The 222,228-nt window shown below is 40.8% G+C and overlaps 2 protein-coding genes, 1 long non-coding RNA gene and 1 pseudogene across 9 annotated transcripts in view; 3 read left to right on the forward strand and 1 right to left on the reverse strand.

Annotated features, from left to right (window-relative positions):
• The first annotated feature begins 3,211 nt into the window (after positions 1 to 3,211).
• On the forward strand, positions 3,212 to 3,444 carry LOC116281415 (ATP synthase membrane subunit K, mitochondrial pseudogene; annotated as a pseudogene).
• A 4,851-nt stretch (positions 3,445 to 8,295) lies between these two features.
• Positions 8,296 to 14,301, forward strand: HEBP2 (heme binding protein 2). The gene is made up of 4 exons (XM_072965914.1): positions 8,296 to 8,718; positions 9,255 to 9,390; positions 10,129 to 10,309; positions 14,017 to 14,301. Exons 1-4 carry the CDS (start codon positions 8,617 to 8,619, stop codon positions 14,213 to 14,215), a joined length of 618 nt encoding a protein of 205 aa, XP_072822015.1. The 5' UTR covers positions 8,296 to 8,616; the 3' UTR covers positions 14,216 to 14,301.
• Positions 14,302 to 22,208: 7,907 nt separating this feature from the next.
• NHSL1 (NHS like 1) lies at positions 22,209 to 145,127 on the reverse strand. 7 transcript variants are annotated; one of them, XM_031680016.2, is made up of 9 exons: positions 142,191 to 142,269; positions 141,392 to 141,495; positions 76,889 to 77,041; positions 58,005 to 58,132; positions 42,125 to 42,317; positions 37,774 to 37,905; positions 29,120 to 32,329; positions 28,464 to 28,596; positions 22,209 to 24,226 (listed from the first exon to the last, which is right to left on the reverse strand). In XM_031680016.2, exons 5-9 carry the CDS (start codon positions 42,177 to 42,179, stop codon positions 23,491 to 23,493), a joined length of 4,266 nt encoding a protein of 1,421 aa, XP_031535876.2. In that variant the 5' UTR covers positions 42,180 to 42,317; positions 58,005 to 58,132; positions 76,889 to 77,041; positions 141,392 to 141,495; positions 142,191 to 142,269; the 3' UTR covers positions 22,209 to 23,490. The 7 variants fall into 7 exon arrangements, with proteins under 7 accessions (XP_031535876.2, XP_072822016.1, XP_072822017.1 ...); XM_072965915.1 differs by lacking the exons at positions 141,392 to 141,495; positions 142,191 to 142,269 and adding exons at positions 93,094 to 93,177; positions 118,327 to 118,359; XM_072965916.1 differs by lacking the exons at positions 141,392 to 141,495; positions 142,191 to 142,269 and adding an exon at positions 145,025 to 145,127.
• Positions 145,128 to 218,288: 73,161 nt separating this feature from the next.
• LOC140697737 (uncharacterized) overlaps positions 218,289 to 222,228 on the forward strand; it is a 6,050-nt gene continuing 2,110 nt past the window's right edge. Inside the window, exon 1 of the long non-coding RNA XR_012075038.1 lies at positions 218,289 to 218,488. This is a non-coding gene — a long non-coding RNA (uncharacterized lncRNA). The remainder of the gene's footprint in view (positions 218,489 to 222,228) is intronic.

Raw genomic sequence — 222,228 nt, forward strand, 5'->3', positions numbered from 1 at the left:
TCCCTGTTTAAATGTTGACACAGTTGGCGCACACGGGTAGTCCTGTTGTTAGCACTCCAAGACAGACAGCGAAACTGAAGAAAATCCACAAATGAAAGAACCAGACTGTTAACAGCTAAAAAGTGTCTGGGGAAGCAATCACTGTAGCCAGAAAAGACTGAGAATGGGAGGGGGTATAATAGGAATGGTGATTAGAATGTAGACATTTTTACTAAGTTCTGCAGTGGACCAGAAAATACCGCCCAGGCATCATTTCATACAAAGGAAAAGGAGTGCAGTTTGCAGTCTGGCATGTAAGGAGCGTGAAAGTCATTCCTCCATCTTAACAACAAGAAAAATCCAAACAAATTGAAAAGCCAACTCTTTTTAAATTCATCAGAGAACTGAGGTCACAGGGCAAACCACTGGCCCCCAGATTAGAGAGACGGGCAGGTACGGAGAGTCACGACTTACTGGAGCAGAAACTCGCGAGCAGGAACCTCCTCAGGACCCAGCGGCGGGTGGGGAAAGCCGACCTGTGAGAGGGTTGCTGGAGCTCAGAGTGGACACTTCTGAGGCCTAAAAACTCCAAAGAGACCCCACATTTTGTGAGTTTTGCCTCTAGGATCCCTGCCAGATGCTGACCGCGCAGATCTGGGAGAAAATCTTCTCACGCTTCCAGCGGGAGGGGGAAGAGGAGCCATTTTGAAATGTGCCAGAGCTTTCTGTTCTTAACAAGGTCTGCCCACAGGTGAAGCTGTTTTACCAGGGCCCTGCCTGCTGGGGTTTCATCAGAGCCTGACCTGGGGAAAGGAAATTCTCAGCTCCAGCTGCGTCTGGTCTTATACTGGGGGAGGGAAATACCCACCTCCAGCCCCTTGAGCCATCTCCTTCCAATTAAGGGGGTGGGGGAAGAAAAAAAAAAAAAAAGGCAGAGAAGCGCTCGTGAAGTTCACAGCCCAGGAGCACAAGCTCACTCAAGACTGAGACCCAATCATGAAACAGCGAAGCATTTTCCCTTCCCCCACACCTAACCATCACATCATTAAAGGCCTATTTACTGCCTCTACATCAAGTTCACTTTTCAAGAAAAAATTGTAAAGCGTACGAAAAGGCAAAAACTACAGTTTGAAGAGACAGAGCAAGCATTAGAAACAGATTCACATTTGGCAGGAATGTTTTGGGAATTACCTGACCAGGAATGTAAAATAAGTATGATTAATAGGCAAAGGGCTATAACGGAAAAAACAAAAAAACAAAAAAACCGACCACATGCAAGCACAGGCAGGCAAGGCCTGCAGAGAAATGGAAATTCTAGGAAAACACCAAAAAAAACAAAAAACAAAAAACCTACAAATGCTAGAGACCCAAAACATTGTAACAGAAATGAAGAATGCTTTGATGGGCTTACCAGTAGACTGGACACAGCTGAGGAGAGAATCTCTGAGCTTAAGGAAATATTAATAAAACTTCAAAACGGAAAAGTACAGAGGAAAAAACTGGGGAGGGGGGGAAGACTATCCAAGAAATGAGACGACTATAAATGGTGTTACATACGTATAATGCAAATACCAGAAAAAGAAGAGGAAGAGGAAGGAACAGAAGAAATATTTGAAGCAACAATGACAGCAAATTCTCCCTAAATTAATGTCAAACCACAGATCCAGGAAACTCAGAGAACATCAAGAAAGAATAATGCCAAAAAACACTACCCCCAGGCACATCATATTCAAACTGCAGAAAATCAAAAATAAAGAAGAAATCTTGAAAGAAGTCACAGGAGGGGAAGAAAAGCCTGACCTATTGAAGAGAAAGATGAGAATTACGCACAACTTCTCAGAAACCACATAAGCAAGTGGAGCAGAGTGAAATTTAAACGTTCAGAGCTAACAACACCAACCTGAATTCTGTACCCTGCAAAATTGTTCTTCAGAAGTGAAGGATAAATATAGGCTTTCTTAGACAAACAAAAACGGAGGGGATTTGCTGCCAAAAGACCTGCCTTGTAAGACATGTTAAAAGAAGTTTTTCAAGAGAGAAGGAAAATGATATGGGTCAGAAACTTGAATAAGAAGGGAAGAGGATTAGAAAAGGAATAAGTGGAGGTAAAAGAATCATCTTTTTTATTATTCTTAATTAATCTAGCAGATAACAATTTGTTCAAAATAATAATAGCAAAAATATCTTTGATTATAGTTTATGTTTAAGTGAAATGAATGACAGCAATGACACAAGGAGCAGGAGGGAGAAATTAAGAATCTTTTGTTATTATAAGGTACCTGCACTATCCATGAAGCAGCACAGGGTTATTGGAAAGTGGACTTAGAGTAGTTGTAAATGTATATTGCAAACTCTAGGGCAACTATCTTAAAAGGGTTTTTAAAAAGTGTAATTGATGTGCTAAGAAATGGGAGAAAATGGACTCCCATAAAATGCTCAAAACCACAGAAGCAGGAAAAGAGTGGAAGACAAAAATAGGGACAAAGAACAAGGACAATGACTAGAAAACAGTAAAAAAAAAAAAAAAACGAAACACAATAGGTATTAATAATCATTTTGAACTTCAGTTGTCTAAATACACCAATTAAAAGACTTTGTCAGAGTGTATTAAAAAAACAAGACCCAACTACATTTTATCTACAAGAAACCCATTAAAAATATGAAGACACACATAAATTAAAAATAAACGCATGGGGAAAAATATGTCGTGCTAACACTAATTGAAAGAAAGCAGGACTAGCTCTATCAGTTTTAGACAGAGTAGACTTCTGAGCAAGAAAAACTTATCATACATAAAGATGGGGAGAGGGGGAAGTAGGATGTGTGTTCAATGAGCAGGGGACCAGGTGAATTCAAGGAACCAGTATCAGTTCCTAATGAAATGATCCGGAGTTTTTATTCATTAAAGACTGCTCTAAAAGCTATCATTTATCAGCATACAACATGAAAAGCACTGGGTAAAGAGACAACCAGGCATTACCTCTTGGAATCCTTAAAATCGTATCAAGTAAATACCATACGTTTGTAAAAACAGAGAAACAGATTCAGTAAGGCTGAATCCCATGTCCAAGGTCACATAACCAGAAAGTAGGAGAGTTGGGATGGAAAGCCAGACTCCTAAATTTGGGTTTAAGCTTTGAAGGGGGTACCTTCTTCTGACCTGGCAGAGGGGTGGCTTTGTATGTGGAAGAACGTAGACTACAGAATTTGTGACTACGGCAGGATTAAAGCCATGGTAGGTCCAGAAACTAATGCCCAATTCCAGTTCACTGGTATTAAAAAAATTTCACCTTTTATACTCTCACAAGTAAAATGAACCATGTACTGGCCACATACAGAGGCGTTGCTATGATTGTCCTGTACTTCAAGTACAAGTCCAAAAGAATTCCAGCTATAAAAGCAACATTAATGGATTCCAACCTGTCTCTACCTCATCCGTTAAGTTCTCATGCCTGGAGAAGCTAATGTCAACTCATCAAAAAATATTCAATTTGTACAATAATTATGAATCTGGAAAAAAAATCCCCCGTATTCCTGAAACATTAAATAAACAAATAAATAAAAAACAATCTAAAGCAAAAATTTATAGAATATATTTAAATATGAATTTATATTACTATAAAACCTATATTTATATAAATATAAATATAAAAATATAGAATAAATATATATATAAATAATATAATATGCAAATAATCTTTCTTAAGTGTAAATATAAGCCAGTGATCCACAAAGTCAACCCCAGGGGTAAGTAAGGAAGAATGGGTGTGAGACCCTAAAACAGGTTAAGGGACTGGGGAGTCCATCTAAATAAATGTTCTTCAAAGCATGATCTATGCAGTAGTCCTGGCTTACAAACTATTTGCTGCCAGTCTAAGTTAAGATAATTAAAGAAATTGACAGAAAATGTTTAGAAATATCATAGGAGTCTAACATTTTTACAAAGTCCATGCACATGATCAGTGGACTCATCTCACTGAGCATAGTATAGGCCAGTTAAATTATTGTTGAACTTGTGGGTTAAGAAGCATATAGTGAGCTAAACCAAGTCATGGGCAGGAGAATCACATATTGGTTTATGATGAACCAGAATTTTTTTTTTTAAGGGAGAGGGTCCCCCATCACAGATAGTTTGAGAAGCACTGATCTAGAAGGTGAGAAGTCCCAGGAATCACTGTTCAACTTTTCCTCGATCTTGGAGTCAATTCTTAATCTGCCACTGAGCCCTCCCATGCTTGGAACTCATCATGAACATTCAGACCCAGACAAACTCAGGTGTAGAACTGCCTGGGGAGACCAGTACTCACGGCCCACAGACATGCTGAGAACTGACTGGTTCGCAGGTATATGCTCACGACTAGGGCAAAGTGGCTCCTCTTCTCAGAAGTGGGAGCATTGAAACACTAACACCTCTGTTCTAAAAAAGTCATTAGGGTGTTGAGTCCAATTCCTACCAATTCTTTAATCTGTCCTAATCAAGAAATAATGTAATAATTTAAGACAACAGCAAAAGTCCCATACACAAGAGTTAAAGGGACCATCTTAACTGTCCCAAGTTTTTAGGAAATGGTCCTTCAAGTGATCTATTAGAAGCATTTCCCCTTAGCCACATCAAGGATTTAGTTTAAGAGGTTTTTGAGAATATGAGCTACCTAGTTGTGGTGTATTTGGTTATCTACTTTTACTTCAAAGCGTAAACCTTTTAAAATCAGTGTGGATATCCCTGTCTGCTTTTATAAACACTCGCCACAGTCTCAGAAGTTCTATCAGCCTCATACTGATTAGAACTGATGTTTTAATTTTTAAAAACATTCCCAGCTTTAGACTTTAGCTTTCTTATCATCAGCCCCACATTCAATAAACGAATCTTCTTTTTCTGTGGCCCATGAGAAGGGCAGGTCACAGGTGCTTCTAAAAACACTTAATCACTATCCATGTGTCTGACAAATTCTGACTGGCATTCATTCAACATTTATCAAGCAATTATATGTCAGGCACTGAGCAAAGTGCTTAGTGTAAATGGGGCTTCATAGGTTGTTTTGTGTCTAAAAAATGGATGAGCATTAAAATTCTCACCAAAAACCAAAGGAGAAACCAGGCAAAAGAAAAGATTACATTTTCTGTTAGAAAACCCGGTTGCTACCCATTTTATACTTATCATATGTGAGATAGTGGTAACTATAAAAAGACCAATATTTACATCGTGAGTACAAGAGTGACCTCAGAGTAAATGACCTGATGTATGTAAATGACTATAAAATATGTGAAGACTGAGACCAAATTTTATACATTACTGAAGCCCACCAACACCTACTGCAGCACTATACGTAGGTGATTTATTAATAACTCTTCCAGTTATTATTCCTGAAAAAAAAATCACCTCAATTGAGTGGCACAAAAAAAACCTATTTTATTACATGTACAGATTCTGTGGTACTGAAGAGACCACTTATGTCTGTCCCATGGCCTCTGGGGCCTCAGCTTGGAAGCACTGAGGATGTCTAGAGGTGACTCAGTGGCAGCGGGCTGGAGTTGTCTGAGCCCCTGGTCACTCACATGCGTGGTGGTTCATGCCAAGCTGTCTTTGGAACATGGTATATTACTTACGGTCATGAACTCATTTGGAAGAAAAGGGGGTATCTAGTGAAAATCTGGCATGAAATGAGGACTAATGGCCCCCCAAAAAGGAGGTGGCACTAAGTAAAACGGGTTGGACAATACTGGTGCGTCTGGACCCTGCTGCCTAAAGCCCCAGGAACAAACTGGCCTTGGAGTAACCACATCTTTGCTCCTGCCTGGGTGACACCCAGCATCTAGCTTTCCCAGTATTTTAAGCTACATCCCCAGTACATGTCTCGTTAGAAAGTTAATTTTTTGTGAAATAAAGATTTATATCTCATTTGTAAAAAAGAAAAAAAAAGCTCTTCCCCTCAGAAAGCATTGATCCTGTAAAAGGCACGCTACAGATGAAAAGAACAACTGATTTCTTAAACAACAGTGTAAATTATTTCCTTTTCCTCTTTTAAAAACAAACCTTTCTGTAAGGTAAAATTTTATTCTCAACTTTGCAAAATTACCTAAGCAACAGATCACATCTATTACATAAGTTAAAATAAACAGGCTATTTTAAAAAATAAGTCAAAATTCATTATTTAGCTTTCTCTAAATAATTCAAACTTAATTTAGCATAATAATAGATTTTCTATAAACACTAGAAAGTGCCATGTATCCGCAGGCCACTGCACACCTGTCTGGGCTGGGAAGGGGAAGGACAAGAGAAGGCATCAATTGCTTTAAAAGCACTAGGCCCATACAACAGGGTATCATTCGCAATAAAAAGGAATGAAGTACTGATATGTGCTACAACATGGATGAATCCTGAAAACATTACACTGAGCGAAAGAATCCAGTTACCAAAGGTCACGTATTACATAGCTCCATTTATACGAAATGTCCAGAACTGGCAAACGAATAGAGACAGAAGGCAGATTAGTGGTCATGAGGGGCTGGGAGGTTGAGAGTGACTGCTAAATTGTGCAGGGCTTCTGGAGTGATGGAATGTCCTTAGATGCTGATGATCGTTGTATAACAGGGAACATATAAAAAAACACTGAATTGTACACTTTAAAACAGTGACTTTTATGTGAATGATATATCAAAATAAAAATTGTTAAAGCAATAGGCACACCCACTAGGATGGCTACAGTAAAAAGGTCACATGATAACAAGTGCTGGTGAGGATGTGGAGGAACAGAATGCTGAGACCCCACTGGTGAAAATCTAAAATAGTGCAACCACTTGAAAAAAAGTCTGGCATTTCCTCAAAAAGGTAAATATAGAGTTACCATTTGACCCAGCAATTCCATTCCTGTGTATTTACCCAAGAGAAATAAAAACATACATCCATACAGAAGCCTATACACAAATGTTTATAGCAGCATTACTGTTTATGATAGCCAAAAGTTTGAAACAACTCAAATGTCCATTGACTATGAATTAATCAACAAAGTATTTACTCAACTGAATATTTTTCAGTCATTAAAAGACATGAAGTACTGATACAGGCCACAGTGTGGATGAACCTTGAAAACATCTGCTAAATGAAAGTAGCTAGTCATAAAGGACCATATTTTATACACTAAGGCCTACATATTTGTACCCCCCCCAAATTCATATGTTGAAACCCTGATGTGATGGCATTAAAGAGGTGGGGCCTTTGGGAGGCAATTAGGTCATGAGGGCAGACCCCACATGAATGGGATTAGTGCCCTTATAAAAGAGACTAGGGAAAGCTCCCTTGCCCCTTCCACCAAGTGAGGGTACCATAAGCAGTCTGCCACCAGGCGGAAGCCCTCCTCTGACCTTGCTGGCTGGCACCCTGATCTCAGACTTCCAGCCCCCAAAACTGTGAGAAATAAATTTCCGTTGTTTACAAGCTGCCCAGTCTGTGGAATATTGTTACAGCAGCCCCAGTGTACTGACACTGTATGATCCCATTTATAGCAAATGTCCAGAATAGGCAAACCTGTAGAGACAAAGAGCAGATTAGTAGTTGCCTAGGACTGGGGGATGGGGAATTGGAGAGTGATGGCCAGGAGGTTTCAGTGCGGTTTCTTTTTTGGTGGCAGAGGGGGGATGATGACAATGTTCTAAACTTCATCGTGTGATGGTTGCACAGCTGTGAATATATGTTAAAAACTGTCGCATGGTATGCTTTAAATGGGTGAATTGTATGATATATGAATTATATTTCGATAAATCTCTTTAAAAAATGAAGAATAAATCTAACTGAAAACATTTAAAATCACTAGGTCTGGCCACTCACTTCACCACTCTCTCCCACTGCACCTTCCCAGCCAGTAAGGGCTGGTGCGATGACTCAGAGGTTTGGGGCTTATTTCGGTTCCCTGAACTGTCGAGAAATCAGGATAGTTCACGATTTTCTCCAGTGATGACTGTACCCCACCAACTTCCTCCCCCTAGGGTCCCTGACCGCAGTTTGGGATTGAAGCCGCCCTCTAGGCATGAATGCAGCCCCTCGCCCCTGGCTGGGTCCCGGGACCAGCCCCTGCGTGGAGCACTCGGCCCACAGGGCTGTGGACAGGGTCAGATTCGGCAGGACAGTGCACCCCACCCCGGCCCCGCCCCGACCTCCTGCCTTTCACTGAAGGCACCCACGAGGGCGGGCCGCGGTCACGTCCCTCCCCTGGAGTAGACCGGTCAGCAGAACCGGCTCCCCGCACGGGTGGGGCCCCGGGAGAGGTTCCCGGACCGGTTACACCAGAAACCCCAGCAGCCAGTTGTTCGGTCCCCCTCCGCCCCTGGCTCCTACGGTAGACGTCTCTGTGTGCCTGTTAATTAGGGACCCCCAAAGAAAGCCGGCTCGAACGGGCCCTGCCGACCTGTCTCCAGGGGATACCCGCAGGGGAGCTGGCGGCCGGAGCTGCCCGGGTCGGGATCGCAGTCGCAGCGCCCCCTCCGGCCCGGGCCGGGCGGTGTCCCGCGAACTTGGGGCTCCAGCACTGCGGGGAGCGGGGCCGCGCGTCCGCGGGGCGGGGACTCGGGGACACGCAGGCGGGGCGGCCCCCTTCCCGGCGCAGCTCGCCAGGCTCTTTCCCCGGAGCGTCGGTGCCGCCCATGGCCGACGTGCTGGAGCCGGACTCCGGGGCAGCCGAGGCCTCGGAGGCCCCTGCCGTGGAGACGCCGGGCTGGGAGGTCCCGGAGGACGCGGGCCCCCAGGTAGGCGCCGCACCGGGGCGCGGAGGCTGCGGGCTGAGGGGGTGGGGAGCGCGGAGCTGTCTTCGGGCTGATTTGCAATGAGGCCGAAGAGTCCCATAGATCTAGGTAAAAAGTACAATTTTTAAAAATGCTCCGAGTCCCTGGCCGCATTACTGCACAAACGGGACAGTTCGACCGGTGAGCTATAACCCCAGGTCTTGGCCACATCTCAGTTTCTTTTCGGGGGTAAGGGGGGATCGATCACGTCCCAAAACCCTCCCGGCAGAGGAGGCTGAACAGCTGCTTGCTTTTAGCCCGAATTGAACCAACTCCCCCCATCCCTGAATGTGGGACGGAGGCCGCCGGCGTCTCTAATCCAAAGACCAGAGCGGCACGGGAAGGGCCCTGCCCAGCGCTAAGAAACCAGAACCTCAGGCCCGACCCCAGGAGGGCGCAAACCCTGGACAGGCCTTCCCAGGAGAACCCGACACAAGGCACCTGTCCTGTTGCTTCTCACGTTATGCCTCCTTAGAATTGTTTTCCCTGTTCCATCCTAGCTCGGAAGTTACGAGATCCGACATTATGGACCGGCCAAGTGGGTCAGCACTTCGATTGAGTCTATGGACTGGGATTCAGCCATCCAGACTGGCTTTACAAGGCTGAACAGCTACACTGAAGGCAAAAACGAGAAAGGTGAAGGCAATTTACCTTGTAATTATATATACTGTGTTGTGCTTGAATCCTCTGGCTTACTGAGTTTTCGCTTATTGAAGAAATACATTTTAGAATAGAAAAATAACCAGATTGTCAAAGACTTACTGTTTGAAGACGAGGACACAGCTCAAGGCCCTTAGCAGCGTCTAGATGAGGATTAAGTCCTGGGTAGCGCTTTTCAGCCTCTCGTCTCTGTGATTCTGCTGGATGAAGTGGGCCTCTGTGTAACCAGCATTAAGGCCTTTTCATGGCTAAGGCTTTGAGCTAATTTGCTGACTAGTAAGGTAAGAGACATCAGGAGGCAGGAAGGGCCAAAGAACACAAGATCCAGTCTCAAGATCTATCTTCTGGTCTGGCTCTGATGCTGCTTATATTTTAACAGGTCACCTGGCCAATCGGATATCAGTTTCTGAATTGTAAAAATAATGAACTGGACTATGTGATCTCTGATTTTCCCTTCTATCCCTAAAACTATGGAATTTATTAATGAGACTTATGAATAGTACAGAAAGTGTTTAATGTGGGCAGTGGAGAATTGCCATTTTGCCCTTAATTTTTTTAAGATGAAAATTATCTTAAAGGTACATATTTATGTTGAGTAAATCAGGAAACTCAAATCAAAAAAATAATAGATTAAGTTTTTAAATGTAGTCATAAACACATTAAATCTGCTTCCATGATCTCCTTTGCATTTAAATATGTATTTTTACGGCACAGAGATGAAAATAAAGATGACAGCTCCAGTGACAAGCTACGTGGAGCCCGGTTCAGGTCCTTTTAGTGAGTCTACCATTACCATTTCCCTGTATATCCCCTCTGAACAGCAATCTGATCCGCCCAGGCCTTCAGAGTCAGATGTCTTCATTGAAGACAGAGCCGAAATGACGGTGTTTGTACGGTAAGTGGTAGATAATTTATAGCCCTGCTGACTGCTGGTTTTACTTGCCGGCCCTCACAGTTTAGCTTCTATGCAATTTAGCTCCCATGCTTTTCACTCTTCCATAAAAACAGAGCTAATGCATTTTCTGGTGTTTTCCTAGTAGCTTAGTTTTACTTGTTACTAAGTGTCTGTTTCAAGGAATAACTAATTCATTCAATGAGAAGTTTCTGCATGCCTGCCACAAATAAGATGAAACATAAAATTATACCCTACCCTACCCCCTAAAAAGCATGAGACTCCCCCTACCTGTTATCTAGTTAAATCTGGAGAAAAAATACCATAAAATTGTGAATAGTACCCTCCTCCCAACTTCTAGGTTCTGCTAACCCCTCACTTTTCCCTTTGCTCTGCCAGCCCACAGGGTGGTGGCAGCTTCCTGCAGTGATTGCCTCTGTTGGTTTACTGGTTCCTTTTTAGTTTTTCAGATCTCCAATACTTGTTCAACTCATTCCTTATATTAAATTCTCTCTGTTTGGTATTAAAAAAAAATTCGCACAGTACATGATAATAGTCTCTCACATTAGAGCCCCTTAGTCCTCTCTTTCTCACCCTCTCTTCACCACCAACCTGTTAAAAGACTTTCTACCGCCTCAACTCTCACTACTCGTCCAACCCCCGCAGCTTGGGACCGCAGCCCCGCGCCTGCGCTGTCTCCCTCCGCGGGGCCCTTGCCCTTGTCACTGTAGGGCAGTGCTTTCCCATGGACCCCCGCAGCGTTCGAGTGCTGCCCAGTCTGCTCCCTTGAGCCTTGTTCATCCTCTGACTCTCAGCATGTCACTCTCCCGTCAGGCCCCTCCTCCCGCTGCTCTCCCTTCAGCGGCGCCTCATCGACTCCACACCCCGGGGAATAGCGGTTGATGCCCGCACTGACTCACCCTCGCGTCATAGCAGACCTGCTCTGGGCGATCTGTTCACAGCGCTGCAACTATCTGTGGCCAGTGACTCTCAAATTTTGTCTCCAACCCTGATTTCCCTGCTTGTTGGGGATGGGGGCGGGGACAGCGGATAAAACTCCACAGCTCTCAAAATGAGCCTTCCCCCAGTTCCCAGACTTTCTCTGGTCTTACAGAGCCTGTCTCGGTAAAGGGCCTCATCAACCTGACAGCCTGCCCAGCAAGGACCTTCGCGGTCAGCAACATCAAACACACCCTTTCCTGACAGCCAGTCCCTGGGTCCCACCCATTCCCCTCAGAAACGATGGTGATTCTGTTCCCTTCATCCCCACTGTTACCCTCACCTGAAGAGGCCGCACCTGTCATCTTTGCTAGCCCGGTGCTGGGCACAGTGCCCGACACTCACTAGATGCTCCGACGTTTATCGATATCAGATCTTGACGGTTCCGCTTCAAGAGCCTCCCAGCTGTTCTCTCTGCCCACTGGTCTCCCCCTCTAACCCGCCCTCCACTCTGGAACCCCTGATCTTTCCTACAAGAATAGCACAAACCCCCCACCCCCTTCAACCTGCTACTCCATTTACAAATCTGTTTGTTCCCCCTTGCTTCAGAGTGACATTCGAACTGTTCACCATGTACACATGCCTTCAGAATGTGACCCAAACTGTCTCCCTGTGGACTGTGCTCCCCTGACCTCCCGCCCTCAATGTACAGCCCACGTTCTTCCACATCTCTTTACCTTTGACCTCAGGCAGGTTACTCAGACTTTCCTTGCCAAAAATCTCATCTGTAAAATATGTGTGATCATAGTACCTATGTCTCTCATAGGGTTGCCATGAGGATCACATGAGTTAATTTATGCAAAATACTTGAACATGGTATTACTATCAGCTCTAGCCCCCTCTTTTTTCTCTTTCTGGAGAGCCCATTTTCATCCTTCAGGACTTAGATCCAATGGCACCATGTCTGTGATGCCTTCCTCGGTTTCTCCAGTCAGCCAGCCACTCTGTCCTATTATTTAAATTCTAATGACCTATTTATAGGCTGTAACTTCCCCAGGAATATAGCAACATGTTACTCTGTCCACATCCTTCAGCTCCTAACATGCAGAGAGGGAGGCTCAACATATGTTTGTTTCCTGAAAAAAAGCCATGGAGAGATCATTGCAGAACAACATGTATTCAGAGGACAAACATGATTTCTAAGTAAGAGGCTTAGTATTTGATTTCAGGGAAGAAGTGGGGTCTGAAACAGATTCCCTTTAGGCAGAACATACTAAGAGTTGGCTATTCCTTAAGGACATAAATAATAAATTTGGAAGCCAAAATGTTTCTTAACATGTGGTTCAGAATTATCATTATCAGTCAACATAATGAAAATTATAGAATGGTTTTGACCACTTATCTTCAACGTTTTACTTTATATACATAGTACCCTATACTTACTCAACTGGGATTTAAAAGGCTCTGCATGCCAGGAATGATTCTAGATGTCTGGGAGACATTGTTGAATAGAAGAGGCACAATGGTTTGTACCTTTGGGAGCTTACATCTTATCTGAAGAATGGTAGGAATGATCTTGTCCTTTGGCACATTGATAATAAATCTTGTGCTAAAGAAGGCATATTAGGAATGTTTCTGTTTCTGTTTTTCCTGTTCTTAATCTTCAAATTCATCATGTTTACATGTCAGCAACTCAGCTAAGTCAGTGTGCTGTCATGATTTAATCTCGGGGTATTTTTGTTTATCTTCCTTAAAATCTATACTTAAACTTTTATTTTCCCACTTTTTATTTAAATCTTTTGACTATCTTTTCATCCCCAGCCTTGTAGTAACTTGCTAACTGGCTCCTTCTCTGCAAACTAGTTCCCATCTCTTTGCCTATATTTTTACTCAGAACTGACTGAGTTACTTTTCTGCTCAACATCCTTTGGAATAATCTCAAAAGGCCTTAGGATGATATATAAGGTTCTTCCATCTGGCTGTGACTCACCTTTCTGACCTCATTTTATGCCTCACTATGAAAATGCTTTGTATTTTTAGACATTTGTTCCTTTCTTATCCCCCCAACCCCACTTTCTCTGTCCAGCAAAACCATCTTCTACTCCAGACCCAACTCAGAGACACACCTTACCCCCGATTTACTCATATCCTCAGTGTTCCCAAGCACTTTGCTTCTGCCTCTGTTAAAACTCTTCTCAGGCTGTCTAGAGAATGTCCATCTCTTCCATTAGACTGTAAGTTCATAGGGCCCAAACTATATTACATTCACCTGTAATACAGTGCCTATCCTTTCTCCAAGGAGAATAAGAAAAGGGGAAATATTCGATACAGAATGAAAAATCTGGAAGGGAGTCTGCAAAGGGAGTTTTCATGTGGTCCTCTGACCAAGAGCATCAGCATTATCCAGAGGTTGTTAGAAATGCAGGCTCTCAGGCCCCAGCCCAGACCTCCTGAATCAGCATTTTAGCAAATTCCCAGGTGACTCGTGTGCACATTAGAGTTTGAGAAGCACGGAGTTAGAGCATGAGATGGTGGAAATTCCAAATCTACCCAACAAATGGGACGTACACCTCCTCCTGGGTCCCCCCAGTGTGTGTGAGATCACACTAAGCCTGGGACCCAGAGGAAGGGAATGGTCAGTTCAGCTGCCAAGAGGGAGGAGCTTTGAAACGGCGCTCCTTCCAGGTTTTGTTGTATCAGCTCTTGTTTTTCTTCTTAGACAGACGTTCCGTATGAAACTCATTCATGGTCATTTACTTTCTCCTTTGTAGGTCTTTCGATGGATTCTCTAGTGGCCAAAAGAATCAAGAACAGCTCTTGACATTAGCAAGCATTTTGAGGGAAGAAGGAAAAGTTTTCGATGAGAAGGTTTACTACACTGCAGGCTACAACAGTCCTTTCAAATTGCTTGATAGAAATAATGAAGTATGGCTGATTCAGAAAAATGAACCCTCCAAAGAAAAGGAATGAGAAAATGAGAGGAACGTTCATCACAAAACTTCTGTTTAAGATAGACATCAACGTTACCTAGAAGTAAAATGTGTCTGGCATCTCTACCCGAGAGTACTGCTATGAATTAAGCTTATCTCCATTGTGCCTTTTTAATGCTTGAAGCTTTAGATACACAGATAACAGGGACAGTATTCTATAAACATGTAAGTTGGTCTTTATTTCTATGAGGCTCCAGGGAAACACATTACTTCCCGTTTCTTCACTGTATCACAATCACGTTGCCTTTTCTCTGCTTGGATTTGTGTCAATTGGATGTTACCCACCTCAGGATATTATCAATAAAAATGTTAAAGATTTATCTCCCAATACCCAAGAGTGTTGACAATATTTCATGACAAGGAATACATTTATGAAGTTAGGGACTTCCTACTTTGTTTTGACACTCAAGAAAGACATTTTTTCCCCCAAAGAAATGTATACAAACAATCAACTTTAAAATTCACTTGAATTTTTAAAGTATTGTATGCAGTGTTTCTGTAGGTCATATAAAAATGATTAGTTATTCAAAGAGAGGGTTGCTGCAAAATCAAGGTGCTTGAAATGCTGACCCAATTGTATTGGAACGCACCTGTCCTGGAGAGGACAACATCACGATAGTGCCTGGAAGCCTGTCATGGGCAGGACCTGAGCTTTATTGTGGGCTCCTAGGGGATGGCGGTTGTAGGTACAGAGGAGAAAAGCAGGTTGGAGCTTAGTAACTTCCCAACAGGCAAAGATGCCCACGAATGACACTACTTCCCTTTCCCATCATTGTGTGTGTTCAAGCAGGGACCACGTGATCACTTACATGGGAGATTTGAATCCAGTGGATGAAAGGATGGGGCCAGATGATGCTCAAGGTCCTTTTAGTCCTGACGTTATATGGTATCTATTAAAATGAATCTCCCTAACCTGGACACAACAGACCAACATACCTACAGTTAGTGGTTTCCATAGCTCACATGGATGCGTTGCCTTCTGGGTGCACCCTTCTGAGCATTTCACCTGAATTCCCACATTCAACCCTCAGAACAACCCTCTGTGCCACCTTGTGTCATCTCCATCTTACAGAGTGTACACTCTAGAGAGTGAGAGGGTGCAAACACCAATGAAACAGGGCAATGAGGTAGACTGTGGCTGGGCAGAGTGTGGTGGACATCACATCACATGGGGGGTCAGGCAAGTCCTCCCTGAGGAAGAGACATTTGAGACCTGAGTGCTGAGAAGAAGCCACTCAGATGACAGCCTGGGGGGTGGGGGAAGCATTCTGAGCAGGGGTGACTGCGTCAAAGGAAGAGGCCACCTTCAGTATCAAGAACAAAGCTGCATGGACTGTTTGCTGAGCCAGGAGAGCTGCGCTTGCAGGACACAGTCTCTCTGGACAAAGAGAACTGCTGACCTTGCACAGGGTTTAAGGAAGCGCAAGGTTCAAGGATTAGTGGACTTTCAGGGTCACTTAGAAACTGATGGTGCTTTAGTTGAGGAGGTGAGGTTACCAGAGCGAGGCCGCTGCTGATGAGTGTGATTTAGACGCCTGGTTTGGAGGCGAGGTTACTGAAGCGAAGTGGTCATGAATCACTTCTGGCGCTTATTTGTGATTGTGGCCAAAGAATGGTCATATCTTTTCTGGGCTTTGGAGTCGTGGCAGGCAAGCATGGAGGTGTGCCACTCAGATCCACCTTCACGAGAGCACCGCTGCCCAGCTGTGAGGGGTGGGGGAAGCTGATGTCTCCAGCTGGTACTTTCTGCAGGATCCACTGCAGACTTCGAGATGAAGACACACTATTCTCAGAGGGTCCCTAGGTTACAACAGAGTGAGGCAGTGGGAGTTGACAGTGTGCTTTGTTTTGGCATCTGCAAGCCAAAGACTGAGCAAGGTGATGGCACAAGGACTTAGCCATTTCTGTCTGACTCAGGATCCTTCTTATAAACAGTCTTGGCCCTGGAGCTCCCTGGTGGGCTGGCAGAGGCTTCATCAGATCTGTGTTGCCATCCGATAGCTACCCTGCCCAATCCTGTTTTCCCTTTTCCTTTCAGAGATGTGACTTCACCAGACATCTTCTGTACTCCCAACTCTGTCTCAGCATCGAACTGGCACAACTGGTATCACAGTGGCCCAAGATCATGGGTAGTAAGACAGCATTTTGGAACTAGGTCAGTCACTCACTGCCTGGCTGGTTAGGAAGCCCCCGTCCCTGGTGGACAGGGCACATGTAGACAGCTCCTGGCACAAGTAGGCTGTCTAGTTATTAAAACTTTAGTCGAAACGGCAACTTAGAAGGAATGCAATGACTGGTGAATGATTCAGGTGTTTTAAAAATTGGGGGTGTGGTGGATGAATACAAGGACAGTGGACTTGCATGGTTATTACTTAGCTGGATTGTTGTCCTGCAGGTGGATAATGAAAAAAAAAAAAGCTAAGGTCAATTAACAAAGAATTTTAAACTAATTGTGAGGGCGAGAGCTTCTTGGGTAGCTTCCTAGGAAGTCCTCCCCTCATGCAGAAGGCAAGCACAGGACTGGAAGGGAAAAGTAATAACCAAGAACAAAGGTTCAGCCAAGCCTGATTTGTCATGTCAAGGTCAGGACCAAACCTGGAACAGAAAATGGGGACACGTAGTGGATGCCCTCAACAGTTTTGATTCCCTAGAAGTTTCTGAACATTCTAGGCCTGCAGAAGAGGCCCATCCTCCCCCCATTAAGAGCTGAAACTACCCTCTTGTCTCCACTCCCACCCTAACACAAACAAAGACAATATAGAAGTCTTTCCCCCATAAGGCAACAGGGGCCCTAGGAGCTGTCTGCACCCCATCTCCTAGCTACCAGGCATTTACCCAAGGTTAAGTCACAGCATAACCTCGGGGAGGCCATGCTGGGCCTGACGAAGGAAGAAATGGACGATGTGCCAAGGTTGCAGCCTAGCCAACGTGTACTGGCAGGGGCCGGGAGAGGACCCTTGGGACTCCGTTCTGAAGGTGCTCAGTCATAGGTGCCAGAACACAAGACTGGATAAAGGAATGTTTATTGACTTGGGGATATGGCTCAGGATACAGGATTTAACACCTTTAGGGATGTTAGATCCTTAGGGATGAAAGGGAGAGAAACCCCAGGGGACACTTAGGGATGCTCCTAGCAGTCTGAAAAAATCTGATAGAAATATTGAAATGCCTGAAGTGTTGGGAGAGGAAATAGAGGAAGGAAGGAAAAGGCGGGTGGAGGGGCATGCTGGAGTAAGTCTGTCACATGAGGCAGGAAGGCCCCTCAGGGGATTTTTGACTTAGTCCTTTGGGGCTGCTCTAACAGAAGACCAGCCTGTGTGGCTTAGACCACAGACATTTATTTCTCACAGTTCTGGAGGCTGGGAATTCTAAGATCAAGATGCTGGCCGAGTCAGTGCCTGAGGAGGTCTACCTCCTGTGTCCTCACATGACGGAGAGGGAGAGAGAGCGCTGGTCTCTTTCTTCTTGTAAGGACACTGCTCCCATCTTGGAGACTCCACTCTCATAAGCCAAATTACTTACCAAAGGCCCCGTCTCCAAATACCATCATCTTGGGTGCTAGGGCTTCAACATATAGATTTGGGATGGGGGGCACAGTTCAGTTCAGGGGCGCCCTTTGTACTCCTTGCTCAATTGTAACTTGAATGGACAAGTGTAGCGGCCCTGGTCTGAGAAGGGTTCGGCTCCCAGGATCCCAGGCCCCTCAGGAACAAGAGCTTGGTTCACACCATCAGGAAAGCCCTTAAGACCAGCAGAGATGCGAGGTGAGGGTGAAAGGAATTTAGAGTGGAGGAGGGGGCTGAGGAGGACCGGCTGTGGCCTGGAGACTACGTTCAGGAAGGTGCTGTAGTTGGTCCCATCAAACTCTTCATTTACAACTTCTGCTCAGGAAGAGAAGTCCACCAGGGCCCTTGGAGGAGTTGCTTTCCACGTGTTTATGGGGAAGCGGATCTGTACAGTGCAAGGGGTGGAGTGTGGCAAGCATGGGGATATGCCACTTAGATCCCCCTTTGAGAAAAGACTTGCCATGTAGCTGCAGGAAGTGTGCTGAGCTGACAGCCTCCAACTGTTGGCTTTCCCAGGGTCCACCTTAGCTTTCAAGCTGAGACCACACTATACTTAAGGCAGGAAGGGTTGGTGGCCAACGACTTCGCTAAGCTATGAAACTGAGGGCATGCTCTTCTCAGGGTGGCCTCTTGCCAAAAGCCAAGCAAGGCCTGGGAAAGGATCGAGCTGTTTCTGTCCAACACAGGACTTCTCTAAGGAGTGATCTTTTCCCCAGAGTTCCCCAGCAGGTGGACTCAGATCAGCACTGCAGGGTGAGCACTCTCCCTGACCCACCCTCCACCCTTTCTTCCTTTTCAAATGTGTTACAGTGTCTCCTTCCTGAGGAACCTAAACCAGCATAGAAATACGGGCACCTTCCTTCTTAATATCTAAAATAAGGCTCTAAGGCCAAAAGTAACATCTGTCCAGGGACAGAAGGAAGGAGAATGAGGCCAAATCTTGAGTGAGAGGGAATAGTGGCAGATCTTAAAGGCCACAGCAAGGAGTTAAAATCCTATTCCAATGGTCACATCATCTTCAGAGGGTTTCAAGCAGGGACGTGCTATGAATTGTTTCTAAAGCTGCCTTTGTATGGTGAAGTGAGGGTGGTTTAAGATGCACAGTAAAGGCAAGAAGACCAGCTGGGAGGCCTCTACAGTGGTCTGGTCAAGAGATAACAGTCTGGACCTGAGAGGGAGCATTGGAACTGAGAGGTGAGAAGTAACTGGATTTGTGATACATTTTGGCAACATCGTTGCTGTGACTAGCTTTTGGTTTCGATGTGGGGGTGAAAAGAGAGACCACGAGGATGAGCCTGGTCTTGGAGCCTGAGCCCTTGTGTGAATGGTAACACCCACTGATAAGGTAAAGAATTGGATATGTTTAAGTTCAAAACACCTCTAAATGCAGATTCTGAGTAGGCAGTTGATATACTAATCTGGGGTTCATGGATGAAGTCAGGACAGGAGACACTCGGGAATTACCAGAATATATAATATTAATGTCATGCTATGGGATTAGATGCAGTCACCAAGGGAAAGGATAGCTTGAGAAGAAGGCTAAGAACCAAGCCAGGTCACATCAGTAAAACCTTCCTTGTTTCCCAATACTACAAAACAAACCCCAAATTACTTGGGACGACATTCTGGGTCTTCTACATTCCTGCCCAAGACGACCTTTCCAGTCTCAGTCCCCACTATGTTTTTCTAGAGACTTCCTAGTTTAACTCCTTGGTTTCCTCTTGACACTTTGCTTCTGTGCCTCTGCTCATGCTATCCCCTGTTTGGAATGCCTGTCGTTTGCCAGCTTCCCTTGCCTGGCAAAACCCTCCTCGTCTGCACAGTTGGCTCAGGTTCACCACAGCCAACTCCTCTCTTACCTTCCTCTGACATCTCCATCACCCAACTGCAAAGCATGTGAAAACGACTTACCCAGTGGGTCTGGGGGTAGACAGCCCAAGGCTGGTGCAGTGACTCCGTGCTATCAGCGGATCAGGCTCCTTTCTCCTCTGCCTTCCACAACGTGTGGCTTCCATCCTTACTGGCGCCTCAAAGGGTACGAGGGTACTGTTTCTCCTCCAGCCTCCCATCCATTCTACGGATACAAGGAGGAAGGGGATGGCACCCATATAAGGAAAGCAACATTCCTGGAAATTCCCAGACTACTGCCCATGTCTCATTGGCCAAAACTGCCACACATACGGCCCTTGACTATGGCGGGTGGGGATGGGGGGTAAGAGATGTGGTCTAGTGTTTTAGTTGGTGCATTACCAGCCTGAATCAATTCCAGGTGTTCTGTTGGTAAAGGAGAACTCGATTAGGGGTGGGTGGGGAGCAGGGTCTGCCCAGTGTTCTTCCTTTTCTGTACTCTGATGCTGCTATATGTATTATAGGCTAGTTCACTGTCTTTTTCACTAGGTTTCAGGCAACTTAGTGATCTCTCATCCACATTTTTCTGTCTTCGAACTCTCTTATCCTTACCTAGCACGTAAGAAGTATTTAATAAAGGGCTTTTTTTCAATGCTGAACAAATGACTAGAGATTGCTCTAGTCCTTGTTCTGGGAATAAAGGCTGGCCTGTGTGGAAGGTAGTTTAGAGCAGATCACTGAAACAAACTATGTTACAGTAACTGAATAAGGACCTCAAGAATCAGGTCCATGTTTTATTCCAAAGACCCTCCTTCCCTGCCCTCCCCACCCCCAAACAATATTCTAATGTCTATGAAAGTAAATTATCCTATGGTGCTCATTTCATGATGGAATCTCAGCAGTATAAACAATGACTCACCTACAATTAATGCGCTGGAAATACATTAAGGCAGAACCCATGAAGCCAATCCTGTTTCCTCTGTCCTCCTGGGATGCCCACCCCAGAGCTGGGCATGGTGTTGGACAGGGAATAAGATGAAGATATAGAAATGCCTCCTTTTCTTTCTTTGTCATTGAGTCCCCAAACAAATATACTCTCATCCCCCATGAGAAGCAACAGTTTCAATCAACAGTCTTCAGAAATAGGAGAGCAGAAATCAGATGAGTTGAGGCTGTTTCCAATGGACAGACCAAATGGTCCTGTTTCTTGCCCAACTCTTAGAAAAAATAAGGTGGAACTAGCTTAGCCATGGGGCTTCTGTCTATGACTCTCTGGTGCCTAATGTCTCAGGCTATAAGGAAGGGTCATTGAGTCTACACTCTTTGAGTTTTTAAATATCATTTGGTTCTTTAACAGGAGCAAGCCCCACAGAAGAATAAAGTAGCAAAGCTGAAGATGCGATGTGGTTCAGGGATGAGTCTAGATTCTTGTCTCCCTGTATTTCATCCATGCTGTGAAATGTTCTTGCATCTCTCCACATGTCACATCATCTGAACTCTCAGTCAATACATTATTGGGATTTTATTCAAAAGTCCATAGGACATTATATAGAGTTGCTTTTCCGTATGTCCTTTTAGACGGCACCATCCACAAAGTCTGTGATGTTCTATCTCCTCTCTGTTGGGTCCCCACCTCCCACAGGCACCTTCTGGTCGTCACTGCTGTTCTGTTTGTATCCAGGAAAACACTCAACAGTTCTGTACAAGACCGATCTCATCATTCAGAAATGCATGTACAAACAACAACAGAAATGGTTCAAATGTTTCCTTTACAACTGTTTTATTCAAAGCAAATTTAAAAACCTAATATTTTTTTCCTTTAAAAAAATGGAGATTTTAAAAAAAGTTTTATAATTAGTTTTGAGGGTGCATATCTTACCTTCAAAATAAACGATTTATATATTAAATTTGATATCCATGTACATTCTAATCTTTTTTAGGTAGCCATGATAAGATTTCATATTCAAAAGCCAACACCACTTTTTCTAAAATTTAGAAGAAAAGCTTCTTGTGCCCCATGTAGCAGGCACTTGCTCCAAATGGTAGAAAGTCCTTTTGCCCTTGGCCAAATGGCAGGTCTTGATCTCTGGTTGTGTGAAAAGACATGATTTGTTTTCTTCAGAGAACGGAAGGAGTCTTAATTCCTTAGGTTTGTTTTTGTCTCAAAGATGTGTCTAAAATGAGTATCTAATGTTTTATTGTATAAACCTTATGATGATTGCACCTGTGCAGTCCAACTTTTAGATATTTTCATACCAGAAAAGATGACAATTGGCAGCTGCATTGGGTTTAGGCCAATAATCTCAGTATTCTCATCTTAGGTCCTTCTGATGGAGGAGACAGAATTCTGATTTTATTTAACCAACAAATGAAAGAGTCTATGTACATGGCAGTTGGGAGGAAGTGAGGGAAGGGGGTCACAAGAATATCACATAAAAATAAATACTTTACACACTTTTCTTCCATGTCTAAAAGTGTTAAAATTCTAATTGGCTAAGATTAGAAGGTAATTAGCCAATTCAATTATTTATTAAAAAATATAAAAACACACAAACCAAATGATGCAAAAAAAATCTTTTTAATCTAGAAACTCATTTCCCAGGGCTAATTAATAGCGAAGCCCTGCCAGTTTTTGTTTATTTGACTAATAAGAGCTATTCGGCATTTTCTTCAAAGTAAGAGAATATATAACAGATTTTGATAGACCTTTCTAAATGAGGACATGATACTGCAGGCAGTTCAAGGAAAAATAGCCATAATTTTTTCTTTGGTGTAACCAAAAGGATATCCAAAAGTTAGCAAATGTTGACATTTCAAGTGATAAGAAATTGCCAAATGGAAGTTTAAACTCTAGTTAAAAAAAAAAAGAGGTGTAAAAGGAAAAGCTCAACCCACAGTTCTGTAGTGCAAGTTTTTAAATTTAATTTTGAAAAATAATTTTATTTAATAAGCAGGAAACAAATTCCAGCAGTGTATCACTCAGTCCTCTCCCCTACTCTCTCCTCTCTTACCCTCTCTGTATGTGCACACCGGCATTTCAGTTCTCAAAGGAGGTCTCAGCTGCTACTCCTGGAGGAAAGTCATGAAAAAAAATTACCCACATTTCTACAAATCAGGCTGAAAGTTCTGTGTCTGTGGCTGCACAGCAGCGGACTCTGTCACAGCATTGCCACCGCCACATGTCTGTCATTTTTACAAAAAAGAAACAAAGCCTTTTTTCCCCAGAAAAAAGTACCTGAACCAATTACTCACTTAGCCCTTTCCCAGCTTTTGGGGTTCACCACCACACGGCTCACCTCGAAAGCACACCTGTACATATCCGCACCTGTTCTGTGCGTTCAGAACCAGCAAATCAACCACCTCTTTCTTATAAGTAATGGTCCTCTCCCTTCTGGAACTCACTAATTTCCATAAACATAATACTTTTAAAGCAATTACCACCACATCCAGAAGATCCCATTACTCTCCCTAGCTTAACTCTGTCTCTCGTTTCTGTACATGCTGTTTGTGTGTATGTGTGTATTTTTTTTTTTTTTACATAAAAAGCGTTTCAAATGCACACACACACCCCCTCCACGCCCACCCAGCATTTAGAAAAAAAAAAAATCTTCCCCAGGAAGCACCTTCAGAAGTTAAGCTTCTACTTGCTTTTTAGCCACAGGGCAAGTGCCAAGTTAAGTCCTAAGCCCTCCCCTTCCGCCGCAGGGCTGGCCGTGTCAGGCCCACAGCGCAAACCCTGAGCAGGAACTACGGACAGGGCAGCGCAGGGTACCTGCCAGGATTCCTACAGCCATGTGCTGCACATCTCCCCACATCACCTGGGAGGTTCCCATTCTTGCTCCTAACTCCCTTCCCTTAGAGGACCTTCACGTTGTTCTGAGAGATCCCTCCCCGCGGCACTGGCCCGCCCCTCCGTGGGGCCAGCAGCCTGCGCCCCCAGCGAGGCAGCGGACTCCACGCCACAGAACAGGCTGCTCTCATCCATTTCATCCCCCGCCAGTCCATCCAGCGAACATCCCCTTGCAGCGCCCGGGGCCCGGGGAGCTCTGCTGTCTATGGCCTCCGTGGCTTCCCCTTCGCCCTCTGAGATCACCGTCATGGGGCTGCTCTGGATCCGGTTCCGCATGCTGTACCTGCTGCTGGCGGCAGAAGGCGGCGTTCGACTGCGGCCGTACCTGGGGCCGGAAAAGGACAGACTCCGAGGCATCAAGCCTTCGTTCTTGGCCCACTCCTCCTGGGCCCTTCTGTTCTTGCTTGGGGAGCAGCTTGATGGGCTCTCGGGGGTGTCTGGCCCCGGCTCCGACCTTGACCTCTGGAACCTAGGGTCTGTGTTCTTGAGCATCTCCGCTGCGGACATGCGGGCACTAGTGTCTGACCGACTCCCCTTTTTTAGCAGCAGGGCTTTAAAGTTGTCACTGCTGGTGCTGCTTTTCCGGACGCTTCTCTGAATGGATCCCACTTGCTTCTGGGAGGCCAGGCTGGGGGCAGCACCAGTGGGTGTCACTGGTGGGGAGGGAGAATGATTTCGGGAGTGGTCATCCTCTGAATCTTTACGGCCAAGGACTTTCCTCTTGGACCTGAGATTTAATAACGTTAAGATAAAGGTTAATTCCCAGTGGGTCGCTGGATGTCAGCCACAACCACCCTGCTTCTCTTATCCCATACTCTGCTCACCGTCTATTATTTTTACTATGGGAAGTTCCAAACCCTCAGGCAAAAAGAATAGTTCATTGTATTACCATGTGTGCCCATGACCCAGCTACGATAATCATTAACTTATGGCCACCCTTCTTTCATTTCCACCCTCACTGGATTATTCTGAAATAAATCTCAGCCATCACATTATTTTCCTTTGGATAGGACAATTTCCAAAGTTTTAATAATTACCACTTATCATTTACCTTTTCTATATTGGACTGATACGGAGTGAATTTCCCGATGCTGACCATCCTTTCTTTCTACTCTTCCATTTCTTGTTTGGTGCCAGCACTTGACTGGGCCTAACAGACAAGCCAACTCCTAGAATATCCGCTCTGCTGAGACAGGCCCCCGTCTCAGGTTCCAGAACAACTCCACAGCTCTACCTTCTCAGTCATTCTAGAGCTTGGCATAAAACCAGCCTTCCTTGGCTCTTATTGGACCACATGTCAACTCCTAGAAATCCAATTTTCTGGAAGACAAGAGTGAACCCTCTACACCAGGTCCTGTGTCCTGATTGACTTCAGAGAACCTCTAACTGATCGAGAAAATGTGAGGGGTGCGGGTAGAGCGTGAAACAGGGGAAGGGCCTTCAAGGAAAGTTAAAATTGTCTTGGAGCTATTTCTTGCCCTCATTCTCTAAGAATCTCCCCTAATGTGTTTCCTACTGAGAGTGAATCAGAGCAAATAAAGCAGATGAGCCAAGGGGCCCCTTGCTGGCCTCTTCATGACAACTCGGTGTGTGAGGAATCTCTCAGCTAAGAGTAGGTGGACTTGCGCTGTGGAAACTTGATATATTTAATAAAATAAAGATGTGGGCCTAGCTCCTTTTCTGCTAGGAAATTCTAGAATACACAAGTAAAGGTTGAGACGATGCTATCTAAACATAGAGACTGAGAGCTGAATCTGAGCATGACCAACTTCTAGCTGTGTGACCTGGGACCAGTGACTTATCTATGCTGCGCCTCAGTTTTCCTACTTGTAAAATGGAAGCGATGATGCCAACCTCACAGGTTTGTGAGGATTCAGTGAGACAGATGACCTCTGGAGCCAAGCTGACCTGGGTTAAACCCCATGCTAAAGCTTCCTTGTTCTGTGACCTTAGGCACGTTAAAGTTTCTGATCCTGTTTCCTGTCTGGTAAAGGGGAATAACAGTAGACAGCTTGTACTTGTTAACAAAGGTAAACGCAGCAGCAGCCATAAAGCGTCAGGCGTAGAGCAGGTGTTTAACCATCCTCTGAGTGTCATTTAGGGAGAGACCACTCTCCCTTCCTGCCACTAGGCCAGGCTTCAGCGCTGGTTTACACGCCCTGCACAGCTAGGCACGGGGAGGGCGGGCCCATGGTGGCTGCCCCAGGCCTGGTGCTCCCAGGGCTCTCTCCATGCTTCTGGCCAAAAAGAAGCCACCAAAATGGAAGCCAGGAAGTGGTAAAAACCCAATTAAGAGGCTGAAGGGTGGCCAGAGCTGACACGGTGCCAGCCCCCTTGGGAGTGCAGGGACTGGCCTGCGGTTCTCTGGTTGTCAAAGAGTGGATACCAGAGAAGGTGACTTCACTAGGGCGTGAGGTCACACGGCGCAATACAAGAAGCAGGAGCTGACGGAGTGTGTTTCCATGTAGAGCAAGTGTCTTCAGTTTATACTGTTTACACAGGCAGAGCTGCTCTTCTGATTCCTGCAGGTATTGGTTTGTGGTATAATTTTTTTTTTTCGGCTTTTAAATGGAGAGGGTGTGCTGAGCTCCATCTAATAAGCCACAGCTATACCTGGTTAAAGCTATGGCCTTTAACTGTAGATTCAGAATAAAGAGAGGAGATGGGGATTTATAAAAGCATTGTTGTTTCTCAAGAGCAACTGCCCCCTTAAATGAGAATTAAATCTAAATAGGTAAATTCTCTGCATATATGTATATATGTGTATACACACATATACACTATACATATATACATATAAATATATATGTATAATATATATATCTACACAAATACATATATATATATATAAGTATATACATATATAAAAAATATGTGTATTCCTAAGGAAGATGGCTAGGAAAAGTGCTTAAATAGTTAACAGTGGCTTAAAAACTAATTATTTCAATAAATATAAAAACTTCACACCTCAACTGGTGTTCCACATTTTCCATCTGGCTTTAAATCTGAAGTGAATTAATTTGCATTATAAAATTTAAAAGCTGTTTCAATTTAGATATTTTTTCCATTAAATTATTAGCTTAGGTGCTGAAGGATATAAAATAAAGCCTTAAAAGTCACAGATCCTAGGTGGGTTCCTATTATGCTTGCTAATATATTATCTAAAAATATATAACTATGTACCCAAACAGAAGTCAGCCTGTGTCCTTGCTCTCTCTCTGCAATCCATACCCAGCTCAGTCTTTACTTGTATCATGTGTATGCAGAACAATACAGACTGGCCAATTTCTACATCTGCAGTGGAAATTTTTTAGTGCCTCAAGAAGGTTGCCAAAATAAAATATAGAAGAGAACTTCAGCATTTTTTTAAGGAAATGTAGTAATTCAGCCCCACAACAGTTGGGTTTCTCCCTGAGACCAAGTATTTAGTACACAGAGCCACCAGGCAACACATCTTCTCTGGATGCTGTTTTAGATACATATGCCTGCATGTTTAGCACCCGGCACATACCAGACCAAATGAAAGACATTGGGCCTTGGAAGGATTTTTTAACAGTTAAATTCCAATTGGTTCAGCTTAATTCAGAAAATACCTATGGAGTGCTTATTAGGGGTCCAGCAGGATTCATGTTAGAAACATCTGTGTAAACCTCTAGAAATGCACTGAAGTTGGTTTCAAAGGATGTGACATTTTTCATTTCCTTGTTTGGAGGAATAACTTGATACCTAGCTATATTTTTATTTCTAATGAGAGCAAAGGGACCAGTCAATGTTGAAGAGGCAGTCTTTAGGGCCTGTTGGGCCATTATACCAATACATGGAGCAAAGAGATAAAGAATATAACTCCTGACAAACACCTTAATTCACCTGCTTGGCTTCCCCCACCCACCCGGGTCAGATGTTTACATGGAATCTCAGGTAGGGACTGGCACAGCCAGTGCTGCTCATGTCACGCAATAACAGTCTTTCCAGGTAGATTCCAAGAATTGGGAAAACATTCCTGACACAAGGTTACTCACTAAGAGAATCAAATGATTTTATAGACGTTTAGTTTCAGGAGGGAAAAAAGGCACCTTGATTCAGGGCAACATAAGGCCTTGGCAGCATGGGGGCATTCACCTGAGTTATCTGAAAACACTGTGTTAAAGAATCTTAGAAGGCAGCAAAGGGCTTACATAGCACATAGTTTAAAAAGTACAGGTGCAAATACAATCTTATCCATTTTTATAATGACACTGTTGTGGGAGTGCTCGTAGCCAGAAAAAGGAGGCAATAAATAAAAGTTTAGGGCTAAATCATATTCACTCTTCAAGGTGATCACATGTAAAAAGTGTAACATTTCAGGCAGTTAATTTCCTGTTTTGTTTTGTTTTAAACTCAGTAATTTTGGATGCCAGTAGATGGCACTAGCAGTATACAGTAACAAGCGGATTTATTTCCTCTTGCTCCTGCTTAAAAAAGATGTACTCTTTTACTGAAACATTTGAGTGGCCAAAGAAATTACACCGTAAGATGCTAGTTTTTCTGTAAAATGAAAATGATAATAGCAAACAAGTAAAACACTGTTAGGAAAGAAGTCCTGTAGAGCTAGTCTGTGCATCTTAAGTCCACAGAACACAGCCTCCTTCATCCTGGACTTGACCACTGGCCACTCTAGCCCAACTCTTGTAAATACCCTGTCATATGACGGACACTACATTTCCTGCTACTAAGAGCAGTGCTGACCAAAAGCCAACAGCAAATTGCGCCTCTCTCTCCCACATCATCATAAACATTATTGGAACAAAGTAAAACAGAAATTGGAGTCAATGAAAATAGAACTATAGAAACACTAAAAAAAATCCACAATCAAGTTAATGAAGCCTAATTGGGGGGCAGAAGAAATCTCAAGAAAGAAAAATACATTGAGAAAGGGTTTGGAAAGGGGGACTCATAAAGCAGATTCAAATAAGGAGTCTGAATACCTGTGAATAGCTGCAAAAAGGTCTTCTGTGGTCCGGGGTCTACTGGGGGTCATCACCTCATCACTCCCGTCTTCTTTAAGGAAGTCACAGGCCTCCGAGGAAGAACCGACTGTGTCCGTCTCCCGCACCCCAGCTATGAAGCAAGCAGGCAGACGTGAGATGCACGAGCGGTTTGAATTTCAGTCTTTAGCCAAGCTCCCAAATATGCTTCCCTGTCATTCTTGACAACATGAGAACCACAGGGAGAGGCAGTGGGGTCTGCAGTTTGATATTTCACAAAGGTGGGGAAAATGACACGAGCATGACAGTCAAAGCTCATGCTCTGCTGTTAAAGTCTAGATGAACTCCGACTAAAATCTCTCAAATGTTGTTACATTTCTTTGCAGCTCTCCAGGAGATTACTCACTGATATTTAACACCCAGCCTGCTGCCGATCACCCTCCCCAACACCACCCCACCTCTATTGTCTGCCCTTTTGTAAGCCCTACCCTTAGATCTAGATTTTTAAAACAATTTTCATACAAATGCCAAGTTGGTAACCTAAGTGCCAGGCAGCACAGGGAGCCCACATACTGCTGGCTTGAACGTGAACAAGCACCAGCGCTACTCGCCTCAGCTGCACATGGTCAGGGGGAACGAGAGAAAACCATACTCACCTCCTGGGTCCTGCAGGGACAGATCGCTCTCCACACTGCCCGCGGCGCCCGGCTCCTCCTGCGTGGGGGCTGGCGAGGCATCAGGCTGCACCATGGGGACAGTGGCTTCCACTCTGCCCAGGGACTTGGATCCTACAGCTCCTCCGGCAAGAACCGAGCTGCCAGAGTCGGACTCATCGGAACCTGCCCCGGCTGTACAACTCTCTTGTGCCTCTCCTCTCGTGGGGCTGGGTGATGCTTCGCTCACGTTTTCTGCGGGCTCCACCGTGAAATCTCTCTGCGGAGGTGGCACCAAGAGGAATAGTTTGGGCTTCTTGGAAATGGGGGGCGGCTTCCTGCTGGGCGATGGGCCGAGAGGCTCATGGGGCGGGGTGGGCCCGGGCCCAGCCTCTGCATTCCCGGCGCGGCTCAGGCCGTGGCTTGGGAGGCTGCGCTCAGCCGCACTGTCCTGGTGACCCTGAGTAGAGCTCTTGGCAGGAGACGGGAGGGAGCTTGTCGCGGAGGCAGGCTGGCTTTCACTCTCCATTTCATTTATGCTATTTCGGGACTTCAGGAAAGCAGATGGCTTTAAATGATACTGGGGAATGACTGGAGTTGGTTTTTCCTGAGATGCGTGTTCATGAAACAGTGCTCCTTCAGTTCCTGAGTTCTTCTTCACTGGCCTCAACTGCACCATCTGCAGCGCTTCTGTGGTGACCAGCGGCATGGGGGGTCTGCTGCCCTCCTCCTTGGTGGAAGGCTGCCTGCAAGCCTCCTGGGAGGGCTCTGGCTGGCCAGATTTTTTGAAAGAAGGCCTGGCATCTTTCATCAATTTGGGGTCAAGGGGTGGGGCAGGTGGAGGCACTGAGGAGGGTAAGGCAGGTGGTGGAGGTGGCAGAGAAGCAGATGAATCCAGAACAAGGGGGCTAAGTGCCGTGGGGGGCGGAGGAAAGCAGGCATCGGTTTGGGGACAGAGGGGAGTAAGAACTTCTGGGGGTGGAGGGGGAAAGAGGGGGGAGCGAGGCAGAGGGGAGCCCTCAGGGGAATCTGCCACAGGAAGAGGAGGAGGGAGGAGAGGAGACTTGTCAGCAGGACGAGGAGATGGAAGAGAGGGCAGAGGAGGAGCGGCAAGGGGAGACACCAGCACCGAATCCAGCTTCTTCATAGTTCCGCTTCCTTCTGTAGAAGTGTTCGAGGAAAGAGACGTGGAGGAGGAGGAGATGGATACTGAAGATACCAGAGAAGACTTCCTTTCTGGTACCTTGGGCTTGGGTTTCCCCTTCCCATTGGCTGGTGACATTGATTTTAAAAACACAGGCACAGGGGTGAGTGTGGTGGGTGTGTTCGACTGGCTGGAATACCCACTGGACGGAGAAGTGACTCTGTGCGACTTCTCCGGCGATGTGATCTTTGGTTTGACTGTGCCACCGGGCACTTGGGGTATCGCGGCCCTGGACCCCTCTGGGAGCTGGTGTCCAGGCCCGTTTCCAGGTGGCGCCGCAGTGCTGTTTGAACCTCCCCGACCTGGGTTCCCGGGGTCTTCCTGCACGCCCATATAGTCTATGTAGTAACCCCACGGGTCTGTGTACTCGGACCTGACGCTGCTCGTGTCGCTCTGTGCCGGCGTGACCCCGCTCAGGGAGTAGATGTTGGGGGTGGTGGCGGAGGTCAGGCTGCTGCCCGCGCTCACTGTGCTCTGGCTGCGCGAGCGAGGCAGCCAGGGCTCTTCGAAGTCGCTGCAGGGGCTCTGGGAGGGCGAGGTGCCGCCCTTGTCGGGGAGGTTCAGCTGCAGCGAGTGCTGGAGCGAGGCGATCAGGCTCTCGTTGAGCACCTGCCCGTGAGACTGGACGCTCTTCTTGGGAATCCTGCGCAGAGAGTCGGTCCGAGAGGGCGGCAGGGGAGGCTTCTTCGCTTTCTTCAAAGAAATGCTTCGCGAAAGGGATTTGTCTTGGTAATTTGCCCGGTCCCCTGGGTTCTTCTGAGTTCTTTCATCGAAAACATTAACCACGCTGTGCCTGGGGTTCCCCAGGCCGTCGCTGCCACTGCACAGGTTCCCAGAGCCGGTGTGCAGAGACGGGCAGTAGCCATCGTGGTCCTCGGAATACACAGACCGGGCGTCATCTCTGTTGGACGTCTGGTCCAAACTGCAGCTGCTCATGTTACTCCCAGGAGTGCAGTAACCGGGAGTCGCCACATGTGGCTTCAGTGGAGACGCCCGCCCATTCCCGGAGGCGTGGTACTCCCAGGGCTCCGCGCTGCCGAGCCCCCTGCCGCCTGAGTAACTGGACTCGCTCCTGCCATCCACGTCCTGCGGGTGGGCGGGGAAGCTCAGGCTGTTTCTACAGTTATAGGCCATGGCCTGGGACCCATTTTCCCGATTTCCAGCATTGAGAGAGACCGTGGAATCACAGAGGGACAGCAGTGCGCTTGCACTGGAGGAATGGGGATCCGAGGCCTGTGAAAAAATGGTGGCGTGCCCTTCAGTCCAGTTACCACTGGGAGAATGACGAGCATCTCTGTGCCTGGAGAGGGGATGGTCCCTGGATTTGATCTTTGTGTACGAAGATGAGCTGGTAATCTGACCGTCCAGCTGCCCTGAACTCTGAGCAGTGTGAATCACAATAACCTCGGAAGAGGAAGAGAGTGTGGCATTTGGGATGATGCTGGTGGAGTAGGTGGCGTGAGGAGAAACCACACACGCCGGGCTTGTCACGTTCTCAGCCTCAAAGTGCCTCAGCTCCTGGGATTTGGGTCTCAAAGGTGTCCCAGTCCTTGAGGCACCTCCTGGATGCCCTAAGTCTTCATCTACATGTGGGTGACCCCGCTGATAGGGGGAAGTGCCGTCCACGTCTTCTGCAGAGCCCAGGTCGCCCAGCCGTGGCTCGAGGGACTGAACATTTGCCCTCGCTCCAGACCGCGGAAGACTGTGGAAACCAGCGTCACTGTTGAGGCGAGAAGGGAACACGATGCCCGCAGAGTCGCTCAGCACAGACATGTTCCCAGAGGAGCCTGAGAAGTGGCTCATCTGGGCGGCAATGCCTTGCCCCTTCTGTGCTCGGATTCTCCTCATTGAAGGTGGTACCACTTTCACTTCCTCAGTCTGACAGCTGGAATCCCTGGTTTCTGAGCGCTGCCCGGCAGCTCGACAGCTGTCAAGCCTTCCTACTGTAGAGTAGTGGTCTGGGGTGAACACTGAGTGACCACCATCATCTTGGCCAGTGCCCCCAGAAGCTGGAGATAAAGCAGAAAGAGGCTTGTTACCTAAAAAGAAAAATCAGTGTCTTGGTTCATTACCTTGATCCCTTGCCCTCTTCTGACTCTGTTCTGTTGTACTTAAATCTTTTCTATTTGATCTAGTTTCTTTTTTCCTATAAGCACGTAAATGAGACTTTAAGTAGTTACAATAGCTCCCAAAATGAAAATTCTTATTATCAATTTCATGTACTTCTCTAAATGTGTTCTTCAAATCCACCTACAGATTAAGCGCTGCATATAGAATTCCCAGGTACTTCCTTTGAGATCAAGGCTGAGTGTTCCTTGGAAGATTTACTTTTCAAATAACCTCCTTTTGGTAAAGATATGAAGGTAGCCTCTCACCCACCAGGTGACTGCACAGAACATCTGTCAAGCGGTGACTGTCTTTCCCAAAGACAGATGAATGCAGCAGTTCAACAATAGGGCTACAGAGATACCATTTATAAGGGGTACTGGTGTAAAACAGTGTTAATTACATTTTTTTTTAATGCCAGAAGGAAATCCTAAGAAAAAGAAAGATGATTTACATGCCCATCTGTGTTTCAAACATTTCATTATCCATCTTAAGCCATTATCATCTGTCTGTTGGTGACATTCAAAATTCAATAGCAATCTGTTGTGTTCTGGTGGGGAAAAAGCAGCAGGAACCAATCCAGTGAACATTTCCTCAGATTAGGGTTATTCATTTCTTGGAGCTTTACAACCAAACAGAGAGAATAGTATGTTTGAAAAAAAAGAAGAAGAAGAAAAGAAGAAGAAGAAGCACGAGGCAGGGTGAACAGGGAGGGAGGGTAGTGGATGAGGAAAATCCTTAAGTGTAGGTGAAGATTTCAAGCTACCTAGGAAAGAAGAGAAGCTTAAAAAAAAAAAATGAAGCCAAGAACTTACCCAAGTGTATACAGGAAAAAAAATCAATCCATGCATAGTAATCATTAGGACAAATCCAATTTTGAAAAAATAGTAGCAAAACAATAACTCTTTCTATGTTGTCATCATCCAACAAGGACCTGAAAATATCTCAGTCACAGGCTTCGGTGAGCCATGAGAATTGAGCACCCACTGGCATCCCTGTTCACCTGGTGGTGGGTGGGATTCCTGAGATCTCCCTCCCTGCCCCGCTTAAATTAACCATCACATGGCACATGTCTCTGACTGGATAGAACAGCTCAGCCAAATAGCAAATGGCGGCAATGTTCTTGTATCAACCGCACAGGAGATGTCGCCCTACAAGGAAGGCTCCCCAGCATAAGGCCCTTTCCCTTACTGTGGTGATGGAGAATCATTTTTGTATATGCATCTTTGGTAGAGAGGATCTATTTCTTCCTCCTCCCCTCTGCTAAGCACACTTACTGCACACAGACACTCACACGTGTACCTATGATGTTCTCCCTCAGAAAGAGGGGAAGTGGGCAAAAGGGTAGAAACAGAAGAAAAATCTACTTTAAGGAAAATAAAAGGTACAAGTTTTGCAGTTCAGTATTTTAGAAGGTGGGGGGTTGATCTGTAAGACTGTATCAGTTTGCAGCAGTTCAATTCCAAACATTCAAGATATCTTATTCCATTCTGAGATAGATTTTGATATCTTTTTCTTTCAAAATTATAGCAATTTGTACATGGGGTCAGTGGTAGATTATTAAATGTCTTTAAGGGCCATAAACAAAGTCATGAGTCTCTTAGGTAACAATTTTGCATGTGAAACCATTCTAGGCTTCTGAAAATGGGACTACAGCCATTTCTTCATCAGCCATTTCTTCGCCCAATACAACTTTCTTATTAAAATAGCAATGTTTTTTGAAAGACCTTAAAAATACATTAAAAAAACTCATGTATTATTTATTGTCGGGACCATCATCAAAGTTCTGTTCCCAAAACAGATCCTCCAATATTTTCATAGCACAAAAAGTGTGACAATATTACAGGACAGAGATAAATGCTATCCTGATTAAATAACAAAAATTGCAAAAATGGAATTACTAACAAATATAGACTACTCAGGTCGCTGTTAAAAACCTTGATGGGATTTACCTGATTTTAAGATAATTACATATTTTTTCTTTTACTTATTATGTAATACTATAAGGGATGTCCAGTTAAAAAGATACATTGTAATCAAAAAGGATAGAAACACCTACAAGTTAGCTTGATTTAAAGTTTAGTGTGTGAATGTTTTAAATGTCTTGTCAGGTCTAAAGTAGCGTTCTTAGTACAAACCAGCAAAAATTATTCAGAAGGGAATTCCTTCAAATAAGGCCTTTTTTGCTTGGGGAGTACATACTAGAATAAGTTCCAAGCATCCAAACTCTCAGTAGCCAAACATAATTATATACCAACAAAGTAATCCCATCTAAAAGATAGGATTCTAAAAGATGAAACCTCGTAACAGGTTGTTCAAATACATTGCTACGTACACTTAAGAGGAGAGTAAAGTAAAATTCAGAAATTTTGCCTGATTTATTTAAATGGAAGGCAATAAATCATAAGCCATAAATATGCTTTAAACAGAAAATATCATACCTTGATTTTAAAAAATTATATATTGACTAGTCTCTGGAGTCCACCACAGATTTTTGAAGTAAAAGCTGCATATAATTAAGCACAATTAACTGTCTAATTCTGGAAGCATCCTTGGCTAGATTTTAAAAATCCAAATCCAAAGCCCCAGCACCTTGGGCAGTGTTCAGTGGACAGGTTGCATCTTTCCTAGTGAATATCTTTCATATAATCATATTGTTTAAAATCGAATTTGTCTGACACAGCCATCCTCCCCTATGCTTTAAATCTAAAGACTAATTTTTAAGGAAAATATGAAGGTCTGTTTTTGATCATCCTTCGTTAGGTTGTACAGAGCTTTCAAATCAGACACCTTATATATAAGCATAAAATATCAGGAGAAAGGGCAAGGTCAAGCCCTGCCCAAGTGAACAAAGGAAGAAAAGATATGATCCAATTTTTTTTGCTAAATGTTACTGTATTCAAATACTACTTTCCCTTACTCTATGCACTAGTCCTTCCCATTAGCCCATCTGTGAAACTAGAGTGGTTGTCTAATTGTCTGTGAAAAAACCAAAACAAAACAACTTAGATAGCTGTTAGTTACAGCCACTTGGATTGCTACAGATGTTAGTTGGCTGTGTCTAACTTGGATAGTAACTTGGCTGTGTCTCCGTTGACCTCCAGTGGTGACCCAGGTCGTATCACCAACTGTGCAGTGACATCAATGGTCTCCCATCTGGCAACCCTCCCAACACAGACGACATGGGGAAAGCGACTTTCCTCTGTTACGGGCGAAAGAGAAATGAATGTGGGCCCAGAGACTCTACCACTGGTTTTAAAAATATTAAAATTACAGAAGATATGATTCACCTAGCTGGTCTGAGCATTCCAGTAAGGCCAAAGAGGCAACTGAGTTACTGGCACCATACTGGTTGGGTTCGGTCATAAAAGTGGTAAAAGTTCCTAATTCTGAGGTTCTAGAAGTCATATTACATACAGACAGATAGATAATTCATATTTAATACTTATGTGTATGTCTATTTTTATCTAGGTCAAGCTATTAGACCCTTTGCACAAAGCCATCCCAAACCTACCCATTTTGATTGGAAAGCCACTTAAATGTTTTAAACATCAACCTTGCTATCTTACAAAGGGCTGCCTTTAAAGTCACTTTTTTAGGTTAAGGCACATCTCCTAAAAAGATCAGTTAAAATATAAGTGTTATGTGAGTAATGTAAGAAATTAGCCCATTAACATCTACTGAATGTTCTAGTACAGATTATTTTTTCTCAACTTAGTTAGCTGTCACCTAAAGGAGAGAGAGAGAAAAAAAAAAAAAGAGTCTGAAAGAATGGAATACAGGATATAGAAGCCTGGTCCACTAAAAAAAGCAGCTGCGAGGGCATGAACGAAAGGCTAACTTCATAAACCCTGTGGATGTAATCTTGCTTTTGTTTGTAATAAACCCCTATGTCACGGGAAATGATGAGCACCTGTCTGTCATCTGGGTCACTGGAGCTACCTAGAGCAGAGGAAAGGTGTCACTATTCTTGTCCCATTGTTGTTACAGTCTGGAAGGCAGAGAACACATACTGTAGGGCTGGATGGTAGTAAGAAAGAAAATGCTAGGTAAAGAAGAGTGAGCCTTGCCTCCCTAATACAGAGCATGTAGGCAGGGATGCTGGGGGGAAAAAAACACATAGGAACAATATCTGTAGCTTCTGGAAACTGAAATGCTACCTCAAAGCGCTGTAACAGATACATCACTGTTGCTAGGATAAACTTACTCTGACTAAGAGACTAATAGGCAAATCTAGAAATAATGATTTTGAGTTTCTAGAGTATAGCCCTCAACAGCAAACACTAAAAAGGTCAGGTGAAGTAATTATAAGGAATTAAGTCCACAGGTTGGCCAAAGAGAAAAAAGGCAGGTTTTGAGAGACGTACTATTAATTTCAATACAATAATTATAACAGCAGCTATTATGTTTATAGAAGTACCAGGCACCAAGTGCTTCACCTGTAAAAATGTATTAAGTCCCCAAACAACCCTATGAGGTAGGTTCTATTAATATCACCAGCCACAGGTTTTCGAATGAAAAAGGAGACTCAGAAAGGTGAAGAAACCAGCAGGAGGCCACCCAGGGCATAAGTGGCAGAGCCAGGGTTCAGATCCAGACAGCTTGGCACCAGAGTCCCTGCTCTTGGCCTCGGCAGACATTCCTGACAGGCCACGAAGAAACAGGGAGAGGAAGTGAATGTAGACAGAGAAGAAAGAAAGGATCATCAAAAGCATATATAAAGATAGGCAGAAACAAAATGGATGTGTGAATAATGAAGTAAATAACCCTCTCCACCAGCCAAAAGAAATTTTTTGGTTGTTTTCTGTTTTTATCACAGGTTGCAAAATACTGAATCAAAAAGCTGTGGACTAGTTTCACCGGAAGTACCACTGAGGCGCTATCCAACACTGATCACTATTTCCTGCTGTCCTGGTATTTACTAGCTATGCTCCATTGCTGTCTCTTCGATGACAAAATGCCATCAGTATTGTCCGTATAACTAACGAAGTGCACATTTATAATCTGAAGTCCTAGAATGAGCTTTCGGTTTTAAGAAATCTTAAACTGTAAATTTAATTGTGGAGATGCCCACTGTGCAAGGTACACAGAGATGATGACATAATTGTAAATTTCTACCATCCCTGTTGATAGTTTTCATATACACTCTTCCCATCCAAATTCAACACATCGTCTGCTTGGGGTGTTAAGATCTGTACCCGATGCCACATTCAGGAAAGAAGCTGGCCCTCTGGGGCACCGAAAGGCTATCAGAATGTATCGATTTTATAAGCACCACCGATGAGGTTAGCGTAGTACTGGTGAGTAGCAACGAAGGGCAACAGAATACAGTTCTGATGAGCCATACCTAGCTCCTTCTGTATGCTGTCAGGGACTCCTGTAATAGTCTTTCTCCTTTTGACTTTCTTCGGTCGTCTTACCAGAGTGTCTGTGTAAATTAGAGACCGCCGAAGGCTGGCCTGGCGATCGAAATTCTCCCCTAATGTAGAGTAGCAGAACAAGCAAAGCAATGTTATTCTCAAGCAAGCTGACACCATGCACTTTCTTCCAGCAGCTCGTTGTAAAATGATAAGAAGGTATTAATAATGATGTTAGCCAGTCAAACGATGATGAATGAATGCTGAAGGGCAAAAAAGGAAGGAAAGCACATTATCGTCATAAGGCTGTTTTCCACTTTCTCTGTGTGTGTGTCCTTCCAAAGGAAGCACCTGGAGCTCATTTTCAAATGAGCTGGAGTGGCAAATGCAAACTGGTGACTAACACGCTGGGAGAGTGATTTTATGTAGTTTAATAATGGATCCTTTTGGAAATGTTTCACAAAGGTCTTCTGGTCACCAAAATCACGCTTTGTATCAGCGTGTATGCGGTGCCGTCAGTGAATATATTTGATTCATCCGGTCATCTCCAGAGATGAAATGCCTTGTCCTACGGGATGAAACAAATAATCAAGAATTCTTGCATGAAGAGCTTTCTTCAGTCAAGGAGGCTGATAATTTGGATAGACTGTGGTAGTTGCTATGGTGTGAGATACAACAATCATGAAAAAGGAAAAGCCTTATAATGATAAAGTACTTTTATTACAATGAGACCCAGTAGCACTGCTGTTGTTAAAGCTGAACTGCTTCTCGTTGCTTTGTAATCACTTTTTAAAGCTGATCTGAATTCAGACATTTCAGGTAATGTTGCAATCAAACCGAGAATACCACATCCACAGGGCTTTTTCTTTCTAACATATAAGCTGTGTGATTAACACACCATAAGAAACCATAAAATAATAACGTATTGGTTATTGACTGGTCTGCTTTAAATTACTTGCCAGTTTAGTTAAAGAACGTTTTATAGCATCGACCTTGTTAAATGGTTCTTCTCCTCCAAAAGAGATTTTAAAAATACATACATACACACAAATACATACTTTTATGTTGTAAGAAAAGTATAAAAATTATTTATTCTTTTTAGCAATATTGACACACATTCAAAGTGGGTATATTGTGAACAGTGTATCTTCTATTTTAATAGGGAAAATTGTGGCTAGAACCGATAAGGCTCTAACCAAAAACAGGAGAAAAGTGCTGAATGATCAAAACACATTTCACCTACAAAGCAACAAATTTAAATAAATGCTTGCCAGCTTTTAAATGCTTGCAACTTTGTTCCTAATGGAGAAAAACAGAAATGATTTAGAGAAGACACTGAAACACCAGAAGGTACCATCACTGTGATAAAGGGGTCACCATGTACAACAGCATACATGGCTCTTGTAAGGGGCAAGTCAGGACTTCAGTGGTCCGTTAGTTCCCTGTAGCAGAGGAGAAACATTTTCTTGTATCAAGCCATCAAGAATGGACAAAATATTAACAGACAGTTGCATTTAGTCTTCAGTTTTGCTTCCTAAACAAAAACAAAAGGTAAACCACCCAACCTCCAAGGAAATTAAGAAACAACCATGAGGACAGACAACTAAGAAACACACCACTAGTGGTGCCGAACTTTCCATCCTGCACTGTGACCTAGAAGGACTGTCACCCCTGTCGGACTATACGTTTTTGGAGGGTAGGGATCATGATCATGTACCTTAGTGTCACCTGGGGCATGCAGCTCAATGCTTGACACAGAGCAGTTATTCAGTAAATATCTATTGAATTGAGAGGAACTGAATTATTCCCCTGCATTGAAAAGTGGCATTAGTCAGTCATGGTTACTACTAAGAAATCCATTTAGCTAGCTCAAACATCAGTACAAAGGCAGTCTGTAAGAACTGTTTAAGTATGTTTACCCTTTCTATTTATCTCCCAGGTGGAAGAGTTGTTATCCCACATGACAGATTATGGAATAGACTCATATTTACATTTTATATTAAATGTTTTTTCCTCTCCAACTCTGAGAACATGGTAAGTCCCCACAGGACTATGACTAAAGGGATTAAACTCCATTTTCAAGCCAGCGGCTCATTGTGCTAATGTTCTACCTCTACGCCTGGTGAGCATTTCTCTGGACTTGAAATAATATATTAATCATAATTCTTCCCCCTGCCGAACTGTACTGAAAACCAAACAGAGGACCAGTGTTCATTCAAATACATGAGCACATGACAATGCCCTATAGGAAGCTGTGCTGTTATGTCGAAAGGTCTTCTAGGGCTTTAGAAACGTGTCATTTAAAGAGCAGGAAACGGTATAACCTGTGTCAATTCAACCACTAAAAGTAAACATTTTAATTTAATGCCTCTTTATACTAGAATATTAGAAAAAGTACTTCTTTATGAAATATATGTGTGTATATGTCAACACACAGATCCAGAAAATGGATCAATAAATATGTAGTTAGGTATTAGATTTGCTTTCTACATGTCTGAAAATGTTAATCACTCAATTAAAAGTAAATTGCACTTTATCATAACTTATATTGCTCATTTCTTTATTGTCATTCACCCTCTCTGTGTGGCATTTTCAAGATCTCCTTTTAAACTCCATGTAATTCATATCCACTTAGTCATCAAACAGGAGAGAATGAAGCTCAAAGAGACTGACGCTGTCTGCTGTTGTGACAATGAATTTCACTGCAAATTATTCTTTATTCCTAAAGCTCTAGTTACTCTGCTTTAAATTGCCTAATCTCATGATAAGGCATTTTACCCTAATTCCATTAAAGACTGTCACATTTCATAGCATGATCTTCTTATCTTACAATATTATTTCGGAGGCATTTAATCATATATAATGTAATTACATTTCTACTGCATTTAATCAATCAAGTCATCTAATGCATTTTCTTGCAGAAAATATGCACCCCTGTAGTTCACTGAGCATTAAGTCTTAAACTTTATTCTGTAACACAGCTACTTAGAAAAATAATCTTTAAAAAAAAATGAGAATCACATTCAGAAAAATCAACAGTGTTATTTGCAAAGAAAATAGAATAAAATGCCATGCTATTTCTTTAAGGCTTAATTATCAGAAATGTGGGGGAAATGTACATGGAATTTAAAATAATTCATGTACATACTTATTAAATTTCTTCAGGAATTCAAAATAGAGTTTTAAGTGTAATTTTCAAATATCCCGTAAGGTTTTTAAAAAGTCTTCAATAACTACGCAAATGTTTTTAGTCCCTTACAAGTTCCCCAGTGCCATGGCAGAAAGCATTCTAAACAGCAGCCAAGAGCAATAGCCTAAGAAACATAGCAAAGGTGCTGTGGGTTTTCATCCTAATTTTTTATGAAAACTTATTTTTACTGATCATCTGATTTTTTTTTTTTTTGGTTTCAGCCCTATAGGCCATGCTTTGTATGGACTGATTATCAGTTATAACTGTCATCATCTATTTCTCTTGAACACACAGTCTAATGGCGGAAACTATTAACTCTCTACACATCTGTTTTGCATTTTGTACACTCCCCGAACCACTGACCTATCTTCTCTGCAGGCTATGGAAGCAGAACATTTTTGCTCTCTCAACAGCTCTTCTAAGTTTGTGAAATATTGTCTTTGAGCTTTAAGTATCATAAATATAATATTCTGAAAGAACCTGAGTTTCACATTGGGCAATTAGTAATCATATTCCAGCTTAATGTAACATGTTCTAAAATTTTTATACTCAGAAGGAACGGACTATTATTTGATACTTGCAGAATTCAATTTATGGAGATTAAGATGTAATTTTACTGCCCTATCACATTTTAAAAAAGATATATTTACAGTTATTATTAATTCACTTGCTATTTTTATTTCCAGTAATTTCCCCCCTTTTCTACTGGAGGAAACAAGAAGGTAAGAAAATCTATCATTCAGAAATATCACGAAACTGTTACTTCTTCTCTTCTATAAATATGAGTTAAAATAGCCTTTTAGAAGGAAAACCTAATATTTTCTTATCCAAGATCACATCTAGAGAATGTTCCCGTACAGCCAAAATATTTCAAAAAGGCAATTCAATTAAAAAAGAGACACGTCTGATGAATAGCTGGACCATTGACATCACCCTTTGGTGATGCAGTCTTCTAATCTAAAAGCAACAGCTATTTGACATGCGCACACACACACATATATGTTTCAGTATTCCCTTCATTAAGCAAAGAACAGGAAGTCAGACCACAGCTATTTCCCTCTGATGTATAAACGACATGCTAAGAGCACATAACAAAAAACCACAGTCACTCTCCCAGGACATTTTGAACCTGCCTGCAGAGCAAAGCATACCGGTTATATTAATAGGAACCACATCAGCCTGGACTGTTTGGGCCTGCTGTCGCATCTTCTCTTCTGGTGTTGGCAAGGGAAGTGACTTGGTCCAGTTGGTCTGAGTATTAAGGTCAGAGAAGTCACTTGAGGTTGGCGTTTTAGGTCTCCTGGTGGAAACAAGTCTTTCCTCTTCCGACGAAGAGACAGAACACTGCAGGGGAAAAAAGTAAGAGAAAGTCATAGCATGTAAATGCTGGCAGAAACATTTAAAAATATGTTTCGGTTTTTTTTTAATTAAAATGATTTGAAGCAAGTTCAAAAAAAATTGATCACTTTTAGGAATAGAAGCAATGGTTTGCAAGAGAACTAACTGCTCATCATCTTGAGTGTGACCCGTAATATATGTGATTCACAGAGGCCTTAGTCTCTGAGCCATGAGGACTGCTAAAGGTTTTGCTGACCCACAAAAATCTTCTAAGTTCTTCTTCCTTTTTCTATATTTACTATGATCAGAAAGCTTATGGATTTAGTTTAATATTAGACACCCAGAGAAACACCATGGGTTTGGCCATCAGTTTCTATTTTTATTAAGATTTAGTTTCGCTCAAAGTAATTTCCAGCTTCAATCTCCTTTCCTTTAGGCTCTGACCTCAAGGAACATTTTGAAAATGACAGAGCTATTGTTGTTCAACTATTCGTGCTCTTCTGAAACTATTTATATGGAAAAAAAATCAGTGTGAAATTGTTAAATTATGAGAAGCTGACTGAAGCGCTGCTCCGAACCTTATCAGAATCCCATGAAAACATTTCTAGCAGTGTCTGTTTTGATACAGATTAACATCCTAACTGGGGAGCCCTCTTCAATTCTTTTCTTCCCATACCATCTTAAACAGTGCAAGGAAGAAGGTTGTTTGGGCAAGCATTTTATGATGAACTTCACCATGGCTTTACGGCAGCTGGTTCTATGATGAGGAAAACTCCAAGAAATCAAAAGAAATCCACTGGTTTCAGGAAAAACAACAAAAAAGGCTAAATGACTTTTGTTGGGAAATGACAGTTTATAATAAACACAGAAGAATTGCTCTTCAAGTCAAAAGCATTTAAACTACCACCTAAGGTGTTTAAGACAAGTTTAACTTGAGAATGAAAAGTCAATAAACCTTCTGAAGAGGATACCTGTATAATTAGCACCCAGGTTAGTTCAACAACCCCCAACCACACACCGCTCAAAAGGGTAACTGCTGCCCTGACTTCTAACATCACAACTTCATTTGTCTGTATTTGGATTTCCTCTAAGGGACATCATACTGTATTTTCTCTTTTACTTCTTTCATTCAACATTATGCTTGTGAAGATTTATCTATCGCTAAAAAACAGGTGTCAATGTCTTCCTGGATTTAGTGCAAGTTTCTAAAAGGACATTAGTAAGACATCTACAGAAATGCACCAGTAAGATATCTCAAACACTTTCATCACTGTTTACTGCTATTGAATTAACCTTCCTGCAAAATATCTGCATTTATTGTACAACTACTAGCACTCCACCAAAATAAAAAACAATATTTTTTAAATGGCTATACAAGAGCTAATGAAAATGGTTTTGGTGTGGGGATGGGGTCTGAAGCTCAGTCCAAAGGCCTGAGTCTATTCACTATATACTTGACAGTTACATGACCTTGGAGCCTATTCCTGAACATTGGTGTTTCCTTAGCTGTAAAATGGGGCTATACTCCCTACCTTCCACATCCTACTCTTGAACTTAATGAGATGACAGTTGTCAAAATGTCTACAACTATTAAACGTCACCGATGTGAAAGTGTTGATCACATAAAATGCGATTTCAGGAAAACAGAATTGTGAATTGCCAAGTACCCATTTTTTTTCTTTTATTGCAAGAAGATTAACAAAAATAAAAGCACTGCAGAAATAAAAACATAAAATAAATCATATAATTAGATATCTCAATATTTTAGACTTTATATTATTAGCACATAAAATGTGTAAAATGGTAATCTAGTTTCACTGCCACCTAAGGAAAATGTGAAATGTTTGTAATTAAACTGACAAATAAATAGACTCAATTCAGAAGAAGCATATGCTACTGACACCCTATTATGATCCTAAATTGCATTGTATCCATTCATGTTTGATCTGACACTGGTTAAAGTGGTCACAATCCCTATAGATCCCTGAAGGACAAGCAAAGGAATTTTTGAGTCAGCAACAGCTGCTAAGCCATACTGATGTAAATCAATTATTTCTACCCCTTCTGCAGTTGTAACACTTGCATGAGACTTGATTTATAATACATATTATCTACCCTCATGTTGAAGATACACACACACACAAATTAAGATTTATTTTATTTGAGAATTTCATGACAGTATGTGTCAAGGTCACATGCCTGAAGTTGAATCTCAGCCTAGTAAGTTAGAAGGTTACTCCAATTCCCGATATATACACATAGAAATAATTTTTCAGGCAATCTTGAAATGTAGCACAAATTTCAAAGGCCATACGAAACAGTTCCTAACCAAAAAAGTTTAAAAGAAAAGTAAAGCTTCAGCTTGATGGAGAATAAATAGCAGGGCGACACCCTCAGGGAGGGTTCCCTTTTCCATGTGACATCTGCAGAGGGAGACGACAAAGCACTGTTCTATGGTCTGTATCCATCTCAGTGGTGTTCATCAGCCCTCGTAACCTACTTTGCTTCTAGTTAACTGGGAGTGTCAGAATCGATAACTGTCGCAATGAAGCAGTGCTTCAGCTTAGCCTCGTTGCCATGGGACAATCACCAGCGACCACTCCAGTATGACAACTGACAATGGTAATCTATTTTATAAAGTGCTCCCTTCATTTGCAAGACAATTTCTCAGACAAGCAGGGCACAGATAAAGTTATATGCAAATGGGACTGTTATACAGTGCCACAATCTGCTAAAATTTTGTTTTAAAGTACAGGATGGTATGACCCAGAATGATCTGACTTCCATCCCTCTCAGTATTTATAAATACAGCCGGGGCAGAGGGAATAACCTCGTGCATCTCAGTGGCAGAACATATCAAAATTACTCCATTAAGATTGATATTCCAATGCTCTGGATTTTTATGTTAGCCTCTTAACTGGTCTCCATGCTTCTGACCTTGTTGTCTACCCTTCCCTCCCCCCATTAATAGTCTATTGTTCAACAAAGAAGCCAGAGGAATTCTTTTAAAATACAAGTCAGATCATGTTACTCCTCTGCACCCCTACCATGACTTACAAGACCCTACACGACCTATGAATGCCCACTGCTATCTCTGACCTCATCACCTATCATTCTATTCCTTATTTATTCTACTCCAGGCACACCATTCTCCATCCAGTCCCTTGTACAAACCATGCACACTCCTGCCTCAGGGCCTTTGCACTTGCTGTTCCCACCACCTGAAATGCTCTTCCCTTAGACATCGTCACAGATAGCATTTTCTTATTCTTCAGGTGTTTAGTCAAGAGTCCTCTTGTTGAGGCCTCACCTGTTCACCCTACCTAAAATTTCAACTCCTCCCAAATATTTTATATTCCCTTCTCTAGTTTCTTTTTCCTATTTAGTATATATAACTAGTATATATATTTTAGTTATTTATCTTGTTTTCTCTCCCATCAGGATGTAAGTTCCAGGAGGCTTTAAATGAGAAATACATAGCAAGCTATTTCATAATTTTAGCTAAAAAGGGGTCACCATTTAGTAACTGATTGCTCAGTGCCTTGCCCTGGGTCACAAGCTTTATAGGAATTGGTACCTCATTTAATCTTCACATTAGCTTCATTTCATAAATAAGGAAACGGAGTAAAGCAACTTTTCTTTCAGAAAGTTCACAAGTGGGCAACTGGGATTAGAACCCACAGCTGACCCCAAAGCCTCTGCCGTTAAATGGTATAAAATAACAACTTGGCAATATCTCCAATAAGTTACTAAGTTTTCCAAACTGAAAACAAAATCTCCATTTATATCTCTAAGTAAGAGCAAAACCTTTAGAAAATCTACAATAAAGTCATCAATGTGGTGTAGTGGATGGAACAGTATACTCTGGAGTAAAAAACAAGAAGTGTCAGCATCCTGGTTCTGTCATTTACCAGCTGGACATTTTGAGCAACTCAAGCTAACCCTAACTTAAATAGTATTATGTTAATGGATCTCTTAATATAGGGTGAATTATTTTTTTCAAATACTGAGTTTAAAGTTGCCTTGCTTTCAGAACTTCACTGTAGTTTTTAAACCTGTAAACTGGTCAAGAGTGTTCATTAACACCCCATATGCTTGTCCTGGAAGGAATGGACAGTCACAAATGCGAATTAAGAGACCACGATTCCTTGTGTCCAATCATTTAATGTAGAAAGAGAGATCACCTGCCAACCAGCAGTTGTCTTGTGGATTTTGGATGCTAGAAGACCTGCATTTCAGACACTACTAGGTCCTGTCTGGAAATCAGACAAGCTCCCACCAGATGGACTGCGGGGCCTGAAACATGGTCTCTTTGGCAGACAGCCAAGTTACCAAAAAGTGGGCTTAACTGTGAAATACATTTGCTCAGGCTGTGTTTAAAAATTTGCTATGCTTTCAAAAATTAGAAAACCTAATTACAGCCAGAGCTAAACTTGGCATTCATTTACCAATTATTACATAAAAACAGATACAGAACAGGTGAAACTATATAGAGCACCATTCACAAGGAAATCCCCCTACATTCCAGTGCTTTTTACAGGACACTTACTTAGTCTGTGGTGTTTTTCTCTCCAGAATTAAGTCTCTCATGGGTTGACTCTTGTTTTTTAAAGATTCTAGATAAGTTTCATAAGGTGCCAAAACTTTCGCAGTCTTTTCTGACTATACACTCTTTCTACCTTTAATATACTTAGACAAGAGAGATCCTGACTTAATTCTGTTCTCTCCTTAATTCTTTTTTTCTCTCTGGACCTAACCACCACCACCACAAGAACCAGGGGTGGTGGTTTTTACATCCACATTGTTCAATAATTTCACCTGTTCCTTCTCTCCTATTCAGTGTATTACCAACAACCTAGCCTCTTCATCAAGGGCTCTAAACTTTCTTACCACACATTGAATTTTAAAATATTTTGGACGTAAATGATCACATATGAAGTGAACATAAATCTTCAAAGTGATTATGTAATTTCTTATTTTTAATGATCTTTTTATCACAATAAATCATATATACAAAGTACATAACATAACATAATGAATATTTAAGAACCCACTACTCAACCCACGACTTAAAAGATTACCAATAATTGCATCTCCCTCCATACTCTTCCCTGCTTCCCCTGAGGTAACCACTCTCCTGAATTTCATGTTAATCATTCCCTTACTTTTTGTTATGTGTGTGTATAAATATGTCTAAATTACAAATTTAACTTGCTTTGTCTTTATAAAAATGCTACTATTCTCTTTCTAGTGTTATTTACTTACCATTATGTTTCTAAGACACATCCATGTTGTTGTGTGAGCCTATAATTAACCCATTTCACTGAAGCATACATTCCATTCCAACATTTATTTATCCACTTTTTTATTGATGGATGATGGGTTGAAAAAGATGTTCTTTCTATGATCTCAGCAATTCAAAACTCCCCTAAGAGACTGGGTAGGAGGAAGGCGCTGTAGCTAAGGCTCAATTCCCCATACACTCACTGTTGGAGAGAAAACTGGGGCGCTGAAATCGCAGATCTGGATTTAAATCCTAGCTCACTTTTTGTGGTGATGGGTGTGTTCACCATTTTTCTTGATTGTGGTGATGGTCCCATTTCTATCTACTTATACGCCTACTTGTATGTCAAAACTTTAAATATGTGTAGTTTACTTAATGTAAATTATACCCCATGATGCTCTTTTTTTTAACATTTTTTATTGATTTATAATCATTTTACAATGTTGTGTCAAATTCCAGTGTTCAGCACAATTTTTCAGTCATTCATGGACATATACACACTCATTGTCACATTTTTTTCTCTGTGATTTATCATAACATTTTGTGTATATTTCCCTGTGCTATACAGTGTAATCTTGTTTATCTATGATGCTCTTTTGAAAAAGAGAGAGCGAGCTCAGTTTCAGGATTTAAAAGCCATGTGATCTTAAGCAAGTGATATAATCTCTCCAAGATACACCTGTGACCTGGGCACAATCCAAGCGACTCACAGCACTGAGCCCAGCCTCTGGCCCCTGAGCTTTTCCAGGTGCCGGGTGGTTGGCACCATGCTGGGACTACAGAGATCAACATAGTGGGATGCTGTCCCTCCACCTGGAAGGGAAGGCAGGCGGGAAGACAGGCTCATTCAGTGTCACGGGATGTGTACAAGAGAAACTGGAACAAGTTACTAGAGCCACCCTCACTGAATGCACAAAGGCCTGGAAATGACAAGACCCCAATCTTCTCACCTTGCCTGCAAGAGTACAGAGTAACAGGCACCACAAATCACACAGCAGCGACCACAGGGAGCCACTACTAACTTCTGTGTGTTTCCACTGTGTCCTGAAATTACTCACCTGGAGAGACCCAGTAAGAAATGACTGGGTCATTTATGAGTCATCATAAATGTTTTCTAGACTGAAAGCTACCCTAGGCCAGGGGCTCTGTCTGATACTGAGACCAAGCAGGACTTATATGGTTTTTTTTAAAAATAGCATGAATGAATGAATACCAGGTAAGTCAAAGTCAGAATGAAAATGGCAACAGCAGGCATCCTGTGAAGGAATTTGGGTAATTTAGCAATCTTGCCCTTTTATTTCACCAATATGGTGCAATGAAAATAAATGAACTAGAAGGTGAGAAGTTCTGTGTTCATGTCCTCCCTGGTGCATTCTGGCTCTGTGTTCTTGGGAAAGTAATTTCATGTATCCGAGTCTCAGTTTCCAGATCGTTAGAATGATAGTAATAATTATTAAAATATGTATTTCATGGGAACCCTTGTGAGAATGAGACATAATTTGTGAGAAAGTCCTAAAGTGTTCTACTATTATTATAAAATTATATCAGTATGACCACTGGTAGTTCTACACGTAGATAATCTATGAAGATATAACAATTAGAAAAATTTTAGTAATCGCTGAAACCTCTCAAATTCATTGCCTTAGGCAGGAAATTCTATGTGGGTGGAATAAAAGACCTAGAATGACTGGAAGAGTGGCTAAATTTTCATAAAACCAGACACTGCATTGAGTTAATTTCTTTGAAGCCTGGTTTGAAAAACCAAGCAGTTTAAAAACACTAGTCATCATCATTTGAGCCTCCGCTATACTCCAGGCAGCACACTAAGAATGTTACAAATATCACTTCACTTCAGCCTCACAACCATCCTCAAGGTGGGTAAGGTAATCATGCAATTTATTATCAAAACAGGAGCACCTTTGACAGTGAAAGGGGTGCTTTCAATAATTACACAGGATAGCAGCTGTAAACCAGGACTGTCTTGAGCCAGACCAGAGCATGTGGTTTATAATTCTTTATAGTTGAGGAAACTGAAGCTCACAAAGGGAAGCAATTTACCCAAGGCCACCAGCTTGACAGGTGGAAAGGCTGCCCCAGACCGGTGCTCTCAAACATCACGTTCTACAAACCTCCTACACCTGTAATTCTAGAGGAAGGCTACTGTAATTCTGTCATGTTAAAAGTCCTCCTTCGATTTAAATATCTCTTATCAGGGAAGACTAAAACAGAACCCAATACGCCAGTTCAAAGGAAAACAGAAACTAGAAAAGAAAATTTCAGTTTCTATCAATATAGTTAAAGCCAACTGTTTATTGCCATAATCTCGTCTAATTTACCTGTTCGGGGGTGAATTTTATGCAAAAGATTGAGTAACTCATGACTGATATCCTTTCTGTTGAGACAATGGGGTCTCTATGAATGTTTCCCCGATTCAGTGAACAGATCATCAAACGTAACCTCGAACAATGGCAGCTGAAGAGATGGCCTCTCAACTCACAGGAAGTATTTTGTCATCTATAACTGAACTTCCTTCAAATACCTGAATAACCTCTTTGGTAGTCCCTGGTACACACTGAAAGCTGAAAGAACAAAGAAATGTCAAGACCGGAACAATACCAAAGTGATGACTTATTCTTTGTTTTTGCAGTTGAATAGAAAGGTATTTTGTGAGATTTCTGGATCCCTTTGCAGCAGTATTTTCATGCAGCATGTTTAATATTTAGATGATATACATGACATATATAGTTGGAAATATTTCAAGTATTTTTTTTTCTTGCTACACCACATCACTACTTTGAAAGATATATATGGATATCACTAGCAAAACACCTTTCATTATACCATAAGCACAAGTCCTACTTGGGAAATGTTTTGCGTCAGGAAAATTATTCTGGAATGCTTAGCCAGAATAAATAACTAGAAAAGACATCCCCTAGGTTCTCTGTTCTAATTTATATGTCCTTAGCCTTTGCCTTATTAGCAACTCTCATTTTAGGAAAGTTTTTATCCTAAGCGCAAAATAGATGCTTAATATTTGCTGAATGCAACTAGGTGTTTTCTTCCTAAATAGCTCTTTTGATGTCCAAGCATTTGTTCCTAAACATTTGTTAACTTACCTGTCCCTTCTACACAGTTCACTGTGCTCCTCACCATAGCCCTACCTCCACTGGAAATACAAAGTAAAGAGTCTTCCTAGCAGAATTTCCCCTCTTATTTGACCTCTATATACTCCGTATTTAAAATGACCCCAACTGTTAGAGTGACATTTAAGTGAATGCAGGTAGGGGTCTTGATCTTAACATGGAGACCATAAACTGTCAGCCTGGAGCCCCATGTACAGTTAATGAATTCCCATCTGATCTGAAATGCTATTTTGGTCATGCGCTAAATCCCTGAAGAGTTAAATCTATTCCTGGACTTTGTATTCTGTTTTTAACATCCTGTCCTACTGGTCTGTACAGTCAGGTGCCACACTGGAGTGATTTCTGACTCTTCATGTTTTAATACCTGGTCACTGGTTCTCCTTCCTCATTCCTCTTGTATTTTACAGCTTTCCCAGGCAGGAACCTTAGACTCAGCCTCTCCAGTCTTCTCCCTCCTCTTCCCATCCCCCCAAATAACACCAAACTAAAACAGAATACTACTACTTAACATTTTTTTGTGTTATGTTATTTTTTAAAATTAACTTGGGCAGAACTTACAGATTTTTGATACTGAGGTCTCTAATCTAAGAGTATGGTATGTCTTTTCATTTATTCAAATCTTAGTTCTATTCTTCAACAGTATTTTAAAGTTTTTTCATATAGATCTTGTATTTTTCTTATTAAATGTACCCCTAGTTACTTTGTCTGCTATAGCTATTTTAAAAAGATTCTTTTTTCTATGTAAATTGGTACAGCCACTATGGAAAACAGTATGGAGATTCTTTAAAAACTAAAAATAGAGTTACCACATGATCTAGCAATCCCACTCCTGGGCACATATCTGGGGAAAACTCTAATTTGAAAAGGTACATGCACTCCATTGTTCACAGCAGCACTATTTACAATAGCCAAGACATGGAAGCAACCTAAATGGCATTGACATCTGAATGGATAAATAAATTGTGATGTGTGTATATACAGATACACACACACACACACACACACACACACACACACCCCATGGAATACTAGTCAGCCATAAAAAGAATAAAATAATGCCATTTGCAGTAACATGGTTGGACCTAGAGATTATCATACTAAGTGAAGTAAGTCAGAAAGAGGAAGACAAATATCATACAATATCACACATGGAATCTAAAATGTGATAAAAATGAGCTTATTTACAAAACAGAAACAGACTCATAGACGTTGAAAACAAACTTATGATTACCAAAGGGGAAAGGGGGTGGAAGAGGGATAAATTAGGAGTTTGGGACTAGCAGATACAAACTACTGTATATAAAATAAACAACATCCTACTGTATAGCACAGAGAACTATATTCAATATCTTATAATAAACCGTAATGGAAAAGAATATGAAAAAGTATATGTGTGTGTGTGTGCATGTGTGTGTGTGTATATCCCAAACTGAATCACTTTGCTGTACACCAGAAACTAACACAATGTAAATCAACTATACTTCAATAAAAGAAGAAAAGAAAAATAGATTTTTTCTATTATATCTTCTAACTTGCCTTTGTAGATATGAAAGTTATTGATTTCTATACATTAATTTTATGCCATATATATATATATATACACACACACACACACACACACACACACACACACACACACACTATTCTATGTCATTAAATTCTGTTATTGATAGCTGTTTTAAACTTTGATTTTACTGGATTCACCAAGAATACAAACTTAGCACAGACGAATGATAACATAATCTCAGTCTTTCCTATTTTGAATTTTTTTATTCTACAGCTTTTCTAATTGTGCTGGCTAGTTCTTCTCATAAAATGTAGTAACAGTGACTGTGAATGTCCATCTTATGCCTCATTGTAAAGAGAAGAGTCCATTAAAAATCATGTTGGACTTAATGACAAGGCAGATACATTTCATTAAGTTATGAGTATCCACTTGTTCCCATATTATTGAGTGTTCTGATCAAGAATGGCTGTTAAGTTGTATCAAATACCTGGTCAGTATCTATGGTTTTGATACGATTTTTCTCCTCAAACCGATTAGTATGATTAATGTATGACTGAATTACCTAATACTGAATATCCTTACTTTACTACTGAAATAAATTCAGCTTGATTTTGAAATATTCACCTTGTAATGAGATACCAGATTATATTTCCTAACATGTTATTTATAATTTCTAATGCCTATATTCATGAGTGAGATTGGACAGTTCATCTTCTGCTTTGTGCAGTCAGGTTTTGGCATCAGTGTTAAACTAATTTAAAAATCCTAACTTTTCCTTCTTTTTCTTTGCTCCAGGATAGTTTCAAGCATTGGATAACCTACTCTTTAAAATCTTTAGTAGAACCCTCTTTGTGAAACCATCTGGCTTGGAGTTCTTTTTCAATTTGGTTCAACTTTTTTTTTTTCTTTTACTCATTCATTTTTCTCCAGCTCTGAGATATAATTGACATATAACATGGTGTACGTTTAAGGTATACAATGTGATAATTTGATAGATGTATGTATTGTGAAACAATTACTACAATAAGGTGAATCAATACCTTCATCACCTCACATAATTACCATTTTTAGGGACCATTTGATGCAGTATTTGATAAAACTTCTCTTTGCTTTTTTTACATGGAAATCATTCTGTTAAATGTTCCCTCTCTAGAAGTCCTAGAGTCAGACTTGATACTTTAAATAAATTAGAAAGGTAGTTTCAACATTAGCTATATATCCTCCATCTAAACAGAAGATGATATATAATTTTTATTCCTAATTGTTAAATCTTCTGCTTAAAAAATGCTAGTGATTTCCTATTAATTAGCTACACAACAAAAGCTACCTCTCAGTTGGTACTGCCCCTCTGTAATTTTACCTCAGCCTTCGTCCCCCACTACTCCAGTTACCACTCTTGGTGAACTCAATACCCCCTGAGCTGTTTCATCTAACACCTGCTCTGGTCCTCACCTCCAACATGCCACAGCCACCATCTCAGGGATATACATGGGACTTAATCATTACATAACGCCTGCATTGAGGTTTTAAAGCTGGTTCAATAATTGGTAACCCTACAGAATTTGCTGAAGATGTGAGAAAACAAAAAAGAATCAGGAATGCGACCAATGGTTTTGACTTAAGCAACTGGTAGAATAGAGTTGTGATTTACCAAGGTGGGGAAAAGCATAAAAGAACCAGGTATTTTGGGGGGAAGAGGGATGCGAGAATCACAAATTTGGATTTGGATAAGTTTGAGATAGCTTTAAGACAGTAAGTAGAGATGGTTAGTAAGCAGATAAATGCCTGAGTCTGAAATAGAGGTATACATTCAGAAAATTTCAATACATGGAATTTAAAACCATGGAATTCAATGAAATCGTCCAAAGAGGGAATCTCTTGCTGAGCAGCAGAAGTATCAGGTCTGAGCCCTGCAGTTACACCAACATTTAGATGTTTGGAAGAAGAACGTCCAAAAAATGCCTGAGAAGCAATGGCTAATGAGGAAGAAGGAAAATCAGGACTGCATGGTGTCACGAAAGTTACAGAAAGAAAGTATGCTAAGAAGAAAAGAATAATAAACTATGTTAAGTGCTGCTGAGAGCCTGAGTAAGTAAGATGAGGCCTGAGATTAACTGTTAGATCTGGCAAGGGAGAGGGGATGGATGGACTTAACACAAGCAGTTTCAGTAGCACGCTGGGGGTACAAGTTTGTTTGGAGGGGGTTCAAAGGACATTGTAAGGAAAAGCAATCTACATAGTTCTTTGGGAAGTTATATTATAAACAAAAACTAGAAAATGTAGCCGAATTTGGAAGAGGATAAAAGGTCAAAGGAGGGTTTCTTCAAGATGAAAGAAAATACAGCATGTTTGGCTAATGATGGTTATGATGCAATAAAGAGAGAAAATGGAGTCGGCAAAAGAGGGAGGGGGAAGTGGCAGTTAAGAATCCTTGAGAGGCTGGCATTATTCATTCTGCTGGGAAAATACTGAGTGCCAGGCCCCGATCTAGGCACCTGGGAGGCAGCAGGGCACAAAAGAAGCCAGGACTGTCCACCCACAGTGATGGCAGGAAAGGGTGAGCAGATGTCAGAAGAGACGCAAGCAATCTGATGGGCTTGGGTATGAAAGGACAAGTCTTTTGATTGCCATTGTTATTTTCAAGGACAGTAACTGAGAGTGAAGTAGAGAAAATGGTGTTTGGAGATTTGAGAAGGTGTGAAGCTGGGAGAGGGGAAGAGTGAAGTTACGAGTTAATGTGGCAGGATTACTGGGCAGCCCTGGAAGTTGGAGGTCCTACATTTATAGTGAGACTGGCTAATATAACCTGGTGTTTTTCTCCAGCCTTGTTTAGCTAATGAGGCTTTAGTGCAGACCAGGGGGAGAGCTGGATCAAACTAGGGGCTGGGACTTCTGTGGAAAACTGGCAGGAGTGAGGGGTCAGCAGAGGTGAATGTGTGCAAAGAAGTGAATATAATGGTGGCCCTGGTAACATAAACTGGGAAAGGATGACATCACATGAAAAGGGTAGGGCCAACAGCTTAGAATTCCTCACGGGGTCAAGTAATTTTTGTAATGGGATTCTAGAGGGATTAAGCTGGAAAGATAATAAAGGGAGTCCTCCTTGACTCTCCTTTTTCTCAAACTTCAGCAAATTCTGTCAGATCCCCTTTCAAAATAAACCTAGAATCTCCACCACTGCCCTCCTGGTCCCAGTCCCCATCACCTATCTCCTGCCGGCATTATTGCACTAGCCTATTGACTTGCCTTTCTGCCTCCAACTTCAACTCTCTATGGTTTTATCGCCATACAGTGCCCACACCAATGGCATTGAATCAGATCATGCTACTTTCTTCCTCATTTCCTCCCCTGCCTCCCCATCTCACCCAGGAATAACAAATCCAAAGTCCTTACTATGGCCAACTAGGTCCCATGTGATCTGGTCCTTGGTTATCTCCCATAGTCATTATTACCTCTCTCCCCTTGCTCACTGCCCGCACTCTGGTCTCTGGCTAGTCCCCCTACAGGATAACGTATTACTCTCCCCAGGCCTCTGCACTTTTCTTTCCTTAGGAAGCTCTTTCCAGAGATGTTCACCTGCAGCGTCCCTACACTCCATTCTGAGGTGGCTCTGATGACCACCTGACAGCCCTTCTTGCACAATCAATCTAAAACAGCAGCCTCGTCACTCTAAAAGTCTCTTCATCGTTGCTTTATTTTTCTTCATAACACTCATCACCACTTGATATTGTATTTTACTTGTTTGTTTAGCGTTTCCCCTCTGATGGCATGGACTTTGTCTTTTTCACTCGATGGGTCCTCAGAACCTACAACAGTGCTTGACATAGTGGACATGCTGGGTAAACATTTACTGAGTAAATGAATGAATGAACAGTCTGTCCAAAAAGATCTCCGAGAACAACCTTATTCCAGTCCCCACTTTCCAGATAAAGAAAGTAATGCCTTGAAGGCCCAAGTGATGCATCCAAAGAAACACAGCACACGGCAGAGCTGAGACAAAATCTGTCTCCTGACTCTGAGCATACCACCATCTCTTAACTTTATCTCCTGTCTCCCCCCCGTTCCTCACCATGCACACATCCACTCTTTGGATCTCTAGGTCCTTAGTACATCCTGCCTGTTGCAATAGTCCTACAACTATTCTTCTTATACGCCACGTCCTCTGCCAGCCCCTCCCCCATTCCCTCACTGCCCAAGTCAGAATTTCTTTTTCAAATGTTACTATATGACAAACACTTATTGTAGCATAAAATATATATAAAACTTTTTATTCTGGTGAGTTCTCTCTACCAGAGAGCTGTAAGTTCCTTGAGGGAAGTAGGGATATCGTATTAATCTTTGCATTTTGCAGTATCAGATGCATGCTATATACATTAAACATTTATTCTTCCTGGGGTGTTCCTCTCCAAGACTTCCGCCTGGCTCACTCTTTTAATCTCAGTCACCTCTTTGCTCAGGAAGCCTACTCCCTTTAATTTAAAATTGCGGCCTCTTGTTCTGCTTTATTTTACTCCCGAGCACATGTCACTCATGCAGCATCATTGCTTATTTATTTTCAGTGTCTCACCATCAAATCAAAGCACCATCAAGGCCAAGGATTTCTTTTACTTGCTTCATTGTTACATTGTCAGCACCTAGAATAGTCCCTGGCACACAGGAGATGCTTAATAACTACTTGTTTAAAAAATGAATTATAATTCTGTGTTTAAAGTAGCTCTGTGTAGGAACACACTGAGGAGGGCCAAAGGAACATGTCAGGGTCCACACGATTACTACTCTGGATGGACGGCCGGCAAGCATCAGCGCATCACTGTGATGTGGTGAGTGGTGGTGAGTGTCACAGAGATTAATAAAGACTTCTGATTCGTGGTGAATATTTACTTAGTCGTAATTGCTGAGTAAATGATTCTTGACCAAACAAGCCAGCTAAACAGCCCATCATGCACTAAACACTGCGTGGGGTGCAAATGAATAAAACCCTCACTCTGACCTGAAGATACTTGAACACCAGTTAAGGTGAGGGACCCGTAGGAAGTGGGAGCAAAAGCACAGGACGTACAAAGGTAGCTTCCATACTAAATTCAGAAACTTTGTCACTGAAATTTTCCTCACTCATGCCAATAAGAGAAGAGTAGGTTATTAGAATTATAGACCAGATCAATTTTGAAATAGCTGCTTTTCCTATTGTAATAAAAAGAACTTTGTATAGCTCTTTCTCAACTTACAATAAGGTTTTCTCTGATAAATTCACCATAAGTTGAAAACGCTGTAAGTTGAAAATGCATTTAATACACTAACCTAGCAAACATATAGCTTAGCCCAGCCTACCTTAAACATGCTCAGAACACTTAACATTAGCCTACAGTTAGTAAAATCATCTACCAGAAAGACTATTTTATAATAAAGTGTTTAATAGCTCATGTAACTGATTGAATACTGCACTGAAATCAATACACTGATTGTATCCCTTTAGTGAATTCTTTGGATCCCGAACTTACTTTCTTTAGAATAATTTTAGACTTAGAGAAACATTGCAAAGACAGTACTGAGACTTCCTTGTGCACCCTTCACCCAGTGTTCCCTAACGTTGACATACTATATAATAACGATGTATTTGCCAAAACTAAGAAGTTAACGCAGGATACTACTATTAACTAAAAAACCGACGTCAGGCTGATCTCACCAGTTCTTCCAATTTATATCCTTTTTCTGTTCTGGGATCCAAATCCAGGATCCCATGCTGAATTTAGAAGCCTTACCTTTTGATCTGTTTCCTCATCCTCGTCTTGGTGCTCAGCGCAGAGTGGACCAGAGCTGGCCGCGAAGGCGGGTCCCTGGGAGTAGTACTGAGAACAACGGCAGCCATCCCGCCGCAGCTTATCACATTCTGCGGAGGGGGCGGGACAGGGAGGGGATAGGCGGCGTTAGGAACCAGAATTTGCTTCCTCCTCTCTATTTATCTTTTCTTGTAATATTTCTCTAGGCATAGTAAGATTCCAAAATAATAATAATAATAATAATAATAATAATAATAATAATAATAATAATAATAATAATAATAATAATAATAATAAAAAATGATAAAAAAGGGTACGAATTAGTAAAGCAGCTACCACACACATGCCATGTTAATATACTTTGAAGGGATCACCTCTACACAGTACAACAACCCTCTGAGGCAACTTTAACGCAATTAAATTATTTACTTTGTAATGCAAGCAAGTTGTGGACTCAGAATTTGAACCTAGGTTCTTACTGTAATTTCTGATACCTAACAGTTGATTATGCAATTCCATATCAAAAAAACACCAGCAATTCTCATGTGAGCTTTGTTTCCTAGACTGAGCAGCTGAAAGTGTCAAGAGAAATCATGGATTACAACGCTCTCATTTTGTTTTTACTTCTCAATTTAACTTTGATGCCAAACAGCCTATAATCATTGTGTGTAATTTAGCACGAAGCCAGGTGGCAGTCTGAGATGCCTTCCAGTCCACGGAGGAATGGCTGGCACCGCCAAGTGGAAGGTAAGAAGCGGGCCCTGGAACCCAGGGGCACGGGGGCCACTGGCCACTCAGAGACCAGGGGTTCTCCTCAAGGAGGAGCCACTGTCCTGGTAACTCCCATCCGTGGCGGGGAGCGCAGCAAGAAGAGCTCTAATGGATATTTAAAGGCTCTGTACGGAGCTTTCCTGTTACCCAGACACCCCAGAGGAGCACCTGCCTTACAAAAGAATTCGCCACAGGGTTCCTTTAAATATCCAGCTTGCTAAAGGAGGGCGAAACATGTTTGGTTTTGGGGAAGTTTCCTCTCTGTACAGCTTTACTAAACCATGCACCTAATGGTACAGAACTAAAGTAGGACATCCTCAGAGTTCCCTGCTAACACTAGGATCTGTGCTTCTTCAAAGAGGAGAGGAGCAGTCGCTTTGGTGGAGGGATAACAATTCTACAACTAGAGAATTAAAAAGATCCTCACTCTCCTTTGCTACCTCACAGTGGGTGTGGAGAGACAAAGTTTCCAATCCAGAGCTAGAAATCAGATTTTTTAAAAAACTCATGGAAATAGTCATGAGGATTTTTTAGAATCCAAACTAACTAAAAAATGTAGAAGTAATCAGAGGATAGCTAAACATGACTACTTCAGTTATTTATGGGCTAATTAATGTGTGGGCTGGGCTGGCAACCGCTCTTAATATTCAGTAAAATAAAAAATTAAAATTTCTGAAACTTCCAGAGCACATGTTTTAAAATGAGGATTTACTAACACTAACCCTTTCCAGTGAGAAGTATTTTCACATTTTTTCCCAATATTTGACAACTTCTCTATAAAAATAAATGGTACAACTAGACCCTATACTCTCATTCTACAGAAATATTTTACATAAAGCATGATGACTAGTTTTCAAATGGTGTTCTGTGCAGAGTTCTGGGATTCTGTATATATTTGATTTTATTTTCCTTATCTTCAAGCTAAGATAAAAAAATAGCACTCAGCTCCATGGTTTTACATGTCATTAACTTGTACTGCAAAGTTAATTTTTCCGTGGTCTAAAAAACTGAAGTCTCCTAAGGGTTCAGGGTGGACCTTGTAAAACAAACCAATAAAAACTATCACTGCCTGCAACGACTTACCATGTAATTCAGTGCTTTCCAAAAGCTATCAAACAAAACAAAATACAAAGTGAAGGCCAAGGCCCTTTTAAACTAAATCCTTTTCTTGTTCAAAATAGTATTTTCCCCTCTTATTAACTGACCCTATGATAAGTACAAGTCTGAAATAATAAAATTTTATAATTTAAAAAAACATGTGTTTTATGTATCAGGTACCATGTAAGACTGCGTTTGAAAAAGATTCCTCTGCAAGGGACTGCTAAGCTAGATCATCTAAAAAGGTGGTATTAGCTCTGATATTCTTGGCAATAATATTAAAAACATCCAAAATGCTATCATCAAAAAGACAACAAATAACAAGTACTGGCAAAGATGTAAGGAAAAGGGAACCCCCATGCATTGTTGGTGGGGATGTAAGTTGGTGCAGCCACTATGGAAAACAGTATGAAGGATCCTCAAAAAATTAAAAATAGAACTATCATACAATCCAGCAATTCCACTTCTGAGTATTTATCTGAAGAAAATAAAAACACCAATTCTAAAAGATACATGCACTCTAATGTTCACTACAGCATTATTTATAATAACCAAGATATGGAAGCAGTCTAATTACCCACTAATAGATGAATGGATAGAGAAGATAGCTCACATACACACAGACACACACACACACACACACACACACGCACCCACCAGAGGAATATTACTCAGCCATGAAGAATGAAATCTTGCCATTTGCAACAACATGGATAGTCCTAGAGAATATTATGCCTGGCGAAATAAGTCAGAGAAACACAAATACCATATGATTTCACTTACATGTGGAATCCAAAAAACAAAACAGACCAGAAACAGACTTATAGTTACAGAGAGCAAATGGATGGTTGCCAGAGAGGAGGGAGGTGGGGGTTGGGCAAAACAGGTGAAGGGGATTAAGAGATACAACCTTCCAGTTATAAAATAAGTAAGTCACAGAGATGTAATGCACAGCATAAGGGATATAGACAATAATGCTGTAATAATTTTGTATGGTGACAGTTACTAGACTTATTGTGATCATTTTGTAATATATTTAAACGTTGAATCAGTATGTTGCACACCTGAAACTACACTGTACATCAACTATACTTCAATTAAAAAATTTTTAATTAAAAAGAAATTAAAATAGCCAAATGACTTGATAACTGTTAAATCTTAAAAGACCAAAATACTGCAAAATTATTATTCATGTGCTAAAAGCATGAAAGGCTGGCAATTATTAGTATTTCCAGTGTGTATCTCCTTTTATGTCTAGTGTAAAAGACAATGCCATTTTCCCCCATGATTAAGTTCACGTCACAAAAACATTTAAATAGTAGTATAACAGCCTATCAAACGAAACATGAGGCTGGATCTAAGATTAAATGAAGCCATATAAATTTATGGCAGATGACCAACTTTTTTAAACTCTTACCAAATTTCTGAAATCTAGTAAACTCATCAAGTTCCACTGTCATTTATCTCATTCCAACTCAAGGGGAAATCTAGGAAAATTTCCTCTTGTCAAGTTGCAACGACTCTCGGTTTCTAAAACCATGGCTTTGTTCATTAAAAACTGAGTTTATTGTCTGTAGAGTGAGATGTAAGTGAGTACAGCCATCAATAAACAAAGGCTTTTCAAACACTCAACTGACGGTAACAGCAAGGCAAAGCATAACTTAAAGCCAGGTTACACCAGCAACCACAGGCGAGAAATAAGATACTAAATGTAATAGAAGCTCCTTCTTTAACACACACTCCTCTTGCAACAGAAATTTAGAGTAAAACCATGTTATTGTTCCCACAGTACTGCTTGGATAAAGGTGTCACTGTTTGTTGTATCCTCTGGTTTCCCAGCCACAAATTTCCTCCTCCTTCCTTTCTTGTCAAACTATTTTCTTTACTGCAAGAACAATGGGCAAACGTCTTGGGAGACCAAAGTTTTAAATACAGAAGCAAAAGAAAAAAGAACAAAAAAACCCAGTGTCAGAGAACAACATGGTCATCTAACCAATTTAACCATCTTGTGAATTTAATACCGCTTTGGCCTCCAAATCTTCATATATTAAAACATTCTTTAGACTTTCTGTTTTAATCTTTTAGATATGTTGAGACGGTCTGCTGCAAGAAGATTCAGAGTTATTGTCAAAATAATTTGCCCTACTAGAAATCCTTGATGAATTTCCACTCTCTGTTTTGTTCCAAAATGTACTGAATCAGTCACAATGCGCTAGAACATACAGTAGTCACAATGAGCTAGAACATACAGTGGTCACAAACAGTTTGAAAATATCAGTGGCTTAATGTATAACGAGAAGATTCTTTCCTTCACAGTCATGCTGGGCCCTTACAGAGGGAAATTCCTCCCCAACTTGGACTTGAACCATCACACAGCAGGGAGATGAGGATGTGGTGTGCTTCACACTGGCTCTTAGAACTTCTGCCAGGAGTAACCAAGGGTCACCTTGGCCAAAGGAGAGATCTGATAACAACTCTCAGCAGAGTTGTTGCAACTCTGCATATTAATGACATTAACTTTGATTGAGGGCTCCCTATGAATAAGCCACTGTTCTAAGCACTTTACACATAGTAAATCATTCACTCTTCACACTGTCCCTAAGAGATGGGGATAATAATTATCCACATCTGACACATGAAAACCTAGAGACACAAAAAGAAACTTGCTCCGAACGGTGGAGCCAACATTAGAATCCAGACGCTCTGGCCCCAAAGCGGGTGTTCTATCCCGTGAGTAACTGGCTTATGGTGAGAAACTGCCCTCCTCCATGTCTCTCTGTACCACAGTTAACAATGTACAAAATAACACTAGCCTTTATCTACCAAATCAGTGCATTCATTTCTGGGCTTTAGTACCCTTAAACCCTTTCCTAAACGAAAAGATGTTAAACAAGTTCTATTATAGTTATTTTTCCTACACTTACGTTTTCACAGCAACAACATAAACACTATGAGTACAAAAATGAAATAAGTAAACGTTCATTCCAAAGAATGTTGGTATTTAAGGTCTACTAAAATTAATATCAGAGATGGACTCTTAACTCTTCCTCAAAGGGAAAGCAGGTCTGTAGGTGAAAACACTACACATCTCATGCAGGCAATAAAAATAGAGTAGACTCAGCATTTTAAGATGGAAAAGAAAATCCTTTGATCCCTTCTGGAAATTACTTTATAAATTCTTACACTAAAAAAGAATAAATTCTTAAATTTATATTAATTATACATCTTAATATACAATGGATATTACCAACACCAGTCCCCAATGCTCTTACAGATGATGGCAGCCCGGGGTCACTGGCCGGCTCTGGCAGCCACCACGCTTGCAGGGAACCCCCTCACCGTGCTACTTCAGGACAGCTTAACCAAAATGCATCTTTCCTCTGGGGTTCACTTCAAATCCTCTTCTCCACAAAGCTGTCTCTAGTAACTCCAACCTTCTACGCTAGGCTGAACTCTTTAATATTATAAAACGTATCGCATACTTCTCAGATCCTCTGCTGTGTCTCACAGAGTATAAAGGTTCAACTGATGTTTTTAATGAAAGAATAGCAAAGAAGAAGGAGTAAGGAGGTATAGTTGCAACTACTGCCAAAGAGGCAGGATCATAGTTGCAAGAAGTCATCAGCCCCTAAGAGAATTCTCTTTTCTCAGTTCCTTGTATATTATGGCCCCAAAGCAAAGCACTTATCCGTCAAGTAAGAAGAGAAAGGAATGATAAAGGAAGTATTTAAAACAAGCACTGTCGCAGTAAAAGCCAGAAGGACCAGCTAAGAAGGCTGCTTTGTCATTTTTCGGGTTGTGCCGAGAGTGGTCGTGTAGACCAGGAGGGGTTGCTGGGAAGGTTTTGGAACTTTCAGGTCAAACGCGCCATGCTGGTGTTTCACAGCAGTGCAGCATTTTAGATGCACCCAATTTTCCAATCTGAATGTGGTTTCTTTTTAACAGTATTAAATCTTCCATAATCCTTCTGCTACAATTCAAGGCCACAACAATTGGGAGGACTCAGTTCCAAAGTCAATTATAACTAATGGTCATGATGTACTGCTTCAGTGAGGATGTCCTGTGATGAACCACAGCCTAAAAAACTCTTTTTTCAGATCACTGATTTTTAAAGCCATTGCTCCTGACACTTAATAAACATTATTTTCTAAACTGAAAGCCCTTGGCTGTCCTGATTTGACTTGTGTTTAAAATATCTCGGTGGGAATTGAAGGAAAGCAGATATTGTACCTGTCTTCTGGATTATGAAACACAAGTGTTTAAGTTTCTGGTAGACCCGGGTTCCCAGACTTCTATCCCAGGTTTTTATCATCAGATTATCAACAGCAGGGTCAAAAGCCAGTTCTGTTATGTATCTTTGCCCAGTACCAGAGGACTGAGAACCCAGGAGACTATAAATACGTTTAAAAGAAAATCAATAATCAGTTCCAGTTCAGCAACTGCGTCAGGTATTATGTAGCTAAAGAACCCAGTTTGAGCTTTCAAGCAACAAGCATGCAGGAAAAATTTACTGCACTCAAATACTGTACTTTGTAAACACTATAGAACTTATTTTCTTAATGAATATTAAGCCAAAATGCATTTTAAAACAGAAGGGATTTGTCTTCTAGTACATTAATTTACTGGGTTTGGCAAAAGTGAACAAGAAAAAGAAATCCATACTGATACTGCAGTTAGGATTGTTCCTTGCCAGTCATGTAGACTGGATTTTCCAAACTTACATTTGGATTTTCAGTAAACTCTTCAAAATAGTTGTACTTGGATTTATTTAAATTGTCTTCAAGAATCAACAACTTAGAACATAATTAAGAGACTATAGATGGTCAAATGGTTTTTAAGTTATTCAATTACTTGTAGCATACCAAGTGAGTTGAAAATTTATGTTAAATCTTAGACACCATGGGTTGTTAATGGACACCATATTTTCAATGGATATTGTCCTAGATAATATGATAGCAACTTTAAGTGACAGACTCCAAATACATATGCCCTTCTGATTGAGTACTGCATTAGTGATTCATTCTTTTCTCCCCTCTCCCCTGAAGAGTAACAGCTCATATGCAGTTAGCTATACAGGAACACTTACAATGACGTTATTATATATGAAGTATTAAATCCAAATTTATCTTCCAATAAGTGCATATTTGAGTCTGTAAGACTACCTCTTTAACAGTCATCATGTCAATGAAACTTTGCACCCAAAGTACCATAAAATATAAAAAGATAAGGAGAAAATATATGGCTTTAATGATTACGCCCAGCCTCTCTAAAACTTCTGAGAGTACATATCTCCACTCTTAATGGTGCACAGAAGACAAACCGTTCCAGGTGCTACAGTATAACCTACTTAACAGCGGGTAAGAAGGAAGAGAGGGCCAATCAGAAAATATGCCAACAACCACCCACATGTAAAGGAAAAGGACACTTCCCTGAAGGGAATGAATCAATTTGTTCAAGTAACCTTCTGCGACTAGCCAGGGAGAGGAATGGCGGTCGTCAAGAACTCACACTCTGACGGTGAAGAGCTGTGTGTTCCAATCCTGGCTTGCAATGAGCTGGTGAAGTTGAAGGGTACATCCCAACTTTCAAGGTGCTTACAGTTTAGCTGACTGATTAAACAAGTTCACAAGACAGTCTACGGAGCAGTGGTTCTCCCAACTAAGGTGCATCAGAATCCGCTGGGGGCTTGTTAATCACTTTGCTGGGTCCACTCCCATAGGCTCTGATTCAGTGGGTCTGGAGTGCGGGCCCCAAGAGCTTGCACTTCTAAGTTCCCGAGTGGAGCCCTTGCTGGTCTGAGGGCTACACTGTGAGAAAAACCGTCTCAGCATCCAGTAAGCAGCTACAGAGAAGCAGAAATAATATGAAAGGTGGTGGACATGAAAGCCATCTGGGGTAGGCATGGAAGTCAAAGAGGAAAAGTCCTCCACTCAGAGGAGGTATTCGGTGAGGCTCCCGAGGAGGGAAACGGAATTTTCATAGTTTGAGATTTCCTACATATTCCTGAAGTGAGAAATGCTAAAAGGCCCGAGGGGAAAAGAGGATTAATCTGTGTCTTCTATTATGTCACAAAGGGTCCACACTCACCAACAGAATAACTTGAGAGGAAGACAGGATATAAGGAATGAAGAAGAATTTAGCTGAGAGGGTACAGATCACCGAAGGAGGGGGAGAAATGCTACAGCCAGTATCTACTTTTGTTTCCTAAAGAATACTGTTTTGTTTCAGAAGCAGCTTTAATTTTGCTACTGTAGAAGCACCTGGTGTCAAGATTCCCTTCAAAAGCTTGAAGAGTCCTTGCTTTTATTTGAATGTCCTAATTCAGCTCAGCTTCCAAGAATGCTTCCTGCTTCAGGCCCCTTCCACCTCTCACCTGATTCCTGTGGTCATCTCCACCTAGTCTCCTGCTCACCTTTGATCCCTTTACTGTAAACTTTTAACACAGAACCAGACTGAACCATTTAAAAACGATGAGTCAGATCATGTCACTCCTTTCCACTGGCCTCCCAGGCCCTGAAAGTAAAAGCCAGCATCCTCCTAATGGTGCCGAAGCCTGACACAATTTACTCAGTGTGGGTGGTGAGCACGTGCTCAGGGAGTTCACTGAATGAATGAACGATCAGTACTTGAAAGGGTACTGTGATTACATGATTGAGGGGCTGTTCCCATCCCTCATCCAGATGCATTTTATCCTTGACCACATTTTCCATTTTAATGAACCCAAGGCATGTGACCTGCCTTCTATCTGGCACACCAGCCATGTCATCAGTGTTTATTAAGCACAACTGGAGGGTATGGGTTGGGGCCAACGTCAATATAGAATTTAATCGGGGAGGAGATCCAATCATATGTTCAGGAAAAAGAGGGTGAGGGGGGAGCAGGTAGGGAGAGGATGAGACAGGGAAGATGATGTTCAGTGCTCTAGCAGGGTTATCTCTCCAAAAACACTTGGTCTCAGTAGAATTTCACGGACATGGACCAAATACAGTGTTAAAAAACTAACTGCATCATGGGCAACTCTAGTCGGGTGGAACAGATGTCAGAGCAAAGCTTCATCTTCAGAGAAAGCTCCCAGAAAAGTTTTGGGAAGGAGTGAGATGGAACAGGGATGGTAACAAGTGCTGCTTCTGAAATGGAGGGGTTTTGCCAAGGGACAGAGAAAACGGACCGGCCAAGTGCCCAATTCATAGGCCTGCAACTGACCGTAGCACTCTTCCAAGTGGCTCTCATTTCAATGGACTTCGTGTGTTTGGAAATAAAGTGGTCAGGATGGGGAAGGTGGAGTCCCATGGGAGAAAGTACACCGTAAATTGTGTCGTCAGCTCAGCAGTCACACAGGAAATGACTCTGCTGACTAATATACTGAAAAGGCATTGAAAAGATTCTTTTCCCTCCATATCCTGGGACCAGGATCTCCTGCACTGACATTAAACACCATAGGCAATCTCATTTATGCACACAGGCACCCCCCAAAAAGGTCATTCTGACTGATATTCTCTCTCTATGATTAATTCCTATCAGAGTGGAATAAAAACCTCCCAAAAAACCTTAGGAATTAAATACTAAAACTTACCCCATTGGTCACTACATATAAAAATGGATTTTAAAAAAAGTTTCTTCTGTATAGCCCAGGGAACTATGTTCACTATCTTGTAATAACCTTCAATGAAAAAGAATATGAAAACAAATATATGTAAGCATATGCGTGATATGCGTGACTGGGACACTGTGCTGTACACCAGAGACTGACACATTATAACCGACAGTACTTCAATTACCAAAAAAAAGAAAACTTACCCCATTGGATAAAACTATTTGCTAGCTTTATTTTTCTTGGCCAACCATGGAAGGAATTATTCCTCAAATGTTATTGGCCCATTGCAGAAAACTGGTTTTTGACATTTTTTCCCTTCACATCCCCAAATTCACTTGAGGAGACTTGAAGAACTAAAGCTGATTTAAATTAAGACGAAAGCTTTGGATGCCCACGATTAAGGTGAGTGTACTATGAGTGTGCAAGCTCGAGATGAGCACCATCAGGGCACCGCCAAATTGGAGGTGATCTCTTGTCACTTTAGAAAGAAAGAGCCCTCTCCCTGGCAGTAGTAAAGCAGCACTAAGGTGACTCAGTACCAAATAGCCTGCAAAAGTTCTACACCAGCACCAGGGACTTCAGTTGTACAGTGAATGGTAACAAACCTTCTCCACAGTACTTTCAATGTAGCAGCCTCATGCAGCCCCGGGCAAAATACAGCAGCCACTCAAGTTACTCACTTTAGCAGGAACTGAAGTGGAATTGCTGAAAAGGCAGCCTGGCCATGGACACAAAAGCAAAACAAAAGGCCTTTTGTTTAAACAATCCGAGGTGCTTTGTGAAGACCTGGATCATTTATTGACTGTCTTTGCTATTCTATCTTTTGTGTGTTGCTTACTGTTAAATAAAAAAAAAAAAAGGCAACATGTCTCTTTATCTGCTAAAAAAGCAGTGATCGTTGTTTCTTCCTTTGCTATTGCATCTGACTTCCCTCTCTCAGGTCAACTACTCTTTCAAGGTTGCCATACTCAGAGTAGTCAGTATTACAAAAAATGCCGTGCGCCATCAAATCCAATAAGAGAAGTTAAACCTCCCCTTTTGTAAATCATTCCATTCTGTTAATTCCTTATTTTTGTCTTTGCTCTTCTCTTTTCTCAATAGAGAATTTAATCCATTGTTTCATCAGGTTGGGCAACTTTCCTTAAGGACAAAAATTCCAAAAGAAACCTAATTAAATGCCAAATATTACAGTAAGTCTTTAATAACATTAGCAGTTGTCTTTGAAAAGTCAACCTAGTTAAATTCACAAACACGGAACAAGAGAGCTCCAAAGGAACTCATCCTTCTCCCCAAAGCACTAGCACCATAGTGGGGGCCACATTTCTATCAAGCCTCCAACATTCTCTAAGAAACAACTTCAAGGTTTTTTTTGCTCCATCTCCAAATCTGTGTCTAGGAGTTACAAGTTGAGACCTGACCTCTGCCTGAGCCCAAGTTCACTGCCTGCTGCCTCCTCCGGGGATGTGCTCCCTTTCTCTCTTCATTTCTACACTCTTTTCTCCTCCTGTGGGCTCTTTTGTCTACAACTGAGTTTTAATCCACTCTAGTTTTTAAAATAAGTAATAATACTACCTCTAGCCTGCCACCACCTCAAAATACTGTCCTTGATCTCCTTGCTTTGCTGACATCGTTTACTCTATGTCTTAAAAAGATTACTTGTATTATTTTTCTTCTTATAAAAATAATTCTTATCTTGTGAAATCTGGCTTCTTAAATCCAGAGACCTCCTTGAAACTGCTCACCGCTGGCTGCCTACTGACCAATTCCATAGCCTTTCTTGTGACTCCCTGCCCATCCGTGAGGACCCTGAGGACTGCTCCATCCCGATTTATTTTCTTCTTCCACAGCTACTCTTTTACTGACTTCTTCCCAGCCCCCAAAGTTAAAGCCTTCCAGGCTCAACCTTCACGACTCCCCTCCCTACGTTCTCTCCACCTCAATCCCCCAACCCCCGCTTTGACTGATCTTCCTCGTGATTTCTAGATGAACTTTCCAGGACCTCCACAAACACAACAGTATCTACAGCTCCCCACACTGGGGTCACACAAATGACAAGCAAAGGTCCTGATCCCTAGGGCCTTACTGTCAGGTGGGGAGGTAACCGTGTGAACACAATGACACAGAGTATCATGAGCAGTTTAAGGAAGGCAGCTGAGATTCTGTGGGGACGTGTGGAAAAGTGGGGAAGGGATGCCCAGGTCTGCCCTGAGGAGTCCAGGAAAGCTTTGTGGGAACCCGAGCCTCCACCAGATGACCCTTACAAGAGGGACAGGAGTTGGGTGGTGAGAGGCTGTGGTTCAGAAGGGAGAGGAGGTAGACTGGGACATGCAGTGGAGAGAAAGGGAAGGCAAGGCCAGCTGCATTCCAACGGAAGGACTTTATTATTCCTGCATAAGGGCACAAGGTCAGGACCGTGCGCAGAGGAGCAGAGACGCATGGGGGAGAAATGATTCGGCCGGTGAGGCTGGACTGACGGGGTAAGGTCATGAAGGTTCTCGGATGCTAAGGAGATGAGATTTCATCCTGCCAGTGATAGGAAGCTGGTAAAGAATTTTTAATGAGAGGCATGATCAGATTTATGTCTTAAAGACAACACCCAGGGACAAGGGTGAGGCTCGATGATACCACCACTAACAGCCTTGTTAGTGAGTTATTCATACTCATCTCTTGGACTAGGTTAAACTGGGAGGGCAGCCACGTCACTCAGCTCTGACTGGGCTGTAATGCCCAGCCCAGTGCCTCACTTGCTGGATGCTCTTAGAGCCAACACGAACTTAAATTTTAGATTTTAGACAACTCAGTTTGTCAGGACTTGGGTTCAGCTGTAAATTATATCTCTGTGTCAATAAACTTCACACATGTCTCCCTTAAACAGTTAGGCACCAAGAAGCCAATCAGAATTTTGGAGCTTAGAAGGGAACTTGGAGATCACAAGTTGTTTTCCGCAGGAGGAAGCTAAGTAGAGGAATGGGATGTGATTTTCCAGCGTTCTCAGGCAGCACTGGAATCAGAATTCTGGTCTCCCATCTCATTTTTCAGAATAGTTGATGACAACAGAATAAGAAGTCAATGCCCCGGTGGTTTAGGAAAGACAATTACACATCCTATCTCTGTTCAGTGGCTTTTTCAGAATAATGAACCACTCCCCTTCCACTGCCCTCAATTCTATGCCTATTTTTGTTTAAACTAGAAAATAAGTTAAAATTCTCTATGAATGAGTGTAAGTTAATGTTTCTTACTTATACAAAAATTAAAGATAATCTTTCTTTAACCACTGGCATTCCATCACCTCCTTTTACATATTTTATCAAAGGATTCTTCAAGAAGAATGCAAGTAAAGAACTAAGAAAAGGGTAAACCGGCTGCAAGTGCTAAATCATTGGTATGTTTAATATTTCTAAGCCCTTATCTTTCTTTTTCCTCTGTCCTTTTTGTGACCTGTGTCTTATTACTATTATTTTTTAAGTCTGTTGAGGTATTAATGACCTGTTTTAGCCCTAAAAATATGCACAAATGCTGGAAGGATGAAACAATGGTTACAGATACTAGTTACACATGATATCTCATGATAAAGCTTCCTTTCTTTTCTCTCTTAAACATATTTGAATTTTAATGAAATCTGGGATGAGTGAAGAGACGATTTCATGAGCAAGAGGGAAGCCAACGACTTGAGGCATCCATGAGCTACTGTGCATTTCCTCATTGGCTGAAGAAACAAAGTCTGCCTTGAGCCCTTCGATGCCCGGAGTAAGCCCTGTCCCAGAGATCTTACTGCAAGTTGAAGGCAGTTGAAGAGGTGTCAGAGATGGGCCCTCAGGCTCTGAGGTCAAAACAGGCCAGCGTGGGCAGAGCAGGAAACCCGATTTTGAGTCCTGGCAGAGTCATCTATCAACTGCAAAGTCACTATAAACTAATCCCTCAGGTTTGCCTGGCCTTGGCTTACTTACCTACAAAATGAAGAAGGACTTTATTCACCAGAGGAACGGGGAAGGCCCTTCTGGCTCCAGCATACTGCGAGTCTTTCAGAGGTTGACAGGGAGTGGGTAGAAAGACATCTTGCTCACATGGAAGAAACGAACCTGTCACGTGTCTGTGGCTGTCACTGCCATCTGAGGATGTTCTGTTCTGGTCCTCTCTCCCTCCTCCCCACTTTATGTCTCCAGGGCATAAGGGCTGGGAGGGAGAGTGCCAGCTACATCATGACAGCCACTTGGGAAAGAGAGCTGACATTTCTACCTGTAATCCACCGCACTTAAAATGCACCCTTCCCTCCAAACACCTACTACTTCCACATTGAGGGGCAGGTACTTTGAGATACTTTATATGTAAGTTCATTTTATTCCCGTGAAAAAAGATATTATGATCTTTATAGATGAGAAAACAAACTCAAATTGTCAAAGAGACAACTCAAAATTAAGCTCAAATATTATATTCCTAGTACATACCAGAGCCAGATTGTGAACCTAGATGTGACCCGTGCACGTTTCATGAAACCCGGCCTTTTCCTATTAGAAAGCAAGAACAACAGGAGGTTTCAGAGAAACCTGGCTGGAGCTACTTGGAAACCTTGTCCATAATTTTGAAATACAGACCATTCTTTAACATTAAACAGGTTAGTCTGTACATATACACTCTATTGTTTTAAATCACTTTGTACAAATAGTCATTTCTTCACAATGTAAATCCTCAATTCCAATCCCTCCAGATATAATACATTTAACCTCCTGACTTTGAATTAACACAGGCCAGATCCAACGCACTCCTCCCTGTGCTCACACCTCTAATTCTAGAACTACAGAGCGGGCTGACCTAGTAAAATGTATTTCTTCAGGAAAGAGGGCTGTGACGAGAGAACATTTCTAATATCAACAACAGATGCTCTGTGAACTAACTCAGGCAGGCATTACACAGATACAGTAACCAAACTGCACAGTAAATGTACTGTGAGAAATTATGTTTCTCTCCCAAGTTGGGCTTTTTGGGGATGAAGCCTTAAAAATAACATGTCATTATTTCAGCCTATAATATGCTTATAATTGTCAAATGAGGCCAACAGGTTGTAAAGAAATAAAACCTGAACCTTTCACTGAGCGTGAGCACACCTACCCCATCCCTCAAGTTCCTTTTTCCTATCGAATTGAGGTCTTTTTAACACAGCTAAAAACTATCCAGATAAAAATTTAGTAGATAAGGTTATTCGTCATCACAACTAACGCTGATGAGGTTCATGAAGGGTTCGAACAACTATGGAAATTAAAACAGTAGAATTTTTCTGGAAATTCAGTAAAAAGCTGAGTGAATTCTTTATGGATCCATCTTCAGAAATTCACTGCTCATTTCTGCCAGAATTCCTGTGGAGCCAGTTATCAAAATACCCTTTTTAAATCTTGGAACATGTTTGTATTGCTGTTAGCAGTAAATTATTACCTAAATCTCTAGCAACCAAAAAAAAATCAACAAAACCAAATCATTTGATCTAGTAGCATGGCTACCAAATTCTATCAAATTCTCCAGAGACTCGCCCCCTACAACAAATACAAAAGATCTCTGCTTTGTTTGGACCAGAATGGAAGCCACCGGCTCTGGGCACTCCACAGGCCATTTTATACACCGTGATAGCCCACTGCCCCTCCAGTGGGGGATGGGAGAGTGGGGCTCTCCCAATGCTTTTCTTTTCTGGCTGACTGGGCTCTCCCCTACGTGCCCAATGTACCTCATACACATCTCCACTACACTACTGTCTGTTTACTTCAGTCCTGACAAAGACAGCAAGCTCAGCTCTTTAATGTTACAGACCCACAACCTTTTGTCCATTCATTTATAAACTGCCATCACACAGAACTGATTCCTAAATATGTATTAAGTTCTGTCTATTACCGATCTTTATATATTCACTCAAGCTTAGCTTTTTCATAAAAATATTTTCAGTAAACCCATGCCTTCCTCAACCACTCTACTGACTCATAAACATTTCTGCATTACTTTAAAACAAGCAAATGTTTACAACACTTAGCTATTAATTTATTAGTACTCACTGTATCATTTACCTCTGCATGCAGCCACTATGGAAAACAGTATAGATTCCTTAAAAACTAAAAATAGAGTTACCATATGATCTATCAATCCCACTCCTAGGCATATATCTGGAGAAAATTCTAATTCAAAAAGATACATGCACCCCAATGTTCACAGCAGCACTATTTACAATAGCCAAGACATGGAAGCAACTTAAATGTCCATCAACAGATGACTAGATAAGGAAGATGTGAGATATATAGACACACACACACACACAGGAATACTACTCAGCCATAAAGAGAGAAATAATGCCATTGCAGCAACATGGATGGACCTAGAGATTATCGACTAAGTGAAGTAAGTCAGACAGAGAAAGACATACTCTATCACTTATAATGTGGAATCTAAAATATGACATAAATGAACCTATTTACAAAACAGAAACAGACTCATAGACATAGAAAACAATCTTATTCATTTCCTAAGGGGAGAAGGGGGTTGGGGAGGGATAAATTAGGAGTTTGGGATTAGCAGATTATGTAAACTAGATAAACAACAAGGTCCTACTGTGTAGCACAGGGAACTATATTTAATATCCTGTAATAAACCATAATGGAAAAGACTATAAAAAAGAATATACATATATATGTATGTATAACTGGATCACTATGCTGTACACCAGAAACTAATACAACATTATAAATCAACTATACTTCAATTATTAAAAAAAAAAAGGATGAGGTTTCAAATGAACTTGGATGGATAATCTTCTACAACATCATGCTTTATATAATGCCACATATTCAGGGACTGGATTTTTTCTTTTTAATCTTCACTGATAGTAAGGCAATGGATACTCAGCTGTGTTTATTTCAGGTTGCTAACATGATGTAGGGGAAGTGGTATTTGGAGTTCTGCACATGTGATTAAAAGTAAATAAATGAAGAACAAAAGAACTCAGATGTCCTTTCTCGTTTCATTTGTCTCAGCCACTGTTCTCCAAGTTATCAGTCATCTAAAATCTCTTCAGGTGCATTTAAATCCAAACTTTAAAAGTTGTGCTCTAAGAATTTTCCAAACTTATTAATTTTATTAATAGTAAATCCCTTCGATGAGCCATTTTAGGGCATTTAAGCAATCACTAAAGCATTTAACTCTTCAAAATAAAATTTAAGTGTAGGCAAAACCAGTGGTGATGATATTTTATAGGTATCTACTGAACAGTCCAAAAGAAAATAAAATCAGGAAAATCTATCTACAGATGTGCCGTGTTCTGAGGGAAGAAAAGAGAGGCTCTAATCTGGTACTTGAAATACATGAAAGAGGGAGTGAAGCACAATTTCCTGCAGACTGATCAAAAAAAGGCTGGGCCTGGATTTTCAAACTCACATATACCTTCCCGAAGCATTCTCTACAAGCCAGACCATGCAGAGCAAAAGTGCTCTGTTGTTTGGAGCTTCAAGAGAAATGTTAACAATGGTACTGCCTCAGGGGTTTGTCCTGGGAACCGTGCCATTTAATATTCTTATTAATTCTTTGGTGGAGGAAGGTGAGCTATAAGTAGAGAAGCTCTTTGTCAAAATGTACTAAAGACAAATCACTAGGAACAGAAGGGGTGTAGAAGAAATTTTGGTTGGATTTAGGTACGTCATGAAGGCAATAGAGGTCAAAGTACACACAGAAGAGCCCAACTAACGTGATTCTTCTTATTTAAGCTTATAGTCACGAAATATGTAAGTTCCTCAGGCTAAATGAGAAAGGGAGCTCGTAATGTCCCCCTTTCTGGACAGTCCGATGGCAAGACTGTAAGATGCAAGATAAGATACAAATGACACATAAGACTGTGAGATACATACGAGATAATCGAAGCATTACAAAAGATTAAATGAAGAATTAGGCCATGATCTAAAATGTTTGTCTAGTTCTGTTCAGAACCCCAAATCTACTGCGAGTCTATGACAGCTATTCCTTGTCTAAGCAGAAATTATGTGCTTTCTCTAATTCTAATGCAGCAATTTTGGCCACCTTTCTTGAGTATTTCTCACAGTGTGATTTGCACTCTAGATATAAGCATAAATTTCTCGAGAGCCAAGACCCTGCCTGTGAATCTGCATTTCTGCCAGAAAAATAGATTTCCAATGAATGGTTGTTAAAAGCAGCAGTTAAGAACATGAGCTCTGCAGCCTGAGACTGTCCAAGTTTAAATCACGGCTCTACCATTAAGAAATTTTGAGATCTTAGGCAAGTTTCTAATCTTTGTGTCTCTGTGTTTTCATCTATAAAACTGGCATAGTAATGATTTGTAGTAGGATTACGGTGAAGATTAAAGGAGATAAGATGTGCAATGGTTTAGAATAGTACTTGGTATATAGTTGAGTGTTTAACAAATGTTAGCTAGCAATCACAGTAGTCAGACTGACAGTACAGTAATAAATGATTGACATACAAGTAAAAACTATCATAAAAATTAGAGGGGTCCTCATGCTGGATTTCCCTTGATTCAGTAACAGCATTTCTCCCAGACTTCAGTCTTTTACAATTAGATAAAATATAGGCTGCACAGTTAAATTAAATTTCAGATAAGTAGAACAGCACTTTTTTAGTACAATTACATCCCAAGTAGCACATGGTAGGAGCAGCATCTGGTAGAACCACAACGCCGCTTTGTTGTTTTAAGAGAGTTTCTGAATCCTAAAAGTCACTTCTTCCTCTTTTAAAAAACTTCCTCCCTTCTTTGTCACTTTTAGGAAGCCCTCTTTGCCATGCACATACTCTTCTTAACAACAGCAACAAGTTGAGGTAAAAAGGAGAATTTTAAACGAGATACAGGCGCACAGTCTTCCTGGCTCTCCCACTGGCCACAGCGCACTCTGCTCACCTGGGCTTAAGTTAGGAGCCCAGCTGGGTGCTGCCCAAGTTCAGATCAAACCACTCTGCTCTCCTTCAAAGTCTACATAGATGTAGGACCCCTTTCCACCCACCGTGAACTAACTGAACAAACCATTTCCAAGTACTAGCTTTAACAATTTTGCTTTGAATACTTCACAATGGTTTAAAAAAGGCAGTGGAAAATTTTCCCATATCAGCAGGGGTTTGTTTATTTTGATTAAATTAGTACTGATGGTTTAAACATGCTAAAGCAGTTCTAGCCCAGAGTGGGCTTTTTGAAGATAGATTTGCATATTTGGAAACAGGCAGCTTTCTACAGAGACCAGGACATATTAGGCATGTATTAAATTGTAAGTATTTACGGTATCTTATAAAGACACAGCACACTGTATGCTCGTTATAAATAGTCTTGCTTTATGAAGAGCAACCAAATCTATGCTTTCAATTCTAACAGTCAGTAATTCAAGAGCATCAAGCTTGCAGGGTGCCATCTTACCCCTCAATACTGATTTGAGGTTGAGCTTGGCTTGGCGGTGCAGGTCCTCAACGCAGGGGGGTCTCGTGGTGGGAAGGAACACATTCTCCTGCTGGTGCCACGGAGCTGTGTAGTGGACTGTCCATCGACTCTCCTCATCTAGGTTAGAAACAGCTGTAGAAAGAAAGGCAGAATACATTCAGATGTCAAATGAAGCTTCACTGGCTCCAAATGTGTTACATCAAGATGTCAGTACCTAGCACATCCACAGGTAAAGGCCAACAAGGGAAAAATGCAGCAAATTCTGATTAAGATTCAATCTTACACTCCAGGGTCCTTCCCACGCTGTTTTGTCTGTTTGCTCAGTTAATTGCTTCCCAGCATTTTAAACCCTCCCTCTACTCCAGTGTTAGAAAATGATTGACAAAATTGATAAAGACCTCCAATTTTGGCTTCAATTTGCCATGACAAATATTTGTTATTCAATTGTACTATGTCATCGCATTAGTAAATGTTAGATTGTCAAGACAGAAACAAATTTTTGACTAAGAAGTTGGGACCAATTCTTTCCTCTCTAAAGTATTATTTTAAAACACCACTGTTATAAACTCAAGTTTAAAGAAAAATTAGCATAAACATTCAATGTAATACATTTAAATGGCATATCTAATTAAATTAGAAATCAATTTATGCTACAAAATTTTCTCTGTATTTCTTGCTTTCATGGAATATTTTTACATTAATTTTTTTTTTTTTTAGAAATTCCAATGCAATTGACTTTTCCCAGCCAGCATAATCCAATTCAATTGAATTTTCCCAACACAAAAGAGATGAGAATATCGGGGAGGGGGCGGAATCACAGGTAATCAGGAGAGAACACTAAATCTCTTGTGATAATTTTCCTTTACTCCTCTTGGGATCACTTTGTCTATTTCATTTTTCCTGACAACACAACCCAAGATGGGGTACCAATGGATCATAATGTGAAGCTGACAGCACCAAACAAATGCATAATTTTTTAATACCTCATATATAAGTGCCACTGTAAGCGAGGCGTAGGAGAGACTAGAGAGGTTTAGGAGAAGGACCTTGTGCTAAAGCATTTATTGGGGGCTGACAAGTCTTGACACTTGTAAAACCAGCAGATATAGAACTGTGAGTCAGGGGCGAGCCTTCCCCTAACTCTGACTTATGCCACAGAATGCACACCGGACATACTCATTTCTACAACATAGTACGTCCCCGGAAATGAGACCATAAAGTAGATTCTCACAACAGAATGAACAGGCATGTGTGAACCTGCCTATTTGAACATATTTAAAATTAACTCCATGTACGTAATAACACAGCTATTATAAAGATCAAATGAACTAATAAATGTTGTCTTAGCTTATGAAATAACTCATGGAAAGAATGGTTGTGGCAAGAACAGTGAAATTACTCAAAAGGAGCCCCTGACCTTTAGAACCATCGTTGAAAAGGAACATGGCCTTTCTTGGTGCCCCTGGGAACCTGCCCACCCCATGTACCCCGGGGTAAGGTCAGCACCCTCCCTGTATTCTATCCTCTCTACAGCTACTGAATTCTACAAGCCTGCCTTTAAATAATTCATTTCTTAAATCATCCCATCTCCAGTTTTAAGATTTGAAAAAGTTGTCGAGAGTAAGTTCTAAGAATTCTCATCACAAAGAAAAAATATTTTTTATTTTCCTTTTATTTTGTATCTATATGAGCTGATGCATTTCACTAAACCTACTGTGAGAATCATTTGATGGTGTGTAAGTCAAATCATTATGCCGTCTACCTTAAATGTATATAGTGCTATATGTCAACTATATCTCAATAAAACTAGAAGGAAGAAAAAATTTTAATTATCCCACCCTTTCCATAAATTGCTAAATGGGAAAATAAGAATTAGACATCAAGTTTAAAACAGAAGTGTCCTGTGTGCTTTCTGCTTTTAATGTTTGCTAAAAGCAGCATGTAAATTAGGCTCCTGGCATTTCACATAATCTCTGTTGAACAAATGTTTTGCATGGTGCATACATAGAACTATCAATCTTAATATATAAAGTCCATGGAGACCTGACTTAGCTCTTAGTTATGTATCTGAGAATCTTGCACAGGATGGAACTCACCAGATGTCCCCCACAGAGCAGCCCAGTTAATGACAATGTTTTCCGCTGATGTCCATTTATTTGAAAGACTGAATTACCATACTTCATCGTTGGAAAATACTGAAAATTGAAACTCTTCCTATTTGCCAATTACAAATCAAATTCAAGTAATAGGATTCAAGTCCGTGTAATCGCACCATCAGCCCCACCGTACCGCTACCAACTGGCTCCCATGAAAGAACAGTTGTCTCTCCCCTGGTGTATCTCACTCTTGCCAGGGCAGATTTTAATCAGTCCATCCGAAGAACCCTTGACCCAGGGAGCTGCAGAAATAAGCCCGGAGTGCTGTTCTTTTGCTTTCTCCAAAGTTTCTCTTACCAGTGCTCCTTGGCATTTAAATCCATTGGTCCAATTTAAATCCATTGGTCCAAAAACTAACGTAAAATAAACCAACAACTAGGTAAAAACAAAACCACATATTTATGAAAAAAATACTTTCTAAAGAATGAAGGAGCACCTGGATTAAAGAAACTTAAACCAATGGTAAGTACACAATGAGGCCACACCACAAAAGCTGTGCACTTTACAGTGACTGACCCGTCTAGACGGAGCCTGTCCTTGAGCTCTTAAACACCTAACAAAGAGTTCCAGAGAGGTTTAGAGGACCATCCCCACCAAAAATATGTGGTACGTTACCGAGTCTCCTCACATGTAGCCAAAGAATCGAAAACCATACACTGCACATCACGGAGACATAGAGTAAACACAAGGGTTCCCCCTTCTTCAAAGGATTTCTTTTGAGAAATCTTTGAGAAATTTTTGAGAAGCTCAAAAGAAATGAATTCGCCTAAAATCTCAACCATAAATAAGTAAGACATGCTAAAGATCACATAATTCTGCCCTAGAGTTACAAAAGTCTGAGGTATTCGAACAACTTGGTATAGAATGGAGTTTAAAACATGCCAATTATGCTGTTTCACACTGTTAATTCCGTCATGCAAAAGGGTGAAGTCGTCCATAAAACACAAACATGCACGCTCACACACACTCACATATAGTCGGGAGAAAAGGAACTACTTACTTTTCTTCTTAAAAAGCTTAATTAAAGACTTGATCTTGGTATTAATGAAGACCACCATTTCCAGGATGTCTACATAGGGCTTAGAAATTTAAGTCACATCAAAAGCTCAGTCCAGCAGACAGGTGGCAAGCGGCTTCCTTCTGCTCCAGATTCTAACTTTCTTCCTCTGGTCTCGAGTCCTTAGACATCTGACTGGGCTGATGCAACTTGGAGGTTGAGCTTTATTGTCAGGCAGTTACAAACCATTAACAGTCCTTGAACCTGAAAAGCTCCCACTGAAACCTAATCTTTAAGGCTGAGAGCCGCCAGTGACAACGGGTGCGAGTGCAGAAAGAAAGAGAAAGCCAATCACAGCTCTTATTTGCATGATAGCCACATCAGTTTTTCTGCCTTGGTGCTCAATTATTCAGTTTTCTCCCCAACAGATCGGAAGTTTCTCCTCTCTGGAGTCAACAAAACTAGCGCAAATTTTCCTTTAGGGAAGTTGAGGTGAAGCAAATGTGTTCCCCATTTTCACTGGGCCACTATGAACATCCAGATCGTTTTACTGGAGCCGACAAGTCTTAGAGCCAGCCTGTGTTGATTCTTTGACTCTCCAGTTAACTCAGGAATTTGAACTGATTGAGGGGGGAGAAAGGAGCCAAACTATTGTTTCCCGGCCACGCCCCCAGGCTCTGCCTCCCACACCAAAGGAACGTTTGCAAACAGTACAACTTTACAATAGGATCTCCATGGAGCTGTAAAAATGACTTGGTTGCATTTTCGTGCAAATTAGTACGCCCTGTCTTCTCACCCAGTTTTTTTTTCTTTTGCCAGTGATTGAGAAGCACACTGTCGTTGTTCCAAAGGGTGGTTTTGTTTGCACCAAGCTGCCACAACTCTCACCCCCACCACCACCACCAACAAAACTCTCATCTTTCCCTACTCCAAAGGAGAAATTAGATGATAAAGTACTCTAATCATTTAAACCTGTATTTTAAGTTTAATTATCATCTAAGAGCCAGGTTTTAAAAATCCCACATCAAACACCCACCATGGGAGAGAAGAGGAGTAATTTCATACCAACATTATTTGAGTGTCTCTTTAACCTGAATACACTGTACTGAGTTCTGGTTCTTTTGCTCATTTGCAATTAGCCACAGAGAACTGGGGAAACACAAACAGAAGAGAATCAGAAATGCGGTACAAGCAGGCACTAGAAAAATACACTCCAGGGGAAAGGGACAGGAACAAAAAGGGAAAGAACACAGATCAGGTAATATTATGGAAAGGGACAAAGGAGAAGAATGCTCCTCACATCTCTCCCCACTTCACGGCAAAACAGTTTTTGAAACACGTTAGACAGCCTCTTATTTCATAGCTTTGGGCCAGACTTACAAATGAGTGGAAAAATGCAATAACCCACTAATTCAAAACATTTAGTTTATAACAAAAGCTCTTAGTCAAAGAATAAAATTTATATAAGGGGCTCCCTCCAGGGAAAGCTTTGGAATGATCCCTCCTGAAATCATCCCCCACCCCTTAATCTTCTTTCATAAACAGCAACAAAAGCAAAGCAAACAAACAAGAAAAACAAAACACACATATTATCCTACCCACATCTATACTATCACGGATTTCCAACTTGCATTCTTTCATCCCATACACAGCTTCATTTAAAAGTAATTACATACATAGCAAGATGGCAAATGAGGACTGGGAGTGTAAGTTAAATTATATAGCTGCTTGAAATGAGTGTGCAAAGTTCCTTGTAGGAAAACAAATTTATAAGCAAGAGTGACCTCACTTGGCTTCCAGAGCTGCCTCTCAACTCATTGCATTCAAGACAGGTAGTAAGCCGGTTCGGGACTCCTGTTCAATTCACAATCCGCAAGTTTCTGAGGTTGAAAGTCACCAGGCATACTTCCAAACTGGAAACAGTGTGTAGCCTTTCACATATGCAACAATGGCCCTGGAACATTGATGCAGTCATTACAAAGGTAAATACTGAGCACAGACTAAGTGAGTGCATTTGAGATCCTGGCTCTCTTGGAGCTTACGTTATTTGACAAGAAACCACAATTATACGGTATATTAGAAGGTGGTTAGCGCAATGGCGAAATAAAAAGTTGACTAGGATAAAAGGGATTTGGGGATGGGGAGGTGGCCAGGCTGCAGTGTCTGAGTCAGGGGAGAGCTCACTGAAAAGTGAGATTTGAGTGAAAACCAAAGGAGCGTCAGTAATAAAAAAATCTGTACAGTGAACTCCTCTGGCTCTCATTTTAAAGAGGAGGTACATTTACGGGGTAGTGAGACATTTCCAACCCACCAGGACTAGTCAGAGAAGTGCTCTAGGAAAATAAACTATAAAACTACTATACACAGAATAGATAAACAACAACTTCCTGACATATAGCACAGGGGACTATATTCAATAACGTGTAATGGCTTATATTGGAAAATAATCTGAAAATACATACATATGTATAACGAATCACTATGCTGCACACCAGAAATTAACACAACCTTGTAAATCAACTGCACTGCAATTGAAAAAAAAAAAAAAGAAAATGAACTGTAGTAAGAGTCACACATGGGGTAATTTCCTTTCTCATTCAATATTCAACCTGATATTAAGTGGCCACAGTTGTGTAAAGATAATGCCACTATTTGGTTACACGGCGATCAGTGGTAAGCCTAGGGGTGGAAAGCAGGCTTCTGTCCCAGCGTCCGGGGCACTGTCCTCTATGCATTATTTCATGCTGCTTCCTAACTCCTTAAGTCCACATCTTCAAGAAGGAAACCACATGAATTATGATATTATTGTGTTACACATTAGGTTGTGTTTGGAAAGAGCTTACTAATTATAAAGATTTCCCCAACGCCCTTACTTTACATCCTGCATAGATATATGAGAATGGGGAAGTGTTTTCATCTAATAATTTGCATTGCCTGGATGTCACAGTTTACTGAAGAGCCATGTTTTTACCAACGTGTTCAGCATTTTTTAATGGCTCAATTTATACATTCAACAGAAAATATATAAACCCATGGTACTTGTTACTCCAACTTTAGCTCTATTAGAGTAGCAACAATTGAAAAAACAAAGTTCTACTGTCCCAGACATGGAGACTTGACAGCACAGCACAGGAGTGAAGGGTCACTCTGGAGACATCCCACCCAGGACACTGACCACTTACTGGAGGAGTGACCTCTTCCTCCCTTGGTTTTCTCATCTCTACAATGGAGAAAATAACACTGTTTATATTATAAGGTTAAGATGAGAATTTAAAGAGTTATTGTGGATAAAGTCCTTAGAGCAGTCCTGGTATGTGGTAAGCATATATAAACATTTGTTAGAGACATGAACAAAATCTCAGCTAAGCTTCATAAAGGGTCAGTCATGCTTTAACAGAAGGGAAATCAACTTCACGACCTCACAGCTGTCTTTCTCCTTGCCTCGGAGTTACACGGCCGGCTCCACGGAACGGTCACTCCAAACCTACCACTTCTAGTTCTGGGGCACGTATTACCTTTCCTCCTGCCTAAAATTCTCTTTCTCATTAAAAAAAAAAAAAAATTCCCAGTGGTCATCATGAACTCCTAACTAGTACCAGTGGTCTTCTCTCTCTTCATCTTTCTAGTTACCTTTTTCATCATACTGCTAATGACTCAGTTCTTCATCAACACTGTAAACCACTAGTTCCCTTCCTGCATCTGATTGCTCCTTCTCTAGATTCTGAGGAACTCTTATCTGGCTTCAAAAAGCCAGTCATTAAAACTCTGTCCTGTGCTGTTTACTTACTCCTCCTTGAAACCTTAATGATTTTGTTGGTGTGAGGCAGGACTTAGCAAGTTATGGCCCTTGGGCCAAATCCAGCTGGTCCCTTTTTAAACAGTTGAAAAAAACTTAAAAGAATAGTAGTTCATGATATGTGACAGTACATGAAATTCAAATTTCAGCCTCCGACAACAAGGGCATGATGAGTACCACAACGCCCATTCACGCACCTCTCGTGCATTGCTGCTCTAGGGCTGCACCCAGCAGCAGGGCCGAGCCGTTGTACCGAAGACCAGACAGCCCACGAAGCTGAGCACATTTCCTCTCTGGACCTTTAGACAAGGAGGCTGCCCACCTGTGGACAAAGCTCTCCACCTTGAAACACTCTGCTCAGTTTTCATCTGCATCTGCTGATTTTCACAGGCTTGTCCTCCAGTTCCATCATGCTAACCTCCACCCAAATTGCACATTATCTCAAGCTGCACATCTAATTTAAGCCAGTCTACTTAAATCAGCTGCTTATCAAGAACTTTCTCATTTCTATTAGGGCTGACAGTCAAGTTTTCAATGAACCAGACACGTACATTTTAACTCCAGTTAAAAATGAGAAAACTGAGATCTAGACACTAAGCATCAGGGTGTCCTGGACCCTCTTTCACTAGCGCATATTAAGTTTTGAAAAGATATCTTTAGTCAGTACATTCAAGTTAACACATCTTACACAAAAGTTTTTATTAGAGCCCATAAATAATAAAAATATTTGAGAGTAAAAATCTTCAGTTAGTACATCCAAGTTAATGTATCTTATATAAAAGTTCTTATTAGAATCCATAAAGAAAAAGTGTAAGAATGGTTCTCTGAAAATACTGTCAAATATTACAAAGAAAAATACACTCTAATATCACATGAATAATCCTGGCAGCTTATGTTGGTCCAGAATTTTGAAATTCTATACCATTACTATTGTATAAATATTGGCATCGTTATTCATAAAACTCTAATATTTCTTCTTAATCTTTTGAAATAAAATCTTATTTTTAACCAACATTTAAATTTTTCTTCCAGGAATCATCTGATTATTTCTACAGTTACCTGATTACTTCTCAGGAGCAGATATACAACATACCAGCAAAGAGACAGAGGGATATTTTACAAAGTTTTAACTGTAACTATGCATTTATGTTCCGTCAGTCAGCAATTTTACATCAATCATTTATTAGCTGCCGTGGGTTAGGCATCCAGGTTAAAAGTAAAGCCAACATGGACACTGACTTTCTCAGGAAGGTCATAGTCCAGTGGGGAGGACACACCCAAACAGATAAAAATAATAAAGTACTGAATGAGCATGGGGAAAAAGTTAAGACCATGATGTTAACCGGAAAGATGATGAAGGGCATGCAGCTCAATTGTTTAAATTTATTTTTTATAAACTAGTTTTTTATTTGCGTTTGAAAGTTAGTGAACTTAGCTTTAGACCCTATGTCATAATTTGAGGTTATTAGGTCAGGAAATATTGTCATGGTATTGCTCCCTAGAGAAGAATTCAAGCAAATCCAAATATATTTTTAGTTACTGGTAGACATTTAAGCTTTTTAAAAATGGGGTTCTAGCATTACATAAGTTTTATGAGTACAATGTTGTATTTCAGCTTCTGTCTGAACAACAGCCTGCTCACCATCAAAAGTTTCGTTTCCATCCATCACCATACGGTTGACCACCTCTACCCAATCTGCCTTCCCCCGTCCCCTACCCCTCTGGTAACCACTACCCTGTTCTCTGTATCTATGTGTTTGTTTTTGCTTGGTATGTATGTATGTATGTATGTATGTATGTATGTATGTACATAAGAATGTTGATTGATTGACTGATTGATTCTACATATGAGTGAACTCATACAGTATTCATCTTTCTCCATCTTATTTCACGTAGCATGATACCCTCAAGGTCTATCCACATTGTTGTCAATGGCAAGATTTCATCTTTTTGTATGACGGCTGAGTAGTATTCCCTTGTCTCTGTGTGTGTGTGTGTGTGTGTGTGTGTGTCTGTGTCTGTGTGTCTGTGTGTGTCTGTGTGTATTTATCCATCATCTGTTGATGGGCACTTAATGGCACTGGGAACACTAGATAGCCACAAGCAAAAGAATGAAACTAGACTATCTCACATCACACACAAAAACCAACTCAAAGTGGATTGAAGAATTGAATGTAAGAAACCATAAAACTCCCAGAAGAAAACAGAGGCAGCACACCCTTTGACATCCATCTTAGCAACATCTTTCTGGCTCTGGCTGCTCAGGACCTCATTCAGAAGACAATAGCCATTGGAGAACAGAGGAGAGGGGACCCTTGGGTAGAGCACAGCCGGGGACACGCAGGACACATGGAGATCTGCAAACACTCCCGTGTAATATGAGGGGAGCGTGATGCTGGGAGAGGTGGCAAAGGAGGTGGAGAGAGACGCAGGGGCCTGAACTTAAAAGGGCCTTGCTTGTCATAGGGGATGGAATTTAGATAGTGGGCTAGGGAGTCACTGAGGGAGGTTAAGAGAGGGAGCTTCATGGCCCGCGTGGCACTGTAAAGAGATCACCAGTGTAGGTGAAAAGTGAGTTCGAGGGGGCCTGGGTGGGCTTGACTGGAGGCAGGGAGAGAAGCTGGGGACCTGGGGCAGCAAATCCTGCCAACGGTGAGGAGGTCAGAATCCACTCTCCCGGAGGGTGGTTTTTCCACAGCGCCCTTGGTCGGGGCAGCCTATCTTTAACAGCGCGTAACATGTTTCAGGAACCATTACATACCTAACATATACAAATTAACGAATTAAACCCTAGCTGCTTAATGAATGACTCTGTCACCACTCATGCTTTCATTTGTAGTAAACCTTAAAATATACCCTCATTATTTTTATTAAGGACAAAAGAGTATACGTGCAAACCTAGAAGCCTCTTAAAAGCAGAGCTGCCTAAGGCTCCCCAGACCCACAGACACGGCCTTTGCCCCCTTCTTCTTCCCCATCTCCACAAAGCTTCCGCCCTCCTTTGTGCATTCAGTGCAGTCAGGGCAGTAAAAGTCTTTATTCTGCATCCCGAAACTTTCACAAACTTTGTTAAACAGTATTTAGTAAAAAGGAACATTTTCAAATACTAAACACAGGAGTTCTAGGCAGAAACGAGGCATGATTATGTCATATAATATGTAGACACATTTAACCACACCAAACTGAACAACTGATCAAACTGAAAATGGAATATATAATCAGTAAAGATTGTGGTGGTCTCCTACGTGGGAAGGGGAGGGACGGGAAGGAAAAATCAGATGTAACGGAGTTCTGGTCAGAGCTCCAGGTTCTGAATGATAATTTTAAGCACTTCTCAACTCAACTGTAGTTCTTCAAAACAGAAAATTTCTCAGCCCAGCCTTATCTATAAACGATGCTCTTACTGCCTGTTGGTATGTTTTATGTTATTTTTAAAAATCAAGCTTAACATCTGAAATAGAAGACTGTATATGACTAAGTTAATTTAGGTGTAGTTAATTATCTTTGTGCGTGGCTAGAATACTTGAAATACAATGTTTAAATCCACAGACACACCCATTCATTCTTGCGCTTTTCAGACTCATTGGACTGGAAAACATCATAGCAGAAAGTATGCAATACAGGCCCACTATATTGCATAAAATAAACTGGGCACACTTAGTAGTAAGAGATTTTAGAACTGCATGAATATTAACTAGCAACATAACCTACTTAATAAATATTCATAATAATGCTTTAGTAATAGTCTTACAGACAGCTTAGGACTAGACTCTGATTATTAAGGAGTCATGTCCTCCCATAACTTTAACTTTTGGAAGTAAGAATTATGTCTCATGTTTGAATAAATACTTTCATATTGAGATAATTCTATATAGCCTCTAATTCTTACCTATGAAAGTAGCAATCGTTATTGAAGCTGCAAAGCAAATTAATAATGTAGGCAGAAGAATTACTACAACCAATGCATATGCAAATAAGAGTAAATTTTAAAAACAGGGCTGCCAAATAAAATATAGGATGCCCAAATAAAGTTGAATTTCAGAGAGAAAAAATTTCACAATTAAGGAATTTTTAAAAAATCTACAGTTAAATTCATTTGCTAATACAATTGTAATACAATTTAAAAACTAGCCCTAAGCATTTGATACAACAGATGAAAAAATACACTTTACATCATTCAAGACAAACTGAATGGACTATCGGTTCTTGCTGTTTGGTATTTAATTGATTAGGGACTGAAAGATGAGTTGTTTACTTGTGACTAAAGAATCAATCTTTCATTTTTCACATCAGGCATTTTTCTTAAAAATTACTAGTTTTCACTTCTCAGTAGTCTAAGATCTTAAACATGTAAAACTTTTTGATTGACTTGTCAGTTTGTATGCCCTTACTGAGGAGCTGCCCTCTAAGAGGACTGTTAGGAACAATTGCACGTGGAAGGACCAGCCTGCTGTCTCTCTAATCCAGCCGATGCTAATGGGACAACCGATGTTATGTGGCTTCTGATGTGATCAAACACCAAGTATAAACATCACCTGCGGTACACTGAAGTTAAACATTCTTGACAAGTTAAGTTTTTCCAGTTTACAGGAAACACCAGAGCTGGAGCTAGAGGAAAAAACAAGAACAAGCACTCAAACCAAAAAGTGGGAACTTTTGCTGGCCTGGCAGCTCCCATAAATCAATTAAAAAATAATAATAAAAGGAATGTGACAGATTGAACGCGATTTAAGGAACATAAAAACCAGATGTATGATCCTGGATAGGATGCTAGGTTTGGATAAACCAGCTATAAAGAAAGGTCTTTTTCAGACAAATGGGGAAATCTGAATATTCAGTGAGTGTAATCTTTCGCTTTTTACGGTTGCATAATGAGGTTAAACACACACACACATTTGAAAGGTAATGTTGTAGAGATGCTGCCCCAGGATGAAAACGTGTCTGATGGCAGATGCTCACGTAGAATTATTTTTAACTGTCCCATGAATTGTGACTTCACAAAAGTGCATTAAAAATCACCAATATTCTAGAACTTCATTGGTACAACAGCCTTTTCTTTCTTCTGCTTCAGAATTAATCTTTAATGATGAATCATATGGCATGTTGAAAACAAGACAAATGGAAATCTCTCTTCTCATCAATATATCTGCTGGGGGGTGGCCGGGGGTAGAAAGGGAAACCTTAAGAGATGATAATGCATCAATTCTTTAGAAGGAACTTGATCTGGCATCCGCTTTGCCACTTAATTCTGATGCTAGGAAATACCCTTTACTCCACATGTGTTGAAGCTAAAGGCTTCTGCTGTGGGTCCTAGTTAATAATTTAATCTAAAACCATTGCTACCATCTGCTCGGTCAATTTCAAAACGTCTGTTGTCACTGTGACTAGTTTAGTCAAGTCCCAATATTCATGTGACAAATGCTGAACAAATGAAAGGCGAGGCAGACGGAAAGCATGCTAGGAAGAAAAGTCAACACCCCCAACCCCCCATCAAAAGCCCAAAACACAAAGGGAGCCCTGCTGACTGAGCAGACAACCCTGCCCGCAGGGATGGAAGGACGCACTGTCTCTAACGCAGGGAATGTGACAATCCAGAGACTGTCCAGAGATGATGGACACAGGTGGGGCAGACAGGGGAGGGCTGTGTGAAGGGAATAAGCCGTGAGATGGCAAATACCAGCAGGTAGGGATAGAGCAAGGGCAAGCTGGCAAAGGGAGATGGCATAGCCATCTAGAAAATTAGAGCTGAAAAGAGCCCTAGAAGGCATCCACTCCACTCCGTTTATTTTACAAAATAAGCAGCCTGCAGTAGGTCACAGAGCCACACGACAGCTGAGCGGATCCTCCATCTTGTGTTTCCAATACACCAAGCTCCCCTGCCTCCACTGCAGGGCTGACGGGCGCGGCCCCAACCTCCACAGCATCTTTCCCTCTCTGCCTTTGTTATTCTTCCGTGGCGGGTGCTTCATCCCCGACTTACCCACTTGGCATGCCCCTATTCATTGTTTAGGTTATAATTCAAATGTTAGTCTTCCTTAAGAACCATTCCATGACAGAGCTTTCGTAACTCTTTATTTCAAAAACATATGTCATTTTACTTCAACGATAACTTCCTCCAAAGTGAACTATGTCAGTCTTGCAGAAAAAGAACGGATAATTTCACTAACTGTAGGCTTATATACTTATACTTAACCAATTACTCTTCACGACATGTTGGATAGCCCGAAACCATCCACCCAAGTGTCCCGATTCATCCAGTTCATTTTACTTAGACTATATTCGGTATATAAAGGCTCATTTCAGGAGAAAAAGGATGTCCAGGAGTGAATCGACATAGCAATTAGTTCAGTCGTAAAGTTAACTCACTTTACCTTTCCCAATACAGTCATTTAAAACACATTTTCTGAATGCATATTAAGGGTCTGGCACATCTTTAGAGAATAACTTTCAATCACTTGGAAATTAAAATATATTTTCTGTGCTATTTAAATTTAACATAATTATATCCTTTCATAATAAAAGTAATTTAAAGGGAAATAAATTTTAAAATTTGAAAAGAAAAAAAATCAATGTAACCTTCCTTCTAAATCTTCAGGGAAGAAAAAAAAAATCTCATCATGGAAGGAAAAGCCAAAGTATAATGTAATGATGTTGGAGATCTAATTTAAGGGAGTTGTGTGATTAGTAACAGTGCTTTATATTCTGAGCTCTCCTGTACTTTTTAAACTAGACAATGTTAAGGACCTGCTTGATTTATGGTTTTACAAAACCTACAAAGAATCTTCACTTGAGAAGAATTTTCTACCTAGAGAAAAACTGAGAGCAAAGGATGCTTCCTAATCAAGATTACCAGAGGAAAACTGACAAAATAAAGTAGAAGGTTGCCACCTACAGGGGGACGCTGTCCCCTCAATGAGACAGCGGTACTGGAAAATGATTCCTGCCGCTGACCTTTGGAAGAAAGGGCTCTGGTTTAACACTGATTCACAGTCATGTCTCAAAAGAAGGCCCTCATCTTCTTCCACCAAAGAAAGGCCACACTCTATAATCTCTGTGCCCCTTTTCAGTCTCAATTTAGACAAAGTCGATCTCATACCTCCAGGAAGATTTGTGAATATTCGCACATGACCTACTATCTGCGACCTAGCTCCGATTAAGGAAGCACCCCTGAGTTACATAAAGCATTTCTAAATCAATGAGGGGGCATCTACATGTGAATAACTAGGGCTAAGGAAAAAGAGGTCCACATCAATTCACCACCCAAAGGTTCAGTCTTACAACAAAGGAATCCAAAGGAGTGTTTTTCCATTTGGGAAGCAGATGATTCTGAAACCATATTGTCCACAAATGCAAAAAATATTTAATTTTAAATGAACGAGGGAAAATCAGACTTATCATTGCCTAACTTCTTCCTAATTAATGATCAGGAAGTATGAAGATTGAAAGAAAAGAATCACTTGAGCTTATTCTTTTGCCATCGATGGAACAATCCCATTAAATGTTCAGCTTTTCTCCTATTTCCTGTGATTTCTTATATCGTTTCGCATATGGTTACGATGAAGGCTACAATTAATAAGCTGGTGTGATCAACTGCTTCTGTTAAGAGGCCAGCTGGTTCACATGCAAAATGATAATGAGACAAATTCAGACAGACCACTTTGGTTTGCTGATGAACTGACAGCAATACTTACAGTTAAATGTCTCCAACTGTATTTGGTTTTCTAGTCATGGTAAAAGTTGATCTAGGCGGGGGTAATATTTAGCTGATGAGTGCTAGGATTTATTAAAAAATTTTTTACATTGTCCTAAACCACTGAATAAACAGCAGCAGAACTCTTCAGCATAGCTCCTTATTGAGCATGAGTGCTACGAAGAGTTTGTAATTATGGTAGACGTGCCACAGCGGGAGCAGAAGAAGGAAAATCAGCCTGGCATAAAGTGATACTCAGAATTAGTCTAGAAAGTACAGAACTTTCATTGAAGTTAGGCAGTCAAAGACTTTTTATTAAAATTGAAATACAGTCAGTTACAATGTGTCCATTTCTGGTGTACAGCATAAGACTACTGAAATGAATAAAATTTTCCCATAAACTCGATTTCTCATATACTTTCACTGATTTTTCTTTTCAATTCAGAGAGATATTTTTAAGAACAAAGGACAGCAAGAGACAAGAACAAGAACACTGATTATTGTATGGAGACACATGTCCAGTATCTCCAGATTCTGGTAACCTAATATTTCTAAAGGATTTCACCATGTAGATTTCTGAACTGACACTGCAGAAGTGTCTCCATGCTTGTCGGCATCCCCTGGTACCAGAGGGCAGTACAATTGGACACAGCTGGAAGGGAAGGGAAACGTGCTGACTGCAGAGCCTACATAATTAGGACTCACAAAGAATCTGAGAAAAATCAATACTAATCAAAGCAATAACGCTAATACTAACTAGGTAAGAGCTGGCTGCTGGCTTTGTGGACATGATAGGCTTAGCTCCTCCACGTGAGCGTCATGGCAGTTCGAAACAGAAAGCAGAAAAAAGTAATAATAATAATAATGAAATTCTTCACGTCTTAGCAAATAAAATCATACTAGGAAGGATTAAAAGATCAGCAGTCTTCTTAATGTGCCTAAACAATATTTTTAACATGTGGCCAAAAATAGGAAGCATGCATTTATAAAGACAGGTGTGGCTATTTCATAATTCGGTCCACTGTTTATTTTGTGTGTGTGTGTGTGTGCGTGTGCGCGCTTTTTCTACTAAAGAAAAAAGGTGAAGGGAGTAGAAATCACTATAGAAATTTGACTGGTAATGCAGACAGACAATCAATGTTTTTCTCAACCAGAATAAAAAGGAAAGAAAGGTATTTGGGGAGACAATAAAACAGAGAAGTTCTTACAATGTCAAACAGTTTTCCCAAACCTCCCTCAAAGCGTACAACAGTTCTCAGGAGACTCAGCTCTGTCCATTTTTTAATCACCTTATCGGAAACACCTACCTCTCTGTAAGTGGCAATCCACACAAGCCATCACATGATAAAACAAGTTCGAATGAAGCTGCCACAAGCAGTTTTCATTAGCACACTGTATTTAATTAAGTGTACATTTAGGCTATTGAGGACGGTCCTAAATAACTGCACTTCTCAATATCTGCCATGATGCTTGCATGCATTCACTTTTAATCCGTCTAGAATTTAATTATTTTACTATAACTGTTTTCTAAAGAGAACTACTCACCAACTGCACCCCACTGGATGAAGGAATCAGCCGCAGACTCCAGAAAATAGATTACATTCATCATCAAAATACACCCCGGAGCAACTTTGGAACACGGGTCCCAGCACGACGTGTCATGTTGAAATAGGACAAAATTCACTTCGCTCAGTAACCTTCCTCTTCCACTTGTCAATACAATCACAACTGCTCGTCAACAATGATAACTCTCTATTCTGAATCTTCTAACTTCCCTTAAATTCTTTAACCTCACCACTCCCCTTCTCACCTCCTCCCCAAAAGCAGCCTCTTCTTTCTGCAGCTGCCGAATGTCACAAATAGCTTCTTGTATCATTTAACTTAGAATGCACCCCAAACTAGGCATGTTGAATGGCAATATGAATGCTTCATTCAGAGAGAACTAAAATGTGTAGAATGTCCTGAAAACATCACAGCGGCCAAGGGGATCGTTTAGAAGTCCTGGGGCAGCTTGCAGCAGCAGCCTGCAGATTCTCCTCAGGTCTATGCAAACGGCAAGAGATGGATTTCATAAGATTCACAAGGGGAGCAAAGGAGGACTAGCTAATTTCCCCAGCCCACCCTGTCTACATGGGCTTTCCCTAAAGTTGCCTCCATTCCCCACGACAAATTTGCTTTTCTTCCTGCTTTCCTAATAAAATGTACTTTCTCTCCATCTATTCACCTCTAGCATCAATTATCCATCATTAGGTTAATTCCAATGGTTTTTAAGTTGTTTGGCTGTTTTGTGTATTCCGCACATGGCAAAACCCCTCTGATATTTCTGTAAGCTCCGGGCGGGCCAGAACCAAATCCATGCAGACCTCTTTGCACAGGGATCAACCTGGTGTCAGGCAGAGCCAGATGCTCGGGAAGTCGATAGGGTGAAAACACGTAACATTCAAGGGCACATTCAGAGAAAGAGGGTAATGACCCACCTTTATGAAGCGGGTTGGGGAGGGAAAGAGCCCGGAGAATTTAAAAGCATTCGTCTATAGCACCACAACTGTCTAACCTCTATGAACATTTCCCTTAAGAAATAGCTTGCAAATACTAAACAAAAATTCCCACACAGATTATGATTATCATCTCATTATACAAGTCATTCTTTGAAACACTTCCCTGTGTGCCAAAATTGGAGTTTATTTTCTTGCATACCGAGGATATCGGCAACCCAGTGATTACTAGAGATGACAAAAGGGGAAGAGTTAAAGGGAAAACCTCTTTTTTGGTTGCTATTAAAGATGAGAGACAGAAGAACCAGAGGATTACTTCTCACTTGCTCTTTCCCATCATACTTTGAGTCTCAGATTAATTACCGTTACTTTGGGAAAGCAAACCTTTCCTGACCTTCTGAATCTGTTTATACCTTCTATTATTCACTCTCATCGAGACCTGCACTTTTCTTTCATAGCCCTAGTACTTGTTTTCGTGTAGTTATTTGTTTAGTGACGAGATGTCCCACTAGACACAGGCTCTAGACTGTAGAACAGAGGCTGTGGCTTAGTGGGTCTGCAGGGTTTGGTGCCAAGCATGAGATCTGACACACGGTAGGCATGCAATTAATATTATTTTATTAAAGGAATGAGTTACAGGAAGAAAAGCAGTTTAAACTAACTGAGTCGAGAGAATGTAGCTTTACTCTATGGCATTAAAAAAATAACTAATGTTAAAGTATCAACTACGGGTAGAGAGCTTTTAACTACAGACTAAAGTTCATTTAAAAATAAATCATTTTGCCCCTTTGCAGCCTGGTCTCCTTTATCGGAGATGCTACAGACCAGGCACTACTCTAGGCACTGGAGAGACACCAGGATGAAGACATTTTTTTCACAAGACCTTCCTTGACCTTCCATCTCCTAGGCCCTGTCCCCCGAAGGTGGGTGACTCACTCCTCTGTGGTTTACCCATTCCATAGTTGTGCTCACCCATCTCCCCTGCTAGGACTTCCCCTCCTTGCGGACAAGAACTAGGGCTTTATTGGCTTTGGAGATGCCAGTAAATTTGTTGACTGAATGACAAAATGAATCTATTCCTTGTCTTTAAGGAATTTTATTGAATGGAAAAGCTAGATAAAATAAAATGGTAATATGATACATTTTAAAATAATGGGTAACCTCTAATGGGGGCTAGGAGGAAATGATATGGGAAAACATGCCACAGCAGGGTGGCATGTGAGCTAGACCTTGATGGGTTTGCTAGATAGACAAGGATATGAAACACATTCCAACCAGACAAAAGAGCAAGAGCAAAGGCATGAAGAAGAGAGAGAGGTGTCTGTGTGGGAGGAATACCGGGTCACGTGCACAACAGATGGTTCATGTTGCCTCCAACAGCCCCAGCCAAACCTCCTTGCAGAGTGCACTGCACGTGAGTGGCTGGGAGCTGGAAACCACGTTTCCCAGACTCCCTTGTACCCGAGTCTCGGGGTTTGCAAAGCTGAGGACTTGAGTCCACACTCCTGGGGCTGCAGCTAGTTCTGGTGGTGGGTCTGACCACTGAGGCACTTCAGTAGGAGAGGTAACTGAAGTCTCAGGGTCCAGTCCCTACTGTCGTGGAGATGGTAGGCAGGACTCGGGGCGCTCATTTTGCCATAAGGCATACAGCTGAGGCAATGTGGTCTTGGGTCAAATACCTGGGTGCCGCTTTCCGCTTGCAGCAGAGATAATGGCTCCCTTGGTGAGCCAGTTCCGAGCTGGTATTTGGGAATCATTCCTGGGAGTTCAGCTTGGACCCATTCCCCAAGCTTCTCCAATGATCTTTACACCCCGTGTTGACTCCTTTTTGCTTACATTGCTGCCTGCAACTGAACCTGCCTGACACAATCTACTGCCCAGCGAATGACAAAATGGGGTTCCTAGGGGTGGCAGGGGGGATACGGCCAGAAAAGTAAGTCCGGGCCAGTCAGGAAGAACCTCATCTGTCGAGTCAAAGAGGTTGGACTTCATTCAGTGAGTAATGATTGGACATCAAAAGTCTTCATACAAGATAGTCATCCTGTGTTTTAGAAAAATTTTAGAGACATAGAAAAATGCACTGAAAAAGTAGGCAAATTCTATAAAACCAAGGTAAACTAATGTTGATGAAAGAAAGAATAGGGGTCAATAGTTTGTGCTCCTTATGTTAATGACTTCCCCCACGCATAACCTTTGGCTGGATCCTAACACTGTCTTAAATGCCATCTACTCCAGGTAGGACACCAGCAGTCTGGGGAGCAGGAAACAGTCACCGACCGGCTGACTTGGGTTAGCTTCTAGTCTCGTCAGCCTCTCTTTCAATTTTATACTGTTCAGCAATTCTGAATGAGGATTTTAGTTCCGAATTACTTCTTACCTTAACAGACTGATTTTTTTTCTAAGAGTAGGTCTGTATGGTCATGATCAAAGCCCATAAATAAAAAATAACATAGCCTCTGTATTTACTTCATAAATGCTGTCTTTCTCTCAATGTTAATTACATACAGCTCTGGAATACTGCATCAATTCTGATAAAGAACACACAAAAAAATCTAGCCACTGTCAGTATTTAGGGAAAGAACATCAGATAATTGGAACAGGATGTCTATTTTGTTAAAGCAGCTACGAAGGCAGTGCCAGAACAAGTCGATACAAACAACAGAATCCACTTGTTATATTAAGCTAAAAGGAATTACTGAAGGATATTAAGGGCTTTCAGAATCTCCAGGTGGCCAGAGGATAAGTTTACTTACTGCAGTCGGGACTGGTACAATGAAACACTGCTGCTGCTGCCACCTGCTGGTCATCATTGGTAATCATGGATCATGTACAAGTCTGGATGCCAGGTGTCCACAGAAGCCAATGTCAGAAAAGCAAGAGACCAGTGCTGCTGGGCTTGCCAGTAGATCCAAACAGCCTCCACAACTACTGCCTAAGATTCCTCAGTTTGGCACCCAAATTCAATGCACCCTAGCTGCAAGGGAGCCTGGGAAGTGAGGGTGTTAGCTGAGCTAACATGAGAGGAAAGGAAGTCAGGCCAGACAGGGAGCGAGCTGGGAGCTGGTATGCCGGTGACAGCCTGCTGCAGGGTTTCTGGCCAAGTTCTTGAGAAAGAACAATTAGTAATATGCTCCAAAATCAACTGGGATTTGGGGCCATTTATATCTGTTTTGATCCAAATCTAGATACACGGTCATTTTCATCAGAACTTCCTGAATCAGAAGCTGAGAAAGTTCGAGAATTTGCTCAGATTGCATCAGTGGCCCACAAGGAGTGTTCCACCTTGTCGCCTACTATCAGTTCAACACAGCCCAGGATTGGTTTCTTTCCACAGACTCCCTTTCTTGAGCACTTTAAAAAAAAATTACAGATTTTTAAAAAATACAGGCTCAAATGAACTTTATATAAGAAAAATAACAGCAATAGAGATGAGGCTAGCAGGTACACAGGAATGATTTTCAAGAAACCAGGATATTCCATGGGTTGTTGCAATCTGACTTCACAAATTCACAGAGCAAGTTTAACAAACTCACTTTTCCAACCACTTTATGCAATTAAAATTGGGGGGAAAAACAATAGAAGCAATGCTAGAAAAGTTTATGTTTGGCCTTAATTCTCTACTATATCATGTGTTCTCATGGAGAAGACTGAATATCTAAGCAATGATAGAGTAACTCCAATATTTACACATTCTAAAATATCACTGAAGAATACAACACTCCACAGGTGAGCATCTAGGGACAAAATACAATTTTTCTGAGCGTATTGCACAAATAAGCCTTCTCTGAATGAGGCAGGAAAAAATGCTTTACCATATATACAGTAACATCTTTGACAGTATTTTTTTCAAGGCATAATTTATTGGTAAAAATAGAAAGTGAATCTTTTTAAAAAAATTCTAATCTGCTATCCAATTTTCCTTTTGAGCAAGTGATGGCCTCAAAAAAGCTTTATCAAGAAACAAATGGCAATCAAATGGAATTTCTATGTATCTCATAACTCAGAAATATTTATTTCTTCATAAACACTGATATTATAATAATAAAAGCATTAAATATTAATGTTCCTATCCAGTTTTTTAAAAATCAGAGAAACAGCATCTTGGATGAAGAAAGTAATTTGCTGCCATCCTGATACATGAATAATTTAATTTTGCAAGGCAAGTGTGACATTTATACAAGATGTTTTTTCAACTATCTGTGATACATAGTCCCCATTAGGAGACTAGCATGGAGCAGGGCCACTTCCACAAATAATCCTTGAAAACAAGCACAGTGTCTGCAGATTGTCATCTGGTGCTAGCTTTCCCTCGCCCTTCATGAATGACCCTCCTCCACACACAACCAGGGTGTTTAGCAGGATGCCTGGAGCAAGGTCCAGAACCCTCACACTGGCCATACTTCTTACTCCCTCCGTTTCAGGATTCAAATGGGGTTGATCAGCAACTCTCTGCTTTACATTAATCTTACTGAAATGTTCTGTCTCTAATAAAGAAACACGTCAGAGCCCTGTCGATGGCAGTGTGGACAAAGAGTTCGTGACGTTACATAACAAGATTAAAAAACCTGGGTTAACAAATGACAATAACTTTAGGCATAAAGTCAGGACATTATTTTCCTAATTAATGAGTTTCATTCCATCCCCCCACTTCACCCTCTCATGATCTCTCTGTATAACATCTGTAGTCACCATCTTCCCACCAAACAACACTGGATGCCGGCTCCGAACATCCTTGAGAAGAACCACTCATTTGGGCAGAAGGTACCCATCAAAGCCAGGAAGGGAAGTCTGCCCACCAAGTCTTGCAGATTACCCAGCGTATTTTTGTATTATGAGGAAAAAATTATCAGTTGGGGTTTGGGGGTGGGGTGGGCAATGGATTGATGAGAACTTTTCAAGGTAAAAAAGCTGGAGCAGAACAGCCGTCCGGGACTAGAAGACAGTGCACTGAGCAGGGCGGGTCCCTTGACTGGGAATTCCTGGCGTGGACTTGTGACAATGAAGCACTGGGACACAAGAGTACGGGAGAGCGTGAAATCTGAGGACAAGAACGGGAGCTCTAACCCGTGTCCACGTGGCAGGTCTAGCCTGGTGCCAAGCGGCAAGATTGCTGTGTTTTAAAAGCACACAATAGTCTTCAGGAAAACAAACTAAAAACAGCAGCTAGAGTTAACAGTGCCTACTCCGAGCTGAGGGTTTCTGGCACCATCTCATTCCACTCACCGGTGCTGACCCCAGCCCTGCGGTGTCTGAGCTGCTGCTGTTGAGGAAATGGAGACTCAGTGAGGAGCTTTGTAATGTTCAAAGGCCACAAGCATGTCGAGTGGGTGGGGCACGAATTAAAGCCAGGTCTGGGATGCTAACCACCTCTCACCTTTCCGTGGGCCCTGTGGGGACACCTACGGCAGGAACAGAGCAGACAGAGAGCCAGGCCCCACAAGGGGCAAGCAAAGTGGGAGAACTGAAGGCTAAAATTAAGCATGGATTTTAAGCACACTTTTTATTGGGCACAGAAAAGTCCACAAATTTTAAGTGAGCAGATTAACGAATTGCCACAAAGCGGACAGTCATGTAATCAGCACCGAGATCATATACAGAAGGTTACCAGCTCCCAGGACTCCTTGCTCACACCCCCACCCACAGAGGGAACCACCACCTTGACACCAACACCAGAGATCAGTTTTGCCTGTTTTTGAATTTTATATGATTGGAATCATACTCTTCTGTATTTGGCATATTTCACTCAACGTGATGTTTGTGAGATCCATCTGTGTGGTGGCAGGTAGCAGTAGTTTGTTTATTCTCATTGTTGTATGCTAACAGAATTACTTATCCACTGCATTATGAATGAACTTTTTGTTTTTCTCATTGGGGGTTACTATGAAAAGTATAACTGTGAACATTCTCATGCATGTCATTTGATGAACATGTTTACATCTTTACATGGGGTATATTCCTAGAAAGGGAATTTGCTGGTTCATGGGGTGTAATTAGTCAGCTTATATAGTAGATACTGCCAAAATTTTTCCAAAGAGGAAAGACTGAGGGATTTAAAGGTTTTCTTCCACAGCAAGCAGGTACTCAAGTAAAAAAAAGTTTTAAAATATTGAAGGATACCATAAAAATTATCATAGGACCACTCAAATATCAGAAATAAATTAAAAGGAGAGTCTTTGTCTTTGAAAATCATCTGAATGATGGAAGTCCTTCTTGCCAAAGTTTCATGTAAGAAAAACCAAAGAGAAAATTGTTTGAAAGGGTTGCTGCATAGAGAAACTGGGCTGGCTACACACTAATGGAGACAGAGGAGCCCTGGGCCAAGGACTGTCATTTCTAGTCCTCAACTTGCTAGATGAGACCTGGAACCTTAATGTCTCTGGACCTTGGTTTTTGTTTTTACATCTGTAATGACAGAATCACATTAGTTGAGCTTGAAGTTCTATTTGGGGCACGAACTTATGTGATAAAGAGAGATGATGCTCTGGCCTGTCAGAAACAGCAAGGATTCAGTCCTGTATACTCTCTAGATAATGAATCCCAAGTTAGAAGACATAAAATCATGGATATACTTTTGTTGCAAAATAAAAGACAAAATAAAAATAGACGTTGGCTAGGCAGACACATGAAGGAACGCAGGGGAGTTCTAAGGACAACTTAAGTGTCGGAGAAATATTTGGAAATCTGATAAGGAAGTCTTTTAGGGAAAAAAGTGATTTGAAAATATTTAGCCAAAATGATCACAAGATTAAAAATAAAATTTAAAATATGCTCTTTAGGTCATAATGTTAAAGCATCACATTTTGTCATATGCAGTCCCCACTTCTCTTCCTTCTTATATATGCCACGTCCCAGCCCTGTCTTCTTTACCCAAACACCTGCAATATATGAAACAAATTCCAGTGAGTTTGTCATTTTTCTCTTATTTTTATTATAAGCCATTTCAATAACTATGTTCCTTTATACTTTTCCTGGAGTCAACAGCTTGATTTTCTTTTTGATTTAAAAATAAAAATGTGCAAGCTTACTAATTTTCCTCTGCATGCTGTTTTGGCCACATCTCATCAGTTTTGAAATTTAACTTTCTCTATATCACTACTTTCAAAACAATCTACTTTTGTATTTAAATATCCTCTTTTCTTTCTATTTTTTAGCTGCAATACTAATGAGTTTTAAAATCACCTGATACAGGGTCTTACATTGAATAAAATCCACCTTGATAGTATCCATAAAAAACTTTGTCAATCTTGGTCTTTTTTTTTAAATTATTGAAGTACAGTCAGTTATAATGTGTCCATTTCTGGTGTACAGCATAATGTTTCAGTCATACGTATATATACATATATTCGTTTTCATATTCTTTTTCATTATAGGTTACTATAAGATATTAAATATAGCTCCCTGTGAATCTTGGTCTTTTTAAAAAAATTCCCCCAACATCTATCCTGCTTTACACTTAAAGATAGGCCTTAAAAAGGTAATACACCCTGTCACGTGGGTAACATTGGCCGCTTTGTCTCTGCGATGCCGTGTTTAAACAAGAAAGCACACTGAGCCAGCTGTGTAAGCAGCACACGAATCAATGTTGTCCCTCTCTGGGCGCCTCCTTTTTACTCTATTGACATATGAGGTCAAGACCAGCGCTGTGAGGCTGCCCTGGCTTTTGTACAGATAAGGATTTCTTTCGTAGTGCCGTATTTTAGAAACTAAAGGTTCTCTAGAGGAAAATACACTCAATGAAGTACCAAAGCCCTAACAGACCTTTGGACGACGTTCCGATGCTGCTCTCAGACGGCAGCAGGGCACCTGAAGCAGGGGAGGCTGGAGCGCAGCAGCAACAAAGTTTCTGTTCTTTTTCTAAGTTTCAGGTGACATAAGAGTCATAGGTCTTTTAAGCCTATTGTACCATGAAAACAAATCCTCTTGTTTTCATTCTCCAATAGCCGCTGAGTTTACAGCAAGTCTGAGCTCAGCCGATTCCCAGTGCTGGGGCCCATGCTGAGAGCATTTGCACATGAACAGGAGAGAGAAGTGGGTACAAACCAAGGTCCTTACCAATCCACATAGGAAACCGAAAACCCAAAGTGCAAAGACCCCCCCATTGACGCTGCAGTGTAACCAACGCGGCACATTTCACACACACACAGCACAGAGAGAAGAACGGAAGTCATCAGTTACCGCGTCTAGCCAGGTTCCAGGCCAGCTTTACGTGCATTATCCCATTTAAAGTTCGTGAACGTCCTAAGAGTCAGGGGATTACCATCTGCGTGTTAGAAGTGAAAGAGCTGAGACGCAGGGATGTTACGTGACTTGCCCCCACTGCCACACAGTCCCACTGGTAGAGCCAAAGTCATCAGTGATTAGACAGCTCCACACAAGAGCCCATGAGCTGGAGGCCAGACCTTTCTCCTAACCTGTTTCTCCCGCATTTCTCCTCTGAGCTTCACGGACCATTTTCCAGTTCATACTTTGTAATTTACTGGGAACTGGTAAGTTGTACACTTAAGACTCAGATGAGAGGACCATGGAGAGAAAGCAAGTTATCTGACATAATTATAAGGCTTTATAAATAAATACAATGTCAGATGATTATAAGCCTAAAAGATCAGGATTTTGTTTTTGATATTACTTTTTAAAATACATTCCTAATACTCAGAGGAAAACTGGAGTGATTGAGAAGTTTAAAAAAAACAGTGGTAGAATGGAGAGAAAAAAAACCAAAGGTTTTTCCATTCAGAAGGAAGGGATGAAAACATACTTAGAAGGCGGGAAAAAAAAGTAAGCAGACTTGGGTTAACAAGGGTGCCAAGTGTTAGGACCAAGGAAGAAAGGACATGGAGGGTGACAATTTAGGAGCCAGCCTGGTCTTCAAACACCACTGGGCAGGAGGTTTGCTCTCATACTAAGTAAACGTTTTTTGTTGGAAAAATAAATACGCCAGGACAAAGAGGATAGAGTCTGGCTTAGAAAGCAAGAAAATGTAGACAATATGTGAGTGATGAAATGAACATGTAGAAGGTCAAACCAAACTCTCACTTCCAAAGTCAAAATGATACCTCAAATTCACTACACATATGAAATGACCAAAGCAAGCCGAAAAAAGAACATTTGTCAAGTTTTTAAACTTTGTTGGCAGTGCTGGCCCACTAAGTCAGTAACCCATTCTTTTTAATTTTCATTCTTCAGCCAGCCATCCCAAGAATTATTTATAACGTTGTTATTTCATGTTTTGAGAAGGGTAGGTGTGTCCTCTAGAGAGATGTAGGCAGGAGTCAGTTTCTACAAAGGCAAGGAAGCAGCGTTATCGACTCTGTTAATTTCTGACTCCATTATCATCCTACACAGACACAACTGTTCTCTGTTTTGATACCAAGTCAACCATTTTCATATTTAATATGGACAAATTCACTACACGGACAAAACACGGTCCTGTACACCACAAATAAAATGAATGGCTTTTAGAATCTCAATAGGAGAGTCCAGTATTTCTTAAATGAAGTCAAAATCAGTATATTTCAAGCACTTGGGGCGTGAGGGGTCCTCTGACAAGGAGAATGGCTCTCATAAAGGCAGTATCAGAAAAGTCACGCTGAAAAGGAAGTACACATCTCAAGTGTCCTACTTTACACAATGCTTGGAAAAACTAAGAATGCGCCTCTGATACCTTACTACCAAAAACAATCCTCGTTCCTCTGATTTATTATTGTCAACCTTCCCTGCACGAAGTCAGCATATAATAATGTAGGGTCCCCTTGGTTGATTTTTCCACTGGAGCTCTTGGAAGTCTAAGACATACTTGGGGGCATCCTTCGGGTCACCTGTGATGTTCCAGAGGTCAGGCAAACTCTTGGATCAGCCAGAAATAAAGATCCCTTCCAGCTGTCAGAAAGAGCATTTAATTTTAGTGTCTGTCAAACACAGTCCATTCAATGTTAAGGTCCACTGGAAATCAAGCCTTCCTAACCAAGAAGCTCTCACAGCCCAGCCCCATGTTTCATGTTGTTTTCTAGGTGGAGTAGTTTTCTACCCCTGTGGTAACAAATTACTATCAACTCAGCACCTTAAAACAATAGCCACGTCTTTATCTCACAGCTGTACAGCTCTGAAGTCCCACAGGCTTGGCTGGGTTCTCTGCTTGGGAGTCTCACAAGGCCAAAACCAAGGTGTCAGCGGGTGTGTGCTCTTCCTTGGAGGCTGGAGAGGAAAATCGGCTTCCCAGCTCATTCAGGCTGTTGAAGTCAGTTCCTTCGCCCGGCTTCCCAGGGGCTCCCTCCATCCTCAAGCCGGCAACACGGAATCTTTGCCACATTTAATCTCTCTGATTCCTCTTTCGCCTTAGCTCTGCTCTTAAAGGCGCGTGTGATTACATTAGGCCCACCTAGCTAATCCTGGCCAATCTCCCTTTCTTCAGGTCCCTGAGTAGTAACCTTAATTACATCTGCAAAGCCCCCTTTTGCCATGTTGTGTAACACACTGGCAGGCATGACACCAGGTGCTGAACGTCACAGGGGCGAAAATTTCCCTATCACAGTCGGTAGAGCAGAAAAGCAATTTTCCCTGATTTGAATCCCTCAATTCCAGAAGACTCAAACAGACGGTTTTACCTTGATAGTCAATTATGGATCAATCATTACATTGTTTATCTATACATTTCTTGAATGGGTTAATATTTTTAGTGTGCACCGCCCTTCCAGGTCAGAAATACTGCATCCTTAGTCCTGAACACCTGGCTGTGTTTAACAGCATCCATGTCACTTACCCCTGTAGAATACTGGGATTCTGCGTCCCAGACATGGTTTTCCCGGGTGAAATCCAAACCATTCACGGATTTTTTGACACAGCTACTTCTCCTTCCCAGATAATTTTACTTGAAATTCTTAGTGCATTTCAATTCCTGAGAAATTACTTAAAGAGAACAGCTGAAATGAGCCACAGGATCTCTGGTCTGAACAGTTTATAACTTTATACAAGGGCAGGATAGGTAACGATTTCCATTTTGCTTCTAATACTAAACCAGACGATATACCAGAATTTCCTTCATATTTTTAAAGACTTTCAAACATTCATGAATTAATTCAACGAACATTTGTGCGATTTTCAGCATCAGGGATAATGGATAACTCACATGCCCTGCCTTCTAGGTTCTTACTGCCTTGCACAGGAAAACAGACAGCTGTAGGACAGTGTGAGAGGCAGCACATCGGAGGGGTTGAAAGCCAGCTTTGGAATGTTGGTTACGGTGAGCTTCCAAGAGGAGGTAACATATGGACTGAGTTCTGTCCGTCTGATCAAAATATTAGATAGAATTAACAGAAAAGAAACAGCTGAGGGTCCTGGTGCGTGCACAGATGTGCAAAAGCAGTGAATGTGGATGAGGGAAGAGGCTGGTGGGAACTCAGGCTGAAGAGGAAGACAGGGAGGTTCTTTCACAAAAGGCTCCTCTGCATCATGTGAAGGAAGTTAAACTTTATCCTGAAGCCAGCGGTGTGGTGAGGGGTGGGGGAAACTGAAGAGTTTCTGTCACACAAGAAACACGCTGAGGTCTGTCCCATTCTAAACAGTGTGGAGGAGGAGATCAAAGAGCAATTAGCCTAGAATCAGAAAGTTAGGAGCCTGATAAACCAAAAAAAAAAAAAAAAGCACGAAATGTGAACAGTCATCCACTGAGGCAGTGCTGGCCCAGGGGATGAAGAGGAGGGATGGGTTGACAGGAAGGTGGAGTTGACAGGAAGAGGAGGAAGAGAAAGGAGGAAATGAAGAGGATTGCCAGTTTCCCTGCTAACATTCCAGGTACTTCATCTCATTTGGTTCCCACAGAATCAACCCATCAAGTAGGCAGGGCAGCCGCTTCTACTTATTAGATGGGGAAATGGCTCACAGTGGTTAAGTGGCTTCCTCACAGTCAGTAAATGATAGACCCAGGATGAGAAAGCCTCTCTGGTTCCTAGGTTAAGAGTCTTTCTGCTTCACCTGCAAAAATTTCACTCTTGGTTAATCACATCGTGCAGATTTCAGGCTCCTCATCCTGAATGTGCGCATTTTAGTAAGATCTTAACTGGCCATGAAAATGATGGCTCCACCACTTTCATTCTACTGAGCCAAAAACACAGCCTATAGGTCTAAGTTCCTGTAACTTTCAATAACCGTAATAGTTCACAGAGATAAAGGGGAAGTCTTCAATGCAGCTAAGCATGCAATCACTCAACAGATATTAACAGAGCACCTCTGGGTAGTCTGATGTAAGGTCCTGAATAGTAACCAGCTTGTGCTCATAGTACCTAACAGGGACAGAAAAGTATAGAGACCAAATTATAAGTATATTCACGAGAAAACAGGGAACAAATGTTGCAACAGTAAGAGAATGAAATGCATAAAGGGGAACCCTCGAAAATAATCCAGGGGGTCTGAAAACTTAGATAAGGGATGGAAAGATCAAATGAGACAAAATTTCAATAGTAATAGTTATTAGATTTTTAAATTTTAAATAAATATAAAAAGGAAAAGCTCCCATATTTAAATGACAGTTTGCTGAGAGACAAATAATCTCATATTTCTAAAGTTAATTTTAAGCACTTTTATTTATTTTTTTGTTTACAGTCAATTGCCCATTCATGGGACTATGCATTGGAGCTCCCTCCCCAACCTCCCCTGATTGAAAACTCAAAAGAGGAGAAAGTGCTTAAAGGATATGTTTCTCCTTGGTGAGTAAACCCTCAGTCCTCTAGCAGAAGTGTAACCACTTCAGGACGGTGCTTGAGAGGAGCCAGCAAGGAACGGGCCTTTTCCCTAATGGTGACCTGCCACTTCAAAGACCAGAAAGGTACCCGGGAAACACGTCTCCCTCCCTGTCACCACAAAGTCTAGACTCATTTGTTCTGAATGTTTGAATTTCTAGAAACACATTAACCTTTCTCCTCCTTTATGATCAGCTTCCCCCTCTTAGAAGCCATTGATGATTGAAATTGTAGCATTAGATTTTTCCATCAGGTTGCTACAGAAAACAAAACTTCGAAAGTTACAGATCTTTCTTGCTCTGCTTTTTGCCTTCATATTTTCAGTCCCATTGAAAGTACAAAAATCCCTTTTTCTATTTTAAGTTATCCTCAGAAAAGTCCTCCCCCCCACTCCATGAGAGTGATGGCTCAAATCCTTTTCACCTGAACTAGGTTAAATATTGTATGTCGTACCTTTAATCACAAATACCGGTTGCAATTCTTTCTTGGTCACGTTAATGGGATAAGCCCGCCAGGAGCTGAGAATCTAACAGGGAAGCCACGGCGCCTATAACTACACACAACGTGATATACGTCCCAGAGAACATGCCGATCCCACTCCGTGAGTGAGCTCAGAGCCTGCCCTCCATTTTAATGATGCTATGAAAGAAAAAAAAAAAGTCGGGGTACTATGAAAGAGTGAAACAACCAGCACTTACCATGAGAGGGCTTTTTGATATTTCTTATAACAGACCAAAGCTCAGCAAAACAAATACACGCATAGGAATAAAAACTGAGCTACTTATTAAACACTTCAGTTAGCTTTCGAATTTGGACAGGCCCCCTGCTGTTTTGTCCTAACTTAATCCCTATCCAAAAAATAAATAAATAAAAGCCATGGGAATCAATCTTCCAAAATTCCAACAGAAACGCTCTCTTACCAAGCTTACTTCACGAAGACTAAAGGCACATCTCAGTAGCTGTATTAAATACACAGATGGCTACAGATTGGAACTGCCTTCCTTCCCACTGCAGAAAAGATGACAGTGTCTCACTAAAGACCATTCTTTCCACGAGCATCGGACAAGAGCATCACTCACCTGGGGCTGTGGGTCCAGCAGGGAAACGTTTTCCTTTTCTGCCAGACTAAAGGACTGGACACAACGACAAGTTCTGTGGCTTAGAAAACCACCTTTCTCCTCTAGGATTTAGCTCTGGCCTCTGATTGATGCTCCCAAAATAAAGAGAGGTTGCCAAGGCATGAGCTTTCACTCCGAGTGAAATGGCGTTTTGAGCCATTTGTGTCACATGAGCTCACTTATATTTTGAAGGGTTCACTCTGGATGAAAAGAGGTTGTCAAGGGAAGCTATGATCGCGGTGCAGGTGAGACCCAGGCAAGGAGCTGGCAGTGGAGGTGGTGAGAGGCAGTCAGATCCAGGAAGATATTTTTTAAAATGAGTCAATGGGATTTTCTCACACCTTGAATAGGGGTACGAGAGAAAAATGAGTCACATACGACTTCAAGGTTTATGGCCTGCTCAACTGGAAAAATGGATTTGCTGCCCTTGGAAATGAGGAAGCCTGCAGGGGAAGAGATGTGGGGACGGGGCAGTGAGGGGGTGGGGTACCAGGATTTCAGGAAGTCGATCAGACATCCCGTTGGAAATGTGGAGTAGGTAGCTGGTCAGTTACATTTGAAGTGCAGGGAGCGATCTCAGTTGGAGATAGAAATTGGGGCGTTAGGAGGGTATCACAAACACTAGATTCCCTTACTGGAAAGCAGCAAAGGACTCTTAACACCTACCAGAGAATTATCTTAGAATTAAAGCAAGAATTCTTGTTGTGCAGAGAGGGAAACAACACTCTGGCAGAAAGAAGCCAGTTCTCCCGTTTCCCTACGGGGCATCCATCCAGTCGGACCTAATTTCTGACATCACACAGAGCTGCTGGGGGCCGGTACCCAGCGGGAGACAGAGAAAGGTAGCTGCTCCCCATGCACGGAGCACGAGGGTCACTTTCCAATATCGAAATGGGGGAAAGGGAAAATTAAAGAAAATCTAGTCACACACTGTCCAAAACAGCAGTCTGGGTGAACTTCGGCGTGTCATGTGCCAGAGGAATCTCATCTATTATGGGGGCTCCTGTTTCCCCCTCAGCTCACAGACACTTTATCTTTTGCAGATAACAAGCCAACAATGGATCTATTCAACAATTTCGTGAAGGTGAATGAGAGGCGGGGCGTAATTAAGACAAAGCCATTTTCAGCCAAATTTACTATCATAAGCCAAAAAGCATATAAACAAAGATCTATATAATATCTGCCATACGAATGTTAACTTTCTATGGGAAACAGAAAAGGCAGTTCGATGTTCTCAGTGGGTGACTGAAGAGAAGCCTGTTCCTGTCCTAGTCTTATAATCTCAAATCTAAAGTGACGGCAAATATCAAACTAATGTTTGTTTTAAATCATGCTGAAAGCCATCAAACATTCACTCATCTGCATTCAACCCTTTTGGCGTTTATGGACTCTGCATTTTGGGAGGATGGACATCAGTGTCACCTTTCAAGGATGCTACTTTTTCTTACTTCCCTTGTAATTTATGGACCATTCAGTTGGACAACTTACACTCACTAATCTGTTCTCTCTGAGGTGGAAGATGAGCTGCCAATTACCAACAGAAGACAAAATAGAGTGAAAAGCGAAATACCCCAAAGGCTAAGGAGCCCTTGTTACCATTCCTCAACAGTCAACATGAAATGAGGACATTTCTATCTATGAAGGATAAAGCTACCCAACCACCCATTCCTCTCATCAAGACATGGAGATTTCTTTTTTTAAATACAAAGCAATTTTATAAAAGGCACCATAGAAGCAGTCCAAATCTTGTTTTAAATTTTCATTAAGTACTTGTTGTGCCAGGAAATATTTCCAAAAAGGAAAAGTTTCGTCTCAATTGCTGTGGGAGCAAACACTTCCGCTGGAGCACTTAGAACCGTGTCCAGATGCTCTCCCTGGCTTCCTGGGCTTCCAAAATATTTGTGTTGCTACAATACTCATTTGCCAGTATGTGTGATTTATGATACTCTGTATTCATCTGGATGTATTTATACAACTGTGATTCCAGAAAACTTTACAAAAGTTGGTGTAAATATGTTGCAATGAAAACCCAGAAGTATATCTGCCTTTTTCAGTCACACCATATTCACAAATTATGGTACACATTCCCCTTCACTTTCACAAGCCCAAGGTAAATCTAATCAGTAACTCTATGATGCACTTTGAGAGGTCAAATTTAAATAATATCACTAAATGCTTGTGGGAAAATGTCCAGCATCTTATGTAAGTTGTTACTTAATCCTCAATATTTTGTCCAGGAGAAGCTACTCTCACAGCTAGGGAGATCTTTACTCAAGCTTATAGTATCAATGGACAGAGCTGAGATTTCTTGAATCGTCTTCACTCACCTGTTAATGCTTTGTTATCTGGGTCATCATTAGCAGGGAAACCCTTTGAAAATTCTCTGTCTTTCCTTTGTTTTCAAAGTCAGTATCTTGGGGAAAGAGGAACTCCTCGCCACCAAAAGCAGGCACAAGCAGGAGCCCCCTTTGAGAGGACAGGAAAACAGCTGGAAATCTCTTGAGTGCCGAGGAGACCCAGGCCTGGGAGAAGTCCAGAAGCATGGGAGATGGAAGGCTCTCCTGGAGTGGAAGGTGCTTGGCACATAATCAGAGCCCATCAAAATCTGATAAGTAAATAAATACTTACACCCCAAATTCTATCAAGGTATTTTGATCTGATGTGATGAACCTCAGAGGTATTTCAGAATATCAGTAAATTTTGGATGAATCTAGATATCACCTTGGGATAATACTGGTCTTTTTGCACATAAGACCAGGATTCTGTTACAGCAATAATTTTCTAGCAGAAAAGAAGGGACCAGAGTGTCCTTTGTCCTCTTTTTCCCCCCTAGTTTTATTTTATTATTATTATTTTTTATTTTATTATTATTTTATTATTATTATTTTTTAATGGAGGTCTCAGAATTGAGCCCAAGATCTCATGCATGCTAAGCATGCACTCTACCACTGAGCTATACCCCCATTCCCTGTCTTCTTAAAATTAGGAAAGGGTGTGGATAAAGCAAAAACTCCAGGCTTGTAAGACACGGCTAAGGAAGGAGAGACGGGGTACCATCCAGGGCTGGGTGCTTCCACATGCTTTGCTTTCTCTTGCCACAACACCTCACAGGCATCTTCTGCGGCTCCCTTTTCGTTTGCTGAGGAATCTTTTCTGTTTGAAAGCAGAAAAGTCACTGCTCTCAACTTCTTAGTTTCCCCAGCCAATCTTCTACCAACTCCGGAATCTCCTGGACTCCTGCCTCCTCCCGAAGCTGCCTTAACCAATCTGGATGCCCTCCACCCTCCTCTCCTAAGTACAGTTGTGAGGCAAGTGACAGCACATCCTGCCCTCACTCCTCTGGGCATCAGCGACTTGGGAGATGCCTGTGTCCCGGCTTTCATTCTAAAAGTTTCCGAAGCTTGCCCAGTTTCACTCAGTGAAACAAAACCACGAACAACATAGATGTCCTCTTATGGTCATCAGAGGAAAGATTTTCCTTTTATTTGCAAATGCTGTCTTGCCAAACTTCTCAAGAACAAACATGTAATATATAATCTGACTTCTGAAAACCATTCTCCACTTAACTGTAAATTCACTTACACTACATTTCAACTCATGGTTCCTAAAGCTCAGTTTATGCTATTTATAACTTTTTGTTATAAGAAGACATTCCAGTGAAGAAATGGCAAAGAGCACTCACATTTTTCTTATTGTGCAAGACCCCCCCACCCCACCACCCTAATTAAGCCCTCGGTCAAGTCCACGAGGCCTTTTGTCTCAATGGCTCTCAGTGTTAGCCCCATTTTGACAATATCAACAATAAAGATTCTAAACCCAATCTAAGCTAACAAAACCTGATAAATATGACATAATCAGCAGATGGAGGATGAACATTGCAAACATGATACCACATAGTTTGTCATTATACTGCTGCCTGTCAATGAAGACCTCTTAATTTCAAATGCAATTGCCACATACGGTTTCATAAAACAATGGACATTTTGCAATTTAAGAATCTCCATCTTCCTAGAAATCAAAAGCTTCACAGATAAACAAAAACTAAAAGAATTCAAACCACCAAACCAGCTTTACAACAAATGTTAAAGGAACTTCTCTAGTCATCAAATCATAAGAAAAGAAGAGAGAGAGAAAAAAAAAAAAGACCTACAAAAGATTGCCTTGGCAATCGGGGTCTTTTATGGTTTCATATAAATTTTGGAATTGTTTGCTCTAGTTCTGTGAAAAGTGTTGTGAGTACTTTGACAGGGGTTGCATTGGATCTGTAGATTGCATTGGGTAGTGCAGCCATTTTGATAATGTTGACTCTTCCAATCCAAGAGCATGAGATATCTTTCCATTTCTTTGTATCATCTTCAATTTCCTTCACCAGTGTTCTACAGTTTTCAGAGAATAGGTAACCTCCTTGGTTAAGTTTATTTCTAGGTATTTTATTCTTTTTGATGCAATGGAAATGTTTACGCCAGTTATAGAATTCTGTTTTTTGAAGTAGGGAAAAAAAAGTGAACGAAGTGCTGCAAATGGCAAAATATCCTTCTTTCTTATGGGTGAGTTATATTCCATTGTATATATATATATGCTGTATCTTCTTCATCCATTCATCTATTGATGTGCACTTAGGATGCTTCCATATCTTGGCAATTATAAATGATGTTGCTGTTAATATCAGGGTGTGTGTATCTTTTTGAATTAATTCTTTTTTTGTGGTTGGCTTTGATAATTATGTAAGTTTAAAAAGCTAAAGCTCTAAACATTCTTAGAAACAATGAACAGTACATATATACATATAAATTCAAAAAATTTTAAAAATGTGTAGTATATTGTGTATATGTATTTATATGCAATATAATATATGTGCAGTCAAATTATAACAATTCTACATAATTAAACTGAAAGATGGAAGAAAAAAAAAGAATCTCCATCTTCCTACCCTGCATTCCCAATGCGTTTAATCATGTAAAAGCTATTAATTGCTTAAAGACCCTTAGGTTGTTTCAGCAGAATTTTCTTCTGATGTTCAAAATAGAAAAATACATACCCCTGCAAACCTCTGTGCCTGGCTGACGGTGGTGACAGGACGTCCTGAGAGGTAAATCGCCTTTATCACACTGGCCCATTTGCTTTCATCTACTATCACCTTTACTAACGTGTGTGCAAATTACCAATTACACCTTTGCAACTAGAGGGAGTTCAATGCTTCTTAGGTATAACAGAGCTCCCCCAACGGGCAATCAGAGGAGGAAAGGAAAAACACTGGAAAAGAGAGACGCGGAAATGAGCAAATAAAACAATAGGTAAAAATGGGATATTCAAATGGGGAATTTAACGGAAACCTTTGCCAATGCTTTTGGGAATTCGAGTCATCTGACTCAGTTCCACCAAATTACCCAGAGCACTGTCTTGCACAGAGCATGCTCCACAGACAACCTGACCCCCAGCTCTGTGCGCTTCAGGCAGCAAAGCTCTGTTAACTGCTCTTTCATTCCTGAAGGATAGCATCTCCTAGTTTTTATTAGATCATCTATTCAGTGTGGTGATCTGGTTTCCACTGCAACATATTTAAAAGCAAGATTTTGATTAGTAGTGGAAGGAAGAAAGAGAACTGGAAAGCATGATAAAGTTTTCAAGAGAGAGACAAAGGAAATAAAGAGCCAGCTTTGTTTGGTTTATTAAATTTCAAGGGCTTTGCCCGCCAGTTTGAAAAATGCATGATATCACCAGTGTGTTTATTAAAAGTGCTACTTTAAATTGCAGATTGAGCAAATGTGAATTCCCCTTGGTAACTGTAGGATATTGGATAGCAATTATATGCAATTTTTAGATGAAAGGAGGGGGAAAGAATAGGGGAGACTTGCAGGACTATGGTTCTAAAGGCGGCTGCTAATTTAACTAAAATTCAGAATCTGATTGTATGATAATAAAATGCCCAGACTCACACAGATGCAACATCCCCAGGGTCACTTTGCATTTTGATTGTTCAAATCTCTTAAAATGATGCTCAGAATCGAACAGTAAAATAGCATAAACTTGGCTTACTTGACAGTTTATTACTGGATTGAAGAAAGGGTGGGGAACCTTCCAGAGCAAATGGTTGCCTGCTAGCTAACTTGAAAAATGCACTTGTTTCAGCACAGAAATAACAAATCTGTTTCTGATTCCAGACATTATTTTCCAAATGCTGCCAAGAAAAGAATCTAAGGAATTCTTTTACATGCACAACATACACGAGACAACTGGCAAGAGGCCTGTGATCGGTTCCAGGGCGCGCGAGGAGGAAGGACAGAGCTGAGTCTCTAGGATGAACTGCCCTCCTGGGAGGAGAAGGACATGCTTGACATAGTTCATAGCTGTAATCTCCAACATAACTCTGCTATTATTAGACAACCTAAAGGCTTTCCTAAATCTGTAACTTGTGAAGCAGGAAAGGAAATAGACAGGACCCCACCATGCTGAGTATGCAGGCAGCTGAGATACACCCACTCTGCACAATGCACTACTTTCCCAGTCCATGAAACTTGATTTCTAGATCTTGGACAACACAGAATAAGAGAGAGGGAAAGAATCCAGTCCAACACCAAAGCCAGGTTTAAATCCCTGGAGAGAATGCTGATCAGGTAAACTTCCAACATTAAATTCAGAAACTTCAGACCCATGATGGTCATGAAACATACTGAAATTATTCTCAGAGCACAGAAAGCTCTGTGTATTAATCCTTTCCATATTAAGAGCGAGGACATTTTTAAAATAAAACCTTGTTTTTAAACTCAACTCCACAGAAGTCTCCTGCTTTAATGTTTTAAAAATTATGTAATGATCGAGCCAATGATTCAAAAGTACACAATTTAGCACACATCACTTCTGTTATATTAGTAAGGGAGAAACTTAGCAACAGAATCCACTCTGGAGAGAAGGAGATAATAGGAAAACACTAAGAGACTGAGTCATCCAACAGACCGAGCTATCTAACGCAACTGTTTAAATTTTTGGCTCACACTGAGTTGACTGCAGTGAACTAAATTCAATTTTGTTTTTCCCCTCCTCAGTAGGATCAGAGTTCATGAAGGAAACTGGATCATTTATAGGAAATAAAAGGCGGAATTTTCTTTTGCATGACTGACCAGAGTGGGTGAACAGTCAACCCTTCTACCTACACCTACAAACTTGTCTTAAGTTTGCAATGCTCCATGTTTCCAATTCATCATCAAAGCAGGTGCACCGGACAGTCACCCTTACAGTTCTCCATTAAACGCACCCCCTATAATGCGGCCCTCAGTCAGCATGTCTTTGTGCATGGTCCATTCTAATATGGGGTGGCTAGTGTCCCTCCCAAAATTCATGTTCACTAGGAACCTCAGAGTGCGACTTTATTTGAAATAGTCTTCGCAGATGTAATCCATTAAGATGAGGTCATATACTGGATTAGGGTGGGCCCTAAATCTAATGACAGGTGTCCTTGTTTTTTTTAAAAAAAAAAACATGTGACACAGAATCACAGAGAGACACAAAGGGAAAAAGGCCATGTGAAGACAGAGGTACTACCACCAACCATGAGATACCTGAGGCCACCAGAAACTGGAAGAGGCAAGGGAAGATTCTCCCCTAGAGACATCAGAGGGAGCAAGAACCTGCCAATACCTTGCCTCCAGAACTGTGAGAGAAGAAATTTCTGTTTTAAGCCACTCGCTTAGTGGTTAATTTGTTACAGCAGCGCTATGAAACTAATGCAGATTTGTCCACTAGCCAGTGCCAATGTTTTGCTGACCAGTCTACAATAAGATTACCACAGGAAGCAAAATTAAGTGTTTGAGCACTTCACTACAACTGTTTGACACCGTGGCACTATCCCACAGCACGTGATTTTCTGTTTCACAAACTGTGATGGGTTGGAAATTAAGAGGAAAAAAACTGTCTTCTCAGTTAGAGATGTGCTGAAAAGATAATTAATATTTATAAAGATGAAGCTGGTGCACTGTAATTAAGAAATCTGCATTTTTCTGGATCATCTCAGAGAAACTTAAACTATGTTCCATGAAGCTTTAGAGGAAAAAATATTTTATTCTAATTTTTATAAATAAAGCAATCCATGAATGGTATACAGTATATGCCTGGTGTTTCCTGTTAATCATATTATTTGATTAGCCGGACGCTCACTTCCCAGGCCACTGATAACACAGTGAAGGGACAACACACCATGACTTAGGGAATGACAGGGACCCTGGCAGAACAGGAGGGAACATCCTCCCACAGCCTGGGAGCTTAGACGTCGCTCACACGAAACACACCTGGGCGGAGTGAATGTATCGGAACTATTTCCATGGCGATAGTACAGCGAGACTGTAACTGTGTGAGCTATTACAGCCAACAGCAGTGACGAAGATGACATCTCTCTTCCAGGAAGGAACTTTCTCTAGCACTAAACTGACCAAAAGCTGAGTAGACATGACTTCAGAAAAGACAGTATAACTGGAGAAAAGGAAGCCCTCCATCAAGGGGGGAGGCTGTCTGATATGTTTTCTTTCAACAATCAAAAGAAATACATGGGAACACGATTTGACCCAAAAGAAGGGCAGTCGTGTTTCCTCTAACATCCACACTAATCGAAACCACTAACTCAGTAGTTCCTAAGACCTCAGGTAGCCTCAGAAACAGGCCAATTAACGAAATCCTCTGAAAAAACAAGAGGGAAACACAAACATAGTAAGAACACGAAGCTCTCAAGTAGCCCTTAATATTCCTGTGTTTAATCTCACTCACAATGACTTTATCATGAGTTGGCCTCATATGAAGGACAAGAGCAACCTAAAAATCATTACTGTAAACCAAGAGGCTATAAATCACAGGAAGAGAGCCAAATGTCAACTGCTGTGCTGGCTGCTGGGAGATCAGAAAGCGGGCTTTAAAGGGGATTGTGGATTCCTGATTAGAACACACACTTCAGCATAAAAGCATTCAGTTGTCATCACGTGCCATTCACTTGACTCTCTAAAAATTTCCTAAGTTAACACGGAAACTTAGGGTCCATGAAATTGATAGATTCTTTAATAAAATGGAATTGCTGTTATGGGAATGGGTGGAGGCAAACACATTGATGAAGCAGAAGTCGTGCCCTGCAACAACTCCACACCTGCATTCAATTAAAAATCCTAAACCGGAAGCCATCATTAGATCATAATGATTTCAACTAGACTGTGGAAATTACACTAGGGTAGCATACACCCTTGTCCAATAATACTAAATTTTGGCTTTTCACAGTTACACTTTTTCCCAAGCCGAAAATTCTTTGAGAAACTGCATCATGAGAGCCTATAACTCATTTTATCTAAAATTATTTTCCCAAAATATTCAAATTCATTTCAGCCAACGAACCCCTTAGAAACCCACTTCAACTTGATACACTCTAGAGAAAGAATTAGTTGAATTCTTAGGAGGAGAAAGCTGTGATGTTCTTTTCTGTTTTTACCCCATCAATTTTATCAAATTTGTACCAACCATATAAATAAATATCTCAAACTCAAAGTTTAATATTAAAGACATTGGTGGTTTTTAAGGTGTCCGGTTAGGGTTAAAACTGAAAAGGCTGAGACTAGAGAACCCTCGTCTATACCCTAGTAACAGAGTGAGGACAAAGGAGCCATCGGCAAAGCAAGCCGAGATCACTTTATTTCCAAAAATTGAAAAGCTGTCAGGAATTTCACATCAACAGAATGACATACACTGAAAGATACGAACAAAGTAGTCTACCCCAGTTAGAAGGGAATTCATTTTCACTCCCCCATTCCAACAATCTCATAGAAAAACACACTCTCAAATGCCTAAATTAATTACATTATGACAAGAGTTGGAAGAAATAGAGTTGAAGAAAAAATGATTGCCTAAGAAGAGAAAATGCTCAACTAATCAAGGAATCACTACATATATCCATCATCTTCCAGTACTTCCCAAAGTACTATAATCAATAAACACATTGCGAGAACGAGAAGTGTGTTCCATGGTGAAATTAATTTCTTTCCTGAATTCACACATTAAAGCTTAAAACAACAGAATCATTCCCCCTTTCTGTTCACTCTACTCCTTTACATAAGCAGCTCATCCCATGAAAACATCTCTAACAGGACTCATACTACTGTAAACCACTCCCACTTAAATTATTAAGTTTCTAAACTTTTAATTACTTTTGTCTCTGACAAAACATGTACAAGACACATCCAAACAGAGAAATCTTTTTGTCTGAAAGAAAATCCCACCTCCCCAGCGGGAGGTCTTTTTTCCTGTTTGCAACCAAAAAAGAACAATGACTTTTTCACTTTCATACTTAACAAAACTCCCCCAAACTTTGATCCTAATAGAACCAGCCCTGTGATTTAGACTCTGAGGCCAAATGACCATTTTTCTAACTACCACTTTCCAGCCCGAGTGGACCCCAAGCCCCCTCACCTTTCAGGCAGAACATGGTGAAGCAGTTCCATGGAGGGGCCGGTGCAGCCTGCAGCGCTAGGCACAGCTGTCTCCCAGCCCACCTCCCTGGCCCTCACTGCCAGAGAGCGGGGCAGTCAGCCAGCGCCTGTGATTACAGGAAGCCACTGCCCAATCCCCAGCTTTCTGGGCTGAGCTGCTGACACCTCCCTATCTGTCACGCGTTGTTTCACACCCTAGAATGGGCCGGGATCATCTTGGAAAGTGAGGGGAGCCGGGGGTGAGCCGTCGCTGTCCGTCCAGTCCAGGGCGGTGGAGCACGGGGCAAGCCCAGTTGTTTGTCTTAGCCGTCAGCATTTTCCATTGCAGCCGATGTAGCCCCTCACGTGATCGACAACACAAAAAAGAAATCACTCGATTTGGTTTAACTGTTTGCTATTAATTATCAGGACTATTCTTTGACTTCAGCATTCAGTTCCTAGTTGCACTCTTTTTTTCCTCCCCCCTGATCTGGAACAACTCCTATACTGGTACAGAATTAGCACTAAACATTATGATGTGAAATTCTGTGCACAGCTGTCTGAGTCTACCTAAACGCGTGGATGTGTGAAGTGCTAAAAACAGAGTAAAGCACAATGGAAGTGTCGACTATCACTATTACTACGACTAAACTACTACTACTACTTTTTTTTTTTTCAGATTGTTTGTTTTTTAATGGTGGTACGGGGGATTGAACCCAGGACCTCGTGCATGTTAAACATGCGCTCTACCACTGAGCTCTACCCACCCCCCACTACTACTACTATTACTATATTTGTGTGTGAGGATAAAAACGTGCAGGGTGGCACACTTCCATGGCATGGCAGTTTTTCACATGAGGAAACAAAGATTAAAATATTGAAGCTGACATTGGAGTATGTGAATTTCTAACACTGTTGCAGCCCTAATCAGAGCATTATGCATCTCCCCCTCCTCTAGAAAGCTAAATTCACTCTGGCAAGTTCAAGGTTTACTTTACTGTAAACCCTTTAACACAGGTTGAAAGGCGAAAGAAGGAATTTTATTGCAGATCTGAAGAGAAACAGTCTACAGACGTGGCCTCGGGAGCACCCTGCCTGAAAGTGCTGTCTGAACCGCCAGCGGCCCCCCGACCCTCTGAGACTCTCAAGCCTCCTGGTCACAGGAAGTGACCATTGTTCCCAAGGCCTGTTGCTGTGTGCAGGTCTTCCTTTTGACTCCACAGGATACAGGAAACTGACTCACAGAACCAGTTTATCTGTCTGTCTGTGTCCTGGGGTGCCTGCTGCAGCCCTTGCTACCTGCTAGGGATGCTCTGTGTCTTCTGGCTTTCAACACGTGGCTCAGAATAACCTAGCTCTTTTCTCATCTTCCAGTATCACCAGCAGGGCCTGGTTAATAAGTTCCCTACCATGTGGAAGTCGCTGTACTAGTTGCTATGATCACAGAGAGACCCAAGAGATCCTAAGCCAGAAGCTGGTTGGGATGGGGGAAAAAAAAACCTGCATGTGGAATGACAAACAAGGATATTAATTCTTAGAAGAGAACTGGAAAAAACCTCAAAGCATATCTCGCTGAGGAGACCGATTCAGAGATGGTGATTTGCCCAACTAAGTAGTGGCAGCGTCAATATCAAAGTCAAACCACCTGGCTCAGCCTTTTCCATCGCACCATGTGACCCTCCCCACGAAGGCTCAGAGTCATTCTTTATTCTTTCCTGAGTGGTCTTCCCCGCAATGTGTGAACTGCAGAAATATTCCTTGTGGGTTAGATTCAACTTTTTAAATTGCACACAGAGAGAGAAATTCTACACTGTGGAGAGTTAAGATCTCTGAACATAGGTTAGTACACAGGGCTTGGCGTGGTTGCACGTGTTACACAGCACTCAATGAATAATCATTGTTAAACCTTTTAATATAGAGATGATCTGATATGCCACAAAGAACTCTGAATTGGAAAGTTAAGAGAACATGACCACAGCTGCATCTGTAGCCTTGTCTAGCTGGTCTCTACAGCAGTTCCTACCTGTAAAGGTGGGGCTAAATTAACTCTAAGAGTCTATCCTTCTAACCTACTCCATTAATTTTTTTTGCTGTGACATATATAGATATAGATATGTTTATCAGTATAACATAGATGAGCATTTTGTTAGGTGTGTTATGTCAGGGAAAAAAGACAATGCAAAAGGTAAGTGGGTAAATAAATAACTATAATACAATGTGATAAATTATATGATAGAAGAATGTGCAAAATTCATAAATGATCAATGATACTTCTTGCCTATTACCATCTAATCAAGCTACTCTCGCTAACCAGGTTAAAATACCTATAATTTAATGTAAGGAGTTGAATAATGTCCCATTCCCCTCCCACAAGGCTCCTGTCTACCAGAACCTCAGGATGTGACCATACTTGGAAATAGGGTTCTTTGTAGACATACCTATGGGAAGGATCAAGATGGGATGATACTGGATTAGGATGGTGTTAAGGACAATATCAGTATCCTTATAAGAGACAGAAAAGGACAACAGAGACACAGAGAAGGCCACATGAAGATGGACGTCAAGATTGGAGTTATGTGGCCACAAGGCAAGGACCACCTAGAGCCATAGAAGCTGGAAGAGGCAAGGAAATGTTCTCCCCCAGAGCCCTGGGAGGCATGTGCCCCTGTAGACACCTTGATTTCAGACTTCCAGCCTCCGGAACTGTGGCAGAATAAATTTCTGTTGTTTTAAGCAACCCCATTTGTGGAACTTTGGTACAGCAGCTCAAGGAAACTAATGCATTTAGCAAGGTAACAACTGGGGAAGAAGGGATGAGATTTTTTTTTCCTTTTAAAACTGACTTCAGTTTATGATCACATGGGCTTAAAACCTGCTTTTCCCATATTGCTGTACTTACAGTGGCTAAATTTTTACTGAAAAAAAAATCCTTCCATAATATAACTAACACTGCTCAATAGCACAAATACCATCTGCTATTAGATCAGTGAAATCATAGGTATCACCCTCTGAAAAGTTCACAGCATGAAATGCAGGCAGTGGAGATAGAACAGGCTTTTATTAATATTAAATCAGATTGTCATTAAGAAAAATAAACTCACTGTCTTCACCACCAAACAACTGTGAATATATTTGAAAAATAAAACATGAAAAGGCATACAGTTCAAATTAGGAAAAATATTAAGAACTATTTATTAAAATTACTATCTGGGGACGGAGATAGTGGGGGGACATAGATAGGTGAGGAAATTAAGAGGCACAAATTGTCAGTTACAAAATAAATGAAATGTACAGTATGGGGAATATAGTTAGTAATTACATAATAACTTTGTTAAGGTGACAGATGACAACTAGACTTACCATGGTGATCATTTTGAAATACAGAGAAATATTAAATTACTGTGTTGTGTACCAGGAACTAGGGATGTATGTACAACATGAGAGAGAGAATTAACATGGCTTTATGTAAATATGAAAGTTGTTAAGAGAGTAAATTCTAAGAGTTCTCATCACAAGGAAGAAACATTTTTTTCTATTTCTTTAATGTTCTGTCTGTATGAGACGGATGTTCACTCGCTTACTGTGGTCATCATTTCATGATGTATGTAAGTTAAACCATTCTGCTGTGCACCAGTGCTGTATGTCAATTATATCTCAATAAAACTAGAAGAAAAAAATTATTGTTATTTACCACAATGGATCATTGCTACTGAAGTTCAAAACTAAATCCTCAGGAAGCCTATGTGAAGGGAGTGGGCCAGGATGATGCTGGCTTGCAGGACTGACCAGCCCTCTGGGCAGAACAAAGGTCTCCCTTTGCCAACCATGACCTTAGAGCCCCAACCATATTTTTCCCTTGTTAGCATTACAACATCCAGCATCAGTGTTAAAGTTTAACATTGTTACCTTGGCCAGAGGGAGTGGTAGCCACACATACAGCCAAAAATGTCTAGATACTTATGTCTTCCAAACCACTCCAGTGCTATTTCATTGGCCTGCTAAAAAATTTTGTTTGATCTCAATAAAATAGTGGGGAATGTGGGTAAATTAGGAATTAATTTGCATAATGCATATAACGAGTGAGTCTAGATGGCCTCAAAATTCTACTTTGTTCCTGGCAAAACACAAAACAAAAATTATCCAAGAAAAACAGGCAAGCCGTATTTTTTCCTTCTGAATCCTGATTTTGACTCTTAACCAAAAAGTCAGACGTAGATGGAAAAACCCTTATCCATACCCATTCGAGGGGTTGTTTCACATCAACTAGAAAGGTATTCCATCAGGCCTGACTGAGTATGAATAGCATATAGAATATGATCTAGCAAGGCCTGTTTTCAGCCATATATCTCTAGGCATATCTCAGTGCTTTAAAAAACTGAGGAGCCATAAGACATGTTCCCAATCACCAGTGCTCCCATGTCCCCCTGTATTGCTAGAGACTGAAGATGCTGAAACCCTCTGATACTGTTCATATTAGGATGACCAGAGGAGAAGCCCTTCTGGTGGCCAAGGCTGAGCGGTACCATCTGAACATCTTACCAAAGTGTTAGTTAGTCCCATCTCACCTGTTTTTCTGGAGTATTTCATTCTTACAATATTCTGAATTGCTCAGAAAAGAGAGAGATTCAATCTGGGTTTTTCTGTGTATATATATGACTATCATAAGCCCAAGATAAAGAAGGAAAGAAAATGACAGCATTATAACTTTGAATGACCACTGGTGGTGGTGCCCTAGTCTGGCCACCTCTGAAGGCAGCGCTGGTTCACTATCTGGAATCTGGAACATAGGACTTTGTTCCAGACACTTCCTCCTCCTAACATCGTCTGACCCTATATCCTGTTGGATTTTTCTGCCTGCTGTAGCCAGGGCTGACCTACTTGATCCCAAGGGCAACTTTCATCCTCTCTGCAGTCAATTTTCCATTAGGAGATGTTTGAATCCTGGCTCATTAAAGAGACAGGTTACTTTGTGCTGGACACATACCAATCACAAAGCTCTAAGGCAACCCGCAAACACTGCATTGGGGCTCTTCAATGGCTTGTAGCCTTACGTAGCCTCATTCACATCACTGTGTTTTCTCCTGGAATCATAGAAATTCTGCTCTAATTGGCCATTTTAAAATATGCTCTCCTGAGCCAATCCTTAGAATTATTTCCACTTTTTTTTTTTCTTCAGAGCCACCTCTAGACTTCTTAACATCACAACCAAGAAGGCAGCCCCCACTTGGCTCCAGATCAAGAAATGTGTCTGTAATCTCATTCATGGCACCCTAGCTCTCCTAACACCCAAATGATTTGATTTTTTTTTTAAAGAACCCTTGGGCCCCTCTGGTCCTATTTCCCCCGAGAACGAGTGTCCAAGTGGACCTGAGCTCTTAGCTGAGATAATCTGACAGCTGCTCCTGATCCCTGTAGGACGTGCAGAGTTGCCTGGACTCCACTGCTGTCCACTGGCTCTGGTCTAGCTCACTCAGGGGCACAGCTTACCTCCCAGGCAGTGGCAGCAGGAAGGCGCCTTCCCTGTGACACCTTGCTCCACGCATCCAGTCTGATGAAGCTTCCAAAGGTAGTGCCTAAGGCTAAGATGTTTCTTCGAGTGCTAATACTCCTCTATAATTTTCTAGTAGTTTGTTCTTTCTTTCTGAGTCTTCTGACCTCTTAATCCACCTCCATACCTGCTACATCTTCCCCAAAGAGCCCCAGTGCCTCCATTCTCTCCTTTTGCAGGGAGAAAATCATGTTCCCACTTACGTAAAAAACACAAGGTAAGAATAAACCCCAAACTCCTCATCTAGCAATAAAGGCTCTTTTGGACTTGAATTCAGTTCTTTTCCCTGACTTTTCTGGACATATCCCTTTAAGGGGCCCCATCAGTAGGCTCTGTTCCATATTCCATATGGCCTTGTAGCTGCACTGTCCTTGATCAGACTACAACTTTCTTTGTCTGGAATATAGCCCCCCTCCCACAGCCTGTTTTTTTTATTTCTCTGAAGCCACCTTTCACCACGATTCTCTCCCCCAGCTTTATTTATGCAGCTCAGACAGTGTCACATTTCTGTCTAAAATGAGAGTTCCTCAAAATAAGGACTTGCTCATTCACACTTAACTTCCAGTGCCCTGTGAGGTGCCTGAAACCCAACAGACAATCAATGCTTACAGAATTATTACCTTTACTAGTTCATCCAAAAGCAAATAGTGGAGAATGTATAAAACCTGGAAACCCGGATGAGATATCTAATAGCATAATGATTCTCATGAAAAGTCATAAAAATATTTAACATTCTGTAAAATTTGATAAATAGATACTATTTCCCCACATAAAGCTGTATTAAAACTCATCATTAAAGGATAGTTACTGAATAGTTAAACTTATGGTAGAATTTTTATAAATCATCATTTCTTTAAAGATTAATAGTCCAAAGAGGCTTCATTTTCAACACACAAACACACCATTCTCTCTCAAGGCACGTTCACCAAACTCAGAAAGCAGTTTTTTCTTCTCTCATTCAGCCCAAATTAAATGTTTGAAGGATGATAGAAGTGGAAAAGGGGGGTGGGGGGGGAGGAAAAAAACAGAATTTTTCTGGAAGTATTCATACAAGAATGTTGAAGTCAGTGTGTCCAGCTGGAAGGAGGACACCAAAAGATGTCATAATAATGACCCCAGATCCCCTTTCTTAGTGAACTTACAATGGAATGTATTATAGGAGAAAAATAAAACCACTAGAGTGCAAATTTCATGCTCTTAAAGCTTTGCCATTGTCAGGATGCCTAACATATGTATATTATATTTTAGAGAGTCTAGGTTAATGCACACAAAAATAACCTTACATCCTTTCACGCTGTATATTTCATCCATGTGTTTGTTGAGGGACTGACTCCCAGAATACACATATCAATGGCCACCCTCCCACTCCACAAAAAAAATACAACTAACCTAAAATAAAGAGGTCATTTGTATCATTTTCTCCTAAGCATCTGAGTAATCTGAAGAAGCTGAAACAATAATCAACCTTCAACTACAGAAACAGGTGCAACTCTTCCACCCACAAAATCACCATCCTAAATCACTCTAAAGAGAAGTCAGACTACAAAAGTATTCAAGATCAAGTGCCAGCCAACCAGAAGGAACATAAGTTCTGCCACAATTTACTTGTTAGTAAAACATAAGCCCATAACTAGACAGAGTAACTGGACTGTAATTACTTTTAATCATCAAGCAAAAACATAAAAATTAAAAGGAAGACACCAAGTTAAAAACGCCCAGGCTACTGATAATTTCTGTACAATCGAATACTTTAATATTTAAGTTATTTAAGATTTATAAATTTAAAATATTTTATTTTGGAGCCAACTCTATTTGAAAACTTCAAAGCTCTGTGTAAAGAACTAGAGAATTTCCATTTTAAAAAGGTAGTTTATTTCTGAAATCACCACATTCTCCAACTTGTGACCCACTTAAGCCTTGGGGACAACGCTTAAAGGAAAGAGCTAACCATTTCCCTTTCAACTGCCAAGTCTTCTGAGCAGTCAGGCAGTTTGAAACTTCAGGAACAGCAAGTTATTTCAGGACCCATAGGATTTACAACAATAATGGTTTAAGAAAACCACAGCATTTAGGCTCCTTCAGTCTTTCTCTGTTCTTAGAAGTTTAAAAATAAGCAAGAAAACGATTCTTCAAATTGGCAGACCAGTTTCAGGGTGGCATCTTGCCGTGGTGCACGATAATCACAGAGCGACAAGGTCTGCAGAGAACAGAGCATCCCACAGAAACAACTCTGTTCTGACCCTCCTCTGTGATCATGACAAACAGCTCCCAGCCTTTTCCTTTTTCATTTTTGTTTTACCTCTTCCTCTCTCCCTTCCTGCCCCCACCCCGTTCCCTCTCCCTCCCTCTCTCCTTTACTTAACGTCAGTAAAGTTCTACTAGAAGTCACCCACAGTTCTGTTGATGGAAATAGCCGGCATTTACTTCATGTTCTAATTTTATTTAATGAATCCCTGCAAATTCAGCTATTAATGATAATAAAACCCCACAGTCCCTCCAGAAGAAAAAACTTACGTCAAAAACAGAATACCAAGTTTACAGTTTCAAATGCACTTATTTCTTTTGAGGCAGGTGCGCCTCTGACGGCTCTATTAAGTTATTCAACTGTCTCTAAGGACTTCAGTTCATACAAAGGAAAGGCTGCAGCCTGGGACCCTTGGGGTTTTCTGTTTGTTTGGGGGGCTTTGTTTTCGTTTTTGTTTTTTCCTTCAATTATTTAAAATCTGAATGAATTTTGCTTTTGTAAGTGGAGTAAAAGTGACACTGGAGAGCCTGTGTTCAGGGTTGATGCTGTCCCTCATTTGCCTCTGCCACCATTAGGAAGTGGCTTGCCTTTGGCACATCTATTGAGAAAACTTTCTGTGTGACACAGAGTGGGTGAAAAGCTTCCAAAACCTGTTCTGTAAGGTCAGCAAAGGAATCTGTCACTTGACCTTTACAGGGCAGTCAGGATTGTCAGAACTAAAGAAACTAAGAGAAAGGAACACAGCCTCAGTACCATTTAAAAGAGGCGAGAGGGACACAAGAGCACAGCCTAACCAGGCTGCTCTCGGCTGTGAGGCCGTGAAGCAAGTGAACTCAGCTCCCCGGGTCCCCGCTTCTCATCGGCCGCACGAGGTTATTCTCCCAGCCCTGACCAATTAGCTTTGTTTTTTAAGGGAACTCTACTTGGATCTCTTCATAACTCCGATTTGGGGACTGTATACCAATATTTCCTAAAATGCTCTCAATGGCACTGAGAGAGGAAAATACGTGGTCATCGCTTCCATGAGCTAAGAGTTGCTGAAGTTGGTTTCTCTAGGTATATACGAAACAGTCAGAATTCTTTGAAATTTCACTTCATCCAAAAAGAAAGATGTCTTTACAGTTGCCACCATCCCTGAGACTCCACAAACACAACACAGTGTGAACAATGTTGGGTGTCCAAAGCTTTGGCTAACAGGAGTGAGCATCTTTTATCAGTTCTCTTATGTTCAGAGAATTTCAGCAGACTATTAAAAGGTCATATTAAAAAAAATGGTCTTATTAGTTTTGAGTGCTGGGATATTAGTGATTTATTAAAAAATTCACACAAAAAGCAGGAGTCAAATCAACTTTTTAAGTTACATTTTATACAATTTGCATTTGTGTTAATGAGGATCAAATGTCATTTAAAGTATTTGGTTAAAAATGTTTAGTGGAGTAGAATTTCAGATGATAGAAATACATCCTACTACTCAACCATAAGAAAGAATAAAACAATACCATTTGCAGCAACATGGATGGACCTGGAGATCATCATTCTAAATGAAGTAAGCCAGAAAGAGAAAGAGAAATGCCGTAAGATATCACTTATATGTGGAATCTAAAAAAAAAGACACAAATGAACTTATTTATAAGACAGACTCACAGACATACAAAACAAACTTATGGTTACCAGGGGGAAAGGGGGTGGGAAGGGATAAATCAAGAGTTCAAGATTTGCAGATACTAACTAGTACATATAAAATAAACAACAGGTTTCTTCTGTAGAGCACGGGGAACTGTAGTCAATACCTTGTAGTAACCTATAATGAAAAAGAGTGAAAACGAATATACGCATATTATATGTAAGACTGAGGCACTACGTTGTACACCAGAAACTGACACAACATTGTAAACTGACTACACTTCGATAAAAAAAAAAAGAAATATGTCTTACCATCACTATTTTTGGACATTTTAAAAAATAAGCAATGATGTGAAGAAAGATATGAAATTGAAGACATGGAGAAGCAATTTCAACCACATGAAAAACAAGAAAATAAATTTGGTGTCCAAAGATCAGATGGAGAGAAGGGAGAAGTCAACACATTAGAGAAAGTGGTTAATGGTGAAACCACAGCTTGAAAGTTATTGCTTAAGTGAAACAACACCATAACCCTACTTGCAAAGTCAGAGTGATTTTATAGACGTGTTTAAATGTAACGTTTACAAGAGGAACTGGGGTGCCCATATATAGTCACAGTTCTATAACATTAATGCAAACACAAATAGTGCTTTATTCGACTGTAGTAAAAGGAAAAGCCAACAGAAGATAGATGTGCAAAAAACATATTTACGTATCACAGAACATCCCACTTATTAAGAGATCACTTTTCTGAAAAACTCAGCCACTCAAAATATGGCCAAGATGCAAGAAGCCAAAATGGTCTCTGGACAGATAGCAAAACTCACAGGATTGTGGCTTAGGATCGTCTTAAAATCTTCCGGTCAATAATGTTATAATAAACCAGACCCTACACACCAAGGTAACGTATTAGAAACAGCAGAGCAGAGAGTGGTGGGGACAAGATGCAGGCACAACTACACAGGTGAAAAGAGAAAGCTAACAGCCTCACAGCAAAAGAGGAAGAAAAAGCAGGCAGTGGGCACCCACTTCATGCCAAAGCAGAGATCCTTACAAACCTCAACAACCACCAGGGTGTCACCAGCTTCTTACAAGGTTCAACGACTACTCACAGTGACACCAAGGCATCAAAACAAGCTTCCACTGTTCTCTGAGGATCGAGCAGGGACCCTACCCCATGTCCTGGAGAAAGCGAGGGACTAAGTCTCAAGAAGTGGGTTCAAGTCCAACTACACCATTATTATCTACAAGGCTTCAGGCAAGTCACAATCTCTCAGGGACACCTTTCTCAACACAAAAGGGGGTGGGTGACACCACCTGTCCTGCCCATCTCACAGCACTGTCAGGATGGTGAAATGAGACCATACACGAGTGTACATGAATGAGTACCGGGTAAACCATGACCTGCAAACAGACTCTATCCGCAGAGCATACTTTAAAAAAAGTTCAATGAAACAACTTTTTTAATTGTTTCAGAATGCTGAAGGATGAATGAAGCAAGCTTCTGTTATACAGAAATACAAATAATAAAAGGCATCTTCCTCTAACATTTTGTGTAAGCTAACATGTAGCCCACATGAACACAATAGAAAATTTTCTCTAATCATCAGGTTTTCTTTTTTTTTTGCAATAACTTGTTTCAAAGAAAATGCAGCTTTTCTTCCAGTTCAGGCATAGGATTTCTTGATACATATACAGGTTAGAGTCTGATGATTTGAAAGTAAAGTTAAATGGACTGAACTTCTCAACTAATTTTCCTCTGAGGGGGTGGGGGGCGTGGACAGCAGGCCAGTAAGCATGACAGAGAAATCTCCAGAATAAGGCAGAAACTCACCAGACATTGCTACTCACGAGCCTCCCCTTGGGCCGGCTGGCAGGTGCATCAGCAGGCCCTGCAAGGCTGCGCTCCAGCAGGGAGCCAGGCCCATACCGGAAATCGCTCCATCCTGCCAGCGAGTTTTCAAGCATTTTCCCTTATCCACCACATGGCCCTAGCCTAGGCGCACAGGGGACACCTGGAGGAGGACTCACTATGGCATGTGAATGCTCAGGTGCTCACAGCGTTAGTCAGTTCTCAGACCAGATGGTTTCCTGAGATGCACCACTAATCTGCACGGCCTCTCAAGGTGCTTCTGGTGTGCCAGGCCTTTCTACAACAGTGAAATGACAGTGGATTATCCGCAGAAATGCATCATAACATGTGAAGGAGCTAGCTGGTGTTCAGAATGGTAATCCCTACCAACAGAAGTGAAGTCTACTCAAGCCACTATTCTGCCCATTTAAGGTTGTAACCTAATTGAGAGTGATAAAGTCAGTTTAGTAGGTTGGGACTGACAACTTCTGTCTAATAAAACAGAATAGAATAAAATCGAAGAGAAAATAGTATCACATGTAGCCACACAGTAAGGCTAAGTAGTTTCACACAGTTTTTGTTTCATTATGTATGTGTGTGTGTGTGTGAATGTGTGTATGTGGTGTGTGTGTGTATATGTGTGTATGTATATGTGCTGTGTAGACTACAAGCAAATGTAAAGTATATTTGTTACTCTGGACACAGACAAAACTTTTGAAAGTCACTGACTTAAACAACTATGATTAAACTTCTTGGGCACTGAAAACTTCAAAGCATTCACATCACGGGCCCACTGTAAAAGGTTCTTTCCCCCATTCTGAACAAGCATTTATGGGAGAGAAACCTAGCTCAGCCTCCTCAGAAACTAGAGGGAAACCTACCTACCGGGTTTTTGTTCGGACCTTTATTAGCTGGAGTTGGAAACATAACCTTCAAGATTTCTAATGTCAGTGACATAACTTCCCTGGTTACAGTGACATGAGCACGTGGTTACAATGACACAGATCAACTGGGTAAGCTAACACATACCCCAGTGTGTGGGATACAACCAAGGTCTGACCATCCAAAGGAACGCTGAAGAGCAGTCCCAGTCGTTCTCATTTCATGAAACACGCGAGAACACCCCAAATGCAACAAGCTGCCTCAAAAACTGCTTACACACCAAACAGAACTGGGATCCTTAGCACAGAACGACGTTCAGACATTCATGCTTAAGGACGAAGAACTGGACCTGAAAAGCTAACAAGGAAAGAAATGACTACAACGATCTTTTGATCGTTGGAATAGAGTGTGTTGATTAACACTGCAATACATTACTTTAAGGTGAAAATCAAAGTTCTTTTTCCAGGAACTGAAAGTACTCTATGTACTTTCCACTGGTGAAAAAAATGATGTAAATAAATAACTACCAGTCAAGATGACCACAGCAACCGAGCCAAGAACCAGCCACAACCCCCCACCAAGGTAAACTCACAAATGGCCTTTTGTAAGCTTTGTGAATCCCCAGCCACTCAGGACTGAAGCAATACACAACTGTGTGCAGGTAGGAATTCTGGTTTATCTCAAAATGTAATCCAGAAACACCAGTTACCCAGTTTCTACTTTAGCTGAGCCGTTTCTAGTTACAAAGTGAAAGAGAACCTTCGGGAATAGAGGCAAAGGATTTGTACCAACAATAAAATATATTTATTCTCACTTTCTCTTTTGAAGTTGACTGAAAAGAGAAAAATAAAGTGATATAGTTACTTGAAATCTCAACTGCTTGGGGCTTTTACTTTTATAAAGGGTTTTTTTTTTTTTAGAGAAAGATAAATATATACAAAACCCAAACCTGACAGACAATTCACTTGTACCACTGAACTGATTTTAACCAGTGAGTCGATCAGCCTTTATCCTTGCTCCACACCTTTTTCAACCACTTACAGACTTTATTAAGCTATTTCTTAAAAAGAAACAAGCCTTAAATATGACAAGAGCATAATTAGTCCTGTAAGGGGTATATTCAGAAACATGACTGAGTCCCAGTAGACTGCCATTAATTACTTCAGTGATTTAGGAGATGGGGTCAGAAAAGTGTTGGCAAAAAGAAGGCAGAATCGAGGTATGGAGACTCATTGCCTCGTCTCCCCTTATATCTTATCCCCGCTTCTTCTCTCCAGTCTCTTGCCACCTTCTTCCATTATCTTCCATTCATTACTGTCCCCAGTGCAGTCTTTTTGAAGAACCAGAAGGGCATGAAAATGGCAGGGTAGAGGCGCTCTTCATTCCACCAGCCTTAACGAGCACCTGCTCTAGGGAAGGCTCTGTGGGTCAGGTCACTCTAGGTCACTCACAAGTCAAGCCATTTTCACACTGAATCTAGGAGAGGCTCACTCCGCGTGGCTCTCTCAAGGTGTTGCTTCACATCAGGTCTACGAGTCAGTAGGAGCTCTCAAAACACGAGAATCCATAATGTACACCCAGATCCTGGGAATGAGTACTGAGGGAGGGAACTAACTGAGAAACAACAAAGTCCCCAGCTAACAAATCCTCCCCCAGGGAGATGGTCTCAGACACCTGCTCAGCTAGGCAAGCGCTCACCATGTAGTGTATATACACCCTTAAAGAGCCAAAATGTGATGCATCTAGCACAGTGATGGGTTCTAGCAAGAACTAAGTAAGTCATTGTTGATTTAATATCTCTGGTGACTAGTCACTCATCAGATGTCAGCCATAAATGATAGGGAACACCCTGCAATGTTGCATTTGATGGTACAGAGAAGAGGTTCAGTAAGGGCTGAATAGAGGCAGACCACAGAGTCATCACTGCAACCAGCTTCTGGTTCCCCTAGCCTCACACCACACAAATCTCAACAGAGGAACAATGTGTTTGTTGATTACATGTAAGTTCCCAATCACATTTATTAAGACAGTAATCACCATAAATATCTTTACTTAGAAAGACTAGAAATATAAGGTGAAAATACTCATATTTCATAAAGCTAGAAAAAGTCTAGAAAAAGAAAATCACAGACGCTTTACTACACTAACAAGTAATTTCAAAAATCTATGACTTTCCTAAATAAAGAGGCCCCAGTGTTGAAATCTGTGGTTCCATAACTGCTTTTTCTTGCATGCCTACATAAATTGCTTTGACCAGCACTTTTGTCTCTTCTCAACCTCTACCAGGCCCAGACAGCAGGATTTTAGTTCTGAACACTGCAATCCATTCTGCATGCCAAACCCAGGGCAATTTCCTTCAGCACTGCCTTGACCAGGTGTTCACACAACAAATACTTAACTTACTATCTGCAACGTGCAAGACACTGGATAAGACACAGGCTAGACTTAAAAGAGCTTCAAATCCAGGAGAGGTATGAAGCACATACCCAGAGTCTCAAAGTGGTGCATTTGCCCTTGAACCAGAAGTTACTGAGTCCAAGACCCCAAAATGCCCCAAGTGCTTTCAATGTCTTTCCTCTTTCTGAAGAGTTACATACTTGGTTCTGTCTCACCACATCTAAGTTTCTCCACCCAGTTTTCAGTTCTCCCTAATGATCTTCCTTGCTTATCAAGACAACTATTATTTCTACTGAGTATTTACGGTATCCAGACAGTATTTCTTAAACAAGTCCATTCACGTGACGTGCCATTAACAGCGTCTAGCCATGGCAAGCACCCAGGGGTGACTGATTTAGACATGACTTTCAATTTAGAATTTTAACCATTTCAGGAGCTGACATAAAAACTGAGGTATAAATTACTTGAAAATTATGTAAAGGAAGTGACAGATTCCATTTGGGTTCCCTAAGTTACACCAATACTTTAAAGTCAATTATTTCTATGCAGAAAATTCTACAGACTAGTATATATACTGTAACTAGGATAAAGACATCTTTTGACTCAGCTGACTGTTAGTGACCACCAACCCCATGGACGGTACCATTAAATACAACCAGATCCAATCTGTAGGCGGACACAGTGTCTGTAAAACATACACTCGTTTATTCACTAAACAAGCTGTACCTGCTACCCATATGCGTGATGAATAGATATCATCCTTTCACAGAAATGAAAACTAGACCGTGACCCAACTATGTGACTTACGTTAAGTCACACAATTAGGAAGTGACTGAAGCCAAACACCGCAGCCTCCTGACCTAGTGTTCTTTGCATCGTTCATTGTCTTTCAACTACAATTTACTGAACACTTACTACGTACCAGGCCTGGGCGAATGCTGATGTCAAAACAGACCAAAACATCACTCCTATCTTAGAGGTTAAATTCTAGTCTGAAAAGACAGGCAATACTGAAAAAAAATGCAGAAAGTATAAAGTATATTCAATGGTGGAAAGTGCTTTGGAGTAAAACAGTGATAGGATCAGGAGGGTCAGGATGAAGGTAAGATGTGACAACTTTAAACAGGGTCCCTGACAGTTTTTCAGCGAAGACCTGACAGAAGTGAGAGAGGGAGGGAGTCACATGCACAGCTGGGGTTCTAGGCGGTGGGGGAGGTCAGGCTGCACGTTGCAGCAAGGAGACTCTGTGGAGAGTGGAGGGGAAGCACAGGTGTTGAGGCTGAGGAAGCAGTGGGGTGAGGGAGGCAGGTCACGTAGGGCCTTCGCGAACATTGTAAAGACGTTAGTTATTAAACTTTCTGAGAAGGGTTTTAAGCAGTAAAGTTACCCAGCTTGACTTACGTTTGATGATTTACAGGGTCGCTGAAGCTGCTGGGTTAAGATTGGCCTGACTTGGGGTAGGGGTGGCGGCGGGGGGCAAGAGTGAAAGCAGGGAAGCAGGGATGTAAAGAGTGCTGTAGCACTGAGCTGCCTCTCCTCATCAGGCATGGAGTCCTCCAGCCCCTGCCTCATCTCTGTTCACTGGGTCAACCTGACTTGTGGTCAAAACAGGATCAAACGCTTCTACAAAGTGCCTGATACATGCACGGCTTGAGTGGAGCGACAGTAAACAGCAGACTGCCACCAAAATGCTGTTCCCACAAACTGTACCCCCTCTTTTGCTGTACTTGGAAAAGTTCAGAGTCGGGAGCACTGGCAAGATTACATTCATCACTATAATCCACAAAGTAAGCGCACAGTGCTACCTATAACCCACCATGCTTTAAGCAAATTCAGAAAGTACTATACGGCATGTTGGTCTGGGCAAGCAGTGCTATTAACAGTGTCCCCGAAGAGTTACATTCATCCAGTCAGCAACCCTTTATGGGACACTTAACTTTTGGGATAAAAAAGATAAGTAAGACTTGGTCTCTGTCCTAAGAGAATTCACAGTCTAGCTCAACTCAAGACACAGACAAGTAAACAAATAAGTAAAACACAGTGTGTGATAAACACAACTACAGAGGTATGTCAGAGGTGGAGAAATAACATAGAAAAAAGGGAGTCATCAGCTCTGCCCTCCAGGGACCAGGAGAGACTTCACAGGGTTTTATAGGAAGCCCAGATGGTTAAGCAGGAAGTCAGCGGCAGAGGAGGGGACCAGAGCATCCTGACACACGGAATGGAAAAGGCAGGGAATGGGACAGGAACGTTCTGCAGCTGTGAAAGAGCTCTGGGTCTGTTTGTTATTTCTGGAGTTTTTTTTAAAAGGGGGGAAGGTGCAGATCGAGGAGGTTTCATGCTATGTTAAATGATAAAAACCTCATTCCATGTGCACTGGGAACCACAAAAGAATGACCCCATTACATAGGAGTCCCCCTTTATCCACGGAATATACGTTCCAAGACCCCCAGTGGATGCCTGAAACCAAGGATAATGCCGAATCCTACATACACCCTGTTTTTCCTACACACACATAACTGTGATAGTTTAATTTATAAATTAGGCACAGAAAGAGAGAAACAGCAATAACTAATAACAAAATAGAACAATTGTAACAACAGACTGTAATAAAAGTCATACGGACGTGGTCTCTCCTGTTCTCTCTTTCAAAATATCTTCATGTACAAATTTAATGTCTTTTCCATCTTAATTAAGCACTCATCACACACTGTGGCCGTAACTTTTGCAGTCTGAGGTGCAACAGCAAAACCAGCACGATTTCTTTTTCCTTCCTCACAACTTCACAGATAGACAATTCCTTCTTACGTAGATCTTAACAATCTCAGTTTACGATTTTTTTTTCTTCCCTTATCAAGTCAAGAAGTTCACCTTTTCCCTTATAGGAACCACTTTACAGCCTCTCTTTGGCATATCCAAATTGCCAGCATCAGTACTTTTGCACTTTGGGGCCATTATTAAGTCAAATGAGAGTGACTAGAACCCAAGCACTGTGATAACTGTGACGGTCGATCTGATAACTGAGACCAGACGGCTACGAAATGACTGACGGGTGGGATCCACTGGACAAAGGGATGATTCACGTCTCCAGCGGGACAGCGGGGCTCGATGGCGGGAGATTTCATCATGCTATTCAGAACGGCGTGCAATTTAAAACGTATGAATTATTTCTGGAATTTTCCATTTAATATTTTCGGACCACAGTTGGCCACAGGTAACTGAAACCGTGGAAAGTGAAACCGTGAATAAGGGGGGACTACTGCATTTGTATTTTAGGAAGATTACTCTGATTACGGTGTTGACTCAAGGATGGCTCAGAGACGGACAGGAGTACAGATAACAAGAAAGAGGAGAAGACCATTCAGAAGGCCAGGCAAGAGCTGATGAGGGCCTGGCCCACAGCAAGGGTGGACGAGTGGGTGCAGACACAACAGCCTTCAGGTCAAACCGACAAGATCAGAGCTAACTGAAGCTTTTGATAGGAATGGTTAAAAAAAAAGCTTTTAATTTGATAGAAAATATGATAGTTAAATCCCAAACCCCAGAAATTACATAGAAATATAACACTTTCCATGAATATCATATAATACATAATTATATAAATTGCAAGACATAAAAATTAACCCTAATTAATGTAGTGTCTTTTAAATTTATTTTTTAAATAACTGTTGGAAAAGATTTCAAAAAGGTTTTCAAAACCAGTAAAGACATTTTCATGAAAAAGCACACAGGTTGTATCAACAATACTTCAATTAATTAATTAGCTAATTAATTAAATTTGAAAGAAAAAGAGAACACAGGTTACTCACTTCCAAACTCAAGCTATGATAATAAGTGACTTCCTGCATTGCTCTGACATATTCCTAGTAATCTAAATAAGCATTTAACTCTCAAAACAAACTTTTAAAAACAAGTAAATAAAGGAAGGTATTTGATAAAATGCCATTTCAATAGAATGTCATCAATTTAATAACAAATAGAATCATTTTTGCAATAAAACAAGGCAGCGAGATAACAGAGATTCCAAACTTCAAAAGAAAAAAATAAGCAAAGGTTAATAAAAAGCAGTCTCAATGAACCAGATAAAATATTACGTGGCACTTACTGCTGGTCTCTTTCACAGAACATCAGCTTCAGTGGAAAGAAAGAAAACGTCACATTCGTGGCACTGAGAATATTCTTCTTATCTCTTTTATTAAGACACCAAGAAAAGCTCCATTAACTATTTTTCCAACATAACAGTGACCCTCAGAATAAATACTACTTATTCAGTTTCACTCTCAAATTTGAGGTGCTGCTTTGACAATACTCGTCAAAACTTTAAGATTTTTTTAATGCCACAAAGGAAATGTTCTTAAATCTCAAATATTAAAGATTTTATGATCAAAAGTAAATTACAGCTATTTACATAGAAACGGGACCTTGACCTTGCTGCTTCTGGTCTGCCAGGCTATTTTTCTCCATTGTAATATCTGAAGTCACTGCTAATCTAATTATGCACAAGGATTCTGTTTTCTGCAATTACTTTATTAGGGAGGACATTTGGGGTGAAATTATTTTAAATCCAGCCAACTCCCACAGTCAACAATTGATTATCTAGTATACAGATTTTTCATTACCCTTGATACATAGTAAGGCCATTTCTGGTCATTTTTGTAGTTTTTGGGAAAGGAGGGAATAAAATTCAAATGATTCAAATTTTGTAATGTTATCAGTACACATGGTAATGTCCAGAAGAAGAGAATGAAAGCATTGTTTAAACTGAGGCTTTGCATGTCAATTACCCAATCTGCTGACCTGCCAATACCAGGATCATCAATCACGCCTCTGCCCAGCTGAACAGAGAACTGGGGCTTCAACAAAACATGCTCTGCTCAGTGAGAGGATGCCCCATTATAATCCCACCTCTTTTGGTTTTATTTGACAAGAGAAGAGTAAGTGAGCAAGATAGGGGGAGTGCAGAATAAATACTGCTTGGTCATTAGTTCCCCTTGAGACCCCTCCACAGTGCTGGAAACAAAGCAGGAGCTCATTAAATATTGTTTAAATCAATGCAACAGCCAGAAGACCATGCGAAACATGAAAACACTCCAGATAAAGTATCTTTTCATCTAGGCCATTTTACACTTTTCCCACAATGATCCTGCATTTTCTCTTTAGTTCTCCCTTAGGTGTCTGATCTGCTTCTCCATTAAAGTATGAACTTCGTGACTTCAGGGCCTGTGTGCTACATTTCTTTGTATACCACACACATGGTACTCAGTGAGAATTCCTTCCAAACGCTCTCACAACTCCACGTGAAAAGTGACACGCTGTCTCATCTATGATGGACTTCCACTTTCTGACTTCACAGGCATCTAGTGCAACGGCTCGGGATTCACTAAATGGAATATTCAGAAGGGCATGCTTCACACCCTTGATTTTTATGGCTAATTAAGTCGAAACATCATCTGCTATTCTAGTGGGTCACATTACACTAAGAATATAAGGACGGATCACTGCTGTTACTCAATTCATTTTTACCTTCCAGAGAATAACCGTCAATACAAGAGAGTTTTGAAACTCACCATGTGCTAGAACAAAAGAAAGCATACAGGTCCCTATTTGTGGTTGCTTTGGGCCTATCAATATGTATCTCCTAGTTATGTTTCAGGCTCAGGAATTTTCTCCTGAGCTTCTTAAGTGTAAGTGACAACATCGAATCGTAAAGCTGTGAGTCTGTGCACTGACAGATCTCCATGAGAGTAACCACCTAAAAACTTCATTTTGAGGTTACTGATACGCAATTCAGCCTGGAGACTCACTGTAAAAAGAACTTCTAAAACCAAACTTGAGAGAACTGTTTTATAAAATGAAAGTGCATCTTATGCAACATACTATCCACACTGTTAGAAGGGATTCTGTGGGCTAGTTGTGCAAAGCCATGGGACTGGGAGATGGTGGGCAGGGAGCAGGGCAAGCACTCTGGCCTTGCAGCAGCTGCTGGCTGGGAGGAAGAAAGCCTGCAGAACCGGATACCCCATCAGACAGAGATCCCTGGGTAGGGGGGTAGGGGGAAGAACAAGGACAGGACTCCTGAAGCGAGGCTGACTTGTTAAGCTACACTGCCCTACCTCTGGCTGTCACTGCTTCATGGTGGTGTATATATGCAGGGGAAAGGATGAGAGCAGGTTTTTAGAAACCTGTATAAATCAAAAAATGCGACTATAAGGCAAGGGGGTTGGGGAGCAGGCTGAAAGGAAAGTGGGTTTGGATGCTTATGGTCCAGGCAGACAGATCTGAAAGAAAAGAAAGATGCCACACGATCCCCATCAGACCAATTTGTCTTCAATGCATATTTATTTGCAGCTGAATCCTAATATGGCCATTGGGCATCCTTAGCACTGACTGATAATCCTTGCTAGGCTTGTAGCTTATTTGATGCTCCTAAAAACAAAGCAAAACAAAACTCCAATCCTGCATAACTTTTCTGAAAGATTTTTCCTCTTTTGATCTGGAAGTGTAAACAAACGTCACTCTGTATTTCTCCAAAGGGAAGAATTATGCGGAATAAAGATCAACTGTTATAATGCCCCTGAGGCAACGTATCAAAGGTGGGAGTCAATTTTCTTTTGAAAGTCAAATATGAAAACAATCTAAGACCAAGAATTCTGCTCCATAGGCAGCTTTTTAAGGATTTCCCTCTAACTACATAAGTCAGAAGTGCTAATATTATCCATGTTCAATTATTTCTAAGAACCACATAAATTTACAGATCATATTATGCCTCCATTTATCTTCATGAGGCTACTCTATTTCCTATTACATTAAGGGATAAAGGGCACAATCTTTTGTGTTGTTACATAAACAAATCCTCCTTCCCTTTACAAGTTGCCCCTGTTCTTCACAATGATGTCTTTATTTTACACAAGTCAAGTGTACAGTATTTGCTTCATTTCCCAACTAAAGCTAATCCATGCAAATTCAGTCGCTTTCCCTTTAATGTTAATTTACATGGAGCAGCTATGATAGAAATCCTAAAGCGACAGGCTCACATGTGTACAGTCTTTAACAGAAACTTGACTGGCGGTTGATTTAAAACAAAACAAGTCATAAAAAAACAACCTCTGGCAAAGGCCAAAGGAATTAAAACTACACCCTCTCTCAACCACAGCACTACTGTACCCACCCTTCGAACATTACAACCCACCCATTTACCAAAACCACAGCTTATTCCTGATTTAGAAAAGTAAATAAAGTTCATGGACTTAACTAAACTACACAACTCCAGCCAGAAAGCAAACGCCTTTTCTACGCCTGGCAATTACACAGCATCTGAACTAAAAATCCGTGTATTTCAGCTCAGTATCCGCAGACCGCCATGGACCACCTTCCTGACATGATAAACAACTGACATCTTCAAAGAGTATGAACGAGTCCCTCTTGTGCCATAGTTTAACAGACAAGAGCAAATGGCTTAACACGCATTATCCGTGAAGCAGGGTGCGTTTAATTCTCAGTCCGTGGTGTATAATTACTGCACCCGTAAAGCACAGATTGGACTTAGCTGACTCTCTCACACTGCAGCAGTTTTGCTTCCCCAAAGAAGGGAGAGGACAGGTCCCTGAAAGATTTCAGAGCGGTTTTTCTTGGCACGGGAAGAATGTGATACACAGGGAAAACACAATCACGCGGAATGTCTGGACGAGGCTCCTTTGTAAGTCTTAAATAGCGCTCCCCCCGCTGGGCTGTGCCCCAGCGCTGAATGGAGAAACCATTTTAAAGCCTAACTATTCGGGCTCTCTGGCAATGTAAGAGGAAGACCTCAGAAACTCTAAATACAAAATAGGGGTGTGTTTAAGAAATACTGAGGCAACCCCCCTCTTCCACCAGGACTGATACTTCTTTTCCACCCTGAAGAAGGCATAACATGCTAAACCTGAGAACAGGGACCAGCCTTGGTCTGAAAAGGAACTTGAAAGAAATCCAAAAACTCCTTCTGGTCACAACACCAAGGGCCAGCGCTTCATGTGTTCATTTCCTCGATGTCACCCCCAACACCTGTTTAATTCAAGGGTTCGAGTAATTCACCGGTCTTCTTAAAGAAAAATGCAACTAGAGCATCCAGGATTCCCGAAGTTTTCTCGGGGCACTGTTTCAGAAAAGAGCTCCACGTCCTAACTTCCAAGTGCTGTAAAGAGCAGAAGATTCCTTCTACGATGGTGGTTTACCAGGTTTACCACTGAACTTTTCACAAGTCACATGAGCATGCGGATCTGATGAGGAGGGGGAGAGAGTGCTGAGGACAAATAACAGCTATTTTATTCCTCTTGGAAGGACACAACCTCAAGCTGAATCTACTGGAGGAGCACTTTTATGTTAGACATGGAAGCAAATGAGTGACACTGAATTCCAATATAAAAACACACAAAAACTCCTCATGGGGCCAAAAGTCCTGAAGGGAAATCAATGACAGAAACAAAGAATTCTACATAGCAAATTTCTAAAACTGTTTAAATGAAAAAAAAAAATCAAGTCACCTTTCCCGGGCTGGGTTCTGTATGTCCAGTTTTCATCATCTGCTTCCACCTGCTGCCCACAAACCGAGAGCTCTCCATCGCTGCGGAACAGCCTCTTTGTCTGCCTGGACAAGGAAGAGAAATTTATCCAACTCACAGCACGGGAGAGGGAACCTGGATTTGACTTGAGTCTGAAGGAACCTGAAGAGCCTTCCTTTTTCATCTTCTTTCACATCAGAATCGGCTGTAGACAAAGGACAGCCCAGCAAACAAAAAGCTCGTTTTAAAAAATTGTTCCAGGTCCTTTAAATGAACCTGCTCTTTCGCACTTATTCAGACAATACTGAGAGGCAGGCAGGGCATCCTGCTGAAAGATCGCTCTGTGTCACCCAATTACAAAGAAAAGGAAAATGAAGGGTTAGGAAACCAAAAAAAAAAAAAAAATTTTTTTTTTTACCCTAGCCACATTGTGGTACTTGGTTTCTAGATCAGAAATATCCAGAGTCTCCCCTGAAAAAATAAAAATAACTAAAAGTATAATTTTAAAAATGAAGCAGAGTGTTCATTTCAGAAACACTTGTCAGGACTTGGCGAAGAGCAGAACCAAGGCACTCCGAATCTTTGGTGTGTACCTAGCATCCCATACTGTAATCCTACTCCTCTCCCAGGCATCTTTCCCCACAAGGGCAGAAAGCCAGCCGTCTGCTGCAGACAGAAGGAACTCCTCAGGCTGGAGAAAGAGATTCAGCATCAACCCAGGCGCTCAGTTTAAAGTTCACCCACACAGGTGACTTGGGAGAAATCAAAGAGTTTCGCTCACTTGTCCCAGCACAGCGCAGAATCATAAACCGCCCACTTGCCCTCCTTCCCGTCTGTGAACTGCTCGGGAGCCACAGGACTCCACAAACAATAAAGCAGGCTGCGTGGCTATTGCTTGGATTACAGAGCGAGCGCTCCCGTGAAAGGCAATAGGCTTTCCGGGTGCTGAAGGCACCTCATTGGAGACAGAAAACCCCGCCTCTCCCCAGCCAACACTTCAGAGGCAGCACAAACTTCTGAACTCCAGCAAAGCTACAGAAATGCAAGTCTGTGCAGAATACAGACTTCCAGAGATTTTTTAAAAAACCAAAACCTTGATTAATTATCATCAGACCACACTTCTGAAAGCAGGGCTGTGAGAAGGAGCTTTCAAAGACTGTGTAGTTATACACACATCTAGTTCTCAGGTGGAGTTGGGAACGTCATAATTTAAGGAAATGTACTTCCAAAGGGAATAAAACAACCCAGCTATTATGTCACTCCTGGCTTTGAGCGAAGGTGAGAGGCAGCCATTCTTGCCCCTGTCATTGTCTCTCCTGTCTCCCACGAGCAGCCGGAGCTCCTGCCTGCCCCCACCTCCAGCAGCCCCTGGTGTGTGTTGAGGGGGTCATTCCTCTCTAGCTTTGAATAATCTTCCTATCACAGATAACCACAATCTAAGATCTATACTAGTAGCAATTAGCTGCAGGCTCTTACCTCTTTGTAAACCCTTAATCAGGGCACGTGAAACCCCCAGAGCCACATGTTAGAATGCATTTGGGTGCAGCATTTCATCCAAGGCCAACATAATTCCATGGTCTTAGACATGTTAAAAGCTTCTGCAACTTCTCACCACAGAGATTTGGGTCAGCATCCTCTCCCCAAAGTGTCACTAAGCAACAAGTAGAAAATTGGGTCCATCTCACTCTCCTGTACTCAGCATTGAGCAAATATATTAAAACTAACAAATTGCAATACAAAATAAACTTTGACTAAAAATTATAAAAGCAGGATTTTACATCATACATCTACAGCAATTCATGGAGATTGCAGGAAAAGGGCTCCACACACTTACCAGGACTGGAACATTTACAGAAGAGAAAAACAGAGCAGCTGCCAAGGGTCTGTAGGATGGACAGCTCCTCCTACCATGGAAACCTCGACAGAGAACAGGCAGTAGGACTAAAGGACAAAGCTATGAAACAGTCCAGGCAGCAAAAATACGGACTGTACAAAACCTGAAAGTGTTCCCTAGAAATCAGGTAGTTAAAACACCTCAATTTACTGATGGAGAAATTCAGGTCCAGAGAACATATGTGACACACCAATGTCACATGAAGAATTCAGTAATGGACCGAGTCACGTCAGAAACCACGGGATTCAAAGCTCCACCACTTACTAGGGATGGTGGCTCTGCCACCAAGCACTCTGGACCTGCTTTCACTATTAAACTGGAATGACACCTCTACTTTGATCACTATTCTAAGAGCAGAAATGATATGATTACATATAGTACTGGTGGGTAACTTCAAGTTCAAATATCCAACATTCTTTTTGAGTCAAAGACACTTTAAACAACAACAACAACAACAAATCATGCTGGAAAATACAAAACGTCCCGAATAGTGCTCACCATTTCAGAGGTTCATAGGCCCCCCTGACATCCACGTATGCATGCTCTAAGGATCCATGGACCCCAAACAAGGAATACAGTGGTCTCCCACTGATGTCTACATCCTGAGGTTACACTTTTAGTTTAGAAATATCTAAGCCCTGAAATAAACCTTGTGCTGTTCTTTATATTCAGGAAGTGCTGTTAAACACTTTTCCCAGCCTAGCTTTCTCAGCGTGCGCACGGGTACACATACAACAGCACGGATGAATTGCTGTTTTTACTGACTGGTGTGTTTTCCTCCGGTATCCCGTTCCTACACACATCTGGGAAAGAGCTGATGGGAGGGGCTGGAGGAATAGTCACTGCCAAGAAACCAAGAAGGAAAACTGGTCCATAACTCTCCCTCAAAGCAAGCACACACTTACGCTGGACTTCTAAGAAACTTAATGGATTTCCCATGATTCACAGGACCTAGGGATAAGCTTGCATACAACCAATTCTCCATCTACTAGCTATTCTGTGTTTCTGTTATTATATTGGGCTTTGATTATTAGTATCTTCACTTATGTAAAAGAAGGTCAAATAAATTAACTACTTTCACAACTGGATCAGAGTTCCCCTATGACCAAGATAAAATATGATGCCTTAAATTAGCTTCAGAGGAAATATTTATATTTTAACTACCCATGTTAGATATGTACTCTAATTAGCTGAGAAAATCGTAAGTGAGCTGTTTTGGAAGCTGTTACATTCATTCAAACTACATTTATGCAACAACCATGATGAATCATACACTTGAATTATCTGGAGTATCAACCCTAAAGCCATAAGCTCTACCCGCCAGCCCCTATAATCGGGGTTACGGCTACTTTGGGCCATGCATGTCATCTGTATCATTGCTAATCTTCACAGTAACCCCACAGTGGAAAAATCCCTACTTTGAGAGTATAGCCTGTTTCTTCAAATAGCTTCAGCTGTCATCTTCAGTGTAATAAAACATCTTAACCATTTTTCCCACGAAAATTTACAATCAAATGCACTCTTCCTAGACCTTTGAAACAGACATGCTGAACAGCTTTTATCAGCATTCCTTGCTGTGCAGTGCTTTCCCACCTCCCCCTCACCGTCAGGCTGTCAAAGTGAAACTTCTGCTGTCATCTTATATGCCAATAACTGCTCCCTTCCTACCATTTTGCCCCTGCTGAGCTCCAGGCATCAGGAAATCAGATAAATAATCTTACTTAAATTGTAGTTTTCATGGGGTTGATGAGCACTCTCAGAGGGAAATCTGCAGCTCTGGTAGAAGGGCTTTGTCACCACTGCATCCTGGCCAGCGCCTTTGTCCTTTTACTGTCGAGATGGAAGTTCAAGAGTTAAAACGGTTGGAGAAGCAGCCTCTGGATAACAACCCTCAGGTGGACCTATACCAGCTTTCTGACTTATTGTCTCTTTCATATTAAGTTCTTAGCACTTGAATGTGGTGAGAAATTTATCCAATGCTACTGACAAAAGGACAAGAAATTATATTATTTCAGGAATGATTTAAGTAATACATTAAAGAGAAGTTAAGCATAAAAACTGGGAGGCACCAGAATATATAAATAAGGGAAGTTCTAGAATCATCTTCTTTGGGAGTTCCTTAGTCAAATTATACACATTAATAAAGAAAGATTTATTTATATTTCTACCAAAAGTCAAAGGGATGGATTGAATACATTTGAAAAGACCTTGCCAAAAGACACATTATTTCACATTTCGATATATACTGACATCCTTAAAGAGGAGTTTAGCTCAAATGGAAGTGTTTAATTTAATAAAAATTGTTAAACACAACGGGACACAGGCTTGGACAAACCTCTCAACCCAATCAGGCATGTAATTGCTCTCTTACCATCTGTGTAAAATGCCAGCCAAGAGTGGGCACTCATTTCAAGTGCTGTCAGTGTTTGTGGCCTCCAAGGCCACAAAGGAGCACCAAGACTGTTAATTTCCATGTGTACCTTTCCTGCCCTGACCCTCTGCTTCAAACCTAGAGGGACAACTGGAACAGGCAGAAACCTGACATCAGAAACCAGTGGAGAACAGCACAGAGCTGGCGGGGTTGCTGGCTTGGCTGGGAATGGGGTGCACAACAATGCTTATGAACAGAGACAAAGGTGGAAAAAAAAAAAAACAACAAACATACACCACTGTGAGGAAAGTCACTCTGAACTGTGTCGTGTTCTAAAGCAGCCCTGACCGGGCAGGAGCGGTCAAGTGTGTACCCTATCAGATTACCACGGGTCACCCAGACAACGCACGGGGACCTTCAGCTTCTAGGACAGGGTGCAGCAGTTTTTCCAACTGTCAGCTCTTGTAAATAATTGAAGAGTAGATGTAAATGAAAACTTTCTATGAGACAATTTGTACACACTGATAATGAAAGCTTATCTCAACATCTAGAAGTAAACAGTTTGAGCCAGACTTGTATAACTAACAACAGAAAAAAACAAACAAACAAAAAATCCATCTTGCCCCCAGGGCCACAGTACGCCAACTCTCACAGTACACTAAATCCTCCTTCCTTGTCCACCTCCCACCCTCTATGGAATTAAACAAATGATTTACTCCAGAAGGAAGTCATAGAAGATGAAACACTGCCAAGTAACTATTCAGAGACAGGCCTATGTTCAGGGTTCCCCTCAGCTACCACTGCTGGCAATATCTAAAAGAAAGAAAAGCACTGCCTTTTCATTAAGCTGTAGCTTTAAAAGTCAGAATAGGTCCCTTTCAATGGAAGGAGGAGTGAATCCCTCAAATGGAAAGATACAATGCAAGCATTCGTATTTATGCTTCATCACAAGACTACAATCCCACCATGCGATGACTTCTTGTGTGAAGAGGATTCCTGACCAGTTCTGACACTAAGCCTTGGCTGCACAGTTCCCAGGGGATCATGTGATGCAGGAACAACATGGCAGCACATTACGGCCTCAGCCCCCTGGGGTGCGGCGCACTGGGAGGGGATATGGCTGCCCCTGGCCCGCAGCTGTCACTGCTGGGTACTGGGGACTGTCAGGGGGCTTGGTGAGCAGTTGACACGCAAGAATGCAAACTTTGTCCCAACCTTAACCAAGAAAATGTCCCCAACCAAGAGGTTCAGATGAGATGCTCCCCTAAAACTGAGAATTGACTTTGAAATTCTTCTGACATAAGAAGATTAGGATGAACATACTCTGAAATAAAATTCCAAATTAAAACATTTCTTTTCTTTCAATCACGATCTCCTTTGTACTTCATACCTTTCCTATGGGCTCTCCAGTGATCACCCTTGTAATTATTACCACTTTTTTCTACCTACTCAACCAGTTCTTCACAAACTTTGTTGTACACATAAATCATAGGAAATCTTATTAACATGTGGAGTCTGACTCAAAGTCTGGAGTAGGACCTGAAATTCCCAACCCCTAAAATCGTTCAGGTAGGGTCCTGGACCACCTTTGAGATAGCACGATACTAGACTATAATGCTCTCTGAGGGCATCTTTTTGCCTCCATGCCACTTACCTAACAGGCAGCCAGCGTTAACCCATGTTGGGCAAAAGAGTGAACAACAGAGCCATCTATTCATTTCTGTGTTATCTCTTTCTTTTGATCTTAGCATCTAGAGATAACTAGACCTTTGTAACAATCATTCTTTTATCACTAACTTCCAAAAAGCAAAAGTAAAATTTGTAAACTGACAAAATATGTATAATCTGAATTTAAAGGTTAATAGCAAATTTCCATTATTCACAGTCATACTGCTTCATGCTGAGAAGAAAGAGGGGCGTTAACCGCTCAGCTGTATGCTTTCCTTAACTTGTTAGGACATCTGCAATGCTCCCATCCACCAAAACTCCAGAGTCCAGCGGCCCAGCCCAGAACCTGGGGCGATCAACAAGGAGCCAGAACCAGAGGAGCAGCCCACAACCTGCCTGCTAACCCACACAGACGGGCCGGGACCTCCTGGGCTCCGCCACGTGAATTTAGTTGCTCTGTGGCAGTGGAAATATTTTTTACATCAGTTTTGTCTGGTACGTGTTTAAGACAAAGACTTTTTCAGTCAACCTTAACTGACCTTCTAAAATGTTCATTCTACTTGGCTCTATCTTTAAAAGTATATTCACTATAGCCCTATAGAGCACACTGAATATATTTGTTTTTTTAACAGACATTTTATCACCCGAGCTACCTTTATTACACTACCATTCCACGCTAAATGTGTTAAATATTACCGATACCAGCAGTGATTCCATTGAACCAGACAATCTCCCTTTTAACGATATGAGTAAACAGAATTGGGTATAAAATACTTAAAACTCATTAATTGGTGATACCCAGTACCCAAATTCAAGTACATCTCCAAATAAGGGAAGAGACAGAAATGCAAAAATATATATATATTTTTAGGATTATTATAATTCCCCTGACATTAGTTTTTTGAGTTCTCCCCGGGGATGGGAAAGAGCCCAGATAAAGGAAACAGTTAAAATATTTATTGATCCTTTGCCAAGAAATCAGCCCAGTTGACTGATTCTAAAGCAAAAAACATACAGCCCTGCCCTATGCACACAGCTACTTTTAACATAATGCAAAAAAAGAAATAAAAGAATAAGGGCCTTGAGTCAATCCTCTGTGGGTCGGAGAGGGTTCTTTAGGGTGAGAAATACCCTGAGATGAGTTTCCTAGAGGTCAGGGGAATGTGGTCAGTGGTGTCTTGCTAAATCAGCTCTCTGGGGTGGGGGTGGGGAGTGCGGGAAGCCCTGATCTATAGCATTTCCATGGTGTAAAGCCTCCCACGATGGCCAATTTCACAACCAGCCTTCTCAAATCCTAAAACTTTTAAGAATTACCTCTCACAGCCAAGCAGATGCTGGCTCTGGTACACCACTGTATTTAGCCAACAACTTCACTGAAAACTAACAGCCCTATAAGCACTAACTTTTTTAGTATTAGTAACGGGATTGGGGGAATCTGCAAATCTTACCTGATATGGAAAAAGGGAATGCAGATATGATCACAGACTTGGAGACAGGAGATTATCTTGGATTATCTGGGTGGGCCCTAAATATACCTTATAAATGATCTTTGAGGAAGAGAGGCAGAGGGAGATTTCAGACAAAAGAGGAAAAGTGTTTGCGTTGAAACACTTACTCCCCAGAGTCAAAATGAATGTGTTAAATCAGGAGAGCTTTTGTCTGTAATATGCTTCTCCAAGATAACACTATCAAAAAGAACTTCAAAGAAGGATGAAGTACTTCCACAAAGTAAACACTAGACCCTTGCCACCGATGGCGGACTGGAGTGGGTTGATGGAGACTGGCGAGCACAAATGAAGGCATTAGGTACAGAGATTCCGCCTGCTAATCTCCCTCCTCCCAGCCCAGCCGCTCTGCCGTCTCCCTGAAACACAGGGACAGCCACCACAGGGCTGCCCCCACGGGCCCCCAAGTGAGCAACACCCTCAGGTCTCTCTCACTCCTGTGCTCAACCCTCTGTGAGACAGAGACACCAGGGACCCTGAAAACTAAGTGACATTGTTAGCACTCGATAATTGGGAGGTTATTTTCATCAGCAGGACCGTACAGAGGTGACCGCTGATCAGGACTTGAAGTAGGGGTGGCTGGTGGACAAGCAGAGACGTCGGGGAAGGCCAGAAGCAGAGGATTAAGACTGCGGCTGCGTGTGTAGGAAGGGGACGGGGAGCTGCCACAGAGGGTTAGATTCCCACCAGGGACGTGGTTCACTCAACGCCAGCAAATTAAAAGAACCAAGCACGCAAGGCTTACCTATAAAGACAAACTTCTCAAGGAACTGCACTTGTGTCATTTTCATGGCTGTTAGGCCCATGCCTCTTCCCAAATGATGTGAGGCAAAGAATGGTTCGAAGAAAAGTGTGAGATCCTGACAGGTTAAAAGGAATTGCTACACAAATAGCCAGATGTAGCTGCCTTACCTCGTAAGCAATGACAGGTACGTAAAAGAGCCAAAAAACAAACCTCCACATTTCATCATCACACACACAAAGTGTGTTCCAGCATTTTCTAAAGTTTACTTTGCTGATAATATTCTGGGTGGGGGGAGGGGGCAGAAATGAATGTAGAAGAAAAGTACCAGTCACTGCATAGTCCCATAAAATACACATTATTGGTTATAGTTGATAAGAAAATGCTTAACTTAAAGTAGTTACAATCCAAAATTAGAAAAAAAAGTTAATGGTGCCATATAACCTTTAATTTATCACATAGTACAATAGTGCTTATTCAGCCCATAAGAAATCATAGTTGGCTTTAGCCTGTTATCTGAGGTCAGGTCAAATGGTGTCACTTAAGGAAGTGACATCATTTAAGAATTACCTAAGTCACTTAAGAATTAGTACATAAGCAGATGCTCAGCCATTTCCAGAGGAGACACCCTCTACAAAATGAGATTGCAATGATGCCTGAGGAAAATTCAAAATCTAACTGACCTGAGGGACAGCCTCATACTGACATATAATTAAGGAATCAGTAGCCTAATCAAAGGTTTTGTCACCAGCCTAGTAAGGTGGGAGACAGGGATGAGGACAGAGGGGATGATCACTAAGCACTCATGGGTGACCAGGGTCCAGAGCTGAGCACAGCGCCTGGGACACTGTAAGTCCCCACGTCTGATGGCCTTGCACTGCTCAGAGAGACACGAGAAGGATCAGGCCCAATTGAAACTGTATGAGCTTTTTAAAAACCTAAATGCCAAACAAAAAACCCAAAACCCAATCAACACGTGACCTACTGAATGAGAATCCTTTATAAAAGATGACTCTGATGTTCACCGATGGCTGAGAATCAAGGCACTATTACAGCTGCAGCTGAGCCTGACCCAGCCTGTGTCTCCCTGAGCAGTGCTAGGCAATCAGGCATTTGGTCCGTGTAAGGTACGGCCCCTACCCTCAGTGCAGAACTACCGATCTTTGAGAAAGTTTACATTTTGTTTACAGATAGAGCTAAGTTAAATGCTAGCTCTGTGTTTCAACTGATAACATTTAAAGGAAAAATAAAACGAAGGAGACTGCCATTTGCCCAGTCCTAACTCTTTTAAATGTTTAGAGGAGCATCAGATGCAAAGCATAACTTAGCTCCCCAGAAGCTCCCAGGAAACACTGGAGTCAACAGGGTCTGAGCCTGGGGGACGGGAACCCAACTGAAGGACCAAGAACAGACACTGCCTTTCACAGTCACTAGGAAAACTAAGTCATACACTCACGCTGACTGTTTGAGTTACAGGAGCTTGGGACTAACGGAGACCTTAGAGATTATCACACCATCCACTTTCACCTTATAGATGAAGAAACAAAGAATCAGAGGGATTTTGAGTGATCCTGGGACACCAACTCCATGGCTGCAGGAATTACATCTAAGTAGTTGACAACTGACACACCAAGCCCCTAACAGACATGCCATAAAATTTTTAGAAATTGTCAGGTCATTGGAGAAGTTGGGGCCCAGAGCCAGGCACAGTTGAAAATAATGGTGATGACGATGACACAGATGTAACTACACTGAAAATAAACTGATCCTAAGAGAGGAAAGCAATGTTCCCAGGGCACGCTTCTCCAATACTCTGGTGCCTGAATCCCATCTGTCTTCACCACAGTTCTGAATGGCCAGAGTCATCTGTCTGTAGAACAGACATGAGGTATCAAAAAAAATTCTTTCTGTGATTAACACAGCTAACTGATCTCTTAAAATGGGCTGTTGTTATTAGTATTTTAACATCTGGGCTGGAAAAAAGGCTTCGAAGAGAAGAGGAAATTAACTTTGTCAGGTTTGCAACATTAAGTGTAAAAGGTTTAACTCTGAGCAGATGGCTTTATTAGAAACAAGGCTTTTTGCCTCCTCTATGCTCCATTGAAAAATCACATCTGAAATCCTGAGGTTGGAGCCATCATCAAAACACGACACGGTTTGCCTGTGGGTGACCAGCAGGTGGCAGAACAGAACAATCTATCTTCCATAAAGCCCCAGGCAGGAGAGGCTTGGGAGGATTCAGAGGTGGAGTGTTTGCAGTATTCAAACACTGGCCAGGAGGGGGTTGGGAACCAGCAAAGAACCTTGCATAAAGCTAAAAACCTGGGGGTATCTTATAAAATACAGTCAATTATCCACTCACTTCACTGATTGACAGGTTAACATTCAGAGTGTCTTTTGTACTTACAAAGGCCAGATGGGTGAGGAGCCAAATCAAAAATATTTCAGAGGGTGGTGTCCACTCTTAGGGACACACTGGTATCCGTTATCCGTATTTCCCAAACTGGCCTGATCATTGGCATGACTTAGGGGGTGCTTATTAAAATACACACCCTGGGGCCCCACCCCAGCCACATAGGCTCTCTGGGGAAAGGGCCAGCGAAGCCCCTGGGGGGCTTATCAGACAAGGCTGGGGACCACTGGCTGTGTACTACCTACCAGGGCAGGTGCAGGTCAGGGTAAGCAGCAACCTCTCATTGTTCAGCACAGGGGTAGTCCCCAGGGCTGCCCAGTCAGCCTGCCCTTCAGCTTGGAGGCCTGCCAGGCTGCCCCACCTGGACCTCCCTGACGCTCCTTTTCACCCCAAAACCTTATTTACCCCATCTTCCCTCTCCTGCTTCACTTCTGCCTCCTGATCTCCATCTGCAACATAAATGAATTTGCTCCTACTTCGCATTTGCAGTCCCTCTTTCTGGAGGCTCCTCCCTTCCCCACTACTTCAAACAATGAAACGCCTCCACCCCAGGCGCTCTGCTCCCCAGCACGTCATTCTGTCTGGAGTCGGGACAGTCCGGCTCCCCCTCCTCAGCCCTCCCTCTTCCTTGGCCCCCTGCACCTTGGCACTCACTCTAGTCCTGCTAGTCCCTAACACCTCGTAAACGGAGAAAACAGCCTGACCACAAGCCGGATAGCCAAACTCTACTGGGCCGCTCTGGCCCCTTTCTACAGTATTTCTTTCCGTTCTTATTCTGCACGCTGCCGGACTGTTCCAAACCACTAGGTTTTCCTTTAAGCCCTACTCTCATCTTCACCCCTCAACTCATAATAACCTCTCTTTAAATAAAACAACGGTCAAGAGTCCCTCGACCTTTCTTCCTTCTGCCCCTCAGGAAAAGTCTAGCAGCATCCAGCTGGGCTTGATCCATGCATGCATTCCTTTCTGGCCTCTGCATCCTGCCGCGTCAGCCTCGAGCCACAGCCCTGACCTTGTCCAACGCTGCTCATCGAAACCAGCTTCTCGGCCTTCGATTTAAACTATCACGACAGAGTCCAGCTCACCTCCTTCTAGACTCACCTCAGTGCCCCTTCCTCGGTAAGCATCATTTCCGACCCTCCAAAGTGGCTGTCTGCTTATGACATAGCCCCCAAGAACACGCATGGCCTCCTGAAGCTGGTCATATGGGATTCCTGCGTTTGCCTCAGGTAACCGATGTCTTATCACTCACGTTGTCCCTCTCCGCCCACCAATGATGCGCAGTTCCTTGAGAAGAAAAATTTTAACTCTGTGGGTGTTCAGTAAAAATTTACTGAACGGATCATGTAAGAAGGAAGATGTTAATCACTTCCCTCCCCTTCCTCCCGGACAGCCCAAGGCAAGCTGCTGCGGCACGGAGAGGGGGCAGCACCAATATATGAATCAGGCAGAGCTGGATTCCAATCCTGATTTCAACATATATTTATCGACAATTTGACCTTGGGAGAGCCTCTCTGAACCCCATTTCCCTACAGAAAACAAACAAGAGCAATACTGCTGCCACCTAGTGGTGTTATGAGTCAAGCCTGCAGCACTGTGGGAGGCCCTCAATCCCTATAGGGAAATCATCACTGTCAGGCCTCTTTCTGAGAATTTGCAAATATAATCAGAAAAAAAAAAAGAGAGAGACTATTGGTACCAGTTTATGAAAAACAAAACAAAAATAACTGATAGTAAAAACTACACAGTGGCTTCAGCTGCAGAAAAAAGGGATAAAATTATAGAAACGTTCAAATATGATTTAACTTTGAAAGCTACCACTTGAAAATACTTGGGTTTTCTTAAATACAATTATTTCATGACAATTAATGCATTCTCACAGTCATAATGAGAGAGAATTACTCGTGACCCTCAAGAATATTGTGCTATTCCCCTAAAACATTAAATAACCCAGATTATCATCTGTAAAGAACACATAGGTAGTTTCTAACAGGCATACACTGACATTTCAACATACCTGTCAATCTAGTCTGCATGAAAGAAAATCATTAAGTGAACACTGTAGAACACAAGGCTGTTTTCATACAGTAGTGACTGCAAAAACTATGTAGCAAGAGCTAAAAATTGGGAGGTGTCAGGTACGCACGTTGCTGTTCTTAATGCAAAATGTCTGTGAATATATTTCAGTCGTGTGATCTCAACATTTTTTTAAAACATAGTGAGGCATACTGAACACGGTAGCTAGGAGCTATTTTATAGCTTTTGAAAAGAAACTCTGATAGAGCAAAATTTCTGCCTATAGACAATAACGAACCTTTCTCTGGTGGTATCACACACACATCATTCTAGGTACCAAATGCTGCAGCCACAGGAAATCAGTTGCCCACAGTCTTAAGAATCAAAGTTTACTTGCTTCCTAATTTACTGTCATGGCCTCCCCTAGCCATACTCTGTCACAGCAATTCATTTAAAAGTTCAAAAATAGAGGTTTGTTTCATGGGGCCTTGATGAATCCCATCTGAAGGCCATTAAAACACACACACCCACATCCACACAAACCAAAAAAAAATCATTAGAATTCAAGGACTCGTTAAGCCTTGAAGCTGGAAGTTATCCCAGGAGTAAACAATTCACACTTCCCATTATGCACAGAAAGAAGGTAGAGAGGTCTGGTGATTCAGCCACTGTCCCCGCGGCAGTCAACGGCAAGGCCGGGACTGGAACCCTGGTCTCCTCGCCCCACCCGCGGTCTGCCTGCTTCACCGCCCTTCAGGTCTGGCTCTGAAATCAGTGAGTCCCCCTTGATACTCTTCAAGTCCATCAATGAGTCATGCTTCCGTTTCCTCCTGCTGTTCCAAGTCGTCTTTGTTAGCACAGAGGTCATTCATTCACAATGATGCTCACTCACAGAACAGAAGACCAGCACACTTAGGAATTATGACTTCCACGCCACCTACAAATCAGTGGAGCCAATGGCTAACTAAACCTAAAAATAAAAAGAAATGTAACTCTTAGCACTTAAAATACTTCCTTTTAACCTACTGTAAAACAACAGCCTTTTTAGGAGATGAAAAGTGAGTCACAGCTTTCATCCAGCAGACGGGCTCCCCAGGCACAAACTCACGCACATTATACACATTATACTTCATGGGGCCTTTTAAGTATTTACTTGTTAGCAGTATTCTCCCTTTCAGGTCAAAGATTATAGTACTTAGCAACACAAAGAAAGAGGAGGGATATAGTTATGAATTAGTAAACTGCTTTGCCAAGCCTTCCATTTCTTAATTCAGTCCAACTTCAAAGGGGAAATCTTAAAAAGAGGTTCAGCTGTCAGAAATTAACCCTCAGAAAATTACTGAATCAAAAAGTGACTTGGCCAGTCCTCCCCAAACTGGTATTAAGGAAAAAATGCTCAGTTGTAGGTACAGGAGCAAAAAGTCTCTTCCTATGCAAATAAGTTTGTTTAATCAAACAAACTTTTAAAAAGATTTTTTTTGTTCCGTCAACCACAGGACTTTCCCAGCCTTTGATATGCTAATGAATGCTGTAAATTTCCAAGGAGGGGGTGAGAGAGGATTTCAGTTTATTTGATCACATGTATTATCTGGAAGGGGGAGGCTGGGAATAAAATATGAGAAACACACTACCCTGGTCCTTTGCTTCCAGGCAGCAGAGTGAAGAAATGGCTTTTCTAAAAGCACTATGTATACTTGTTCTTTAGTAGCAGAGAGAATAGTTAGACTCCCATTCACAACCATTTCAGGGTAAGATGAGAGTCTCTATTCAGTCAAATGGGAATCGGGAGGAGGAGCCCTAACAGAGCTCAAGCACCGAGAGCTGAACTTCTCGTGGCCACCAGGGCTGCCAATTCCCCTGGGCTTCAGAAATTGCTCCCTGGCTCTCAGCAGAAACAGCCCCTATACCTGTTCCTGCGGAATGACTCGGAGTAGCCGTGTCCTTTCCCTGAACTCTTTGATGTGCATGCTCTACTCTATTCCAATGGGTTTTAACCTTAGCTGTCCATCAGAATCACCTAGGGAGTTATTAACTCTACAGATGTACGGGCCCAAAGTCAAATCTACAGAATCCAACATGACTCCCAAGGGGCAGCAGCTGGAGCTGAAACCGCCGTTGTGCTTCCTAGGAAGACGAAGTCAGAAGACAACTGATAGTGCGTGGACCATAAACCGAACACATTGACATTAATAAGGGAAGAGCTACAGAGCACGATTTTAATGAATCTCCAAGTTTACAGACAAATCGATAGCATTCGCAGGTGGCCTTTTTCACAAGAAACAAAAATGTATTCCTTTGAGAGGAGTAGGTGCTTAGAACAAAGTGTGCGCCCCAAAGCCTGTTCAGGTGCAGAGGGCTACGGCTGGGTATCTGCTGGTTCACATGAGCTGAGTCCGTGCCCCACCCCTACCCCAGCCCATCTAGCACACGAGCCTAATTCAGGACACATTTCATTAAGTCTTGAACCTTTGGAAGTCACCTGAGAAAGTCAAAGCCAGGAGTGTTCACTATGCTAAAACCAAGACTCCCAAAATATATTTACTTAGTCTTTATTATACACATAGTCTTTAAGCACTGCATATCAGAAGAAGAAACAGACACTGGTATAGGAGAAATGGGGCACAAGGAGAGCCTGTCCCCAGGTCTTGGTGAGTGGGGCACCCTGCCAAGTGTGGACAAGTCAAAAAAGGATTTTGATGGTTAAGGGGATTGCTAACTTATCATGACCTACCTCAAAGTAGGTGAAGAAGTCAAACAGTGTTTCATTTGTTCACGTTTAAGATTAGAGAGGGGTGATACATCTGGCGAAACATCCAAGGTTCTTGAAAGAATCAGCAGCACCACACAAGGACACCCCAAGAAGTTTGCTGCAGTTAATTTAGCAGAGCTGCTCCAAAGAGTTAATGAAGTTGTGTCCATTGTTAAGTTCACATCCACTTCCCACCTGGAGTGGATGAGTGGGTGACCACCAAGGGGCTCCCAAAGCTTCAATGAGATAACCCTTTAAAATAGTTTTTAGAAGCAGCGGCAGGAGCAAATTATTCCTACCCTGCATAAGTTAAGCTCAAAACAAACAAACGAAAAACCTCTCAAGGAAAGTTTCAAGTACATAGAATTCCTACCTTGCAATAAAAAAGTTAAGGTCTCTAAATATTGAGTAGAACACAGACACCTAATATGCCACAATCCCAGCAGGTCCTATGTAAACGGAGTTCCTTTTTCATGCTATTTTAATATTAACATTGCCCTTCTTGCTTCCTTTAGCAGCTGCACATTAGGAGGACCCAGAAATGAACATTACAATCCATTAAAGAACAAGAAGCAGGAGAAACCTCCATGAAGCCATTCAATAAGCAGAAGACACCTGCAGGCAAAAAGCAGTTCAGCACACACACCTCCCTGCATGCATGCCATCTTTCATCCCCAAATCAACAAAACGAAACACCGTTCTCTTGTGTAACACAGAGCCTTGTTATCAATTTGACAAAGTTACACTTAAATAGGGAGGTCTCTATTAGGTTTTCCAACAGACCATCTTGGGTTAAAAATAAGATAATGAAGAGATATACAGATTTTCAATCAAAAGCCAAGGGGTAATAGACATCATTTCTAATAATGTGAAAAATCTAACGTAACTTAATTACATTAACATAAGATTCCCTATTTCTTAGTTTTCCAACTCCAGACGTAAAAACAAAACAGTGTTTATTTTACTGAGCTAGGGAAGCATTGTTCCAGTACCTTATATCCTCTTATAAAGACCTTAATAGCTTAATTTTCCTGCATCAAATGGAAATGAAGGAATGCATAGAGTTCACAGGTACTTATTGAGGACCATTGTGTACCAGGTGGACTGGGAACTACTGAGGACACAGGATGAGTAAGATGTGGTTGGGTGCTCGATCAGGAAGGCAGGAGAATGTGAGTTAGCAAATGATACACAACTTTTCAATTTGTGAACTGCGTGGTTTTACTTTATGTACACAAGAAAAAATGAGTCATGTATTAATGTTAAACTTCCACTTTGACTTACCCAGTGGAAAACAACTTTATTTCCTTAATTTCTTCCCTTTCATCTCTTGATTTTCAATTTTTGTTAGGGGGAAGGTGGGTCTCTTTCACTCTTGCCCTTATTTTTAATTTTCCTGCATTGATCTTTGACTTTCTCATCTCCTAGTCTAGTTTCAAACTCACGGCATTCTCGATGCTCCTATCTAGGCTGGTTAACTGTTTTCTCAGGAGTGACCTTTATTATATCACTGACCTTTATTGAAAGTGCTCGCCTTGCTTTCCATTACCTGATTTTTCTTCCTGATTTCCACCCAAATGAATCTAATTTCTACTCCTGTTATTTCATTAACCCTGGACCAATTTCTTTCCAAACCAAACAGGACCTCTGTGCCTCTTACTGCCATTCACAAAAAATTTTTGACCTGTTATTGTTCATTTAATTCAGTAATGGAGTATGCCTGCCAAATCCCATCTTAAAAATTCCAGGAGATGGCCTGATTCCTTTTCTGTATTTTCCTGTGTTTAGCTGAGATGTTGAATTCATTTTTCAGTGGGGTGGATGTGAGGGATGGGGTGGCTGTGGATTCAGACAGACCGAGGCTCCTTTGCTGGCTCAACGCTATACACATTGTACAAATTTGAGGTACACAGAAAGATTTAACCTGCCTAATTTTTTTCTCTCTAAAGTCAAACAGGTTTGTGGAAGGGTTAAGTTAGGAAATGTATATAGAGCATTCAGCCAGACACTCCGCATGCCTCAATGAAGAATGGGTATTTTAAACAGCACATCTTTGAAGGAAATAGGGGATTCCCCCTTCATGTAGGACTATTCCTTGTTTTGTCTTCTCAAGCAGACATTCTCTTCCCTTCTCGCAATCATGAAGATACAATCTATGTTGTTGCCTCAGTTTTTCCAATGCACAGTTCTTATCTCAATGCCCAGCAACACAACTTCACAAAGTGTGCAACTGCTATGTTGACATATGTTTGATAAATGTTTGCTGAATCCGTTTAAAGCCAACTGCTGTATCAGATGGTCACTTCTCTGTCGCAGTCTTCTTTGCTGGCCCTCCTTTTCTGACTGCCCATCAAATGGTGATGTTCATTAACGGCCCTTTCTGGAATTCTCTCTTCTACTCCCTGGTGATATCTTCCAGTCAACATGCCTTCAAACAACATAACATATTACAATGACTCTACAATGATGTCTTCAGCACCTGCACTCCAGTTACCATGCCCAGCTGCTTTCCAGGCCACCTTCATCTGACTATCTTGAAGGCCCTCAAACTTAGCACTTCCAAATCAGAACTTATAACCCTTCCTCAAATGTAGTCGGTCTTCTAGTTGGTTAATAACAAAACCATTAGCCCCCACGACCCAAGACAGAAAATTTGAAGTCAACATGGATTCCTCCCTTTCCTTCTTTCTTTGAATCTCTTTAATCCATGCCCTTAATTCAGACCCAAGTTAAATGAAAGGGTTAATACAGTGTCTTTGTCATTGCAGGCTGCTATAACAAAAATGCCATAGACGGGGTAGCTGAAACAGGCAGATCCAGTGTCTGGTGAGAACTTGCTCCCTGGTTGCAGATGGTGGTCTTCTTGTTGAATCCTCAACAGGGCAAAGAACAGAGAGGAAGCAAGCTCTCAAGTCTCTTCTTAAAAGGGTACTAATCCCATTTATGAGGGTTCCACCCTCATGAACGCATCACCCCCAAAGGCCTCATCTCCTAAAACCATGACATTGGGAGTCAGGATTTCAACATATAAATTAGAAGGGTACCCAGATATTCAACCTATAACATACAGAAACAGATACTCTGAAAAGGACCAATGCCTATCTGCTTTTATCTACCTTTCCCTCCATTACCTCATGATTCTATTACAGTGGGCTTCTAATGGTTCTCCCTGCCTCTTTTTTCTGGTCCACCTAACCAGTGATGGCTTCACAAAACCTAGAAGGTAATATCCATTTCCTTGGAGTGGCATACTACAATGCCTGTCTCAATTTGGTTCTCTATTAGTTGCCATCCCTTAGCTAAAAATAACAGCAATCAGCTGAAACAAACTTAGGGAAGGGGAATGTATTACAAGGCCAAAATGGCAGTTCATAGAAACCAACATTAAGAATACAACTGGTCTCCAGGGAAAATTGGAAATGCCATGTCAGGGATCCATGAAGTTACTTCTCTCCAGGTTTTATTCTTTGTCTCTGCGAATCAACTTCCTGTGCTCCCAGTCCACAGAGTAAGACACTGGCTTAGAGGACCTCTTATGGGTTGAATTAAAAGATTCAACCCCTAAAAAGATGTGTTAGAACCCTTCCCACACAATTACACCCAATGCAAGCAGAAGAAGTCAGGAGATGGTGTGATGGAGTGGCTTCTGATAAGTAGGTAAATCATCAAAAGCAGCAGGAAATGAACAATGTCAGTCCTCAGTGGGAGCAGGACCTCTCCCCGGCAGGCATCTTAGAACTGCGTGGGAGATTCCGGGTTGTCATGTTGACTGGGTCACATCGCTGGCATTTCGTGGGCAGGCGGCAGGGAACACTGGACATCTTACAATGGGTGGGACAGTACATGGTCCTACATCCCTCACGGATTTCAGCAATTGTAGACTTATGACAGTTAAAAAAAAAATCTTCCTCGTATCATCTGAGGTTAGAAACTCAATTCTATTTTACATAAAAATGCAATATTTGTGCTCGACTTTGATGTATGCTAAAGGTTCCAGAAATACAAATGTCATTAAAATTGAAAAGATCATTTTGATTTGCTTAGTCTGGATTTTTATCAAGAACTGTTCACTATTTCTGAACATTGCGTCACTGACAACACCTCCACGTTGGAGACACCAGCTTCCTCATCGTGATCATTCCACAAACACGGGAGCATCTAAGTGTTTCATTACATTCTCTAGCATTGTTCTGCCTGAATAACGAATACGAAAAGCTACAAATGACTTTCATTTTAGTTCTCCTTACATTACCTTTAGGGCGTTATGTTGACTTTTTAAAATTGTGTGTATAAATGATCAAACAGGGGGGTCACCTAAGAATGCCTAAAAAATTCCCATTTCAAGATAGGAAAGGACAGCACAGAATACTTGTTTTATCACTGAGAACCACTGATCCAAAGATGTACTAACACTTCAATGCTGCTGCCTGTCTGTCCCAACTCTTCAAAATCTTGCTGATTTTTCCTAATAGAGACAGCCTAGGGCAAAACTGTCTCCCACATTCCTAGAAGATCAGCTGCCTTTCTTCTAAGTACCACAAAAAAATACCTGAGTATGGACCCTTTCTCTACAGTGCTCACAGATTCAGATTTCTCCCAACAGACTAAAATGACGGCAGCTTTTCCTGGTAGTGGGGCTGGAGAAACTACACGATTCTACACAGTGCTGAATCCTGCCTCTGTCCCTACTAGGATGGCAGCATCCTCATACCCTAAGCACTATAATGAAGATGAAATTACAGCAAATGACCTTCTGCACATTTCTTTTTAATTCAGGTCACTCTCATGTTTTCCGTCATTAGACTGTGAAAAGTATAGGAGTCCAAGTTCAGAGCTCAGAGCCCTGCTTTCTGTCAGACCTCCTGTTTGATCATCACCTCCTCTCTCTCTGTTCAAGTTTATCCAGCTACAAAATTAGAAGCAGATTTGTTTGTTACCTCCCAGCACAGGGACATATCATAACCTAAGAAAACATTCTGCACTACCTAATTGTTTTGAATTCTGTTATATATCTTTTCAAAACAAATGTTATACAATATGATGTCCTATGGTAATCTGTACTATATGAAAGAGATTTGATATTCTTTAGAGTTTTTTTCCCTTGTAAATACATGCAGAAATAATGGTGCTAATGAAATTAGAATTGGCTTATCTAATCAAGTGTGTAACCCAGATACCCTAGAAACCTCCAGTTTCTCTTTGAGTGCTTGAGATACCTTGAGATTATCAAATGACAGATGTTCAGTTTGATCCAATCTGATCTCAAGGCATGGTCTCAGGTTGGGTTAGGTTAGTATCTGCAGGACTAGAAAGTAACTTTCCAATGTCACCTATATGTCTTTTTTTTTTAAATTTTTATTTATGTATCTCTTAATGGAGGGGCTGGGGATTGAACCCAGGACCCTGTGCTTGCCAAGCATACACTCTGCCACTGAGCTATACCCCCAACCCCATCACCTACATGCCTTTGCTGTTAACTGGTGCTGAAAAAAAAAATCAGAATATGAAGCTCTGGATACCCCAGTAAAGAGTGCAGCAAATTTAAAATGAAGCAATACAGATGTGTTTTGATGCTCTCTGTCTGCTTTCAACTTGATTTAGCAATGCCAACTGCAAAAATTAAGTGTTTATTAGCACTATAAAGGGTCATTAAACTCTAGGTTGAGTGAGAAAAACCTAAGGGCTCTCTTTCCAAATGTTTTTAAAACTTCAACTTTCATTCTTCAATCAAAAGAGAACGTTGCTAAGCAAAATCAAGTATAATCCATGCTTCCTTGGGCTCAGACCATTTGTCCCATTATATCACAATAAATTTAAATGGAAAAAAAAATTTGGTACTTTTTTTAAAAAAATGGAGGTACTGGGGATTGAGCCCAGGACCTTGTGCATGCTAAGCAAGTGCTCCACCACTGAGCTCTACCCAGCCCACCCCTAATTTTTGGCACTTTTAACAATCCAGAATTTTACTTGAGATTTTCTCATCTTACAGTTTTTAGTAAACAGAGAATTCAGACAATAGATCTTAATATCCTCATTAGAATTTCTATGTTTGGCAATTTTAGGGATCAAAAGCTTTAGTTTGTGAGACGGGAAATTTGTTTTCCAATAATCCAAATCTCTAATATCTCAAAATGTTCTTTAGAAAATCTATCCCACAAAAAAAGGCCACTTCATTCTGTAACATGACACATCTGCATGTATGATTGTGTATCAGAATACACCATCTACTTGAAAAGGGCTGCCTCCGTTTCTAAGTCATTTGTTAACCATCTGAGAACATTTTTTCATGATGATTAGGAAAGCATCAAATTCAACAGAAGGAAAAGGATTCTATTCCAATATTATATGCCTTCATTACCTTTTGAGAGATTAAATGTACAGGGTAGAATTTGGAATAACTGGAAAGGAATGACTGTAAAGTCTGGTTGCACTGTAAGTCTGAATCATTTATCCTGGAACTCTGATCTAAAGTAAACCTCAGCAGGATTGCTGGGAATCTTCTGATTACACTCCTTGGCCTGATTTTTAACTCTTTCATTCTAACATAGCAACCATATCCATTGTTATTTTTAAAATCTATTCTCTCCAGCTTTCTGTACACCCAAGCTGAAGTGAAATCAACTCCTACGTCATTAAGGAAATGTCAGACGTTCTTGGTAATCTGTTGGGAAACCCTTTAACCTTTCATTACGCGTTCAGTTCCATCCTCGGACACGTGTTGCTGTTGCTTAACTGCACCTGCCATGTAGAAATACACATGAGAGGAATACTGTTTTTTAAAAGAGGACTCTTTGGTAAAGTTAAAATACTGACTAATACTGACCACAGGAGTTTTTCCTAAATCACACAATAGTAACTACAAAAACTCAGGAATTCACTTATTTTCATGACAAAAACTAAAACTAAGGTTAACAAGAAGGAAATGTATATGCTTTAACTTTTTCGCAAGACGACCTATTAGATTATAAACCCCTGTAGCACAGTAAGTGTATCATTTCTCCCCAGGACTACAATGAGACAGCACACTGCATATAATGAAAAACAGTAACTAAGAATTAAGTTGAAAATTTTTTAAGATGTGAAGCATCAGGTTTATTTTTAAAAACTTGTTATTTTGAAATCATTCTGAATTTACAAGAAGGTACAGAGAAATGTACAGGGAAGTCCCATGCACCTCTCTCCCCAAATCAACATCTTACATAACTATAGCACAGTACTGAATCCAGGAAACTGGCAATGGGACAATCCACACATCTTATTCAGATTTCACCTGTTGTATATGGGCTCACTGTGTATATGTGTGTAGCTCTACGCAATTTCACGTTACTTTGCAGAAAGAACCACTATCACAATCAACATGACATCACCATTAAGACTCCCTCATGCTACCCCTTTATGGCCACACCCACCTCATCCCTAATCCCTGATAACTACTAATCTTTTCTCTATAATTATGCTATTTCATCAATGTTATATAAATGGAATCATGCAGCATATTTCCTTTAGAGACTGGCTTTTTTTTCCCCCCTACTCAGTATTATTTCCTTCTAAGTTCTTTTGTTTTGTGTATCAATGGTTAACTCCTTTTCATTACAGCGTATTAGTCCATGGTAAGGATGTATCACAGTTTGTTCATGAAAGATATCTGAACACTAGAAAGTTTTTGGCTCTTACAAATAAAGCTGCTATTAACGTTCACATAAAAGTTTTCATCTTTCTGGGATATATGCCTAAGGGAGAGCAAGTCCATTTTAGTTTTAAATAGAAGTGCCAGATTATTTTCCACAGTTTCTGTACCAGTAGTGTAGGAATGGCCCAGTTTCTTCATATCTTCACTAGCACTTGGTATTATTTTTTATTTTATTCTGAATGGTATGTAGTGATATCTCATTATGACTTTAATCTGCATTTCTCTAATGGCTAGTGATGCTGGACATCTTCTTACATGTTTATCTGCCATCTGTATATCCTCCTCAGTGAAATGTCTGTGCATATCTTTGCCTAGTCCTAGTCCTGAAGATTTTCTCCTATGTTTTTCCCCTAGAAATTTTGTAGTTTTATGTTTTACACTTGGGTCCATGATTCATTTTGAGTTAATTTTTGTACAATGTGCAAGGTTTAGGTAAAGGTTCATTTTTAGCCTACGGATGTCCAGTTGCTCCAGCATCATTAATTAAGCATATTTGTGTGAATCCATCTCTGAGTTCTGTAATTCCGTTCTACTGATCTATTGTCTACACATCCTCAGTATCACAACGTCCTGATTGCTATAGCTATATAGTGGGCCTTACACCAGGAAGGGTGATTGCTCTCATTTAATTTTCTTTTCCGTAGTTGTTTTGGCTATTCTGTGGCCTTTCACTTTCCATATGAACTTTAGAATAAGTCCATCTATTTTTATTAAAAAATTACTGAGATTTTGATAAGAATTTCACTAAACCTAAGATTAGTTTGGAGAACTAGCATCTTTAATATGGCAAATCTTCTAATCCACGAACAGGTATGTCTCTCTAGGTATTGAGGTCTTCTTTGATTTCTTTCATTAGCATTTTATAATTTTCAGCATACAGATCCTGTACATGTTTATATTTATTATTTCATTTTCGTCAGAGCAAATAAAAAGGTATTGCATTTTATTTCAGTTTCCATAGAAATGCAAATGATTTTGCATGTTAACAGAATTATTTTTAAATGTTTACTCAACCTAATTCCAGGTTTTTCCCCAAATTTGGGGCATTTATCATTTTCCATGGGGAATATAGCAAAGAGAATCCACCTCGAACTGAATATGGCATGCTTTTTGTTCTTTTCATCATCAGTATGCATAAAGGCTTAGAATTACATCCTCATCATCAGATGTATTAAGAATGCATGCATTGTAGACACTGTTGTGCTGTGACAAATTAAAGCAGAATTACTTTGAAGACAGTTCATAAGTCGACATTGGACACCATCCTGGTTAAGCAAGTGAAGCGCCCTCAGAGAGAGCTCTCCAAACACAGAAATTGCCCAAATGAACAAAAATTAATTTGGCTCACACTGCTATTCACTGGTCTCAGTTTGCTTTTATAGAAGGATGTCTTCCAGTCCCAAAATTAGCTACTTAAACATCTGGCCGAAAGGTAAACTATTCAGTTTAAAGCTTTTAAAATGAAAATGTTTGCTGGGAAAAGAATAACATTTTATTCACCTCTAGGGGAGACCATTTGAGGATTTTGAGCATTCTAAAAACAAAGCATCACTCAGTGCTCTAGCCCCCAGGATTCTGAGGTCATTGTGAAGATTTCCGGTGCCTCCCTGGGTAAGCACTATGAAGTCTGGTGGCACCTGCACAGTAGGACTAGTGCTTATGTGAGAAGGTCTTTCACCAAACAATTACTGGACACCTACTGTGTGCCAGACCCTACGCAAGGTGCTAAGGAACAAATGTGAATGACCTTGGCCCTTGTCCTCAAGAGGCCCACAATCTAAAGACAGAAGGCTGACTTAAAAGTTACCATTATAAATTCTTACAGGTATAACCAGACCTATTTTAGTCCAAAATTCCCTTCTCTCACTTTGAATCTCTAACTCTAAGAACATCTCACCCTTTTAAAATGAAAACACATCATACATACTAAACGCTACCAAGAAGCCTAGCTACAGCTGCAGGACGATGTAGGTCAATATAAATCCCAGATTGATTTTAATTTTTCTTTTGAGAGAAAAAGCGCACACCTGTACCAACCACATACAGAAGAGAGAACCTGTAAAATACCCTGTGAATTTTAAGCTTAACTGGAACTAACTGAAAAGACCATACAGATTCTGAATAGCAGAAGTGCGTGGGCAAGGTGGCCACTTGGAATGGAGGGACTGGAGTCTTTCAAAGATGAGGGAGCAAGAGCTAACTGAGTTCAGGATTTTCCTATATATTGAAGCTTCTTTTCGAAATCCATGCAAGAGAAGTAATCATCCAAAACAGGAGTCCTTAACCTTAAAAAAAATTGATGAACACTAAGGATACTTTCTGCAGAAAGCACCTCCTCACCCAAATGTTACCCCTGAAATCTGGCTTAAGGATCCCAGCTCTACAGTTCAGAAACAAAGGTGGTGAGACTCTTTCCAGCTAACCCTTTGCAGAGGGGCACACTGCCAATATCCCACACCTAGCCTAATGCCTGGCACAAAGTAAAGAACTCCATAAATATCTGGTAAACTAATAAATTATGAATATGTTATTTGTCCTATGACTTAGTTGTGGGAAATGACTTCCAACCTAAGGAAAATACCTGATTGCCCTAATATTAACTTTGCTGACACATCCTCTTTACCTTTAAAACAACAACAAAAAAAAACTTTATCTTGAAATAATTACAGACTCACAAGAATTTGCAAAAATAGTAGAGACTGGTGTACTCATCACCCAGCCTCCCCCAACAGTGACATCTTACATAACAACAGCGCCTTATCAGAGGCAGGAAGCTGTCTGGCACAGCAGTTAGCAGGGACAGCTGACTGAACTCAGATTTCACCATTTTTTGTATGTACTCCTCTAATTACCTTCCCACGTAAACAAAAATATAAATACTCACATTCTCACCTCAAAAGAGTTCACCAGAATTAAAATACTGCAGCCGCGAGAAATAGAGCAGATCTCTCAGCTCTAAATATGTGACAAGGCATCACCGAGCAGAAAAAAGGACAAAGGTGTCAGCTCTCTCAGCCTTGTTCCAGCTCCGCTAGCCTGTCTCCCCACCATGACTTTATTATTTGATTTAAAAGGTATTTTTAAGACATTAGGCACAACCATAAAAGCAAGTTATCATCAGAGTGGGGCATCATCTAACCAAAATGATTTTGCTTCCAGAGATTAGGCCCGACACCGTCTTCACCTGATTAAAGTTTATTTCTACACTGTTAAGGGTCTGTCCACACAGCAGCCTCTCCTCTGAAGGAAGCTGCTTACAATGCTGGGAGGAAATGGGCCAGGACTCTTGAACTGCCACCAAGCAGGGCAAAAGTGCAGTTATGTGGAAAGGACATGAGTCCTGGAGCCAGAAAATTTGAGGGGTTTTACCATTTCTTTCCATTTCTAATTGCATATCCTTGAACATCTCAATTTCTCTGAACTTCCACTGCAATGCAGCAAGAATTACTGTTCTGCTAGTTCAATAGGGATTTTGTGAGCTCAAAATTAATAACACGGGTGAATGGGCTTCACAAGCAGCAAAGAGCTTCATGAATGCAAGTCTGGATCACACTCTCCAAGCTCTTGGCCAGGCCCGCCCCCTCCCACAAGTCACAGCCTACACGGGCTCCTCTGCTCCCTCCAGCTTGGAGAGCAGAGTCTAAACCTTCTTCCTCTTCCTCTTCCTCCTTCCCTTCCCCTCTTTCCCTTCTTGCAGCCAAAATACTTCCTTCCCCACAAAGAAGGAACTGTTACCATTGTCACCTTCCCATCTGCTATAGAGATAAACTATCAGCCAGCATCACATTTCAGAAGCACAAAATGATTACAAAGTCCCACAATGCCCCTGAGGATGGATGTTTTAAGTGTCCATTCATTTAACCTACATCTACTTATTCAGCATTTTGCCCATATCACTCCAGGTCAGTTCTATAGGCTAGGACCGAATCTCCTTTGTGTGCCATACAAGGCCCTACGTGAGAAAAGGGCCCAACCCATTTCGTAGGTCTCTTGCCGCCAGCTGCCTAGCATTGTGCCCCCAGTGTCTTTATCCCCCAGCACACATCATGCTGTGTTCTGTGACTCAGTGCCCCTGCTCACCTCGGCTACTTCCTTCATCAGCTAAGATAGGACCTTCTCAAAAAGGAGGTGCCCCAGAGTTGGAGAAAAACTCTCCACTGCCACCATAGTCCCTTGTGTACCTGCGTGAATGCTCCATGTTGTTTAGCCATGATTTCCTTTTATCTCTCTCTTCCATCTCTTTAAGAACAACAGTACCGTATTAGATTTTGTATCTTCAGAAACTAGCACCATGCCTGACACTCAGCATTCAAGCAAGAAAGTCATCCATTCATTGAATGTAAGTCACAGTGCTAACATTGTGAACAGAGAGCTTAATCAGCCAGTCTCCCTCTTACAAATTTATGACATCATAGCAGTGAGCATTACTTCTAAATATACCATTATCTGATCATCCAAACATAAGAAAAAGAATGCATTCACCTAGATCCGCACTGAAACATACCGGAAGACAAAAACCCTTCATCTGGTCCATAAGCAAAAAGGCAAAGAATCTGGCAGCAATATGATTTTCAACTTACACAGGACATTTCAAAATTGTATTGAGTTGGAAGGGAGACGGAATACAATCAGGATTAAAATTTTGATGCTCTGATTCCTTCTTTTGTGTACAAAACTTGGAAACAAAAACAAACTGCTTTTGCACAGAACAAAAGTGGTGATGAGTGCCTCATAAATGTGAGGACCGTCAGTGGTCATGACCACACAGCGGAGTTTCTTGTCTGTGAAGTTAAATGCTAAAGTCTGTTTCACAAAGACAACTACTCAAAGGGAACACAGTCCAGAGACCAAATGGATGCTTTGCAATGTCTTTAAACTCATACCTACTATGAAATCAAATTAAGAGTCCCACGATCTAGTCTCCAACGGTCGGTGGTCCTTTGAAGTCATCTAGGGAGATGCCGCGGTGTTTCCCAAGCAAGCCAAGTGAGGAGCCGCTGCCTCCCCAGTTCCCCCGATGCTGACCTTCAACCCTGATGCTGACCTTCAGCCCTGCCGGCCTCACTCACCGCCCAGCCACAGGGCAGAGCAGCAGCCGCTCAGCAGGGAAAATGTTCTACAACACTGAGCCCCAACGAAAGAATTCTAGACCAAGACGCTGCTTTGTCCAAGCACATATTTTAGTTTGCAGGAGCAGCAATCATATTAGAGGGAGGCTTTAGTTTGTTTGAGAGGCGCTAACATGTCTGTCTGTCAGAAAATCATGATGAAAACTACTCTGAATGACATGTTTTTCATACCAAGCAATTTCTGGAATAAAGGAGGTCAGTTTTCAACAACAAAGGAGCCTCAAGATTTTTACATCTGAGCACTAACAATCCAAACACAAAAGCTATAATTTACACCTGCAACAGAATTTTAACAATTGGTCTTTTAAAAAAATTAGCTCATTTTCAGGCTCCATATGCACAAATCAACTTAAATTTGTAAGAGTAGAGTTGAAAATTTTATATACATGTTTCAATGCAATACGTATCCAAGAATTCCTGCTTTCTCTATAAAACAGGCACTGTTATAATGTGATATGTATGGGTCTGTAGCCCAAACCTAATGATTTGATAAGGCGTGTTACCCACACTGAAACTTTTGTATCTACTAACTTTCCATTTTATTTCAGTTCACATTCCATAAAGAAAATTCCTGATCCATTACTCTGGATGACAAACTCCTGTTCCAAAACTATTTGGAAAAAGGATGATTTGGCAAAAAAAAAAAAAAAAATAGAGCAGAGGGGTCTCCTTCAACTGTTACCATTAAAAAAAAGCAAAAAACAAAAAACTCTCTACAATTTACAAAACGAAGAACTGTGCGAGTTACATCATAATATACAAATAAATTCAGAATAAGATTGAGACCATCCTTCCTTCCAGGGGCATTAGGAAAAAATCTTAAACACAGAAAAGATACTTAGGTGATAGGAACATTTCATTCATACCCTATTAGCAACTCGAAAATGCTCGGCATGTGAAGAGAAACAGTGGTTTTCAGTATACTCATGAGCCTCTGACACTGTATGTAAACTGACATGCATATATGCAGTTTTCTGTAGAACAGAGCTCATCCAAAGCGTGTACAACCACAAAAAGATGAAGAATTGCTAATACAGACAATACATGCTGGAAAGTCCCCAAGAAATATGTTACTTCCAAATAAAGTGATCAAGAAAAGTGGATTTTCCACAGGCCTCAAAGGGGGCAGAGTTTCCCAGGCCAAAGCGAAGAGAAGTGGTTCATGGAATGGTGGGAGAGTGAGCCAGGGACCAACACTGTGGCAGAGTGTCAGGCCAGGAAGAACGCAGGACACAGTGCATGCTGCTTGGGCAAGCTGGAAACACATCACCGAGCGTGACACACAGTCCGAGAATCAGACTGCCCGGGCTCAAGTCCCACCACTGCCACTGAGTGTGACCTTGACCAAGTTTCTTAACTTTGCTTCCCTCTATAAAATGGTGATACCTCGGACGTGGCATGAAGATTAAACAAGATAATGAACGTAAAATGCTGAGCACAGCCCCTGGTACCCAGCAATTCTCAACAGCTACCGTTGGTAGGACTACTACCATTACTGCAGTGCCACCACTGCGACACCCCCAAGAACGGCCCATTTTTATGGAGAGATGCGCTCAGCTGCAGGATGTATCGGAGGCTCCTGGCATCTCGCCACACTGCTCCCTTCTATTTGTCCTGAGGATTTACCAGGGCACTCTCAGCTTTCTTCCCCCTTATCACCCCCACCTGCTTCACCTTGGATAACAAGAGAGGGGTTGGCTGTTTGCCCCCCACAGGATTCTACCAACGCCTCCTCTCAAAGTGCTCCAAACAAATTTTTGAGCCAACTAAGGCTTGAGAAGAAAGACAAGTTAGGTCCGGGGGCTATGTTGGCTTGGCATTCAGTAGCAAATACTAGAAACACAACTTAAAAGACAAGCAGAAAGTGTCGTGTCCCGGGACAGAGAGTTCAGAAGATGTGATCGCAAAACTTTCCTCCCAGTTCCACTCTCCTCTGTGTTCGTTCGTATCTCTTGATAGCTCCAGCCTAAGACTCATGGCTGATTCTCACTGGTTCAGTGAACCCGAGGTGATGGTTCTCTCCAGGCCTGGGGTGCATGCCTACACTTCACTCAGCTGGAGGTCTCCCCCCAAAAAATAAATAAATAAATAGAAGTTAGGAGATTAGGAGATAAATCATGATTGATCTTATAAGTAAATCATGAACAGCATTTCCCCCTATCTAGCACGTGACTTCCCAGTTAGCCTTGGGGGTAAAGACAGCCTCATGCCCCAGTGCTGGGCATGACGGGAAAGAGCCAGTCGGCTGAGAGGTGTCTGCTTCTGAAAATGGGAGGTCCTTCTCCCTAGAGCTAAGACAGCCGTCTTATGACCAGGAAGTAACAAGCATAAAGGGGAAGTCAGCACATGGAAGGCAGATAAACCTGAGCCTTGATAACATCACTGGGAAGCTGAGCCATGAAAAATGAGGAAATTAAATCCCTGTTGAAGCCACTTTCACTATATTTCTGTTACTTGCAGCTGAGAGCATTCCTAAGTGAGCTGGCAGATGAAGGAGCCAGTTTCTTTCTGCCCTCCCTTAGTATGCTGTTCTTATCAAAAGGCGGAGACAAGTGCTGTAGGGGTCACAATGAGAAATAAAAACTTGCAAAAATAAGAGGAAATTCTTCCCAGAAGTCCTTCAGCAGGTGTCTTGCCATATCTTATGGGCCAGTGCTACATCATATGCTTACACTTCAACTCAAATGGCAGGGAAAATGGTATTTCAATGATTTACTCCTGAAATGAGGTCACTTTCTGAAGACGAAGAAAAAAAAAGAGGTTCTGCTACTAAGTATACAGTAGACGGATGCCTCCTAGGCAACTCACAGTGCCAATTACACATAGCAATGAACAGACAGCATTTTAACAGTGCTTTTCATACATACATGCTTCACTAAAGGAGAAGGTTAAGGGTGACAATTTCTTGGCATACTCTGGCTGCTTCAGTGGGAGAAAAGCAACTGAATACTTACCATCATTTCAAATTAAAAGCATTATTAAATACATATGAGTACTAAGTGTAGCCCCAGAGCATGTCATATAATAAAAATGTATCCAAAAGCTAACCAATTAAGGCTGTTTAAAAATACAGAAAAAAAAATGCCGCATAAAAAGTGTGTTGAAGCTCTTGTATATTCCTTCTGGGAGGGTACATTAGTACAGCCACTTTAGAAGGCAATTTGGAAGTAGCTACTAAAGTGTTAGATGCCACAATCTATGCCTCAAATATTTTACTTCTCAGTATCTATCCTGGAGAAACACCCATCACACGTGCACAGGAAGACAACTACAAGAACTGCGTCATAGTCTGTCATACCCAAACATCGAACCCCAAAACAAAAAGGATGGCAACAACCTAAATAAATGCCCAACCACAGAGGAATGACTAAAACTATGGTGCAGCTACAACACAGAATACTCCGCAGCAGTGAATAAAAACGGGACAAGTATAAATGTCCTCGTCTGTAACAATCTTTAAGATGCATTGCTTTTTTTGGGGGGGGGGAGTAATTAGGTTTGTTTGTTTGTTTGTTTGTTTATTTATTTATAGAGGAGGTACTGGGGATTGAACCCAGGACTTTGAGCATGCTAAGCATGCATTCTACCACTTGAGCTAAACACTCCCCACCCAAAGATGTGTTGTTCTGATCATCAAACTTGCTAAAAGACTATAATTTAATTATTTCAACTACTGAAAAAGAAATGATAATTATGTCATATCACAGAGGTACTAATTATCTTTAAAATGGCAATGATATTATAATATCTATCAATGTATCAAATTAACATGTTGTACATCTTAAATTTACACAGTTACAAGTTAAATATATTTCAGTTAAAAAGGAAATATTCTCTTAACAGCAGGAAGTTGTAAAAGCAAATTATAATAGTATGTGCAGTTTTAAGGATAATTTCCATAAGTAAATACAAATGCACAAAAAAAGTATGAAAAGATATTGTGACTGAGTGAAAATACTGAAACCTCTGAGGAGGGAACTATGAAAAGTGTAGGGTGGTCAAGGAGAATTGTAATGCTTGAACATTTTACTGATAGAAAGTTTCAGACACAAGAAATACATATTTATAATTGAATAGACACACTAGTCTTTCAATCATCTTCCTTTTTAACTAGTCTGACACAGCAGGATCCACCTTTTACATGTAGACTTTAAACATACCTTCCCTGTACTTAATGAGCTGGCTTGCAGAATTTACATAGCACTAAACAAAATAAATATATGCTTTTAAAAAATTAGCTTCCCTTGCTGATCCACTATGTTTATTGGCATATACAAAGAATGCAATATTACCCAGTCATACGGAAGAATGAAAAAATGCCATTTGCAGCAACATAGATGGACCTAGAGATTATCTTATTAAGTGAAGTAAGTCAAACAGAGGAAGACAAATATCACGTTATCACTTATATGTGGAATCTAAAAGAAAAATACAAATTTTATTTATAAATCAGAAATAGATGCAAAGACACAGAAGACAAACTATGGCTACCAAAAGCGAAAAGGGAAGAGGGATAAATTAGGAGTTTGGGATTAGCAGATATACATTGCTATAGATACAAACAGGTAAACAACAAGGACCTACTGTAGAGCACAGGGAACTATAGTCAATTTCTTGTAATAAGCTATAATGAAAAAGAATCTGAAAAAATATATATGTATGTATATGCATAACTGAATCTCTTTGCTGTATACCTGAAACTGACACTGTAAATTAACTAAACATCAATAAAAACCAATAATAATAATAAACCACTCGACTAAGGGAAAAAATAACTTTTTTTTAAGGAGAGGGCACAGGAGATACCACCTTGAGTTTCAGCCAGACTACAAAGCCTGTCCTTTACTGTGTTTGTGTTGGCTCTCTATTGAGAGCTAATGGAATTAGAGGTAGATTTAAAGCAAATCCTTAGAAACTACACCAGGCCCGCCCCCCTTTTTTTCTCTAATGGAAAGTTTACAGATTCTAGAGGAAAAGTGAGACTGCTACAAACAGGTATGGAAAGCTGCTTAAATGTTGGCTGGCATCATGCTTTTAACAAAATGCTGGCCAAAATACTGGCTATTAATAAAACAGCCTGTAACTAAGCCTAAGCCTAAGTTTTAAGTAGTTGTTCCCACGCTGGCAAGTCTCTTGTTATTCCTGAGTGAGGTGGAGTTTCAGAGGATGACATCTGGCCTCATGCCCTTCCCCAAATTCAGAACCACTGATTGACGTGTATCGTGAGCAAGTCACTTCAGTGACGGCCACCATGGAGGGGAAACCTGTGCCTGGGTCCAAGAGCGTGAGCCAAGTTTTCCCCTGCTGACAAATCCAGGCAGAGGCTCTTTTCCATTTCATCAACACTCACCATGGGAATGGAATGCCAATAAAACTGAGGAAGTATAAAGGTCTAAGAATTTGATATGAGGAGGAAAAAGTACAGCAAGCAGAGAGCTGCACACTGCGAAATTCCCCAGAGGCATGCTACCTGCCCGCTGCCGACCCTTTGGGGATGGATGACTGGGCTGCCCTGCATCCTGTCTTTGGTGTTGGTGGGGCCACCAGACTGCCACTGCCTCCAGGTGCTCCCCTAAAGCACCCTGGAACTTGTGGGCAACAGAATAGAGGGGAAATGTCTAATAAGGACACTGAAGACCCTGGAGAGTGATATGGGAGGGGAGCTGGCAAAGCTGAGAAGCAGGAGGAAGATGGGAATGGGTCAGTGCTGGACTCGCCTCTACTCTGGGATGGCCGGAAACAGGTGCTGCCGCTTCACTCTAGAAATCACTCTCCAGAAGGTCTGCATAGTTCCCTCATCCCTAATCAGGATCCTGAAACCCCCTTCCTCCAAGGTTCCCTATCTCTGGGGACATCCACATTGAAGGACACTTTCTACAGTAATATTGTGTGCTGTGGCAGACACTGCTGGTTTGCCCACCCAATATCCATTTCCCACTTCTTCCTTCCTACCAGTAACAACCTCAGTACTGCTGGGGATGATAATGTGCCTAATTTAAAATAACTGCACTTCCTTTCCTCCCTAATAGATAAGGCCATATGCTACAATTTTGGCCAACAGGATCTTAATGGAAATTGATGGAAGGGGCTGCTGGGAAATTTCTCTGTAAGATGAGGCAGTGCAGCTGGTGCTCACCCTCCGCTCTTCCTCTTCTTTCTGCCTGGAACTCAAGACCGATGCTGAAGATGAGGCAGCCATCTTGTGACTGTGAGGTGACAAAGACCCACAGTAAAGACAGCAGAGTGGAAATGCTGGAGCCTGATGACGCAGCTTCATGAAACCACCACAGCAGCCCTGGAGTGCCTACTTCTGACCTCATCACAGGAGGAAAGTAAACACCCAGGTGTCTCAGGCACCACTGCTGGGGATGTGCAGCTGAAGGGCACACGAAGCAAGGGCTTGCTGTATGGCCAGCTTTGTTCTGATGGAAGTTACCCACTGAACCCTCTCAATAACCCTACATGGCAGTTACCACCTGCATCAGCATTTTCAGCTGAGAAGACTGAGACACAGCCAGTTTCAATAATATGAGATTCTAGATCACAAAGCTGGGAAGTAGCAGAGCTGGAATTTGAGTTCAGACAGAGTAGCTCCAGAGTTCTGGGAGTGAGAAAGCCCATCCCTTCCCAGGCCTCAGCATCCAGCATTCTGGAGACCCCGGACCCCCAGGTGGCTGCAGGTGTGAGCCAGGTCAGTGCCATCCTCCCATGCCTTCTCCGCCCAGGAGGAGAGCCTTCCAGCCCAAGCAGCCCTCCAGGCAGCAACCGGACAAAGACTGCGGTGTCACGCGGCTCACGCACGGTCCTCTCACTATATTTTTAAAATGATGCCTTCCAGCCCCTCCTTGTCAGTGCAGCTATCTTGTTGGTGAAAATGGTGATTTTATTCACAGACATACCCCCAGTCTTCTTCAGCTACAAAAAGACATGCAAGTTATATATGAATGGAAGTGCCTAGTTTAAGAAACCACTCTTACATGGAAATAACCCAAGCAAGCAAGCCCTGTTAAGTAAGTAGGTAAATAAATAAATACAATTTAAAAAATAATAGGAAGAGGAATATGCAAATTCAAACGAATGCCCACTGACTTAAAGCGCAATACCCAAACTTATGTCAATACCTATGACTCCTGGTTGTGGCGCCGCTGACGTGGAGACAGATTTAACATTCTATTCCCAAACATCTGCTCTAATCAAATTCACTGAAGTCCCAGAAATGATAAACCTAAAGTCTGACTTGCTGTTTTTTGAAGCAAGGCAAATAACAAACAAATTCATACACAAGTTTTACTTCTCATCGATGTTTCTGAAACACATGCAGACTCTGCGGAGCAGCACGGCTCTTACTCTCGGGTGGTTGCTACTGAAGGTTAAAAGGTTGCAACTGTGACTTCATATATATCATGTAGCTCCAACACCGCACGTCCTGAACACTGAGATGCCAGTCAGTGAACAACAGTAAATTCAAGGAGACTACTCACTCTGCTGAGCAGCAGAACTTACAGTGAGAGCAGCACAGGCTGATTCCTGACATTACAGCTCCTCTAGTGAGGAAGTTGGGGGTGGGAGGGAGGGATGGAGGGACAAAGAAAGGGAAGGAGAGACAGAGAGAAGGGGGAAGAGTGCAGAGGAGAGGAGAAAGTCCATTCAGTGCACTTGCCACTGCAAGTATTTAGGCCAATGTTTAGCAAGTGCAGGGCTGCCCCTGCAAGTCAGGCCAAACCAGACTACAGGGCCCCCCTGACAATCTGAGACTGAGGCGAGGGGCCCAGAACAGGTCTTGCTAGATCTTTGGAATTTGTGAAATCAATCTACATTCCCCTCCCCTCCCACCAAGACTACAGTAATGGGAGGCAACTTTTCAGGAAAAACAATCTTGTCAGCTAGAACCAGGTCAAAGAGACACAATGAACTCCAGCCACACCAGTCACTGTTCTGAGGATGGATCTAGTCTGGGGAGCAGAGGTGAATCTCTCCATCACTCATCAAGCCACAAGCCAGAAGGAAGTGGTCCTTCAAGCTCTCTGGGAGGCTCGGGGCAGGACCAGGAAGCACCAGTGCTGCTCTCCTAGGGGCAGCAGGGAGGCAGAAGTGACCTACAACGCAGCGCTGCACCTCGTAAGGTCACCACCTGTTTGGGGAGACAAATTACCTCACTCACATGAAGCAGGAAGCAAATCAAAAGAGACTGAAATTAAGTGCAAAAGTGGGGAGGGCAAGTCAAATATTCTAGCAACTCAGGGGAGCGGAGGAAGACTACAGAAGAGAGAAGGGGAGCCCACATGGCCAGGGTGCGACTTACACATGGCGGAACATGCTGCTAATCAGAGCAGGAGAGATCTTTTCCATAAGTGGGAAGAGGCAGAGGCAACATGTCTGTGAAGTCAAGTCAGTTGCAAGAACTTCACAGGGAACAAGATAAACCACAACCCACCCCTACCCTGCCCCCCATGAAATCCGTTTACCTCCCAGACTCACTGGGAAGGTGAATCAGTCAGTTGTCTCCCCCTGTCTTTTTCTCTTTCTCCCAACCCCGACCATCCAAAAGCCACCCTCTCCATTCAGAGATGTCAAGTTCACCTTTCATTCATTCCTCCATCTCTTAATCTATTCCTTCCTCCCTCCCTCCACTATTTATTTGCTCATGGAGGAACTCTGTTCTCCAGGACGTAAGTCTGCCATGTTGACAACAGTTAAGAAGAGAAAGTCATGCTTGTGAAACAAATAGAGAATAAAAAACAGAACAAAAAAAAATTAAGATACCAGACAGCTATTAGCGAAGCTCAACAAAACTTCGGAGTATGTCAGGAACTCTACAGAACAGCAGGTACCGCCTCCACGTTACTCTGCAGGACGGGCTGAGCACGGAAAGATGTGCTCCCCGCTTCCACCTGATCCCAACACAGTCTGATGCTATTCAACCTGCCATGAGCCCAGGAAGGCACCGAGAGTGAACAGCACGGTGATGACAGCTTCATGCTCACATCTGAGGCTGTTACACTGCAGTGCTGACTGCCCACCAAACGTTTCCAATGAAGCTTCTTTGTGTGTGCCCACTCTTGGGTTTTGACTAAAACCCTGTAGATACACAGCGGACAAGTGAATGAGAAGTTTCAAAAATAGAAAACACCCATTAGCAAATGCATCAGTTGAGGATATATGGATACTTTCATATGGGTACGATTTTGTCTGCTACTATTTAATATGCATTAATTTACAGAAATATATAATGGAGAATTCTTCCTGAAGGGCAAAGCCATGCAAACAGTCTCAGTAATGCTAGAGAAGGAACACCTGTTCTATCAGGACTTCCTAATCAAGACTGTGCATCAGCCACCCAAGGAGATTCTGCTGAGGGCTGCATGCCCGGGCCCCGACCCCTGCTCCGGATTCCCTGGCACGAGAGTGGTGCTCAGGCACGTCGGCTCTGACAAACCTCCTCCAACTGGTTCCGACACACAGTGAAAACCTGGCTGACAGCACAGTCTTGAATGACTGAGAACATTCCGGGAACTCTTAGCACCCTCATTAGTACTTGTGTTCAGGTCCCATCCTATTCAGAAGAGGAAGCACTTTTCAAACAACAACTATACCAAGCTGGGAGCACAAGACTGATTGAAAATACAATTTTCTGACTAGCTGTTTAGATCACTGCAGAAAAACCACTCACCTGCTTAATACGACCAGAGAGGTGCAGGATATCTTGATAACCAGTAATGAAAACCATTTTTTAAAATTTTAACTATTGTACAGCTGAAATTAATATAATATTATAAATCAACTGTACCTCAATAATAAATAAATGAAGGCAGGCAGGCAGGCTCAGAAACCACTTACGGTATTGAGATGAAATATTCAGGAAAGGCAACTGTACAGAGACCAAGGGTAGATGAGTGGTTGTCTGGGCCTAGAAATGGGACTAAGAGCCAACTGTAAACGGCCATTAGGGATCTTACTGGGGTGGCGAGGGGGGGGAATGTTCCAAAACTGGTGATGATAGCTTTACCAATTGGTAAAGTTATTTAAAATTACTGAAAATTGTTCACTGGAAATGGGTGATACATAAAATGTACCTGAATAGAGTTTGTTTAAAAATATTTACCTATAATATTCAGAAGAGGGAAGGTATAAAGGGAAATATAGAAACACCATTAAGGTGGGGAAGAATGTTTTTCCTTCTTTATTGCACCTTGACAGAATTTTATGCTCGTCTAAAACACTTCGCTATGAAAGAAATGATGACCTGCACAGAGCAATCTGCCCGGAAGAGGTCCCCCTCCAGTTACATGGAGACCAAACAGGAGGACCAGCCTGACACCTGGCAGAGCTAGCAGTAAGTGTTTGCTAAATCAAATTTGTAAGCTTGGTACTAAAAATGCACATGCACAATGTCATATGTCAATTATATCTCAATAAAGCTGAGGGGGCATTTAAAAAAATAAGTTATTAAAGAAACACATAAACCATCACCTACAAATGTTCGTATGTCATGACCCTCTCGTTTCCTGAGTCATTGCCAAGCCTCCTGGGCCTGGGTGTCAGGGCTCCTCCCACTTCCTCTGCACTGTCCACTTCTACGAGGGGGGAGAGAGAGGAGGGCGCAGGTTACTTAAAATAATAAAATGAAAAATGTGGAAATCCCAAACGGTCCATTGACATCTCCCCAAGGTAAGTGCCTATTTATAGAGGAAAAACAGAAGACTTAACGTGATCATTAAAACCTAGTTTAATTAGAAGTAGAACAAAATTCACAAACTCCAGCAGTTACAGGAGGGACTGATTCGCTGCTGCTTTTCCTACTTACCATTTCCACCTAATTAAAAGGCCTGCCAAAGACACCTGCAATATGTGTTTAAGTGGAAAAGCAAGTTCAAACAGTGCATGTAAGTCCAAGGATGCTCTCCACGAAGCTCTGAAATCATGCATTCCCCTTTTTCTAGGGAAGGGAAGGGGCCCACAGTCTTTCTGTAGGACACTCATCAGTCATTGTGCTCAAGCCCAGAAAAGAGTCCATTATTCCAAAGAGTTTAAGAACTATTTCTTCAGAAAGAAACTAAAGCTATAAATGAGCTGACAAAAATCAAAACCATATCCCACTCCAGAGAATTAACTGGTCTGAAAATAGTACAATGTGTACAAGTGGATGATAACAGTGCAAGAGAAATCCATGGGCCAAGAAAATCAGAGAGAGTGGAAAGATTGGAGAAACTAAACAATATGAACCAAAATCACAGGAATACTCTTTTTAATTTCTAACAATTGAAGGACACCAGTATATAAATCAGTAAGAAGCAATCTTCAAGTTAAAGCCACTCAAACAAACAAAAGCAATGAAAACAACCATAACCTAATGGTCAAGTTTTTAAACTGTATTAAAAAAAAAACAAAAAAACAAAAAACAAGATACTCTGTAGTGCCCGCCAAGAAAGATGAGACAACATTTAAGATGCAAAGAAAAGAATCCTTCAGATTTAGGTGAAGAGAAAGAAGAGCTTGAAAGAAAACATACACAAAGGAAATTATCACCACAGGCCCAGAACTGAGGTAAAACTTTTGGGTTTTTTGAAGAAAGAAGAAAGTATTTCATGACCTAAATGATCTGAAACAGTTTATCAACCAGACCAACATCTGAGAAGGTCATAACAAAAGCAACAGAGTAGAAAGGGTTTATGCGGAGACTCATGATCCCCTCAAAAGAATTTAATTTAATGTTAGCAAAATGTAGCAACTGAGTCGATTATTTTAAGAAGAGCAAGGGGTTAAAAACGTAACTTCACAAAGGAGTCTCACAGTCACGGTAGAATATGACTTATTCAAAAAGCTAAACTCTACATCAGTTCTAGAAAAGAGGTCAATAAAAATTAAAGAAGAATTAATTTAAACAATTTTACTACAAATGCTAAAGGGAAAATGGAAAGAGAAGTATTTCTCTTTTTGTCTATAATGCTACTCAGAAAGCATGATGAAATGCAAACCTCTGACATTAGACAGACACACTTTTGAACTGTGAGGGGAGAGGATTCTAGAATTTAAAAAAACATGTAATAATACTGCCGATCAGCGCTCCAGCATGCAAAGCAAAGCCGACTAGCGTCTGAGTCGGGGAGCAGCTACAGAGGCCTGAGACAAGTTGGTGCATCTCCCAAGTTCCTCCCGCCCTTCACGACCCTGTGAGTCACTCAGATTCTCAAATACCATCCAATGTGCTGGGTATTTAGAGCAGAAGTGGGGATCAGAGGTGGGAGACCTAAGGACAATTCCAGCAGGCTCTACAGACAAGCCACAGCTGAGGAGGAGAGATGCATAAGGGAGGGGACACCACTGTAAGAGCAGCCCTTCCGGCCTAACCTCCCAAGGAGCTCGTCTGAGGGGAAGGGTCGGACAGACCAGGCCACCATCAGGAGCATCCTCTACTGTTTTTTCCCAGAGTCACTGCTGATATAGTAACACCAGAGTTAAGGAATCTGAGGAAGATTGATCCTAAATAAAGAGATTGTTGAGAAGGATTCACTACACTACCGACAGTACACAAATCAAATACAGCAAAGTTCAGAGCTACCTAGATAGATAAAGTATGTATCATAATCTTCCAATTTAGTTCTGTAGAAAAATCAAAGTTTAAGTCCATCCCAGAAGGATGAAAGCAAGAAAATGCAAACACTGTAAGGATAGTGGAGAATAGCACACATTAATTACATTCCCAATACATCTGGTAGCTTATCTTGTGAAATATCTCAAATGTAAAAGAAAACATAAGTAGAATGAACTTCCTATTTTTTAAAGTACTATTGAATTTTTTTTCATATAATTGATTGCCTATCAAAAAGTGCACACAGTCTAAAAATTAGGGGATATTCCCAGGTGTGCCCAGTGTGTACAAAAACCACTGTCACTGTCACAGCAAGGCCATGCTTCAGAGCCAGCCACAGCAAGGGGACAGCCCTCAGTCTGCTGGGTCCTTCTCCTACGAGTATACGAGACATGTGACTTGGGGAACTGCGGCCAGAGTCTGAATGTCTCAGCTTCTTCCTCCGTCAGATAAGAATAATGCCACCTAACTTGCAGGGATCCTGTGAAGATTAAATGAGACAAAGTACATAAAAGCAAAGACCATGGTATGTAGTGGGTGTCCCAAACATGCTAGCTATTACCAAATCAGACAAAGAGCCTCAAAGAGCATTAAAGCAAATCTATTTCAAAATACTCTGGTCTAGCCAGCAAATAAGTAAATACATGAAAAACTAGCAGCAATGTAAACAAAAGGAGGAAAGCTGGGGTGACGTGGCCAGAGAGACCTACGGGAGTAACTACAAACCTGAAAGGCCCCTGCCAGAGCAGGATAGCTCGAGCAGACAACGAAGTTCACCTAGAATAACCTGACTGCCACAGAGGGGTGAATGAAAAAAAAACAAGAGAACACACTTGATTTCCAATTCTAACCAAATCACTTACAAAAACGGATCATGCACTAAGTCAAAAATCTGGCCTACATTAGCAGTTCTCATGACAAAATTCGCTTTTAAAAAACCAGACTTGAATAATATTAAATATATGAAAACTGAAAACCAAAGTGTCTTAAAGACTGAACCTGGGAAAATTCATAATATAATAAAATATTTTTTGGTGGATGAGATAACAAAATGCACAGAAAGCTGCTAAGCAGTACAGAGGAGTTCACTGCTCTAAGACTACATGATTATATTGGTAACAAAACTAAAAGAACAAAGAAAATTGTAATAAACCAAGCCTCTTGATGAGGAGCTGAGGGAACAAATTAACAAGCCAAAACTCAATCAGAAAAGGCAAATTCGATAAAGAAACAAACAAAATAGAGAACGAAAATGCAATGAAACTGACACTCAAAAATAGATGATTCTTTTGGAAATAAACAGTCAATTATAAAGTTAATAGATTTTTTTAAACTAAGACGAATGGACAAAACTATAACTAAAGACATGTGAGTAGGAAATACAGCAATAAATTGGATAAATAGAAAGTCTATATTAAAAAAGAAGAAATTTCCTGGGTAATTGGATAGGGATTGCATTAAATCTGTAGATTGCCTTGGGCAGTGTGACCATTTTAACAATATTGATTCTTCCATTCCAAGAGCATGGAATATCTTTCCATTTTTTAAAGTCATCTTTAATTTCCTTCATCAATGGTTTATAGTTTTCTGTGTATAATTCTTTCGCCTCCTTGGTTAATTTATTCCCAGATATTTTATTACTTTGGGTGCTATTTTAAAGGGGATTGTTTCTTTACTTTCTTTTTCTGTTGATTTATCGTTAGTGTAAAGAAAGGCAACTGATTTTTGAACATTAATTTTGTAACCTGCTACCTTGCTGAATTCTTCGATCAGCTCTAGTAGCTTTTTTGTGGACCTTTTAGGGTTTTCTATATATAGTAACATGTCGTCAGCATATAATGACACTTTTACCTCTTCTTTTCCAATTTGGATTCCTTTTATTTCTTTCTCTTGCCTGATTGCCAGGACATATTTCACAGAACTAGAAAAAATCATAATAAAATTTATATGGAACCATCAAAGACCTAGAATTGCTAAAGCATTACTGAAGAGAAAGAAAGAGGCTGGAGGAATAACTCTCCCAGACTTCAGACAATACTATAGAGCTACAGTCATCAAGACAGCATGGTATTGGTACCAAAACAGACATATAGACCAATGGAACAGAATAGAGAGCCCAGAAATGAACCCACAAACTTTTGGTCAACTCATCTTCGACAAAGGAGGCAAGAATATACAATGGAATAAAGACAGTCTCTTCAGCAAATGGTGTTGGGAAAACTGGACAGCAGCATGTAAAACAATGAAGCTAGAACACACCCTTACACCATATACAAAAATCAACTCAAAATGGATTAAAGACTTAAACATAAGACAAGATACAATAAACCTCCTAGAGGAAAACATAGGCAAAACATTATCTGACATACATTTCAAAAATTTTCTCCTAGAAGAAATAAAAGCAAGAATAAACAAATGGGACCTAATGAAACTTACAAGCTTCTGCACAGCAAAGGAAACCAGAAATAAAACAAGAAGAAAACCTACGGAATGGGAGAAAATTTTTGCAAGTGAAACCAACAAAGGCTTGATCTCCAAAATATATAAGCAGCTCATACGACTCAATAAGGAAAAAATAAACAACCCAATCCAAAAATGGGCAGAAGACCTAAACAAGCAACTCTCCAAGGAAGACATACAAATGATCAAAAAGCACATGAAAAAATGTTCAATATCACTAATTATCAGAGAAATGCAAATCAAAACTACAATGAGGTATCACCTCACACCAGTCAGAATGGCCGTCATTCAAAAATCCACAAATGACAAATGCTGGAGAGGCTGTGGAGAAAGGGGAACCCTCCTACACTGCTGGTGGGAATGCAGTTTGGTGCAGCCACTATGGAAAACAGTGTGGAGATTCCTCAAAAGACTAGGAATAGACTTACCATATGACCCAGGAATCCCACTCCTGGGCTTGTACCCAGAAGGAAATCTACTTCAGGATGACACCTGCACCCCAATGTTCATAGCAGCACTATTTATAATAGCCAAAACATGGAAACAACCTAAATGTCCATCGACAGGTGACTGGATAAAGAAGATGTGGTATATTTATACAATGGAATACTACTCAGCCATAAAAACCGACAACATAATGCCATTTGCAGCAACATGGATGATCCTAGAGAATGTCATTCTAAGTGAAGTAAGCCAGAAAGAGAAAGAAAAATACCATATGAGATCGCTCATATGTGGAATCTAAAAAACAAAAACAAACAAAAACAAAGCATAAATACAGGACAGAAATAGACTCATGGACAGAGAATACAGACTTGTGGTTACTGGGGGTGGGTGGAGGGTGGGAAGGGATAGACTGGGATTTCAAAATTGTAGAATAGATAAACAAGATTACACTGTATAGCACAGGGAAATATACACAAAATGGTATGATAAATCACAAAGAAAAAAATGTGACAATGAGTGTGTATATGTCCATGAATGACTGAAAAATTGTGCCGAACACTGGAATTTGACACAACACTGTAAAATGATTATGAATCAATAAAAAATGTAAAAAAAAAAAAGTTCTTTGGCTTTGAAAAAAAAAGAAGAAATTTAACAAAATTCCATTCCCCGAGAAAGATTCAAGTGAAGGAACTGGAATAATCTGACAATCTTTCAAAGAATCATTCTTATAATTAAGGTAACCATACAGTATGATGTTTAAAGTCCTCATCTCAGTCAGTCCGTCCTGGTATTCGACCAGGACACTCTATCAAACCCTGTCCTACATTAAATATATTCACATAATCACTCTACCTATGATAAATGATAAAAACAGTCAAGCTGAAATGTTAATTTATCTTCAGAGAAAATATTTAGATCCCAAATATTGGAAGAGAGAAGAATGAGCCACATTCAATTCTAGCCATAGGACTAAAAACTCAATAGCATTTTCACAGAAGGAAAAACATCATTTCTCATATTAACGGGAGATTCCATTATCATATAGTATTTATCTTAGTAGATGGCAAGAAGGCTGTAAACCTCAGCCTTTCCAAACATAAACCTTATTGAAGGAAAACAGTGATGTGGTGAAGCAAGTGTCTATCTAAAAGTGCTAATGAACATACACTTACAACCAGGAATCATCCCCATGCCAACTGGAAAAATACTCTGAGCCATTTTAAATTAAAACAAAACAAAATGAAAAACAGCCACAAGGTGAGAATGCCATGTGTCCCCACTCCTACTTAAGATGATAATAACCATTGCCTTCAAATCATGTAAACCGAGAAAAGAATTTTATTGTATTGCTGACTTCATTAGGTTGTTTGGAGGGTTCAGTGAGTTAATAAGGAACTTGCTCATCACCATGCCTGGCGCAGAGTAAATGAGCAAACTGTCAAAGGAATTCAAGGATAAGTTGTCCAGAATCAGGGTACAGGGGAGGCAGCAGGGAAGCAGGGGATGATATAAAGGAGAAGTGCAGAGGTAAACAAAGATGAACAGTAACGTACTGGTTCTCACATTGCAGGGGAGGACGTTCCAGGAGTGCATATTCATTTACTCTCAAATAAATAAAAGGGGCAGCAAGCACAGACCAACAACAAGAGTTTGTCATGAACCCAGAACTATGATTGATCTAATTATGCATTCGCGTTCCAGAGGGTGGGGGAGGGAGACTTAGCTACCTTAATCACTCCCAGAAAATGAACGAAATTTCCTAGTCAGCACAATGAATTCAAGTTGAAAAACATCTATTGATCACTCACTATAATTATCAGACACTGCACTCAGTCCACAAGATACCAGAAACAAATACAAATACAGTCCTTCTCCGAAGGGCATCACACTCCTGTGGGGGAGAGCACAGCCACGCAGGAGGCTGCCGTGGGGCGGTGCTCCCTTAGCAGTGGGGCCCAGGCCAGGAAGGGGTCAAGAGCAGGCAGTGCACAACACTACCGTCATGTCCAAAGGATGAGCAGGAAAGGAGAGTTCAGGGAAATGGAGAGCAGGTACAAAAAAGAGGGTGTGTTCAGGGAGATACTTCTAGAAAAGAGCAGTGAGTGATGAGACGACACTAAGGAATTTCAGCAGATGTGGAATGTGGATTTACAGGCAGGTGGATCTGAGGGTGAGCAGGTGAGAATGGGCGCTGAAAGCCAGCTAAGAGGCCCTTGCAGTCGCCTAGACCAGAGAAAATGAATGCTTGGACTGTGCAGTGAAGTGAGGCTGGCCAGGGCAAGATGCTTGGAAAGACATCTTCAGAGGTAGGCGGGTAAATGACTGCCAGAGGCAGACAGACGATGGAGAGTGGGAGCTCCAGCCTGCGGTACACTCAAGGGCGCCGGCCCTCCATGGCGTGAGCTCTCCATGGCGTCGGCCCTCCATGGCGTGGGCCCTCCATGGCGTCAGCCCTCCATGGCGTGCTTTTCTACAGCTGGCAAATCAAGCCCGGTATCCTGATCACTGAGGAGGGACAATCTTTGGACGTTAGTAATTGACTGACTGGATGTGAGATAGTGAGACAGGATGTCTCAGACGTTAATGTGCATGGAATTATGTAGAGAGCTTGTTAAAATGCAGGTTTGAATGCGGTAGGTCTGGAGCAGGGCTGAGGCCTCTGCATTTCTAACAAGCACAGGTGACACTGATGCCACTGGTCATGGACCACTCTCAGAAAGCACCAGGAGGCAAGAGAAGGAGGGGCAGCGGTAAGAGTTCACTGTATGACGTAAGATGACTCGGGTCACTGAAGTCGGATGCAGGAGTCTGGTGTGTGAGTTTGGAGTTGGAGAGTTGAGAGTAATTCCTACAAGCACAAAAAAATAGAACAGATGAAATTAGATTTCCCAGGGAAACTATGTTATGTCAAGGCAGAACAACGGATGCCCCATTCAGCCTGAGTGGGCAATTAATATTGCTCAGAAACCCCATGCTGACTGACACCCAGATCCCAGTTTAAGGCTGCCTCTGCTCAAGAATGGCCTCCTCTCCCATATCTCCTGCCTGGATTAAATAAAATCAAACCTCATTTAACATTTCTTCCCCATACAAATGAATTTTATTATTTCCAAAAATCCAAAATGTCAGCAAGAGAGATGTCTGCAGAAACTGGCAAGTTCTTGGAAAGATCCATCATGAAAACCAGCTCTTAAATATCTGTACCTGTCTCAACTACTCTGAGTTACAGGTTTTCTTCAAGTTCTGCTAGGGGAGCGGGGAATAAATGACCAGAAAATGAACTGTTAACTCTCTAAATAAAATTTCAGGTAACCATGCATCCCAGTCACGGCCAGACATTGCTTTTCCAGAGCTGATGTCTTTTTCACACGTCAAGTCTAGAACTCACTACCTAACACTTCTGTATCCCTGTAGGAATTCTTTTCTTTATCTCTTGATACTTGGAGAATAAGACAGTGCCATGAACACAGTGTAAGCTCAGAAGTATCTGTTGAATGTTGTTTCCTCAGCTTTTCCCTGTGGAAAATTACTGTTGAGGGGCGCTTGTCCCCCGCCTTCAGCATCAGGGCAGCTCTGCGACCCTGCACGGAGGCATTAGTGGCTACAACAATCCATCGTTAGAATCAAGAACAGGCAGTAAGCTGTCTCCAGACAGTCTGGTTTTGACTGATCAAATGATCCCTGGCTCTGAGGTGTCCAAGTCATTCCATGTGCCTTCTTAGCCAACAAATTAACGTTGATCTGGGAAAGAAACATCTGGAAACAACCAACCAGCCCTGACTGATCGGTCCACTTAATTTAATCTAAAGACTGTTACTCAGTTTTTAGAACCAACTCTTTCAGGTGGGATGCTAACGCAGGAATGTCTTTCCTCCTGAGGCAAAATCCCGAAACAGCCACCGTCATTTTCCCACAGTTGATGTCCATAGACGGGTCGCTTCTATAGTCTATAAATTTTGCTACATCACTAGACATACCAGACATATCTGTGAAGTGCCCTTGGGATGGAAGGTACATTAAACCGCTAAACTGGGTCCTTTTCGCAATAAGCTGTTTTGCTGGGGTTTCAGCATCAATTCCTCTTTTCTGTGATCCTGGCAGGGGAGGAACCTCTTGAGGAAAACACTCCTCTTTCCCTACTGCATCTGACAACCCCGGAGGGACGAGGGGCAGCCAGGGACTGAGTGTACTGCTTACAGTCTCCAAACATCTCTCCATCCCGGAGCCCCTGTGCGTGCGTGTGTGCGTGCCTGCGTGTGTCACGGAAGAAACCAGAAGTCAGTGAAGCATCCCACTCCTGGCTCCATCTACTCCCCAGTCCTGGCAACCTGAGTCTGTGTCATAAACATTCCCTCTCAGCCTCTGTGGAGCTACTTGGTGCACGGATTCGACCAAGAGCAGATCAGCAATATTCAGGGAAAAAAAAAAAATCCAGAAAGTTCCAAAAGGCAAAACTTGAATTTGCCATGCTGGCAACTATTTAAATAGCATTTACATTGTATTATATATTATAAGTAATTCAGAGATGATTTAAAGTGTGGATGTTCGCAGGCTATATGCAAATACTACACCATTTTATATAAGGGACTTGAGTATCCACAGATTTTGGTATCCTTGAGGGTCCTGGAACCAATCCCCACACAGTCATCCTAAGGGATGACTTTAATGGGGAACTAAAGACAAGGATAAAGAAACAGCTCACTCTTGCCAGAAAATTTAAAACAGAGCTAAGTCTTCAATGTAGGAATTGAATGTTGCATTAAAGACCTTATGTTATCAAGTCATTAACTGGCACACAGAATTTCAATATACGATTCAAATTTATGCCTCCATCATTAAAAAAAAATTTATGCCTCCATCAAGTTACAAAATTTCTAAACAGGGGAATGAGAACACAAAGGACCCACTCCCCCATTTCCCAGGTTAATCAGACACTATTTCCCATTCCTATATTCCTACTATGAAACTTACATCCTCAATACTCTCTTTATATACTTCTTTCAGCACCTTTTTTTTCTTTTTTCTTTTTTTAATTGAAATACGGTTGATTTACAGTATTACTAGTGTTAGATTCAGGTGTACAGCAAAGTGATTCAATGATACATATTAATTTTTCAGATTATTTTCCATTATAAGTTATTATATGAAATTGAATATAGCTCTCGGTACTATAGAGTAGGTCCTTGTTGTTTAAGTATAGCAGTGTGTATATGTTAATCCCATACTCCTAATTTATCCCTCCTCCCTTCCCTTTCCCCTTTGGTAACCTTAAGTTTGTTTCCTATGTCTGTGAGTCTGTTTCTTCAGCAACTTCTATAATTAGAAATTTCTATAGCTTTTTTGTATTTTGTGAAAAAGATGACAATGATCACATCTGAGGCCACACAAATAAGTTAAAATATTTAAGTGAAACAATGTAAAATGTTTCCTAGCCAGTCTTTACTCAAAGAAGCATTTTTTCCTGAATAGTGTCACAATTTCCAAAAAAAGTTAAAATACAGTAATTGTGTGTATATATTATCTATATTAAAATTTAATCAAATAATGGTAAAAGTCATATACATATATCATGTATAAACCTTATCATATAGACAGACACAACAAAATTACTCTCATCAAAGAATAAAGCAACTGTGCCCATTAAAGATTATGACAAGCTACCGTAGGTTAATACTAAACACTCAAAATCTAAATGTTCAACAATAGAGAAATGGTTGAATTATGGTACATACACAAGATAAAATATTATGTTTCCATTAACAACCACAATTTAGAAAAACAGGAGGAAATGTTCATGGTAATAGTAGATTTAAAAATAGAATATCAAAATATAATAATCTATACATAAACACACAAATGTATATAAATCTCAACTACCCCTCAAGATCTACATTAATATTAGAAAAAAGGCAAAACTTAATGAAATACATCAACCTCATGTAGCAGGTTGCTGAATTTTCTAAATTTTCAGCATTAGCAAATACTTTTATATAATCAAATAAACATTTTTAATGGTGACTATCACACTTAATAATCAAGTCTAAACAAAACATTTTTGTATATCATATGCACATTCTTACTCCATCAGTATACTTCTGAAAATCTAAATTTCCGATGTGCACAAAGTACCTAAAACAATGTGAAGTTTATCTTCTACTTTCCCCATAAAGAAATTTGGAACCCTTGATATTTCTTTTCTTTCTATGGTCAATATTAGGATTAATGAGATGTTGATGAGAAGTAGTCTTCTCTACTCAACATTTCTTGTTGCAAAAATACCAACCTAGTGTCAAATCTGTTCCCAAAAGGAATAGAACCATAAAATTCTACACCTAGAATAGTCAGTTCCCAAACACCTCCCTATGCAGTTTGTCAATTTCTTGAAGTTAACATAATCAAGGAAATTACCTTTCTTTTGCTCTATATTTTAGGAATGAATAATTAATATACCAAAGGTTGGGTTGATGTATACCAACAATTTTATTATATGAAAAGTTCCTGAATCTATTCTCTTTTGTACATGAAAACTAGGTCTGGAATAGCAACTCCCCTATTTGCTTCCTCTGGATTCTCTATACAAGAGGTACAAAAAGTTTAATAATGGTAATAACAATAAGTTATATCAACATAGCCCACTCACTGTATAGCATCTGAGACTACAATATGGTAGTAGTTTGACCATTAATTCAGTTGATCTTATTAGGACAAAGTGTGCCTCACATCTACACACACACACACACACACACCATATATATATATATATATATATATATATATATATATATATATATATTTATAAATTGAATGAGCTCTCCATTCATCAAAGAAGGAAAATATCTTAACTTCCATAATATTTATCAGAATGTATCAGTAGTATACTAGATACAAGAAATTCGCTTATATGAGCTCTATAAGTTATTTAAAATATTTTTGTCAGCATATTTCAACTGGAAAAACTTACTCTAAGTTTTTACATATATACACACACCCACAAGTACATACATACCACTAGACAGTCACTCATTAGGATCAATGTTATTAATTTCCTATCTCCATCTTTAATATGTGTACCTAGGAGAACATAAGAACGTTTGGCAGCACAAACAGCAAGGCCAATTTGGGTTGCTGTATGAAGTTGATGACTTATAGCTTTATCTTCACACTTTGTAACACTGTATCCTACCCAGTTAGGTTAACTCCCCATTTCAATAATTTTCCCTGAGTACCCCAAGAAGAATTATTCAATATGTAACTGGAAACATGATTTTTAATTATTCTGAAATATTCTGAAATATGATTTTGAACTATTTAAATTCAAGTTACTTACTTCTGTGTAATTAAAGCACGTTCCTCTATTCTTTTTCCCCATTAGCCACTGACCGAGACTAGAAGTCATTTAAAGCTGATTAGCAGGAACTGTTCCTGCAAAAACTGAGTAACTCCGCATAACTGGGTGCTTGGTAAATACTTATGAGATAAATGGATGCTGAATAAACTCAACATTTTCATCAAACACTGACAGGTTTAAGAAGAAAACATTAAACATGTCATTACGGGGCTCAACCACTTCCAATCATCCCATATCAGCCTCTGAAAGGCACCAGCAGAATTTTAATGATAAAACAGTTGTCTTCCATGGCTGCAACTTCAAAAAAAGTGTTCAACACTGAAGTAATCTTAAGAAGCCCCATTGCCTGTACATATAAGAATATTCTGTCCATAATGCGACTGAATGCAGGCAGTCTCCAAGGGGGAGATGAGGGTTTCCACCTCCCTCCCATCCGCCCTGCCCAGAAGCTATTCTGGTTTGGTAGGGTAGCAAGGAACCATCATCTCTGTTTACTTCAATGAAGGCTAAATCCCATCATGACTTAAAAGTATCAAATTTATTTATTGCTCAATAATTTTTGTATCAATATTACACTGAATTAAAAAGAAGGAATTGCCAGATTTTTTTTTAAACACACAGATTGAGTCGTGGAGGCATTTGTGGTAATAGGATTTACCTAAATTACAACAGCATTTGTGGTAACAGGAGTCCCTTCTAACCTGATAGGAAGAGTAAAACCTTACTTAATAAGCAAACAGATGACAACAAGGACCTACTGTATAGCACAGGGAACCATATTCAATGTCTTGTAATAAACTATAATGGAAAAGAATCTGAAAAAGAACATATATGTATATGTATAACTGAATAATTTTGCTGTACACTTGAAATTAACATAACATTGTAAATCAACTATACTTCAATAAAAATAAAATTAAAAAAATAAGAAAACAGATAGCAATTAGAAATTGATTTCTATGAAAACAGGCTTCATAAAATGTAGTGTAGTCTGGAGAAGAAATGACCATACTCTTTAATTATGCATTTTTCAGATTTTCTTCAACAGAACACAATCACTTTCTCCTGAAAAAAAAAATTCTATTAAAATATTCTACACTATAAAACCTTGTAAACTGTATATGTTGATTACTCTTTTCAAAGCTGTCTTTGAAAGAAATAATTATATCCTTGGATAAATAGCAAAATGAGTTTTTTCAATATGCTGAAAAGGAAACAATTCTGAAGTTACACAGTTTCCACTTTTACAATCAATTTCACCTCAGCCACATGGCTGACAGCAATTCTTAAACAATTTAGTATTTGTCAATCTGTGAAAATATGCTCGAGCTAAGAAATGTGTTGTGCTTATCTGAACCTGATTCATTATTTTACTCTCAACGAGAAAATTATATTTATTGTAAAGGAGGTAGAAAAGTTAAGTCCTAACTGAATCCACATCAAAGGAAAAAAAAAAACTTTCTATTTAAATGGACTGAAAGCCTTAAGCATTCAACTGACTTGAGAAAATGAAACTTGGTTACACTATTCCTGGGGACATCTGCATCTTTCCTCAGAAAGCCCTCATAGGACCTTTCATTGCACTAACTTCCAGCCCTCTGCTGCTTTCCCAGTCACTGTGGATCAAGCTGAATATTAACGAGTAAAAGAGGCCAGAATATAGGAAGCTCAGCCAAGAAGACTAGGACAGACAAGAAAAGAGCTCACTATTTTCAAGAAAACATCTTTTAAGAGTTCTGGGCTCCCAGAAGTCAGGCCAAAACAGAGAGAAACTGCCTTTGGATGAGGATAAATAAGTTTGAGCCTTGCCCATAGGGGATGGTAAAAGACTTTTCTTCTCCCTTTGTACCATCTGTTTTAATCAAGTTAAATCTGGGTTACAGCAGAGTCATGCTCACATCAGGATTATTTGATTTGTCCGGAGAGGAGATACAACAAAATGCACAGTGTTCGTGATTAGGAACTTAAAGGAAATTTATTATTTTTTAACGGCAATCTGGAAACCCTGTCAAGCTACTTCTCTCCACCTGCTCCTGGGAACAATTAAGGATATTCCCTGAAAATATCTTCAGGATGAAAAACATATATATATCTTCAGGATAAAAAGCGTTATCTAAAAACTTGAGAATTTGGCATAAGCATATTTCATTTACCACGAAGTAAGTAATTGCTATATAATAACTTTTACTCACTAACTGCTTAAAATACTGATTATACAACCTTCTCATCCTTACACACAGACTAATTTTTAAATTTTAGCTACTTAGCTTTTTGTACAGAATGTTATACTTCATCACACGAGTGGAGGAGTATTATCAACACTTCAAAGCTGTCATCATTAAGTCTCACTGTATTACGACTGTACTCTCTCAGAGACACGCAGACAGCCCTATCCTTGAACAGTGTCACCATGCAAATTTCCCCCTTCTTATTGTCTACAGGTGTTACTGTCAATATCAAGGACTTACTGTCTGTATCAAGTGTCTGTAAGTTGTGTGAGGGTGTGTGTGCGTGTGTGTGTGTGTTTTAGTATCTTACAGCATCTTAGTTCTCATCTGGTCCACACCCTTTTGTATGGAAAAAGACATTCTCAGGACCAAAAGTTCTTTTACAATAAATACAAAGTGTCACAGCTTATCAGCTGTGAAAGGAACTAGTACTCTGACTTTCAGGCTAGAGCCAACTGAACTTACTTTGTAATTTCTTAGTATTTCTCAGTATTTTCATAGCACGTATCAAAATGCCTAGGATATAACAGACATGTTAAAAATATTTATTGGATAATAAAACAAAGCCACCTTCAGTCTTGGGCCCATCCAAGTCCATGGGCTGATATATTATCAGACGGAACTCTCCAAACATATACAAACTATCAGCTTTGCTGGTACCGACTGGTAATGTTTCTACCTGGTAAGCAAAGTTTCCAAAATATTGTAGACCTGTTCAAAAGCGGAGTTGAAAAGTAAGAGAAAAATAAAACAGTTCCCCATCTAGCCCAAACCCAGTCTCAGCTGATGACCATTCTTGCCCCTCTTAGTTGAAAGAAAATAGAGGCAGTCAGGTGAACACCTTCTGCTTCCAATGTGTCCCCCACCAAACCACCCATCACCACCTCCCCCCAAATCCTTGCACCCCACCCTTCCCTCCACCCTCAAAGAATTAAGTGTCCCTTATTCATTGTCACATTCCTCTAGCCTGTGAAGATGTGGCACCCCTTCCTACTCTTATCCAAAAAGATAATCCCTCACACTGTCTGCTCCCACCTCCTCACAGAAGGTGGGCCATCACATTCTCACTCTACTATGTAATCAACCTCTATTAATATTTAAATGCTTCTTTCATATGAAAAGTTTTTTAATGGGTTATAGCTAAGCTTCTCAATTAAGCTGTTTAGCTCAACATCACCATCGTCTTCCCTCCCGTTCCCCTGAGCGGACTACAAGTTGACCTCTACTTCCTCCAAATAACTACATTTGAGAAGACCCACGATCTTCCTGCCAAATCCAAATCGATATCCCTGACACCTTAGCAATGACTTCTCCGGGACTTTCTACTCTGCTGACCACTCTCCTCTCCTTCCTGAAACTCCTCTCATGGCTGCATTAACACTGTCTGCTCTTCTAGTAGTTGTTCTCAGCCTACTTTGGGGAATCAATTTCCTCTGGCTATCCCTGAAATTAAGTTTTTGCTAGGGCCTGCACTCTGCCTTTTTCTCATATTTCCTAAACGCTCTCTGAGCAATCTCAGTACCACCATAGTGTCCAGTACCACCTACTCTCTGAGTGTTTCCAAATCAAATTCCCAGCTCAAATGTTCTGGCTATTGGCTACCAACACATTCAAATAGATCCCCACAAAGGTTCTTCAAGCAGTTTCTTCATTTTTCTCTCAAAAGAGCACCAGTTCTCTGAACAGGCCAGGTGCCCACATTTCTGAGAGCTTGGCATATTTCCTCTCCTGAGACACCCTGTCCTTGACTAGCTATGGGTAGACTACAAACATTCTCCACCTCCTTCTCATTCATCAGCCTAGCACCAGAGATTTTACTAAAAAAAAAAAAATAGTAATAAAAAAAGACACTTTCCCAGACTCTCTTGTAGCCAGGGATTGCCAAGTAGCCCAGTTCTTGTCAACAAGACATGGAGAGAAATATTCTAGGGGGCCACAGGTGACACTTTTCTGGGAAATAAAAAATACTTCTTAGAAGAGAGAAGAGAACATGTAACACAGGTTCTCTCTAGCTGTCTGGCCTCTAGCCCTGCCCCCCACCCCATATCCTGCTTTTACTCAGTTCTGTAAAGATAGAATGCCTAAGCAGCAGTTTTCTTGAATTATTGCCTCTGAGTTGCTAAGAACAAAAAGGCAATATGAGATAATATCCCTAATCATACAGCTGACAAAAGACTTGTATCCAGAATATATAAAGAACTTCTATCACTCAATAATCAAAAGACAAACAAGCCAATAACAATGGACAGAAGGCTTGGACAGGCTCTCCCTTAAAGGACATATGCAAATGGCCAAAAGTAGAGGAATAGGTAGTCAACCCCAAGGAAGTGAAAAGTCAAACTACAATAAGATATATCTTCATACGTAAGAAAAAGGTTAAATTAAAAAGAATGGCAATATCAAGTGTTAGCAAGGATGGACAGCAACTAGAATTCTCATACATTCCAACCACTTTGGAAGAATTTGTGGTAGTTTCTTATAAAGTTAATTATATACCAATCCTTTAACCAATCAGTTCCACTCACAGGTATTTACTTGAGAGAAATGAGACTATGTTCACCCAAAAATTTATAAACAAATGTTCACAGCAACTTTATTCATAATAGTCCAGAACTGGAAAAATCCCAATGTCCATCAACAGGGGAATGCATAGGCAAACTTAAGTCTATTCAAACAACAGGACACTACTCAGCAGTACAAAGGAAAGAACACTGGTGCATGCAACAGCATGGATGAATCTCAGAGATACTACATTTAGTGAAAGAGGCCAAACACACAAGAGTATGTATAACACAATGCCATGCATATGAAGTTCAAAATTAACATATGGTGACAGAAATCAGAACAGTAGGTGCCTCTCAAGGAGGGTGGAGGGTTGTTGGCTGGAAAGGGGCACAGGGAAGCTCAGGTAACTCTTCAGGGTCATGAATATTCTTTACCTCAATTTGGGTTTGGATTGTTCATAAACAGACATTTCCAAAGACTCATCAAATTTTACATTAAGATCTGTGCATTTCAATGTTTGTAAATCATACCTTAATAAAAAGTAAGCTTTAAAAAGTAAAAAATAATAATAATAATAAATTAAATTAGGCAAATACCAAGTGCCAGGTGTTGGACAGTTACCTGTGACTCACGATGACCATAAAAGTCAACAAAAAGAAATCACATTAGCTGAGACATGAGGCATCATTTCCATTTCATTCCCTCCCCCTCCCTTTCTTCATTTTTATATTGGAGAAATCAAAAGTGATTGCAAATTACTTAAGAAGTACTTCCCTTTTCCCTGTTAATCTCCAAAAATCTGAAGTGGTAACAAACTCCATGTTCTGTAACATATTACAGACTACAACAATAACAACAACAACTTAAGGTATCGTTTTACATTTATCCTAAATGACTGTTTTTAAATTGTTTTTCAGATTGAGATCCGATTTAATTTCCCTTATAAATCATACTATGTTATACTCCCAAATTCATATAAAACATCATTTAAAAAAAAACTAGAAGTTTAGAGAATTTAATCACACAAATATTTACTGAAAAGTTAGCACTTGGCTGTTATAGAATACCCCATTCTACACAGAATGTACATTTCTCCTCAAGATGTAAGACTAAAAGGAGCATTTAGTAATTTATAAAAATACATTCTCTAATTTAATGCTTTCCTATTTTACACATGGAAATTTTTTTTAAAAAAAAATCACTGAATTGGAGTCATAAAGAGACACTGAAGGGAACATGGAACTTGGATACACCCTTACAAAATGGGCTTAACTTCACAGTAGAGATTAGGAAGAACAACCTGAGCAGAAAGAACGGGACTCACAAAAAGTTTCAAGTAAGGAATAAAGACAGAATACAAAGGGCTGTGCGTGGTCTCCACTGAATGGCTTAGAAATCACGGAAAATTAAGCTGACTAAGGAAGGAAGAGGGTTCCAGATTGTAGGGAACCATGATGTTTAGGAAAAGAACTTCAAAGCCAATCTGGGTAGAGGGCATAGCTCAAAGTGGTAGAGTGTATGCTTAGCATGCATAAGGTCCTCGGTTCAATCCCCAGTACCTCCTCTTAAAAAAGAAAAGCAAATAAATAAATAAACCTAATTACGTCTCTCCCCCTCTAAAAATAAATAAATAAAAGGGCCAATCTAACTTTTTTAGAAAATAAAAGGAGAGGTATGGTGATGTTTTAGGAAATTTATTCTAGCAACAATGTAGAGTGTAAAATAGAAGGAGGGTAGGGAGAGGAGCAGAGGAAGGTGGTAATTAGAGGAGAGATCCAGAAGGAGGCTGAGCATAAGGAGAGAAGGGCTGTGGGTCTGGGAGGGAAAAATAATAAAAAGGGAACTCAAGAGTTCAAAGAAAGACACTATAATTAAAGGGTAATCATTCTCAAAGTATTTTACTCTAAGACTCTTTTAAATATTGGATCTGCTTCATAAACATACTCATCAAACACTTAAGTGGTTATTTTCAAAAGGCTGACGAGCAGGGTATAAGGATAGGTAATCTGAACACATTAGGTAGAAGACATGCCAGAGATGAAAGCAAATCAAGACAAAACAATAGCTAATAAGTGAGATGATGGCTTTTTAAAATTAATAGCAGCAACCATTCATTGAGGGCCCACTATATGGCAAGCACTACACTAGGCATTCTGCAGACATCATCCTTATTCCTCACAATTCTGAAGATATCATCGTTCCATTTTTTTGTATTTATTTTTTTCGATTGAAGTATAGTCAGTTTACAATGTGTCAGTTTCTGGGGTATAGCATAATGTTTCAGTCATACATATACATACATATATTTGTTTTCCTATCCTTTTTCATTATAGATTACTACAAGATATTGAATATAGTTCCCTGTGCCACACAGAAGAAACTTGTTGTTTATTGTTCCATTTTTCACACATGGAGAAACTGAGTCGCAAAGAATTAAGTAATTAACCTGAATGAGGGCACATCTTTAAAACTGGTAGGGCAAATATTCAAACTAAATTAACTTACATGTTTAAAAACTACATGTATTGCATAAGGTGGAGATAAGCCTGTATTAGCACCTAGTTAACCCTAGGCACACAGCATGCCCTCAAAAATATCAAGGTTAAAAAATATAAAATCAAGATGATGGTATAAATAGGTACCATTTTAACAGAATGACTTATACTTTTAATAAGAGATAAAACTTTATTTTTCATATTTATATCTATTAGCCATTTAAAAAAGGAAATCAGAAGAAGATAGCACAAAATTTCTCAAGAACATTATTTTCATATTATAATATTTGATAAGAAGCAATTTATTCCAAAGTGTCAGCCAGTCAGTTTAAAAATCCATCTGGTCCAAAACCTGAAAAATTGTAACACACAAATAAAACGGTGTTTTTAAAAGGGAGACTCAAGCATTGTTGTGTTATTACTACTGCTTTATTTCAAAATCTGACTTTGATTTGGAGGAGAAGAGACTATGAGAAAAGGAAATAAGGTGACAGATAAAACGGCTAAGACAAAAGATAAATTATACTTTTTAAATAAAAAACTAACCGCAAAGTACTATATATAAAAATAAAATAGATAAGCAACAAGGTCCTACTGTACAGCACAGTGAACTATATTCATTATCTTATAATAAGCTATAATGGATATATAATTGAAAATAAATACATATATATATAACTGAATCACTTTGCTGTACACCAGAAATTAACACATATAAATCAACTATACTTTAATAAACTAACTTAAAAATTGATAATAAAAAAAACTACCTTAAAAATTGACATATGTTGAATAGAAAAACAAGATTGTACTGTATAGCACAGGGAAATATATACAGGATCTTGTGATGGCTCACAGTGAAAGAGAATGTGACAATGAATGCATGTATGTTCATGTATAACTGAAAAATTGTGCTCCACACTGGAATTTGACACAACATTGTAAAATGACTATAACTCAATAAAAAAAATGTTAAAATAAAATAAAATAAACTATGAAAAAAATTGACATGTGTTTTCTATATAGGTATATAAATATGAAAATTCATCTTCTAGTTCAAAATTCTGGTTCTAGAGTCAATTAGTATGTGTAGAGTACTCACTACGTCAGGGCAGATTTAAGGAATTTTACATACTCCAACTCCTGTCACTCTAATTAGCTGATACAGGGGCCATAGTTTTGAATGCTAAACATCTGAAAGGCCTCTGAGGGCTGGTCAGGAATTCTAGAAGAACAGTTACCTGTCACTAACGAACTCACTGTATGCTTTACACAGGCCCTCAAAACCATAAAGGACAGAAGACATGTTTCAAGGTCTTATCTTGTTATGCGGTTTCTATTCTAGGAATTTCTCTTTTTGGTGTTATTTTATGATTTGATGATAGGGTGACATAACGATCATTTCCAATAAGGTTCACCAACACCAGCATGATCTAGCAGCAATCCAGACCAAGTTTAGCCATCAAAGCACTCCTCGGAAGCAGCAGGCAGCCTGGACTCTGCTCTGGCCCTTTCCCACCCCTCTCCATCCTTCACTACCCCTCCCTCTGCCAGGAAGCTTCTCCTCCGAGCATCTTCCTCCTCCACTTTGCTTAAAAATGCAGAGGCCTGCTCGGCCTATTTAAAATTATACCCCACTCTCTCCTTGATTTCCATTACCCTGCTTTATTTTTCCCACAGCATGACCTTACAACCTACTATACAATATCCCCTTTCTGCTGTTATTTTCATTGTTTGCCTGCTTCTGTACCACAGTACAGACTTCCCTACAGCGGGGATCTTGGTCTTTTTGTTCACTGAGATACCTCAAAAATTTAAGAGGTATCTGGCATAAAATAAGTGCTCAATATATATTACTTAAGCTTTTTTTTAAAAGAGGAATGAAATAGAGCAAGATATAATCTGAGCAAAAAGGTAAACCTAAAACCAAAATTTCTTTATATTCTTTCAGGTTGGGGGAAATTTTAAATCCAAGCAGTTAACACAGAATCTTAGGAAAGTTCTCAAGAATCTAAAACTCTTCTCTTGTCATATAATTATAGGAATACAAAAGCCTTTCCAATGTATCTTTCTTACTCAAGCATCTTCCAAGCCAGTAATTCCAGAAACACCGAAACATTCTTAACATTCCACATAAATCCCTTGTTACATAGGTTTTCAACAGGGAATTATAAGAAAATCAACTACACCAATATTTTTAACCCCTAACTCCAAATGATGTTTTGTAAAGATTAGAAACGGTACACTGAAAGACTCAGCATATTATACATACTTGAATTAAAAATTATCGATGCTTTATGGAATTGGAATAGAAAAAAAATCAGTGACTGATTTTCCACTGAGGAAAAAGTAGGGAAAACTTGACTCCCTCAACATCATCTGCCAATCTGCAATTGGTGGTGTTCTACCTAAACCAGTAAATCCTGGGGGGAAAGGTGCTGACTAAAAAGCTAAATTCATTAATTCAAAAAATAACTTGAGTATGGACTTACAAATGCTAAGATCTGTCCCAGATTCTGGGTTTTACAGTCTTGAGCAAATAAGACATGATTCCACCTTCATGAAGCTTACAATTTTGAAAGAAATGTTTCTCCACACAACTACTTTTGCACAATCACACAGATTAGTACCAAGAGGGAGGGAATACTGGTGCATTCAAATATCAACTGTCTGAGCCCATGAAGAATTTTAATGAAAACGGAGCATATGACTGCCTGGAAGAAAAAAAAATCATGAAACAGGAGAGCGCTTTGATGTGAATGTTGTCCTTTTCGTGTCAGAATAGTGATGTGCGGTTCTTCAAAGCATCTGGGATGAAAGAACAAGATCTTGGCTCCTCATCTGCCTCCACTAGGGAGCAGCATTCAAGTGTCAGCCTCTCCTTTCTGTACTAATCACTCAAGAAGAGTGAGTCACCGAAGGACCAGTACTGGTTACCAAAATGAATATATTTTGTTCTGTAGCTTCCTGTCCCAGGGGCAAAAATACGAAACAAAACAAAAAATGGAGCAACGTACAGCACAAAATATTCAACTCAAGGCATCACGCCAAGAAAGCAACAGAAAGTTTTATACTTGAGCCAAAGGCTTCTTGGTTTCTTTTAAAAATTTAAATCGTGACAATTATCTTGATGTTTCTGGATGAATCAGATCTGTCCGCGGAACAAAAGCTTGCTCAGGAGTTCTGTATACTTTGAGGAATAATTATTTCCTAAGCTTATTCACTTTTTTAAGAAAGCAGCTTACAGACAGATTTAGAAGCTAATGTGCTTGAGTGAAAACATTCGTAATCAGTCAACCTACAGAGGCATCTAGCTAGAAACATCAATTGCAAAAAAGAAAAAGGATTCTAAGAGGAAAAGGAACTTAAAAACTCATCCCATTAAAAACAATAATATTTTTAATGTTCTCTCTTACATTTCTCTTCCAACTTTGTGGTCCAGAGGGCTGCCGAAATTTTCAAAGTCATCACTACTTTATAGAACTTGTATTTAATAACATCACTGAGTGACACTCAAGTCTCTCCAATGGCTATTTTATTCTTTCCCTCTTGATGTAACTATATTAGTAAATAGCACATAATACACTGATAAGTCTATTTTAATAGCTGATAGCCAATAACTTACATTTTACTTTCCTAGCACATAAATAGAAATTATTGCTCAGTAACTATAAAGATGCATTGTTCAATCTAGGGGTGTTTTCATTTATCTATTGCTGCATAGCAAACCACCCTAAAACTCAGTGGCTTAAAAAACAATTGCTGTACAGCAAGGACCTACTGTATAGCACAGGGAACTATATTCAGTATCTTGTAATAACCGTTAACGGAAAAGAATCTGAAAAACAATATATATATACACACACACAGATATACACGTATAACTGAATCACTTTGCTATACACCTGAAACTAACACAACATTGTAAGTCAACTATACTTCAATTTTTAAAAAGCCACTATTGTTTTATTGCTTACAATTCTGCCATCTAGGCTGGGCTCAGCTGGGCAACTCTTCCGTTCAGCTCATGCTGCCAATCATCACAGGAGGCTGCACGGAGTTGTCAGGGACCAGCCAGGACACCGGAAGGAAGGGCCAGGCCTCTCTCTCTCCATGTAGTAGTCCCAGGGCCTCTCTCCAGCCACATGCCCTCTCCATTAGGGTATCTGGGCTTATTAAAGCCTAGGTCTGAAATTTACACAGTGTTACTTCTGCTGATTCTGCCAGCTAATGTCTCAAACCAAACCCACGCCTAAGGGGAAGGGCCCACACCATGGTGTGAATACCAGGAGGGGGAGTTTATTGGGAGCTCCCCAATGTAACAGACCATAAGGGCAGTTTATATTCTACCTTCCAAATAGATGAGGGTGGCAGACAGAGTAGAAGGTAAGATGAATATAATGAACCACAAAATAGCATAACTGAACAGATTTGGTGTAAAAATTTATATCTTAATATACTGTGGGTTTTTTTTTTAAGATCATTAAACTGGTGTATTGGTAAACTAAGAAGCAGCTTCATAGAGAAGCTTCCTTAGCCATTATTTATTATGTATTGCATAATCCTCAAGAAGCTGAACAAGGAGAATGACACACCAGGTTATTGCAGAAAAGTGTCGACACTCCACCCTCATGGGCCATTAGGATGACAGTCAGGCTAACAAGCAGAATCGGTGGAGAGACAATAGCAGGCAGTGGCTTCTGTAAGCTTCTCCGGGTCCCTCACGGGGAAACACACAAGGGAACACCCTCATTCCACAGGCCATTTCTATTCAGTAGCTTTACTTCCTCAGGTCAATGAAGTCATTCCGAAACTTGGTACTCTACGGATTGTCCATTAATTAGACCTACATATGATATAGATCTTTCTTTCCTTCTACAAGGTCACTGAAAGAAACATGAAATTCTATTTCTGAAAGGTTTTGTGTGGGTCTTGTTTAATTTGAGCAAATTAGATCTACTGTAACACCACTGTTTTACATTCCCTCATATTTTGATAACATGCCACAAAACTTATCTGTTAAGCCTCACAACTACACAAGCCAGCCAACTTAATGTGATATCCAACATTTCCAAAGGAAAAAAATCATAAATTACAACTGACTCGTACTGGCATTTCTTTAGTTTTCTCTAAATGTTGACTAGTCCTTTTCTTTTATTCTTTAAATTTGGGGAGGATATCTTAGAAAAAAAAGAGAAAAAGTAAAAAGGTCAAGTAGCTCAAATAAATCTATTTAAAGAAATTCACAGAATATGTTTTCCTAAATTTAACATATGGAGCATAATGTGTTATGACATTACTTTTCCTTTTTATTTCTAAACATCTACTAAAATGACTTTACTTCTGCAATAGGCAAGATTCTTTCATCAAACCAACTGGTCCAATTAGCATTTACATCATTTAAAATTGTGACACAAGTTAACAAAATATAAGGTCTAAAGTAAAAACAATGAAACATCAACACTCACATCACCGAAACCTTGTCTTCTCTTTCTTGATGCTGCAGCTTCTTTAGATGAAAGGTGAATGGAAAAGGAGTGATTCTCAAGGAAGAGGAAGAATAGTAACATGGTTCTAGAGGAGAACTATAAACTCATCTAAAGGATCTGTTGTCTAACAAAGTTCTATGAAGACAATGGACAGAAATGTCAGTCATTATATTCACCACTGACAACATACTTACATAAGCAAACTTTCTGTTAAGTCAATAGGAGACGCTGATCCAAAATCACAGTAGGTCTCAGATGCCGCGATACCACTGAACGAAAACTGAGATGGACAGAGAAACTCATGCTTTGCTCCCAGGATGCCATTCCATAGATAGGATTAGACTGAATATGTATAGAATTATTTTAAACTTTTGAGGGGGAGGTTAAAAGATTTTTACCTAAATTTAAAGTAACACAGTAAGTATGCTCAATGTCAACACTGCCTTTCCAGCCTTCATGTTACCAAGACAGAACATCAGTGCCTAATAGTATCACACAGTGGTTGACAGTCCTTAAAGAACTTTCGCTTCAGTCTTCTTTGGTTTGTGAAACGAGATTTATTATCTAGTGTTTACATTTGCCTAAAATGTATCAGCCATACCTCATAGAATTTGAAAGAAATTAATTTATGACTATATCACAGAACTTTAAACACACCAATTTTCTAAGACATCATTAATTACAAATCCAGACAATAAGATTATAAGTTTCCATTCATATCATTTTTATGAAGATGCAGTTACTAAGTAAGAATAATTCAAGTAAGAACATTAGAACTGGTTGAGACAAAGCAAAAGAAAGGTACAAATACTTGGGAAATACACAGTACGACACAAAGTAGTCATCACCACTATCACTCTCCAAATGATGGAAAACGTCAATTATAAAAAGGAAGACACTCAAAAGTGTGGGTAGAATTTCTAACAGAAAGGCCATTGTCTACCCATAAGTTTCACACTTTAAAAATAGGAACACCTGCCAGGTAATTAAATACACCCACATGCAGAGTGTTCCACTGCTTTTTTTTTTTTCCTTAATTTTAATTACCACCATTTATTATAATCACCAACAGGTAATTTTCTGAGCAACATAAGATCAGCATTGGATTTGGGGGAATCTAAACAGTCAAACTTAGTTCAAGCCACCACTCTTGGATGACCAGTTGCACACATGCTGCTCACAGGAAGAAACTGATGGGCGTCAAAATTTCCTCTGCATTTTCTTGCCTGCATAGCAACGCAGCTACTGCAGAGTCAAGAGCAGCGACTGCACTGGAGCACAGATAAATTAAATTGCTCAGTGAAATTAGGGTTACGAAGGTGTAACTTATCATTTCTTCATCCTGCACCCAAGCCAATTTGGCTTTCCACACCCTACTCCAATTAGGTGATATCTATCTTCAAGCATTTAAGCCCCACTAGAAGCTCATCTTAAACCTTTTACAAAGTATTGATACTACTGGAAATTTTTCTTTAATGCCACAAACAAATATAACACTTCTTTCTCAGGACAGAAATAAACTGTGTTTTGAATAAATTTTTAAAGCTAAGACTCTCCATACCAGGAATCCTCAACCCACAGTGATATTTTACATTACAGTACAGCACTCACGATATTAAATCTGCATATATACATGTATTTAAACACAGGTATATTTAAAACACACTAGAATACATATTCAGTAAGTTTCATGAAACACACCTTACCTTTACTATTTATGAGACCCTTCAATATTTTCTATTCTATTTTTTAATCTTTTTTTAAATTGCAGTATAAGTAATTTACAAGGTTGTATTAGTTTTGGGTGTACAGTCTGTTTCTTTTTTATATTGCTCACGAGCCCTAATTTGGTTTTCACAACCCACTAATTGGTCAGCAACCAGAGTTTGGAAAACTCTATACAAATACCAATTCTGTAGTTCTTCATAAAAATCACTCCTGTGTCAATCAGTGTCAGCATGACATTCCCAGAAGACGAGAGAAAAGAGACACTCCAAAGAGGTGACTGATAAACAGGACTCTTTCTGAAAGATGAATGAAACAGGCCACGGGACATCCAGAGTGGATGAGCGCTAACCACACTTCCCTAAAAGCGAATCGGTCGGTTATCACTGCATTGCAAGTACTCCACAACAGGAGTTTGGACAGGAAAATGGAAACTTAAACACAACTATTTTTTTTCTCATTATGTAGGCAGGACATTTTAACTGATAATACCTAGTGCTGAAGAGGATGTGGGAAAGTGTGTGCATGCTGTTATCAGGACTGTAATTTTGTACAGCCGTTTGGGAGAGTAATTCGGGAGAGCCCATAACTAAATTTTAAACACGCATACCCTCCGGACCCAGCAATTCTTCTAGTAATTTGTGCCAGGCTCTCAGGGATGCACAGAGACACGTATATGTTTAAAGACACTGCCCATCGGTGAGGAAATATTTATGGTATAATCACATTTTTTAGTTATATAAAGAAATGTGAAAAAGGCGAGGTGTTTCCCTATCACTGCTTCTCAACGGGATGCTATTGGCAGTCTGGGTAGGATATTTTTGTCATCAACAGCCCCTACAAATTTAAAAATACTCCCTAGGGGAGTGTGGTATCATTCTTAATTGAGAAAACCACTATTCCATGTGTACTGCAGAGAATAGAATAAAAAAAAAAAGATGTTACAAGAAAAAAAAAATAAAAGAAAGCACGTTACAGAACCATACATATAGTATGACTGTAACTACATGAAAATAAATCAACCACATCAGTGTGTGTGCACGTGAATGTATTCAATTTGGAGACTTGCGAAGAGATTTACAGATTCTGCTCTATGAGCCCCAATATTGTTTGATTTTTAAAAAGAAAAAAATTTTTTCTGTATTCGTGGTTTAATTTTATTCGGTTAACAATATTTTATTTGGGGGAACTAAACTCCATAATATATTCACACATCTTAACATGGCTGTTTTGAGAACTAGGTTTGAGCAGAGCCTAGGAGCAATCTATAAAACAGGGAAGGGAAGAGACCAAGAGGAATGCACATGTTTCTAATGACACGCTTGAGTCACAAAAGTCCTATTCCTTTCTTATTAAAGAGACAAGATCTTTCTTTAGTGTGGTAATTAAACACACATAAAAAGACAATTAAAATGTGGAAATGAAACACTAACATTACTTAGTGTTTCAAATCCACACTGTCGCCCTCTTCCCATAAAACCTGTAAAAATATTACTCTAACCTCCATATCCAGCCTGTATTTCATGCTCTCTTTTATTCTGGGGAGCAGCTGGTCTCCCCGCCTGCTTCTCCAGACCAGAAGCTCTGTGAGGCCAGAGGCCAGGTCCAATCCACTGGTCACTCTCCACTCTCCCTTGAAAAGCTATTGCTTAGTAAGAGGCTGTTCAATGATGATTTTTTTTTTTATTCTGTGAAACCATATACCTAAGTCGGCATGAGTTTTAACTAGCTTATAGTTTCGAGATAAGTCAGAGAAAAAAATGGATCATACTCAATCACAATAGTTGAACACAAAAGTACAATTGGCCTTTTCTTTCTACTATAATGAATACTAAGTTTTTTCCATTTTAATAACTTTAGTAACTTTGATACTAAAAGAATTAAGCAAAGCCACATGATGTACTATCATGTTATGTGAGCAATTATTCAAAAGGATTATATCCAAATAAAATCAGCAGAATAATAATAGCATTCTGGGGCACGCAATCCAGTGCCAATCCAGACCCATTCTCTCCTTCTTACTAACACAGCACCAACTGCCTTCCAGGGCAGCCACATGCCCAGATAAAAATGCAAGAAGACCCCCTTGCAGCTGGCGGTGGACAAACGCAGTTCTCATCAACGTGATGTAGGCAAAAGTCGCCAGAGGTTACATCCCCAAAAAGGACTGGGAGAAAGCCTTCCCCTCTTTGCTCTCCTTTCTGCTGTAAGTCCTGGAGATGCAGCAGCCAACTTGTGACTGTAAGGAGGAAACCCTGTGGCCAAGATGGGCCCCCAAAACAGAAAGAGCCTCGTCCTTAATAGCTGTGGTGAGCAGCTGCGTTACCCCGGACTGCCTACCTGCCCGACCTTCTGCTACCTGAGAAAAATAAACATCTGTTTACCCCAGTGGAGGGGTTTTCAGCTGCAGCCAAAAACCCTCCTAGTGATATGGTATCTATGGGGGCAGAGATCAGCCACACCCTCAGCACTGAATCCTGTGGCTGAGACTGTAAGAGTGTCGAGAATTATATGGGGGAACGGAAGCTCTGGTCCAGGGGATAAAACCACACATAAAGGAGGAGCGCTGGCAGAGGAAGGAGCCCGTGCCCGCTGTGCTGACTGATACACACAGGCACTGGTGATCCGCTTCTGCCACTCACCCCAAAATAGAACCAGCATTTCTTCTGATCTGGACTGGTATATGCCAAGGCCTCCCTCTCTTGGCAACTTCTTTTGGAGTTGAGTATGCTGTAGATCACGTCAGTAGCACATCCTAATCAGCCAGCTAAGAAAACATCAATAAGGAACCTGAGGCAGGCTCTCAACACCACAAACTGTCCTGAGAACAACTCTAAGGAAAACATCACGTTTCCTTCCATACCGTGTTTTAATTACCCATTTCCACATTTATCAGCTGTAACAATTCTCATTTATAGAGGATTTCAGCCTGACTTACTACTGCTTCAGTCTGTATGCACTGTCCTCCACCCTGTAAGCACACATACACACAGGCTCTTTTCCATTTTAGCTCACAGGTGCTGTTCTACTGTTTGAACTGGATTTGCACGCTGACCATACTCATGCATAACTGGGCAATCACACTCACTAATGAGTGCTTCTGAGAAGGCTGCATGATTTACAACCAAACAGCAACAGCAAGGCATCTACATCAAGGTGCCTGAAAAAAAAAAAAAATCAACACAGGTTTTGTTCTGTCAGAAAACCACAGTTTACAGAACTGCAGTTTTGGGGGTTTTTTATTGACATTTTAATTACCTATTCCATAATTTTTAAAAGGAGTTCATATACATTTTCAGAAAAGTTTTATAAGCAAATTATCAGAGGCCTTGGATAACATTAGACACTCGGGGCCAAAGACGACTCCTTATAAAGAGGGTTAAGAAAATCACTCCACTCTTCTGTAACAACTGTAAGTGGAAAGTAACCTTTAAAATTTGTATAAACATTTTTAAAAGAATTTCAATTTAAAAAAAAGGAAAGAAAGAAAATGATGCCACCCAACAAGGGCCAATGCCCTGCTAGCACTGTAGCTCCGGGCATAATGTCAGGACTAAAACCAATGCTTAATTTTTTAAAATAATACAAATTTCCAAACATGAGAAAATTTAGATTTCATTCTCGTATTTCTAATGCAAGAAGGTTTATCTCTTACTACATTTGGTAACACATAGAGAAAGATAAGAAACACCGAGGCTGATCCACCCTGTCTCTGTGAAAGAATGTCTTTAATTTCTATGTGGAAGTTGGAAGTTTCTAAAATGCCCCCAAACTATCTGGAAATCTAGGTAAAGAAAAAGTCTACAAATAATTTCAATGAGAAAACTGCCAAAAAAAAAAAAAAAGAGAGCTTTAGGACATTTTTGGAAACATGAAAAAAAAAAAACAACCAACTCCTGAACATATCATTTAAGAAAGAGAATCTAATACAGCAAGCATAAAAATACCTTGGCAAAAATGTTTTGCTACCTACAGTCACCTCCTAAAACTGAAGCCGCTGGCTGTCACTGAGTTCTGTCATGGTCTGTACAAGTCCTTGTAACTTTAAATTGGAATTAAGAGAATTTTAAGGTTCCTCTGTATCGCACAGAGAACTATGTTCAGTATCTTTAATAAAAAAAGCATGGAAATGTATATATGTCTACACATGACTGGGACAGTGTGCTGCACACCGGAAACTGACACACTGTGATTGACCATACTTCAATTTAAAAAAGAAAGAATTTCAAGTTAATTTGACAAAATCTACTCTAGCGACAAGAGAGTTTCATGCAGCCAGCAGGAAGGAGAACTTTGGGAATGTCCTCTCTCTTTTCTATTTACAGGTGTACCCTTGTCCTCACATACATCTTAGGTCTGCAGCTACACTCAGAGCAAGACAGGCCCGGAGTCCGTCCTCAACATTTACACACTGACAAAGGGAAACAGAACAGGGAAGTAGCTTGAAATCACTCTCATACGTCTCCTGACCACCAGTGAAAGTATAAATAAATTTAAGACATTTCTGAATGGTGGCTGTGAAGGAAAACATTGCTCGACAACCAAAGAGAAGCCAAGATAATCTTGGGTATCTCCCACCAAATTATGGATCCGGAGTTGAGAGAATGACGCTCTCACATCCAGCAACTGACTCACTGATGATTTAAAGACAGAAGAATTACACAAAAACCCAGCGTTCAAAATACATCATAACACTTTTACTTATTATGTTAATTGAATATAATCTTAAATCAGCCAGGTACATAGCAGGTTAACAGCGAGAGCCATTTTCCCCAACCACACCCTTTCCAAAATACTTCACTTGTATAATACCCTTCTTTTACATAATACCTCACATTTTCCTTATTCCTTTGCTGATTCAAAATACGACATCTTATGTAAAAAGTCTGCATGACTGAAGACTCCAGACTCCCAGGGGTTTTACCCAGCAGTTTTAACTCGAACTAGCAGCGGGAACCACACCCGCGTAATTCCCCTCCTGAGGCAGCACACTCAGGATGGGGACTATGCTTTAAATCACTTGTTCCCTTTTTACATTTCCTCTACCCCTTAATTAGACAGTGCTGGAACATCTAAGGTTTCAAGGATCTACAACTTGAGTCTGAGCACAGAAAATTTCAGGCTGATGTGCATCTTAGTACTTCCACTCGAATATTTAAGGAATCAAATGCATAAACTTGATTACACAGAAATGTCTTTAAGAAGTATTCCTTCCTGGAACTCTGGGAAAGAAAAATACAGAACCCCAACCAGAGACTCAGAATGGCAGACTTATTCATTCGCACATAACCTCTTAATTTATAAACACCATGGGAACTACTTTAAATTTATCCACATATTTTCAAAATTCCAATAATTGTTTAATGATGTTTAACCAAAAATTAAAATGGTTAAACATGCGAAAATTTAAATTTCATTTCCCATATTATAAATTTGCCTTTTATTACATGTGTTAACTGCAGTGAACAGTGGTAAGAAAAACCAGGACTGATCTTATGAAATCATGTCTTAATTTTCTGGCTAGAAATTTGAAGTTTCTAGAATGTCCCTGAGCTACATGGAGAAAGAATTAAATCTAGGTAGGAAAAAGAATCAAATAATTTCAAGGAGAAAACAAATTTATTCCTAGAATAAGCCTGTTTTTCAAAAAAAGATCTTAAAATAAATGACAGTCCTTTATGTTAAATAAATATAACTTTATGAAAAACAAAAATAGGAGTAAGTACCATAGCTTTCATAGTTTTTTTTTTCTGATCTCAAAGTTTTCCAGATTATCATTAAGTAATGTTACAAGTATAGTTTAATCATAATCCATGTAAGAAAAATTCAATTTGAGGTCACAATATTACTCTTTTCTTACCAGAGAGACACACTAAGGTACTAACAGAGATGTTACAATCCTGGTCTTTGGGAAACCATTGTTTTGAACTGATAGTTGTTTCATTTGTCATTGTTTGAAATTTTATGACAACATACCATGATCTGATGTACTATTCTCCATCCCCCCAGGCTTGGGGTTGGGGACAGTCCTTAGTCTTATGTACTATATTATGGTTCCTTCAATGGAGATTCATAGTCATTTGACTCTTCTCCTCCCATCTTTTCTCATTTCAAACAAACAAGTGAGTCACTCACGAATGCTGCAAGACTGGCTACTCATATTTTGGATGCTTGAGCATTTTGTTCAAACAAGCATGGGTATATGATGATTATTAACACATCCTAGTAGAATCACTAATAGGCTTAACAGGTTGAACAAGATCTTATGCAGAATATTCAAGACTTAAGAAAAAGCAACCTCTCCTAGAAGTGGGGGAAGAAAACCCCAAATCAGTCACATGCCTGTACATGGCTTAAGAACACCTTTCATGGAACTCTCCTACACCACTGGAATTAATATATATTTGTAAAACATTTCTGGAGGGAATTTATGTAACATAACAAAAACCTCCTTTAAAAATACAGCTGGCTACCAGTAACCCAGAGATTCTACTTCTAACAATTCATTCTAAGGAAATAATGGCCAAGTATACAAAGATATACGTGCAAATACGTTCACTGAGCCCATGTTTAAAATAGGAGGAGGAGGGCGAAAAGGAAGGGGAGAAGAGAGAGAGATTAAATGTCCAGTAATAAGGGGATGGATTAAGTAATATATATTTCCCTGTGATGGAAGACTATGCAGGTATTAAAATAATGTATAGTTAATAAGAGCAAAAGATGTCATGAAAAAAGAGCAAGTAACAAAACAGCATGTGCAATACACTATCACTGCATATAGCTGAGTATATTAAAAGTTCTAGGTCAGTCTATACAAGAAATGTTCATTTTTTTGTGGGGGTGATGAGGTTATAAGCATTTCTTTTTCTTTCTTGATGCTTCTATGTTTCCTTGAAAATGTCTCTAAGAACTATTTTAAAGTCCAGCTTTATCTGGCCATGACTGGTAAAGTCACATCTGAATAAATATTTGGCAAATTGAAAAACAAAAAAATACTTATTAGGAAATAATTCACTGTGGTATCCAAGCGACCAAGATACATTTCACACTGGCCATCCAGTACCAGACTATGACCCAGAAGATGCTGTCAATGTGTTTGCCAGCCTCTCTGGTTCTTTCTGGTCACACTTACTGTTCATTTTAGTGCATTTCCTTTCAAGTTCTTTCCAGTATCAGTCAGAGCTAAACTCTTTCCTTCAACAGAAATATAGTGACAAATTCAGCCAACTAGCTGACTAGCAACACAAGCTAGTAGGAGCAAGTCCTAGGTTGCAGGAAGCTCGCAGATTCATTTGGGGAAACAGGCACACATGCCTAAAATTACAGTAACGTGAGGCTCAAGAGAGACACACACAGACTCCGAACTGAGCAAGAGTGGAATCGAAAACTGCCCTGAGAAGTGGAGAATTATCTGTCAAAGGACTCAAAACTTCAGGATGAAGCTAAATGCTAAACAACCTCAATAAATAGAAAATACAGCTTGATCTAGTTATGCTGAAATCTGTATTAGTGAGGGTTCTCCAAAGAAACAGAAGCAATAGGGTGTGTGTGTGTGTGTGTGGGCACATGTGCGCGTGTCCATCCGTCTATCTAGAGAGAGATTTATTTTAAGGAATTGGTTCATGCAAGTGTTGGGGCTAGCAGGTCTGAAATCTGCAGGGCAAACTGGCAGGTTGGAAGCCTAGGGAAGAGCTGATACCGCAGGCTGGACAAAGAACTGCCCCTTCCACTGGGGACCTCAGTCTTTTTATCTTAAGACCTTCACTTGATAGCATGAGAACTTTCAAACACATCATGGAGGGAACCCAGCTGTACTCAAAAGTCTACTGATTTAAACGTTATTCTCATCTGAGAAATATCTCCACAGTAACATCCTGACTGGTGTTTGACCAAACACCTGGGCACCACAGGTGCAAAGTTGACACATAAAATTAACTACCACAAAAGCCAAGTCAGAAAAGTACAGTAAGAGACAGACACAATAAAATTAGGAGTTCTTCGGCCCCTCATCCTCATTCATTTTATCGATTTTCCATCGTCTCTTTTCTTTCACCTAAATTCAGTGTTTATTTCTCAGGCCTCCTCTCTACTGACCTACCGTGAGAGGAGGAGGGCTTTCGAAATCCTTAGCTTCTGCACCATGTCGCAACAGAGAGCAAGTTAACCTTCTAAGAACACAGAATCTAATTCTTTGCAACATTTTATCTCTGTGGCTTCAAGTATCACCTCCATGCAGATTAAACCCAGAATCCATTTCAAAAGAACTCACATTGCCAACAGTATTCTGCTGAATATCCCTCTGCAGCTTGAACCCTACAAGTCAAAAAGCTAACAAGGCTGTCCAACAGAACCAGTTCCTTCTTCCTGGCTTTGCAATGTCTGGACTGGCATCACCATGCTACAGGTCACCTACTCTCCAAACCTGTTCAGCAGGCCTGTCCTTTGCCCCTTACCACCCATGCCTAACCCACTGCCTGGCACATCACACCTACGAGCAGGTGAATGAATCAATGAATGTTGGACCCAGTCAGCTATCATTATGACAAATTCTATCCCAAAATATTGTCTCCTTTTTTTCTCTATTAGCATTTCACAGATACAAGCCAGACTCCATTATAACCTTACCCTTATTTTTCAACTCCTGTCTCAGTTTCCTATTTCATCACAAACATTACAACACTGAATCTCCTTAATGACAGGTATAATCCTACCACCTCTCTACTCAAACACCATTAGTTCCTCCATCCCCCACTGAGCTCAGCACCAAGTTTTTCCACTGAAGGACCAAGTCCCTCCCAATGTAAGCCCCAGGCTCTCTCTACTGTATTCAGTCATTCAGTGTTTAACACACACAGTGTCAAGCTGGGGATGAAACTATCTGTAAAGCAGTGCCAGCTCTCAAGGCACGTGATCTGCAAGGACACACACAGTAAAGAAGGAACACGACATGACGTGCAGATGCTCTGAGATGAGTGGATACAGAGTGCCGTGAGAATGGGGAGAGAGGGGAGGCATGGGGAATGGGGAACAGGACACCCCACAGCTCAACCACCACCTCCTTGGAAGAGTCAGTAGATTCAGCCAGATTGACAAACTGCAGGAAAGGCCATGCGGTTAGAAATGGCAGCGATTCCAATTTGGGGGGTAAAAGGCAACGATGGATCAAAACATGTTTATTTAACTATAGATTCGGGAAAATCATCTATTATCATCAAACACAACTCAAACACCACATCTAGTAGAATGTCTGATTATAAAATAAGGAGATAAATTACATACACACATACACACACACCCGCTAGGAACTGCTATATTCAGATCAATCCCATCTTTTGAATATATGATCTTGAGACATTTATTTCAGACATAAGTCTGGAAACTCTCACTTTATGTCTAAATTGGAACACCTGACGATCTTGAGCACACACCTTACCACCAGATTTTTTTTTTTGCCACATAAACTTGCCAAAAACAAAATCTACACTCCTCAAAGGACAGTTGCACAATAATGCCAATACTGCTCCACAACAAGGTGGGTACAAGGATTTTCACTGCATTGTGGCTTAAAATGGTAAAAATTGAAAAACACCCCAAATGTCTATCCATAGGAGAATGACTCAACAATGTGAAGGCGGCTGTGAGGACAGACACCAAAATGTTGACTGTGATTAACTCTGAAGAAGGGGGGAGGACTAGTGAATGTGGGAAATAAAATTCTGGAAACCCTGGAATCTTTTCAACAAGAATATAATCATACAACTAATACAAGAATACAAACCAAAAATATAAATGTGCTAACAGATTCCAGATTCAATTTTTTAAAAATTCAACAATGTTTTTAGCAACACCAACAACACTGGATGAAATATATACTCTCTCAACATGACTACTATGAAAAGAATGCTTTCATTAACATGTACAGAATATTATTTTTGTCAAGTTTTTTAAAATGTCAAATTGCATCTTCCAATTTGCAACCATTAGTGTTCCAGAACTGCGTTCCATGGGAAAACATGGAGCCCTCATTACCACTGCTGTCAACATTCCTTTAAATATGGCAATTCCTTAGCCGAGGCAAAGATCTAGAAATGCAACCCCAGACAGAGCTCTGAATGCAGGAACGGGCAAGCAGAGTCCACTTCTGACCTTAGTTAACAACACAGCAGAATAAGAAAAACCAAAGGAGAATTTTAAAATGCCTATTCCTGGGCTGCTTCAGAGTTCCAAGTCCAAAAACAGTCCTGCAACAGTCCAAAAACAGAGTTCCAAGCCCAACTAATTTTTTAGTTGAAAGCCTTTTGTAGGCCAGTAGAAGGTATGTTCTACCATGTAACGATGTCCTTCTCACTGCAATAAAAGAATATTTCTTTCTACAACTGGTCAATAGGAAATAAAAGGAAAAAAAGAGTCAAAAAAACAATGAAGCAACTTCTGGCATTGTTTAAAAAAAAACAGACTGAAATAATGGAAAACTTCAACACTAAGAACTGCTTTCTAGTCTACATCAAAATTTTAGATTTTCATATGTTATGTCATCATGTGAAATAATACAAAAGTCATCTAAGTGAAGCGTCTGTTCTGCTGTATATTAAAAATTAAGGAGGATAGCATGACCATCACTCAACACAATATAATTTCTCTTGGAAAGAACTGAATGGAAATGCATATACTTGAGACATTATTCTAAAGATCAGGGAAAGAAAAGGCAGATAAAATGTCAATGTTTGGTCAACCACAATGTTTTCAGTTCTCTTCTAGAATTTCAGTCACTCACCAAATCCCAAGTAAGTCGAAACGCAAAGCAGCTAACAGAAAGAATTTCAGACCCTTTAATTACCTGTTCAAGGAATGTATTTTTATTTTGTCCATTGTCTTCTCTACTTTCATATCCTTTCCATACTCTCATGAACGTTAATTTAGAAAGGGAAATATCACTGAAGTATTGAAAACCGAAAAATATCTGTGATCTTCCAAACTCTCGGTTATATACCAACTGCCAATGGTGGTTGCATCTTGGGGAATTGGGCTATGAAAAAATTCATTAGCTACGGAGGTCTATAGTTTTAACAGTTAATATTTAAGTATTCCTCTGAAATCAGAAAAACATTCTAATACCTCCGTTACAGACTGTATGAAAAACTCAGGATCACTAAGAAAGAACTCATGATAATGGACACATGCCAAATATTAAGCCAGCATGGACAGCCTCAACTTTTAGCAACACTCCAAGGGGTAAATATAATTCCCCTTTATTATCCAGAATACAGAAATGTCAGCTGCATTCAATGACCAATGTCATACTATATAATGAAATCACCAGAAATTCTTACCTGATTTGTCCATTCTATCTGATGTCAGTTTACAGCATCACAATGCGTGAAGTGACTTAGGCATTTAAAGACAAACGAACATAAATACCCTCTTTCTTTACTTTGGATTCCGGAGATCAGGTAATCTCATTCACCTACGTCTCAAACGAGGAAACTGCAGCGTAGAGGTGATGTAACTTGCCCAAGTGTCACAGTGTCAAGCACCAGAACATAAAATCTTCAAAATTCCAACTCTTCCAGCTTCACCCAAGGATACTACACTTGCATCTCTGTCTGAGCATCTGTGAGTATGTACACGCGAAGAATCTCAAATGGCACAGGCAGCTTCCATTCTTAAGGAATCAGTCTTTTAGTTGGACTTCAGAGATACGTAACGTGAAAAGCAAACCACTTTCTAATTTTTACTATTATTTAAGTAGAAAAGAGAGGTATTTGGAAAGAAAGGGATTTTTAACTCGGCCCAGAAATACAGGTACCATTTTAGACGGACAGGGAGGAAAAGGCAGATCATTCCAGGATAGAATATAACTAGGAGCCTCATTCACATGTTCAGTTCAGCAGAGACACCACACTTGGGGCCCTGACCTATCAGAGCAGATGTCAGTCTTAATCTATTGCTCACCCAGTTGCTTACCGATTCTATATATGACATAAACAAAACATGCAGGGGCAAAAATAAGCAAGTTAGAGTCAAGGAGCAGTAACAAACAAACTAGCCCAGCTGGGGGGCGGGGGGGGCACAGTTAACACTAAAGAAAATAGGAGACAAACTTAGACATTTATTAATATGAATGAAAGTGTTAGATCTTTATAAGACTTTCAGCTTGAAAAAAATTTTTTTGAAGATTCACCTCATTTGATCATCACCTAACTCGGAAGCTGGGCATTACAATCCTCCCACGTTGCAGAAAAGGAAACCAGAACAAGTGATGGGACTTGGTCAGCAACGAGATGGAACCAAGAAGCCCATCTGCTGACCATAGGCGGTCATATGGTACATTAGAAAGTGCTTTTTATGTCAAGACTTCAGACTTTATTTTAAAGGTAAAGAGTTTTCAACTAAGAAGTCTGTTCTAAAAACATTCATCTGGAAGACAAGTGCAAGTGAACTTGATGAACCACGGAATGACTGAAGAGGGAAGACCCTTAAGAGACTGCGGAAACAACGTGACCCCAAAATGACAAGGCCTGGTTGAGGATGACAATGGGGCCTGTGTCTGATTATGATAGTGTGACAAGAGATGTATCTGTCTGGCCTTTGTCCTGGGTCCTGGCACAGAGCTTCCAGGACCCTTGGAATTTCCAAACGGACCCAGGTGACAGGAGTATTTTTTGATATTCATAGCAAGCCCCTCTCAGCCACACCTGAATTTACCTTAAAGGTGGGGGTTGGAACTAACCCTGTGATTAGAGGGTTGGAACTTTCAGCCCCACCCAGCTCTCCCACCCCACCCATCCCCTACCTTGAGGGAAGACAGAGGGACTGGAGATGGAGTCCAATTAATGATGACCAATGATTTAATGAATCATGCCTATATAATGGAACCTCCATTAAAAACCCTAAATGAGGAAATTCGGAGAGCTCCTGGTTGGTGAATGTGCCAGGAAGGTGGCACACCCCAGCTCCATGGGTACAGAAGCTTCTTCCACAGGATCTTTCCAAACCTCACCCTGTGTACTACTTCATCTGGCTGTCCTTCCATATTCTTTATTATAGCCCTTATAATAGACCAATAAACATAAGCAGGCATTTCCCTGAATTCTGTGAGCTTACAGCAACCTGAGAAGGGGGTGTGGGACCCCAGTGTATAGCCAGTTGGTCAGAAATACAGGGGACAACCTGGGACTTGTAACTTGTATCTAAATGGGGGGTGGTCGTCTTGTGGAGCTGAATCCTTAACCTGTGGAGTTGAGCTAGCTCCAGGTAGTTAATGTCAGAATTGCTTAATGTAAGGTGAAAACCCACATGTGTGGTGTCAGAAGTATTGTGGGTGGTGATCCAGTCTTGGTGGTGATGTGGCATCTGCTCATGACCATTCAGGGGCTTTCTCTCTTCAATTAGCCCTCAGTAGAGTTCCTGCCCCACCCAGAAGACACCACATAGCCTTGAAAGAGAAAGAGAATCAGAATGCCCAGATCCTGTCTTTCCTCCTGGGACCTGTACCACATTTCAGAATGGTTTGAACAGGCTGTTAATCCAGCCCCTGTCCACCGTACTACTTTCATGGCCCTTCCAGGAACATGGTGGCCCTGTGATTCAGGCAACAGAATGAGAGAGAGCTCATTCAGGAAGAAGTTATTCACTGGTTGGAGATGTAATGGGGGAAGTGGGAAAGTCAAAGCTGACCTTCAAGTCCTGGTCTGATGGCTAGAAGAATGGTGGTACCCCCAACAGAACAGGGAAGGTGCAGGAAGGATGAGGGGACTGCCCTGTACTTGAGAGTACAAAAACATACACATAAAAATGTCCAGGGGCTCCAGGCAAAGGGGGTGAATTGAATGCAAGCATCATATCTAGATCTCTCTCTCTCTTAAAGCCCCACTAAAACTATAGCAAAAAAAAAAAAATTAAGAAGATGAAGAGAGTGGGAAAGAGGTGATGAGAAAACTTTGGAAGCTGGAATACAGAAGGTTGAGCAGTACCAGATACCAGACTGGAGACCTGATAAGGCCAATCCTGAAGCCACTTGGGGGGAAGTTATGGGCCCATGCTGTTTTCTCCCAGCTCAGGCACTGGTCCTCAGAAGCCCTGCTGAAAGCAAAGGCGAACTGATTTTCCTGGGAAGTGGGAACAGCTAAGACAAGGACTGGTTGAAAATGGCTTAAGCAGTCTAAACCTGACATTCCACCATCCAAGCTACTAGTGGCCACCCCTCGCCCACCCTGGCAGAAGGCTGGAGGTGAATTCTCAGCAGAGGTTAAAAAGGAAGGTTTCTGGCCTGAAAATACAAGGCACAGTTGAAAACCTACCAAAAGCAGTGAGATTAAGTAAACAGATGCCAACACAAATGCTCAGACCCCAGCCTTCTTTCCACACAGTTTCTGAAAAGCTGAGCGCCTTACCCTCCAGCTAAGAGATTAGAAAAGTTTTCTCTGGAGAATCCGACCAGCCTATGATGACCTAACGTGACTGACAGCAGAGATTCCCCCACTAAATCTGCCTTCTCGGTTGACAAGCTCTGTCTAAACTCTCAGACCCTCAAATTAGCCTTTTCGTTCCCCCATGTATAAATGAGTAGACAACCAAAGACTACCAGACACCTTAGAAAAACCACTAAAATAAAAAAGAGACCAAAACAGAAACAGAAAAACAAACAAAAAACCACTTGCAAGAAATACCATTCAAGGTGAATAAAACTTTTAAAACTCATTAATATTCTCAGATAGATAAGAGGAGAGAATACATCAATGAACTAAGAGCAGGATGGTATATAAAGGAGCACGCAGGATAACGACACAAGAGCCCTTGCAAATTAAAAACCCAAGCAGAAAGGAAAAGCTCACCAGAAGCACTGGAAGAGAAAGAATAAGAAATACCTCAGGAAATAAGAGGACCAGAGAATGACATGGAAAAGCATGGTTAAAGCAAAGTTAGAGCTTGAAAATCGGTCCACAAGATCTAACATCTGAAAATGTAAAGAAAGCAAATTAAGAATTAATTCAACAACTTTTTTCAGAACTAAAGCAAAATATCTTGTAGATTCAAAGAGCTCATCAAGTACCCAACAATATTAATTAAAACACACTCACACAGACATACACCCCAAAGGATACCACTGTGAAATATCAGAACACTGGGATTAAAGAGCTGACCCTAAAATCTTCTGGAGAGATTAAAAAAAAGAAAAAAGCTACATGCAAAGGATCAGGGATCAGAATGTCTTGAGCTTCTCAACACCAATACTGAAAACTGGAGACTAAAAGAACTCAAAGGGTAGTGTCTTTAAAGCAGAAAAAGTAAAGGAGTTTTAACCTAGAATTCCTATCCAGCAGAACTATCAACCAGACGAGAGGGCTGACATG

Source organism: Vicugna pacos, chromosome 8 (genome assembly GCF_048564905.1).
Source record: "Vicugna pacos chromosome 8, VicPac4, whole genome shotgun sequence".
NCBI classification, from domain to species: domain Eukaryota; kingdom Metazoa; phylum Chordata; class Mammalia; order Artiodactyla; family Camelidae; genus Vicugna; species Vicugna pacos.

Excerpts from the sequence above, each read along its gene's own strand:
- HEBP2 (XM_072965914.1), top strand. The coding sequence starts at position 8,617 with ATGGCCGACGTGCTGGAGCCGGACTCCGGGGCAGCCGAGGCCTCGGAG. Across the intron at positions 8,719-9,254 it reads CGGAGGACGCGGGCCCCCAG|CTCGGAAGTTACGAGATCCG; the intron begins GTAGGCGCCGCA and ends GTTCCATCCTAG. Across the intron at positions 10,310-14,016 it reads GAAATGACGGTGTTTGTACG|GTCTTTCGATGGATTCTCTA; the intron begins GTAAGTGGTAGA and ends TCTCCTTTGTAG.
- NHSL1 (XM_031680013.2), bottom strand. The coding sequence starts at position 141,593 with ATGAAAAAGGAAGGCTCTTCAGGTTCCTTCAGACTCAAGTCAAATCCA. Across the intron at positions 42,318-58,004 it reads ATGAGGAAACAGATCAAAAG|TGTTCTGTCTCTTCGTCGGA; the intron begins GTAAGGCTTCTA and ends TTTCCCCTGCAG. Across the intron at positions 37,906-42,124 it reads GGTTCCTATTAATATAACCG|GGGAGAATTTCGATCGCCAG; the intron begins GTATGCTTTGCT and ends ACTCTACATTAG.